This window comes from Podarcis vaucheri (genome assembly GCF_965113315.1).
Source record: "Podarcis vaucheri genome assembly, chromosome: 8".
In the NCBI taxonomy this organism is placed as follows: Eukaryota; Metazoa; Chordata; class Lepidosauria; order Squamata; family Lacertidae; genus Podarcis; species Podarcis vaucheri.
In genome coordinates this window covers 30006640-30294997 of record NC_138766.1, presented here as the reverse complement: position 1 = coordinate 30294997, position 288358 = coordinate 30006640, and the positions used below count along the sequence as shown (strand labels likewise).

Here is a 288358-nt window from a genome sequence, read left to right as displayed (position 1 = left end):
CCATCTCGTCCTCTGTCGTCCCCTTCTCCTTGTGCCCTCAATTTTTCCCAACATCAGGGTCTTTTCCAGGGAGTCTTCTCTTCTCATGAGATGGCCAAAGTATTGGAGCCTCAGCTTCAATAGAGCCAGTGTGGTGTAGTGGTTAAGAGCGGTAGTCTCGTAATCTGGGGAACTGGGTTCGCGTCTCCGCTCCTCCACATGCAGCTGCTGGGTGACCTTGGGCCAGTCACACTTCTTTGAAGTCTCTCAGCCCCACTCACCTCACAGAGTGTTTGTTGTGGGGGAGACTCCTTAAAGGGAGTGAAAGGCGGGATATCAAATCCAAACTCTTCTTCTTCTTCTTCAGGATCTGTCCTTCCAGTGAGCACTCAGGGCTGATTTCCTTAAGAATGGATAGGCTTGATCTTCTTGCAGTCCATGGGACTCTCCAGAGTCTCCCCCAGCACCATAATTCAAAAGCATCAATTCTTCGGCGATCAGCCTTCTTTATGATCCAGCTCTCACTTCCATACATCACTACTGGGAAAACCATAGCTTTAACTATAAGGACCTTTGTTGGCAAGGTGATGTCAGATGTTACTTATCCATAATTTTTCACCCTTGAATCTCAAGAGAACTATGCAGAGGTGACAGCATTGTTATCCCTGTATTACAGCAAGGGAATTTTTGGCGTGTCCATAGAGGACACTCCAGTGACATAATCTCAAAAGTGGTATGTTGCACAGTCGTATTGAATTGTGTGGGTCACATCCTTATTTTGGGCCAACCACCCCATAATTTCTTGGTCTAGTGCAAGGATGGGGAACCAGCCCTGTAGTCAAGGTGTGGCAAATGGGTGCACTGGCTCCCCCTAGCTCTGCTTCACGCCACCACACCCTAACACAAGTTTTGTATTTCTAAAAAAACACAACCACAAACACTTGTGTCATGACAGACAATGACAGACAATGACAGCCTCTGTTTAAACAATGGCAGCTTGCTTTCAGAACAGGGGTTTTTAAAGAATTTGACTCTCTGAAAAATTCAGTGAATAAGGCAGGGCAAACGCACAACAGAAGTCTCATCTGGAAGAGCCCCTATAGACTCTAGGAATTGTAGATGTGGAGATTAAGAATTCTGTCAGAATTCCCTTATCAAGATACTATTCCCAGGACTTAATTGGAATAAAATCTATATATATTTGCAGTGTAGATTACATCCTTTCTGGTTCCCTGGCACTCATGCAATAGCTTCCGAGACTAACATCATTTTGTGCTCGATGAAGTTTCAGCACTGAAACCTGTAAGAGATTTCATGTATCCGTAGGGACCACCTGAGCCCTTATATCCCAGCTCAATCACTTGAGATTGTCTGTGAGAATATTGCTGGTTGTCTTCCAAGTCAGCCACCTGATGTCAACCGGAAACCAAGCCTTCAGTGTCAGTGGCCCAGTCCTGTAGAATGCTCTTCCAACAGAGATTCAGCAGGCTTCTAAATGTTTGCTGAAAACACTTTTCATAGAATTGTAGAGTGGGAAGGGACTATGAGGGTCATCTAGTCCAACCCCCTGCAATGCAGGGATCATTTTGCTCAGCATGCAGCTTGAACCCACAACCCTGAGATTAAGACTCTCATGTTCTACCAACTGAGCTATCCAAGCTATTTTTTTTCATAATACTGTAGCTGGTGATTTGTGTTTTTATATTATTTATGTATTTTTTTTGTATGTACAATTGTTACAAACTGTTTTGATATGTTTTATGAAATTACTGTATACAAGTCTATTTATAAATAAATAATGCATTGAAATATCATTGACTCAGGAGTGTGTAACAACCTTTGAAATAGACATATTCCATCTGGAAATTGCACTAGAAAGGTTGGGTCGCTGTTGAGCTTCACTGTGATTTGCATCCCATTCCAAAAGACAGGGATAAATTCAATAATACGGTGTATTCTTACCATATATTCGCAAACATTCAAAATTCAGATTATTTTTCCTATTTTTCCAATTTAGGTTTTGAATTGACACTTCCAAATGCATAATTCAACTGTGCATTATCCATGTGGTATGCTCACCTCAGCATTTGGATTTTAATGTCTGTGGCCGCAATCCTTTACAAGTCTACTCAGAAGTAACTCTATTTTCATTTAACGGGATGTAATCCTAGTTAAGTGGATAGAGAATTAGCACATCATGATGTTTTGGTAGGCTTCAACTATGAAACTTCATGAGCTGCCAATTGTCAATGTGTCCTATAGCTAGCAAACGGTTTTCAAATTTTAATGAAAACATTCATTAAAACGCTCAGGCAAATTAGAAGGTCTTAGCTTGGCATCTAAAATTCAGCAACCAAGGTGCTATGCAGAAGTCTCTGGAGAAGCACTCCACAAAGGGAGACTTTCAGTTGTTATTGCCTAAATGCTTTCACATTTTTAAAAAAGTTCCTATAATGCACAGGCGCAAGGGAAGGTTGGGTGTGTTCGAAAGCACACTCTTGTTTTACAGTGTGCAATGCTGAGGCTCAACAGTGAACTGAGGAACATGTACCAGAGTCTACCATTCAGACTTGGGTAGGGCCCTACCATTAGACAGAGAGATACAGCCACCACAGGCAGACGATGTTGCAAGCATCCTCTGCTGCTCAGTTTTCCCTTCCTCCTGAGGAATATGATTCCTACTCGTTGCCGGCCTTGGCTGGTTGTAGCTGTCTTGCTTAGTTGCCTTCTCCCAACATGTCACAGTCAATGCTGTTGAGAAAGGTCCCATACCAAGATAGTAGGTAGAAATGCAGCCAACACAATCCACTTACTTCAGCAGGTGTCACACCTGTGCAATCATTTCTCTAAGCTAGCCTGCTGCCTTCAGGTGTGTTGAAGTCAGCTATCCAATCTCCAGCGTTGAAGTAAGAGTCAACCATCATTCCAATCAGCTTCTATATATGGAACCAGAAAAGCGTCATCTTGTCCTTTGCCTCCAGCTGGCCCTGTTCAGACATGACCTATGACAGATGTGCAGCAGTTCTTTGACAGACAAGTTCATTGAAATAGGATCTGTTAAGGAAGAAAGTTTGAAAACTTTGGTGATTTATCAGTGGTATCAGGTACCAGCATAGTTAAATACCAGACTGCACGTCAACTCTCAAATACTGTCAAATGTCAACCATTGACACAGAATATCGTTGGGTATTAAATACAAGTACCAAATATTCAGACACTGTTTAGCAAATATTATAGAATTCAGAGGATTATCGGGAGAATGCACAACGTCAGCATCAGCAAAGGAGAATTTTGAAAGCATATTCATTTCAGCTCTGGCTTAAAGGTGAGCTCTCCCCTCAGCCACGCAAAACAGAGATCAACAAAATCATGTTGACATCCTACTTTGCACTCTCGAGAACTGAGCTCTGACACTTGAGGTGAGGAAGTTCCCAGGCTGAGTCCAGCTAGGCCAAGGCTCCAATAAATGACAAGCTCGTCCTCAAAAGCTGATGCCATAATGAATCTGTCAGGCTTTAAGGTGCCACAAGTCTCTTTGCTGTTTTGGCGATGGAGAATAAGCAACAGTGAGGCACGAGGATATCAAAGAATGCCTGCTTAAGGCTTGCATACTGATTAAATTATGTGACCCAGATTAGCAGTACTTCCAACATTTATCTTTAATAACAAATGCAGTAATGAAGAAAGTTCATTCTTTCTGTAGTTAATTAGCTAAACCAGGGCAGATTTGTGTTTGATTTCATTCTCATGTTTCATCTACAGCTCACGCAAACATTAAAGTAGAAGAACTGAGAGATTTCTTATGCTTAATTTGCCCTCCATCACCCTTCCATTGTGCCTGTATCTTCTTTGTTTAGGCTGGGATTTTAACTCGTTTTTGTTGCATTAGATGGCCCCATCCGTTGTGAAAGGTAAAGACTTAGGTCACCATCTCTGCCTTTTGATTAAGCACGTATTCTAGTTTTGTTGCAGATCTGCAACTCATTTAACTTCATCACTTCTCACGTGGGAAGTTAAGAAGCCGCGTCCCTTTGGATGTAAATGGTAAGTGATAGTACTGTGAATGGTGCACCCATTATAATTGCCAAAGTTTATTTATTTTAAGGAGTTATACTCTGCCATTCAGTACAGTCATACCTCGGGTTGACGTAGCTTCGGGTTGAGCGTTTTTGGGTTGCGCTCCGTGGCGACACGGAAGTAACGGAACGCGTTACTTCCGGGTTTTGCCGCTCGTGCATGACGTCAAAATGACGTCACATGCATGCGCAGAAGCGGTGAGTCACAACCCGTGCATGCGCGGGTTGCGTTCGCTCCAGGATGTGAACAGGGCTCCCGTTCGCATCCAGAGGTACCACTGTAATTCCATATGTCAATAAAAACTATTTAAAAAACCAAAAAGGCACTAAAACAACTAAAGGATTAAGGCTTTCTGGGAAATGATCTATAATGAAATGAAAAAGGTATTTAAATATACCTTTCTGAAGAAACCAGAGGCTTTTCTCCTGGGCATAGTTGGCCAATCGGTGTTAAAGAAGGATAGAACTTTCTTTATGTATGCTACAGCAGCAGCAAGAATTCTCATTGCAAAGCACTGGAAGACACAAGATTTACCCACTCTGGAAGAATGGCAAATGCAACTAAGACTACATGGAAATGGTGGAAATGACTGACAGAATTCGAGACCAGGGAGAAGAGCTTGTGGAAGAAGATTGGAGGAAATTTAAAATTTATTTACAGAAACATTGTAAAATTTTTAAATGCTGATGACGTTGAAATGAACTGAAGGGGTTCTAGCAACAAGGTAAAATGTAAGATGGGATTGATAATAGATAAGTTAAATTGGATATGAATTTGCTGAACCAAATTTTAAAAAAGGGATGAGGCGTGAGGAAGTCAGGAGAATAAGTTAACTAAAGATGAGAATTTAAAAAAGAGGGAGTTTTGTTTTTATGTGTTTTCTTTTTTTTCTTTTCCCTTTTGTGTTTAATGTCTGTATTTTTGTATTTTGTGATTTTGTATTTTTCTGTTTTTGTACTTTTATCTGAATTATTTTATTGATAAAACTTAATACAATATTAATTAAAAAATAAAATAAAATAAAACAACTAAAGACTACGCAGCATAAAAACCTTAAGACTCTCTTTTATAAATAGCCCAAAATAAATAATTTTAAAGCCTAGAAAAATATTTAAAAGGTGTTTCCTTCACCCGAAAGACACCTGAGTCGGCACAAGGGGAGGCTCCCTGGAGATATCATGTGAGAGATGAGGTGTTACTTGGGAAACCCCACTCCTCTCATGCATGCTTTTAACCATCTAATAAAAATTAAATTGAGTTCTTTTTATTGTAGGAAGGGAGTTCAGTGAAGCTCGTAACCCAGTTCTTGACTGTACTTCCCATCCATTTCCTAGAGAAATACTTAAAAGTAGAATTAGAGATTAGAAATGTATGTATTTTTCATTAATATTTTATTAAAATAATTTCAGTTATAGAAAATAAAGTGATGAAAAAGAAGGGAGAAAAAAGTGCAAAAAATACATTAAGAAAGAAAGATATAGTAAGATGCACTAAATATAACCAGTTACATTTCCATACATTATTACATAGATATATAAATAACATTATTGTCCTAATGTGTATATAATTATTCATTAACTGCTATGTTTCTGGCTGAATCTAAGTACTAGTACAGTACTGGCCTTTCCAGTGGCCCCCAATGTTCTGTGACCAGGTTACCTTAAGAATCATTTGCTTCTTTAGACCTGCCTAGACCTTGAACCTGGCCTCAGAGGCATTGCCCACTATGCTGCTGAGAGGCTGCCGGGCCTTCTCAGTGGTTGTGCCATAGCTGTGGAATACCTTCCAAACAGAATGCCTGTTAACGTTTCATTGTTTAAATACTGCTGTTGCTTTAGTTTTAGTCAGGGCTAACCCTGACACAGATCATGGAGGCAGGGGGATAGATGAAGGCTGGAACTGGTGTCTGATACACCAAGAATTTATTAAGGCCTTGGTTCTGACGGTGCAGAGGGGAACCATTTGGGCTTTGCTACAGGCAAAGGGACTGACTGGCATTTGGGTTCTGCACTAGCCAGAAGAATGTCCAGTACTGGCTTTTCTCTTCATCTCAGTTGTCTTTTGTGGTTTGAACTGACGCCTTTGATCCTATAGGACTCCTGTTAATTGCACTGCAGAATGGCACTTTTAACATTTTGTTATTAATTTTATTCTTTCATATATACAAACTGCTTCGTCACCGTAGAAGTTACTGAACTTCTAGACAATGAAGCTAATTCTACCATTCTGCAATTAATATTCCATAAAATGTCTAGCTTACACATCAGGGAAAGTCTCCTTAAACATGTTTAAGTGGTCTGAATACGAAGGTAGAAGAGTGGGGTATAATCTTTATCAACACCATCATTTTCTCCCTGCTGCCGGGATAATTTTATTTAACCACAACTCCCCCCCCCCCCAAAAAAAGCTACATGTGAACTGACTGCCTCATGTAGCAGCAGCTTCTGTTCAGATTGGGTTTAAAACAGTTTCTTGTTTGGGCAAATGAGACCTAAGGGTGTTTCTATAGAACACAGAATTGAAAAATATAGTTGGATTGAGGTGAAGGGAGAGAATATGTTCAATTTTAGTTGCTTGTGTGTGCGCGCATCTAATGTATATGTTCCTAATTCAATTCTCCTCTCCACCACCACCAAACATGTACACATGAAAATCCATCCTCAGTTTGTAGTACCGAACAATTATATTGTATTCATTAACTCAATTAACCTCCCCTTAACAGTGTGAGTTTGATTGCTGCATTGCCTACAGGTAAATCTCCATCAAAATTACAACCGTCAGTTAGTCCTCTCTTTTTTTATAAACTGAGGTAAAGATTATGTTGCTATTGCTCGTTCCTCCACTAGCAAGGTGCTTGCTTGTTTCTTTTTCTGTTTCTTGTAAAGGATGTGTTTTCTGAGATAATATGGTCCCACAGCGACCTCAGGTGGCTAAACAAACAGGCAGCATCAGGAAGGCAAAAGGATGAAATGGCAGCAGTCACAATGACAGTATATTACAGAACAAATTCTAAACAGGGCCTGGTTGCCATGTGAAGAAGAACAAGGTGGGAATGACGTGATTTGGGTGTTAAGGTGGCAGAATGGGCTGTACCACTTCAGACTGCGGGAAGGGGATGACATTTATGAATGTTCTTTTAAAAAAATAAAAATGAAAGAGTGTTTGTGCATGATACTATTATTGTCTGACTTCCCTCTTCACATAGAATAGGATGCCCCCATAGCAGCAAGTGGGGCAGGAAAGAAATTTTTCCCCTGATATGCTGGGTGCTTTACTTGCAGGAAAGTTAGCTTGCTTTTAAAATGAGGGAACTTTTTCTTTAAGGTGCCTCTCATTTTCACCCTGTATTGGTGCATTCCACTCCCACCAACACATTCTGCTGCACATATAGTCAAAAGTCTTGTGTGGCATGCATTATTTCTCTTAGGCAAATACTCCTTTGGGGGGGAAACAAGTGCTATTTGGGGGGGAAACAGGGTGTTCCAGAATACATTGGGGGGAGCTTGGGACCCTCTGGTTGTTTCAGAGGACACAGACAATTCAGAATACATTGGTGTGATATTTAGATACACTCTCCGCATTTCAGTGTTGTGAAGTTACATAAGATGGTTTGGTTATTATCGTATATTCCAGGGCTGTCCAACAGGTCAATCACGATCTACTGGCCGATCACGAGATGCCCCTGGTCAATCCTGGTTGATCGCGGGATCCTCAACAACTTTGGCTTCCCTAAAAATAGCTCAACAACTTTAATGAAGCTTTCCTAGAAAAAGCTCAGCAACTCTGGTCAATCCAATGGGAAGATCGCTGCCAGTTTTTTTATAGTGTTTGTAGATCACAGTTTCTTGGAAGTTGGACAGCCCTGATATATTCCATTGGCCGTAGGCCATAGACGTAGTCTTTGCAAAGTCTAACAACTTTTCCTATCTACATTACAGAAATACATGATGTCTGTTTAGTGCCTTGAGTTGTTTACTCTTTTGCATAGACTAAGCTGGAACTTGTGCTTCACCGCTTCATCTCATCACTGTGGCTTGTCTGGTTGGGATTGGTGAAGCCTAGTTGACACAGCATCCTTTGAAGGCTGCTCCCTGGGCTGTGCTCACCAGCGGGTGTCAGGTGACCTGGCTAGGTTTAGCTATTGGCTTGCTGTGCTTTGCTCCTCACCTTGTCTCTTGCCTAGAAGGGATTCCATAGAGAGTTGGTACACCAAGACGTCAATGCACCAGTACCCAATGGCAAGACAATGACTGTCCAGCCAGCCTTCCTGAGTGGGTCTGTACTTTGGTGTGAAGTCGGATGGAAGAGAGAGGGCAGTTAGGGAGGGAGGAGAAATTCGTTTTGGTTCTCCTTTTAATACAAACATACCTAATTCACACTTCCCGGAACTATACCCAAACCGAAATGCAGCTCTCTTTTGAAATCCGTACTTCTCTAGATTTTGCAATGCAATTGTCCCACCAAAATAAAGTGACAAAGTTGTATGAAACAATGTGTGTATTAGGATAAATTCAAAGGCCGATAAATTTTCACAAGGACTTTATAAAAAAAGAATTGCAAATGACACAGAAATGCAGTGAACTGGACTGAAGAATGGACAAATGAGAAACTCATAGAAACGGAAATTAATTTGTCCATCCTTACGTGTAGTAAATGGGCAAGAGAGGTTTGGGATCTTTGGATGTTGCTTAGGAAGAGATACCATGTTCTTTGCAGGGCCCTTAACCCTCCCCATCAATGGAACAGCCTTATGCTCAGAGACTCTTACAGGAGAACTACTGTTTACAAAGCCCTCTAGCATGAATTTGTCTTGAAACTCCATGGCAAGAATGGCATGCAGAACTGTAACTTTTATTTCCATATACCAGCTTTGTAGCATCTGACTCCACGTATCCATAAATTTTCTCTTGTCTGCCAAGTCCAGCTCTGAGGTATTTAATTTCACAGTACAATGAGCAAGTCATATTCATGATTGTGTGTGTGTGTGTGTGTTTTTAAAAAAAATCATTTAGAGACTTACTGTTTTAGTATTCGCATCATCTGGAGAACTGGAGAGGATCCAGAGGTTGTTGATGTGTCAGAAAAAATCATTTGCAGGCAAATCCCACCCACTGCTTATATGTAGAAAATAGACATTTTCCATTCTACTTGCAGCCTGGAGTCAGTTCCATTCCATGTGCTGTAATGTGTTTCAGAACAGCCAAGTTCCCCTCTCCTTTGTTTCTCCCCCAGAGGACTGGATCGTGGGTTATTGGTTAGGGAAGGTTGTCTAAATCATGGCAGTGGAAATAAAAAACCCTGACAATAAAAACAGTAGAAATAACAATGCTGTTCTCTCCTTGATAAGCGAAAAGAACATACTTTCTCTACCACTCTTGAGGTACAGAATACCTGACATGGGATGGTGTACAATATTTTTTCAATTTGGCGAGGGTTTTCTGTGCATCGCTTAAGTTAGCGGTGACACAGCAAAGCAAAACACGGGCTGTCAGGTAGAAGACCGTCAGAAATGGGCTGGATTCTCAGCAGCTGGGAAATCACCCTCCCTTCCTTGAGGTTGCAGCCTAGTACTGATGTAACATTGTATGCATTATCTTTATTCTTATGTGCTTATCCAGGTATAAAGCTATGGATCTTGAGTGCTGTGTGATTGCATCTGCATATTTCCAGTGCAGCAGGGGATCCAATAAGGCAGCAGCAGGAAACATGGCTACCTGTAACAGAGCAATGGCTGGCCATTTTTGGCCCAATGGACTCATGCATTCTCCATCAGCTCCCTGGGGATGCATTCCAGTGGTGTGTGTGGCCAAAAGTGGGAGTGGTCAGCCCACACTCTTTCATGTATACAAAACACATACCGTATTTTTCGCCCCATAGGACGCACCGGCCCATAGGATGCACCTAGTTTTTTGGGGGGGAAATAAATAAAGAAAAAATTATTTTCCCCCCCCAGGTGCGGGGCTGGGGCGGGGGAAGCCCGAGCTTCCCCCAACCCCAGCCCCCAGAACAGGCTGCTATCCACTAGCCGTGGGAGAGTCGCGCGGCTCTCCCACGGCTAGCGGAGCGCTGTGCGAAGCCCAAAGCTTGGGGCGTGCTGAGTTCAGTGCGCCCCAAGCTTCTGGGTGCAGGCAAGCTCTCCGCTAGCCGTGGGAGAGCTGCGTCTTCCATGGCTAGCGGATAGCTTCCTGAAGCCTGGAGAGTGAGAGGGGTTGGTGCGCATGGATTCAATTGCTGGAATAGCTGGGCCAGCCTTGGCAATCAACTGGGAGACAAGCCATTAAGAAAGACAATGGGGAAGGTAATGTCCCATTCAGAAAGCCATTGAGAAGGCAAAGACTGTGCCAGATGGCAAGTGGATGAGGCCCCTCCCTCTGCTCAGAGTTAGTGAGAAGAACAAAAGCCAGGGTTTGGAGAGTAGGATCAGCTGGAATGTGTCCTGGAGGGAAAAGGTTGCAGTCTGGTAAAGGCGGCAACCTGGGAAGGTGGTCTGATTGAATCCACAGCTGTAGATATGGGAGAAGCAACACCCTCTTGGGGTGTTGTTGTTGTGAACCCCTCCATCACAGGCTCAGATCGTGTGTGTGTGTGTGTGTATATATATATATATATATATGCTTTCGTAGATTTTCACGGGTACAGGAATGCAGGTTTTGGTGTCTTCGGGTGTCTTCCCGTGTAAGAGTCGGGGTGTCTGTGCGACGTTTCGACGAGGTCTCACTCGTCATCTTCAGGCTGGTGCTTTCGGCTTCTTGTTACTGGAACAGAGCAGAGTCTGGTGTTTGAGTTCCTATAAATACTGTTGAGGGGTGTGGTGTATAGCCTCCAACGTTCTGGGCAGAGAGGAAGTTCCTAGAAGAAAAGGCACACTAATCTAGGAACTTCCTCTCTGCCCAGAACGTTGGAGGCTATACACCACACCCCTCAACAGTATTTATAGGAACTCAAACACCAGACTCTGCTCTGTTCCAGTAACAAGAAGCCGAAAGCACCAGCCTGAAGATGACGAGTGAGACCTCGTCGAAACGTCGCACAGACACCCCGACTCTTACACGGGAAGACACCCGAAGACACCAAAACCTGCATATATATATATATATATATATATATATATATATATATATATACCATATATCACAAAGTCACCACAGTTTCCATTGCGTTTCATTTCCAAAAGGAAGCACAAACACAAAAGGAACCCCTGGAATCTCGCAGCGCTCAGAAATTGGGGTGGCATGCAACATTACTTTATTTATTTATTTTCCTTTTCTCCACCCCTGCCGAAATCAGTGGGTTCTTGAGAGAGAGGCAGAAAAATTTGCTTGGAAAGCCTGATCAGTCCCCTGGCTCCGTGGTTAGCCAGCTGTGCTGTAATGTATCAATAGGGCCTTAGAATACACTGGAATAACGGGCTATGAACACACCATACCCATTTAAAACACATTTTTCCCCTCACCCAAAAAAATCCTGGGAACTGTTGTTTACTAAGGGTGCTGATAATTGTATTTCTGTGAGGAGTGAACTAAAGTCTCCAAGATTCTTTGGGAATTATTTGTACACAGCCTATGTGTGCTTTTGCTCTTCCAAAGCAGTCTGGGTCTATTGGATAGAAAGGTGCTATATTCAATCATCCAGTTGTATTTTTCCTTCCTAAGGCTTTATTGTGTATCATCCATTCAAAGTTGAAGCAAAAGGACAGTGACATAAACCTGATGAGGCATTATGTGGGTTGCTCTGTCTGGACCTAGACTTTCTCAAAGAACGGCCTTTAAAAAATTTGGCATGATTCATGCTAACCTTCCTATTTTCATGAAGGGTGGAGTCTTAGATGCCAAGGGTGCAAGTGGAACTGCAGGTGATGGAAGAAGGCGGACAAATTAAGGAATCAGTCGTTTCAGAAAAACCAGGAATGTACCACAGAGAAGCTCTGTATTAAGTTTCAGTGAGATGGAGACCAGAGGGGATGTGGGGAGGATAGAATCCTCTTTCACTGGGAACCTTTCTTCCTTTTTAACAGGGTTGGGGAGTCTGTGGCCTTCTAGACATTGCTGGATGGCAAGGTTGATGGCAGCTGACCTCGAGTGGAACAATTTGGAGCCCAATTTTTCCCCATTTATTGGATTATCCCCATATCAAGTAAACCCAAATTTACAGGTGAAAGCTGTGAAAATTAGATGGGAAAGCAAACAGCTGCAAACACGCAGACAAACAAACCCATAGCATTTTCTCTCATTTTATTCCCACAGCAATCCTGTGAAGAAGGTGAGGCTAGGAAAAAGTGACTCTCTATTTGAAATAAACACAATTCAATGGTGCTTAATTTTTGCTGGATTTTGCCCCATGTCAACAAATACTGACAGAGGCTGGTATTTTTCTAAGGGAACTGTTAATATATTCATTGCAGAAATGAGCAACTCCTAACGCCAGCCTATTCGTTCAAAAGAGCAGGTTATCATCGTTCTTGCTGTGCTTGACAATTCCTATCATTTCTGCTTAATTTTAATGTCTGTGCGGTACTTTAGATACTCTACTTTCCATGAGAAAGATAGAATAAGGAGGTCTCCCACAAATGAGATAATCTGTTTGGAGAGAGCTGACCTAAGAAAGAGATAACAGAGATGAAAATTTCTTGACATTTTTATGAACTCATCATTTCTGCCATTTAATATATATACTGGGGAAATCCTATTTCCACTGATTGATTACTTTAATGAATAAATGTACTGCTCTCTCAATGATTTGGTGTGTTGAGCAGATTAAATTCCCTTTGCTGGCAGAAAATGAACTTGCATGAAAAGGATTTGAAGACATGTTCCTTTTCTACACGCACATTTTTTTTTAAAAAAAGAAATCAGTCTAAATCTCAAAATGCTTTGATTTGTACTTCTTTTCTAAACCACTACCAGTTATCTTCTCAATCTGGTGTATTAACTGCATAGTTAAGTATTATCAATAACTTTTTTTAAGTGACTAGTATATTAATTGTGCGATCTCATACATAACTACTTCATGTAGGCTTAAGGCTGCAGCTCTGTGCTCACTTAGGCTGCCATCATAACTCCACTTACCTGGGAGTAAGCACCATAGAATTCAAGAGGACTTACTTCTCAGTAGACTGTGAGAATTGCAGCTTTGGTAGACATGAGAAAATAAGATCATTCTGCATTTCAAGTAGAAATCCTAATCCAGCCCTCCGAACCCATTTTCAAGGAGCTCTGGAGAAATGTGAAACATGGAATATATTTGAAATTTCCCTTCAGGAAGGAGGTATCAGAATGAAAAGCAGGATGCACATTCAGTGAGGAACCTCAACTTGAAACCCCTTCACTACCATTGCACACAGCAATTCAAAGCTAAGAAATGTTAAACAAAACGGAAAACCCAGTCCATTTGCAACACAGTCTTTTACTCCCAACCACGGCGCATCACTAGTTTCGTTTTTAATCTGTTTTTTAAAAAAACATATGCACCATTTTTCCATCAAGAGATGTGCGAGGCAGTGCATGATAATGAAACAAAACAATACAGTTTGTTCAAAAACACAGTCCTGCTCTGTGAAATGCAGATGGCAGAAGCACAGTGCAACCCTAGGCAGGTTCATTCTCAAGTAGGTCCCATTGTGTTCCACAGGGCCTGCTCACTAGTAAGCATATTTAGGACTGCATTAGAAGCTGCCTTGCACCAAGTCAGACCATTAGTCTATCTAGCTTGCAACTGTCTACACAGACTGGCAGCAGTTCTCTGGGGTTTCAGGCAAGTTTTTGGACTGCACCCTTAAGCTCTGAATTCATAACCTTTGTGGACCTCCTTGTTCATAAGCCATTGTTTGCATAATCTGCCGAACCACCATTTCATGACAAAAGAAAGGAAATAGTAGCAAAGGAACAAACTGCTATATACTTCCCTTCAGTTGATCCTCAAATAAGCCATTCTGCGCAATGCAAGGCTCTCAAGAAATAAAGGATTTTCTTCGCCTTGTGCTTCCCTTTTCAGTTTGCCATGCAGTATCACATTCTGTCCCCAAAATGCATCATACTGTATGCATATGCTGATGTCAATAGAGATGTTTTCCTTGGCTGCGGTTAATGTCAGCTTGGAAAAAGAGCTCTGACAAGCAGACACAGTCTTAAATTCATAGAGAGAGACACAAATTCAGTTGTCCTTATGCAAGCTGATAGATTAAATATAGATTTGCACATAGCGATCATGTCCACTATGATGTTTTTCGGCTTGAGAGAGTTGTTGTGCTAGGAGGTTATATAACAACTAGCATGGGCCAAAATCTTGAGCTTTTTTTTTTTTTTTTAACCATCCTGTCTCCTGTCTCTGTGGAAAAATAAAATTACTTTGATAATCCAAACTGCTCTTTAGCAATTTACAAAAACTCCTGTTGTATCCTGCAACTGTAAATTACGAAAAGCAACATCGTAAATAGAGCTCCCATGAGACTGCGTTGGAGTTGGGCTTGGGAGATGAGGGCTGAAACCCGTATATTGCAGCTCAATCTGGAAACTAATCAAAAGACGACAGACATTTTTTACCCCAGTTTGGTATGATGGTATCGTTCATACAAATATACAATACCTTTCCAGATCCTCACCACCATTGACAATTATGGCTGGTGTAGATAGACAACATACCCTCCAATATCCCACTGATCAAAACTGGGAAGCTCATTTTTTGGTCCTGAGCTTTTGCGGGCAAACCAATATGGAACTCATTCTTCAAGTGTTATTTTTCTAGAAAAGGAGGTGCTGGAACTCTCCACGAACACCTCCCTTGTTCTCATATAATGGAAGTGGCACCCACCTAAGAGATGTCAAAACTGAGTTCCAGTGAGTTCTGGCTGGGGGGGGGGGAGGCCCTGGCTACAGCCTATATGGTTGTGAAGTGAACCAAGGGAGAAACCAGCCAACACAGGTTGACGACCTGGTTCATTCTACACATGGATCGGATGCAATGATAATAGTGTGTCTTTCTGATCCCCTAAAATCTAGGGCTATAAAGAGGTCCCTTAAATGGATTTTGAAGCAGAACGAATCACTTGTGCAAACAAAACTATGGCAAAACTTAAGGCAGAACCTAATCACTCTGCTGGTACCCTGAAAGCCATCCTCAAGCAGTCCTCACTGTAGTGGTCACATGAAGCCTATCACATGAAGAAAACTGGCACACTTTAGGGTTAGAGCATGAGCTGTGAGGGGACACGGGTGGCGCTGTGGGTTAAACCACAGAGCCTAGGGCTTGCCGATCAGAAGGTCGGCGGTTTGAATCTCTGCGACGGGGTGAGCTGCCATTGCTAGGTCCCTGCTCCTGCCAACCTAGCAGTTCGAAAGCACATCAAAGTGCAAGTAGATAAATAGGTTCCGCTCCGGCGGGAAGGTAAACGGCATTTCTGTGTGCTGCTCTGGTTCGCCAGAAGCGGCTTAGTCATGCTGGCCACATGACCCGGAAGCTGTACGCCGGCTCCCTCGGCCAATAAAGCGAGATGAGCACCGCAACCCCAGAGTGGGTCATGACTGGACCTAATGGTCAGGGGGCCCTTTACCTTTACCTATGAGCAGGAAGTCCACGCCCATGCGCTCAGTGGCCTTGGGCAGGTCCCTTTCCTTCCCTCTACCCTGCTGCGGCGGTGGCCCTACTTACTTGCTGTAAGGAAAACTTAAATATTGAGCACTTCTGAATTCTATGTAACACTTATAAATTATTGTTATTAAATTAAAGCCTAATGGGGGCTGGGAGACCAGTGTATTAGAGAATGGGTGCTAGTATTGCATGTTCAGGCAACCCCCCATTTTAAGGGGCAGCGTTGAGGTCACCCCTCTTCCTGGGGCGAATTCAGAACATTGGAAAGACATTCTGTTGCGAAAATTTCATGACAAGCTGCCATCATCTCCCGTGGGGCAAATCCAGGAGCCTCCTTGCTGCTGAAGATGTGCCAATGGACCCTGCCTCAGGTGCTGACAGCACTTCTTTAACACATCCGCGTCTCTAGCACAAGTCTCGTTCACAACAGCAGCTGCTACTGATCGAGCCGCTTGCTGGTTAGAAGTCTCTCCCTCCCTGTCTCTTGGCTAAAAGGCTTTCGGAAGCTTCATAGACTGGTTTCCTATATGGAGAGATGTGGACCGTTTGCTAGTATGCAGTGCACATTCAAGATGCCTTGATCTCAGGATAAGGACCTCAGGTAAGACAAAACTGGAAGTGAAAGACGTCTTGTCATCTGGCAGGCCCTTCCTTTCAACATTGCGGATTAGATTGGGCTTGAATTTATTTGCTGCCTTTCCAAAAAGTGAATCATGTTCAATGTGGCTCACAAGGTAAACAAGGGGCAATAAAAGCAATTTTAAAAAAGCAGTAAGCATGTATGTATATCAGCAATATACATAAAAATCAAATAATTTATTAAAATAAATAGAATCATAGAGTTGGAAGAGACCACAAGGGCCATCGTGTCCAACCCCCTGCCAAGCAGGAAACACCATCAGAGCACTCCTGACATATGGTTGTCAAGCCTCTGTTCTAGAACGGCAGGTTGTTCTAGAACGGCATATGGTTGTCAAGCCTCTGACATATGGTTGTCAAGCCTCTGTTCTAGAACGGCAGGTTGTTCTGTTGTTCTAGAACGGCAGGTCCTTAGGAACCTCAATGATTCAGTCAGTTCAAGCAAAAACTGCAGTCTTTTTCACACACACACCCAAGTTTGAAGTCCACATGAAAGTGAGCAACAGCAATATCTCTGTGTTAAATTGTATGGAGGTTGAGGCTGCAATAACACAGACTTAACCTAACACAAGCCTCATCCACAATGAAAAGCCTGAGTAAATATGCAGAGGGGAACAACCACAACATTGTTTTTAAAACGTGGAGGTTTGTTGGCTGGAGAGCAGAAGCGAGAGATGCAAATTATTCTGGGTGGGCATTATAAACATTGGGATTGTGGAAAAAATAAATTAATAATAACAAATAAAAGGGAGGATGGAATGGGGCTGTGTGTATCCAACTGCTACGGGCCCTTTATTAAGCTGATTTCTAGCCCCTTCTGTGCAAACTTGAATTCACCTTTAACTATAGTAATAGAGATTAAATATGGTACAAATTCAGCATGAACATGGGAGAATCAGCCTGGGCTATAATGTCTGGAAGTCGGCACCAGCTGTTAATTACATTTTTATTCCCCACTTCCATCTTATCCTGTGAGGTGGGTTAGGCTGAGAGTGTACAATTCATGCTCTTTCCCACTGCCAAATCCAGCATTTTATTTATATATCTGGTTGCTTTGGCTCCCTGCAAAGACTGAAATGCTGGTTATAAATCACTACTAAGATGCTTTTTAGGAATCTCTGATCCAGAAATAACTTGCATTCTCCATGCACACCTCTCTGTGGAAAATACAACACAGAGTAGAATGCACAATCACAGCAAGATAAAATGAAGATTTCCTTCTATAGGGGGACTTGAACTCATCCCAATGGCAAAGGTTCAAGGGTTGTATTAGCAACAGGAAAAAGATTTGCCCTAATGTATTAGTTTCGAAAGACTTTCCTTTCATATGCCATCCAACTTTGTATTCTTGATTTATAATTAAATCTCCAATACCCAGTGCAAACCGAAAGCGCATGCAGGCAATATCTAGCTGCATTGTTTAGCTTTGGCCTTAATTGGCGAAGGCTTCTGCAATGTTTGAGACTCAAAGCTACATTGACAAAAAATTATGGTACAGCTAACAGCAAGATGACACACTCAAAAATTCGCTGGCAAGCAAGGCTCATTTTAACAGATCCTACAGTGACATCCATAAAGCTGTCAGGCTTTCTCCGAAGGACAGTCATATCCGCTTCATGTTTCATGCGCCAAATTAATTGTTTCTGACGTTTAATTTATAACCTAAGGTACTTTCAAGTTAAAACTTGACTATGATAACAGTGGATTAGAGTTGCGCTCTGTTTGACAGAATAGATATTTCAAGTTCTTTCCACTGAGACTGAGGGTCCTGACATGGGTGTGTGTTGCACGCGCATGAACCCATATAGCAAGCATGCTCACAGAACACGGATCCCTCTAAGCAAAGTGGAACTGCACCATCGCCCTCCCTCTCCGAGGCATGTTGCCATCGCCATGCTTTAATCATGAAGCTCCATCTACTGGAACAAAGGGGAAATGCACACCATAAAAAGCTCAGGTGCATGCCTGCATTGTTTTGCAGTCCAAAGAGAGCATGCTTTTAACATGAATAGGTGGAAATCCAAGAAATAAGTCGTCTACATTGCAATATACATCATGCTGAGCAAAATGTCAAATGCACTATTTACTGGGGGACTGCATGATACTGACATGACAAGCAGGATTATTCACAAACGATAGCTACATGGCAGTCAGTGGAGAATTTGACGATGACTTCAGGAGCACTGGCATTTAGATACAGATAGATATAGACAGAGATAGAGATAGAGATAGAGATAGAGATAGATGATATATAGATATAGATATAGATGATATAGAGATAGAGATCGATATAGATGAGATAGGTATCGATATAGATATTTCCACTTATAAAGATTTCCTATCTAAGCAGCAAAAAAAAAAGTCCCTAGAAATATTAGGTGTATTTAAATGACTAATCAGGTCTGTTAGATGCTAAGCTCCAGATATTTTTGAAATTCAAAAGAAAGATCTGCTACACAATATATAATCATGTTTTGATGGTGGCAGAATAGCAGGAAATTGTGCTGGACTGCAATGTTCTTTTGGCATTTGGTACCAGAATATGGGGTCATGGGGCATTCATGTAAAAACTCACATTATCAGTCAAGGCTGCAAAAGAATTTGGTTAAACTGGATTGCACATGGTTTCTGTGTACTTCAATGATGATGATGATGATAAATGATGATAATAATAATAATAATTTATTCCCCATGAGGTTCTAGGGTGTATTACAGTGTAAAAATAGTGTTAAAATCAGCTAAAATAATTTATATTAACAAACCTACAATATAACCAATAGCTCATCATGTCTTTTTGGAAGACAAATTGGGATTGTTGCATCTGAACAGGGTCAGCACTCACTCCTTGACCTAGGTGGAATCTACACACATATAAAAAATGCTGTGAAAATATGCTTTATTAAAAAAACATTTTGAAAAATAAATTGAATTTTGCATAGTTCACTGTCGCCATCTAGTTTCACATTTGTGTATTGCATTTTACAACACATTTAAAACATTTTATTTGCAGCTGTGTAGCTGAGTCCCTAGTTCACATCATCACAGTAAACCCTAGCCCAAGTGAGAGCAGCAAGCCACAATCACTGGCCTAGTGTTACATCTGAACCAGGGATCATGGTTTGTTTTGCTCAAGCAAACCCCAATTGATATTGAGCAATTGAACAATGAATAAACCTTGGCTTCACATTGTAGTCTGTTTGGATCAAAAAGGACATTTCCAAGGGAAAAGCATAGGCGTAGTTGGTATTTATGTTAGGAGGGCAGGATTTATGTTGGGTGGGGGGGGCAGAACTGAACTATTTGTGAGGCGATTGGTCAGTTGGTATTTTTTCTTTTTACTTACTTGGTGGGGGGGCAGCTGCCTCCCTGGCTACACCCATGGTCCAGAGGGTATGCAAATTTAATAAAACAGAACAAACCACTCCGTGATCCTCGGATGGAGGTACAGAAATTTAACAAGCAAACAAACAATGAACAGTATATAAGTTGAAGAATCATTAATACACATGTGGTGGCTATGCAAACTTGCAAAGAAATTTTGGGAAATGGTTTACAAGGAATTTTTAAAAATGAAGTTGAGATTCACCTTCCGTAAGATGCTAGAAGCCTTCCTATTAGCAAAAATAGGGGAAGATTCCAAAGAAAGTTGAAAATCTCTTCCTTTATGCAACAGCGGCCACAAAGAGTAGCCTATACAAAGTATTGGAAGGAGGCAACTCTGACCAAAGAACAATGAATCTGAAGAAGTGTGCATGCACACGAAAGATCATACCAAGAACTAACTTAGTTGGTCTTTAAGGTGCTACTGGAAGGATTTTTTTTACAAAGAACAATGGTTGCATAAACTAATAGAATTTGCAGAACTGGTAAGCTTAACGGCCAAAATAATAAATTGGGCAAAAAATAAGGAGCGGGAGAGTATTTAAGAAGAGACGGTATCATGATTCATTTCCAGGCGGGATGAACTTGACTACTTACTAGCAGTGGACAAGACAAATGAATAGAGAGGAAGGGGTGGAAATTTATTTGGGGATGCAGCGATCCAAAGAATATGAAACAGAATGTCAGTGAAAGAGAAGATTGGGACAGTCACTGACTGGGCACGTAAATCCATGCCTATAAATGTGTGCAACTTTAAAAACGAAAACAAGCGAGCAATCTTCTGAGGACGAGGAGGAGAAAGGTCTTAGGGCATAATCCAGTCCCTTCGTGCATCTCCTTCCATTGCAGGAGACCTGGCAGCCTCTCGCTGGAGAGTTGCAGGCTGCGTTTGCTGCCCCGGCACACGCGACTGCGATGGATCCTGCTTGGAACCCTTGCAGGCTGGGCTATCAAGGGGCGCGCGCGTGCCCTCTCGCGCATGCGCGCCAACGCGCCCGCCACCTTGCCCACGTCAGTCCTTCCCAGGCGTCTTCTCCGATTCGGCCGGGAAGGGAGACACGCCTCGCGAGGGGCGGGACTAAACAAGCCTCCACCAATCGCAGGCGCAGGCCGCTCGGCTGAGAGCGCCCCGCCCCCTTCTTCTTCCCTTTCGCCGAAAAGATGGCGGCGGCCGCCGTGGTGGGGCCTGGCCCGGCCGCCGAGGAGCTGAGCCTGCTGGAGAAGTCCCTGGGCTTGAAGAAGGGGAACAAGTACAGCGGGCAAGGAGAGCGGAAGGTGAAGAGGGACTGGGGGTGCCGGGGAGGGAAAAGGGGGCTGGCGGTTAATGGAGGGAGGGAGGAGGAGCTGGCTGCCTTCGCCAGGCAGACCGACCGAGGCGCGTTTGAATGGAGATTCTCCTCAGAATTGGCTTGGAAGGGGGATCCCCAAAGCTCATCTAGTCCAGCCCCCTCTGACAGATGGTACAATGAACTGGGCCGGTGCCAGGATGTTTTGCAGCTCTCTAGGCAAAGCTAACTGCTTGCACAAAATAATAATAATTGCTAACTTCGCAGGTGTCTCGTGGGGGGGACGACCCGAAAAGTATAACGCTTGAAACCGCTAAATTAGCAAGAATAAATAACCCGACGATATATACACACACACACACACACACACCTCCTGGCTCTTTAAATCTTATTGACTTCCTCCCCCCCCCCCCCGCTCATGGCTTTCAAAATTAACCTTTACTGTATATATCATTGCAATTTGCACGTTTTCCAATTCTAATTACACTCATTACAAAATGGCTCAAATTTTAAATAAATATAGAAAGGTAGAAAATTTCTCATTACAAGGCTTCAGGCAATCCTGCTGATGATGTTAATTGCTTACAATAATCTTTCAGATATCGTATAAATTTACTCCAGTCCTTTTGGGAATACTTGATCATGCTGATTTCGGATTTTTCCTGCCAGCTTTGCCTGTTCTGCAAAGTTAACCCGACAATATTTGATTGCCTTTCTCAAATGCGAAAGAAAACGCTAAGGCACACAAATCCTTTTGAATAATCTGTGAGCCTCTAAGGTCCCTCTGGGGGCTGCGCCCTAGCTAGTCTCATGATAACACAGGCGCTGTTTATTAGCAGTTTATTTTGGGGCTGTGATTTGCACTCACCCCACTGAGCATGATGGGACTTGCTTTCTGCCCGGACGTGCACGAGGTTGCGTTGGAAATGTTGTCAGAGGCTCTGCCCGCTCTCCCGTTGCCATTCATTTTAAATAAAAACTAATCTACACGATCTTAAATCTATGCATGAGCACCAATGGATGACTTCTCATGCACCTTACTCTTAACTGCTTCCTTCTCTTCACTGGGGCATAAAAAAACAACAACATATGTTTCTGTTGTATGGCTAGGCCTTAAGAAAACGTCTCAGCTTCTGATGTTACAACTTTGGAAATGAAACATTGGTTTTGGGCTGTGTCTGTGGATTGATTCTCTCCAGGTTGGCTTCTTTGGAAAAGGGAGTGAACGGGTGTGGGTTATTGATACACATTCATCAGAACTGAGTACTGCAGTTAACAATTCCATTGAAGGGTGTGTGTTTTAAATGTCAGAACACTCTTCTTATAATGGATAAAATGTGGTCTTTTGTGAACCCTTCTCCAAAATATGTTAGGTTGTTTTTAATAGATTATTTCAAACTTTCATGTGCATACTGAAATGGTTTTTTCTGGGCAACCCTTAACCATGTGGTGGTGCTGGATGTATATGAACTTGAACATGGTTCTTGCTGATAACCCATGGATGCTCCTAAAACTGTAATAAGTAACAATAATAATTTTATTATTTATACACTGCCCATCTGGCTGGGTTTCCCCAACCACTCTGGGTGGCTCCCAACAATATTAAAAACATGATAAAACATCGAACATTAAAAACTTCCCTAAACAGGGCTGCCTTCAGAAGTCTTCTAAAAGTCAGATACAGTAGTTGTTTATTTCCTTGACATCTGATGGGAGGGCGTTCCACAGGGCAGGTGCCACTACCAAGAAGGCTCTCTGCCTGGTTCCCTATTACTTATTTTGTAGGGAATCAATAGCTGAAATACTCCATATTGGACCCACTTGTATTTGAAATATTATGAAGCAAGGCTTTGGTTCCCCTTGGTGTTATTTCTCTGTTCAGTTTTTCAGCTTTCTTTGTGTGGGTGTGTTCTGCTCAAAATCATAAAAACAAAAACCATGTGTAGAGCCTTATAAAACTGCATTTCTTCCTGTAATCACTTGAGTCTAGTCTTAATTCATTTATTTTTAAATGGGATTAATTTCCAAGGAATTTAGTTGGATTTTTATTTCACACAAGGTAGCTTTTCTTTTATAAAATGGAGTTTGACAAGATGCCTTGCAGCAGAAGTTCAGATATTGTTCTACATCTGAATAACTGAATTGGCTTGAATTCCTTCTCTTAGACTCCTGTACTACAGATGAACAATGGCCCCAGTCTGACAGGACTGACAACTATAGCCATCCATCTAGTCAAACAAGCAAAGAAGGAACAGCTGCTTGGGAGCACCACAGAAGAGAAAGCAATAGTTCAGCAGTGGTTAGAATACAGAGTAACGCAAGTAGATAAACAGTCCAGTAAAGAAGATATTCGACTAATTTTGAAGGTAAGAGTAACAATTTCTCACACTGAAAGTTTGGATCTCAAGGTAGCATAATTGCTGGGCTGTTTCCAATTAAGTTTTACTCAGAGTAGACCCACTGAAATTAGCAGTGTGCTTTTTTTTTGCAATATTAACTGAATTTAACAAGTGGCAGTTCATATATAATCTCTCTTAAGGTATTCATGGTAGTTGACTATCCCATTGAAATCAATGGGATTTAAATGTGCATAGCTTCGGCTGCACAATGCTCTGTGCTTAGTACCAAATTTTCAGTCTGATTTTACAGTTGTTCTAATTCTTAGTTATTGGATTGTGTGACTTTCCTCTTGAAAAGAGCTGTCATTCCCTGGTAACCAGTGGAACCAGGAGACAGACCAACAATAGGTAGGGCCAGAGTCAATAGCAGCTGGAGCCAACTAGTTCTGGTTGTGTCCCCATCCTCCTCTTTGCTGAATTCTGCAAAGGTAGCACTGAGACGAGAAGGAAGCTGACAGCCAAGGCCACCACCTGAACTCATTGTAAAGAAGGAAGGAGGCAGGTGGGGACTGGTGGAGAGCAGTCTGAACTTGTTGAGGCAGTGCCCCATTAGCCCTTATGGGTCATCCTCCACTACTTTTCTTCTATCCTTAGTTCACAGCAACTACCGTATTTTTCATCCTATGGGACACACTTTTTCCCCTCCAAAAATGAAGGGGAAATGTGTGTGCGTCCTATGGGGCGAATGCAGGCTTTCGCTGAAGCCTGGAGAGCAAGAGGGGTCGGTGCGCACCGACCCCTCTTGTTCTCCAGGCTTTAGGAAGCTATCCGCAAGCCCGGTGGGAGTTCCCGCAGGCTCGCAAGGCTTGTGGGCAGCAGCCTGAAGAATGGGGCGCGCTGCACAGCGCGCCCCGGGCTTCGGTTCCCCGACCTGTTTTGGAGGCTGGCGGTGGGGAGAAGCATGCTTCTCCCCACCGCCAGCCCCACAAGCTTGGGGGACAGCGGGGAGGCGGAACGCCGCCTTCCTGCTGTCCCCCGACCTGGTCTGAAGGCTGGCGGCAGAGAGAAGCGCACTTCTCCCCGCTGCCAGCTGCACAAGCTCCGGGGACAGCGGGGAGGCGCAGCGTGCCTTCCCGCTGTCCCCCAACCTGGTCTGAAGAGAGACATTTCCTGGGGGGGAAATAATTTTTTTTTCTTTACCCCCCCAAAAAAAACAACAACAACTATGTGCGTCCTATGGGGCGAAAAATTCGGTATTCTGAGTAAGGATACATTATTCCTATATATTATAAGGAACTGTTGGGAGAGGAATGGAACAGCAATTTTCACTCTGTATTTTCAGTCCCAATCTGCTTTAGCACCCTGAGTCAGCACTGGGCAGAGTGGAAGAACTGGTTGAGGAATTGGGAGGCTTGCCCAGACTGCATATTCAATTACATTATGCATACATATAAGCCTATCAGTCGTGGTGACAGTATGTGGAAGAGTGTATTTTAAGTATTTCTTTTTTTCTGAAGTGCATTCATTTTGTTTCTTTCTAGGACCTGAATTCATACCTTGAAGACAAAGTCTATATTACAGGACACAATTTTACTTTAGCAGATATTTTGCTGTACTATGGACTGCACCACATCATAGTGAGTACAAGCTTGTTACAGCTTTGGTTGGGAGATGCCTTTCTCTTTTCAAAATTTGATTTCCGTTCCTCTGTCAATAGTAACTTCAGAAGAAAAGGGTCATAACGTTTCAAGGGTTTTTCCATTATGTTAGTGTAGAATAGAAAAACGTTTGGTGTTTTCCAGACTGTATTTCCATAATATCAAGGTTATCTGTATCTTATACATCTGGAGCATGAAAGCACGAATTGGGGTTCTTCCCTCCATCTCTAATACTTCAGGGTGGAATGGGGGCAAAGGACCAGTCCAAAGTCATCCATCTGGAAGTTTGCTTCCGCCCCCCTTAACCTTTGAAAATGCTGTTTCCATATTTTGCAGCTATTACATCAGCAAATAGAACAATAAGCACAGAATAAATTGTATTATTTGAATATTGGGGGTGGCAAAGTTAACGTAAGTAACATATCTTGGGTTAGGCCAAGTTTATGTAATAGCAGAACAGATGAAACCTCATGGTTTTTTTGTTGTTGCATAGGACAGAGGATTGGATCATGATGGTAAACTAGTGAAGAATCTTATTTAGTATGAAATCAAATGAATGAGCCATACTTCCACAATTCAAATTTTGAGACCTGATTTAACAGGTTAATGGACACTATATATTGCTGTTAATCATAATATGTGAAACTTACTTTTTCTTCCATTATTTAGGCCGACCTTACAGTGCAGGAGAAGGAGAAATACCTTAACGTCTCTCGTTGGTTTAATCATATTCAGCATTATCCAGGTATCCGGCAACATCTGTCTAGCATAGTCTTCATCAAGAACAGACTCTATAATACACATTAAGTGCTGTGTTAGGATTTCCTAGGAAGTGAAAAACGTCCTTTAGAATGACTAATGTGCAAGCCTTGGTTTCTGCTATTTCCATATGTGAAGCTGAACAGTTGGTGCCTAAGGTAATAAAGTTGCATTGAGTAGCTGTCTAGAAATACGGACTTCATTAACACAGTTGTTTTGGCAAATTTCAACAAGTGAAATGTGAATCAAGCTCCTTAAAGTAGAACATTTATTTTAACCATACAGATACATAGGAACTTAGCTTTTATCATATGGAAAAGTATAGAACTTTTACTGCAATATGTCAGCTGTGCTATTGGTTTGAATTGTATCATGCATAGTACTCCCTTGTATTTTTCTCCTATGAATGTTTACACTTGTTTTGTAAAAAGTTAACTATGAAAAAATATATTGTGCCAATAATTTTGAAGCAGAAGCCAAATGTATTGGTAGCAAATCATATTTATGTGATAAATTATTTTAAAAGCCCTTGTTTTTATTATTTATTTCTAAGGGTTGGGGAAGATAGAAATTGATACAAAATATTAAAGTATCAAGGGTGAATGGAATAAGGAACTAATCTTTTAAAAAGAAAACTCATACTATCTTAGTTCCACAGAAACTTCTTCATTATATTTTCTGCTATTTTCAGGCTCCTGCCTTTTGCGCCTTATTATTTTCAGGCAGCAACTTATGCCCAGTGCAAACAAATGTCGGTGGTCCTCTCTCTAGTTTAGGCACATTCCATGTTCAGTAAGAGGAGCTGGTGTTTACATATTACAGAATATTTAGGAATTGTTGACCTGCAGAATGGTTTGCAGGCATTTGTTAATAAACACATCTCTGTTGGTAACCTGACTGGTACCGGAATAGGAAGGTACCCAGAAACTCCATGTGCATCATTCCTGACCTCCTCAAGAAGGGTAATATACACAGTGGGTTGCATTGAACTGCTTGAATGGAACAGACTTTATCTCCTGCCATTCTAACAGGTGGAGGCCAACTGTATCATTTTGCAGAAGCTGCTACATACATAGTGTCCATCATTATATAGTAGATAGCGTGAGACCCACCACTTTATCCCTTTCTTAGCTGCTATTATTGTTTTATTTAGAAGCATTGCATTGGCCGGCCCCATTTTAAGTAACAACAAATATTCTGCTTTGCTTTTATGAGAGAGCACCCCCCCCCCATAGTTGGATAGAATGAAGAGCATTAACCTAACCTGGGGCTTTAAATCACTGTTCACGTTTGATGAGAAATGTATTTATTTATTCCTCCTTAATGTTATCCTTGCTACGCACACTGGGATGAAATGATTTTCAATCCATTGTCAGGTGATGTCCCACACCTGTAATTTCCCACACCTTGTAATGGGTTCAGACATGTGGCAATCTGTCTTGGTTCCGTCTGGTATGAAACGCTTTGTTTTAAAGTGGCAGAAGAATAAGAATCTTCCTATGCACAGCAAGGGATATGGCAGTGCCATGGAAAAGTACGAAATTCAAAGAGTGATCTCGAGGTGTCCTATGAAAGTACCATTTATATATTTACATACTGTTGGGTAAATCACTGCCTTTCAGCCTAACCTAACTCTCAGAGTTCTGGAGATTAAATGAGGGAGAGAACTATGTGCACCATCTTGAGCTCCTTGGGGGAAAAGGTGGGGGGGAGGAAATATAATAAACTTAAATATGCATTTATAGCCATGCAGTCTCAAAACAGGTTAGCTACTATTACCATTAGTAAGATAATACAATTTCTTTGATTTAAGCAGTACGGATACAACTTTGCCCTAGACCATCACTCATAAGAGTTAAGTCGTCAGAAAACAAAAGATTGGGAAGAAAAGTTTTAAAAGGTTTTTGCCTGCAGGTAGGACAGCTGCTATCTCTTATCTTTTCTAGTGATAGTTTCCATTAAATTTATAGGGATCTATTATCCTGCTTTAAACCGTCCTTACTCTGGACTGGCCATATTTCACTTTTTATCTTTTTTTTTGTCATAGAATTAAATACATATTCAATCCTATCTCATTTTCATTTTTAAAAATAAAAGAAAAACTCCCCTGTTTCTATGGACTTTTAACCATCAATCTAAAACTTGTAGAAATGTGGCAGTTTAATAGATTGGTGGCTTTTTAACTTTTGCCCTTTGGAGAGCAATATTTCTTCTCGGCATCCATAATTAGACAAGCCTGCTGTTCTCCATTATCAGAACACTCCGTTTCATATATCCTCCCTACACTTTAAACACTTTTCTGTGCATTAGGAACCATAGTGCTATACTTCTGATGTAGCGAAATGAAATTATGTCCTTTCACTTTCAAATAAATTGGGTCAAATCTTTTATCACAAAGTATAAGAAAGTACCCCTGTTGTATGCTTTTTGAATATACAGATTCTTGCACGCACTCTCACGTACACTACCTTCGCATTCTAGCACTCCATGTCATGTGTGGTGGATTTATATCATTAGCTATAGCCCCCAAGCTTCAGAGTAATGTAGAAAGAAGTTAAAAGATTGGAGAGGGAGCTTGATTTTGTAGTGATTGCTTGTTACCGCTTTGCCTAGTGTTTCTGCAGGCGTAACTTTTATTTCCTGTATGGGTAGTGACTGCAGTCATTTCAGCTGCTGCTGAAGAGAGCCTGGCTCATCCTTCACTCCCCATAAAAAAGGGGGAGGTTGGTAATTTTTTATTGTGGTTGCATCTTAAGGATTCCCCCTTTTCCATTCCTGTGTTACCTTGGCCCCCTTTAGGAAGATATGGAGCCATTAAACTTTCCATTTTATTGGATGAACTAAATCTCTTTCAGCTTTTTCCAGTCTCATGATCTAACGTGACAGCTCGTCGGTGATGTCTATTCCACTTCAAAGAGGCAGGTAGCCTAGGGCCAGCCAGCTGTATTGTGGATTCCGTGGATTTGGCTTGCTGTTCCTGCTGGGTGTCATCTGTCTTCTTAGTCTTGCAGTGGATAATTTTTGTGCTCCCCCTAACCTCATCTGCCTGAGCAGTTCCTGCCTGGCAGGCCTGTCTGTCCAAGTTGAGCATCAAATATGGTAACCGTATGACTAATCTGACAAGGCAACTACTCCAAAGAGTGCAGCCCCAGGCCTGCTCTGACCAGGATCATCATCACAGCCCACAAACTTCCAACAATCACGACCACGGTCTCAGTCTTCCATCACAGATGCTGCCCATGGACTTATTCTGCTCACGCAATGTATGTCTCCCTTTCTGCTCACCCCCCCCCAACCCCTCTCTTAAAGGCTGTCATTCCAAATCTTTGTGTGTCGTGAGAAGTCTGCCTCAACAGGTTTGGGTTTCCCTGCCTGTTGCCAGCATTTGACTCAAACACCGCCACTTGGATGAAACAATCCTTTAGTGGATTATCATTGCTAGACAGCCTGTGGGAAAAATGACAGGACTCGGCATGTTAATCCGAAGGTTTTACAATCCAGAAAGCCGTTAACACTAATCATAAATGGCAAGATGATCCCTAAAAGAGAAAGCGGGTTCCCTAGCAAGGCAAAAGTGACACAATTTGTTTAGTAAATCTTCCCCAAAACTCTATATGATGACTACATATGTTGATTTTCATGCTCAGAGCCATAAATATTCCCAGAGCTTTATGACTTGATGACTCTATCGTATGAACTGACAGGTACAGGATCTGCAAACGCTGCCTTTTTATAACTACTGCCTGCTTTCCTTTCCATTAGAAAGAAAAAACCGCTTCAGTGACTAAACTGTGGCAAAATTATGTGAGCATACAATGCAAAAAAGCAACAACCTGAATTGTGCACCTGTGCACCAGACCCTATTTTATGAAAGCAAAATTTGTGGCTTTGAAGGCCACCTGTTACAAAACTGGCTGCCATTCAGCTCAGTTCTGTAATTCATACATTGCATTTCCCCCCACTGCATAGAAATATCTCTATAGAACAAGGCATTTAGACTATCGTGTATGAAATGTAGCCTGCATGTTTGGCTGTATGACTGCAGGAGTCATACACTTGTGCCAAAATAGCTGTTTCGCTATCACAAACATATGTGCTCTTTCCTGTAGGAAAAATTATCTCTGTGCAAGGGGTAGGGAAACAGATATGAGACACCTCGACATCTGACAATTGGTTGCAAGGTGAAAGTCCTGTCTTTGGATATGAACTGGCGCTAAAGTCTTATTTGGTGATTGGAGCAGATAGGAAGGAAATTCTCAAAGCAACACCTGGAAAATTATTGACACTATATTATTGATCAACAACATTATGAATAACCCAGTGGATAGTGCTGCGACAAAAGCACACTACAGAAGAGCCGTAGTTGTGGGCAAGTAGCCAAAACCACCTGCCTACCACTCCCCTCCAAAGCCTGTTTTTGCTAAATCACTTCACAGCTGACTCTAGTGTACCTTTCTGACAGCTTCCTTTACACCTTGGGGCTCCCTCTATGGAGGGAAAAACATGGGTATAATACAGCTTACAGGGGCCTTCTGTGCAGTTCATGCAAGTGTCCAAGACAACACCAGCCCCAGATTTTCTTACTTCCTATTGCACTGCCCTTACCATCAGAATTTCACTACCCACAACCTAAAGAGATGCTATCTACATAAACCTTGCTTCCTCTGTACAGCTCATTGGGTTAGGTGAAAGGGAAGTTGGTGCAATATTGGTGTTTGTGTGTACAGTGGAGGCTCGGGTTGCGAACGTGATCCATGCGGGAGGCACGTTCGCAACCCGCAGTGCTGCGTCTGCACACACGCGGGTTGCAATTTGGTGCTTCTGCGCTGCAATTTGGTTCTTCCGGGTTCGGCGCGGTGCACAACCTGAAAACGCACAACCTGAAGCATCTGTAACCCGAGGTATGGCTGTACAGTATTTGGCTTTTTCTACAGCTGTTCTTGATGCTCTCTCTTTATGGTTCTGGTTTCCCGGTGTGCCTGAGGAAAGATGGAGAAGGAGGTGGCTAGGCAATCAGTCTACACCTTAAATGTTTTGAGGGACAATCAAAACAATCAACAATGCTTTTTATTTTATGACATGTTTTTACCGTCTATCGAGGGCAGATTCACACCATACATTCAGAGGGCACTCAGAGCACATTTAAAGCACATGAATTACCACAAATCATTCTTGAACCCTATAGTTTTCCCCTCACAGACCTACAATTTCCAGTACTCCTAATAAACTACAGTTCCCAGGGTTCTCTGGGAGAAGTTGCACATTGTAAATGGGCATTCAATGTGCATTGAGTTTAAAACCCTCTTAAAAGGATTTCAAACTGCTTTAAAAAAAACTGGTAAAAAATTAAAATACAAAAACAAGCCACGTGCACTATCACCCATCAACAAAGGCTGGGACCCCTGACCATTAGGTCCAGTCGTGGGTGATTCTGGGGTTGCGGCGCTCATCTCACTTTATTGGCTGAGGGAGCCGGCGTACAGCTTCCGGGTCATGTGGCCAGCATGACTAAGCCGCTTCTGGCGAACCAGAGCAGCGCACGGAAACGCTGTTTACCTTCCCGCCAGAGCGGTACCTATTTATCTACTTGCACTTTGACATGCTTTCGAACTGCTAGGTTGGCAGGAGCAGGGACCGAGCAATGGGAGCTCACCCCGTTGCAGGGATTCAAACCGCCAACCTTCTGATCAGCAAGTCCTAGGCTCTGTGGTTTAACCCACAGCGCCACCCGCGTCCTAAGGATTACCAGGGGGTATATCGCATTGAAGTCAGTGCCACTTCTGAGTAGACAGGGTTAGGATTGCACTGTCAGGCATCCAAACAGTTAGAAAACTTGTGTTTAGAAAATGAAAACTAGAGCTCCTCCAAATTAAAAGCAGCATTTTTACATTATAAAGTCGGGGAGGAGATAAATTAGTACAAGAATGTAAAAGTAAAAAAAAAGAACACGCTCGCACACAAACACAAATGGATCTTGCTATCTTATTCCAGCTGGAGGCTGCTTTCTTCTTAACTCTTTAACACTAACCATCATGACAGCATTGAACGAGCATATAGGCTTGGGTGACGTCACAGCGATCGACCCCCCCTCCTCCCTCACTCGGGCTGCGAACTTCCCCGCAAAACGAAAGCGCGCTCCTTGCGCATGCGTTGAACTCGCAAGGCTTCCCCGCCCTGCTCTCGCACACACTACGGCAGCTGCGCATGCGCTGTCCAAGCATTGAGCCCAAAGTCATCCCCGCCGCGGCGGTTGCTGGCAATAAGGAACGAGATGAACGGTGGGGGTCCCGTGACCCTCAGCCCAAGTAAAACTGGAGAGCCGCCCCTGTCCGGCGGCGCTAGTAAGAAGCGAGGCTCGCTGGGGGCGTCGTCCTCACATCCTATATTAAAGGGTAAGAAGGGCTCGGATTTTTAACCCTCAGTGAGAGAATAACAAACGCGGGTGGTGCGCATGCGCAGCATCGGTTTCTCAGTCTCAAAAGGAGTTTCCTAGGGCGCATGCGCGACATAGGTTCTCAAGTGGGAAAGGCGCCTCCCTGAGCGCATGCGTGAAAGTGTCCTGTTTGAATGGGCTTCTCTAGTTTAGGCGGCTGTTGCAAAGGTAAAATTTACAAATGTGCCCGGAATGGAAAGGGGCCCTAGAGCTGGGGAAATTGGATAACTCGTGAGGAACTCGTGAAACCGAGTTCCGCGGTGCTTTTTAAAGAAGTGTGTAAATGGGATTGCAGACTCCAAAAAAATGGCCATGGGCGTGTAACTTGCATAACATTTGATAATTTGGATCCTAGGTAAGTTATGCATCTCACTGTGAAAAAAATCTGTGGAAGGAAGAGTTTTATTTGAAGAGGAGATCTACTCTGTTAGTATGAACAGTGGAAACAAATAAGAGCATATTCATAAGAAACTCCTTATCTGCTCTCTTCCAGATAATCATTGAGAGAATATGCTTTTAAATGGGCTGCTGCCCACCCTTTTTGAAAAGGTTACCAAAAGTGGAGTATAAAATAAGAGTGATATACCAGGGATGGGAATCTCATTCAGCCTGAGAGGAGATTTTAACGTGGACAGTTTTCCAAGGGCCACATTCCGAGGGTGGGTGGAGCAAATGACAAAACAAATGAAACAAAACAGGCCAACATACATGCTGGCAAGCCAGCAGAGATTCCTCTGCCTGACTTTTAAGAGTAACTAGCAAGTCATGGCCGTGTATTTTCTAAATTCTTCCAGTTCTAACAGTGTTAAGCACCTAACAGCAACATTAGCCAACCATTGTGCCTCGTTCTTAGGTTGCAATACTATGCCTGAGAGTAAGTCCCACTGAACTTCCTTTTGAGTATCCAGCGGTATTTGTACTGCAAGGTATTCCATTTTCTTAAAACGTTTAAAAGTTGCCAAGTGCTTGACTCTTCATGGATTTGGAAGGCCTTGCTGCAAAGCCAGACCTGGAACAGCTCACTGCCCTGGAACCTCCAGCACTTTTCTGGCCTGAGAACAGGGCATACTTTGGTAATATGGCGCTCTGAGCGAGGACAAAATCTGGCAACACCCCCTGCCCGGATAAATATAGATTTTATTGATAATTTTGTTGGCATCTGTCTGCCTCGGGAGACAATAGAGGAGTGCCGCTTTGGGGGGAAGTCAAACTGTTGGAAGGTTGCAGCACCTGCTGTGACTGATATGGGAAAGACATGCTTTGTTGGCAGCTGGGGCAGATGCATAGCTGTCAACGTTTCCCTTTTTTTAAGGGAAATTCCCTTATTCCGAATAGGATCCCTCGCAAGAAAAGGAGAAAGTTGACAGCTATGGGCAGATGAAGGCGTCTGGTTGTGCTGCTGCAGATGCACCACGGCATTTCTTCTCTGCGCTGCTCCCAGAGGTCATTTCTGGAGGTGGCAAAGGAAAGGGAATGAAACTTAGACAGGTGGGATACCTTTCAAATGCCATGCAGATCATTCCACTTTTTACTGTGCTTCCCAGTGCTGTGTAATGCAGACTCATATTATTAACAAGGGACTTTTGGCATGGTATTCTATAGAGTGTGCTGCTTGAGCAGCAATTGAGTGGTGTGGGTAGGATTAGTATAGTGCTGCCTTGCAAATAAGGAGCTGTAATATGGATTCAGCCATAGTCAGAACAATGTTTGGGTACAATATTCCCTGCAAATATTTCCTTAAGATTTTGCATGTAAAAGTCCACAAAAATTGTTACTCCTTGTTACATGCCTGATTTCAGATCTTTGGAAATTGCTTAGAGATTAGCGCTGGGATCCTCTAATTGCTCTGAAAAATTCCTAACAATCCAGTCCTATGCTAGGTTATACGTGGGTTTAAAGGTAAAGGGACTCCTGACCATTAGGTCAAGTTGTGACCGACTCTGGGGTTGCGGCACTCATCTCACTTTATTGGCGAAGGGAGCCGGCGTACAGCTTCCGGGTCATGTGGCCAGCATTACTAAGCCGCTTCCTGCGAACCAGAGCAGCGCATAGAAATACCGTTTACCTTCCCGCCAGAGCAATACCTATTTATCTACTTGCACTTTGATGTGCTTTTGAACTGCTAGGAGCAGGGACAGAGCAACGGGAGCTCACCCCGTCATGGGGATTCAAACCGCCAACCTTCTGATTGGCAAGTCCTAGGCTCTGTGGTTTAACCCACAGCGCCACCTGCGTCCCTATACATGGGTTTAGGTACAACTAATTCTACATAGATCAGGTTTTTAAAATCCCAAAAGTTATGATTGAACTGCAAGACCTTTCAGCTTGGAGAGTGGTGGCAAATGTTGAGAGGCTTGACAATGTCAAAGATGGAAAGGGTACAGACTGAGCATAAAAACCCCAATGAGTTGAATAATAATGAAGTTAGTAAGGCCTCTTTTATTTCTTTAAAAATGTGCTACTCCAACTATTTTATAAAACATTAGAAAATTTTTCATTAATCTCTGTGTACAAGCTTTAAAAAGCTCAGTTATTTCTGTTGAATATTATTCTGTCTACAGTTCTAATTGCCTTTTTTTTCTTTAGGAAGCAAAGTACAACTTAATGTTGCAAAGTTATGTGCCTATCCTTTCATAATTAAAAGGCCCTTTACATGTATGGCTGCCTCCTCTGTTAGCCAAGGGGACGGCATTTTAAGAGTGATACAGCCCAGGCTTCGTATACAGTGGTACCTCGGGTTAAGTACTTAATTCGTTCCAGAGGTCCGTTCTTAACCTGAAACTGTTCTTAACCTGAAGCACCACTTTAGCTAATGGGGCCTCCCGCTGCTGCCGTGCCGCCGGAGCACGATTTCTGTTCTCATCCTGAAGCAAAGTTCTTCACCTGAGGTACTATTTCTGGGTTAGCGAAGTCTGTAACCTGAAGCGTATGTAACCCGAGGTACCACTGTAATTCATTGGCTGTTTTACTGCATTCAAACTTGGAACTAGACCTGGGCGATATATCCATATATCACCCAGGACTGATATTAGGGGCAGACCGTGATGACGAATATTATTTCACTATAAGGCAGCAAGTCTAGCAAAACTTTTTCATCATCATCCTGAAGGCTGTTCCCTCCATGTAGCTAATGGAAAAAGAGTGAAAAAGATAAAGTACAATAGAAAGGAAGAAGTGGCCTGCCAAAAGAGGAGATGGACTTTGGGGGTTGGAAGAGAGGGAATATCGGAGAGGCAAGAACCACCATGATTTCTTGCAGGTCCCTGATAATGCATACATGTTTTTATTTATCATGAACATGTCTCGTTACTTTTCTTATAGATGTTGGAGAAATATATTCCAGACTTTTGGATCACAGACCGGTTATTCAAGGAGAAATTCGTTATTTCATTAAAGAATTTGAAGTAGGTTTGATATTCTATATTTTGAAATAATGTACTGGTACCTTGTAAATGGGGGAGGGATAGTTCTAAAGTACAGTCATCTTAAGATTTCAGAGAAATGTTTCATGAATGGCTGTTTTTTATCTTTTTTATAAATAATATACCCATCATTCTGACAAGTAAATATTTTTATAAATTACAACAGTTATTCAATCATCATGTTAACATTTCATACTCCCGACTCCTTCCCCCTCTTTCTGTGGTTCTTTACATTTCTTTCCATCTTCTTGCATTCTCCAAATTATCTCAACATATTCTGTTATATATTCTCGTGTATATCTCATATATATATTGAAACTGCAGGTTTTTACATTAATCCTGTCAGTGTCTTAATCTGTTTACAGTTTGTTTGTAAATACTCAATAAACCATTGCAATTCCTTAAAAAAATATTGTTATCTTGATTTCTTATTCTTCCAGTAAGTTTTGCCGTTTCTGCATAGTCCTTAACTTCTGTATCCATTCCTCTCTCTTCAGGACCTCTTCTTTTTTCGATTTTTGGGCAAATAACATTCTTGCAGCTGTGGTTGCATACATAAATAAATTTCTATACTGTTTAGGTAGTTCCGATCCTATAATTCCTGAAAGAACAGCTTCTGGTTTTTTAAATAAATGTTAGCTTAAGCATCTTTTTCAGTAAACTTTAACCTTATTACAAGACCACCACAAAAGAAAAAAGGCACTGTACCTTCTTTCTCTTTCTCCAACACATACCGTATTTTTCGCTCTATAACACGCACCAGACCATAACACGCACGTAGTTTTTAGAGGAGGAAAACAAGAAAAAAAATATTCTAAATGAAATAGTGGATATATGATTTTTATGGTTCATGCTGTGGCCACAGACATGTGATCTGACAGTGAGTTTGGAGTAGCCCAGTGCAAAAATCCTGAGGATCCATGTGGATCCATGCTTTGTAACCACGGAGGAGGGAAGGAAGGGGAACCATGGATCCTCTGCTCACGACTGCAGCAGATCTCCCCCGCCACCCGCAGGCATTCTCTCCATAACACGCACAGACATTTCCCCTTACTTTCTAGGAGGAAAAAAGTGAGTGTTATGGTGCAAAAAATACGGTATTTGATTTGGATTTATACATTACTGCCAATCTACTAGGTGTTAGGTACTATCTATATAGCATTTTCATATAGCTTTCTCTTAAACTATAACCTGCTGTAAATTTTATATCCACATTCCATAAATATTCCCATCCATTTCTATATTATTACCAATATCTCTTGCCCAATATACCATTGAAGATTTCTTATTTCTTTCAGATTTTCCACAACTCTGCCTCCTACATTTATTCCATTAATGCAGGGTTTTTCTTGTTTCTTCTTTATTTTCCAAGCCAATAATTTCCCTGACTTGTTCAAATTGTTTCTGCTTTAAATATTTAATTTCCCACTCTATTTCCTGGTTTATTATCACTGAAGATTGTGTTTGCAACATCTTGATATCCTGTTTCATTATCTCTTTTCGAGGGGAATTTATTCATTCTTTTCCTTTCCTTTTTATTTCTTGTAATTTTTCTTGTTTTTTCTGCCCTCTTATCTTTCTTTCATATGCACTTTTTTGACAAGTAAATATGGAACAGATTATCTGCAGCTTTTGGATGTTTGCATTGCTCATGACTCGTGTCTCTTGAAAATGCCAGCTGTTGACATTTGGGGACCAGATCTTTAAAAGCATGAAAATCATAATTTGGCAGTGTTTCAAAGCATCTAAAACTTGTAGTTTCATTTACCACCACAAAGACTATTGGTGTGATTTTTCTTTGTTTTTTTACTTTTTAATAAAAGATCAGATTGTACGGCTTCTGGCCTTACTGTTTATCTGCCCTTTAAGATCCACCCAGAAGGAAAGACACACCTCTCCTTGTCTCTTGCCACTGTCTTTAATACTGTCACTGCTGCTGTTTCTAATAGAAGAAACTACCACATTAGTTTTCTCTCTCTCCATGTTTTCATGAAGGAACAAATGATAGCAGTAGCAGGAAAAGGCCAGCAGGGGAGGAAGAGGAACTGGTGCAAATAAATAGGCATTTGAGAGCATTCATGGGGAATCTCTTTCCCATACCTGCAACATTTAAAATTATCCCAAGGAAATAATACTAAGTTCTTGATTTTCATAACCTGTCTGAAAAATGAAAGCATCTTTTAAAATTACACATAGTGTAATCAAACCTATATTTTCCCATATTAAATAGATACCTTTGGGGGGTTTTTTGTTTTTAAATGTTGAATATATTTTCCACAAGATGGCAGCAAAACTTCAAGCTGAATGGCCAGAGCAGAGGTGTGTGTGGACCCTGAATTTAGTGATAGCTTCCAGTTGGTTTCTGTTCAGAATTGTTGATGAAATGAGCAAAAGCAAAACTTTGGGTATATTTTTCGTTTTTGAAAAATGAGGTGTGTTAATAATGAGGTTGTGCTCCATAAACATTTAGAAGCATTAAGTGAGAAAGGTCTAGATATTCTGTACTGTTTAAAAACATTTTTAAAGGGGGGGGGTCCATTTACTAACTTCAAGGTAGCATCTAAATAACAGCATATGAACCTCGTGGAATATGTAGAAATTCCCTCTTTTTAACTTTCTCAATAGGAAAAGCGTGGTTTCCGAGAAGTGCGGGTTCTTGAAAACTTGAAGAACACAACTTTTGAGACAAATTACCAAACTCTGCCAAAGTGTGAACAAATGATGCAGGGGAACCTAAATGAAGCTCTCGGGAGATGTAAGCTAGAAATTATTGGTTTTCTTCTATGCCTTTTACAAAGTGTTTGGATTCTTAAACAGCTCCACATAAAGTTGGAGTCTTTATGTAAAGTAGCCATCAGGTGGCCCTTTTATTCACACCATTATGGGCCATATTCAAAAGGAGATAAAGATGTGAGTATTTTCATCCTGAGCTTTCCCTGATGTTTTAATTGTAGAGGGAAACTGCTATTTAGTTTTAAAAGCACTTTGCCTTTTCATCAGTAGGAGATACTACCATGAAAAGAAGTCTCTGACTTTACAAATTGTCCTCCCTATCCCCTCCTTGTTATGGCTGTTAACACTTCCATTTCCTGTAAAAACAACAACAACATTCCATTCTGAGCAAGGGTAGCAATGGGTAGGTATGTCAAATTATGCATGAATTTGGTGCATCATAGTTAGGCCTGCATGGCTCTAAGGCAGCAAGATGGGATCTGGGAGGAACCATCCAACACACACACACATCCCATGGTATGGTTGAAAGGTACACTACCTTACTGAAGCTAAGCAGTCTGGATCTGGTTAGTGTTTGGATGGGTGACCACCTGGGAACCACGTGTATGCCACCCTGGGTCCCATAATGGAAAGAAAGCAGAATATAAATGTAGGAAAATAAAAACCACTGTATGAAGTTGCAAGAGTAAGATTCCTGGAGATATACACAGGCAGCAAAACTTGGGAGATAATTCTATTCCTCTTTAGCCATATATTTATAAGTTATCATGTTTAAAGCAGAAAATGGTTGCGGATATTACATTTTTACATAGTGTTTTTCAGCATCCTGCATAGATCCAAATGTCTCAATGACTAGCAGAAAAAGTGTTATGCAACTTAAGTGAATATTTAAATTAATAGAATATGTGTAGGCACAGAATTTAGACTACCTTGAATCAAAAAACTCAGTGGCTCTTAAAGTTTACCCAGTCATGTCAAAAGGCGTCCTGACTGAAACTAGATCACAGTATGGTTAAGATCCACAGCTTCTCTGTGCAGTGAGATTAAATAACTCTTGTCGGAAATGTGTCTCTTAAGAGGAGAATGGCCAATGAAACAATTGTAACCTATACATTTCAGTACAGGTAGCCAATGAAATGATCAACAGACTCCAGGGGAGAGAGCAGGAAGAAAGAAAGGTAAGGATTAATAAACTAGTTAAGAACTAATGCCGGGTCTAACCTGCAAGGTATTCTGGTGATAGTCTACGTAGTTTTTATGTAGTTTTTTCCTTGCACCAAAACACTGTATGGTTTCAGAATAATTGTTCTGCGCCTTCAATCTTTCCTTCTCTACTTTTTCCTTCCCTACACCTACAGCAAGTTAGGTTTTGCTATGGTAAACGGGATTTTGTGGTTTCTTTTGTTCATTTGTTTGTTTGTTCTTACTATCTCAACAGCAAGTGTTCCGCTGCTGAGTCTTTCCTTTATATTATAATACTGCATTCAACACAGCATATAACCCAGCGAGGAAACAACTAGCTGAGAACCAATTAATGAATGCTTTAGCATATGCTTAGTAGTGGATGCCTTACGGTTAAATACAATATTTTTGTCCAGGTACATACCAGCTCTCTTGTCACTGAAAAAGCATGCTAACACACAAGGGGAGCTATGCTACCTCTGCCCCGACCACCATTCTGCCTTTCAGCTTGTTAAGGGCTACTCAGTGAAGAAAAGGAACCTCTTGTATTTGTGGAGGCTCCCCCCACCCTTGCATTCTGGACCTTGAGATTTTCTTGGGCTCCAAAAGTTTCAGAGAGCCTCCGTGACCACAAGAGACTCCCTTTTTCTCTAGGTCACCCTATGTAGTAAGGTGGAAGGAGACAGCAATGGGGGGAGCTAGCACCCTAGTCCCCACATCCTCCTCGCATGTGTAACACACTTTCCAGATGACTGAAGGGTGCTACTATTAATCCATAAACTTCAGCAACATGTTGACTTCGCCACTTTGTAACCCAGTATGGCTTTTAAGTAAAGCTATTTAGGAGTACAGTGGTACCTCTGGTTGCAAACGGGATCCGTTCCGGAGGCCTGTTCACAACGTGAAAAGAGCACAACCCACAGCGGCACGTCTGCACATGTGTGGGTTGCGATTCACCACTTCTGCGCATGCGCATGGTGTCACTTTGCGCGTCTGCGCGAGAGGCGAAACCCGGAAGTAACCCTTTCCGGTACTTCCGGGTCGCCGCAGGACGTAACCTGAAAGAACGTAACATGAAGCAGACGTAACATGAGGTATGACTGTAATGCCAATCCATAGTTTGCATTCTGCAGACTTCTGATATGTTGCATGTGTTGAAACTGATGATCCCTGAGACTGCCTGTGGCGTTCGTATGGAGCCCCCGGTTGTTTCACGGACTATTAACCCGTACACCACTAATCTGCTGCCACCAACCAGGTTCTGTCCGGTAAAACACTTAGTCTCAGTCGGGGTCTCAAGTTAACAACGAAGAGTAGTTTATTGCAAACACAACTAAACTTTAAATGCATTCGAAACACTGTTACCCTTTACCCTCTTAGTCTTATTGTATCCTGTCTCTAACTCACTCTAACTCTTCTACCTCCCCTCACACAAGAACCAATTGCACTAACTGTCTCTCTATTTTCAACTGCATTTTCCCAACTGTCTAAACCTCTGGCTAAGCCTTTTAAAAACAGGTAGGCTCCGCCTCTGGGCTTTTCTATTGGTCTACCTATTAACCCTTTCTCTCCCCCTGTACAGACATTTCCAAAAGAATGGGCAAACGCCACACTGCCAAACGGTAATGTGCAAGAAATTTGCAGATTCCTGCAGTGCCTTCAGTAAAACAAAAGTTGGTTCTAGAAGCTCACTTTCCTTCAGAATAGCTGCAAAAAATGTAGAAAGAGGTTGAGGAGAGCCGCCATTAGTAAGTCTTCAAGAAGCACTATAAAAATAACGGAGTTACTAGATCCTCTTCCACTTTCTCGGTATGTGGAAAGTTTTTCTTAGAATTTCCTTCACAGCTTGAGAAAGGGGAAAGAGATGGTTAAAGAAACCCAAATCCCTATTTTTCGTGGAACAAAAAATATCCAACAGAATGGAAATGTAAATCTTTCCCTGCTTAGTTGAAAACACTGAACATATTATGAATACAGCTTATTGAAATGGAAGTGTTTCATACTTGTGGATGTTATTTAATGAAAGGCCATATTATAAGAACATGTGACTCACTGGAATCTCTCACATGGCTGCACATTGCTTGTTTGTAATACAGATATTCTAAAACCTCAGGATTAGGAAAAACTGTGCAAGAAGTTAATTCTCCATGTTAGTTCTGTACTTCACTATTATAGGCAACCTGTTCAGCTCTCTAGGCTGTAATAGAGCTGCATTGTAAGATGGCTGCAGCTACAGTCAATGTTTCTATTTGTATATGAAAATGATGGATAACAGTTAAATGATATCAGACATAATATGGATGTAAAATTCCCAATTTATTCAACTTGGCTAAAATATTGGGAGTCTACCACAGGTACACACATTCCCTCCTCTTCGCTTACACACAAATTCTTTCCTTTAGCCATGATGCGGTGTTAGATCTGCACCAATGTATACCTTTACCCACTTCAAGCGCTGGCGTCAGCCACTAGTTTGAACCTAACCACAGTTAAAGTTAATATTGGTGCAGATATAATACAGTACCATGGTAAGAAAGCTCCAAAGAGGTGGTTTCAGGTAGGGCTAGGCAATGTATTGATATGTAATCTCGGTTGGAAGTCCATGTGGTGATATCAATTTCATAGTTTTTGACCTGGCAATATATCGCAAATCATGATGCGCATGTGTGTGCTATGCAAAAACCACAATGTGGGGGAAAACGAGAAGCCAGCCAATGCCTCTACATAGCCCCATCCTTATTTCAGACATGATTGCAGACACTTTCTGTCAATACATGTGGTAGCAATTCATTCCTATATCTGTTAGATTTAGCATGGTGATGGCTGTATGAAGACTATAGGAGATCCACAGCCAGGAAGATTTATAATGTTTGTGTATAATGTTCAGAAATAGTGCAATAGTGAGGCGTTAGTATTGGCTGGGGTAAATGTATGTTGAACATAATGCCCTAAACCATAGAATTGACCATACTCTTATGCCAGTCTTATCTTGTATCACTTTATGCCTTAATTGGAAAGGACTGCTGAAAAATTCTTTAGAACCAGCTTTAGTTTGCTCACCAGATTTCCCTTCCAGCCTTTGCACCATCCTGGGAAAGCTGAAAATTATTATTTTTTAATTGATGGCTTTCCCTAGCTTATGTGCGTCATTGGGCAGCTTAATTCTACATGAACAAGACAGTCCTGTGTCCTGGCTACACTTCACATTTATTATGTGAGCATATCTTAAGATGGAGGGCGACAAATACTAAATACAAGGTTCCTGTGATAGAGGGTCACTTTTTATTTTTTAAAGGAGCATATCAAAATCAGTGGTTCATACATTTTGCTGAAGTTAGCTATCAGAACTGGATAAGAGAGGTTATTAAATGGCGTTTGCACTGCTTATTAAACTTTCAAGTTAAATATTGAGTGTTGCCAGTCCAGAGTATAGCCAAGCACTTACTGTGTCTGTCTGGGTATTTATGTTAAAATAAAAACAAAGTGTCTGATAGGATGATTTTAAAAAGACAGATTTTGCTTTGTTCATTTACTTAAATTTTCCTTGTTCTGCAACCGTACCCAAAGCAATTTGTCCGCAGCACTGTAGAACAGGCAACAACCATTTTGCACAGGGGTTACATTCCTGACCCACCCATGTGTTGGCAGAGTATGTGGAAGCCCCTTTTACCCCCTGCCCCCTTTTCCAACCACTTCTGGGTTACGGCTATGTTCATGCACAATCATACGTTAGTTAGTTGTTGCCTGTATACAATTGCACATACTACAGGGAAAGCGCTAGAAACAGTACCAACCAATTTACAAATAGCAGCAGTGTAAGAAAAAAGGCAATAACGAAGGGGAAGCCACAAATTAGATTTAGCAGATAGCAAATAGCAATTGCGGTGAGGAGGGGATAAATCAGAATGAAAGCAAGCCGCAGCAGGGAGAAACTGAAGCAAAAGCATGGTTGGCCAGTTGTTTTCTCACCCATGATGGTGGCAAAGTATAAGGGCCCCTGTTATAGTGAAAGCTGGTTTCCATTGTTGCCTTGTTAACAGTGACACCAGGTCTGCCCTGTAAACTACTTGTCATCTTTTTTGTTATATTTTTGTACCACCAAACCTAAACTGCATGGATGTTTTCTTTTGTAACGTCCTTTTCCCTCTCAGCTTCAGACTGAGAAGCTAATGGCTGGTGAAACACGACGCAGAGCTCTGTGGGAGGAGTTTGTGAAGGAGCAGCAGAACGCAAAAGCAGTGGTGGACGAACAGCACATCAAAGCAATGGAGCGCCTCAAAGAGCAATATGCCGCAATGGAAAAAGACCTCGCCAAACACACTCTTTAAGAAACTCGCGTGCTCAGTAAGACTCCTCCTCATTTGCAGTATTGCTTTTCTTCTTATTCCAGCATCTTCCAATTTCAGGGTTACCAAGGAAGTACCAGAATTCAAATAGCATAGCAGGAATAACAAGGAATTGGGGAGGGAGGGGCTCTATAACGACTGTAATTATTCTTTGGCACTGATACTGGTGGCATTCAGATGATCAAGCCTTTGCTTAATAAGCCAGGATATTCACAAGCTCAGTGCCATCACACACACTCCCTTTGCTCCCCATTTCCTTTCAGTGGAGAAACAAACCAGGAAGCCACAGTTAAGCATAGCTTCCTGTTGTGTCTGAACTGGGAAACCATGCTTAATAGCTCCCAAATAAGTGAGAATTTGTAAGCCAACTTTAACTCCATGGACATGGTTTATTGTGGCCTGGCTTGCTTGGAAGCCATTAACCATAGTTTCCTGGTCCAGACATAGCTGGAAGTTTATGGTTAACTGAAATTTCCTGGCTTGTTTCCCAACTCATGAAGGGAGGAGTGAAGGGGCGCTATACAGGTACATGGAACATAAACTGGAGTTACTAAACTAAGATAGGATTTGATTGAGGCAGGTATTTATGTTAAGTGTTATTTTTTAAAAAAACAAAACAAGTCTATGTAGGAACATAAAAGTATTCTCCCTCGATAATCTGAATTAGTTTCTCTGTTTCTATGTACAACCATTCATCTTGTAAATTCATCCTATTCTTCATACAGGGAATTCAAATGAGCTCTTTCACAATTATACCTTGGCTTTCAGAACAAGGAAGATGGTGAAAATTTTATTTGAGAAATCATCCAAAACTACAAAGTTATGGAAGTACAATGCCCTGAGTTGTATGGACAGACTTTTTGCTAGAAAGCTCACCACAAAGAAATCTGAAAGATCTCTCAGAAGAACTGATTTAAAAAAAATAAATGTATAGAATAGCAAGAATGGGTGACAACCTGAGATTTTCAAAAGTATTATTCCTCCTGTTATCCAGCATTATAGGGGACAACTACTACTTTTTTTGAGCACTGCATGTGAGCAACTTTTGCTCGAGATGAACAACCTCACATATCAATTTGTGTTCTTACAAGGAGATGGTATTATGGAGCGTGATGAGCTCCTGTCTTCACTGTGATTAATCTGCATTAAGTATTAGAATAACGGAGGGAAAGCTCCTTGATTAGTCCTTTGTAACCTAACTTTCAAAGAATTCATTAATAACAGGATGAAAGCCAAGGCAGGCTAAGTGAGGAACAGGAAGATCAAGTGTTATTTTAACAGCTAGGCAGTGCATAAAATAGGAACATGTAAAACAAAATTACTCATTATCTGTGTTGCAACTGCAGATGGCCAACAATGGTTGCCTGTGTGAATGTATGGCTTAGTGTCAAGGCTCCATCCTGGCAGCCTGTTGATAATGTGATTAAAGTGAGCAGAGGAGATGGAATAAGTATTTGTGATTTCTTTCAATAACACTGAACTTCTGCCAAGCTGCTCTATCCACTACCGTAGGGCTGACAGCTTCATCAATCATCATCAGGTACCTGGGCTGAAAAGAGCACTTGCCAGCAACTGAGGCATGCTGGAATGTTGTGAATTCTCTTGTGGATTGGGGGTGGGGGGGCAGGAGGGGAAATGGATGACTTTAAAAGCATTTCACACGCTGCGAGGGGGGCAGGGAGAACCTCTAACAAAATTGATGCAAAGCAGTTTTTCAGATGTCTGTGAACTCACTGATGTGGTGAAGTAAATTAAGAATCTGCATGGCTTATTATAGAATTGAATTTGAGGCAGTTCAGAAGGTCGCTCTTGGTTTTTAACTCTGTGTTGGTCTTCAGAGCAAATGCCAACTTTTTGTAACTCGGATATTGGTATGATTTTTTAAAATAATAATTTCTTCTGTTGAAGTTAACTTAAGGTATGACACCACCTGTGTGACCCTTTCATGGGTTTTATAGCTCTGAGGCAGGGATCGAAGGAAATGCCTAGCGCTGTGCGCATCTGGGTTCAGCAGAAGCAGCAGTACTTCCCAGAAGATGTAGCTGCTAGTCTCTCATTGTCTGGAAATGGCTGCCTTACATCTCGGCTTTACAATTCTGTAACACCCAGAGCCTCCGTTTCCTTCCACTCCTTGTCTGCTAAAAGCTCACAGCCTCTCGTGCCTAATTTGAGTGTTTCCCTTGTCCTACTTTCTTCCTGACCCCTTCCACTGCTCATTGCTTTTCACCAGGGGTCAGCAAACTTTTTCAGCAGGGAGGGCTGGTCCACTGTGTCCCACAAACCTTGTGGGGGGCCGGACTATATTTTGAAAAAAATTAATAATGAATGAATTCCTATGCCCCACAAATAACTCTGAGATGCATTTTAAATAAAAGCACACATTCTATTCATGTAAAAACACCATCAGGCCTCACAAATAACCCAGAGATTCATTTTAAATAAAAGGGCACATGTAAAAACACGCTGATTCCTGGACCATCCACGGGCCGGATTTAGACGGCAATTGGGCCGGATCCGGTCCCCGGTCCTTAGTTTGTTTATCCATGCTTTTCATTGTTGATTTCACCCCTTTGCCTTCTCCATCCTGCCTCCTTCAGCCACTCTAATTATTAACCATCCAGTTTCCTTACCTGCATAGTACTTTCATATTTCGTGTCAGTAATATACACCAGGGGTTGGAGGACAGTGAGTTCAAATCTTGAGCTTCCCCCTCACTCCTGCCCTGGGCACTTTGACAGGTAGGTTTGGTTGCCCACCCATCAATATCCTGACATTACCATGACATCAGATGACCTTTTTCCCCCCCCTTTGCATGCCCAAGTTGGATTCAAATCACACCTGCAAAAAAACTCAGCTGAACCTACTTTTTGGCATGGATCAGTTGTACTTTAGAGTTCCTGGGTAGATGAAGGTCACATTTTAAAAGCGCCATCTAAAAGCCCTGCTTTCAAGGAACAACTGGAGGGCACTTTAATGCTCCCTATTGTTCCTTGGCAGCTGCAAATTTACCTGACATCATATATAAAAGCAGGTATATATGATGTGCCCAAGGTGTGCCCAATTAGGACCCCTTCCAAGCATAATTTATTCCACAGATTGGAGGGTCTCCATGCCTGATACATGCATTTTCCCAACCTAAATCAATGATATATGCATTTTTTTTCTGTTGAGGTTGGAACTTAACGGGTTAAGTTCTTCCCATGATGCCACACCATTCTGACGTCAATTTTGGAAGCTTGGGAGGAGCTTGGGAAGAGTATGCCAGTCCCACTCGGTACTTTGTGGGGAAAGGATGCAGTTTTGTCATGGCTGCAAATAGTCCTGGAAATTCCTGAGAAATGTTGGAATAAAAGCTGTAAATAGACAAACCTGGACTGTGTGTGTTTGTCTGGAAGCCAAGCTACATGACAGTTTTACACCGCTGTGTAATCTCTGCTACGGCGTGACTGAGAGATCGGAGCAGAGCGTGCGGCAGGAGAAGTGTGCCGGGCAGTAAAGAGCTAATTGAGGATCGTAAATCAATTAGCGGGGGTCGCGCCAGATCAAACAAATTGCACAGGTTATGGATACCCTAAATCACCTATCGTAAAACTGTCACGGAAGAGCTGCCGGGAGCTGAGAAATCTGCGGTGTCTAGCAGAGGAGCACGCAAGCAAGCAAGCAAACAAGCTGAAAGACGCTGGGCTGAATGCTGCGGAGGCCGGAATTTGAGGCAAGCAGCTAGCTGAAAGACGCAAAGGTTTGCCTGTGCTGAATGTAGCAGAGCTGAGAACAGCGGAAACCGTTTCTCCACGCAGCAGGAGCCGGAAGAGCTGGTGTTTTTGTAAGTACAGCTTGGGGCCCCTGGGGAGAACAGGAGAACATGGCAGATGGCCAGGAGGTGGTTCAAGCTCCGTTTGAACAGCTTGAGGAACTCACCGCCCAAGCGTGGAATACCTGGGCAAGATGGGTGAGAGCGTGGTTCATAGCCACGGAAGTTTGGGACATTTCCCAGAGGGAACCAGTGCAACTGGTGGACAGAGATGCAGGAAAGCTGAAGTCTGTTTCTCTGGAGGAGAAAATGCAGAGGGAGAAAGCTATGAGAGCTGAGGTCTGCATGTTGAGAGCAGGTGTTCATGCAAATTTGCAACATCACCTGGATGGCGTTGAATCTGCGTGTGAGGCCTGGAGTGTGCTGAAACGTCTGTGTGAAGGCTCAGCAGGAGGCCAAGAGCAGATGGAAGCTGATAGCCTAGAGATGGCTGGAGCCCCTGTTCCTGATGATTTAGCCTCAAGGAGTGCTAGTGAGCAAGTCGGGGGGGCGGAAAGTTCCAAAGGCAAGTTTGAAAAGTTTTCCACTGAATCTGCTGGAATGGAGCGGCAGTTCAGGGGGGGCGGATCTGGCAAGGAGTGCTTCTCCGGAAGAAGGAGAAGGAGGCCAGCTGGGAGGAGCCCCAGGCAGTGTTTTTCCACTGGAGTTCGTCGGTGCTACGTGTGTGGATCTCACAGTCATTTCAAAAGAGACTGCCCACAGAGAGCAGCTGCACAGGAAGGCTTCAAGGACACCTTCCATGGAAATCAGTCGGGTTTCCATGGGAACCAGTCTGGAAGGGGAGGTCAGCGTGGGAACGCAAGAGAAGGACGAGGAAAACAACGTCAGGAGACTTATCAAATCACGGCTAGTCTGGCGTTGGCTGAAGACAGCCGTGGGACAAGCCAAGAGCTAAGTTTTGTTATTGACTCTGCAGCTAATCGCAATTTGATTCCAGAGACACCTGCTGTCGAGAGGTGGAACTGCACGGCAATTCCTGCCGGGAAAACTGTACTGTTTGCAAATGGACAGAAAAGAAATATGACTAATGCTGTAAATTTGCATTTTTGTATTTTACAGGAAACGTTGGAGTGTTGTACTGTTCCTGGGATGCAACACTGTCTTTTATCTGTGCCTTATTTACTGAAAAAGGGATTTACGGTTTGTTTTCAGGGTGATGTGTGCACAATCTCCAAAGGAGGGAGGATGCTTGCCAAGGTTAAAAAGGGGCAGAATGATCTCTTCATTCTTAAAACGTCTCTGGAGGGTGGTGGGAAGGTTGAGAAAGCACAAGCACTGCGTGCTACAATTCCCAATCATGATTCATGCGTACATGCTTGGCATACACGTACAGCTCATAGTTCTCTTGAAGAACTACAGGTGCTGCCAGAAGTTTCCAATGGTTGTAATATCTCAGAATGTGGACATGCTGTAAGTTGTGAAACTTGCAAACTGGCAAAGGTAAAAGGATGCAGTTATCCAAAGGTTGAAAGGATAACAACAAGGCCTTTTGAACTGATTCACATAGATTTGTGGGGTCCTGTAAAGGAACCAAGTCTGGGAGGGTCAAGGTTTCTGCTCTCGATGCAGGAGGATTTTACTCAGAATTCCTGGATACATGGCCTCAAATCCAAGGATGATGCAGCACAGCTGATCAAAGGGTGGATTGAGGGGGTGGAACAAAGGTTTTCCACCAAAGTGCAAGCTGTCACAAGTGACAGAGGAGCTGAGTTTACAGGTTCTGCTTTGCAGAAGTACTTTCACAAGAAAGGGATACGTCACACAGTGACTTCACCCAATCAGGGGGGGGTGGCAGAGCGGAAGTGTCAGGCTCTGGTTAAAACTGCACAGGTGTTGCTGGAAGACTCTGGGTTACCTCCAAGGTTTTGGCTGGAGGCAATCAAGTATGTAAGCTTCACCTGGAATCGCACCTACAATTCCATGGTAGGGGACACACCGTTTGGGTTGTTGCATGGCAGGAAACCCCAGATTCATTTTTTGCGTATGTTCGGGTCACGTGCGTCTGTGCCGGTACCTGCTGCTTTGCAGGGGCCAGATGGATCCAAGTTCCGAAAAATGATCTTCTGTGGGTATGAGCCAACAGCGAGTGCATGGAGGTTTGCATTTCCATCAGGTGATCAGAGTAAGTTACTGATCAGTAAACACGCTGAGTTCTATGAGCAGGATAAAAAGACACAAGCTGCTGTCAAGCGTGATGTTCTTTCAGAGTGTCTCTCTGATTCAGAACAGGAAGATTATGAGGGGGAGGAAGGAGAGGCTGAGTCTGATGATGACGATCAGGTAACTGACCAAAGTCAGGAACAGGAGGAGGTATCGGTAGTTTCTCCACAAGATGTAAGGAGAACACCCAAAAGCGAGCCCAGTTCCCCTGTGAGTGTAATGGAGAGGATTCGAAAACGTTTTAAGTCAGAGGGGGAATCCCGTGATGCTGAGGACACATTTCCTGGTGGCAGTGAGTCAGAGGTAACATCTGAGTTTATGCCCAGAAGGTCTAGTCGCACAACAAAGGGCATTCCACCTGAAAGATACCAGGCAACATGTGCGTGGGCGAGATTCGCACAGTGTGATTCTGGGAGTGTTGAAAGGGTTCAACAGGTGCCTGGGAAAGATGCTGGGAAGGAGCACAAGGCAAAGGGTAAGGTGTTGAGCTCAAAAAGGTCTTGTCAGAAGGTGCAGCAAGGGGGGGTGTTGAGGTTGGAACTTAACGGGTTAAGTTCTTCCCATGATGCCACACCATTCTGACGTCAATTTTGGAAGCTTGGGAGGAGCTTGGGAAGAGTATGCCAGTCCCACTCGGTACTTTGTGGGGAAAGGATGCAGTTTTGTCATGGCTGCAAATAGTCCTGGAAATTCCTGAGAAATGTTGGAATAAAAGCTGTAAATAGACAAACCTGGACTGTGTGTGTTTGTCTGGAAGCCAAGCTACATGACAGTTTTACACCGCTGTGTAATCTCTGCTACGGCGTGACTGAGAGATCGGAGCAGAGCGTGTGGCAGGAGAAGTGTGCCGGGCAGTAAAGAGCTAATTGAGGATCGTAAATCAATTAGCGGGGGTCGCGCCAGATCAAACAAATTGCACATTTTCTACCTACGTCATATTCCTGCTTCTTGCAAGAAGAAAAAAAGTTACTCCGTCCATGGTTGTTCTTTAGGAACCTCGTTCATTTCATTAGTCATTTGTTACAATCGTGTTTGTTATTAATTTGCTGTTTCATTTGTTTCCTTCCCTCCCCCTGTTACTCTCAATGGGAGTGCAAGCTGCTTTTCTTCTGCCTGTAAGTGCTGTGTTCTCTGTCCAATTGGCATTGACTTTTCAGACATTCTGCTACCCCTCCAAGGGATCAGACCTGCCAAATTTCAGACAAATAGGAAAAAGGGCCCCCATTGTTAGGCTATGTCTATGTCTGTCTAAAGTGGCATTTATTTTTAGTCCAGTCCTGGACACTTAATAGCTGCTCACATACAGCAAACTAATTCCTCCACTCCCAGTGAATATTAAGGCTCTAGGAACCAATGAAGAAGCCTAGGGACACTCCATGTATTACAGGAAATAAGCTGTACAGTTTGGGGCTTGTGATGAGATTTTAGTTTGCTTTATGTGAGCAACAATTGACTTTGACTGAAAACAGATTTAACTAAGAGCTGCGCATTTGCTTTTTTCACCCTTCCCTCCTTAGGTAACCTCCACCAGCATGTATTCCGAGTTTAGAGAAAAACAAAAATAAATGAGCAACAAATTAATATGTGCCAATTTGGAATTCATTTGGCATTTATCTTGTATTTCAATTTTTAATCAGTTGCCAAAATGAATCCGGTTTTTCTAGCATATCCTGCCTTGGCCTTTGTGCTCCCTGCTTCATGTCTTTCAAACTTCCTAGAACCTCTTCACATCATTCCCCTTAGTCTGCCCGTACCAGAAATAATGTTCATCCTGTCTCTAAAGGCATTTTGTCCAAGAATAGCCAAAACAGTCTTTCACTTCCCTCACAAAAGCCAGACAGTTTTTGAAAATTCTGTTGTCTGCATTTTCGCCCCCTCAGTACTTAAAATGCTTGTGGACATTCAGCGACAGCACAGCAGCTCAGCCAACCATTGGCAGAGATTTTAACTGCCATGAGATCTCACAGCACATTACAATATATATGTGCAAACTGGCAAGAGTTCTTATGCCGGCAACATCTTTGGTAGCAGCAGTCATGTTAAAATGTTAGGATGAAGAGGTCAATGTTATGTATTGAAGTTCTCACCCTGGGCCAGCAGGGGGATACTGTAGATAGTTTTCACTCAGGTCCATATATGCAAATAAGGGATTGAAATTGATGTTCAGTGATTGGATAGTTACAGAAAGTGTTACAGTTGCGTTCTAGTGGAGCTCTATATAAGCAGGCTGGCTGAACCCTTCAGTTCAGTTCTGTTCTGGCCTGTGAATGAACAAGAGCTTTTTGAAGAATCGCTGTGTCGTCTGATATGTTCACCCACAACTTAACAGCCATCATTTAAAATGGGTCAAAATTGACCACCCATGGTTGGTAGAAATTTCAAAGGAACCTAACAGACAAGGTTCTCTGTCCTCATTTCTTAGTGTTAACAGGTTCTTTGAACTCAGTACCTGATATAACTTCAAAGAGTGTTTGATACTGCACCCTAAAATATACATAGCAGGGTGGATTTGATTTAAATCAAATCGATTTAAATCACTAGTCAGTAAGACTTGATTTAATTTTTTATTTTATTTTTTACAGAAAGACTCATTCTTGCTGGTATAATCTTAGTATTTACAACCATATGAAGGTTTCGTTTTTGGAATAATCAATTTTCAGAGTAGTTTTTACAGTTATATCAAAAATTTCTGATTTGGTTATACTATTAGAAATACATTGACAGATAATTATGAAATCATTGTGAGGTTTAATAAGTTACCTGTTTATATTTGGACAACTTTTCTGCTGTACTTTATGGGAAGGAGAAAAATAATCATTTCCTTAATAACAATTTAAACAATTTATTTAACTAAACCAATAACATTGTAGCATATGTATCCATGTTTGTTAACTGATGTGGTTAAACAATTTTTTTATAAAAAAAAACCAACAACCTTAGACTGAGTTTTTAGCACACATGAAATACTTAAAGCAAATCCTTATTTCCTGATGAAAAGCCTTTGGACTATAATGTAACTTAAATAGAAAACTATCTTCATAATGATTTTTCCTCCAAAAGCATTTTATTTAAAAAATCCAATTTATATAAAAACAATCCAATTCACATTTAAAAAAACTGATTTTTTTTGTTTAAAAAATCATTGATTTTTATCCACCCTGATACGTAGTTTGATTCCTAAAATCATTTAGACACAAGTAGGCAATATTAACACTTGCAAAACAGATTCATTCATAGGACTTGTGTTAGCTGCTTCTGCTTTAATTACAACTAGTACAGATATGTAACCTATTTTGGTGATAGGTATTTTGATCTTATATTTTGTTTTCAAGGAAAGAGACTTTAAACATTGCTGGGATTTATCCCTGCTCCAACACAGATTTGCTATTAGGCTTTGGGCACATCTCTGTCTCAGCTTTAGTTTCTTATCCAAAATTTATAGAGGTGACAGGTCTACCTATCAAGATTATTGTAAAGGCAAACAAGTTTTTTGTTTTTGTTTTAATAAACTAGTATTCTTTTTTACATAATATTTACCTTATGTAGGCATTTAAAAAACGCAAATAGAATACACATGCTGACATTTTTAAAACTCGGCTGTACACATCTTTGATAAATAAGTATTAAGCATTTTATATAAATGATCTCTTGCCTTTATTGAAGTATTGGTATACTACAAATATAAAAGAGTATGTGAGTTGCGTGAAAGCTCACAAAAGCTGATAAACATTCATAACAACCTTTTATACTGGTTCCAGGGTTATTGCAAAATTCATGCTTAACTAAAGTCCTCAAGAAGGTTGGATGAAACACTGTATCGTAGCTTATATGGAAGTTACTGCCTCTGAATGCCGTGAATTGTCTGCTCACATGTTACACTGTTTAGATAAGTAGACTGTTAACATATACTGAAAAAAGAGAAATGAAAGAGAAGAAAATATGTGAATGAGCTCTTCTGCCAGCAATTATGAATCAAAGGCAATAAGCATTATATGTTCTACACATCATTCATCATTTGTGCTCTATTTGCTGTCGATACAGATACTTCGTGCTAGACAAATACAGAATACAACAATTTGGGATATGGATTGACACACAGTTATAATTCAGTGTTATAGCTGACAAGTGGAACCTGTTGCAAAATAGAGTGCTGCTCTGTTTTGTCCAACCAGCCATGCCACAATATTCCATTTCTTCTCCCCTGGTTTTAAGTTTCCCACCCCTTGAAACTCAGCATTCAGTGGTCAAAACTCTCAAAGTTTTGTCCCATCCCCCTATTATTATTCATAAGATGTTGGGATTTCCCAGGACCATGTTTGTTTTTCAGTGGTCCTGTTTCACCATCCCTCCCCTCTGCATTTGCTGTGGGAGGGAGTGATGCTCCTACTGGGCAAATGACCCTAGATGAACCATGTCCTTGTATTCTGTCAATAAAGTCTGGTATTTCATTGTGACTTTTACTGGCAATGTAAAGGAAGCTGTTTCTTGTTTTCTTATTGTTTGCTCAACACTTTTATGCAAAAACAGGAACAATTATGAAGAAAACAGACTGTGATCAGTCTGCTTGTGAAAACTGCTCAGCCCGCTGACATAATAGTCACTTGATATCATTGTTATATGATTTGTTGCTCGCCAGCAGGTGTCAGTATGAGCATTGAAGGTACTATGCACATCTGAGATGTACTTATCTGCATTCACACCAGTTCTAACATCCCAGCCTTCAAACATTACTTAGAAGCAGTGCTTCTCTTCTAGAAAATGAAAAAGGTGTAGGTACCCCAGGAAAAAAGCACTGCTTAGAAGGAAGTCCCATTTCAGCTTCCTTTTAAAGACATATTTATACCATTTTTTTGGTGCTTTTTTGTCTTGAAGTAGAATCATAGAATCATAGAGTTGGAAGAGACCACAAGGGCCATCGAGTCCAACCCCCTGCCAAGCAGGAAACACCATCAGAGCACTCCTGACATATGGTTGTCAAGGCTCTGCTTAAAGACCTCCAAAGAAGGAGACTCCACCACACTCCTTGGCAGCAAATTCCACTGTCGAACAGCTCTTACTGTCAGGAAGTTCTTCCTAATGTTTAGGTGGAATCTTCTTTCTTTGTAGTTTGGACCATTGCTCCGTGTCCGCTTCTCTGGAGCAGCAGAAAACAACCTTTCTGCCTCCTCTATATGACATCCTTTTATATATTTGAACATGGCTATCATATAACCCCTTAAAAGTAATCTAGGATAAGGTTAAGTTTGCCTGTTGTTGCTAACTTTAGTCTTCAGTTCTTTGGGGATATTGTGCAGCCTGCTTTCTTGACCTTGAATGAGAGACCCTAGAGAAGCAACAGGTGAAGAAAGAAGGGATTCTGCTTACTAAAACCAGCATAAAGAACCAGAACTCAAGTGTCTTTGATGGTATGGATTGGTAGCCTCTGGCAGTGAAGAATGTCACTGAGAGGGGATTTGCTTGTTTGTACATCTGACTGTTACTCTACATAGAGCAATCACTCACCTACAGTCTGAAGTGGTAAAGTCTGTGGACTTTGCCAACTGGCTCCTCCTCCTTACTCTGCATGAGCTGTTCTCAAATAATTGTTTTCCTTGTCCCTTTCCTACAATATCTGTTTTCATTCCTACATTGTTTGCAATGGAAGGCTCGGTAAAATATGTGCTCCCCATCTTTCAATATCTGTTTTTAGTCAGGGATCTGTGAGCATCCTTAAGGGCTCTGGAAAAAAAAACCCAAAAAATTGCAATTGCGGAGAGGCTGCAATTCTCTGCCAACTTATTTGGGAGTGGGTCTTAGTGAAAGCAATGGAACTTCCTTCTGGATAAAAATGTATAGGAGCAGGATGTTAAGTGGTCATCATTTGTTCACAGGACCACAGGAGACTAGGGTTAGACACATCACAGTTTACTTCACTTTAACCCACATTTAAGATTCTACCAATTCAACACTAAAGAATGCTGCTTGCTTCTTGAGGGGGATTTACTGATCGCTTAGACCTGCTTCAGCAACATTGAGAAAATAATGCAGGAGTTTGGTTACTACTCCTCTTTGACATGCGCCACATATTCATGCACTGTTCTTGCAGTGACTCCTGTCACAGGGCCAGATCATCCAGTTTCTAATCTGAAAAAAAAACTTTGGGTTGTATTCAGTCAAGTTATCCCATTAGCAGAAGGATTTCCACTTGTGCAGCAGACATTCCCCTACTTCTATCCCACCCCGTACACCCCTCAAGTATGTTCTGAGAGTTCCCCCAACCCTCCAAAGCAGTTGGGGGGGGGCAACAGGTAGAGGAGAAGAAGGGGAAGTTCTATTGCACTAGCAGAAGTTCTTGGATTGATGGGAAGACTTTATTGGATAAAGTCCTACATATACAGTGGAACCTCAGGTTACATACGCTTCAGGTTACATACGCTTCAGGTTACAGACTCTGCTAACCCAGAAATAGTAGCTCGGGTTAAGAACTTTGCTTCAGGATGAGAACAGAAATCACACGGTGGCAGCGGGAGGCCCCATTAGCTAAAGTGGTGCTTCAGTGTTAAGAACAGTTTCAGGTTAAGAACGGACTTCCGGAATGAATTAAGTACTTAACCCGAGGTACCACTGTAGTGGATCAATAAGCTTCACTGAGTGCATGGCATAATGGTTTATGTGTGGAATGGAGAAATGGAGCTGGGTGTTAGCACCGCAGTATCATACTGTACCAGAAAGTGAGGCAATGCTGGCATGGCAAAGAGCTGCAGTGTGGGCTCTTTCCATGTGACTTGGGGCTCCTCACATTATCTGGTACAGGAAGAATTCAGTAGCCCCTGTACCACAAGAATAACATCACAAGACTGAGCGAAATCAGTTTTCTGATTTAGATGACCAGCTGGCATGTCATACAAAGTTACCCAGCTAGAATTGAGTTGTTGAACTATAATTGTCCTAATGTCCCTACTGAAATTATTTTCCTTTGAACTAACCATGAAAACGATTTTGCACAATTGTCATTCTTATTACTCATAATGTCTTGTTTGTTAGGATCACATAGAAAAGTTCTGATTTGTCCCAGAGGCACGTTCTGGTTGAAGCTGATATCCCATTGTATAAACGACCTTTTTTAGTTTAATATAATAGGTTTTGTTTTGGGGTGCTTTTTCTTTTCTTTTTTTTCCTGTTGCTTGCATGCCGTCTGAAATACTTTCAGTCGCATGAACAATTTGTCTGGGACAAAGTCTTATCTACAGAAAGTCTGATTCAGCTTCAGAGACTTAAGACTACATGGTCTTGTTGTGTTTGTTTCTTTTTTAAAAAAAGAATACATATATGTATGTGCGCCTTGTTAAAAAACATTGCTGCCCCCATCTAGGAACAATACAACACTCACATCATTTCCTGAAAAACGTGTAGAGTTGGAAGGCAATTATCTACTTACCAAACAAGCTAAAACAACAGTTCCTGATATTCTTCTGAAATATTTCAACTTCCCAAGAATCCGGAAAAAATAGTTCCATGAGATGGTGCTATGAACGAAGGTATGACATTTGACATCTCAGGGCAATAGATTACTGTGTATTTGGCACTGGTGAGGGAGGAGATATCAAGTGAGGTGTGGGCAGAGTGACTGTAAATGACACGTTATTTTTCTTCTGTACAGGAACAATGAACCGTTTGTATATGTTTCTCTCTTACAGTCACAGGCATATAGCTTCTTTCTTGGTGGCCTTTGAGCAACATCATCTGAACCGCCAGCAAGAGAAACAGGAACCACATGATGAAATAGTTCAGTAGCAATAGACACCCATCTTTTGTTTGTATCTCCACAAAGTAAGGGACACGGGTGGCGCTGTGGGTTAAACCACAGAGCCTAGGACTTGCCGATCAGAAGGTTGGCGGTTTGAATCTCCGCGACGGGGTGAGCTCCCGTTGCTCGGTCCCTGCTCCTGCCAACCTAGCAGTTCGAAAGCACAAAGTGCAGGTAGATAAATAGGTAGCGCTTCGGCGGGAAGGTAAACAGTGTTTCCGTGCACTGCTCTGGTTTGCCAGAAGCGGCTTGGTCATACTGGCCACATGACCCGGAAGCTGTACGCCGGCTCCCTCTGCCAATATAGCAAGATGAGCACCGCAACCCCAGAGTCGGCCACGACTGGACCTAATTGTCAGGGGTCCCTTTACTTTTACTTTACCATAAAGTAAAAATACTAAATAAACTGTAAACTGAATATAGTGGGAAATAATTTGGGGAGACAACATTAAGAAGACAGATGGTTTTCTTTATGTTTCCTTTCTAGCAATTCAACAGCATTCCCTTTGTGATATTATAAATGTGGCCCTCCATCAGTGGTTGGGGTGGTCATGGGTGATGGGAGTTGTGACAGGCCCAAAATTGTTGGATTACAAGTTCCTCAGCCTTGTTACAAAGTAAAATAGGACAGCATGGTATAAATACTGCTTTTACAGTCTCACATATGGCGTGTATTCTCAGTCTTTAGAAATCATTAGCTATTAATTGAAACTGCAATAGTATTTTGAGTGACGCTCTTCTACAATGGACATTCAAAGGGAATGCAAGGGTGATTTGCAAAGGCGTCTGCTTCAAGCTCAGCTTCTCTGTTTCCTTATTAACAACTTCCTTTTTGTATCTGTGGAACATGCCCTTGCTAGACTGACATCCAAGAAAAGGAGAAGGTCAGATTAGTTTACTGGTTACAGTATTTGGCTTTTGTGGGTTGAGTTGCTGAGTTTTGCTTAGCGCTTTGTTTGCAGGCCATGTGCAGCTCTAGAACTTGCCACTGTAGTTGGCACCAGTTGGTCCTTTTGGCTGGCAGATTCCTGGTAGAGAGTTAGGCAAATGAAGTCTGAAAGAGTGAACACCTTGTTTGCTGCAGATGGTTTTTTAAGGTCATGTTTGACTCATTAGCGTTGCTTCAAACCTTTTGCTTTTCCTACATGGAAAGCACTTCAATATGGGACATGGGTGGCCAGTCTTTGGCACGGGCGCCACCACAAGTAGCAATAATTTAAAATATTCAGAGTATTTATTAATAGAGCAGTCTCTTTATTGAACAGTACTGTTCCCCACCCTTTTATTAATACTGGTTAGCTCGGGTGGAGAGGTTTCCATTGAATTATCTACAATGGCTTTAAAAAAAACCCATTTACAGTTACGTTATCTACACACTAGATAATAATCTTGGTAATAAAATAATTGCTTTCCACTATTCTGCACTTCAACCATGATAGTCTTCTTTTCCAAATTTTTGCAGCGCCCTCCAATCCTCATAAACCCTTTTGCAAACTAACGAAATATTTTTGTTGTTGTTTATCCAAATATTTAAGCACTCCCACCAGTCTAACCTCATGCAAAATCCATTAGTAAACATTGGAGACACTACCAGCCTTACTGCAGGCCAGCAACTGCAAACTTTCTAGCTTCAATGAACCCTTTCCACATTGATTTCTTTGCCAAGGAAAAACTACACATTGGTCATATTATCTATCTATCTATAACTATATATATATAACATGCATCATTTTGCCATAGGCACGTTGCATATTGCAGAGGATTCAGAGGCGTATTTGGGGATGCACAATCAGTTCATACTCCGCCTCACCATTGCTCCACTTTGGACTGCACCCAATATTCTTCTGTGGCTGCATGTTTTGGGAGTGTGATTGCTAATGGTGGGCTGTTTCACAGAAGCCTTTCCATCATTACTGGTCTCCTCAATGAAGGACCCTTGACAAGCTTCCAAGAGCCCTAGGACACAGGTTGAGAACTACTGCTATAAACATTTGAGAGGCGAGGAATACTCCTTAATTAACTGTGTTTAAACCCAATTAACTTCCACTTTTCCTGTGCCTAGAAAGCAGGGGTCCAAGTGGTTTTCTGTTTGTCCCCATGCTTTCAAGGCATGGGCCCAAGCAGTTTTGTCTTTGCCCCGCTGCTTTGACCTAGAAAACCCACTCTTTAGTGCTAAATGGGAGCAAATGTCAATCCAGAGAAAACTCAGTTGACATTTGCTCCAATTCATCAGTAAATGGCAGGAAGGCGGTGAGGCAAGTCAAAGAATACTCCATTTCCAGCCTTCCCCTTTAGAGTCTTCCATTATCATGCAAAAGAAGTGAGCAGATCTTTTTCATTTCCTTTAAAAGAACTCAGCTGTTCAAGCTCTGATTTAGGACATGCTGAAAGAAAACACAGGCGGAGGCAGTCAGAGTAAATGAGGAATGTCAGGACTCAGAAGGCTACGTTGTTTAGCCTGAAGGGCAGTTGGAAACTGAAGTGAATGAAGCCAGGTTAAAGGCCTGGATCAATAAGCGCTTACGGTAAGATCTCCCAAGAGTGAGCACACAAAGACGGCTGTAGTACTCTCAGCCATTTTCTTGCCCATACCAATATCATGCCTTCTGGCGAAATAGGAAGCCAACCACAGTCATGAACCAAAGGTGTCCTAAAGGAGGTTTCATATTCTCCCAGGGCAGAGGCTGCAGTTGTAGCCCCTGCCAACGGCTTGCGTTCAAACCCAGCCATAAAGGCAGAAAAAGGAAAGGCCCACCTAGGTGCAATTAAACTAAATAACTGAAACAAGTTGGCTGCTGCTGGCACTTTTGGTGCCCTGGGGAGTTTTCTGTTTTGGAGCCTCAATTGCGGTAACGTGTAGGACGCACAAGACAGAGGAACCAGCCAACCGGATGGGCCTGCTGTCCGCTAATTGGGCTCAGTCTGCTCCCATGTCCGGCCACCGGACGACAGGCGCAGCAGCCCCCGTCGAGCAGAGCCTCCTTGAAATTGTCGCCACCAAATGAACCACTGACCTTAACTGAAGGAGCCACATATATCTTGGGCAAGGGAGAAACTAAAATTAAAAGGGTATTTTTTGTTTTTCCACCCCTGCCTTCCTTCTCCCCCATCGTTCCAGAGTTTGTCATCCTATCACACCTATCAACAGTGCCAGCCTCGAGACATTTTAGCACCTTGCATTGAGTGCCAAAAAACCCCTGAAATGACATGCTATCCCCCTGCATACTTGAAAAGCTGCCATTCTTTCCCCCTACCCTCAATAAAACTCACAGAATCTGAGCTGAATTGATTCAATTCAGGGTAGAGGAGAAGCTAGAAAAAAAGAGCCCACAGCAATATTGTAATTGAGGTGATATTAGACTTACTTTGCGCTCCCCCTCCACACGCCCTCTTTAGGTGGTGATGGGTATTACTTCACTTATTTCAAAACATGGCGGCAAGCCAACCTTGCCACTCTTGCTCCTGAGTTGGGGCCCTGGACTTTTGCCCCAGAATACTACTCTGATGGGACTACTGGCCCATGGTCATCCCCTCCACACTTCCAAATTAATGAAGAATAGAGTCCCATAGTTAGCACAGAAGAAACAGACTGTATGTCTGTGTAAATTGCTGTGAGTATGAGGCTCAGCAGTTTAGCAGCAGGTTTGCCACCACCTTTTACTGCTTGGGGTGTGTGGGGTATGTTGGTGGCATTTCTTTATAAAGACAGGAGGTGGCAGGAGTTGATTAAAAAACTTAGATGAAAATGATGCATCTGGCCGATCAAGCAACTTTGTTTTTTTTAAAAAGTATTGTTAATTGTTTTTTATGCAAGAGCATGCAGAAGCATAGAGTGGCAAGCATCATCTTGGAGGAGGGTAAATGCCAAGTCTCTCATGCACGAGGGAATGCCTCTTCTAAAATGGTGCCTGCTGTCACTGGCATGTGCACAATGTATAATCTATAAACAACGAATCCTTTTGTCTCCAGGCGGACTATTTTATCCGAATGCATCTTGTTTGCAGGTTCTGTGGGTAGATCTGTTCATTGACTGGAATTAATTCACAATCGACCTATTAGTATTTCCTTAGTTGAGTGACGGCGGTCCTGCCACTTGTGAGGAGTGTTTAAAGAGCACTACAAGATAATAAAGTAAGGAGGACATTTACAGCCCTATAAATTCAGAGAATGGGCGTGGATCCAAAGAATCATAAACTAGTTCTGTGAGCCCAAGGAGGTTTTAGTCTTGTTTTTCTTGAACATCAGCCCACTCACCTCTGCTGCATGGCAAACCTAAGACACACACCATGCGGTTCTTCATTTTTCTTCTATTTTTTTTTGGGGGGGGGTAAATAAGTGGATGGTGTGTGTATCTCTGTTTGCCCACATGAAAATCCAGATTCCTTTAAAAAGCAAAAAATGTTATCAGGGTTACATAAGCCCCACAGCAACACCCTTCATTTCAAGAAGGTGGGTCTTTGTAAAATCATCATCATCTTCTTCTTCCCTACGCTGGACCTCATAGCTCAGGACTTGCTACTCCCTTAAAAGGGCAAAGAGAAGATCATGAAACACTGTAAGACAGCATGGCCATTCTCATCCCAATTTGTATCATGATCATGGCAGAACCACATTCCACACAGCAGTTGTAATATGTTTGCACCATCTAAGCTAAGAATAGTGGACTGCTGAGAAAAATAGATATCCCCGCAATGGAAGCACTACCGTAAAAGAAAGATATTTTGAGATTGTACAACGAATGAGCAACAGCTGTGCATTTGTTGCATGGAAAAATGGGTTTGTGGAAAGGCCTTAAGATTGTATAGAAGATCCTTCTCAAGAAATGAATGCAAAAACAGTCCAGAATCTTAACTCAGAAGGACTGAGTATTTTTATACCCATTATCTAACTACACAAAAATACTCTCCCACCAGGCGTCCTAAACTTGGTCCTGAATGCTAACAGGTCTCTGAGCAAAGAAATGAGATCAGAGCCATCTATCTGAGGTAGGGTTCAGAGAGGTTTTACCTTGCTGGGCAAAAAGCATAGGCTTTTGAAGCAGTTGGGATTTTGACTACAGGCTGCCAATTTGGGGTTTTGAGGTGCTGGTGTTACTTTTGGGATCAGCACTGCCCATTTGTATTACTGTTTCTATACTCCTCTAGGACCTGTTTTGCCTGTAAATGAATTATGGAAACAGCACACATTTCCAATGCTCTGTTCTTGAAAGGAAGCTTACAATTAACCACTTCTCGGGCAAATGGGGAAATAACCAATCACACAGCAGTTTCTCAGTTTGCCCTATTCAGTAGTTGGTATATTTAAAAAAGTAAAGCGATTTTTAAAATGAAACATTTGCTTGATCTACATGGGTTATTATATATGCATTGGCTGCTGTTTCTACAACAGCATGCTGTCAGAATAGCAAAAGTCAACAAAATACCACATGCTAGCACACAGTCACTGGTTGGCATCCTCAGTTTTCTATTTCAGCATATGAAAATTTTTTGAATTATGTTGAATATGCATACAACATAAACCTCATGGTCAACAGCCCCCAGTGTATCTGTTAAACCAGCAAATAGCACGTCAAAAAGGAAAGGTGCCAACACACAGCTCTGGCAGGTGCCAGTCTTGATATAAAATTTCTCCATTGTTTGCCATTTGTCAACAGCATGAGTCATGATGCTGGAACCAATATGAAAAATAGTGGCCAGGTTCATGAAGAATTCAAAAGAGTGTTCCAGTTTATAAGGTCAAACAGTTTTGCAAGATTGACAGAGAGAGAACAGGTCTTGGAGGTTTCCTTCCAATGTTGATCTTTGGGTGATATCCTGTGCTTTGAGGACTTGATGACAACAGCCTTGGCTTGGGTGCAAAGTTCAAGCTAGCATCTTCAGACTGACACAGTGCTGAGCAATGTAACTTTAATGTCACATAGCATCCGATCCTCAAATGATACAGTGACTAAGGAGACAATGAGTAGCCTGAGTAGTTTTGCAGCTTGTCTTTTCTAGTGTTCGTTGAATGGAGGCAGGACTACTCAGATATATCATGGAGATTCAAAGATTGGCAGAACAGCTCAATCACTCTTGGCTTTCCCTTTTCTTGTGAGAGTTTATGCCTTCGTCACAGCAAGATACACCAATATGTAGATGGGAATGTTTAAATTGTTTGTTCCAGTATTTCCTTAGTTAATAGATTGTCCCCTCTTTCATAATACCAGAATGTCAGTGAAGCTGAATGCTGGGAGATCCAGGACAGACAAAAGGAAGTTGTTCTTCACACAGTGCATACTTAAAACTATGGAATTTGCTCCTGCAAGATGCGGTGATAGCCACTAATTTGGATGACTTGAAAAGTGGATTAGACCAAAGCCATGGAGAATACCATTATATTGACTGGTACAGTGGTACCTCGCAAGACGAATGCCTCGCAAGACGAAAGAGCTTTCCGTTTTTTGAGCCATTCCGCAAGACGAATTTCCCTATGGGCTTGCTTCGCAAGACGAAACATCTTGCGAGTTCTTGCGAGTTTGTTTCCTTTTTCTTAAAGCCGCTTAGCCGCTAATAGCCGTGCTTCGCAAGACGAAAAAACTGCAAGACGAAGAGACTTGCAGAACGGATTAATTTTGTCTTGCGAGGCACCACTGTACCAGTCACAATGTCTTTATATTATTACCTCTATATTGGAGGCAGTATGAATACCAGCTGCTAGGGAAGGCAAATGGGAGACTGCTATTGCGTGTGTCCTGCGTTAGGTTTCCCATAGGTATCCAGTTAGAGAGAACATGATGCTGAATTGTATGGGCCTTTGGCCTAAATCAGGAGGGCTCACCATACATTCTTTAAAATGGTACTCATCTCTAGTATAATAATTGACTATAAAATTAAGATGCATAAAAGGCTTACTAGACTCCCATCTTAAATTTATATTATGATGCTAACAAAAACCTTTTATTTTTTTAAAACGATCAGGTTTAGAAGATGGGTGACATGATAGAAATCTGTAATATATTATGTGTTATATTTTCAGTTGTGATTTGATCGCTGGTAACTGAAAAGGGCACATGTAGGTGAAAATCATTAAGTTATGTTTGAAATCAGATGTTGGTTAAAGTTCTTCTGTCACTGAAAAACCTTGAAATGAAGTAGGTTTTAGAAACCCCCTGACCTCCTTCTTGAAGGTTTCTTACAGGAAGCACTTTTGTTCCCCTAACAACACACACTCACACAGGATAACTTTGTGCCATCAGGATGCAAGTGTCTAAACCTGTGAAGCTATTGTAGGTGATTGTGTACATTTTTTACAGAGTGAATGTGGCCATGCATAAGGAGGTTAGATGTTACTGTCCATAAACTAGTATTTGGAGAACGTCCCAAGACCAAAGATACTGGCCATCCTTGGTGTAGAGCAGGGATGGGGCCCTCCAGATATTGTTGGGATACAACTCCCATCATTCCTTACCATTGGTTCTGCTGGCTGGGGCTGATGGAAGTTGAGGTCCAACAATAGCTGGAAGGCCTCAGGTTTCCCCATCTCTGCTGTAGAGCAACGACTGGCATTAAACAATGGTAAAAATATTAAATGGGCATTCCTGAGCTCCACTACCCCCATCCATGAAAATGCTTAAAATATTTTCTGTGCTATGTAAGTAATACATCAACACTGAGGCTGATTAAAATTTGATAACCATTGACCTCCCCACTCCATTGTTAGGAAGACTGTGAAGCAAGATAAAAAACAGTGTCACAGCTATGAGGACAAACAGCATAGCATCCAATAAACTATTTTATGTACATATTTTGTTAAGACTGGTTCCCATTTCCTTGTTTGTTAATGAGTTGACTCATCCAGATTTTCAAAAGCCTAGTTTCCAACACCAGTTGAGATAGGTTTGAATTTCTGCCAAGTGGGATTGGAGGCAGAGATAACAGTCAGCAACAACAATAGTCTTCCTTGGTCCATTTGCCAAAAACAATTGGCAGAAAAGGCTTGCCTTCTAACTTATCACTCAGTGCGGTGGGGGCTCTGGAGTTCTGGAAGAACACAGATAACTTGTAGGATACAAGGAAGAGGCAGGCTCACACAAGAGACCATTCTTACCTGAGTTTCCACGTCTCACCATTAAAGTTGTTTATTTATGTTTGCAAATGTGTACCCTGGACTATCCCCATTCTAGGATCTTAACAACCCTCTGTGCCAGTAGTAGGCTATGAATGATCCCATAGGCTGCATTTGGATTGCCAGAGTCCTTCTCCAGGGTGGGGAAATCCTTTGACTGACCAGCCTGCTAGTATGTGGCTGTACAGTAACAATCCAGACAAATATCTTGGTAAGCAAGATGCAACCCATTCGATCAGAGATGAGGAACTTGTGGTCCTCCAGGTGTTTTTTGGACTTCAGTGCCTCCAGGGCTGATGGGAATTGGAGTCCAACAACATCTGGAGGACCACTGATTCATTGCCTATTCCATCCCTTCTCTTTTCAATTAAATTTTTTGAAGTGTTTTGTCAAAACAAAATTCAACCAAATGTTTTCTTATCTACCACCCATGGGAATCCCTTCCCTTGCACAAATTCTGTTTACTGTTTCATCCCTCCACTGTGCTGACCTTACTCCCTACTCCCTGGACAAGGGACCACCTAGTCTAGCATCCTGTTTTCACAGTGGCCAACCTGATGCCTGTGCAAAGCCAGTAAGCAGAACCCAAGTGCAACAGCACTTTCTCACAGATTTGCATGAAATGCGCACATGCTACAGTTCAGAAAGACTAGGTGACCTGTGTGCCTGCTCAGTCCACTGCCAAGGCCTCTGTGTTCTCTCTTCTTATGGTTCGTCTTTAAAACGAACTTGGATCTGGATCTATGGCAACCCAAACCATTTGCCCAGTTCCTCTCTGAAATTAGTCTCTGCCCCCAAAACTAAAACCTTGAGCCACCAACCTTGAGTCACCCTTTGCATTTCTACAGGGTTAAGACAGAAGATTATAGAACAAGTTCAAATATCAAAAAGCAAATACTAAGAGAATAGGCACTGGGAGCGTTTTCTGGAGTGCGGTCCTTTTTCAGAACACAGATCGAGGCTTCTAAACACACACAGTGCGATCCTAAACATGTCCACTCAGAAGTAAGTAAGTGGGAGTTACTCACATGTAAGTAAGTTTTGCACTGCAACCATCTTGAATGCAGTGAGGCAGGGCTCCCAGAAATATATTCATAGGGTTATACTATTAAAAAAAAAATATCTCAGAGGCATGGGGAGCATGGAGTTTATATTTTGTTTTTTTTAACTAGGTTTGCTTTAATTTAGTTTACAAATGTTTGCTTTTGAAATTTTATTCCTTTTTAACAAGCTGTTTTGAGCTGCCATATTGTAGCAAGAACGATGGGGTATAAATGGAAAAAATAAATTTAGACCAGTAGTTTAAAAAAAAAAGTCAGTGGATTGGTGGTCTGGAAAAACCATCTGATTGGTTATTACTGTCTTGGCAGAGACCTGCTCTGCAGTCCTCTGAGTTTTGAATGGCTGTGTCTAATATTGAAAATGATGTTGTTGTCTTCAGATCTACTGTGATGGGTTTTTTGGTTTTTTTAATCCCTGGGGTTTCTGGCAGTGTTATTGTCACTTATTTTTGTGTGCGAGGCACTTTCAAATTACAGGTGGAAAACACGTAGCCTCTTTCCACAATAACTTATGGCGTATTGCTAAAAGAAGCATCACAAGTGGAAGAACAAAGCAGCACACTAGGATGGCAGATAAAAGAAATACAATCATCATGTGGTTTATCACTATGTGGTCCACAATGGTTTTTCTATATTCAGTAATTGTCACAAAAGCAGTCATATATTTTCCAGTGCGCATTGCTCTCAGCACCAGAAAACACAACCATCAATAGTTATGCTGTGGTGCAGAGTCCTTGTTAACATACTCCACATTAAAAGATGCATATTCTAACTTTTCACCTATTATAACAGGGGCAGGCTACCTTTTTAACCCTGGAGGGGGCCACATTCCCTTCTAAGCAACTTTCCGAGGTGCAGTGGATGGGGCTGGAGGCAAAATTGGGCGACTAATGTAAATTTTACCCTCTTTTGTAGGAGGGTTTCTTGTCTAGCTCAGAGGACATCCCTCCAATACATGCAGCCGTGCCATAGGAATCAGCAGTTACAGAATAGGGCACTGGCCCTTTAAAAGAACAGAGAGAGCAGGGCCAATAGGAGGATCAGGTCAACCAGCCTTCATAGAAGCTCAGAAGGTTTCAGCATGTTGCTGAAGCAACAGCTCTTCCTGTGTGAGTCTTGGCCAGCTCTGAGTACAGTGAGCTCTCCAGGGTACTGACTGACATGCTACCTTGTGCTGGTTGGGATCTGGCAGTGCTGTTGGGGTCATGACCTCTGTCCCATGGATCGAGGTCCTGTGTTAACCTGGCCTCGCCAAGCAGGACAGAGCTTAAATCTGCCAAATGGTTAAAAACATACTTAGCTGAAATAAAGATTGTTTGGGTGTGTTGTATATTCGGTGCTATTTTATATATCTGAGTTTATTGTTCTTATTAAACTCAGTGTCATTTGTGATTAGTACAATTGGTTATACAGTGGTGCCTCAGGTTACATACGCTTCAGGTTACATACGCTTCAGGTTACAGACTCCGCTAACCTAGAAATAGTGCTTCAGGTTAAGAACTTTGCTTCAGGATGAGAACAGAAATCGTGCTCTGGCGGCGCAGCGGCAGCAGGAGGCCCCATTAGCTAAAGTGGTGCTTCAGGTTAAGAACAGTTTCAGGTTAAGAACGGACCTCCGGAACAAATTAAGTACTTAACCCGAGGTACCACTGTATTAGTGTAACTGGTTATATATTAACTTTATTGCTGTGGTTTTACATTGATATCTGGCCCTCAGAATGATTCCTCCTCAGGCTACACTCATCACGAACCCTGCTCTGCACACTCAAGTGTTTTTGCCTCGCTCCACAATATCCATGGCAATGTCTCTTGCCTGCATGGATAAAAGAAGGAAAGATGTAAAGTAAGTACGTACATGGAAAACTCTTACTTTTCTGTGTCTTGGAAATAATAGCCTGTGCAAAAAGTTAAAGAGACACTTCAGTTGCCCTGTCAAATTTTTGCCTTCCCCTCCCTGCCCACCACTGGCATGAAGACCAAGATGGTTCATCCTGAGGGGATGTGGCCCTCATAGACTGAAATGATTCGCCACTCTGGATGTGATTGTACATGCTGGAAGATGCCTTGAGAGGGTTTCCCCTAAAAAAACACAGCATACAAATATTTTAAATCAAGCACTATCTGCTAATGTTAAAGAATCCTTTCACGTGATCTCATTGTTCCAATTGTGTGTTTTCTGAATACTAAGGCAGGTTTGGGGTTTAAAGCTGTCACTTCAGTAAATTTATTATTTTGTTGGTACATTTAGTAGATTTATAACAAGCGTTTTTGCCCACCACAGACATTACACTCCAAATACTTAATCACTTTGAATGAGCTGATCCTGGAACTCACCTCCCGTTATTTATAGCAAATTGTGGCTTACTGTGCAATCAGCAATCCTGTTAAGTCAAAGTACTTGGATTTAAAATGATTAAGATCTATGAAAGGGCTAAATGTCACAAATATGCATTCCATTTACAAGGCTGAAAGTAACACTATACAGTCCTTGGATTATTCTTTTTATAGACCAGTTTTCTTTCTTCCTCCAAAGGCTAATCAGATCAAATGTCTGCTTTTACAGTTTGTCTTCCACTGTTGTGAAGAGGACACTTGTTATTGTACAGCTCCCATTAATTTTAATGACAAGAACTGTGCAAGAGAATGTGCTATTTGTCAACTAGTGCAGCCAAGTTAAGTGGTAGTATGTATACTACCGTTATCTTCAGTTTAAGTGTTTGACATAAGAGCCCTTGGGACTGCAATCCTGAACTCAGCGGGACTCACTTCTCAGTAGACATGCACACGATTGCATTGCAAGTCAACTGCATATATTCAGGAACCAGTATCAGAATACCAATCTAGAGCAAAGCTATTGGCCGCCCAGCCACTTTAGGAGGACTAGGAAGCAGCATAGTATTTCTACCTCCCCCTGTTCTTGATTCAGATATTTCCCAGGCTCTCAACTAGTTCCCAGCATGGCCTTCCAACTGTCTGGGGGCCTTTATATGAGCTTAATGGGTTAGTACAGCTTCCACTCCTGGACATTTTGCTGGTAACTAAGGGCCTTCTAGTGCTGCATTTTCTTGGCAGCAGGCCAACAGGCAATGCGGATGCCAGTGCAAACATCCCACATAGACATCTTGTTAGCCACTGTGGAAACAGAATGCTGGGTTAGATAGGGATTTGGCCTGGTCCAACAGCAGTCTTCGTATGACCCAATGTTTTTAATGGGAGAGAACCGCAACAAGTGTGTCGTGTTTTTTAACAGCAGCAGCAACGTACCTATGACACAGAAAATTTGTTTTCTTCTTGCATTGCAAGCATTAGGCCCATCGGAGTTGCAAAGAAAAATATGCACCAGAGATTTCTCATTAAGAGAGTAATGCTTCCAGCTCTGCTGTTGCATCCTCACCCCAGCACAGCACCGTGCAGCGACTGATCCACAAGATTCGTGGGACCAAGCTGTTTCCGAAAGAAGAAAATGTCCTACCCACTCTTCCATCTGTGCAGTAGCCTAGCAGAACTCATTATGCTGGCTCTCCTGCAAGCACATTTACTTAATGGAATCTGGCCCTCAGTTAATAGCTTAATGGAAATGTCAACTGTGTGTGGCAGTTGTAAAAATGGCAAATTCCTTGCTAAGGGTTATTGGGAATCAGAAATAAAAATTCCAGTGCTGTAACACCCTTACACAAACCTATGCTTTGGATGCATTTGGAACACCGTGTGCATTTTTTGGTTAGCCCATCTCAGAAAAGATGTCATAGAAAAGTTACTTTTGAAAACGACAAAGTGATGAAGGGGTTGGTGCACATTCCCTGCATGAAAAGGCTAAAGGGTTTTAGCTTAGGAAAGGACAATTAATGGGGAATATGATATAGATTTACCCAATTATGTGGAGAGTGGATAGAGGTTTTTCGTCCATTCCCGTAATACTGTAACTTGTGGTCACCCAAGGGAGCTGGCAGGCAGTAGATTCAGGACAGATAAAAGATTTATTCATACACACCATTTATGGAATTCACTGCCACAAAATGTGATAACCATTGACTGAGATGGTTTTAAAAAGGGATAAGACAAATTCATGGAGGATCGATCTATTAATGGCTAATGTCTGCGCTAGCTAAGTGGAGGCTGGATAAGCCTGGAAGTCTATTGACTGAAGTGCTAATTTCATGGCCTCAGAACTTTGCAGGACATATCCTATGTTACAGAGAAGCCTGGGATATTTCACCAATACCCACATTCCAAGGAGAGTGAATAGATCTGTGTCATAGTTTTCACAGGACAAACTACTAGTGCAAAAGAAAACAAGAGCGTTCCGTTGACTGTCAACAACCTCTAGCTTAAGAAAAAATGTCTAGAGCAGAGATGATCATATCTCAAAAAGTTATGAAAGTAACCAAGCAGCATTTTTTCATTTGTTTTACACTTCCCCAAAGTTGGTTCAATGAGAGATGATCTCTTTCAAGACAGGAAACCAACAGAACAGTACCTTGAGCCAATTCCACCCAAGCAGCTAGTGAAGGGAAGTAACTGTTGAAACTGGTCTCTGAAACTGCATAATCAGGGTGGTCAGGAATCCACCGGGTGGTGGTTAATAGCTAATAATAGACCTGTGGAAGTTGCAGGTTCTTCTGTGCAAAGTAGAATTAGTATGCAGTGTTTCTTTTTTTTAAGGAACTGTGCTATTCCTGCACAACTGAAGCCCCCAGTTAAAATGCCTAGAACTCCATTGCTCTCTTGCCCATCCATGTACATGGCTGAGAGGAACCAAGGGGGGAAATATTATGAGGCGCCTGTCACCATGCAGCTGTTCTTGTAAGCTTACCTGGTCTACTGGATTATTGAAGACCTGAGAGGATGGTGGTGACGACGATACAATCCATCAATATACACAGTACTTTCATAAGAACATAAGAAGAGCTTTGCTGGATCAAACCCAACATTTGTTGAGTCCAGCATTCTGTTCTCACAGTGACCTACCTGGTGCCTATAGAAAGCCAAGTAGGATATGGGTACTCTGCCAGCACAACATAACTGAAACACACAAAGCCCTGCCTCTGGGAGCTGACCAGCTAAATTCAAAGGATGGGGAAGGGAGAAGCTTGGGTAATGAGATGGATACGAGCAAATGCAATTGTCAATACTTAACACAGCTTTGTTTCAGTTGAGTGGTAGACGTCACAGGAATGGAGTGTTTTGAGGAGGGGTTTTAAAGGAGGAAAGATGGCACACGTAGTTATTCTGGACGAGTTTCAAGCATTGGAAGCACTAGACTAGACAAGACATGGGGATCAGGTTACTTTTTAGATGGCTAAGATGCAGCAGTGGGGGGGGGAGTGTCATGCAGGGATGGGCAGCTTTGGGTCTTTTTTCAGTGCAGGAATGAGGGACAGAATCTGCAGGAATGCCAGGTCAGAGCCTTCTTGCTCTGGCAAGTGAATGAAATGCTAACAAGGCTTTCAACATGAGTTCAGTGGAATTAGTCTTAGGAAACAGGACTGATCCTAATAAAGTTTGTTTCAAGCTGCTCTTTGGTACCTCTGTGCATAATAATAAACCAGCACATCTGCCAACATCTTTGGACTCCCTTTGGGGGCATGGCTATGGAAGCTGCAGCAATGAGCTCCTGAAGTTCAAGGTTTGGCCAGACAGCAATTAGCGGAGGCAGTATCTCCACCCAAACACACTCTGAGTCGAGGGCAAAAAGTAGAGCAGGGGTACAAAGAAGATTGACCTAGCCATTCTTAGGATTGTAAAACTGTTCTGAAGTGGGGCAGGGAAGCAAAAAAGTATCCACTTGTTACGAGATTGTACTTTCTGACTGCTCTTACCATCTCTTAAACTGTCATACTGCATAATGTTTTGTGGGTGGCAAAATTATGTCATTTTATTCAACAGCTTGTAGAAGTTTCCACTCCCAGCCCTACATGAGAGGTACAAATCATTGAAGTAATTGGGATAGACGCTTACAGATGGCAGAATCACTTTTTCCCTCTCCAATGAGATTATAATATCCTTCCTAACCAATGACAATTGGGCTGTCATGAAAATTACATCACATTATCTCTCTGGAGAGACCAGCATTTCAATCAGACAGCTGTCAAAATAAAAAAAAACTACTATATTTGGGAGACTCGAAGAATCTGTGTCCTTTTGAAGTCTCTCTGAATTGTAGGACAAATTAATAGCAAAATCTCAATTGAAATTGTTCATTCAATTGGCTTGTTATACGTCAGCTGTCTAACAAATGTTACATTAACATTGGTAGTATTTGTTAAGAGTAGTGTTGTTGTTGTTGTTGTTGTGTGTGTGTGTGTGTGTGTCAAAGTTAGGCCTGTGGCAAATAGCGGTTCCCTTGATTCAACTAACTGGTGCATTTCTCTCTTACAAAGTCAGCTCTGGTTACAGGTTTTGCCTAGCTATTTATCCTTAGCTATAAAACAGGCTAGATGAGTGTCATGAAAGCCCAGCTCAGCTTTTAGGTATGATAGACGCAGGAACACAAAGCCCTGTGTCCACTAGGTCCCTTTCTAATTTGTCCTAAACTTACATTCTACATATGGTACTCCCCAAATTTATATCTATCTTTGTTAACATAGTGATTGGCTGTGCAATGCCTTTATGACACGGTTAGGTCCTCTTGTGTCATCAAGCTAGGAATGGAAGAGTAATAAAAGAGCAAAACTATCTAATTTGTCTTAAGAACGTAAGAGCCCTGCTGGATCAAAGGGCCATCTATTCCAACCCCCTGTTCTCATAGTAGTCAACCAGATGCCTGTGGGAATTCTGCAAGCAATAGTACTCTCTCTGCGTGTGAATCCCACTACTGTATCGCTATTCAAAGGCACGTGGCTCAGGTTCACCTCTGCTTCCAATACTGGATGCGAGTGGTTAAGTTCTTTAGTGTTAAAGAACACACACCTTGCAACAATTGCAATCTTGTGATTGATTATGCGAGGCAGGGCTTGCTTGTGTGCGCACACCTTTCAATATTATATTAAATTGGCTCCTATGCCTGGGAACAACCCCCCTCCCCTACTACTTCGTGTGGTCTAGGCATGTCTAGAATTGCGTTGTAAATAAGTACCCCTAGTTAAAGCTATGGCTTTCCCAGTAGTGATGTATGGAAGTGAGAGCTGGACCATCAAGAAGGCTGATCGCTGAAGAATTGATGCTTTTGAATTATGGTGCTGGAGGAGACTCTTGAGCGTCCCATGGACTGCAAGAAAATCAAACGTATCCATTCTTAAGGAAATCAGCCCTGAGTGCTCACTGGAAGGACAGATCCTGAAGCTGAGGCTCCAATACTTTGGCCACCTCATGAGAAGAGAAGACTCCCCGGAAAAGACCCTGATGTGTGGGAAAGATGGAGGGCACAAGGAGAAGGGGAAGACAGAGGACCAGATGGTTGGACAGTGTTCTGGAAGCTACCAGCATGAGTTTGACCAAACTGCGGGAGGCAGTAGAAGACAGGAGTGCCTGGCGTGCTCTGGTCCAGGGGGTCACGAAGGGGCGGACACGATTAAACAACAACAGTTCCTTAAGAGCGCTATTCCTCATTGGAGACCTCAGAGCGGGATGCACGTGCACGTACTTAAGGCGACTGAAACGCGCTCCCCTGAGCCCCCGAACCGCTTCTCTTTCGAAACTTAAGGGGCAGCTTCCTCACAGGCGCAGCTTTACGCCGAGCCGCGAGGGGTAAAGAAGCGCGCTTCGGCGGCGTCGCCGGCCTTTCCCTGCCGGCCCCTCCCCGTCGCCCTTTGACTCCTCCGAGGCGGGCGGAGGCTGGGGAGACGCCGCCCTCGCAGCGCGAGCAGCAGCAGCAGGCGGGGTTGCCCGGGAGGGGAGACGTGGCCCGGGCCGGCTTCTTCCTTCCTCGCTCTCTTTCCGTTTGCACCGCCGCTATGGCCGCCTCCTCCTCCTCCCACCACCACTCCACGGCCTGCCTGGCCCTGCTGCTGCTCGGCTGCCTCTCCTTAGGCGCGGGCCCCGCTCGGGCCGAGGGGACGGAGGCGGGCGGCGAGGCGGACCCCCACGCGCGGCACCTCTACAGCGCCGAGATGCTCCGCCATGGCGCCCAGAGCGCGCCGCACTTCGTCATGTTCTTCGCCCCGTGGTGAGCGGCGGCGGCGGCGGCCTGGGGAAAGGGAAGGGGGGTGGGCGCGCGCCCAGGTCTGCTCCTCCCGCTGACGTGGCGGGCCGGAGGGGCTGTTGGGCGGGGGGCCAGCCGGCTGTGGGGGGGGGGGCGCGGCGGAGGCTCCTCCTCCTCCTCCATCATCCTCCACCCGCTGCCTCCCCAAATGCGCACACGCGTCCAAAGGGGTCTTTTAAAAAGTCTCCACGAAGGCTTGGGTATTTGTGGAGAAGTTGGCGGGATCTCGCAGCAGCAGCAGCAGCAGCAGCCCCCTTTTTAGTAACAGCTGCATCTCCCTGCACGACAGCGGGTTGGACTAGATGACCCCCGGGATCCCTTCCGACTCTACAGTCTCATGATTCTGTTAATCTAGCTGTGCAGCCTCTGCGCCCTATTCCTGGGTGCGGTTGGGGAGAGAGCAGGTGCTCTATACCACCTCAGGTGCAGGAAACCCGCAAGGAGGTTTTCTTTCCCTGCAGAAGTAGCTGCTGCAGCCTGCCCCCACTTGTGACTTTTACCCTCTGTCCCCAGAGAGAGTTTAATGGCATTACCGTAAGCTGCCCTTCGCCCGTGGGGCCCGGCAGGGTATAAATACTAGCCATGTTGGTACCTGTCTTGAGGCAGTGTGCCTCTGAAAGTGGGTCGTTGGGGTGGATGGGCAAGTCAAGAGAGGGCTATCAGCGCTCAGGTCTTGCTTTTGGGCTTCCCACAGGCATCTGGTTGGTAAGAAGAACAGGATGTTGGGAGGAGGTGAGCAGGGCTCTTAGGTTGCTAAATGAAGAAGTTCAGGGGGGCAAGTTATGTCGGATCGATTGGTAGCTGTAATACCCAAAGTAGCTCATCACTTATCTGTGCGTGCATTTTAAGTGCAGGTGTGTTCAGGCGATGGCCAGCACAGAAGTCGGGTAACTGCGCACACAAATGAGCTATGCATGTGAGCAGTGTACATTCTGGAGTGGAGGCACGCAGAAGATTGCAGAGACAACTTCTGTGAATAGAAAAATGGCAACTTCAGGGTTGCAGATTTGTTCACACATTGCTAGCCTACAGAAAGTTTTAGTATTTTGCCTACATTATTTTTTTTAAAAAGCTTTGCTGTTTTTCAAGTGTCTTAAAAAAGAAACTGAAAAATATGTATCTTGGCCTAACATTAAATAGAAAGTAAAGGGAAAACTAATGGAGGGAAGAATTTGTGCCTTTTATACTTTTTTTGTTCAAATTTTCATAGGTATACAAAGGACCCATAGAAAAATCATTTCCATTGTTGCAGATAAGTCTGTCTTTGCTGGATGCCATTCACAGGTCCTAACTGACCAAAGACAAAGCAAAAAATACACACAGACACACACCCCGGAATCTAAACAAAACAGCAGGACATAGCATGTTAACCTTTTTCCCCTTTCCTCCCCTCCTTTAATTTGAGCCTAGCTCTACTAGAATTCAGGCCAGAACTTGTTTTACTGGTAGGTCTCAGACCAGCTCTATCATTAATAAAATGCCATTTTTTAACTCACTGAAAATTCATAAGCAGTGTTGCATAGGCCTCAAATAAAGCCCATGCAAAAGTGGTTTCCAATCTATTTTCTCTTAAGGCAGCTGAGGCTTCTGCAGTAAATGCAAACAGCTAATTAAGAATTCACATCTTTCCTAGGTCTGTGCCTCAGGGCAAAGAAAAAGGTAAATAGAAAGAGCTCCTTCTGAGACAGAGTCTATATGCACAGATAATCTTGCTCTGAGATGTTAATATAGGAAGTGTTGATCTGTACAGAGCTCCTGGCAAGGCAAAGCAGGAGACGTCTGGCGTCACCCAACCATCTTAATAATTGAGAAGTCTTCAATCAGCACTGAACTGACTTTAAATTTTTATTTTTAAAATAATTCCTAGTAGGAATTGTGCTGCAGATCAGGAGCTTAGTCACCACTTGGGTTACGTGGGGGGCAATTTCAAGTAGCTAGCAATGGCCTAGTCAGGTTGCCCCCTTTAGCTCCAGTAGTATCTCTGGTCTCCTGTGTGTCCCCACTTCAAATGTGAGTTTATAGCTAGAAAGATAAACGGGGGAAACATGAAACATTAGCACAGGCTTTCTCCTGGTGTTCCCACCCCTGCCCCCTTCATCCAAATGAGGACTATGTTGAGTCCTCAGGTTAAGTACTTAATTCATTCCGGAGGTCCATACTTAACCTGAAACTGTTCTTAACCTGAAGCACCACTTTAGCTAATAGGGCCTCCTGCTGCCGTCGCGCCACCGGAGCACAATTTCTGCTCCCATCCTGAAGCAAAGTTCTTAACCTGAAGCACTATTTCTGGGTTAGCGGAGTCTGTAACCTGAAGCGTATGTAACCTGAGGTACCACTGTAATCCAGAGGTTTTCAATTCCTCTTTCTGCAATACAAATAGGCGTCTTCTGTGGGTGTCTTCACATATACAGTTCATTGTTATAAAGGCAGAACTTGAGCATTTCTTCTGCCTTGAGATGTGCAATCTGGGTTTCCCCACCTTCATCACAGGGAAATGTCCCTTTTAACATGGGAAACCAGGGAGTTGTTGGACTTCCAAGTCCTATCAGCCCCAGCTATCATAGCCAGTGGTCAAGGATGCTAGGAGTTTGAGTTCAGCAACACCTGGAAGGCCACAGGTGTTGCACACCTGCATTATGTGTTATACTTGAGGCATGAAAAGATTCACTATCCTTTGTCTTTCTCCACACATGCCTTGTGGTAGCCAGAGGGACACTTGGTGGGGTGGGGGTGGAATTTCCCTATGTGTGCAAGTGATCCCGTACTGGTTGTAACATTTGCAAATAGTCATTATGTGACACACATACTCACACACACCCCAGTCATTGAGTTCATGGTCTTCCCTTGTTTTCCAAGATGCTTCTGGGTACACATCTAGGTCTGTGGCCATAATTAATCAATTCATTCAAGCTGGCTTGCTAGAGGGTAAATCATAATGTGAGCTTTGGCCTTTGCAAAATTGCTCTGAAGGGGACAAAGGAACCCTGGGAAAGGAATGAGTGGACCATACATCTCTGTGGTCTTGCACCAATCAGTGTGGAAGTAAAACAGGCCGACTATAAATAAAGGGATGATTTCTGCACACTTGGGGGAAGTCTTTGAAAATGGATACTACTTTGTAAAATAAAAAGAAATGTTGGGAAGACCTAAAGCAGCTCAATTTTGACTTCTAGGACCTGTGGAATGTTGACAGTATCGGTTTAAAAAAGTAGAAGAAAATGGAGGGAGATGGAATTGGTCTGCTTGAGCTCCTAACCACTTATAGATATCCTGGATCAAGGTCAGGGTGACACATATTGTGAGGTTAAAGAAAAGTGCCTTTCCTACACTACATTGGGAGGTTTTACAGAGTATACCTGATGCTTCTTGTCCAGTGATGGTGTTGATCAGGCTTCCTCAACCTCTGCCCTCCAGATGTTTTGACACTACAATTCCTAGCATCCATGACCACTGATCCTGCTAGCTAGGGATCATGGGAGTTGTAGGCCAGAAACATCTGGAGGGCCGAGGTTGAGGAAGCCTGGTCTTGATTGAACTTCACATCAACTTGATGATTTGATTTTCTTCAACATTCACACTGTTTGCTGTTGCAATGCATTCTTATTCAAAGCAGCATTATTATGTTTGGGATCCAAAGAAGTACTTTAGACACACAAGTAACTAACTAATGTCAGAACAAATGCTTAAAACTGCTGAGTGTTTGTCAAAAGTAATTATTAATAATAGTAGTAATAATAAATGTTTGAGGCACATTAGTTGCTAGATACAGTGGTTTCAGACTTTGCACATTTTGGGAGTCCTTTCCATTGTATCAAGTTTTGTGCTGTCTCTCTCTCTCATGGAATTCTTGCAAGATGCTGAGGTTTCTGGGATGTTCTAGGCTATATATCATTTCTCATCACTGTTAACTCGCGTGAACTAAGATTGCATCAAGTACACTCCCTTGGTGGCGCCCCATCAGTAACAGGAGATGAGAAATCTTTTAGAGAATCTTTCCGGCCATTATTGAAAATAACTATAAGCTTCCAAGGAACCTGAGTGTTTCCCCAGAACACGGTTTGAAAAACCTCAACTGAAACCTGAAATCGGACCAAAGCCCAGCTCCCGGGCTTCTGTGTGGTTGAAAATAGAGATTCTAATAATAATAATAATAATAATAATAATAATAATAATAATAATAATAATAATTTATTATTTATACCCCGCCCATCTGGCTGGGCTTCCCCAGCCACTCTGGGCGGCTTCCAAAAGAATATTAAAATACTATAATACATCAAACATTAAAAGCTTCCCGAAATTCTAAACCATATGCAGATGATTTCAGTATTCCCTGTAACAAAGGAAAATGAATTCATTAATCTTCTTCTTCTTTACCCCAGGTGTGGGCACTGCCAGCGCCTGCAGCCAACATGGAATGATCTTGCAGACAAGTACAACAGCATGCAAGATCCACAGGTCTATGTCGTCAAAGTGGACTGCACTGCGGATACGCCACTGTGTTCTGAGTATAGTGTCAGAGGGTACCCAACGTACGTTTAAAGTCGCATTAACGTTGCATCCGTTAATTGTTCTGCGTATCTCCTTTAGGCCCATGCCAGCATGAGGGGGGGCAGTTGCTTTTGAGTGCTTAGAGTGTAGCATTGTGGTGAAATGCTAAATGTCAGCAGGCTCGTCTTTTTTGCCAAGTGCATGGAATGTACTGTATTGTGTATTATACATTAGATTCTGTTTCTGGGAAGGACCAGAATCCTCTTTTCCCCTGTTTCGTGAACAGACCTTCTACCTAGCAGCAGCCTATGTAGCAATCACAGTCATTGTTTTAAAAAAGCCCTCTTAATATTGTTGCTTTATTTTCTTAAATTAATATCCTGCCTTTGTTCTTTTATGGAACTCAAGGCAGCATTTATGAGGTTCTTGGGAAATCTTCCATCTAGGCACTTAGGCTAGGTGATAATATCAATATATCATCCAAAACTGGTTTGATGTCCATATCGTGACATCAGTTTCATAATTTTTGACCCTGGCAATATATCTTGAATCATGATGTGTCTCTCTGTGTTGTGTCTGTGTGCTATTCAAAAATCACTATGTGGGGAATACTGAAGTCAGCCAGTGCGTCTCTCGATTCCTGCAGCCCTTGTTAACTCTGCTGGCTCAGCTCTCACCTGCCTCATTCAGGGGACAGCGAACCACAAGAGCAGGCAATGGCAAAAATCACGATGCAGGAAAAACCGTGAAGCCAGAAAATGCCTCTCCTAGGCACTGCCCAGACCTGCTTAGCTTCAGCATGGTTGGTGGACTGTACCATGGGATTATGTACATACATATTTGCGCAAGGAAATAAAAGCAATGGGCTGCATTCAACTAGCTTCTGCTCAGAGTAGACCCATTGAAATTAATAAACCTACGTTAGCCGTGCTCATTAACTTCAGTGGATCTAGACTGAGGAGTACTAGCACTGAAAACCTTCCAATATTCTGTTTCTGTTTCCTCCTTGCTCCTCTTGGGTTTTAATGAAAAGTGCAGTGAGCACACCCATATGTTTGCCTGTGCATGGATAAGAGGAACAGCTGTGCAAATGTGCCAAGGTGATGCAAAGGTCTTATAGCTAGCAGAAGGTGGTTGAATTGCTCTGGTAGGTTGGGGTGAGAGGACCACACCTCATCTGGTATAGTAATTACTGAGCATTTCCTTTTCCAAGGCCTGTGTTCATTTGCTAAACCAGGAAGAACCTAATTGACGACACCCTGGAAGCTTCTTGGCAAGGGTAGCCTGTTAGATGATTCTGCAGATATAGCCTCTCTTTGATGAGCTCTTCCCTGCTGTGGGGCGTGTATACCCACAGCCTGGGCAGGCTGAATTTGCATGAGGTCGGGAGGTTCTTGATTTCGTACTTGCTGTGAATTATCCAACGCTTTATTGGCAGACGGCAGGTAACCAGGACTCCTCACTCGACGTGTATGGGCAGATAGTGATGAGCCTCTGGCCGAAGTTTCTTAACTTTTTTTCACTTTAGATTTCTTAATATGCTGATATAAAATGTTTCATAAGAAGACAGGTGTAACATTCAACAGTAGCCATAATGGGCTCTTTACTTGTAGTGTGAGAATCTAGCCTTGCAGTTGGGCTTGTAATATATATCTTGCAAGTTTAAACATGCGATTGGCTCTGTCGCTTTATGTTTCAGGCATGCTGTCCTCAAATATATACGCGTGTGGGTGTGTGTATAAGCAGAGTTTATATTAGTAAACGCAGGTGGTGCTGTGGTCTAAACCACTGAGCCTCTTGGGCTTGCTGATCAGAAGGTCAGCAGTTCGAATCCCCGTGACAGGGTGAGCTCCCATTGCTCAGTCCCAGCTCCTGCCAACCTAGCAGTTCGAAAGCATGCCAAACAAAGTGCAAGTAGATAAATAGGTACCGCTCCGGCGGGAAGGTAAATGGTGTTTCCGTGCGCTGCTCTGATTGGCCAGAAGCAGCTTAGTCATGCTGGCCACATGACCCGGAAAAACTGTCTGTGGACAAATGCTGGCTCCCTCGGCCTGTAAAGCGAGATGAGCACCGCAACCCCAGAGTCATCCGCAACTGGACTTAACTGTCAGGCGTCCTTTACCTTTTTTTGCCCTTGACATTACCAAGAAAGAGCAATACAAGCAATTTTAAAGCAGTTGCAGAACTGCTCCATGAATTGTTTGGGTGGAGGTGCAAATATGCTAGTGACGTCACAGGCGCTAATCTATAGTTTGTTTTGGGTATAGAAGGTGGTACTGTTACGTTTTCATGGCAGTGAAAGGGCATTCAAACTATCTGCATCACAGTTAGATTTGAAGCTGTCTTCAGTTTTTGCAGAGAAATTGTAACCTTGGAAAGCCTAATGCCATGCTACTGAAATCAACACAACTGTGAAAAATTAGGATTAAAGAGACCACCCTGAGGAAGGTTCTCTGAGCTGGGACATGACGGGAAAAGTACAGTCGTTTTCAGAATGTTTCAACATTGCATGACCTTTAAAACATTTGCATTTGTTGTCTTGCATTTGCAGCCTGAAACTGCTTAGACCAGGCCAAGAAGCTGCAAAATACCAGGGACCTAGAGACTTTCAGTCACTGGAGAACTGGATGCTGACGACACTAAAAGAAGAACCTGCTGTAAGTGATCAAAGAGTCCTTCTTTCAGGAGACACAAAATGAAATGCCATTCAAATTGTTTTTTGTTTGTTTTTAAAAGAGTGCAAATACAGCATATCAGTTACTGAATTATAAGGGGAGCCCATAGAAGGCCAGAAGGCCATACGTTTTGCATTTCCCCCCTTAGATAATGTGTTAGAAAATAAAGAATGGATGTGATGTGGCTAAAATTGGACAAGATGAAGGTCTGGGGCCTTGTGTTATCCTACCTCTTCCTCTAATAATTTGAGCTGGGCAGTAATGAACAACCATCAATAATGTCCATGTTTTTAAAAACCAATGCCGTTCACATTGAAGGGAAATGGTAGCTGAATTTAGGTATTATTATTTTTTTATCCTTCATTCCTACACTGAACCAAATGCAAGCTCTCCTGGTTAGGTGTGGGCTAAGGAAGTAAACTGGTTGAACTTAGAGCTCTACACACACACACACACAAACACACTCTCGCTCACTCACTCACTCACCCTGCAGCCCCACAACATGCCCTCAGTGCTGCTGCTGCTGCTGCCAGCATTGCTTTGTTTTTTTTCTTGAAAGTTGGCTGCCTCTCATTTGTTGCTCTAGGAAAATAAAATTTATTGATCTGCGGACATAACATACATTGTGTGTGTGTGTTTGGGGGAAAATAATTCCATGCAAGAAGTAGTTACATTTGGATGGATTGCATGAGTTTTGTTACGAATGTGTATACAGCACGTTAGCTTATAGGTGTGTACTTTTATCTGAAAATGCGAACGGGTGTTGTCATGTTTGCAGTTGTGAGTATAACCACAAACTTATACTTGCGGTTTCATTATGCATGCAGCTATATAACCAGCTGTGTCTGTCTTGAGATACAATAGCGTTGTTAATGTAATTTTCCTTTGTATGATAGGAGAAGGAGTCTGAACCAGAGTCTCCCAAAGACCCGGAATCGAAGCAGGGTCTATATGAGCTCACATCAGCTAATTTCAAAACGCATGTTGCAGAAGGTAACTTGATAGTTATTGCTACAAATCCTTCCTTTTTTAAAAAAAAATAATGTTCTTTATATTTAATAAAGTTATGTAACAGTGGTACAGTGTCCCATAATGAATAGGCTTTCTAATGAATCTGTGTAGCAGAAATGAGATTTCATCTTGAGAGTTCCTGGGTCACAGCTCAAGCATTGCTAATGACACTTGCCATGTTTTGAATGTTCATATCCCAAGTTTTGAAGCCAAGTTACAAATCAACCTCATGCCCTCTGCATGTAGCCACTACAACAACTCATTTCACGTAGGCAAGTGAACGAAGGACAGCTCAATTGGTAGAGCATGATATTCTTAATCTTGGGGCCATGCGTTTGAGCCCCACGGGCAAAAAGATCCCTGCATTGCAGGGGGGTTGGACTAGATGACCCTCGTAGTCCTTTCCAACTCTACAATTCTGTGTTTCTATGAAATCAGGAAGGTTTTAGTTAATGGTTTCAGAGCAAGCCTGAAACGGTGGTTGGATGTTGGCATCATGCCCTGCATTGTTCCAAAGCTATAAACCATAGTTTCCCAGTTCGGATGCAACTGAAGACTTCCTGACTTGTTCACTGGTTTGTGTGAAGGGGAAAGTGAAGAGGCTGTGAGCAGCCAGGTCCTCCTTGGTAGCTTTCCATAGGTATCTGGTTGGCGCCTACTTTCAGCTTACTAAGATGAACTGTAATCCTCAGAACTCAGCTGTTAACCTGTTGCTACCCAGGACCTGATGCTTGCCAACATACGTCCAGGGCAGGTGGAGATTGCTCTGAGCCTTCTTCAGACCCAGTGAGACCAGTGGTTCAAGGAAAGGCCTTTTCCCATCCTTGTTGTTCTGGCACCTCCAACAAACTTTCTCCACTGAGAACTCCAAAAGGCCATCTGATAACCTTTCACCTGCTGATAACCTCGAGGCTTGCAAGACTCAGAGGAAATGACGTTTTAGAGGAAACATTTTGGAATCAAGATGCTTTAGTAGCCTTGTGTCATGGGTGGCACTGTGGTCTACACCACTGAGCCTCTTGGGCTTGCCGGTCAGAAGGTTGGTGGTTCGAATCCCCGCGACGGAGTGAGCTCCCGTTGCTCTGTCCCAGCTCCTGCCAACCTAGCAGTTCAAAAGCATGGCAGCGCAAGTAGATAAATAGGTACCACTGTGGCGGGAAAGTGAATGGCGTTTCCATGTGTTCTGGCTTCTGTCACGGTGTTGCGTTGCACCAGAAGCAGTTTAGTCATGCTGGCCACATGACCCAGAAAGCTGTCTGTGGGCAAACGCCAGCTCCCTCAGCCTGAAAGTGAGATGAGCACCACAACCCCATAATCACCTTTGACTGGACTTAACCTTCCAGGTGTCCTTTACCTTTTACCTTTAGTAGCCTTGTGTAAAAAAAGGAAAGTGCTGCATGAAGTTTTTGACTACAGTGTAGTAGAGAGGGGATTGGGGAAGAAGGTCAGGCAAGGTTACCTTGCTTATCTTACCAAGGTTTCTAAGTGGTTATGCTTGGGGACGTATGGAGGAAGTGACTGGGAGCTACAGGTGGGAGCGAGCCCCCTGTTTCACACAGGGCAGCTGTGTGATGCTGGGATCAGGATCCCCACCTCTTGAGAATGGAAACCCAGTCATGGCAAAGAGTAGCAGTACACCTTCAAGTGTCTGCATAAAGACAGACACTTAATCACTGCTGAAATGAGTGAACTGAGCCCTGTTTATTTACATACGCCTTGTTTTGTTTTGTTTTGTTTTTAGGCAATCACTTTATCAAATTCTTTGCCCCCTGGTGTGGCCACTGCAAGGCCCTGGCGCCAACTTGGGAGCAGTTGGCCCAGCACCTTGAAAATTCGGGGACTGCCAAGATCGGCAAGGTAGGCTTCGTTTACAAGGCCTTAAATTGAACATTATGTACTTGGACAGTAACATCTATGATGGGAGAACGCTGTTTGCTCCATTAACCCGCAATTAACTTCATTTACTCTGCGGTATAATACCCCTGGCAGTCCATTTGAACATCTCGGTTTTTTAAAAAAATTCTGTTGCCTTGCTTGTTTTGCTGGAACCTGCCCACAAAATATTTATCTTACCTGTGTGTATGTCACAGGGCAGCTTACTCATGTAAAACCTTTGTACCCGGCCTTTCCACATTTAAAAAAAACCCATAAAAATCAGGACAGTTAACAGCAAAATCAGACAAATTATCTGTTACAGAAACAGTAAGTAGCAGACTGCTTACACGGGAGGGATTCTTACTCTTTGTGGGCAAGTGAATGAGTGGTTAATAGGAATATAGCCATACCAGGGCCTTGTTATTTTAAAGAAGGAAAAGGCAGGGTCCCTACAGCTTACTTTTATGATGATGGAGCCCTTCTTTCCATCTTCAGGCAGATGTGTGTGGGTGTTGGAACAACTTCAGCTAACTATAAAAACAGGAGTGTAGTCATATTGTTAGCTTTCTGGTGGAAAAGATTGCTCTCCCAGCCTGAAATGTTCAACTGGGTGCATGGTTAATAGTTTAGACGAAATAAAGTATTCGGGGTCTGTTGGGAGACAAACTACACATGACATTGGAAGGAAAGTCTGATACTTATTTTGTGTTTTTTTAATAAAAAAGAATCAATATTTTCATTTTGTTTTTCCTAACTGAGAGCAGGTTTGGAAGGGGGCAAATAAATGCTTGTTGAAACCAACACAGACAAGTGTTCTGCCTGCCTTCAAAAATATTGAGTAACACCAAGCCTGTTACACTTTAAACCCACTGAAATCAATTGGATCTAAACTTGCCGAAACAACATGTCCTCATTGATTTCAATGAAGCTACAAAGTGTAATGGATTTTGGATGTAATCCTAACCCCGTTTACCTGGGAATAGGCCCCATGGAGTTCCATTGGACTTACTTCTGGGTAAAGTCCTGGGTAGGATTGTGCTGTTCGTCTGGATCCAGGCCATTGTGCGAAGTGTTTCCAATTTTGCTTTTCAAGGGTGTTTGGACTGCTGTTCTCTGACGTCTCCATTTCCCCACCCCTTATTTCACGCTGGTTAGCTGGTAGTGTTGCTCTCAGTGCTGGCCCTACTGCATATTGCCCTCGTCATCCTAATTTAGTTCTTTGTCATGTTGTTGTTGGTTCGCCTTGGTTCTCATTCTCATTTACTTTCCTGCAGTTATCGAATAAGCCACACTGCTTGGTTTCTTCCTCTGAATTTTCTCTCTCTCTTCTTGCTCTTCCAGTCTCACCAGTTGACTGCTGCCTTGGATGTTCTTCCTTAAGTCATTCACTAGCATTTCTCACTCCTCCCACCTTGAAGGTTGTAGTGGCAAGTCATCTGTTCTCAGCTTCTTGCTTGCTCCAGATTCTTGATTTCCCCTCTTCTAATTCTTCCTCTTGTTTCCAACATAAGAAGAGCTTGCTGGATCAGGCCAATGGCCCATTTAGTCCAGAATCCTGTTCTTATCATTGTCAACCAGATGCCCGTGATAAACCCACAAGCAGAATTTGAGCCCAAGAGCACTCTCCCCTCCCGTGGTTTCCAGCAACAGAGGCAGAGCATTGCCATCATTAGTAGTCTTTGATGTCCTCCCTGAATTTGCCTAATCCTCTTTTAAAGCCATCTAAGGTTGGTGGCCACCACTGCCTCCTGTGGCAGTGAGTTCCATAGTTTAATTGTGTGTGTTCTTTTCACTGCTCCTTTTAATTTGTGGGCTGCTGTGATTTATCACCATCCTGTTCATCCACATCTGACTTTTGAGTACAGTACTGGCTTACTTTTCTCCTTTCTTCCCTTCCAATTCTTATTCCTGTTGGTTTCACTTTACAAATTAACCCTCATTCTGATAAATTTGCTCAGCATTTTCTCTGTCTTCAAGATTCCCTCCTTCTGCCACTCTCACTTCTCGCATCTCCCATCCATTCTGCTGTTTGCATCTTAGACCTTGTCTAATCATTCCCTACGAATGGCTATGAATGCCATTGCTTATGCCGCCAAAGCAACGCCACCCATGCACAGCTTTTGATGCGGAAAGGCAGGCAAACAAGGGGTTTCAATACATACATAAATCACCCTGCAATAGCTGCAGGTTTAGGGAAACCCTAAAAGGGGACTAACAGCTTACATTTGTTGCTTAGTAGGCAACAAATGCCGACTGATGGGAGAAAACTGAGTGAGACGAGGGAACAGAGTGGAAGAGGGCCTGGCTGACTGAATGGAGCAGTGAACAGGAGCTGCTCTTGCTGCAACGTTTATCCCAGGCATAGGCAAACTCCAGCCCTCCAGATGTTTGGGACTACAATTCTCATCATCCCTGACCACTGGTCCTTTTAGACAGGGATGATGGGAATTGTAGCCCCAAACCTCTGGAGGGTTGGAGTTTGCCTATGCCTGGTTTACCCCATGCACCTTAGCCTTTCTTCTCTTCCTTCTCATGCTCCTTTTGCTTCTGGGTCAGAGCTCCTGGATGCCCCTGGGCCAAATTTGACTTGATTAGCATCGGGTTTGCTACTTCATGCTCATCATTATCCTTCTCCTCTGCTGTCCCGTCATCAGTTTCCTGTAATAATTTTGTCCAACAGCTTATTGATTTGTGCTCTTCATTCTTCATTACTCTCTAGTTCTGGCTGTATTCTTCATCATCATTATTATCATCACTATTTTTTACCCATCTTCTCTGCTTTCATTTCCTGCTGTTGCTTTTCTTCTTCCTTCAGTCCTTTTGACCCAGTTCCCCCTCTTCCTTATTTCCTTCCTTTTTTTCCACAGCAAATACTCCATCTGTTCTTTCCTCTCCAATTCTATTTATACGATCTGAAGAGAAACCAGAGTATCGTATAAATCTTGTTCTATTTTCAGCCTTTACCTTTCTTCTCACCATTCCCTGTTGTGCTTTAAACTTGCTATGTCTTCTTCTTCCAATGCCCCCAGAGCCTATTTGAGGGCAGGGCAGGAGGGGGGAGCCCAGTTGCACAAGTGCCCTGTTGCTTCCTTGCTCAGGGCTTCCACTGATAGGACTTGTTAGGTAAACCCTGCCCCGTGGTTCCCCATTTTTATTTTAAATATAAAACCCCTCACCTCCTTTCCATTTCTATCTTTCTTTTGTTATCCAAAGTACTTGAACAACAGCACCCAGGTTTTCTTTTTACAACAGTTCCTTTTCCAGGCTGGTATTCAACATCTGCATTCTATTGAGACGGCCCTATATAAAATCCCCTTGCTCTCATTGATCTTGCCTCATGTTTTGATACAGTTGATCCCTCTCTGCTCCTTAGTCCTCGGCGTTATTTGGGGGTTTGTTGATAACTCTCCTTTCTTGGCTTCCCTCCCATCGTGACCTGTCCCTTTAAAGCTTCCTTTAATGGCACTCTTCTTTCTCAGTTTCCTCTCTGAACTGGTGTCTGCTGAGCTCAGTCCTTAGATCCTATCCTTGGCATTGACTCTTGCTCTTGAAATTCTTACACGGTGCCGTCCAACTCTGCCTTTCTCTTCCTTTCTTTCTCGCTGTGTTCCTTTCTCTCTCTTCCCCCTTACAAAAAAAACATCTCAAGAGCCTTGCTGGGGCAGCCTGAGTGTTCATTAGCCCAGCAGCCCTGTTTCCAAGGGAGACCAGCCAAGTGCCTTCAGGAAACCTAAAGCTGGCCATGAAGGCAAGGACCCTCCCCTGTTTTCTGCTTCCAGCACCTGCTTTTCAGAGCCAATACTGCCTCCTAACACCAGTCTGTCTAATGCTTCCAACTGTCTTCTGCTGGGATGTTGGATCATTATCGCAAACACTGTATACAAAGGATGGAATTTGTCATGTTTCCCCTTAAATCACCTTTCCCCTTCTCTTTCTCTTTCAGTCAGCAACTTCACTCTTCAGTCTTCTCAGCAAGTTAAGAGGCTGGGCATTGTCTTTGATCCTTCTTTCTCTTGCTTGGCTCACATTACTGCTCTAGCTGAGGTCTGTCGCTTCTCTCTTTTATAATACTTTTTAAAAAAAGCACCACACACACACACACACCCCTTCTGATCAATTGGTTCTACCTAAGCCCTTGTACTCTCCCTTTTACGTTGCAAGGGTTATTGTAATGCTTCCCTCACCAATCTCCCCACTTAAAACTCTTCTCTCCATTCCCAGCTCTTCGGCTCATTTAACTTTTTGTTTGGTTGTGTTTCAATCATGTTACACCTCTGTATATTTCTCTTCTGTGTTTTTATCTTCACTGGCGTCGTCTGTTGGCCCCATGAGTCTTATTTTGCGTCTCTTCACATTTCTACTCCTGCTTTCTCTCTGTTGTCCTCCTGGGTCCTTCAATTCATTGAACCTATTAAGCTGTCCGTTCTAGCTATGCACTTTGTCTCTCTTACAGCTCCTAAGGCATGGAACTCCTTCCCTGTTACATATATGACCTCATATGTTTTCTTACATTCCCCTCCCCCAAATTTATTTCCTTTGATTATATTTTTCAGGTTTTATTATCACTCCTTTAGTTTATAGCATGTTTTCATCTCTTCGTCCCAGGTCCTTTCTTCTTTTGTTCCATGGTTTTTTAGATGCAACCCCAAGGGCAGGGAAATGTGCTGTTTTCAATCATGTGCCATGCCCAGTATGTTTAGCTGCTTTATATAAGTAATCATGGCGACACCCTTCAGCAGTTGTGTCTCTTTTTTTGCACAGCAGCGAGAGTTAAATATTTCAGCGCACCTGCTGACAGCTTATACCTTTACTTTGTGAAATTCACAATGGCCTTTTTACTTGATACTTGTGTGGTGTTTCAGGTGGATTGCACACAACATAATGAAGTCTGCTCGGAAAACCAAGTGCGCGGTTACCCAACCCTCCTTTGGTTCAGAGGAGGAGAGAAGGTGAGGTTATTACGAAGCTTGCCCCCTTTATTCAGTTTCCTAGGTTTATGTGATGGGATCGGTTACGTCACTTTCAGGCCTGCCCTGGAATGGACTGTGAAAGCCCGATGGTGTAGTTTGTGAAACTGAATCTTTATGTAGCCACAGGTCATAGGAGCTGTGAAATGCCGAGTAGAACAAACATGTCGTTTTATACACACACACACAAATATAATGCAGACACACACATATAAAATACCTCCAGCTTCCACTACTGAGCTCCCGTTTTCACAGAGGTGTAAACCATCATGTATGTTGCCTTTGGACAAGGCTGAAAAGGAGAATATGCTCCAGTCAGTGGAGCATTGAGTCCTTGTGGATCTTCCTCCTCACCGGGGTCGGGTGGGGTGGGGTGATGGAGGGCATGCATGAGTATCAGGGGAAATAATAATTACCTTGTTCCCGGAATGTGTGCTTTGGTTTCAGAGCACTTGCCTTAATTCCTGGCCCTTCCTGTTCAGTTATTGTTCGCTTGAAGGGGTGACACAAGTTTTAAAAGGAGCTGAAGGCAAAGGGCCTTCTTGGTAGTGGCGCCTGCCCTGTGGAACGCCCTCCTGCAGATGTCAAGGAAATAAGCAACTATCTGACTTTTAGAAGACATCTGAAGACAGCCCTGTTTAGGGAAGTTTTTAATGTTTGATGTTTTATCGTGTTTTTAATATTTTGTTGGGAGCCGCCCAGAGTGACTGGAGAAACCCAACCAGATGGGCAGGGTATAAAGAATATTATTATTATTATTATTATTATTATTATTATTATTATTGCATGGATTGTGCCTTTAGCGCTCCCCCGGTAGTTGCACAGCTCCTTTCAAGTTCCCTCTTGTTTAGGGCCTCCTATACTCATGGACGCGGGTGGCGCTGTGGGTAAAAGCCTCAGCGCCTAGGGCTTGCCGATCGAAAGGTCGGCGGTTCGAATCCCCGCGGCGGGGTGCGCTCCCGTTGTTCGGTCCCAGCGCCTGCCAACCTAGCAGTTCGAAAGCACCCTCGGGTGCAAGTAGATAAATAGGGACCGCTTACTAGCGGGAAGGTAAACGGCGTTTCCGTGTGCGGCTCTGGCTCGCCAGAGCAGCGATGTCACGCTGGCCACGTGACCCGGAAGTGTCTCCGGACAGCGCTGGCCCCCGGCCTCTTGAGTGAGATGGGCGCACAACCCCAGAGTCTGTCAAGACTGGCCCGTACGGGCAGGGGTACCTTTACCTTTACCTTTATACTCATGGAAGCTCCTCACACCTTTTATAACCCTGCTAACTCAGGGTTCTAGACAGGTGTGAAATTTCCAGAAATTTTGAAGCTGCTTTTTCCTCACAGGGTGGTTTTGTTTTGTTTTGTTTTTTGTGGACGGGTAGGTGGAAACCTTTGGAAAAAATAGGGAAGATGGAAAGTTTTATATTCTTTTTAAAAGGAACTCTTAACTTACTGAAACTCTCACTCTGTTACTCAAGATGCATTAAGATTTGCAAGGATCTCTTTCTTGGCAAAAAGCAAAAAACTTAAGCTGTGGAATTCAATAAACCAAGCTAATGAATTGGTAGGGTGATATAGATATGTAGCAATGAGTGCTTAAACGTGAACATCTTCAAATGGGGATTCAAGAAAGGTTTGCTAAACTAAATGATTCACATGTTGTCATTGTTGTTTTGTAGGTTGACCAATATAAAGGAAAGAGAGATTTGGACTCTTTGAAAGAATATGTAGAATCCCAGCTAAAAGACGCCAAAGAAGCCTCAGGAGATGCTAAACCTACAGAAGCACCGTCACCACCTAGAGAAGCAACTCCAGAAGAAGAGGTAAGTCCTAAATCAGGGGTCAGCAAACTTTTTCAGCAGGGCGTCAGTCCACTGTCTCTCAGATCTTGTGGGGGGGCTGGACTATATTTTGAAAATAATAATAAATGAACAAATTCATATGCCCCACAAATAACCCAGAGATGCCTTTTAAATAAAAGGGCACATTCAACTCATGTAAAAACACAATGATTCCCGGACCGTCTGCAGGCTGGATTGAGAAGGCAATCGGGCCACATCCGGCCCCCAGCCCTTAGGTTGCCTACCCATGTCCTAAATAATACCTCTTAAATGTTTTCCCCGAACTCTAAAAATTATTCTTGCGATTTTGCTGTCATGCCTCCCCTAGGGTTCTGGTTATAACACTTGATCAGAATTTGCAATAAAGCTGTTGTTGCTTTTTAAAAAGTGTGCGTTGACTGCTGCCAGGGAGCTGTGCATTCATGTAGACGTGCACAAACATACGTACATATGTCGCTATACTGTGTATATCAGGTTCGTTTCTGAATAAAATGGTTTCTGGCCTCTCATCCTTTTGTGTTTAAAGATAATATATGGATAGATAATATATGTAGCTGAATAGAAAGGGGTTCCCTTCCTATTGGATGGTATATGTTACATTTCCTGTAGCCTCTTTCTCACTTAAGTCACCATCCTTGTGACATCACAGCTTGTTGCCAGGACAGAGGTAGTCATGATCAGATTCTGCCCTGTTTTGGGTTGGCACAGCAAGAAGGCAGGGAGCAAATGGAGGGGGACGATGGGACTACAATAAAACAGGAGGTGCAGAACAAGAAATTTGAATCCAGAAAATTAAAATGATAGTGATGTCCATTTAGGCTGCAGTACTCATATGAGGGATTTTCAAGGAGTGCTTGTGCAGATTGCTTTTAATGAGCTCCTCAGTGACTGTAGCTGCATATGTGTCTCCGAGTGCCACCCTTTTCCCCCTTCTAATGGCTCTCACCTGATGGTAGATGAACTGCAGGGAAAACAACTGGCCTGGCCCAGCAAGGGTGCTTTGTGGAGGGGGAAGCCAGCTCAGGGTGTATTGAAAAGCCTCATGTATTGGGTGGAGGCTGGGAAATCTCCACACTGTGGCATTTGTCATATGATGTGTGGCATGGCTTCCTCTATGCACCCCTTTTTCTTAATACAACATCATAGCAGTGGCGAGAGACTTGTATCACTTCCAAGTATGTTTGAAGCCGCTTGACTTTCACCTCCCTTTCCTTTGACAGGGCAAAGTCCTTTCCCTCTCTGAAAAAGACTTTGATAAAGAAGTGTCTCAGGGGATCACCTTCATTAAGTTCTACGCTCCGTGGTAAGTTTTCTGCATGAGGATTTTATTGATTACTAGATCAACAAATGAAGTGAATAGATAAATGTTTTCAACAGAGAAAACATTTGGGATTGCAGGTATTTGAAATTTTTGTTTCTGTGCTGTTGTTGCTGCTGTTGTTCTCCTCACTTACTTATTTCCACCTTTAGAGTCGGATAATTGTGGTCTTATTTACCTGTTGGTAGCATTTATCCAGAAGTGAAAACTAGTTTCCATCTGGGAGCTATTCTTTGCCTCCTTGTCTTGTTAGAGATGAGCTGGAGGTACCCCTGGCAGACCGTTAATTTGCTGGCTGTTTAGAGTCTACATGCTAAATCAGGCCTAGCAAACTGCATGAAGAGGTCCGCCTACCCCTGTCAGATTAGCCAATGGCAGCACCTTTACCTGCTGCAGAAGGGGATTCTTCTCTTTCTTTCATTCTGCAACTGCTGGGAGGTCTTACCGGTCAGGAAAGAGAAAGGACTTTGCTCCTAACAATGGTGGTGCGCAAGAGGATATCTTCTTTATCGCACTGCCGTGCTGCGAAGATCCTCCCCTCTTGCAGTTGCACAGGAATACACTCTCTCTGCTCTTCAGAGATGGCTCTCTGAAATGCAGAGAAAGCACTGTTTCCACTGGATAGGGCAGAGATAGTCCTCTCCTGCTAGCTCAGTGTTGCTGTGGTCAGAGAAATGGCTGTCTCAGCACTGTAGTGATTGCAAGAGAAGAAGATGTTTTCCTCCCTTTCCTCTCTACGATACGATAATCTTTATTGTCATTGTCCCATATAGAACAACGAAATTGAAAAAATCTACATCAGACATTCAGAATCCAACAAGTCTGCTATCTCTGCTATCCCAGCCTGGTTAAGCCCCTAAAAATTCTGATAACCCATAATTAAATACAATATACTCCCATAGACACTACTGTGCTATGCTGTGGTGGAGAGGAAAGTTCTACTTTCCTTGCCCCTCTTCCCCTTCTACTTTTCTACTTTGATTCTCAAATCTTTAAAAATACATTTTACACGTGCCCAAATCCTGCTGAGATTGTCCTCTTAATGTACTTGTTCCCAGGCCTTTGCGTTGGATGTATTGATTTCAGGCCATAACAGTCTCAAGATTTTGCATGTATGACATTTTGTACGTCTTGCTTTACAACATACAATCTTGCCTAAAAGAGTTCTGCTGTTCATGCTACATAGAACTCCAGGTTTAAGCATGTTTTATTTGAGGGGAGGGGTATCAGATCTGATTTATTTGCCATAGGTACACAATCGGTACAATGAGGTTTGGGTCTGGTTCACATACGTGTAAGTCAGTTTATGAAAGTATGACTTGTTTATATTGAAAAACATTGAGTTGGCTCCTCAATTGATTTCACCCAGTCTAAGAATGACACAGTCAAGAACCAACCCGTTCTGTCTGATGGACTAAAGTTCAGTTGTTAGAGTTATACCCCACTTCTCCACTCACATCACAGCAAACAAAATTGCCAGGCAAAAGTTATGTTAGATCGGTGGTGACTTACTGACAGATGTGTGCTTGCTGTAGTCATTGCGTGATAAATATGGTGTGTGGATTGGCCCAGAGACTGGCTGAAGACCACCTAGTGACTTGATGGCCAAGCATGGATGTGAAAATTTATTTAACTATGGAAGTGGTTCGGTTCTTGATCTCATGCAGTGCTAGCTCCACCATACTGTTCTGTGGTGTCTTTGCTGGCTCCTGGAGTCTTCCCGTCTTCTTATCCTATGCTATTGGCTGATAGTAGGGAAACCTGGAGTCTGGGAAAGTTGTTAGCAATATGACACATAGGTTGTCCCTATGCAATTCACCCACCAAGCCTGCCACTTAGCAGGTGGCACTTAGATGAATGGCATTAGGGGAAACTGGTCTGGTCTTAATTATTTACAGGTGAGAAGGATACACGTGAAAGAGAGGAGATAACTCTAGAATTCACTGAGCTCTTCTGCAAATCTTAGAGCAGAGCTGCATTCCAAATATAGCTTCCATTCTCTCCTGACTTCATTCTAAAAAGAGCCATGCCACAAGGATGCTAAATATCCAAAAGTGAGGGCTGCGTTAAAGATATTCTAAATGCCACCTGACCAAATCCACTCTCATTTGGCAACAAGTTGTTTCCATGAAAAGCTTCAGCTCAGGCTAATGTTTACTACACAAATAGCCAGTAGCCTATTCCTGGCCAGCTAAATTGTGTACACAATTATAGTTCATTGTATACAAATTGACCTTTTTCTCTTGCATGTCAGCTGTTTTATGTTTGGCTAAGCAACCGCTAGTTCTCTGAGGTCTCCTTTTGCCCTTTACTTTGTTTTAAGTAAATATTAACATTAAACTGAACGACAAGTAAAAAGCCCATCTCATCTTAATAGTTTTCAGTACATATGGTCAGTAGCCCTCTTAATACACACCCTGTATATAGTAAGAGACCTTAAAAATGATTCCTTTTGTTTCCTAAGGCAGGGAGCAGGTTTGTAATATTTTTATAAGCAGTGCCTTGAATCAGCTACTGACTGGGAAAGTAGTGCAGAACTTAATGTCACAGCAGTGATAGATCAAAAATTGATTTACGTGCATAGGCTTGATGGCTGCCAGTTTGCTAACATCTACTTTATAATAACAGGGATAGTATATTCATGCACCAAGTTGGTTTGCAGGTTTATTCCAGTGCAGCTTACTGTGGACATGCTGTGGCCACAATTTAGTAAGTGTTTAGACTCTTTGCAGTGGAGCATCAGTGGAGCATCAAAGTGCTTCGCTTGTGACTGGATTGCATGCCATGTTGTTGCATAACACAGACTGGGCGTTCCACAGGAAGCAGGTCTGTTGCAAAACAGAATCCTGCATCTGCCCCTATGCAAATGCGACTGGAACATTAGATGGGGATTTGGATTGGCAGAAAACATTAACCATCCCAGTACTTGCCTGGTTACTCTGCTGCATCTTAAGATAATTCTGTTGCTTGCCAGGTAAGTTATGGGATGCAGGGAGGAAATTAGCAAACCAGCAACGTCCTCATATAACCTCACAATATTTGGACCCTCTTTGGTTTATGGAGGCAGTTTTTAAATTTATGAATCTGTAACAACAAGAACGGACCAGCAACAGAGGAATGAATATTAGGTTTTTCTGGTGAGGTAACTTAAAGGGTTGGGGCACTAGCTGTGCTAGAGTTATGATTTTGAAATAGACCTACTTCTAGAATAGCAAAGCCACTCCTACTCTTCCTCTAAAAAATAGCACCACCTTTTTTGAGCTAGCGGGAGAAGTGATGGGTAGTAGCATATTTTAAATTTTAGCCTCACTGTTGTATAAACAACACGTCAGAGGTGGAAACCTTGCTTTATTGCTTTCTGAGTTTTAGGTAAGCTGGAGGGCTGTGGCGTGAGGACATTTTGCTTCACTGATTTCACCTAGAACCTACTTAGCAATAGGTGGGTTTAGGGCTGTGGCTTCAGAATTGTTTGCTCAAATAGTATGTTATTTCCTAATTTGATGATTATGAGACATCATCTCTCCAACTTTAAGGAAACCTAGGTTGTTAGAGGAGGGCACATTTACACCACAACAGAAAAAGATGAATTATCAGTGGGGTTTCCCCCCCCCTTAAATTGGTAGCCAAAATTAAGTTTATTGCTGTCTCTGTCCCTTTCACAAAGCACTTGGAAAGCAGTAGAGTCTCGTGCTTCTCTTCAAGGAGACCTGCACCCTCCTAAGGAATGAGGAGGGCAGGGACTCTTCCTGACCTTTTGCCGAGCCTTGCCTCATCAAATGTGGGACAAAGTGTTATTTGTAATTTTTGGATGAACTAGTGCTGCCTAAGAATGGTTGAAGTAGATACAACTCAATGTTTTTTGGTGTTGTATGGCTATTGAAAATGATCTAATGTCTCATGATTTTTCTTAATTTGTGCTTTTTATTTGAGATTCTGGCTTGAAAAGTATTGTTTCGTACTTTAAAAATGTTACTTAAAAGAAACAAATCTCTGTTATATATTGAAAGCTACATGGAGATTTTTTATTTATTTAAAAAATGATATATGCTTTCATGCTAATCCCTCCCCCCAGGTGCGGTCATTGTAAAAACCTGGCTCCCACTTGGGAGAATCTCTCAAAAAAGAACTTTCCAGGACCAGTAGATGTCAAGATAGCAGAAGTCGACTGCACCATGGAACGCAATGTCTGCAATAGATTTTCCGTAAGTATGGAAGCTAGATGACTTTATACTGTGTTTCTGCTTAATTGTTGAAATTGCAAGTGTGTGGCTGCTTGGTTTACAGTTAACTTTCCAAAGTACCGTATCTTTTCCTCTATAAGACTCACTTTTTCCCTCCTAAAAAGTAAGGGGGAATGTGTGTGCGTCTTATGGAGCGAATGCAGGCTGCGCAGCTATCCCAGAAGCCATAACAGCAAGAGGGATTGCTGCTTTCACTGCACAGCGATCCCTCTTGCTGTTCTGGCTTCTGAGATTCAGGTTTTCCCCCCCTTGTTTTCCTCCTCCAAAAACTAGGTGCGTCTTGTGGTCTGGTGCGTCTTATAGAGCGAAAAATACGGTGATTAGTGTCTGCTACAGGGAAGAATGTGTACAGAATATTTTCACTATGGCTTGTGTAAAAAGACATGAGCTAAAGCTGAGGAGTTTCTACATAATGTGCTTGTTGTACCTGCTTAACCGCACTGACTATGTGTGGTCAGATGTGGTTCTGAAACTACAGTGGTACCTCCGGTTGCAGACAGGGTCCGTTCCGGAGGTACGGTCGGATCCCAAGGTTTTCGCAACCTGAGGACTGCTGCTGCGCCTGAAGCAAAACCCGGGTTTGCCACTTTCGCATCCCGAAGTTTACGTAACCAGAGGGTTACATAACCGGAGGTACTACTGTACTGAATTTAGGGTGTGGCTGTGGGGACGCTTTGAAAATGGAGGAGGTGATCTCCAAAGCTCCACTGCACATACAGAGTTCTCAGTGTAGCCTTGATCATGACCAAGCTCCTTGAATACATTTCATTCTGACCGTGCTTGACCAGAAACCTTTTCCTAATTAAACTACATACTGATGGGGACCACTTTTCCGGCAGGGCTGGGGGAGTTGAATGCGTTCTCTGTATGTTAAAGGTATTTCCCCTCTCCTGGCTATCTCCAGCTGTTGTTTAACTTCAACTTAAAGCACCTTGCAATCCAGTTGTGTTGCTGAGAGTTGAGGAGGAGGGAATCAAATCAGTCCTGATGAGAGGTTTGTGGGAAGGGAAGTGGGAAGCAACAAGGAAGGGGGAGCCTTCCTGCTGTATGGAGATACCTGCGGCCTCTTGCTGCTTTTTTCTTTTCACAAATCTCTGACAGCTCCATGCACCAGGAGCTTCCTCCTGCTGGAGGAGGGAGGAGACTCTTGGGCCGTATGCACACTACACATTTAAACCAGCACTGGCACTGAATTGGGACCCAGATTATGGATGCCCAGCAGCGTCTGGGCCTGGGAGGCCCCTCCACCTCCCCCCCCCCCGGGCCTTAAGACGCAACTTCCACAGGCCCCGTGAGGCTGGGTGCCAAGTACCCATAATTTTTTTGTGGGTGCCTGGGCCCCCAGGCATTGGTGCCAGTGTAAACCAGTATGATAACCTTAACGGCTTCCCCCAAAGAATTCTGGGAGCTGCACTTTATTTAAGGGGCTGAGAGCTGTTAGGAGATCCCTATTCCCCTCACAGAGCTACAATTCCCAGAGTTCTCTGTGAATAGGGATGGTGTTACGCCACACAGGGGAATAGGGGTCTCCTAACAACTCTCAGCACCTTCCCAGAATTCTTTGGGGGAAGCTGTTAAAGGTTTGTAGTGGTTTAAATGTATATATATAGTGTGAAGCTTGAAAACAGAAGGAAGAGAATAAAGCCCAATTTAATACTCCTCAGCAATACGAGCAGTTCTTGAGGCGTTTTAAGCTAAAGGTGGAGAATGTTTGAAGAGAGAGATTATCGTAATTTACAGAACAATTGGCATAAGCGTACCTTCCACTCAGGTGATTAAGCAACCCCAACTACTCACTCTGTCTTATTACAGGTCTTGTGTTAATTTGCTCATGTTATGAACATGGGGCCACCTGTTGAAACTCCCTTCCATCCAGCAGTGACGTAATATATATAACAGATTGTTTTAAATTCTCAGCTTTTCTAAAGAGGAAGTACAGGTTGGCAAGGATGATGTGTAGACACCACACAAAAAAATAAGAGATTCTAAGCAGTGCCATGCCCACTATAAAGTGGCCTTTTACTTTTGAGTCAGGACATACAGGATTGCAGTTGCTTTCTCACCTACATTCTTTTCTCTCCTTATGAAGGTTCGTGGCTACCCAACACTGATGCTTTTCCGTGGTGGGGAAAAAGTCACTGAGCACACTGGAGCCAGAGATCTTGAAACACTGCACAACTTTGTCCTGGGGCAAGCAAAGGATGAACTGTAGAAAACACGTCTGTTTGGATACTGCTCCTTAAGCTGTGTCTGTCCAGTAAACAAGAGAGTTGAATCAAGGTGTGCTGGTACCAGATTTCCAATAGTGGTCATTTGGGAAACTGAATGTACTAAAATGTGGTATCCCTGTGTGTGTTTGTTTCCTCTGAAGCCCTACTGTGCTGAGCTTAAGGGAAGCTTACAACAAGCAATCATAGTTCAAATTGGAAACAGTTTTCATTATTAGTTGTGTTAATGAACTTCCATTTTGTCCTGGTAGTCAGTTGCCTTTTTGTATCTAAAACCAGTAAGGAAAGGTTAAAATTAAGGGGGCCTGGTAGATGATGGCAGTTTACACAAGTTACAAACTTACTACATGCAAAACTGCACATTGTAAACCTTATTTCTGGCAAATCGGTGCTTTTTAAATGTCTCATCAATAGAATCAATAGAAACGGCAAAGGAAAACAAACACACACACACACACACTTTGGAAAGATGCCCCTGACCACTGCTGTCATTTTGTGTTCTCTCATCATGAGGGATGTACAACAAAAAGCAATGGTACTATGTGTGCCTGCATTTATTATTGAACCATGCCATTTGTCAGGTAGTTTTTGACAGCTCAAAGACACAATAGTTCTGTTCAGCCATTTGCAAAGAGATTTGGCTCCTTTTGTGCAGACCCAGATCATGACCGGCCATCCCTTTTTTAAAAAAAATAATAAATTTTTAAAATTCTTTTAAAACCTAGAGATGGGTTATTTTTGTTACTTCAGGGGCTGTAGTTTATTAATCATGGTTAAACAGCCTCTTTCCAGGTAATATAAACAAAGGAACAAAACCTACCTATAAGTTTTTTCCAGGTGGTCTTTCATTCTGAGTAGCTTCTCTCCAGCCATTTCCCCTCCTTTCCAGTTTGGCATTCAATATGACAGACTTAAAGCCAAAGAATTTCTACTGCAGGTACTGATAGACACTTAAACTACAGCAGCAAACTAGATGCTGGGGAAAAAAATCTGGTTTATATATAAACATTTATTGCCATTTTATTGGGGGAGTTTTCAGGTATGTACATAGGCTAGATGTTTTCTCTGTAGAAAGATGCTGTTGCCATTTGTTTGTTGCAGATGGAGCAATGCAACTTTCATTAGCCATATCTACATTTCTAATTTTTGTACTGTACTTTTGCCCTTCCTATTGAAGGCCAGGAAATGTGTCCAGCACAAATTTGGGGGTGGGGGGATGTAGAGTCAGGGGGTACATAACAGATAGGAAGAATGGAAAGGGCTAATTGAGATATGGCAGATGTATCAGATCAACACACATGTTTCTGCCTTAAAGGGAGCCTTTATTCAACATGGTGACTTTTAAAAACCTAATGAAGCACAATCTCATGAGCAGGCTGAACTGCAAGTCATGACTCCTGTAAAAATCAAGTGGTACAATTGTTTACACACACAGTTTCTGAATAAATCTTTTTTTTACAAAAAAAAAAATCTTGGTCTTGCTAATAGTACATCAAAATTACTATATCTGACAGTTGCAATAAATTATCATTTTCATTTATTTACAAGAGCAAAGTAGTCAAAGGGAAGTGCACTTTTCCTTGCCTTGGGGAAACCTTTTTCTTACATTAGAAATAAGTATTGTATATACATTTTAAATTCATGTTTTTCAGAAGTGAGAGGTGCAAGTTTATTCCTGACCAACCAGATCACAATCTGAAGAGTGCTTTTTCATTGGGTCAGTGAGACTGAGTAACTTGCCATCTGCCAGTTCTGCATGGTCTGCCCTACAACCTCTACCCCCCCCCTTCCCACACACCTCTTTCTCCTCTTTAGTCAGGCTTTCAAAAGGAGGGGAGGGATAAAAACTAGCAAGAGGGAGAGCTGTGGAATGTAAGCATAGAAATTGCCTTTAGAACAAATGTACAAGCTTCTTCCTGTTAGCCTGATGGGACAATTTAACCTCTAGAACACTTCCTTTTGTGATAGCTATAGGGGCACATTGCCAGTTATGTCCCTGTTGAAGGGCAAGGGACAAAACTTGCTTTTAACACAGTGTGTGTTGCAGAAACCTAAGTGCAGCAGTTCATACAAGACACTTACCTTGCCGATCAACCTTCTCACCTACAGTTTGCAGGCCTTTAAAGTTAAGCAAGGAGAGCTTGGTTTGGCTACATTTAAGAATGGAGATTTTTGCCTTGAATAGTGCATTTCATTTCTTAGCTACAGCCTCTGTTTTTCCCTTGTGGACATCGCCACCAGGATTTGGCAGGTGCCTGCTTAGAGAAACGGAATTGAAGATTGAAACAGCGCGCAGGTTTTTGTCTGTACCTTTGCTGCTTCAGCCATGATCCATACTTTATAATCCTCTTTGGTGTACTTAGAAATTAGAAGAACCAAAGGCTACCTTTGTGCAAATACTTTAAAAGGACAAGTAGCATTGGAGTCCCCTGCTTCTGCTTAAAAACAAACAGCAACCAAAAAAATCCTCCTTAAGGCACAAATACAGTCTTAGAAGCTTCAGGTTTTTCCCTTTGAGGCACTGGATGGAAGTTATTTAGAATGGCGCACCAGATCTTTCTGAAGAGAACTTTTTGTCAGTGACATCCACAAGCTCTTACCACCATGTTCCTGTATTTTTTCAAAATGACGTTGGAATTGTCGTCGAAGTAGAGAACTGATATTGCGTTCAGCTTTGTAGGGGCACAACATGGCTTAGGAACGTTCTCTGGATTCATTAGGTGAACCTGTTTTAAGTAAATTGACAAACATATTTGTAACTTCAGGCCAACTTGTTAATCTATCACATTTCTGAGCCTTACTCCAAGCAGCTTGGGGCAGTGTCTTGGCTCTTTTTTATCTCCATGGCCAACTCTGTGCCCTAAAGATTAGACTTCTCAATGTATTGTTCAATTACTGTATTTTTCGCTCTATAGGACGCACTTCCCCCCTCCAAAAATTAAGGGGAAATGTGTGCGCGTCCTATGGACCGAATGCAGGCTCCTTGGCTTCAGCGATAGCAATGTGAAGCCTCCAAAGCGCAGAGGGAGCGCTCCCTCCCCCCTCCGGAGGCCTCGCATTGCTTTCGCTGAAGCCTGGAGAGAGAGAGGGGTTGGTCGCACTGACCCCTCTTGCTCTCCAGGCTTCAGGGATAGCCTCCTGAAGCCTTTGGAGCGCAGCACGAGTTCCTGCTGCGCTCCGAAGGCTTCAGGTTCCTTTTGCTGAAGCTGGGAGAGCAAGACTCTCCTGGCTTCAGCAGAGAGGGAGAGCTGCGCAGTGCCCCCTCAGCCAAGCGGGAGGAAAAATGGAAGGGGCTCCGTTTCTCCTGCCGCTTCGCTGAAGGGGCGCTGAGCAGAGAGGGGGAGAATTTTTTTTCCTTGTCCCCCCCCCTAAAACAAGGTGCGTCCTATAGAGTGAAAAATACGGTAATCCTCCTTATCCCTTTGTCTCATGGTAGATTTCCACTGATGCCAATGGCAACTTCCCTGCAACCTAGGGAAGGTTAAGCAGTTTTTCTTGGCACTGTGGTAGGGCAAGGAAATATTAAATCCCCCCACATGCAACATGATCCTAGTTGCCTCCTACCTGTTAGAGATAAATATTTATTGGGAGTTGGAAGTGGCATTTTTAAGCATCAAAGGTGTACTGTGCCCATAAGCTGCATGAAGGCAGTATTTTGAAAAGTGAAATTACATTGTATGTCAAAGGTCTCTTAAAAAACTCTGCCTCCTCTCACCAGCATGAGAATCCCAGATCAAATTCCAACTCAGCCAAGTGTATTAGACTAAAGCAGCTGCTTTCAGCTCATTAAAGGAAAGGTTGAATAGAAAAGGTAATGGGGCTAATTTCTAATCCTGGAGTTGCTTTCCTCTCCCATCCTGCAAGTGCAATTCTCCTTGGTCATCCTCGCTCACCCAAGGCCCAACCAAAAAATGGTGGATGAATTGCTCACCCCCACAACCCAGTCTTACATTGTGCCACCAATATGAAAGAGACAAATTGGAGCTTCTCTACTCCTCAAAACCACCATGTTAGTGGGAGGCGGGGAGGAAACCAGGCAGGGTGAACTGTTTTACAGCATCTGTGAGCTAAGCCAAGGCCTCTACTTACCAAAGTCTGCACAATGGCATGATTGGTGGCGTTCATATGAGCATTGAGTGGGAAAGAACATTCTCCATCACAGTAGTTTGCCGGATAGCCCTTGGGTGCAATTATCCAGTCCTTTATAAGAATAATATTACATCTATGAAGCATAACTATTGCAAATGCATACAGGTTGGTCCAGTTCATTGCTTATCAGAACCCTCCCTGTGTCAAACTACCGTCTTACCACTTCCTTATACACAAGCTTCTTATGTCCTGGCTTCAGTATTCAAGTATTGGCTGTAGGTACAGAGTATTATAAATATCTATGGAGCATGTTTCAATGCCCTGTTTAATTCTCTCTACCCCTCCTACACATATGTTCATTATCTGCCAGCACCTTCCCCATGTGTAGAGAGCCAAAAGCAGACATAAACCAGAACATACTCGTAAAATGTTTACCTGACATTATTTTTTATAATAAAAGTCTACGGTTACAGTAGCTGGTTAATACACACTAAACCATGGTTGTGGTGGGTTATACACTTGGTTTAGCTCATGATGCAACACATTATGCTTCAACCCCCTTTTTAAAGGTGTTTCAGGGTATGGGCAATCTGGGCTTGCACAAAATTGTGTGCAAATCTACTGACGCTTCCAAATGTTTTGGAACCATTTAACATGTGAAACCAGTGACAGTCAACCACTGGTTGATACTAGCATGTAAAAAAACCCCCACATTTTTAGCAAGAACCATGCAGCACTTATAAGCTGTGTTCAAAAAAGCCTTATGACTGGACTAGCCAACACACATCATGTTAAACATTATACCATAATTATGTTCATTAGAAGACATGGGTGCAATAGAGCAAAGAGGATAGAAGAAAGAGATCTCATTCTCCATGACAGCTATAGTGATTTTGGCTGCTAAAGTTAAAGGAACCAGCAACATAAGCCACATAAATAGAAACATTTTTTTAAAAAAAGGTAATTTAAAATGGTGGAAGCCATCTTTAGTGACAGTTGTGTGAAGCTTAAAAACACTGATGGTGAGCCTATGGAATTGTGCTCTACATACTACAGTGGTGCCTCACAAGACGAAAAGAATCCGTTCTGTGATTCTCTTCGTCTAGCGGTTAGCGGCTTAGCGCTATTAGTGGCTTTTAGTGGCTTATCTGCTGATCGGATCAGCTGATATGCGGCTTAGCGGCTTAGAAAAGGGGGGGAGGGAAAAAAACCAGCAGGAACTCGCAAGACATTGTCGTCTTGCGAAGCAAGCCCATAGGAAATTCGTTTTGCGAAGCACCTCCAAAACGGAAAACTCTTTCATCTAGCGAGTTTTCCGTCTTGCGAGGCATTCGTCTTGGGGGCACCACTGTAAAATGTGATTATCTACTTAAAGTTGAATACAAAATAAACATCTGAAAAAAGGTAACTCAATGGAAGTAGAGCTTTAACCCACTTTCTTCCAAGATATGCTAACACAGAACTCAACCTGGTGGGAAAAAATCTAGTGTTCTGAGCATTGTTTTCAGAGCATGTTTATGGACATAGAAACATTACATACCTGCCATCCCAAGTCTTGGAAGCTAACATAAAGTTCATGCTTTCTGCAAGCTGTTTTTAGGTCACTGCTGTTGTAATCTATGAGCAAGTATAAATAAGTATAAAGTATATTAAAAACCGTATCACCATAATGTGACAGATACATTTTGTGGCTATAAAGCCTAATGCAGATCCAAAGCAAAATTCTCTCTCACTTATCAAACTGCTATTTAAAATTAAACGAACATGCACAAGGTTTTTGCCAGCACCAACCTGGCCACAGGGGTTTACATCATATAGGGTGCAGTGCTTCAGTTATCACAACCTAAGCCGTGATAGTGCCAGCATCCTCATTACTACTAGTCGGATGCTTACAAAATTTTGTTGCAGCCTCTTGGCACCTGTAATCTGCAAGGCTGCAGATATAGAGGCCCTTTGTTAACTGACTCAGTGCCATCAGACCACAGAGAGGAGGACATGGGCAGCTTTCTAGATACCATCTTCCTATTGAAGTTGTTTGTAATTCCTCAGGGTCTCGAAGGAAACTTCTTTTTTTAAAAATCCAGTATTTACTTAAAGGGAAAAGTACAATGCTAAAAGCACATCAAGCGATCATAGAATCCAGCTGGGGCACAGTGTTTTGGCATCCCTCTGCCTCAAAATAAACCTAACCTAGAAACCACAAGAGATTGGGAGTTGTTTAAAAAACAGTGTAAGCGCTTGGGGAGTGTTTCTTTTTTAAAAAAATAAAAAAAATTAAATCTTAAGAATTTCAGATCTGCAGATTGACTCTACTTGACTCACAAATTTAATTAACTTGGCAAAAGATGGTTAGCTAGTATAAGAATGCACTCCCCATCACTGGAAGTTCTTAGACAAGCCTTCAAATCAAGGCCACTTGCGCTTGACCAAAAGTGGAAAGCATTGTTAAATGCCTGCTTCTTGTTCTTCCAGTCCAACCCAGCAGCTGGAAAACAATCAGGAGAATCGTGTGGCGCAGTTTCAGGCTACATTTTACAGTTTTGGCCAGCCAGGTGTTTTGGATAACAACTTCCACCATCCACACTCAACACTCGTCCACATTAAAACAACAACAAGGAAAACAACTCATATATATAAAAAAGCAGCAATTAGGCAGCAAGTTGTAGCAGAAAGAAAAATAAAGGCTGGAAATGAGCAAAAATTGGGTTGGTAACTATCAGCCTAGAAATCAGCATTTTTACATTTTGCACTGTTAACAAAGCACTGCAGACCCCTGTACTCAGCACTGGAATTCATTTGTGCAAAAGACAGGATTGAGTACTGTATTGGTACCTAATAATTTTGTATGTGGTTGGTTCTGAATTAGTTTTTAACTTTAGTTTCAATATCAGTTAATGGGAAAGTTTAAATTTGCATAAAAACTAAATATTTAAAGTTTACACAAATATAAATAGGTGCCATTCCTCCCCCCACCCCAGTCCAAGATGTGGGGAGCACCTTGGAGCGAACGTCCCTCGAAACGTAACCACAAGAAAGGTTTGTTCTAATGTGAAATTTGGCATTTTCGTGGGCTGGACTTAAAATTTTTAAAAGCTTCTCTCCACTGAAAGTAGTAAGCTATATTTATTGGCACTAATCCTTCCAAAACACATGAACTGCTCCTAATGAGCCCATTCACCAGATTCCACAATGTAATTAATATCCAGGATACATCAACATTGTTTTGAAAGAGATCTCTACGACTCTCCTTTTCTCAGGGTTTGCTTTAGCAGGCGATTGTTTTGAAGGATACAGCTGTTGTAAACTGATTAACCCACTTAACATAAAAGGAGTCAGCTTAGGAGAGATAATGAAATGCCTTGCTTCAGTATACTCTCATACGCTGTACTTTGACCGTATACACAAAGAAGCAAGATGCATGCAACTTTAGACGCCTGTTCCTGCTATGCCTTCTTTCCCAAGTTCTCTGGCCAATGGTGGAGAAAAACTTACGTCACTTTCAAATTCCTCTGATGAAAACCATAGAGGGCCGCTGAAGGTTTTGGAATGGGCACAAGGCCTTAATATCCTGAAATGTGTGATCGTACCATGGCATTATCAGTTCACCAGCAGTTTGCAGTTAACTCAAAAGGAATCTGTGCTGCCTCAGACATCTCCAACACAAGATGTCAGTCAAGTTACAGTTCTGTCATAAAACCCTGCACTGATATACACGTTGACTGAACATATTTTACACCAATGCTTTGAGAAAGGAGTAGGCATCCATACTGAGAGCACGAATCTATGGCTATAGTTACTGAATAAGCAAACTGACCTGCGCTGTCAGATAACCGAAACAAAATAAAAAAATTCCTTCCAGTAGCATCTTAGAGACCAACTAAGTTTGTTATTGGTATGAGCTTTTGTGTGCATGCACACTTCTTCAGATACCACTTCTTCTTTCTCAAAGCATTGGTGTAAAAGATGTTCAGTCAACGTGTATATCAGTCCAGAATTTTATGACAGAACTGAACTTGACTTCATACCACTTCATACCAATAACAAACGTAGTTGGTCTCCAAGGTGCTACTGGAAGGAATTGTTTTATTTTGTTTCGACTACGGCAGACCAACACAGCTACGTACCTGTTGTCAGATAACCGGTTGCAAAGGTATACCAAACAGCCGTTTGTGTAGCATATGCAGCTGAATCAAGGCCAATGCTTAAATAAGCCATTGCACCAAAGGAAACTTAACTGTCTTAAAAGCATAACAATTCACTGTTGTGTGTGTAGGAGCGGCACAGGGCTTTTTCGTTGTTGTTGCCTTAGACAAATTAAAATTCTGTGCCCGCTCTCAATGATCCACTGAGTAGTGTTAACAATAGCACAATAAATAACTGAGTAGGATGTTTTTACTGCCTGCCACTTCTTTATTTCCTCCCCGTTACAAATGAGTTGGAGCTCAACTGCTGTGACCTCAGCTAAAGGAAGCTCCTCTGACAGTGGGATAGGTTTAAAACAAGGCACTCCTAAGCCGTCCCTGGGTATCTCCTCTGAACAGTTCAGACAGCAGCTCATTCTCTCTTCCCAAGACAATTGCATAAGTGAAGCAGGTTTGCACCCTGGACAAATGCTTAGTTTGCCACTTTGGGCCTGGACTTGTATACATGGCTTATTACTTACTTGTCAAGTGGAATAGCATTAAACAATCATTAAGGTAAAGGGGCCCCTGACCATTAGGTCCAGTCGTGACTGACTGGGGTTGCGGCGTTCATCTCACTTTATTGGCTGAGGGAGCTGGTGTACAGCTTCCAGGTCATGTGGCCAGCATGACTAAGCTGCTTCTGACGAACCAGAGCAGCACATGGAAACGCCGTTTACCTTCCTGCCGGAGCGGTACCTATTTATCTACTTGCACTTTGACATGCTTTCAAACTGCTAGGTTGGCAGAAACAGGGACCAAGCAACGGGAGCTCACCCCATCGCGGGGATTCAAACCGTCAACCTTCTGATCGGCAAGTCCTAGGCTCTGTGGTTTAGCCCACAGCGCCACCCGCGTCCCTCAAACAATCATTACTAGGCAGGTAATTAAAATGTGTTTTTAAGGCATTTGTTTAGAAGGACAGTAAGTTCTGGACTTTAAGGACAACAGAAAATGAGCTGACTGAAAGACATATTCAGCAATGCTTGGTTTGTTTTTTGTAGATCAGAGCAGATACTAAAATAATAACAACAACAAAAGCAATTAAGCAAACCATTTTTCAGTTTTTCACACGTTTCAGTTTTTTATCACAAGGCTGCAGGATAAGTTTGGTCAGCTACCTCACCCTGCCTAATAGTAGGGCTCCTCTATCAACCTTGCCTTGGATAAACCACCATGATTTTGAGTGATGTCCCACTCTACACAAACTTGCAGAACAATGAGTTCCTGCTCTCCAGGGAACAGATCCTCCCTTGGAGGGTCATCTAAACTTTTGTGACCATGAGAAAGAAAGAAAAAAGAAGAAGAAATGAAACACTCGAACGATGAGAGATGAATTCGAAGCAGCTTCTGAATGTAAAGTGCTTGGGAAACGATAGCAGAAAAATAGTATTTTCCCCCCTTTTCATTTTCACATAATCCAGGAGGCAATGAAAAGAGGTTACCTGTGATACTGGATACCCTGGAAACATCTTGAGGCTGGGTAGAGCGGTTTCGACTCTGTTCCCTCCGCCTGTTGGAGGCTGACCTAGCCGTCCGAACGTGAACCTCACTCACTTTGAAAAAAGCCACCATGAAAGGCTGTTTGTCATAAGGGCCATCCCGACCTATTAGTCCTGCTTCTCTAGGGTTTATACCGAGACCTATAAATTAAAAAAAAAAGTGGTGTGTCATATAAAGAGCACAGTGTTTCTGAATAGCTCTTTTGAGCAACGCAGCTGCTTTCCTACAACTAATGTTCTTCTGACCCCCCTCTATAGTTTCCCCCTCTCTCCTCCTCCTCTATAGCTGATATCATAGGATACTCTAATTTTCAGTGAAACTTCACAAGCTTCTTTAAGGCTCCAAAGGCCACAAGTATACACAAGTGCTGTAAGGGATACTTCACTCTGCTAATTTGCAAATTTAGGAGGAAATGAGTGGACAATATTAAGGAATAGGTCGGGGTTATGTGTACTCCATATAAAAAATAATGACAACTCTGGGACCTGGGCAAAAATGGCAAATTAATCAAATTCAACAAAAATTATTTTATCTCACAGCTCTTCTTATCTCGTAGTGTTTATTCTGGAGGGTTTATTATTTTGAACCATCTGTTCTAATTGCTTTAGCAATGGGGATGAGCAGTGATCCTTCTCCACTCTCCAATTACCGGGCTTCAGGAAGCAATTGTGAGCCAGACTAGATGCTGAGTATAAGGCAGCTTTGCATAGGAGCCAAATCCTAGGGGCTGGTGTCCCTTTGCACGCCCAAGTGAAACATTTGAGCCCCCCCTCCCCCCCCCAGTTAATGGGGCAAGGTGTTATGTATTCAGTGGTCTGTGTTTGCCTGAGCTTGAGTCTGAACTAAGGATTCTGAGCTTCTGTGTTCTGTTTCGATACATGGTGTTCAATCACAGAACATTTCAGGATTAGGGCCTCTGCCATTGGCCCTTGAACTCTGAGTCTTGATTCGCAGCTTGGAAGCTTAGACAGCCAATCACGGTGGGAGTGGGAGTGTGGCCCAGGCTTTCAGGAATGTATATAAGCAGTTGGTTTGCCCCTGTTTCCCAGTTATGTAGTTCAATAAAGGTTCTTGCTGTTATCGCTGTGTCTTGCCTCATGGCAACCCACCTACACTTCACAGGGCTTACCCCCCCCCCCCACTTCCAATATTTGATTCAAGTTGGTACCCTTGCAGCTTCATATGCTCTATTGAATTCCACCAGAAAGTGAAATATATTCTGTCAATCTCTGGGGCTCCAATGGCCCCAAATTATCTGTGGCATGTTGCAAAGGGGAAGCATGAGAGGAGAACTCCTAAAAACTTAGCCCAAGTTCCTCTCCGTAGCTGCATCAGGAAAAGAGGTTGAAACACGGAGGGAATGTTATGCACTGTGGCATTTCATCAGCAGACGAGTAAACAGAAGGCCTCTTGGTCCAGTTGAAAGATACACAAAAATTGAGTTGAAATTGAGGAGTTCACATCACCCTCCCAGAAGACACTTCCACAGCCCCACACAGAGACCTGTGGGTATTATTTATATTTAAGAAAAACCTTGCTGTAAGCACCTTCCCCAACCCCCCGCATCCAGAAGTCAGGCATTCCCAAAATTTCACAGCCACAGACATAGGGCATGCAGCCTAGAGAGAGCAGCTTTCCAATATGTGCAGTTGGATCCACAGCCCGGCCATCACATCACAGCTGTGTGCTTGGCTACATTAGCCAGAGCATCACATCACAGCTGAACACTATAAACAGAGCTTCCAATTAATGACTAGGACATTGGCCAGATGTTTAAAGTATGTTGGCCTGTTACCTACCGTCCCTGGTCACCACGCTCATCTGGAGTCCCAAGTTATGCTGAGGGTTTATCACCCACATGTTGCTGGTGGCAGTGATGTCAAACTCCAGCCAGCCTTCTTCAGAGGCCCATACTGCTCTGGTGTCCAGCAAAAACAGATCTGAATCTCTGAAGAAGAAGAAAGGAGGGGGAAGGAGGGAGGAGCAGAGAGAGCATTTTACTATTATTCTGGTCCAAATTTCCCATTTGCTTTCACAGCTTCCTCGCTAGCAGGAGGCAATGTTAGAAACACTTCTCAGCTGTCACTATAAATTTAAACACAGCCTTAAATCCTGATTTTACATGCATTCAACTGTTCCATGCACAATCATCATCATCAACATCATATTATTAATATGCCACCCATCAAACGAAAGAAGTATCCAGTCTCTTCTTAATTCATTTCCTCATTCTCCAGCTTCCTCTACACCACGCCATGGGCCTAATTGGGCCTGCCAGCCCTCTTAAGTTGTCCCACAAGGCTGTTTAGGGAAACCATACACACCTGGCCAATCAATCACCTGATGTAATCAGATGCCAGGCATGGGACAGTTAAAAGGATCTCTTATCCCCAAACTAAGCACCACAGACCTGTGCTTTCCTGCTCTCCCCTACCAATACACCACCATACAAAACTCAGTGGGAACCACTGAGAGAGAACTGAACCATTTGCAGAACTGAACAACACTTGCATATTCCAGCCTGTTGCTTGCTCTTCAGGAGTTTGAAATGTGTGTTTGCAGAGGGAAACATATTTGGAACTGAGGAGGTTATGATTTTTTTTTTTTAACAAAGCATAGAAATGGCACATGGAAAAAGTGTTACGCTCACACACACAAGCAAATTCTCCCCGCCAGATCAAGGAGCAATCACACTTTTGTTACGTGTGTGTGTTTTGTTTTAGAAATGTGAAGCTAAGCCCTACAATGAAGACAATTACCCTAGTTTAAGAGCCACTCTGCAAAATGACAAAATGTTTATACGAAGGGGCGATAAGGGAATCTCTGAAATGGAGGGAACATTTTTTCCTCATGGGAAGATAGAACTTGATAAAAACTTCTTCTTTTTTACCCAAAGTCATCGTTTCTACGTCCATTCACAGAAGCATACAGCTTATCAGGAGCAATGTGTCAATGGCCTGACACATCAATCTGTTGTTTGAGTCTGTTAAGCCCAAATTCAGTGGACTTACATGAAGGCATTGGGAAATCCTATACGTACAGGAATGCCACAACCTGTCCCACTAATATTTACGGTTTTCAAACATTAATTCGCACAAAATGTGTTATTCCCTGTTCACTGGCTTACCACTAAAAGCCAGATGGATTAAATTAACATTTAAATCACCAATGGAGATGACTCATAGAAATCTTCACACAGCAAAGTCCGTTCTGCACTTTGAGCCACCTTTCAGCAGCTCTGAATATTTAGACCTTAAGTTCGAAACTCCACCACTTTAGCCACAAGAGCAGCTGCTATGTATTTACAAAGTGACTGAAAGCTCTGCCTTTTCAAGTCAGGTGCAGATGCACAGTTTCCAAGCTGATTTCCAAAAAAGCAAACAGGTCCCTGAGGGACTCGCGGTAAACTTTCTTAAGTACACTGACTCCTTCCCAATTCAGGTGTAAATACACACATTCTGCAAGCTGGTCCCCAAGCAGAAACACAACCCCCACCCCCACCCCCGAGGCCCACACCTGTTTGTTTGCAGTAGAATACAAACTAGAGGAGAAACAGGACCACACATACTCTAAAAACTATGCAGCTCTTTTCTGAAACAGCTGGCAGCATGCTGTGTTTTTCATGCCCAATTTCCACTCCTCATGACGACCTGGCCTAACCTTTCTTCATCACCTGCAATACAGAAGAATTGTCCTCTTGCTAAGAAGGATCCATCCATTCATAGAACCTTGTCTTGGTTCCTCCTCAAAAAATAATCCTAAAAACTGTAATTTAGCTTCAATCTCCAGCACCCTTAAACTACAGTTCCCAGGATTCTTTGGGGGAAGCCATCTAATTTAAACATATTGTGTTGAGGTGACATGTTTAGACGGCAAACCGTAGAGTTGGAAGGGACCCCAAGGGTCACCGAGACCAACCCCCTGCAACGCAGGAGTCTTTGGCCCAACACGGGACTCAAATCCACAACCATGAGATTTAAGAGTCTTAAATCTGAGCCATCTCCATTCACAAAGAAACACAATTCAGATTTCGCTCACCAGGAGCTGTTCGCAGCATATACATGTTCACGTCCCCTTCTCATGCAATCTTAGCCTAACCTACTTTACACGGTTGTTGTAGCGATAAGAGTGTGCCACTAGCCTTCCCTGATTTATTATACTGGAGTAGAAGAGACATCTCATTAACGACAGGAGAAACGCCAAAGAACGTTGGATATCTGCTTGGGAGGTTTTTGACGCAGTATTAATTCAGCAAGGAGCCAGGAGTGAAACCAAAAGTAGACTGACCAGCTAGCTGAATCAAATTACCGTATTTTTTGCTCTGTAAGACTTACTTTTTCCCTCCTAAAAAGTAAGGGGAAATGTGTGTGCGTCTTATGGAGCGAATGCAGGCTGCGCAGCTATCCCAGAAGCCAGAAAATGAAGAGGGATTGCTGCTTTCACTGCACAGCGATCCCTCTTGCTGTTCTGGCTTCTGAGATTCAGAATTTATTTTTTTCTTGTTTTCCTCCTCCAAAAACTAGGTGCGTCCTGTGGTCTGGTGCGTCTTATAGAGTGAAAAATACAGTACAGTGGTGCCCCGCAAGACGAATGCCTCGCAAGACAGAAAACTCACTAGACGAAAGAGTTTTCCGTTTTGGAGGTGCTTCGCAAAACGAATTTCCTATGGGCTTGCTTCGCAAGACGACAATGTCTTGCGAGTTCCTGCTGGTTTTTTTTCCTCCCCCCCTTTTTCTAAGCCGCTAAGCCGCTTATCAGCTGATCTGATCAGCAGATAAGCTGCTAAAAGCTGCTAAAAGCTGCTAAAAGCTGCTAAAAGCTGCTAATAGCGCTAATCCGCTAATCCTTCAATGGGCTTGCTTCGCAAGACGAAAAAACCGCTAGACGAAGAGAATCACAGAACGGATTCTTTTCGTCTTGCGAGGCACCACTGTATATTGCTATGGGGGGCAGGGGGTAAACCTCTAACATTTTACTCTTTGATAGTTGTACTTCCAGTTTACTTGCCCCCCCCCCCGCCGCTGCCACCGCCCTGGGAAAAGCCAATGTTTGAATAGCAGCTGGTTAAGAAGCAACATTGGGCAGACACCACAATTTGATTTTATCTGGACTGTTTGTCGATATGGCAGCTACCTGCAGTGGAAGTCTCCTGGACTGATTCAGCAGAAACACCAGTTTGTGAAGAGAGGGTATGAATTTACAGAGGGGAATCCTGGACTACAGATTTGGACTATAAAGAAGAAGCGTAAAGACATAAAATCCACACAGAAACATTTTATTTGGACTTAAACTCACTTGCAGAATGAATGCAGAGGCTGTTGAAAATAATGAAGGATTAATATCAGAATGTATTAAGGGAATTATTGTAATACTTCGAAATGCAGTAGAACTATGAGATGATTAGGATTCCCTCCGATTTCAAAGCATGGGAAGTCAGCTAAAAAATAATAATTTATAATTAGGCATAATATTGGGATTGTTTGATTATTGGATAATTTGGATAATTCTGAATATATAATTTGGTTTGATTGGAAAATTTTAATACAGTGGTACCTTGGGTTAAGTACTTAACTTGTTCCAGAGGTCCGTTCTTAACCTGAAACTGTTCTTAACCTGAAGCACCACTTTAGCTAATGGGGCCTCCTGCTGCTGCTGCGCTGCCGCCGCATGATTTCTGTTCTCATCCTGAAGCAAAGTTCTTAACCCGAGGTACTATTTCTGGGTTAGCGGAGTCTATGACTTCAAGTATATGTAACCTGAAGCGTATGTAACCCGAGGTACCACTGTAATGTGTGTGTGTGTGTGTGTGTGTGTGTGTGTGTGTGTGTTTGTGTGACTAGCCCAGTGTCATCTTCTGAGCTCCATGGTTGACTCAGGATGTGAACCAGATCTCTTCAGTCCTAGCCTGGCCATTTTAATGCTGCTATACTACTCAATTAAAGAGAATATGGGAGAACAGCTTCTTGGGTATTGCCTACACATGTATGTTTATGTATGTATGCATTTGTGTGTGTACACACAATACACACACTGTTTTTACTCTTCAATAAACCCCTTCAAGAATAAATAAGGTCATCAAACACATAAGCTAGGGGAAAAAAAGAAATCAGTGACCAGGACTACCTCAGCAATATGGACTCTGTTGCTGACACAGAAATCATTTATTTCTGGAATTTCTATCCCACAAGGCTCTTGAGAACGGAAAAATTAGCTTCAGCTTTTCAAGGAAGAATGTCCATTTGCTATTTTATAAATATCGCCTCTGAGCTACTATTCTTAAACAGATATATCCTGACACCTATTTAGGGCATTTGCAGGACAAGCACTTTTGCAACTGAAAATGACATTTCCCATGAAATCTAAACATTTTTTTTACTATAAAACTAAAACTTCTTTCTTTGGGCAAGAAGCTGGAAGATTTTAATTCATTCTAATCATTTATCTCAGCACCGATTATATTATAGAAATTTACGTAATTGGTGAAGTAGCTCCTGGTTTTGCTTCTATATTACTGAGGCAGCCAGATTAAAATAATTTTTCCTCTCTTCCTTGAGCACACATCACACCATGGAGCACTGCCACAGCAAAACATCAGAGCTATAAAAAGCTATATTTCATATATGCGTGTTTTTTTCTCAACATTGCCTACTTTCCTACACTCTCTATCCAGCCCTTCAGTTATGTATTTTTTCAACCAGGCAGAAATATCCCTGAAAATGCAGTGAGAACAAACAGAACACTTTCTTCAAGCCATTGAATTTCAGACAGGGTCCTCTTATTTTAATTATGGTTCTAAGGACCACAGTTTTTGGCCTGTCTTCAAAGGTCAGCATTACTCAGGTTCTTAACAGGACTATTACACATCAGCAGCCATTTACTGAGCCATTAATTATCCCAAACTCACTAAAAGGTTCTTCATGCCGAACTTCTTTTTTCGTTTGTTTACTATTCTTCAACAACACGTTGACATAGCAGTCTAGACTGAGCACAGTGGTCACCACAGGAAGGATATTTTTTTAAACTTAAGTTATGAGAGTGTTTGTGGGCACAAGGCTACTACTCTGCATTTAAATGCAAGCCGTATATATTAGTATATCCTTCCTGCGTTGGGCGAAATCTTTGACCTGCAAACTCCAGCAGCTATGGGCTGCCATGCGCCCGGATTTTCCTGGACGTTTTACCGATTTCAGCGCGGACACTGCTGCCGACTGCGGTATTCTGGATATATCTGGGAAATCCTGGACGTACTGCAACCCTATTTTGGATTGGGAACTCAGGCACTGGTTTGGCTCAATTTCCTGTTGGGATGGGGGGGATTTAATACTGTTGAAGGTAAGGGTAAAGGGACCCCTGACCATTAGGTCCAGTCGTGGCCGACTCTGGAGTTGCGGCGCTCATCTCGCTTTACTGGCCGAGGGAGCCAGCGTACAGCTTCCGGGTCTTGTGGCCAGCATGACTAAGCTGCTTCTGGCGAACCAGAGCAGCGCACGGAAACACCGTTTACCTTCCCGCCAGAGCGGTACCTATTTATCTACTCTTGCACTTCGACGTGCTTTCGAACTGCTAGGTTGGCAGGAGCAGGGACTTAGCAACGGGAGCTCACCCTGTCGCGGGGATTCGAACCGCCGACCTTCTGATCGGCAACTCCTAGGCTCTGTGGTTTAACCCACAGTGCCATCTGCATCCTCTTAATACCGTTAACCAGCATTAAATATAGTAAATATAATTATAATTAATATGTGGTGCACTAGAGTAAAGGAATATCAACAGTGGAGTACCACCCCTTTCTTCTATAGTTACTTCTGCAATAACCTATACACAAGCACCAGGCTGCCTTTAATAAACAGTTCCCGTGCAAAAAGAGCAAGACAAACACTACCCATTGAGATGGAGTATCTCCCTTTGATCATCATCTCATGCCACATACTTGTGGTTTTTAATAGACTACTTGTTTGGACAGTGTAGGAGGATTTGAGGGGGGGAGGGGGGAAGGGTTGAGGAGGGGTGAGTTAACAGGATATTTACCTTTGAAAAAAATAATCAAGCCCAAGGCTTTATATATTTGATCAGCCACAAAGCTTCAGTCCTGTACTTCTGACCTGGCACCTCAAGGGGGTAAAGAAAATTTCAAAGTTTCTTTCTATGTTATGTAAACAACCGCTTTCTAAAAATAAATTCCATTTACTTTCCTCTCACTTTAAAGGCCTCCTTCCAAATGAATTACCTCGCTTCCAGAGAGATCTAACATTCAGCTGCCATCATTACCACGAACTCAACACCTTTTTTTTTATCTTCTAGTCACAGGGATACTAGCTTCTTGACAATCATGTCTGGAAAATCTACTTCAAACCTTTGCATTTGATAATGAACCAGATATGACTTTGGAGAAAGAGAGAGAGATGGAGCCCCATTTTGGCTGTCTGTCAAGGTAGACCCGGGATCTGCCAGGCTATGGTCACTTCCAAGGAGAGGCCAACATACTTCCCTTATAATTTGCTACAGATCCTGGCAACTGTTCCAAGTTTCAACCCTTGGTGGCTTGAGAGGGACCATACTTTTGTCTGTTAGCCTCACATTCCTACGGTGGTCAGCAGCTTACAGGTGGATCTGTTGTCCCTTAAGGCCAGGATTTGCAGGGTGAATGAGATCTTGAACAGCTGGTGACTGGATTCCCTAGATGAGCCATTCACACAGGTGATCTATATTACTGTTTTCAGGATTTCAGCCCAACCACAGGCCAGTCTTGAGGCTCCTGCGTCGTTGCTCTTTCACATTAGGCAGATGGAGTGTGTAGACTCCATCTGCCTAATTTGGATCAGTGCCTCTCTAGTTGATAAGAGCCAGAGATGCAATATCTTTTGCCTTCCCTCCTCCTAGTCATTCTACCAAACTTCCTTCTACATCTCCAGATTCCTGCATTTTCTATGTGAAACAATTTACACTACCTAATGGCAGGGTTACTATTTGCAGATGCTTCAGAAAACATGGTAGCTCATCCTTTGGACTCTTTTACGACTGGTGCTTCTAAGTCTGCATTGACCTTATATCCTTCTGAATGTAGACTCTTGCACAACTTCCCACTCAGTTCACTGGGCTGTCACAGGTGTGTTTCCTTTCCTAGCAATTTTACCTTTAATTATTGCCAAATTCAAACAGATTTTTGATGTGGTGCTGACAGGGTTTAGGCACAAGAAGCTGGAAGTTAGCCTTTAATAGTGCTGTGCTCTTCTTTACTAGATTGTTTTCATAATAATAATAAAAGTTGTTGTTGTTGTTACCTCACCCATCTGGCTGGCTTTCCCCTGTCACTCTGGGCAGCTTCCAGAAGAATATAAAAACATAATACAACATCAAACATTAAAAACTTCCCGATATAGGGCTGCCTTCAGATGTCTTCTAAAAGTTGTGTTGTTCTTTATCTCCTTGACATCTGATGGGAGGGTGTTCCACAGGGAGCATGTTACCACCGAGAAGTAATTATGTTACAGTTTAATTATTTTTAAACTATTTTCTCTTATAAGTTATAAATATAACAACATTGTAATTTGATACAGTCTTACACATCCTCCAAACTACTCACAACTTGCTGTATCATGGAAAAACTTCCAATATGAGCTTGGCAAGTGTTTGACAAGCCATTATCTGCGCTTACACTGGTGCATTTTCAACAGTCTTCAAGCAAGAAAGTTTTTTTTTTTAAAAAAAAACTATATTATTTCAACAAATTCCTGTGCCCTGATTTAAGAACTGTCATTAAATCTGGGAAGAAATAACTCATGGGGAAGGAGGTAAGAGAATGTTGTGGTTTCAACTTAGATGGTTCCTCTTGAAATAAGGTCAAATGTTACCATCATTTTCTTTTACTAGGGTTATTGCCTTCACAAACAATTGAAGAAAAGCTGTGTAATTTTCTCCAAGGGATGCTAAGGTTGGCCAGAAACCTGACCTACCTTACAGAAATATAATTAATCTTTCCATTATGTTTTGTTAACAATGCCAGCGGTTTTCGTAATGATAAAATGTGGTCTGCAATGATGATGTGATTTAAAACCACTACCACAACTTTCCCCCTGTATTATTATTATTTTTAAGAGCCCTAAAAGATAGAAAAGGAAGCTTCATTCTGACTATTCATTAAGAGTTTTAAAACCCTCCTTTTTTAAAAAAGAAAAGATGTGCCTAAATTACATTAGGCTGAATGACTTTTATAATACTGTAACAATTCCACAAGCACCATTTCTACTTTTGTGTTACCTTAAATGGTAGCAATAAAATAATGTTCCCCTAAGACACCTTGCTAATTTAAGAAGTACTTTGGGCATGCATTTAAATGACAATACATTCAAAAGTTATATTCAAGTAATTCAAACAACGCAGCAGTTCGTTAAGGTAATGGGTTAGATCAACATTTTGCCCAACTCCATCTACAATTGGACTACAATTCCTATCATCCCTGACCACTAGGTCCTGCTAGCTAGGGATGATGGGAGTTGTAGTCCAAAAACAGCTGGAGACCAAAGTTTGGGAAACGCTGGATTAGATGATCTTATCTATTTGCCACTTCCCCATTAGCCAATTCTATCTCTGCAAAATCATTACAAGTCAAGGTTTTGCCTGACAAGCCCCAATCTATATGCAAAATTTAATCTTTTTTATGATACCTCATAAAATAAATTAAGTATCAAGTACCAATGTGATAAATAAGTAAATACAATTCAAGGGTTCCTGACTCTTGGCCATCTCTACAACATGGCAGAGAAGGGTTTGGCAAAAGAAGTCTCTTTTTTTAATGTTCCCCAACTTAAATTTTCCTTTGTGTGTAGCAAACTGGACACGTTAGGGAAGTGGCCGTGCTACACATGTTCTCTGATGTACTGCTTTGCTACATGCAGGTCATTGTTTATGTGGGAAGATCTGTAGTCTGAATTAGTAAAATCCAGGATTCTACTACCGAAGTCTCCAAAAACTATCGTATGGTTTTAGGTTCAATTCACGCTCACAGCCTCTAATTTTAAAAACTATTGTGAGGCCTGACATAAACAGTCTGGGATTTACCATGTCAATGCTGTATTCACTTTGCCCTCAAACTAAACAAAGAAACCCAACTCAAAAGTGCTCATCCTACTTCCAAGCAGACAACAGAGCAATCTCCCTTTGCTTCAGCTTCACGAACTCTATAGATTCATAGTTATTGAAAACCATCTCATCAAATGTTAAGGAACGTGACATATTTGCTCACATCATTAGTCTCAAAGAAAATAATAAGAAGTCTGCAGTTTAAGTAAAAGGCAGCTGTTCGCTTTTGGCTTATATGGAACATTTTCTGGAACTCGGTGTCTTAGAAACTGTTGCTGGCTTATGTTCTTTTTTTCTTTTCTTTTAAGTAATTTTGTCCTTCACTCTTGAGCCTTAAAAGACTGTTCCCAATAGGAAAGCAATATATTCCAAATGAATCATCAACACAAAAGAAGCAAAAAATTAAGAAAAACATGTTAGCTGCAACTTGTGCAGAAGTTCTCATTTGAAATTAGCAGATGGGGCAGGGAGAATGATAAAGAGATAATAAGGGGACAGAATTGTTCCAAGCAAATTTGGGTCCAAATTATTCAAAGAAGCTACAGTGAATTATTTTTTTTAAAAAAAAACATGCTTATGAGATCGTGTATGGATTCATACTTTGGGCTTTCCTGGATATGGTTGCTACTACTGCATGGCCCAAGAACAAGTCCCTAAGGTGTGATTCTGGCATCACTGAAGTGAATGGCAAGTCTCCCACTGGCTTCAGAAGAGCCAAGGCTTCTTCCCTGGCGATTGCTGGAGTGTTTGTAAGAGATCTAAAATGCACCCATGATGAGACCAATGCAGAGCACACATTTGAGATCAAACCCGAGTTTATGCATTTGGTCACAATGCCAATTTTAAAGCCTGACAGTTTCACAGAGCTTGCAGTTTGTGGAATTTTCATGAAATAATCTCAGAGTTGGCCCAGCAGGTGTATATACAGGGCAATCTTTGTTTTGCACGGGGGTTCCAACCTCCACGAGCGTCCACAGAGCACACGTAAGCCCAGACCAGCCCCTTTTCATGACATTTCCCACAGGTTCAGTGCTGTGCATGTGTGTGCGGCTGTGTGCCATTCAGATGCTCCTAAACTGGGAATTGCCTGCATATTAAATAGTGTTGCAATGATGCTTGGAATATCTACACACAGACGACTCTGTTTGGCACAACTTGCAGATGGGCTGTCATGCCTTCTTAGCTAGCCAAAATGGAAGGGTCCATGGAAGAAAGTGTTATATTATCCAGTAATCAGAAGAGATCAGACGCACACCAGTTAGAATTCAATTCTGTTACAAAGCGCGACTGAAAGTTTTTCATGAATTGGAGGGGGTTTTTGTATATAGAGAACCCATAAAAACACAAGGGTATTTCCCCCCTCCATCATACCCTTTCTATACCTATAATTAGATATTACACAAACACACACACACACACCACAATATACATGAACTCGGCACTCCTTCCTCCATATGCAAGCAGACTAGCTTCCTCACAACTCGACACGCACAGCTTGACACATCTTCAAACTCCTCATCTGCAAGTCCTCCTTCATATTCAGCCCTGTTCAGCCCTTTAACTTACAAAATCTCATTTGTTCACTTTATCAGTACCACTAGACATAAGCATATTCATGGTATAATCTAAAGCAATGCAATTGTCCAAGAATGCTACCTAGATTCTTATAATGGCAGTTCTAATTTAGTTAGAAGTACATAAAACTTTGCTTTCCAAATACCTGGCATGCTCAGTCTTTATTTTAGGCACCGCAGTGCACCTCCCTGAGCAACTTTCTTCATGCAGTTGTGTTAATGTTGTTCATATCCAATCATTGCTATTGAAATACAAATCATAGATATCAGCTATGGAACAGCTTCCCTCCAGAGACTCACTGAAATCCCAGCTGGAGCCTATTTCAGAAGCCCCCTAAAACCTCCTTATCTGGGCTGACTCTGAGTGAATGATGGGCTTTGGGTTTTTAGCCAGGAAGAGTTTGGAATTTTAGGGTGGTCCTTTTAATTACCTTTATTTAGCCAGGTCCAACCTATTGGGATGGAACATATTAAACAGTACAATCTCTCATGCAACAAAAAATAATATTTAGAATATACTGGACCCCATTACGTTTGTTTAAAAAAGGGGCTATCTAAGGTACGGAGATGTTGGAGATGCAATAGGGATAATGCTTCTCTGTCCTATATTGAAAGATTTATGGCAGAAGGTAACTGAAACCATCAACAGAACTGTATGGAACCACCTTACATTTATAGAGCAAAATATCCTCTTGAATTATATACCCAGCACATGGAACCTTACAAAAGGACAATATGACTGGACTCTCTGTGCCCTTACCACAGCAAAAAGACTGATACTGATGAATTGGAAAAATAAAAATGCGTCTCCCTTCTACGATTGGATTAAAGACTTATACCAACTTGCAACATATGAACAACTTGCATATAAACACAGACTTGCCATGGACAAATTAAATGGTATTTGGAATCCATTGTTACAAATATTGTAATAGGTTAATATCTCGTGAAGAACAACAACAACCTTGTAAAATATACAATTTTGGGTTTCCCCCCTCCCCTCTTTGTTTTTCCTTCTACATGGGTTTTGTTTCACTCTTTCTCTTTTTTGTTTGCGTCTCGCCATGTTTGGTGCACATATAGTTATGTGCTTTTTGAACTTTCAATAAAGATGTTACAAAAAAAGAGAACCATATTAAACAGTACAATCCTATATACGTCTACTCTGAAGCCAGTCCAAATAAGTTAAATGGGACTTATTTTCCCAGCCAACTTAAGTGTATCCAGTAAATGATTCCTGCCAACAAAAGGGGTGGAAATTAAGTCACAGTCTCCCTCCCTCCAGGTTTTACAGTTTTAGCACTGAAAGGCACAAACCTGTTCTGATGTTCTTTCAATACTTGATAGATGCTAATCAGAAAGGTTTGGTTTTTAAAGCCTCCGAAAACACAATCCTTGTAGATTCGGAACTCGGCAGCGGTAACAGCCTCTCCTTCTGGAATCCGAGACAAATTAAACTTGAATTCCTTGTGGTGTCGCTGGTAAGGTGTGAACTCCTTGTCATATTCAACTGTTTAAAACAAACAAGACAATTCAATTTAACTGTGATTTCTCCACATTCCCCACTTCTCACTCTATTTTGTTTCAAAAAGTGCCCCAGAAAATGTTCAGGCTTCAAGTATTTCAAATTAAAAAGCAACTGAAATTTCACAAGAAAGCCTGAATGGAATTGAAGCAAGTGAGATCTTTCATTCACCCATTCAGGGGCGTCTTACCCATAGAGGCTGGTGCCAGGGCGCCAAGTTCTGGAGGGCGCCAGGGAAGAGGCAGAGGCTGGATGCGGCACCTCCCGGCATCAGCTTGACACCCTCGTCCGCCTCCGCCATGCCGTGCCAAAGCAGCGCCACACCCAGAGCCTCCGTCTGCCATGGCCACCACGGCATGAAGCAGCCAGCTGAGCCGGGAGGCACTGCGGCCAGCCTCTGCCTCTTCCCCGCCGGAGGAGCAGCCCTCCAGCCGCTGCCCGCCTCCTCCAGCCCCGCCAACAGTGCTGTCCTCCATAAGAAACTCTGGGAAACGGGGGGGTGGCGGCGCCGGAGGGAGCCGCTGGATATGCTTAAGAAGGCCCTGCACCCATTCATACTTGACATAGCCACATTTAGTCGTTTCATGACAACAGAGATAAGAAAAAGTATTTGTTACATTTATTTTTTGACTTTTCCCAAATAACGTGGGAATGCCATGCCATCTGAAATTCCTCTTATTTTTCAGAGATGGAACTACATTAGGCACATCAGAATACAAGACCAGGGCCATATACTCAGACATTTGTAAAGAATTTGCTATTGCACCGGCATATCAAACAAGCTTATAACCCAAGTCCAGTATAACCCAGTGAAAGCTTTGCCATTGAGTTAAGTATCAATAGGTCTTTGATAATGGGGATGCATTACTTATGTGGCAAAATTAATAGGTGTGCTTGAAAAGTATAGCATGAGTAGCTCTTGCTCTCGAAGTTTTACGTATTGTTGGTGCTACTCCCTCCCTGCAACTCTTAAACCTGTACCAAAACTACACACTCTACTCCTAAAATCAAACAGTTTGAACACTGCTTTTCTGCTAGCAGTTGCAAGAACTATATGCTGGAGGGTAGAGGAATGATAGCTAATTTTGTTTTGTTTTATTATTATTGATATTGTTGTTGTTGCATTTTTCCATTACATCCATTCATTTTTGTCTGTGCTATTCTAGTTTTTCTTTATCACCTTTTTTAAACATTTAATACAACATCTAATAGAATAGTAATTATCTATTACAACCATAAAACATCTATCATGTGAAGACTTCCCAGCCTATCTTTCCTTGACATCCTAGATTTTCATCTAATTTTGCTGCCATCTCCTTGGTTTGTATTCCCTCCCTCCCCCCCCCCCGTACATATCCTTTTACCCTTTTTTAACTGGTATTCATAAATCTATCCCTGCTTATTTATTTAACGCTACTCCACTCTTTTTAAAATATCTTTCTAGTAATACCCACTCACTTATTATTATGGCCATCATATTGGCTAATTCTGTAAATTCTATTAGTTTGAACTGCCACTGATCTTTTGCCAGGATCGCCCTTTCTTTCCACATTTTCACATATGTTATTCTTGCCACTGCTGTTGCATAGAAGAATAGGTTTCGTTTCGGATTTTCTGTCCTATTATGGCTAGCAGGAATGCTTATGGTTTGGGGGGAGATTATCACTGGAGCATCTTCTTAAGTTCTTCATGGATCATCCTCCAAAATTCTTTTGCCCTTTTGCACTACCACCACATGTGGATTAACATGCCTTCTGCATTTATACATTTCCAGCATCGGTTGAATCTTCTTTTGTTTATCTTTCCCAATTTGCTGGGTGTTGGGTACCACCTGAAAACCATCTTTAGTATATTTTCTCTAATTGTATAGCATGCTGAAAATTTAATTGTATTGTTCCATAATTTCTCCCAATCAGCCAGGCTCTATATTATATCCAAATTCCTATTTTTGATCCAGGTTGGTTTCTACAGTGTACCCACCCACCACCTGTCCCATCAAACCAGCTCTCAGGACCAAATAAGCTATATTTCTGTATATTCAATGGCTCTTTAGACCTAAATTTTCACAGCAAACCATGTGCAGCCTCTTCCAGCACCTACAAGCAGGCTTCACAATATTACAGGAAGAAAAAGAGACCAAGCTCCGAGTACATCTCATAATCTCATAAGTACTCCTCATTTTTGCCGTTATTTTTGTGACACTTCTTATTCACAGGCTCTTCAGGATTTCCTCAGAATTATCCTAGAAAAGCCATACATGAACAGGGTGGGATGTACTGTGCTTTAAGGTGTCCACATTCAGAAATTGGAGAGAACAGGCTGGGATGGATTTGTCCATCCCTAGTTGGAAGTACTCCACTGCAGTCACTCAAATACTTAAGACTAATCCTGCCAATCATACTTCATTGCTTATCATATCAGGCAATTATTTACCAAGGAAAGCCAAAATCTAAGGCAATGTGTCTTACTGAGCTTGGCTACAACACAGCACAAGATAGCTTAAACCAAGGAGGTAAACTCAATATTATTCTGGGTTTTGCTTTATCTCACCCACCATAATGCACTTATAGATTTCATGTTCTCTTCCATTTTCAAACTATTCTCTACAACAAAACACGTTTCAGAAAGCTGACATTGGCTGCAACCCCATACCAATAAACATGTGTACAGTGGTGCAGTTCCCTATGCACTTCTTTCTGTCTAAATACTTTGTTTTGCAAATTTTCTTCTTATTAAAAGATCCGGCTTCTTAGAAACCTTGGCAGACTTAGACAGGCAAAACCCCTTTCTGTTCATTTCCAGGACATAACCAGCTTGACCTTATTATTGAAAGAACAGACCGTGCGTGCAAAAATGAAAAGCAGCCATGTTAAGGAGAGGGTCCTTTCTCATTGTACCTTCCAGTCTTTCCCCACCAACCTGCAATGTGACTTGGTTCAGGCTGGCCTGAGTGCTAGCTTATGGAAACCAGTACTAAGCTATAACCAAATGTATCTGTGTACACCTCCTAATTTTACAAACCAATGGCATGTAGGGAGGGATGAGGCAATCAAGCAGTGTGGGGCTACGCATTTCTCCGACATGCTTGGCCAACGTTTTCCTAATGCAGAAGAACATGACGGTGTTCAGTGGCTGCTTCTATTAATAAATATGACAAGTTATTTCTCAAATTTCCATGATTTCAAAGAATACCTGACACTTGCCTCCAACTGCTGCTGCTATATATACATCTCTCTTTTCTTTGGTATGCCACCTTTCCATAGTGAACACCTTCCAGGTGTTGTTGGGCTACAACTCCCATCACCCCTGACTGGGAACTGTAGTTCAACATCTGGAGGGCTCCATATTGGCTACTCCTTATCTAGCAGCACTTTGATCAGTGGCTAATAACTTTAACATCTACCTGTTGTAATAGCTGATATGCACTAATAGGTGTTTCTAGCTAAGCAGACGTCCATTACAGATATAACCAGCTAAGAGCTTGTGAGTGGATCACAGATTCACATGCTCCCTGTACCTATCAGGGTCTACTGGGAACAAGTTCTTGCCCCGCGTCTTAAGACATGCTTATGCCACTACTTGAATTAGTAACAATCAAGACTAGAATACCCATGTTGGCCTGACCTAGAAGTGCTAGAATCCATTTTATTGTTGCCTTCTGTGACAGGGCTCCTATGTCTCTTACAAACGTACAATAAGCTGAATACAACCACAGCTTTTAACAGAATGGAAATCCAACGCTGGTCAAAGCTACACCTGTCAAATTTCCGCCAGCCAGTTGTCTTGCAAGGCAGGGGAAAGGGAAATGGCAACCCTAATTAGTTAGTACACACCAATGTATCTTTGGAAACAACAACAAAAACAGTGCAATATATAAATGTTATTTCTCTACCTGCCACTTTCCTTCTGGAAATGGTGTTTAGAATTCATTTAATGTTGCAGGTGAAAATGAATTATCAATTCAGTTGATGACAACAGATACAAATTCAATGATTCTGCCATGTAGTTTACAATGCACAGTAACATCACTGGGAGATTCTACCCTCCGTTCCTGATGATGAGTAGAAAAGCAGGAGGTAATGGTAATTCCAGATCAGCAAATCTGAGATAAATGGTTATGAACCTGAACGTTGCAGGGCAAGCTCTGGCCATCTGCACAGAGGGTTTGGTTTTTTTAAAACCCAGTTTCTAAATTCTAGCTCTACACATAAGGTTTTAAAATTAATATCCCCCGATGGTTTAGAACATACTTGGAATGCCTCTGTCCATCTGATAAAGAGATTGGATGCTGCAGTTCAGTTGCAGATAGTCTTACTCTTAAAATATGTAGCTTCCATTTCTGCATGAAAACTTGCTGCAATTTTAAACAGGAGGGTGCAAAAGTCAGGGAAACAAAACACTGGGAATTAACCAACAATCCTGGGGGGAAAGCTAGTGAAAAAGATTGTCCCAGTGGGAGGGGACAGCAACTGAAATATGAATAAACAAGATCCGAAGAGTCAAAAGAGTTGGCTTGATTCTGACACAGTAGTACAGATGGATAGACCAGCTTAACAAAATATGAGACAGAGGCAAAATCAGTTGTGCACTGAGACCCCGAAACCACACCCTCGTCAGTGAATGAGATATAAGGACACGGGTATTAGGTTAATGTTATTGGGCAAATTTTGGCCACAACTTTATTGGTTACAGAATGTAAGCGGTATTGGCTTAGGCTTGCACCTCTGTTTAAATGGGCCCTGGCTAAACCTCCCCAGCTAGTGAATTGGCTGGCTGGGTGATGGCATGGCTGGGAGCCTCTGGGTGATGATGGAATCTGTCCCCCACCCCCGGAGGAGAGTTGGTGGCCGCATGGTCCACCGCAACCCCTCCTCACTGTTAAGTGGAGCGGATCTCTTGCCAAGTCATGCCAGGTCCTACAGACACTGAATTCTACCCCCACCCCCATATTTCTATTCAGAACTCAGAAGACTAAACTCAAAAGCTTTTGCATAGGGTATGGATTTGAATAATATCAGTATGCAAAATTAACTGGAGAATGTCAGGTTAGCTAACTGGTGCAGCTAAGCCAGGGCTGACCCATCCATGAAGCAGAGCTTCTGGATTCCAACAAGATCATACAAGAGCCCCATGACATCGCACGAGAGTCCCGCAAAATCCCACGACATCTCACCGGAACCTGGAACCTGCAGCAGCAAAACCCCAGTAAGCGGGGCTTCAGTGGGGCTTGCAATGGGGGGAGAGTGGAGGGCGGCGGATAGTGCAGGGCAGCACCTTTTGTCTTGGGCAGCAAAAAGGGATGGGCCATCCCTGAGCTAAGCTACTTGCAGGTGGGACTGCCCAGAAACCATATTCACGTAGCTCTGAACAAATACCATAGCAATACAGTAAAGGACACTTGGAACCTTGCGGTAATAACAAATCATTCATAAGCAAAGCTCTACTAAACCAGACCTAGGGGTTCACCTAGACAGCATCTTAAAAAGCAGAGACATCACCTTGCCAACAAAGGCCCGTATAGTTAAAGCTATGGTTTTCCCAGTAGTGATGTATGGAAGTGAGAGCTGGACCATAAAGAAGGCTGATCGCCAAAGAATTGATGCTTTTGAATTATGGTGCTGGAGGAGACTCTTGAGAGTCCCATGGACTGCAAGAAGATCAAACCTATCCATTCTTAAGGAAATCAGCCCTGAGTGCTCACTGGAAGGACAGATCCTGAAGCTGAGGCTCCAATACTTTGGCCACCTCATGAGAAGAGAAGACTCCCTAGAAAAGACCCTGATGTTGGGAAAGATGGAGGGCACAAGGAGAAGGGACGACAGAGGACGATATGGTTGGACAGTGTTCTTGAAGCTATCACAGCATGAGTTTGACCAAACTGCGGAAGGCAGTGGAAGACAGCAGTGCCTGGAGTGCTCTGGTCCAGGGGGTCACGAAGAGTCGGACACGACTAAATGACTAAACAACAACAAAGGGGTTCACCAAGTCCAGTTTCTAACAATGGTCAGTCAGAAGTTTCCCAGGAAAGTTAAAAGCATGTTGGTTGGTTTGATTTTGCTAAGTGAAATGCAATATATTTGTAAAACCTCATTGATGTAGAGCAGATCCATGGCTTTAATACATTATGAAAAGGTCTCTATAAAAAAAAGGCACTGATTGCCCACAGTCAGGATTCAACACATGTAGCAGCAAACATTTCATAGCTAACACTACAGGAAACAAACTTATTACAAAATGGAATTTATGTCAACACTAGTCACTGTTAGAAGCATCAGTCCTGAAACGCTCTGGAAACATTCGAAATATGCTTTTGCTGCTGGAGGACAGTGATAATCTACTCTTGGAAAAAGTTTGCTGTATCGTAATTGCACTCTCCCAGAGCATGTTAATATGAAAAGCCCCTCAGGACTGTAAATAATACAAGGCATATCACATTACAAATGTTTCCTATTCAGGCACAAAACACTTATTCTGTAATTTCATACTCACATTTATATTAACAAGATTTGAAATGGAGAACAAAAATTTGAAGCCTCCAATGAGTAGGTGTATAAACAAACAGCCATTTCTGAGCCATTCCAAATCCTTGTGGTTTTTAAATACCCAAGGAAAAATTAGCAGAACAAACTAGTCTAGACCACAGATTTTTTGGCTATTTTATGCTACTTTAATATAATCAAAAAGAACGAACTTCAAGCTTTGATTTTTTTAAAAAACAACAACAACTATATCCATGGAGGTCTGCCTAGGCTTTTAAAAAGGAATTTGGAGAAGAAAATGTGCTTTCCAGTCGTCACCGCTGGGTAAAATCATTTGATTTTCAACATGTTAGCATTCTTCCATTTCTATTCTACTTCTTTGGTCTAGCCTTTCTATCCTAAAATAGTTCATTAGGTTATATTACATAAACCCGCTCTGTTTCTCAAGTTCCAAGGGTATTTAGAAAAGGGGGGGGAGATACTACAAAGTGGAAAATAAGTTGTTCAACTGGCAGGAAAACAGCTACTTACAAGCAAATTAACTATCCCCAACTACTACATGACTGCTCAGTTAAAAGTAATCTGTTGTGGTTCAGGCTTTGCCAAACCTCTGGAGGTACAGCATTCCAGTGATCGAAAGCTGTGAGCCAAAAAATGTTCTTGATACCTTAAACATTCAGTACAATTAAGTGGCAGGCTCTTCTGAAAAGATTGTAATGGGATGTACATAACAGAGCACTGATATCCATGCTCCTTAGTGCTTCCATGCATTTTGAAGTATTTAAAAACAAGGAAGGCCTCCAGCAAGAGAATGCTTAAGGAATCAGAATGCTATAAATATTCCATTATACGTGGAATTCTAATGAGATACCACCTGTCACCAGGGTGAATTGCCGCCCTGATAACAATCTGCATGGCATGAATAGAGGGAGGTCTTTTCTCATACCTGTATGTCATTGCATGATTTCACAACCCTCCAAAATATGCTATCAGTTATGAACTATACATTGTTAAGAGATAATAGCACAATGAACTCATTTGTGATACTGAGTCTACCGAAGAGAGGAACAAGTCAGCTTCTGAACTTGGGTTTCACCTTCTGGGTTGTGGGAAATGGTGCTGAACAAAATAGCTGACATTTTTTAAGAATCCCTCCGTGGAAAACTTTCCCTATATATGAGAGTTATAGAGAACAGATATGAAAGAAATAAAAGAGATTTCAGTCTGAAATCAAACTCTGGACAAAAGTCGCCTCCAGACTGTCAGCATTTTGCAGGAAGGATTCCGAAGCAAACTAGAAATTCAGAATCCCACCATTAAAATGGCTTAAAGCGCTCTGTCACCTGAGCACAACAAATTCACAGAGTCAGGAAAATGATAGGGAAACACACAGAAAAGTGTGGGATGAACAAAGGATTAGCAAGAAGACACATAAAGACTCATTATAGGATAAACTCCCTGCAGACAAACTCATTGAACATCCAACCTCTGTGTAAAGCACTTAACAAGCAAATGCTTGATAATCAGGTCATCAGGAGCAGCTCAAAGCTGTAGGCATCCAGTTCCGCTCTGCCTTAATAGAGGCAGCCCCTACGACAGCGGGAGATCGTTGGGCAAAGGAAAAACAAGGATGATTGAGGGTAAATCATCCTTGCAAATTCCCCCCAGAGACAGCGGGAACAGGCTTCACCCACAGTTTGTCTCTGTACCTGGCTCTTCCAGCATGGAATGCGGGGGGCAGGGACGTGCTGAGTGCAAAAGCACTTTGCCTGCTGAAAACCCTCCAATGCCGTCATTAAGAAGCAGAGGTTCTCCCGTTAATTAGAGATTAATTGGGCTAAAGTATTGGCACGTGCTAGAAGAGATGAACTGTGGAACAAACCAACTTTAAGGACTTTAAGGTTTGAATTTGAGATAAGACTTCATTTGGTGCAAAAGATGTGGGGGGGGAGTTCTTTTCTCTACATTTATGATTCGGCAACCCTCCTCTGAATGTTAGTTCAAATTATATTTGTACAAGTGAGGATGGAAGAAATTGGATTATAAATATGGAATATAACATCAAATGGAACTGTGTATGTAAATAAAGGGGGGAAGGGAGGGAAGCTCTATTTTGCGAAAGGTTTACAATGGAAACTTAGAGGTGAGTCTTCCCCATCCTTAATTATCTATGAAGTGAACTGAATAATGCTAAGAGGACTTGGAATTTAATTGGAAGGATAATTGGTCATATATCTTCAGCTGGAAGGAAGGATTAAAGAAGTTTGGGAGCTGCCAAGGAACTAATGAGGTTCTTTATTGAGTCATCTGCAGTTCGACAGACTGCTCTTCTTCCCAGGCTGAGAGGAAAAATGGTGACAACAGTTTATTTACTGGGGGAAAGCGACTTTTGCAGCTGTTGTTAAAGTTATCAGTGCAAAAACAATGAAGCACAGGACGGAACAATGGAGAAATTTATGGAACAACAATGGGATATCAGCTCCACCCAAGGCATGGTGGATAATAGCAACAATCGGGGAAAAGAAAGACCTCTTACAAGAACAGGAAGAAACTCCATGGGCAGAATAATTGCCACACACAGAAAGAACAAGGATATAGTTTGAGTTCCTCACTTGAAGTTTTATAAATCATTTAATGTGTCAACACGAATAGAAGTTATTAATATTGTAGTTGTTGTTAAAGGGATTATTATTATGACCGGAATGTAATTGAAACTAGTAAGATTCTGGAACGCAGAAATAAAGAAAACCATCAAATCTAGCACGCACGGGGCCACTTTAACTAAATTATATATTTCAGCATTTGAATGACTGGTATTAATAACTGTATTTATAAATTGGCATTGTTATAATGAGGCTATTAGTGGACTGTAATTGAAAACTAATAAATTATTATAAAAATAAATAAAAAAGGAGTAGCTCAAAGCTTCATGTAAGCAGGGGCTTCTCTCCCAACCCCATTTTCGTGTCTAGGAATGCTGTGAACTTGTAACGAGCACCAAGTGAAGCATTCCTTGGCACTAATATAAATGAGGGAGGCCCAACTTGTACAGAGCTCTGTGTTCACACACTAGATCATGGCTTATGAGGCACAACCTTCGCTCAGCAAAGAGGAGACTGACTTACAACATTGATGACTCTTTGGTCAGTGTCAGCGCTAGAAATGCTGTTTTACCAAAACAAGCGTCCTAGAAACTAGGACTGATCTCAGTGCTATTGCTGTGTTTGACTTTGCAAGCCTTTCATTCGATCAAAAGTCTTCAACTGGTCCGTTGAGGAACCCTCTACCACGTCAAGGTCTGATCTAAAGTGGGTCGCAACAGCAGCACGACCACCATGCAGATATATGCGGTGGGATGAAAAAACAGGTCCAAAAATGCATGTTTGGGTTAAAGCTGGGTCCCAGGTCTGAAGAAGTTGAAGACTACATCTTGCACCACATAACACAGCAGCATGCGACTGGACAGCCTCTCTCAAGCATGGGAGATGTAAATGCAAGCCGTTTCAAGATCTCAAACAAAACTATTTTAGAAACTGTATTTGACATTTGAGGTAGTGAGCTGTGAGCAAAGACACTGAGTTTGGGATCAGATTTTTGTGACTACTTGTTTGGAACCGTGGGCTATCAGCTCCAAGGCAATTCCTAGGTCATTTTAAAGAGCCAAGCATAAGCTCTACCTATGCAACATAAAAGCTAGATACCACTAGGGACTTCCGGGATAGCGCCATCGGTGAATGGCGGAGTTCCTCCGACCAGAGGAACTGGCTCCGTGGAAACTGGGTCTTCCCGCCGCGGTGAAGGTGGGGACCCGATAGAAATCCCAGGCGGAGGAAGCCTGGGAACGTGGGGTTCGGCAGGGCACCAGGAGCGCCTCCCCTACTCACGGGGAACCCCATTTTGGGGTTCTGGAGTGAAGTGGAGTGAGCAGCACGGTGCTGCGAACTGATTGCTACTTTCACGGAGTGAAGCCACACAGCCATTGCCGGTGAGCGCTGACTTTTTCCTGTGGACAATTGGATTTAAAACAAGTACCCGTGAGTAGAAACGGAAAATTGGATCAAGAAATACCCTAATTTGGCACCAAAGCGGGAAGGTTCAAACAGGTAGTCCGCCTTCCGCTTTTTGTACATAGACTGAAGCAAAAACCTTGTAAGCTAAAGTCTGGAAAGTCGTTAAAAAAGTCTAAATTTCCTTCATTTATAACCACTAAAACCCCCTTGGAAGCAGGAGAAAGGGGGGGGAATCTTTGTTTAAGCCTGCAGAAGAGGGAGTGAAGAAAGATAAGTTTCCACCGTCTCAAACCTGGGAACGGGGGGTCAGAGACAGAAATTGTTGGAGAGGTTCACTGACTGTGAATGGAATACTTTGACAGATAGCTAAAGAAGAGAAATAAACTGATTCCAATGTTGCCTTTTGCATTCTAAAGAAACAAAGTATCTGAAAAATGAAAGTAATTTTCCTTTGTTGGACTTGCCTTAAAAAGATGGATACAAATAGAAATTGTCTCCTCTAAAGGGAGCTTGTTAAATTGTTGCTGCAGTCTACTTGAGGACTCTACAGCTGTGAAATTAAGATCGTGGGACCAGTCCTTTTGACCTGGAATAAAAATGAGCTGGGAGGAAGTTTTGGTGCTTGCTTTATGCAAGACAAGTGTTTTGTTGGAACAGGTGCATGAGAAGATGGATTTGATGAATGAGAAAACGGATTTGATGACTGTTGTGGTCAATAACTGTGGACAAACAAGGAATATTGATACAGAAACCATTCAGGGACCAACTCAGGAACCTGTATTGATTGGGCAAGTGCAGAAGATAATGGAGGAGGTTGCGGTTGCACCTCAAATAATACAAATGGAGAGATCTGAGGCCCTGCAGGAGCATAAGCCGCTGTTTTTGAAGATTGAAGTTGGAGTGGGCCAGGGGGAGTCTGGAGCTGAGGAGGTTCTTAACTTCGGAGGAACTTTGAAATATGCTCTTAAATATTTTTTGGATTACATTGATGACTGTGGGGAGTTGGACTGTGGGGAATGGGCTGGTTTGATGAAGGGAGATGGAGATAATTTTGGGCTGGAACCTCCCAGAGACCTACTCCTCAATGAGAAAGGAAAGAAATTAAGAAAGAGACCAACAAAAGACAAGGAAAAGTGCAGGTATAAACAAGAAGAAGAAGATCTGCAGAAGGGACATGGAAGAGACTTAAGAGCCTCGGACATAAGATTACCATGTTGATGGACTAGATGGAATGGACAGTAAGGATTGACAAGACCCGAGACCAGGAAGAAGAGACGCTGGATGAAGATTGGAAGAAAATTTATAAAGAAAATTTTTTATTTAGGGAATTAGTCTAAAATTAATGTATATTAGGGAAAATGTTGGAATGAAACTATATGGCTTTAGTAGAAATGATATAAGGAGTTATGTATAATTGAGTATTAACTTTCAAGCTCTAAGGTATTTTACGGTAAGATAAGGTTAAATAAATTAAGGCAATTTGAATAACAGAATATGGGGAAAGATGGAAAGGATTTGTTGAGTTAATTAATAGGTTAAATTGTCAAGAAATTATTCAATAAAAAGTGAGAAAGATGGAAAGAATTTGCTGAAATAACTAATTAAACTAGAATACAAAAAGGGAGGTGTGAGGAGGTCAATGAAACAAGCAAATGGAAGTTAAAGATATGTAATATGGGATTTGTGTCTTTTTTATCTTTTTGCTGTATTGTTGTATTGGTTTTTATGCTTTTTTTCTTTTCTTCTTTTTATGTATTGTAGTGTTGTTTCCTATTTTTTATTTTTTCTCTGTAATTCTGAAACTTTTAATAAATATTTTTTTTAAAAAAAAAAAAAAGCTAGATACCACTAGAGAGGTACTATATCTCCCCAAGAGTCTTCTTGGCCCAGGACAGTAAACTAGAGCTATTTATGCTTCTTACCGTAGGAATCTCTGTGGATGGTAACTTCCCTGTTCCCTCCATATTGTGTTTTGAAATGTTGCAGGCTTATTGTTTTATAGGGAAAAGATGGTAACTCGGAGCTTTCAGCAAATGTTTTTACAATTAGCTCAGATTGTGGAATGCCGACGACGTGTATGTTTTCAAATGCTTTCCCCACAATATTACCAGACTCCTTTCATTTAGTCTTCATCACTCTTTCATCGGTGGTTAGCCATGCTTATTAACATGACTCAACAAGGAAATCAACAGCTCGCTGAAATATTCATACACTGTGAGCCTTTTTTAAAAAAAAACTGGCCTAACAAACTTACTGATAACTCTTAAACTTGCAACTGTTCTTAAGAAGAGCATTCTATTTCCAAACACCACCTTCAAAACAAGTTTCCAAAGCAGTCAGATATTTCATCTGCCCTAGACCAAACTGATTCAACCACAGCATTAAGAAGATTATTTGAAAGTAAAACAAATAAACTCTCGTATGCATTTGCAAACTGAAGTTTATCAGTACTGACAAGGATGGTTCACATCCAATATCCCTGCCCAGGTTCTTCTTTTTAATGTGCTGATAATACAACTATTTGTCAATACACAAGGCTACATAGCCCCGGAATTAATTGCAAAGGTGAGAGGGGCATGTTATTCATTTCCTGAAATTCCAGCTTTTAACACATTCCTCTAAAAACCCAGTTTCTAAACGCTTCCTTTGCACTCCCTGCTTGCTCAACTGCATGATGAAATGTGTTCTATGTATGAGGTTAGCTGGGTCCAAAAAAGGAAAGGCACATTTGTATGAGGTCAGCAGCCATATACCAGTTGTAGTGAGATGAAGCATTCGACTATCTGTGTGCATGCCCTGTCAGTACTTAATTGGCATAACAGAATCAACCAATTAGAAGCTGGGGAAAACACAAAAGGGAACACCTACTGGTAATGAACAGGGAAGACTTAAGCTGCTCCTCATATACAGATACAATTACATATGAATGTGAATTACTACTCCTGTCTCATGTAAATGGAGGAAAAGTGGATTAACAGCTAGATAAAGCTCTAATGCAGCTGTTCTAACAGGCTTCAACTCTAGCACCCATCAGCCAATACAGGGCAGAGTCAAAGCCTGCTTCCCCTTGCCAATGTATAATCAGGAGTGTACTCTTAAGGTTCCTGATTGGGCATTGGCAGCCATGCACCAAATTTGAACACCAGGTGAGCCACGTGTGGTCTGTGGACCACAGGTCCCCCTCCCATGCTATAAGTGAAGACCAGCTGCCTTGCCTTTCTAAGTTGGAAACTTTGCATTGATTCTGAGGACTCAATTCAACACACTGATGTTTTGCTGGAGACAGCAAAAGACAAGAGGATAACCACTGCCTTGTCAGTTCTAAATTATTCTTTATAAAGGTAAAGGTAAAGGTAAAGGACCCCTGACAGCTAAGTCCAGTCACGAACGACTCTGGGGTTGCGGTGCTCATCTCACTTTAATGGCCGAGGGAGCCGACGTTTGTCCGCAGAGTTTTTCCGGGTCATGTGGCCAGCATGCTTCTGGCGAAACCAGAGAAGCACATGGAAACGCCGTTTACCTTCCTGCCAGAGAGGTACCTACATATCTACTTGCACTGGCGTGCTTTCAAACTGCTAGGTTGGCAGGAGTAGGGACTGAGCAACGGGAGATCACCCCGTCGTGGGGATTCGAGCTGCCGACCTTCCGATCGGCAAGCCCTAGGCTCAGTGGTTTAGACCACAGCGCCACCCGCATCCCAAATTATTCTTACAATGGCTCAAATCATTGGTTTTTTTGATGCAGGACAGCTATCTTAACCTGATTCGAGAACTTCTCTAGGGTTAACATGCATGACCAACTTGTTTCAGCAATGCTTGTACTTACCACATAATCACCTAGATACCTGAAGCCAAGAGAAATGAAATTTTCATTGCAGGGCACTCTTGGGAGCATCAAGCATTCGGGGAACTAGGAGCAGACAAGCCACTGCCTGAGGCCATATGTTTCTTGTTTTGGATTATCCTTCACAATGATTTTAGGGGGTGGGGGGAAGATTATTCACAAAGCAGAACCATATTTATTTGTGGCATTTTTATCCTGCCCTTCTTCCAAGAAGTTCAGTGAGGCATGGATTGTTCCCTCTCATTTTATCTTCCAGAAAAATCTCATGAGGTAAGTTTGGCTGAGGATGTGTGACTGGCCCAAGGTCACCCAGTGAGCTGCATGGCTGAGTACAGATTTGCACCCAGGTCTCCCAGGCCACTCTCCAACAATTTAACCAGTACTCTACCTTGGCATCCTGCCATATCTGAAATTCAGACACACTCCCTTCTCAAGTATTTATGGCAGGTAATCTTTTAAGAGTGAACACATATTAATAAATTACCTACCCTGAACACATATTAAATAAGCATTAAAACAGAGAATACATGCTTAAAATATATCGCTTTCACCAAGAAATCAGAAAAGCAGCTAGCTGTCTCTCTGTCCGTCTGCCCCCCCCCCCAAAAAAATATATATATATATACAGTGGTACCTCGGATTAAGTACTTAATTCATTCCGGAGGTCCGTACTTAACCTGAAACTGTTCTTAACCTGAAGCACCACTTTAGCTAATGGGGCCTCCTGCTGCTGCCGTGCCACCGGAGCACGATTTCTGTTCTCATCCTGAAGCAAAGTTCTTAACCCGAGGTACTATTAGCGGAGTCTGTAACCTGACGCGTCTGTAACCTGAAGCGTCTGTAACCTGAGGTACCACTGTATACTGAAGTTTTAATAGATATTTGACTCATTTTCAACAACTCCGTTTCTTCATCTCAATAATCATATCATATTTTACTATAATTCCGAATGATCAAAGCTGGCACTAAAGTTGCCTCACTGTTTGCAATTCCTAACGGAGCTGCAGTGCTGTGAGAGTTATGTGCCTGTCATTTATCATAGAGGCCACCAGTGAAAAGATTTCTCTTGGTAACTGCCAAGCAGGTGCAGCTGATGTGAAAGGCACACATGCAGACAATTTAAGGCTGAAGCTGCTCCTCCGAGATTTTTTCCAGATTACATCTCATGTTTGGGTAGAAACTATTTCATCTGATTCAACAAACTAAACCAACGCTTGCAAAGAGTGAGAGAGGAGAGAGAGAGGAGATTCTCCACCCCCACCCCAATTCTGATGGAGCTCCTCAAACATTTCTAGAAACCAGACGAGCGCATTAAAAGCAAGCCAAACCTGTGAGAGAAGCGTGAGCTGGCACCAGCTATCTGCACTCCATCTTAGAATACTCTCATCCTGGATCTTAAGTTAACAAGGCCAGAGTCTCTCCTGTCAATACACACACACACAAAACTCACACTGGCTTCAGGAGAGTTGCCTACGCACAGAAGAGGGTATAATTTAATCCAAAAAGGAAATGATTTCCTATTCACTGAAATTTGTTTCTAATTAAGATTCATGTGGATCCAGACAGGCGTGGTCCATAGCTGCAACATCACTTCTTTTTTGCAGGACTGTCTCTATCAGGTTTCAGTGAGTCAGATGCTAGTTATGAAGAACTTGATTTAAGTGCACAAGTTGTTACAATTCGAGGAGGGAGGAGATGAATAGGAGGGGGTTATTGAAGCTTTAAGAACAGCAAAACACAGCGGCGCTCGCGGCATTTGCAACACGGAAGTGGAGAGGTCATTTTTCCACAATCCATTTTTTTCGTTACTTTATTTAATGTGATTTATATAGTACCTTTCATAATATTTATCTCAGGGTGGTTTGGAATGCATTTTTTTTATTAAAGAAAACAGGACAATGATAAAAGATATAATAAAATAAACATACTGCATAATTAGAACAATGTACAAATTGAACTGGGACGCGGGTGGCGCTGTGTGTTAAACCACTGAGCCTAGGGCTTGCCGATCAGAAGGTCGACGGTTCGAATCCCTGCGACAGGGTGAGCTCCCGTTGCTCGGTCCCTGCTCCTGCCAACCTAGCAGTTCGAAAGCACGTCAAAATGCACGGCGGAAAGGTAAACGGCATTTCCGTGTGTTGCTCTGGTTTGCCAGAAGCAGCTTAGTCATGCTGGCCACATGACCCGGAAGCTGTACGCCGGTTCCCTCGGCCAATAAAGCAAGATGAGCGCTGCAACCCCAGAGTCGGTCACGACTGGACCTAATGGTCAGGGGTCCCTTTACCTTTACCTTACAAATTGAACTAGCAATCTTTTTTAAAAATCCTTCATTTCCAGTGCTTTTGATTATAGCATCCTCCTCTGGGTACTAGGGCAAATTATTCTTATTTATTACTACAGGCCAACATTTAATCCAAATCTAAGTGACTGCTTGGATATAATTAGACAGGAAAACTACTTAAGTTGGCAGTCCTATGCCTCCCCCCCCCCAACTCACCCACCTACATGTGGAATTACCTAATCACACACAAATCAGGGTGACGTAGGGACAGCTTCTCCACAGTGCTCCTTTGACAATTCTACATGCTTTTTTCGATTCATTCTTTTTCTATTCTCATTTAGACCACGGTCCTCCTGCTTAGACTGGCAACAAAACTTCCCAGGAACAGTGGTTTCTTGACCATGTTGGCAGTTCTCCTTGAAACCGGACAGAGACCATTGATTCCACAGTACACACCATCACCTTCATGGGAAAGTGTGGGTACAAACATTTAAAACTAGAGAACTAATTCAGGACAGGGCTCCAAGCAACAACAACAACAAAAGATTAATATGTGTCAGAAGAACTTTGCCCCCTGCAAAGTTCCCCCTTCACTAAAAATTTCTAGCCTCCAACCAGTTCTGTTCTGGTAACTCAGTTGCTCAACGTCACACATTTTCTAGTGCTGCAAAGGCAAGTATGATGTCCTGAGAAAGCTCACGAGATACAGGAAAATTTACTGCCCAGCAGTAGTCATGAGATTCTAGCCACCAGAGCTATAGTATGAATTGTTTTGAAGTACACTAAGCCTGCAACCTACATGGGGGTTACATTTCGGGGACCGCGCCTAAAGCCAAAAACCATGTATAGTCAAAACAGAATGTGTGCAGTGGCGGGTGGGATTGCCAAAGTCGGACGCTCGCCCCCTTTTAAAAATTATTTTGCTAAGAGCGTAAAGCTAAACATGCACAAGTTAAATGCACATCAGTTACCGGCTGACTGTATAAATCAGGCATGGCCAAACTTGGCCCTCCAGCTGTTTTGGGACTACAACTCCCATCATCCCTAGATAACAGGACCAGTGCTTTTGAACTGCTAGGTTGGCAGGAGCAGGGACTGAGCAACGGGAGCTCACCCTGTGGCAGGGATCCGAACCACCGACCTTCTGATCAGCAAGCCCAAGAGCAGGCATAGGCAACCTCGGCCCTCAAGATGTTTTGGGACTACAATTCCCATCATCCCTAGCTAACAGAACCAGTGTTCAGGGATGATGGGAACTGTACTCCCAAAACAGCAAGTTTGGTCATCCCTGGTATAAATGCTTATTACCAGGGCTGCCATTTAGTGAGGACAGGGAGAAGAAATGTACCCCATGCTCCCCATGTTTCAGACCACACATGATCACTTTGAAGCTCCTAGTTTTCTGGTCAACTTACTGGTTCTATATACATTGTGTGTGTTCACTGCTGTAAACAATTAAATGGACACCAGGTACTAGGGATATATGGCTCATATGCTCAACAAAAAATGGCTGGCTGGTTATTGTTATTATTCATCTATTTATTTATACCCTGCCTTTCCCCCTGGCTGGATTCAAAGTTGCTTACAGATTTTTTAAAAAATCTCTAAATACTGAAAAAAACGATTATTTTTTTAAAAAAAAATATTACTAGAATTAAAACTATATACATGTATAAAATCTGTTTAAAATCTACAAATAATTACAATAAAGGTTAATTCCCAAAATCCTGGTGGAACAAGAAAACCTTCACCTGCCAACAGAAGGTCAACAACAAGGAATGAGCCAAGACTGGAGAGACCTGTCAGGAGTAAGGCTGGACTAATGGTATCAAATAGTATGGGAACAGCCTTATTAGAAAAACTAACCAACGGGAACAAACAGAAGAAGACGCCTTCACCCCGGTTTGGTTCCCATTTATCACATACACAGCCCAACAAGACAAGAAGAAACCGCCGACAGCATACGACTCAATCTGGCTAACCTGATTCAAAAATACACACTCACACCCGCTGACACACAAAAACAATTCTCACTACAGCCAACCAAAGACAACCAACCACACCCAACCTCTCTCACCACCAAGGAAATACAACAAGTGAATAGTAAGAGAACCCATACAAGTACAAGTAGCACTGACACAACCCCTCACACACACAATAAGTAGAATAACAGAAACATAACCACCCCACCCCACCCACCACTCTCCCCCCTACTCCTACTCCTCCTTCCTAATTGTTTAAACCAAATCCTAAACCAAGAACCCATACATTGACCACTAATTATGAAAGATATGTTGTAGATATTTTTCCACATTTATTACGCTATTTTTGTGATATACATATGACATGAGAAAACATGGTATACTTATTTGTGTAACATTATTCTTGTTTATGAAACCCAATTTTTTAAAAAAAACAAGGAGGGAGCCAGTCTGGCTTCTCCAGGGAGGGAGTTCCCGAGTCTGGGAGCAACCACTAAGAAAGCCCTTTCTCACATCCCCACCAAGCATGTTTGTGAGGGTGGTGGGACTGAGAGAAGGGCCTCCATGAAGATCCCAGGCAGGTTCATATGAGAGAATAGTCTTTCAGATAGCTTGGGCCTAAGCCATGTCGACCTGTGTCAACAGCCATCACATTCTGAGGTATATAAAACAAACTGAAACAATAAGTGCTGTTATTTAATCCTGAGTACATCCAAAATCGTGGGACGCAGGTGGCACTGTGGGTTAAACCACAGAGCCCAGGATTTGCCAATCAGAAGGTCGGCAGTTCGAATCCCCGCGACGGGGTGAGCTCCCATTGCTCAGTCCCTGCTCCTGCCCACTTAACAGTTTGAAAGCACATCAAAGTGCAAGTAGATAAATAGGTACCGCTCCAGCAGGAAGGTAAACGGCGTTTCCATGCGCTGCTCTGGTTCGCCAGAAGCAGCTTAGTCATGCTGGCCACATGACCCGGAAGCTGTACGCCAGCTCCCTCGGCCAATAAAGCGAGATGAGCGCCGCAACCCCAGAGTCGGTCACGACTGGACCTAATGGTCAGGGGTCCCTTTACCTTTACATCCAAAATCTTGGAAGAAGCTTGCCCTCCACGTTGAAATGGCACCTCCATCATCACACCAATATGAGAAATAGTGAGCAAACCTCTCAAGTTTCATAGGCACATATATTTTTACCCTTACAAGCCAGAAATCTCTGCGTATTCAATTGTACGCTTCATAAAAGTCTATATATTCCTTAGAGTGTCTTGAACATTTGGGAGCAGCAGTTTGCACATTCAGAATTTTTATAGTTGACACCTAAGGTTTTCTTAACTAATTGGGATGGATACAACCCAACATAAAAAAGGTATTCGGCTATAAATCTGACTTTAATGAGATTTGGAATCAAACTGTTTAGAAAAGGATCTTCCAAGGCAGTATTTAACAAGTTGCAGTGGATTCAAGAGGGAATAATATTTTTCTGTTCCAATTTATATATTTAATTTTAAAAAATAATAATAATAAAAATACTTTTCCAGAAAAAACCTACAGAACACTTTTTATGCTGCTAGGCCAGAAGCAATTCACTGCTAAGTTTTCATACTTGGTATTCTCAGACTAATTCTGTTATGGTTTAAGGCTTGGCCAAAATAACCCCAACTGAAGTAAAATTAAATTGCAAGTTTACATGTGGTAGTATTTTTATAAATTCATGAAAAGTAAATATTGAGGGCTATGGGATGAGAGTGTGCAGAACTGCCGCCAACCAGCTGTCCAGGTTGGGGGAATTCCACAAGTAGAACATTAAAAGCATTTTGTTTTCCAAAACAGGGTTGTGTGTTTCTCTTTCTTTTCTTTATTTTAAGCGAAGCATTACAAACATCCTGCCAAAATTAAAGAGAAACTTTTAAGTTCCTGCTGTTTGCTTACTGATAAACTAAATGTAGGCATTCAACCATTTGTGCAAACTGTACAGCTTTGATCAAACTGTTCAACAAGTGTTAAGTATTTGTCAAATTAAATGATCAATATTCTTGGAAACTGGAGATTTTAATTTTTTTTAAGAAACACTGAAAATTTCCTCTTTAAATTAATGCCAGTGGGAGCAGGAGTTTGATGTTTTCGCTTATTCATTCATTATTTCTTCTCTTTTGTCATTGCTTTGGTGGAAATTATTAACAGATAACATTGCTTTAGGGAGTAATTAGAATGGAAGGAGAACTATGGAAGGGGATTAAGCGATATGCTAAATGTCCATCACTAATTAATTAGCAAGAGGTAGGTAAACTGGCAGGCAGTAGGTGTATTATATATCACTGTTCAGCCTACCACCTGTTCAGCTTCCTTCATTCATCAGACTACTGCCTACAAAAGGTCCTTGCAACATCAGACAAGTTAGTTTGCAAGGTGCTTCTGTCTCCTTATCTTAATGAAAATCTTCTATATCGCTGCAATGAATAAACCTCTTTCTGGCTACATTTTGAAACCCCACCTATCTATACATTAAAAACCTTGCCTTGATATTACACAATATCATGCTGATGAAGAAACAAAGGAATCTGCCAGGGCTGGCCCTACCATTAGGGAGAGTACGGCAGCTGTCTCAGACAGTCAATGCAGGGAGGAGGAGAGAGATATTTGCAGAGAGTTATGTCTGACACTGAGAGACGCGAGTGGCGCTGTAGGTTAAACCACAGAGCCTAGGACTTGCCGATTGGAAGGTCGGTGGTTCAAATCCCAGCGGCGAGGTGAGCTCCCATTGCTCGGTCCCTGCTCCTGCCAACCTAGCAGTTCGAAAGCACGAAGTGCAAGTAGATAAATAGGTACCACTCTGGCGGGAAGGTAAACGGTGTTTCTGTGCGCTGCTCTGGTTCGCCAGAAGCGGCTTAGTCATGCTGGCCACATGACCCGGAAGCTGTACGCCGGCTCCCTCGGCCAATAAAGCGAGACGAGCGCCACAACACCAGAGTGGGTCACGACTGGACCTAATGGTCAGGAGTCCCTTTACCTTTACCTTATGTGTGACACATGGCCAGCCCTGTGGCCCCTAAGCTAACCTACAACTTTCAGATGTGAGCAGAGGATTCTGACGTAATATTCAGCTGCCAGCCACGTTGGCTTCTATATCTGTAATGGGACAGGGGTGATATCAACTTCTCCTTCGCCTCAAGCAGTAAAATGTCTTGGGTTGGCTGCAGGTGACGACCATCAATATCATTTTGTGCTTTGTGTTAACAATGCCTATGAACTAGAGATTTTTTTGTGGGGGGGAATTCATCTGGTTTACATTTCAATATGAATCAAATTTGCACTTCTGGAACCAATAAATGAACCGAACCACACCTCTCATTCCAAGACTTAAATTCTCCAAATTAATGGTGTTTTTCTCCAAACAAAGAATGCATACAAGTATGTGCATATTAATGGGAATTATATGCAGAAAATGCATGTATTTGTGAAGATAATACACAAAACAGCAAAATAGAGAAGTTAGAAGTCTAACTCCCCTTCTATTTTCAAAATTGCTCATATTTTGTGGATTCCCCTGCTCCCCACTCTCTTTCTGTTTTACCAATAAAGCTGTCCTTTGCGTGTATATTAGGAAATGGACAGATAATGTAATTAATCATAATATTTACTCACTGTAGCATATGTTTCATTCTAAGCCACAGAGTTGTATACAAATGCACAGTAAATATTCTAAAACAAGTAGTATTACCTTCGACTTTCATCTTATTCTAAGCTAATTGGATAAACTGGGCAGCTCTTAACAAAAATTCAGAGTTGGCAACTGTGAGCGTTTGTCACACAGAATTTGGGTCACCACTGGTAGGCGAGAAAAAAAACCTATTAGTTGGTTTGAGCACATCTGCTTTTCTGGAATTCTAAGCTGTAAGCTTTCCTGTTTACTGCCTGTTCCTGCTCGAAAACAAGGACAGTTGTTATGTGCATATTGCAAACAACAAATCCAGGCTTCAGCAATAAAACCTCAAAACCAGTGTTTACTTGTTTCACTGTCAGGAAAATAACTCATCTAGATTCTAAATCTTCACTGCCTACCCAGAAGCAGTAGAAACCAGAAATAAAGAGCAATGTCTGAGGGGGATGACATGAGCAGGGCTGCCATTTCTTGCTCAAGGCTTCAATCCTGACCTCGCTTAACCTGGGTGTAAGTACTTGCTTCCAACTGGACATGGTTAGGGTTGGGAGTCCTAGTTGCAAGAAAATTTTGTAGAGAGGACAGGTTAAAATCGTTTTGAAGGCCAACCCACACCATCAGATTGGGGTCCGGTTTTCCCTCTTTGGAGACTGTTCTCCACTGCAAACCCTAAGGTCACAGTAGGCAGAAATACTGCAGTACTGAAGCAGTGATCAGAATGCCCCATTACATGCTCAATTCTCCATTTTTCAAACATTTCCAATTCTGCACTAAATTGGAACTTGGGGCCACAGTACAGCAAACTTGTGTGTGACCACTTTGCATTTTTTATTTAGGGCAATGGGGTAGAGTCTATGATAATGTGGCATGTTAGTCTAAGAGTCCATTCTGTAAATTCATTCATTTTTTTAACCTTACTAAAAAAAACCCTTACTAAAAGCAACAAATATTTTGTTGCATGTGCTCTCAAGTTATTTCATATGCAGTACTTTGAATAAATATTTGCTCTACTCTGCATTAAGCATCGACATACTTATGTAGTCATAGTTCTTATTTAAATGTCTAGTTTCTTCTCTAAGCATCCAAAACATCTAACAATAGAACATAAAACATGAGAGACAGCCTGGTTCCATCCACTGGACAGAGGGCGAGCAACTGCTTGCTGCTTGCTTCTGCCAGAAAGAGCACTCTGCTCCAACAGAAGGTTTCCATGGGACTGAAGAAGGGAAAGGAGGCACACTCTGGCTTCTACCACTGGTCAGGAGACCAAGGGCTTCTGGGAAGGTAAGAGGCTGCACCCACTGCATTCCAGGAGGAACATAATGATGAGGCAGAAACCAAGACAGCCACATCTATTAGCCAATAAACGAGCAGCTGCTTCAATGTTTGCTTTCCTCTTCCCTCCCCATTCCTTTTTCCTTTTGTGCTGTGTCTCATTAGATTGTATGCCTGCAAACAGGGACTACCTTTAGATATCTGCACAGCACTTGGAAATATTAGCCAGTTTATTCAAAAAGCATTTATATTGTTATTATTCATAATAAAATATAACAAAAAGTGTGCAGGAGATGCCAGGCAGCCAAAGCCAAGGTTATTGGAAATAAAGCAGTAAGAACAGTGTGTGGTTGCTGGAAGCAGGAGTGAAAGCATGTCAGGGAATGCTCAGAGTGGGCCTTCAAGTGGCAGCCCAGGGGATTCAGCCTGTGCCCCAGCACATATTTTTGGCCCAAAAGGGAACTGCAGCAAGACCAGCCACGCTGGCAAGGAAACATTTTTTCGCCAATTGAACAGGTCAGGTGATATTCCCTGAAACTTCACAGAATTGTAGAAATGGAAGGGAGCATGAGGGTCATCTAGCCCAACCCCCTGTAATGTTAGAATATTTTGCCCAATGTGAGACTCGAACCCATGGCCCTGAAATTAAGAGTCTCGTGCTCTACCGACTGAGCTACTTATCAGGCTTGCTGTGTACGAATAAAGGATATTGGGGTGGGTGGGGGTGTCAGTTTGTGGAAATAACAGCAAGGCAAGATGGGCAAAGCCTTTACACAATTATCTGTAGCTCACAGTGGAAGATTCGTAGGTTTCAGTGAAGTTTGTACTTAAATCAGAGCTCTTGAGGATCAAGCTTCACGTCACGGGTGTTTTCTTGTAGCTGGTTCCCCACTCCCTTCCATTTGAGCTCAACAATAAAAAAAAGTTATGCCAACAATGAGGTGACAGCAAGTCACAAGTAGAGCCTTAAAGATGATACAAGAGAAACATTCCAAGAAGTGCCAAGAGCATTATTTATTGGAGAGCGGCAAGGGTTTATGTCAGGCGCTTTCGAACTCCAGACAAAGCCTGTCTCTAGTTACTGCCATCAGTTTACAGCCTGGGTTTTCAAGGTCTGCACGGATACTTGACTCCGAACAGGAATTCAACGGAATTCCGGACAAAAGTTCAAAATCCATCTCCAGCTAAACAGCTTCCCTTAGCAATACAGCAAAAAGCAGAGTGGCCCCGGGCGTACCTGAAAAATCTGTTAGGTTGAGTTTTAAATGCAACGCAAGCGTTTCAACATGAGCAGAATTATATATCTATCTAATGGTAAAAGCAAGCAGCTTTTCCAAAGTAAACTCTTTTGAATTAAGAAAAGATGGTGCCCCCGACATGATCGACATAGCAAGTTACTCTACTTCTGTTCCTCAACAGCTTTTCTAATTATATCATTAAACATGTCAGAGAGGTCAATTGCAGCAGAATCCCATGCTTGCTGGAACAGGGACTGAGTGCAAGGCCAGTCAGTAAACTTCATAGCTGAGCAGCTAACCTGCCCCTTTCCCACCTCTTTGGCTCTCTAAGAATGTGGGAACAATATAAAATTGTCCTTGCCACACACACACACACACACACACACACACACCAGCTCTTCTGTAATTATTGGGTTAAAATGGTTGTGCTGTTTTCTCCTCACATGAAGGGAGCAGAAGTCTCATTCTAAACCAGGTTGTTTTTAGAAGTAGCCCACAACAACTCAACACTTCTCAGTTTTTTCAACCTCTCCGCACTTGGAAAACAGGCAGCACTTTTGCCTAGTTCTCAGAGCCGATCTATATGAGATGCAAGACAACTGTGATTGGCCCACAAACAAATACTTTTTAAAAAAAATAATGAAGAAAAATGCAGGGTGCTTGGGATTAGATGGGAGCTACAATGACACTGGAAGAATGGGTGGGTTAACCATTTCCCCACACTCAGTATTTTCCATAGCCCCATTGCTTAGAGCATTTGTGCTGATAACACCAAGGTTGCAGGTTCGATCCCCACATGGGACAGCTGCAGATTCCTACAATGCATGGGGTTGGACTAGATGATCCTCAGGGTCCCTTCTGACTCTACAGTTCTATGATTCTATAATCTCCACCTCCATCCCAAGCTGCTGTTTATCTCAATAGGGTGAACGAAAGCTCTGTGGGAAGAGCAAAATGGAGAAAATGCCATTGAATATATCTATATGTTTTTTTAAAAAATAAATCCCTGCATACAGAATACTAGCATATCAGGGAGAAGCCTATGGTAGAAACCTTCTTCCTGATATCAGGTTTTCTATGTGCAAGGTTTTGTATACAGGAGAATCCAGTTATGCAGCCCCCTCCAAGCACCTGGCGCAGTCAACACATAGGTTTATCACCAGGGTGAGAAGTGGACTTTAATCAACTGCATGTCATCCGTCACAAGTTTTCCTATTTAATGAGTTCCAGGAGCAGTGCTTACCCGATTGCTTACCATAAGGACAGATGACTTGAAGCTTGAGCTATTTGCATTTACTTGCACACATGCAAATTTTAGTATATGAAGAAACAGAGAGCATAGTACAGTGGTACCTCAGGTTGCATACGCTTCAGGTTACATACGCTTCAGGTTAAAGACTTCGCTAACCCAGAAATAGTGCTTCAGGTGAAGAACTTTGCTTCAGGATGAGAACAGAAATTGGGCTCCGGTGGCGTGGCAGCAGCAGGAGGCCCCATTAGCTAAAGTGGTGCTTCAGATTAAGAACAGTTTCAGGTTAAGTACAGACCTCCGGAACGAATTAAGTACTTAACCTGAGGTACCACTGTACTTCCTACAAGCAGCAAATCCATAGTTTTTCACAGTTCTCCAAAGAAGCAGCTCCACACACACACACACACACGTGTCTCTCTCTCTCTCTCTCTCTCTCTCTCTCTCTCTCTCTCCCCTCCCCCCCCCACTGCCCATTGTTCTGGTCAGTTACAAGGAATAATTATATTTATTCCTGGAATGCTTTGGCCAAGTGCATCTCCATTTTTAATCCAGGAAAGCAGGGGCCCAGGTATCAAAAGTTAGGGGAACTTGTGAGATAAGCCACCTAGTTAAAGCTTTTAAGATGGACTGCCCTTAAGGAAAATCTTGGCTTCGATTTCCCTGCGCAGGGGTTTGGGGCCTCAGCCGTTGCTCCACAGACCAAGAAGCATTTTCTCCATTTGCGAGTGAGTTCTTTTCCATCTCCTCCTGCGTTGTTTTATGGAATGCTAGATATGTCAGGCGTGTCGCTGGGGGATGACAGCTCTCCGAAGCTGATGGAACCTACAGAGTCTTCACACATATGCTCCCTCGCTCACACGCACACAAACCCCCCTACGCGCCCAACGAAAACAACCTGTTAAATCTATAAACCTACTGTAGTAACAGGTGCTACTTGTGAAGCAATATCTCTGTGCAGCTCTCAAATACTTTCGGCCGAGGAAACAATTGCCAGAGTTCCAAGCCAAGGGAGCCTTCCCCAAGGGATTTGATAAATAAGGGAAAACAGACGAAAGAAAGGAAAGGCAGCTGTTTGGAAACGAACTGCAAAAACATCTGTACTGCGCTCCTGAGGAACTTTAAAGGGATATGGCTTTACAACGAATTTCAGTCTACTGGAAAGGACACACTCAGACATGAAACAAACTTGCAGGAAGGAGGTCTGATGCAGAAGTGTGCCCACACTGAAAAGCTTCTTTTACAGGCATTCAAATATACAAACTGGAGTATTCTTAATGAGTGTCCTTGAACGTTTTTGGGTTCTTTCCCCCTTGTTACATGTAATAAAGTATTTGGATTTGTTTTGGGTTTTTTGCAATCTGAAGGGCTGTGGACTAGCAACTTGAACCTGATTAGAAACTGAAATTGGGAAAGCTATTAATGGGACCATTCACACCTCAGCTTAACACAGATTGTCAACCCCTTAAAAAAAGGTAAAGGGACCCCTGACCATTAGGTCCAGTCGTGACAGACTCTGGGGTTGCGGTGCTCATTTCGCTTTATTGGCCAAGGGAGCCGGCGCACAGCTTCCGGGTCATGTGGCCAGCATGACTAAGCCGCTTCTGGCGAACCAGAGCAGCACACGGAAACTCTGTTTACCTTCCCGCCAGAGCGGTACCTATTTATCTACTTGAACTTTGATGTGCTTTCAAACTGCTGGGTTGGCAGGAGCTGGGACCAAGCAACGGGAGCTCACCCCATCGCAGGGATTCGAACCGCCAAGCTTCTGATCGGCAAGTCCTAGGCTCAGTGGTTTAACCCACAGCGCCACTCGCATCCCTTTAATTCCCCCTCGCCCATGCATGGTTCTCCTCCAACTGATGGTGTTCCACAATCTCTCCTCCAAAAATCCAGAGACTCCCTATGCAATAGATGTAGCTCTCCTATTCAGGTTTCCAAAGCACAGGAAAACTACATAGCTAAACAACAGGGAAGGACAGGAGGAAGAGGAAAAAGGAGGAGGAGAATCAAGTGGCCTTGGTGGATGCCAAGGGGGATGTGGAAAGGAGATGTGAAATTCATGGGTGCTATGCTGGGGACCCAATATAGATTACAGCTTCCAAAACCCAGCCAGATGGGCAGGGTATAAATAATAAATCATTATTATGAAAACATCAAAGGAAGGACAAAGTATGCTGAAGGCCGCACTGCCCCCAACCAGATTGTGAACTCTTCTGTAAGTCTGCTGCTAGAAAAGGTGACCTGGGGAGTTTATTTTCAAGTAATTCCTATGCCGCTCTTTGTACAGGTGAGCATGAAAAGCAGTGCAGAATGTGAAAAGACAGTTTTCCCTTTCATGTCCCAGGTGGGAATGTCAAAAAAAGAGGGAGAGTTTTGCTTGTTTCTTACATTTCTCTTCTGACTTTCCTCTATGGACTCCAAGGCAACGTGTACATTAGAACCCCAGGCGGTCTCCCATGCAGATGGCTTGATCAGAGCCTGACCTACTTGGCTCCTGCAAAGTTGTGGCATGATGTGCCTTCAGACTATGTCCTGGGAGCTACGGACAGTGCCTTCTAGAAAAAGCCTCACATTTTACATGCCTTGAAGCAGATTTAAATGCATTAAATGTACTATCACCATGTTTCTCAAAGGCAGGGAGGACATCCTCTAGGTGGTGAGATCAGTTGGAGAGATGTGAACGTCTTCTCCATCCTTCAGAGCACAGCTGTCTGTCTGAGCCACAAAACATGTGCTAGTCAACTTAATGCTGATTGGCAGCACTGGGACCAGCCTCCTATTCTTCCAGTTATTCTCTGGACCTGTTCCCGACGGAACACTTAAAATATACTGGGGTCACTTGTGTGTGGCCTTATTCCACCACTTTTAGGCTGCCTGGAGTTGGGAGTTGAGTGAACACCAATGAGTGGTCTTCTTTTCCTTAGTTTTTATCTAAGGAAAACTCAAAACACTTCCCCCATTTCACCATGTACTAACAATACCCAGTACTTGTATATGCACTGATAAAGCGGTAAATTCCTTATGTGGGATTAACCTAAATGCACAATGAACACCGGCGGGTGGCGCTGTGGGTTAAACCACATAGCCTAAGACTTGCTGATCAGAAGGTCGGCAGTTCAAATCCCCTTGATGGGGTGAGCTCCCGTTGCTCGGTCCCTGCTCCTGACAACGTAGCAGTTCGAAAGCACGTCAAAGTGCAAGTAGATAAATAGGTACCGCTCCGGCGGGAAGGTAAATGGCATTTCCGTGCCCGGAAGCTGTACGCCAGCTCCCTCGGCCAATAAAGCGAGATGAGCGCCGCAACCCCAGAGTCGGTCACGACTGGACCTAATAGTCAGGGGTCCCTTTACCTTACAATGAACACCATAATGCACAATGCATTATTACTTCATTATTTGCCTAGATCCCAGTTTGTTGCCTCTAAAAGGCTTCCTATAGCCAGTCACTGGCAGCGCTGTAATTGGTGTGCCCAATTTTTTTGGGGGGGGGGCACTGGATAATGAAAAACCATATTAGAAAGGAAATTCCAAACTTCAGGAAGAATTTTCTGACAGTAAGAGCTGTTCAACAATGTAACGGTATCCCTTTGAAGGTTGTGGACTCTCCTTGCTTGGACATTTTTAAGCAGAATTTGGATGGCCATCTGTCATGGATGCTTTAGTTTAGACTCCGGCATTGCAGGGGGTTGGACTAGATGACCCTTGGGATGCCTCCCAACTCTTCAATTCTACGATTCTATGTTTTAGTTCACAGGAGAGTGCTGATCCGGAAAAAGTTTTGAGAACTCTCAAGACTACTGTGCAGAAACTGCCATGCTACTCAAAGAACAGATAATAAAATTATGTGTGACCCAATTAGCTAAATTCAAGGGTATCTTTTAAACTCGGTTCTGCCTATGAGCTAAAGACTTTGGATCGGAGGACAGGCTAACTTCTAAGGTCTAAGTAGCACAATTTATTTTTCAGTAACTAAGTTACCAAAAACTTGTAGCAAGATTGTATTTATTTTCTGAAGGAGTATCCAAGTTGGCAAAGAGGTCTTTGGAAGTACATATTTCTTCACGTTCTCTTGATCTCAGTGTGTGGAGATTCATTTAACAGCTGTTTTATGTACAAGTGTTTTTTCAGGCACAAACTCCTGCCCCATAAACAGATTAAAAAGGAAAAGGGGGCTGTGGGGAGGGTCCAAATCCATTTAAAAAAATCAAAATGGAATTAAAACAAACTGCTACAAATCTTCTCTTCTGCTCTTGTAGAAAGTATGGGCCGTCTTATAAAATGTGTGTTTTCCATAATGCTGAAAGATGCAAAATGCCTAAAGGTTACACTTCCATCTGTGTGTGTGTGTGTGTGTGTGTGTGTGTGTGTGATCAAGCCCAATCACACACACACACACACACACACACACACACACACACACCAATTAACCTTGTGCTACTATAACAAACTTCTTTTGCTGCCAATTACTCTACATGGCTGAGGAAAGAAGCAAGCTGTACAAGTGTTACACTGTTAGACATTAAATTTATTTCACTTATACTTTCCAAAACACTTTTGCAAGCACAAATTCTACTGTCATAAACACCCTCTGCACTACAAACATGGGAGGGAAACCTACGTAATGCTCACTGAGGGCCACCTATTAAGCAATGGAAGGCTGCAACTAATTTTTATACTTATATTTGCATGCGTGGCATAATTTGCATACCATCTGCATGGACATGGTGTATGCCAAGACACATCTGGTTTGTCTGTTGCACTTACTGTGGAATTTATGTTCTGGTATTGTTTAAAATCCTTCAGCTGCCCCTTTAAAAAATGGGCTTAGGAATAGAGACTGTGGAAGCAGGAATGAAAAAGAAACCCAATAACATCTCAGACTTTTGGGGGACCTTTTCCATGCCAATCCATCTGCTGCAGCCGGTCTGCCAACAAAACCGTCTGCGATGGAACTGCAGTGCTTTGCAGAATATTCTGATAGGTGGGCCACTCGCCCACCTGCTTTGTTGAGCTTCCCTGCTACCCTGCGTGAACTGAAAGCAAATCCTAGAACAAGTCTAAAATGCTCCTGTGGTCCCCCCATCAGAGATGGGTATCAATACTGAAGGCATTTGCTGGCCAAAGCCTATTCTCTTGCCTCTTCCTTTGCTCCATATTCTTAAACCCACCACCCAATTTTCTGTGAGCCCCTTTGCTTACGCTCCCCCTCCTCTGCTCCCACCACCACAAAGTTTAAGGTCTTTGTTTTTGTTAACTTGGCTTCTTTAAATGTGCATTCTGTAATTGACCCTCCTTTGTAACTTTTCATTTTGAAAGCTTTACTTTCATGTTAATTGTGGTTTTTTGAATGGATAACTATGTTTTACTTCCTTCTATCATGTTTAATCTGGATTGTTTTATTTGATGCTTTGATGTATATTGTAAACTGCTTTGGGTTTTTTTTTCCTCTTAAAAATATAAAGTGGTATAGAAATGAAATGTATTATTATTATTATTATTATGCAGGGTTGCATGTCAGCTGTTAGTAACATTAGGTCAGTTCAGATGTACCACCAAACTACTGTTTGTAACTACAGAAATGAATTCTGCGCTCACACACTCCCTCCCTCAGCCCTCATGCATTCCAATTTCCCTTCTCACATCCAGTTTAGCATTACATTCAAACAGGGCAAATATGATTTGTTCAAGCCATAACTTGCCAGTTCAGGTGCTAGCAGCAAACTATCATTTTCCATTATTTCAGATCTGAGCACAAATTGGGAGAATTGGGAACATATGAGTGCTTGGTTTGTTCACCTAGTTCCAACCTGTGGTCTGGAATTACAATTCAAATGACCTAACCATATTGATGAACCCCCGGAAAGCTCCCAGAATCCTTGGATCCTTGTAGCAAAGACTACAAAATCACTAGTATCTTGACTCGGACTTGCAGGCACAAAGGGTGGGGAGCCAGTGGCAGACTGAAGAGGCATCGACCCTGAGCCAAAAAGAACAGAGTTCCTGATTCTGCAGTCCTTGAACCTGATTTTGTCAAGGGGTTGGCCTTCTCACCTCCAAGGGCACTGAGCCTGCCTGCCAACAAAGGCAACATGACCAGTAACAGACTGGGGAACTGATAAAGAGTGCCAGATTCCAAGGCAGACAGCTCCTTTTTTCAGGATCTCTCCACCCCTGCAGACCAGAAAGGAGTAGTCAGGCCCAGGACACACAAAAGTGCTCAGCTGAGACTGAGCTCTCATTGGAACAACTCTCCTGTTTCCGGGGCTCTGTCCAGGGTCCTGAAAACCTGCCTTTGGTCACCCTTGATACAAGAATCCTGATCTGTTTCAGACTGTCCTTTCACCTCTTCCAGTGCTTGAACCCTCCCAATCCACCTATAAGTTTCACTTCACCAGAACTGGACACTGGCAAATATTATTGCATTTTCTTAACCATCCATCAACAGCATCATTTGTTATTTAAGCAAAAGGCTTGAGAAGCGTATAAAGTAAACCTTCAGAATATTAAAACAAAAATTCCATCCAATTTTTTTAATTAAAAATGTCATTAAGCTATGATCCTTACAACACATTACACTCTTGAATATTTTATGTGCTGCAACAGCATATCCAGCTGCTTTTATCCAGTTTTCATAAAAGCATAAAACCATCCATTCTAATTTAGACCAAAGGCCCATCTACTTCAGTATCTTGTTTCCAACAGTGGCCAACCCGACACCTATGAAAAGTCAAGAAACAAGATATGAAGGCAACTCCTGCTGTTGCTTCCTGTTCCTGGAAGCAGTATAAAGCCGTCATCCAGCCAGTGGGTATAGGCCACTATTTGGTGAGATGAGACAGGACCTTCTCTGTTGTAGCAGCCTTCCTTGGGAATTATCTCCCCCAGTAGATGTAGATAGTTTTGAGATTCCACCACAAAGTTAGAACTTAACTTCATCTAATGTCCTTTTTAAGGTTGGCAGCCATCACTACATCTTATGTTAGTGATTTCCATAGTTTAACTATGAGCTATGTGAATGTGCCATGTGGCTTTTGTCTATCCCAAACCTTCCCTATTCAGCTCATACGAGCCAACTCCTAGGGGCTGTGGGGGCTTTGGCCCCCACAATAAAGTATTTGAGGAGGAATGGGCATTCCCATTCAATTAGTGTGTGTGCACTGCATCATGTGATCAATTATGCAGGGCGGAGCTTACCTAGGACCCCACAATATTTTATTGAAGTTGATCTGCACAGCCCATGAAAAAGGTTGTTCAGAACCACAGTGATTAGCTAAAATGTATGCCATAAATCAGGGAAGGTACCAACCAACCTGAGATGATACAAATGTTCTAATTTGTCAATTAGCTTCCATACATGTAGCTAACTCACTCTGTAGCTTATAACTAACTTTATCTTTAGTATTAATTGTAGTGATTGTAACAGTTGATCTTTTATTGCTACTAATTGTATGGTTCCTCTTATTACTGTCATATGATTTGTCCTTCTATAGGACAACCCATGAAACAATCAACAGTGTCTGGGCATAATAGTAAGCCATGGTTTATCATGACAAGAATGTGACTGTAAAAGCCTTGGGTTAGTTGCCATTTCTGTTTTAGATTAAGCACAGTTTGGTGTTATGCTGAACTCAAAATGGTTGTACAGGTTAACTATGGTTTGTTGAAACAAGTGAGTTATATAAACTATGGTTTAAAAACCAGACACTCTGCTTTCATTATTTTGAAAAACATCTGGCTGGTCACCGTTGGAAGCAGAATGATGTACTAAGACTGACACAATGCAACATGGCAATTCTTGTTTTGTTCAGGCTCACAGGAAGTCATTCTGAGCAGTGGTGACACAAACCATTTTCTGTGCTGTGAAATCTTTTCAAATCACCAGAACCCAAGTATTAGTGACATAACTTAATCCTATATGTGCAATATTGAGTTTATTATACAAGGGAGGGTTAGACTGAGGAAAATGGCACCTCTGATGTTTTGTTAATAGCATGTACATACAATGCAACTTTGACCACACCCCCTGGTACCCATCACCCACAAACACATTGCCAAAACACACAAGCAGACAGGACTTGCCTAGACATCACTCATTCAATGCTCCTTATTAATTCTTCCACATCATTACTCATCTGCTCAGGCTCAGCTATTCATCCATTCTGCATTCTTGTGTCTCCTACTCATTTTACTCATCTGTTTACCACTCCTGCCAACTCAAACATATAACACACAGAGAGAGAGATTTCCCAGTCACCCACCTGGGCTCCAGATCCAAGCTTCTAGGACAATGATGCTCTTTGTCCTGGCTGGTCATAGTTTTCCCTTATTCTTATAAGGAAGGGGAACCCTGCTTGTGTTTGTAAGGACAACATCTGTATGGAAGTTTCCTGTGTGGGCCGTTTAGTGTGGTAGTGCACAACTGGGAGGGCAGGAAGCAACCCTGAAAAGGGTCAAGTCTCTTTCCCCTCCAGAGTGACTCTGCACAGATCCAAGGAAGTTAGTCATGTAGTTCAGCTGAGCTAGCCCCACAGGGGTGCACATAATAGGCTGAACTATGACACAGATCTCTGTCCACAAGGCTATGCTGGTGCTGTGCTTCTCCAGGGTGGGTGTTTCACCTGCAGGGGGCACTGTGCTGCCTGAGGCAACTGCTTCACCTCACCTCATGGGTAGACCTGGCCTGGCTGCTCCTAAATAAAAGAAACCTTTGCTCCCTTGAGTTCACCTCTTCCTTTGAGTCAGCATTTAGAGTTAAGAATAACACAGGTGACTAAACCAGCCTGGCTTCTTAAAATACCGACTTCTGATTTATTGTGCTACCCAACCTCCCATGCCTATTCACAACTATGTACCCGTTCACAAAAACAGCTGCTTGTTGCTTTTTCAGACACATCCCAACAAAAGAAAGGAATAAAGTTGTGTCTCTAAACATTACATTTCTCTCCCCAAGTTTAAATAATGATGATGATGACACAGAAAATTATGAAGCAATGCAGGCTGGCTTTTGCTTAAGGGGCACTGGTATGATACGAAAAGGACTCCACAGGTTTCCCCTCTGCGTTAGCATCATTGATTTTATAAGCTTTAAGACGCTACGATGGGTCGCATTGTCAAGGCAGTAGCAAACGTGACCGCGAAGTAGTGGATGTTATGAACAGGCAGAGAGTGGAATAACTTGTCAGCATCCTAATAATCCCAAGTAGTGCATGTCCAGATCATAGAATCATAGAATCATAGAATCATAGAGTTGGAAGAGACCACAAGGGCCATCGAGTCCAACCCCCTGCCAAGCAGGAAACACCATCAGAGCACTCCAGACATATGGTTGTCAAGCCTCTGCTTAAAGACCTCCAAAGAAGGAGACTCCACCACACTCCTTGGCAGCAAATTCCACTGTCGAACAGCTCTTACTGTCAGGAAGTTCTTCCTAATGTTTAGGTGGAATCTTCTTTCTTGTAGTTTGGATCCATTGCTCCGTGTCCGCTTCTCCGGAGCAGCAGAAAACAACCTTTCTCCCTCCTCTATGTGACATCCTTTTATATATTTGAACATGGCTATCATATCACCCCTTAACCTCCTCTTCTCCAGGCTAAACATGCCCAGCTCCCTTAGCCGTTCCTCATAAGGCATCGTTTCCAGGCCTTTGACCATTTTGGTTGCCCTCCTCTGGACACGTTCCAGTTTGTCAGTGTCCTTCTTGAATTGTGGTGCCCAGAACTGGACACAGTACTCCAGGTGTGGTCTGACCAGAGCAGAATACAGTGGCACTATTACTTCCCTTGATCTAGATGCTATACTCCTATTGATGCAGCCCAGAATTGCATTGGCTTTTTTAGCTGCCGCGTCACACTGTTGGCTCATGTCAAGTTTGTGGTCAACCAAGACTCCTAGATCCTTTTCACATGTACTGCTCTCAAGCCATACACATGTCCTCTCAGTCTGTGTCTTACACAAGTACCGTATTGCCCCAAATATAAGCCGCACCCACATATAAGCCGCACCCTTAAAATTCAAGGTAGTAACTCAGATGTAAAATTTAGAACTCCCTAGTGTGTAGGTAACAGTAGGTAACTTCCCCGCAAGTGGCGGAGCTTCGTGCTCTGGCACCGGGGGGCGGAGAGCATGCGGGGGCAGGTCTGGTACGTGTCCCGGGAGCGGGGCGCCCAACTTGGGCTGGTACGTGTCCCGGGGGCGGGGCACCCACCAGGATCGCACTGCCGGGGGCGATGCGCTCCCCCTGCACTCCTCTTCCTCCACCAGTGGTTCCCCCTCAGCCACTGCTTTGGCATCTGTGTGTACACACACACACACACACACACAGAGAGAGAGAGAGAGAGAGAGAGAGAGAGAGAGAGAGAGAATCGACCATTATTCTACATCTGACTGCAGAAGATGAACCTCAGGATCCTAGCCGTACAAAAAAAAGGGGGGGGGGAGAAGAGGGCAGATGTGGGGAAGGGAGATAGAGAGGAGATATAACCACCTGCTTTTCAGCTACATCTCACTTTCCCACATATCCCCCCTTCCACAATAAGCTGACCCAATTTGGGAGTTTCTATCCCTTTCTATATACTGGCGAAAGCATGAAGATCCAAGATAAGTAGGAAGAGGATAAAAGGGAGGTAGAATCATCCATATTTGGTACATAAAGGTAAAAGTAAAGGGACCCCTGACCAATAGGTCCAGTCATGACCGATTCTGGGGTTGCGGTCATCTCGCTTTATTGGCTGAGGGAGCCGGCGTACAGCTTCCGGGTCATGTGGCCAGCATGACTAAGCCGCTTCTGGTGAACCAGAGCAGCGCACGGAAATGCCGTTTACTTTCCTGCTGAAGTGGTACCTATTTATCTACTTGCACTTTGATGTGCTTTTGAACTGCTAGGTTGACAGGAGCAAGGACCGAGCAATGGGAGCTCACCCCGTCGCGGGGATTCAAACCCCCGACCTTCTGATCAGCAAGTCCTAGGCTCTGTGGTTTAACCCACAGCACCACCCGCGTCCCATTTGGTACATACATGGTTAATAAATAACAGGATCCATAAAAATATGGAACGTCCACACATTTCCCTTTTTCCTTAAATCACCAGCTCCTATCATGTGTGCCCCAAGAGAACTGCTAATGTGCAATGAGAAACGAGCTGAATAATCAAAGGCTCTAATAGAGGCCTACTTGCCATCTCCATGCATGATTCACTGCTCTGGAAAGTCACAGCAGAATTGCCCTGTTCCGAGAGGTATTTGCCAATGGTGTCTCTGGATTACAGTCTCGGGTTCACCTCTTTCCAATTAGAAGGCATGCCCAGAACATTGACCCATGCAGTAAAACAGGGGGCTGACTCTTCTGAGGGCAGGTCACACTTACCCTTACCTCGGCTGAAAGAAATGCCTTTTTTTTATATACACACAACCTATTTTAATTCAGAAAGTAAGTGTGCCTCAGTTATGGCAAGTTTGGGGACATTCTGGCTTAAATAGTTCCATGAAGCCTTGGGCTCCTGTGCCAATGAAATGTGAGGTGGAGTGAATGGACTGAATACTTATACACACACACACACCAATAAATATGACACAAATAACCAACCCAACCCAAAGCATCCTTTTACATTTACACAGAATAAGACATCTGGCTGACAGCCGTGTGTGGCCAGCCACATGTACTAACTGCACCAGTAAAAATTATAGAGTTATTCAAACTATTCCAGTTGGGGAAAGCCACAAACTGAGACTGGCTCCCATAATGAACTCTGTAAACGTTTGCGGACATTTTGGCCCTTTTCTTGGCAGAGTTCTCCTATTGTGTTGGCTTCCCCACCCCCCTTCTCCTTTGCAGACCTCCAGCATTCTCCAGGAGGAATGCTGGGAGGCCCATAAAAATTCCCAAATAGTCTCAATGGACAAAGTAGTCTTCCACACCCAAGTTTAGTCATGTCATATATATATATATATATATATATATATATATATATATATATATGCAGGTTTTGGTGTCTTCGGGTGTCTTCCCGTGTAAGAGTCGGGGTGTCTGTGCGACGTTTCGACGAGGTCTCACTCGTCATCTTCAGGCTGGTGCTTTCGGCTTCTTGTTACTGGAACAGAGCCAACAAGAAGCCGAAAGCACCAGCCTGAAGATGACGAGTGAGACCTCGTCGAAACGTCGCACAGACACCCCGACTCTTACACGGGAAGACACCCGAAGACACCAAAACCTGCATTCCTGTACCCGTGAAAATCTACGAAAGCATATATATATATATATATATATACACATACACATATACACACACACACACACACACACACACACACTCACTCTGTCTGTTATTAAAGAATGATGCTGTATGGCAAGAACTGTGTTAAACCGGCATTTAAAATTGCTGTATATTTTTAAATGCCACACAGCAGAGCTTTTGCCCAAGACTCTTCCCCCTTTTCCTCAGTCTTGCAGATTACTCAGAAATTCTGGCCCAACAACTGAGAACCGGTGACATACACAGAATAACATAAATGAAAAACGATGAGGACAGAAGCTTCTTATGTCACATGTTAGGTCGAATGTACACAAAACCAGACCTTCGTGAAGACCTGCAAATTCTTTTGCTGCAGTCTCCATGGCGAGCACCTGTCCCCACTCCCTCCACTTCTCCCAATGAGAAGTTGACAGCGATGAGATCCTGGCTCCCCATCCAGCAGTGACCCATGCAGGAGCATAGGGAGGGCATGACCGCTCCGCTGACTTCCAAACACTGTGCATTGCTGGCGCTTACTAGAGTGAGAGGTGCAAGGCATGGGGAGCTCAGGGCTGTGCAGTATGGCAAAGCCAATCCAACGCTCTTGCTGTTACAGCAAGTTCGGTGCACCTTGCGTCTCCCCCTGTGAAAAGCACTAGTGATATATTGTGTTTGGCAGCCAGGAGAGCAGCAGTGTCCCACATGGGCTGCTACTGGTCCCAACTCCTTGCACGGGAGTAGGGAGGACAGGAGCATTTCTCTCTCTGGGGGACACTAGCAGGTGAAGGGTGTTTGTGGATTGCTCTGTCCCTCTCTAGGGCGTAAGTTTAGGACTCCACTGTTACAGTGCAATACTATACATGTTTACTCAGAAGAAAGTACCACTGAGTTTAACAGCACGTACTCACAGGTGACTATAGGATTGCAGCCTGAATCTCTTTCCATTTCTGAGAAACTGACATTTTCATTGGTGAATAAACACCTGAATATTGTTTAACTGGTGGTTGCACTTGCCCACTAAAGAAATATTGGCTGATCGCAAAAAAATAAAAAATAAATAGTAACTAGCTCAGTTATTTTTTATTAATTCTTTCAAGCTGTAAATATTCTGCTCAGCTAGAAAATTTACATTTTCCATTAGATACAGAAAGCTTTGCACCGACTGACATTTGGAGTGTTGATGGATGTTGAGTTTACTGGATAGCAATTCTAGAAACATTTGACATCCAGCTCCTTTTTGGGTTCAAAAAATAGAAGCTTGTTATCAAACTCTAATTTTATAGTGTTTATCTATGCTTGGGTAGCACACACATACCTGGCTGAATTATGTGGTGACAATTGCCTCAGGTGGTGGGCTTGGCGGTTGGCAAATTAGCACCATCCAGGCCCCCCACTTACTTGCCTCGATAGTTGCTCAGGGAGCAGCATAACCTCCCTTGAGAGGTTGTGGATTCTCCTTGCTTGGAAGTTTTTAAAGCACAGGTTGGGTGACCATCTGTCATGGATGCTTTAGCTGGGATTTCTGCAATGCAGGGGTTAGACTTGATGACCCTTGGGGTCCCTTCCAGGATTCTCTTTCTCCTCACCTCTGCCTCACATTTAAAAAGGTTCAGGGGCAGTCCTTCCTCAGAACGATGCCTTCTGGGCAAGGTATACTGCAACTTGCATAAATGCATACCCTCCAACATTTCTCTGATGAAAATAGGAACATCCTATAGGGACGCGGGTGGCGCTGTGGGTTAAACCACAGAGCCTAGGACTTGCCGATCAGAAGGCTGGCAGTTCGAATCCCCCGCGACGGGGTGAGCTCCCATTGCTTGGTCCCTAATCCTGCCAACCTAGCAGTTCAAAAACACGTCAAAGTGCAAGTAAATAGGTACCGCTCCGGCGGGAAGGTAAACGACATTTCCATGGGCAGCTCTGGTTCACCAGAAGCGGCTTAGTCATGCTGGCCACATGACCCGGAAGCTGTACGCCGGCTCCCTCGGCCAATAAAGCGAGATGAGCGCCGCAACCCCAGAGTCAGCCACGACTGGACCTGATGGTCAGGGGTCCCTTTACCTTTACCTATTCCATAATAATAATAATAATAATAATAATAATAATAATAACAATTTTATTATTGGGTGGCTTCCAACATATATAAAAATATAATAAAACATTGAACTTTTTTTTTTTTTTTAAGAAACCTGCCCTACACAGGGCTGCCTTCAGATGTCTTCTAAACGTTGTGTACCGGTAGTTACTTATCTCCTTGGCTCAGAGGGTTGCAAAACTCCACTCACTCCAACATTTCTCCACTGAAAATAGGGACATCCTAAGGAAAAGCGGGACATTCTAGGATCAAATCAGAAACCGGGACGGCTTCTGCAAATCTGGGACTGCCAATGGAAAGCAGGGATACTTGGAGGGTCTGTGTACATTTAAGCAAGAGCTACCAAATATATTGAATATTATTTAGCTATTGGTTCCAGACTTTTTTGCCTCTGTCTTTATATCCAGTCCAGACCTGGCTTCTCTTAAATCTTCTTTTAACACACATGGAGTATTCCAGTTTGTCCCTTGAAATACTTATTTAACAAGAGAACAAGCAATATTCTGCTGGTAAGCTTCTTTTAATAAGGTCATAACAAGAGAAGCATATGAACATCATTTCCTTCCAGGCAGTTGTGTCAGACTTCCCTCCCAGACACCTCAGAAGAGAGTCCATTCATCAGCTGCTCATGGAATAGACCAGAAAACATGAAGGGACATTACCCACAGTTCCATCTCCATGATACAGGTTCATTAGTCTGAATGAGACAGCTGTTACATCACTACGTGGTGGGAATATAACATACCTGTCTGGATAACTAATGCTAAAAACATTTTAATAACCCTCCGTTGTGCAAATGTTTCCCAGTTAAATAACAACATGGTTGAGCACGTATGGTTCAATTTGTCAACTTGCTGTGAACTTCACAGGAGCATGTCCATTCCTTGCTGGGGGTGGTTCAGGACAGTGGAGCTATACCAGCATCTGTTAAAACTTGGTTGTTGTTTCCACTCCATTCCAGGGTTTCACGGTGTTAGTACAAAATGTCCCCTTAACCAACATGTTTACTTCCACAATGGAAATCCACTTAGTGACCACTATCCATTGCAAGTCATGGCGGTGCTCACATGCAATCTCCGGAGTGATAAAATTCCTTCTGTATATTGAAAGACCAAGTACTAGCTGAGGACACTGAATCCGAAAGTCAAAATTCAAGCACTGAAGAAGTACCATATAAGTTGAGTACAAAGTATTTTACCTATTTGTGATTTATTAGTTGGTGTTAATTAGCTGGTGTGGTGGCTTACAGTGTTAAAAACAATTTAAAGCAGTCACCATCCTGATAATGTCTGAAAAAAATATTTCTACTTTCTCATTAACTACTCTCTTCAGCAAACAAAGGGACGTGGTTGGCGCTGTGGTCTAAACCACTGAGCCTCTTGGGCAGGCATAGGCAACCCCGGCCCTCTGGATGTTTTGGGACTACAACTCCCATCATCCCTGACCACTGGTTCTGATAGCTAGGGATGATGGGAGTTGTAGTCCCAAAATATCTGGAGGGCCAAGGTTGCCTATGCCTGCTCTTGGGCTTGCTGATCAGAAGGTCGGCGGTTCAGATCCCTGCAACAGGGTGAGCTCCCGTTGCTCGGTCCCAGCTCCTGCCAACCTAGCAGTGCGAAAGCACACCAGTTCAAGTAGATAAATAGGTACTGCTCCGGTGGGAGGGTCAACGGTGTTTCCATGCGCTGCTCTGGTTTCAGTATTCCTTTGCACCAGAAGTGGCTTAGTCATGCTGACCACATGACCCGGAAAAACTGTCTGCGGGCAAACACCAGCTCCCTCGACCTGTAAAGCGAGATGAGCGCCACAACCCCAAAGTTGTCTGCAACTGGACTTAACTGTCAGAGGTCCTTTGCTTAAAAAAATAAAGGTAAAGGTGAACAAAAAAGAAGAGTCCAGGGGACATTCTCTCTCTCTTTAAATATTAAATGGGATGGGATAAATTAAAGCAGTGCCTCCTGCCACTTAGACCATAGGAACTATTCCTGTTATTAAAAGGGGAGTATAGAAGTTACAGTACAGAACATATACCTTGTGGCAGTGTGGCTCTGTGAACCAACTATCCTCAAGGGTGTCAAAACCTGTCAAATGGGCTGCTGTAAGATAAACTGGTGCTGAAGAAGTTTTACCAATGACTCTCTTCTTGTGTCACTAATCTTGCAATGTGCAGTGGTTTTAAAACCACATATTTGCAAAGATTTAAAGGAACAGTTACCAACTCTCCGCTGGCGTAAATAAATATTGCATCAGGGACATATTAGGAAGGCACTTGCCTTCCAAAAAGGGAAAGCACATATGAACACAGACCCTTCAAGTGTCCCTATTTTCCAGGGACAGTGCCAGATTTACATAACCTGTCCCGGTTTCTGATTTGATCCCAGAACGTTCCACTTTTCCTTAGGGCGCCCCTATTTTCAGGACGTCCCAATTTTCTTCAGAGAAATGTTGGAGGGTATGGAGTTATATGACCCCCCAAACCAAGGAGATAAGTAACTACACAACCTTTAGAAGACAAGGCAGCCCTGTATAGGGAAGGGGTTTTTTATATATAAAAAACTGTTTGTTATATTATGTTTTTTTATATGTTGGAAGCCTCCCAGAGTGGCTAGGGCAACCCTGTTAGATGGGCAGGGTATAAATTATAAAATTATGGAATAGGACATCCCTATTTCCATTGGGAAAACATTGGACGTTATATGAAGATACATCTGACCAAATGCTTGTAGACCATTTCTCAAAGTTTAGCATTATCAGCTCAACAGCGCTTAACGTTCTGGCTGGCTTGTTACATGAGCTGTTGGGGAATGAGAACGACTTACTCATGTTAATGTTACCCTACAGTGCCATAAATATATGAGCTATATAAACAGAAATGGCCAATCTCAGCCGAAGATAGCCTCTAGTCCTGACGCAGCCTCGTGCGTTACATATTTTTTTCTGCCGTGATCTCACTAGCAACGCATCACCATTTTTACCGCTCTTATTCACCGATTCTACACTCAAGCAGCTGTGTTTGTTTACAGGGCTAGGAACTGACTCAGGATAAATGGCCTTCATCCAGCAGATTTTTGGGGCATTTTCCACTACACTTCACAATATATTGGTCCTCGTAGTCCAATTAGGCATTCGTCACTCGCACTAGTCAGAGACCTCGGTTAAGGCAAGGCTCTCCAACATTATGTGCGGAAGCTTTTTTTATGGCTTCAAAACACACACACACACACACTCACTCACAAGCTCATTAACAATTAACGTAAGGCCTAGCTAACTTACTTTCGGAAAAGCCATTATGGTATTGTCCACACTTGACTTTTTCACCACAGACATAAAGAATGTCATCAGAGTCCATCCTGCAGCCTGCACAGTGCCAGTCTAGTAAAAGTGATGAAATCCAGCAGTATTTTATAGTTTCAGAGTCTGCCAGTATCCTCCACACATATTATAATCCAGCTCAGAAAAGCGAATGCTGAAAGACCATAAACCAAACTTTCACACTGTGACATGTCAGCTCTTTAAAAAGCTTGCCATTTAAAGTCTCCACACGGGTTTGAAGTAGAATCTAGGTAATAAAACATCTAAATTTAAAAAATGAAGGTCAGCTTAAGCCAGCCTGTGGGTTGTTGTTGTTTTTTAAAGGTGTGTGTGTGTGTGTGTGTGTGTGTGTGTGTATGGTATGTATGTATGTATACAAATACAGACCAAGGTTTGCCAAAAAAAACCTGGGCTCAATCTACTAATTGAAAAGTGTTTCGTTTTTTAAAATAGCAATTTTCATAGCTAATAGCTTTTGAGAGTTATATGCTCTTCTCCAACACACTGTCCACCTGCATTTATCTTCTCACACTAACTTCACCAGATTCTGGCATTTTTATAATAGTGGAGCATGTCTCTTCAAATGGACCTGTTTCATTCATGTATTCCGATAACCTCTTTCAGTACATCTTTCAGAATTACGAGAGTGCAAACATTTTAGCATTTGAGAGAAGACCTCACAAATTGTGTTTCTTAGTGTGACATATTTAAAGTGGAAACATGTGTGCGCAAGACCTTTTGCAGCTTAAGGGGAAGGACAACATGGACACACAAACACTACCTGGTCCATATACTGTACTCCAAATGCCACCTGAATCTTACTTTACTACTGGTGACAAGAGAGTCCTTCACTGCACCTGAGACTGTTTAGGTTTCCTAAGACAGTTTAGGGGACCCAGGACAGGCCATATAGTATACAGATAGATCTGGCGTCCCCTTGAGAGTGAACAGCAGTTCAGGAGGAACAGCAGGGTTGGGGTCTGCTGATCAGAAAGTTGGCGGTTAGAATGCCCACAACGGGGTGAGCTCCCGTTGCTCTGTCCCAGCTCCTGCCAACCTAGCAGTTCGAAAGCACGTCAATGTAGATAAGTAGATAAATAGGTACCACTGTGGCGGGAAGGTAAATGGCATTTCCATGCACTCTGGTTTCTGTCGCCTTTGATTGGACTTAACCATCCAGAGGTTCTTTACCTTTACCTTTTTACCTCATACCTTCTGTCACCTAACCTAAAGCATTCACATCACTCTACTGAATGGTAGGCCAATCTTGTGTACATACTGTTGTGAGATATATAGTGTATGCTCTTGCAAGATTTACAGAATGGCTCAAATCCAAAAGCTGTGAGGTAGGGATTTATTATATGCAGGCCAATCCACATGCAAAATGACATGACCATGAAGGCTACCCACACAACTAAGGTGAATGGGAAGGCTTGAGCGAACATGACAATTATGTGTACACATCAGAGCTGCCTTTTGCACATATGGGCTGATAGGATCTGGGCAAAAGTCATTAAAGTCCTTTAAAACGAATTGTGCCAGCCGTTATAGCCTATTAAACCAGCATGGGGCCACTTCCAGTCAGCAGTCATCTCATTCCAGTCCAACAGAAGCCCAATTAATGCAGGAGAATGGCATGATGTTCTCCTTTTTAGAAAAGCATTGCCTCAGCTTTTGGGAAGACTAATGTTGGCATCAGAAATAGCCTTCAATGTTACCAAAGCAATGCAAGAAGTGGACATGCCTCAAAGGCTTCCAAGCCATTGAGGTAACATTTGTAGGTATCCTTCCTGATCACAGCTCCTCATTTCCACGCCACAAATATATTTGCACCTATCACCTACACAAGCACAGAAGACCTGACATATATCAGGAGACTAGCTTATAAACCTTGCAAATGCATTCCTCAGTTGCAATAAATAGGTACTGTACATATATGTAAATTATACCCCTGTGCACCTCCCCAAAATATTTATTTGGAACATCTACACCATCTATTAATCAGGATTTTGATGAATGTGTACACAATAGGTTAAGAAAGGTCTTTCCCAAATGACATGCAAACAGTTGTGCTGCATATTAGTCTTGCAGTTCTGAGTAGTGGTGAGATAATGTCAAGAGATCACAATAAGGCACATGGAGAACGCTGTCAAAGTAATTTATTGTGCTTTTCTGTGTAATTATGTTATGTTGGAGCAGAGTGCTGGAAAAGTTCGTATAATCATTAGCAGAGTGGTGAATGTTTTGATTGTCAGACAGGTTGTATATGATGCAAATATATGACTCAGAAATGATTTCACATAAACATTTTGCTTAACAGTAATCTGACTCATAACCTCCAGCATAGAAAATAACAAGCCTCACAAAACATCTGTGCGCTACAAGTATTCCAAACTTGTAACAAGCCTTAATAAATATTGCACAGCAAAATCAAGTGAAGGGGTGGGGATGGGGTGGAGAAGGAAAGGGTGGTTTTCAGCCATTATTCTTGAGAAGGTCTGAGGACCTCAGCTACATCACCAACTTTGTTCCAATCAAATTTAATGTTACTTGAGAGGGGGGGTGAGGAACTCTGTCTCAAAACACCCCAAGTGCCAGAGGCACCCACTTAAACATATCTGGTGCAACACACAAGCCACACAGGGGAATGTGCCGATTGTTTTCAAAGGTCTGTCCAGGATCTAGCAAAGCATAGCAAAACACAGAGCAGTGACTACAATGCGGAACCCGGTCTTCCTCACGGCATCCATGCCGCTTCAGGTTTAATGCTACAGTATGAAGTCAGAGGGACGCGGGTGGCGCTGTGGGTAAAACCTCAGTGCCTAGGACCTGCCGATCGTATGGTCGGCGGTTCGAATCCCCGCGGCGGGGTGAGCTCCCGTCTTTCGGTCCCAGCTCCTGCCCACCTAGCAGTTCGAAAGCACCCTTAAGTGCAAGTAGATAAATAGGTACCGCTTTCCGTGTGCTGCGCTGGTGCTGGCTCGCCAGAGCAGCTTCATCACGCTGGCCACGTGACCCGGAAGTGTCTCCGGACAGCGCTGGCCCCCGGCCTCTTAAGTGAGATGGGCGCACAACCCTAGAGTCGGACACAACTGGCCCGTACGGGCAGGGGTACCTTTACCTTTTTTTATGAAGTCAGAGATGGGTTTAACTACTTCTCAGAATGGAATTGTTAAGTTGTTGCCTTACAAAAAGTAAATGTAGCTGTGTAGGCCTATAATAAAGGTAATTTCCCAGATACAGATTTTGCAACTTTACAGAATAAACCCGCAGTTACTAGCCCCTCATAAACCCTAGTCTGCCAGTCCATATACATGTGGCCTGAAAGAAAAAAGAACATTTTGTAAAGTTTCCTGCCTAGTTGGCCTTAAAGTTATTCTTATTTGCTGCAGGTGACCAGGTGAGCAGCTATTTCCAAGATTTGGATTAAATCCCTCTTTGGATCTGAAAGTATGCTTTCTATAAACCACATTTAGTTTAGATGGAGTTGGTCTGGATTGTGTACACACCTGACATTTGTTTTGTAAAAGCCACTCATGGAATTGCTTATTGCGAAGATGTCGTCTTACCTAATTCAGTCTTCAGACTCAATTCTCCTGACCCTTTGCCTTCTCCTTGCCCTTCCTTCTCAAAATATGAGTATGTATTTTTATTGGGAAATGGGTGGAATTTTTAAGGAGGGCTAAAGAGCTGAAGACTGGGGGGGGGGACTTAAAACACTAAACATACAACAACAACAACAACAACATCCTCTCTGCTTGAACACTGGAGCGGCCCAGTTGATTTTAGCGATGGCTTACTCCACTGTGATGGCTGTGTGTGTGTTGTTGCTTCATGCTTCCTTCAGATTTGAGCGCATCTGTAGGCAAAAGCACATGGCCAGTAGAATAAGTTAGACCATGTGCCTTAATTGGGATGGAAAACTGATGAACAATGGCCATGTTCCCACATTTACCATGCATAAACAGCATACTGGTGCACGAATTACAGGCGTTGCCTGTAGCCATGCAAATTAGAAAGGTTCTAGGTTTATTTTTACAGAGTATAGCAACTTACGCCCTGAAACTAATTTATCCAACCCTCTCTAGTCAGTTGTTGGAGTATGCTATTAATGTGGAAGTTTTTCAGCATGCAATGATTTGTAATTTATTTATTTTTAGACACTGGGTAGAATTAAACATTGCACTATGGTGAACATTCCATCTGCACAAGACTTCTGTTTGCCAGATGGAATGATTCCCCCCTCTACCCCTCTCTGGCTGTGCTGGGGGCTCTCCTGACTCCCCCCCCCCAAGCCAGTTTTGGGGGGTGTGCAGGGGGAGGGGGGAAGCCCTACTGCACAAGTGGAAGTTCGTGCACAAAGCTTCTGCTGAATCCCACCCACTGGATTTGTTTTTGTGCCCCCATAAATGTCGAAGTTCAGTTTTGCTATCATTTATGAGAAAATCCAGATACCTCTCATATTCCAAAACTGAAGAATTTATGATACCAATGAAGAAATCATGCTTTCATCTACTTCTGCCAGTGTAAACATCATAGTTGTGCCTTGAGATTTTCTCCATCGGGTTTTACTCATTTCAGCAAAATGATCAAGTTTTCCACATTTTCTCCATTCTTTCCCACATTCTGGGCAGACCACACTTCTAACAGGCTTCGGCCAGCTGGTGCAGAAGGATCACACCCATGGGAGTCGGCAGGGGGAGGGGGGGAAGGCAAACACGATCATGTCTAACAAGCGTATCATTCACATCTCCTTTTTATGTCAGGTGAAAGTTGCTTCATTTTTGCTTGCATCAGGTGCACTGCAACCCTCCCTCTATTTTCTTACATCTCTTGGAACTGCCTTGCATCCAACTCCAAGTCAAAGAACTAAGCCAGCTTTATCTTTCAGTCCTTTAAGTTTCTGAGCATCGCACTCAGTTTCTCTCTCTTTGACATAGCTGTCAAGCGTCACTTATTTGGCGGGACAGTCCCTTATCCCAGCGCCATGTACCACTGCTGTCCCTTATTGATGATGTCCCTTAAATAAGCTACTGAAGGTAATGGGGCCCTTTCTATGTCCAGCTGTGCTTTGTCAACAACAAATTATTGCTGTTTTTTTGAGCTGAATATATGCTATATAGTAATTTATAGACCTAATAGGTATCTAAAGCCATTTGCACGCAACAAAATATGTATTTTATCCAAGTAATTGTTGATCCCTTATTTTCGAGGCTGCTGGTCCCTTATTTTCAAATCTGTAAGTTGACAGCTATGCTCTTTGAGCCCTTCCCTGGCCAAGGGTCCTCTCTCCCCAAAAGAGTGTTGCTAAGAGTAACTGGAAGACTCAAAATAAAAAAAATTCCTTCCAGTAGCACCTTAAAGACCAACTAAGTTAGTTCTTGGTATGAGCTTTCATGTGCATGCACACTTCTTCAGAATTTTTTTATTTTGACTATGGCAGACCAACATGGCTACCTATCTGTAACTGGAAGACTCAAGCTAACCAATGTTCATTTCTGCAACTTCCTTAAAAGCTAGCGCTTCCAGTCTTCTTTAAGGCAGTGGATGAAATAGAATCCGTCTGCCAGCAGTGGTATACTCAAGGTACGTGGAGGTTTTGAGTATAATTGCAAATGTAAATTATCAGTGGACCTTCCAGCTCATGATACATCTCAGTGTGACCTTAGCCTCTTGCGGTAGTGAATGAAATATGAATTATTGACTCAACAATTATGTAAATTTGTTAGGAATTTACTCCCCCAAACTCCCATGTCTACCTCTTGGTATTTTGTTTGGCCTGAAGCATCTCTTTGGAATGATCTGAATTAAGACAGGCACTGTACAAAATCTATTCACTACTTTAACCTGAAAAAGAGTCTGCATTATTGTGTTTTCATTGTTGTTCCTATTGCACACAGTTAAGGCAAAGGACACCAGCCATATTTAAAGCTCCCATGCACATTGCTTACAACTGTGGTCCATGCCTGGTTGTGTAAATAAGAAATGTTGTGAGCACACACTGTACCAACCCACCCATTTTGTAATACTGCTCCAGAAATAAATTGCTAGGTGTTTTATTATTAAATTGGCAATATTTGCAAACTGTGGCTGTTAATTCCAAATTGACTACTATTAGCGTTGCACAGCATATTGCCCGCAAGACCAACAACAGCTAGACCGCTGGCAGTCAGAACTTTTTTCCAACAAGGACCTTCACTCCCACGAAGAATGAATCTATGCTCAAGGCTGTCAGTCGCAAGACCACCAAGTGTGATTAACAAAAGCCTATAAGGTAAAGGTACCCCTGACCATTAGGTCCAGTTGCAGACGGCTCTGGGGTTGCAGCGCTCATCTCGCTTTACTGACCGAGGGAGCCGGCGTTTGTCCACAGACAGCATCTGGGTCATGTGGCCAGCATGACTAAGCCACTTCTGGCGAACCAGAGCAGCGCACAGAAACGCCGCTTACCTTCCCACCAGAGCGGTACCTATTTATCTACTTGCACTTGATGTGCTTTCGAACTGCTAGGTTGGCAGGAGCTGGGACCAAACAATGGGAGCTCACCCCGTTGTGGGGATTTGAACTGCCAACCTTCCGATCGGCAAGCCCTAGGCTCTGTGGTTAGAGCACAGCGCCATCCACGTCCCTAACCAAAGCCTATAGCCCTGCTAAAAGCAGAGCTCCTCGCTTTGAATATAACTCTGAAGTATCAGTCTTCTCGTCTTAAAAGCATTTCTCCAGAAAGATAGGAACACTGCAACATGGGAACAGCTCAGCTACCAGCTTTATCTCTTCTTAGAAAAAGCTACTGGCTTCCTTGCATTGGCTGCCAATTGGTTTCTGGACCAAGTTCAACTGCATATCTCCCACCACTGTTTCCCCGTATGTCCCAAGTCGGGTATTAAGGTCAGGTGACGGGGGCCTGTTTTGCATCCCTTCTTTTTCCACAGTGACATCTGCATAGGAGCAGATGCATAGAGCAGCACTCCCTCTGTACCTCCTGCCCACCAGAGCAAATCCTATTCCCCACTCTGTGCGTTTTTTTGACCAAAACCACCAATTTATGTAGGCATCACATGCTAATGCTGTGTAGAAGCCACATCATCTTAGTTGGATGCTGCTGCTACTGCAGACTGTTTAGTTTTATTGGATTGTTATGGCTTTATTTTATGATTGCATGTTGAATCGAGCACTCCTTGGAGCAGAATTGCAAGTAAATTTTTATTAAGTTAATAGTGCTGCCAGGAGACCCACACCCCAGGCACTTGCAGGGCCAGCTACAGATTTTTGTGGACACCCACATATAAGAAATCTGCAATGCACCCTTCCAGAAAGGTAGCTGCCATTGCCACCCCCCCCAAAAAAAAAACATTTTTCAAAATTTTATCTTGCAGATTTCCCGATTGTTTGGAGAGCAGCAGAAAAAGTATAATACGGCTCATAGGTGCCAACTTTCTGGGTTCCCGAGCACCCACAAAATTCCCCATGAAGGAGCCAGACACCCACAAATTTCAGTTTGTGGGCAATGTACGCTGCATGGCACACTTGGCCCTGGGCAACTATTGTCACGGGGCCAAGCTGACACTCCTGATAGGGATCATACCGCAATGGAAGCAATGAAAGCAATGGATTCACACAGGAGGAGGGGAAAGTGGAGCGTTGCACCAAAGAAATTGCTCAGCAGCAGTTGTTGTTGTTGTTTAGTCGTTTAGTCGTGTCCGACTCTTCATGACCCCATGGACCAGAGCACGCCAGGCACTCCTGTCTTCCACTGCCTCCTGCAGTTTGGTCAAACTCATGCTGGTAGCTTCGAGAACACTGTCCAACCATCTTGTCCTGTCGTCCCCTTCTCCTTGTGCCCTCAATCTTTCCCAACATCAGGGTCTTTTCCAGGGAGTCTTCTCTTCTCATAAGGTGGCCAAAGTATTGGAGCCTCAGCATCACGATCTGTCCTTCCAGTGAGTCAGCAGCAGTATCACTATTCCAATCCTATATACTTCTTCCCAGTCAACAGACAGAAGAAGGTATTTGGATCTCCCCTGGATGACAAGGCCCTTCAAACATCCATGTCTCTCTCTTGGGCATGACTTCTAGATCAGAGATGTTTTTTTAAAAAAATGCAGTTCTGCTCCATTTGGTAAATTAGTAAAGCTAATGACAATTGTGGGTTCATAGAACAAGGCTGTTGAAGACGTGACTTTAAAGAATTTCCTATACGATTTCAAACCCAACTTTCCTGGCATCCACAGGCAATTAACATTTTATCCATTGTAATTTTAGATATGTATAGTTAATGCTGCCCTATTCTATAGTAAGTATTGTTACAAAGCTTTTAACTTGTGTCTCTCCCATTTAAAGTCTCTCCCTTCTAAAAACGCAATTTCCACACTGTTTGTTGTCAGATAAGTGTTTGCAAAATAACTTCACCAAAAAAAAAGTATCACAAAACGGTATATAATTTACAATTTCTAAACAACCTGTGCACCATAGATTGGAAAGTTTTGTCTAAGCTACTGTTGCAGTCATTAGCAGTACAGTGACGTGACATGACGACTCATAAGTAAGCCCTGTTGTGTTCAGACTTACTCTCAAGCAAATGTGTATAGGATCGCCGCCTAAGTATTTAAAATAAGGATAAAAAGAGCAATATTCCTGTACTTTGAGCCCTCTTTCCTTGTAGTAAACGGTTGTAGTCTTTCATCTTAACAATCCCAGTAAGCAAAAGGGTATCCAGTTTAAAAATAGGAAATTGCACATCCCTTTTTGAAGAAAATGAAAAAGGCAAGGGAAAGACATTCACTAAAGCTTATTCAGTATGCAATACTGAATGTTGGCATGACATCCATGTTTATGCTTTCCTTGCACTGTTTATAACAATAACTTAAACAAATCATTATCTCTATAGCCACTTCTCATTTGCTTTGAAGTAAAATGAAAGGGTTCCTCCCACCTCAACAATTAAGAAACTGAGTATCTGTCTTGCACTGGGAGGTGAAGAATGGTTGGTGGGGTAAGAGAGATTTCCATGACTGCCATGTGGCTAGGCTGGCTTCCCTATTTCCCCTTCCTCAAATCAAGATGTGGGACAAATAAAAGGCTAACAATTTGCTTAATCTCCACCCCCAAAAAAGGAATTGTGGAAAAGGCTGAGGAAGAGGGGGTGGAGTGCAGATTGCAGAAAATCTGGTATTCAACCATTACCTTTGAAGTTAAGAATTCTAGTTCTCAGTTAAAACTGGGATTTCCATCACTTTCAAATGTGCTCATGAAACAAAGATTAATGGCAGATTGATTATATATATTCAGTGGTTAGTATGCACAACAACCGGCAATTGTGCACATTTACCAGGCCTCTCCCATGAAGAGAGAATTATGCACATTAACCAGCCAATATACATAACCCTCAACAAATATTGGGGCATGCACCTATATCAAGTGAATTTTGTATATTGTCTGGGCAGCATGTGCTTTCTCCAGTCGGTACACACAGTCTCTAAGAAACATGCCCCCTTTTCTATTTTTTTCTGTTTCTATTGTTGTTGTTAAGTAGTGTGCAATCTGTGCTCCCTGGGCTGCTATTGGCCCACCAGCCAAGCAGCAGGAAGAAGTGCATCAAAATAATTTATTTTTAAACAGTTTCTCCAAAGGAGCCCTTTTTTCTGCAGTCCAGCCCCCTTTCCACCAAGAGCCAACCAGTTCAACAGCAAAAGAAAGATTGCAAGGAGAGGATTTTTTTATTATTATTTTTAAATAACCTGCCCTCTCCCTCTTACAATGCTGATGGAAATCCCTCCCATTATCTATTAAGCATAGGAAGAATTAACTGGGGCAATTAGAATAAGATCCACTATTTGACTATTGATTCAAAACCCTAAAATGTATTTTATGTAATCGATTTTTTTATTTCTATCCTTTGTATATCGTGTTGTTGTTTTATTGCTATGGCTGATGGCTGATGCAAATAAAGATTCATTCATTCAAAGGAAGAAGCTGAATAGAAGCACAGGCCCAATTATCATGAGAACACTGCAGAGGAGGTACAGTTTATCTAGCTGAGGAGTGGGTTGCTCAGCAGGGAAAAGAGGACTGGGAGAGAAAGCGTGAGAAGTACCTCTGATCTTAATTTTTGGCCCCACTCACTGCTTGCAAATTACCTCCCTCCCTGCCTTTTCACCCTGCATAAAATGTTCTCAGCTACACTAACATTTAGGGGAAAACTCTATATTACTGTGTATGTTATAGTTTTCATAAATGGATGTAACGTTTTGCCCACGCTTGCTCTCTAGCTGGATGTGGGATTGGGGGCCTTGCCAACAAGTATGAACTGCAGAGACGAGCAATCCCTAAATTCAAGCGCTGGGCTGATGTGCCTCCAGCAATGTTCCCCCTGCCCCCAGTATCTCCATGCTAAAATATAAACATCCCAATATGCCTAAGAAGCCTTGCTCTGTATTCAATTAATCCTTGTTGCCTAATGGGAAAGGTGCCTTTGCTTCAAATAGACGTTATGTCACTCTTTCGCCGTTGGGTAAACAGAACATCTAACCTCTTTACAAGCAATACCCTCTAAGCAGCCATAATATTGAAAATGACAAGATAAGTATTTTTTGCATATGCACCTGTGTGGGGCAGTTCGCTAAAAACATATGCTTTTATGGCTGAGGATTTAAATGATGAAGCAACAGAAAACTGCAAATCATGATTCTTTAATAATGAAATGATTGAAGAATCGTAAACAAAACATTTATTTTGTTTGCTTAAAAAGAATTGAAGGACTGACTCCTAACATACTATGGCAACAAAAAAGCCATAATCATGATAGCCTGGATGATTTTCACAGCTACTCAATCTGTCCAGCATGTTGACTTGCTATATGGTGTTATGAATTTGTGTGTGCCAGACTCCCCTAAATCCCTGGGTCTAGTAGGTGTTAGAATTTAATCAAGATTTGGGATGTTAAATTATATGCCAGGCTTCTAATCCTTGGACCCAGCTTTCCATGTTCAGGAGATCACCTGGGAGATGGGCCATTAAGAAAACAAAGGAAAGGTAATGAGCCATTAAGAAAGCAAAGGCTCTGTGCTGGATAACAAATGGGTGAGGCTCCTTCTCCAGGTCTGAGATAGTTAGAACAAAAGCCAGAGTTAAGAGCTGAGAGTTGACCCTGATGTGAGGGGAAGGGGGGAGTTACAGGCTGGTAAAGACAGCAAGCTGAAAAACCAGAGCCATGCCTGACTTCTCTTGGAATACAAGGCTGTGGCTATGGGAGAAGCGAGACTCTCTTGGGGTTGTTGATGCTGTGAACCCCTCCATCGTTTGCTCAGGTTGTATATATGTGTAAATAAACCATATAGTCTAAAGGTACCAAAGTGTCCGCTGTGCCTCATTTCCAAAAGGAAATATTTAAGCACCTGGAGCCTTGCACTGCTCAGAGAATGGGGTCGCTTGCAACAATATATTTGTCATCTGGCTGCTCCCCATCAAGTGTAGCAAACTTGACTTTGCTGCTGTCTAACAAAGGGTCTCATCAATGGTTCCTCTTCATCCTGGAGAAGAGTGACTAGTGGGGTGCCACAGGGTTCTGTCTTGGGCCCGGTCTTATTCAACATCTTTATCAATGACTTGGATGATGGACTCAAGGGCATCCTGATCAAATTTGCAGATGACACCAAACTGGGAGGGGTGGCTAACACCCCAGAGGACAGGATCACACTTCAAAACGACCTTGACAAATTAGAGAACTGGGCAAAAACAAACAAGATGGATTTTAACAGGGAGAAATGTAAAGTATTGCACTTGGGCAAAAAAAATGAGAGGCACAAATACAAGATGGGGGACACCTGGCTTGAGAGCAGTACATGTGAAAAGGATCTAGGAGTCTTGGTTGACCACAAACTTGACATGAGCCAACAGTGTGACGCGGCAGCTAAAAAAGCCAATGCAATTCTGGGCTGCATCAATAGGAGTATAGCATCTAGATCAAGGAAAGTAATAGTGCCACTGTATTCTGCTCTGGTCAGACCTCACCTGGAGTACTGTGTCCAGTTCTGGGCACCACAGTTCAAGAAGGACACTGACAAACTGGAACGTGTCCAGAGGAGGGCAACCAAAATGGTCAAAGGCCTGGAAACGATGCCTTATGAGGAACGGCTAAGGGAGCTGGGCATGTTTAGCCTGGAGAAGAGGAGGTTAAGGGGTGATATGATAGCCATGTTCAAATATATAAAAGGATGTCACATAGAGGAGGGAGAAAGGTTGTTTTCTGCTGCTCCAGAGAAGCGGACACGGAGCAATGGATCCAAACTACAAGAAAGAAGATTCCACCTAAACATTAGGAAGAACTTCCTGACAGTAAGAGCTGTTCGACAGTGGAATTTGCTGCCAAGGAGTGTGGTAGAGTCTCCTACTTTGGAGGTCTTTAAGCAGAGGCTTGACAACCATATGTCAGGAGTGCTCTGATGGTGTTTCCTGCTTGGCAGGGGGTTGGACTCGATGGCCTTTGTGGTCTCTTCCAACTCTATGATTCTATGATTCTATGAAAATGCAATTCTAGAACTCTAAGGAATTCTAAAATGTTTGCATAAATAAATAAGTGTGAAGTATCAAATGTTCCAGTACGTATATACTATAAACAAATCTTTGAAAATTCTAGAGGGAAACTGAGTTACTGATCCGCTGGGCATCAGTATACTACATAGAGCAGTTGCGTTAAATGTGAAGATTAGCATTCTTGCAATGTCACTTAGTCACTATGTAATACATAATTTATTTTTGTTTTTAGTCTCTGGCACCAGCAATAGAAACAAGAGATTCTGATTTACTAATATGAGGTTTTTTAAAATATATTGCTACTTCTGGGAAACTACTCCTGGCCCCTTTGCACCACCTTGTGAACTTGATACAGTCTAGTGCAGAGGAAGAGCCAGTTAGCATATACTAGGCCAGGAGATTCCTCTACTGCAGGGGTGGCTAAGCTTTGGCCATCCGGATACTGCTGGAGTAAAGCTCCTATCAGCCTTGACCATTGGTCATGCTGACCAGGGATGACAGGCATTAAGAGTTCAACATTTAGCCACTGCTACACTGGTATTTAGGGTGGCGCTGTGGGTTAAACCACAGAGCCTAGAACTTGCCGATCAGAAGGTCGGTAGTTGTAATCCCCATGACGAGGTGAGCTCCTGTTGCTTGGTCCCTGCTCCTGCCAACCTAGCAGTTCGAAAGCACCTCAAAGTGCAAGTAGATAAATAGGTGCCGCTCCGGCAGGAAGGTAAATGGCGTTTCCGTGCACTGCTCTGGTTCGCCAGAAGCGGCTTGGTCATGCTGGCCACATGACCCAGAAGCTCCCTCGGCTAATGAAGTGAGATGAGCACCGCAACCCCAGAGTCGGTCATGACTGGACCTAATGGTCAGGGGTCCCTTTACCTTTTACACTGGTAAAAGGTAGCTCAAAGTGGGAGGCTGTGGAAGTGCGGAACATGGACTGGGGGAAATAAAAGGTATTATACATTCCTGCTTAGATCATAAGTTAGAGAACTTAGCGCCTCAGCAGTTTTTGCTTCATGCAACACCCTCAAAGCATTCCAAGTACAGTATTGTGATCTCTTACATGCACCATAAAAAATACTTTTGCATGACCACTTTAAGACTGCATAAAGTGATCATTCAAATATTTAGTACCAAGAACATGCTAAAGCACTGCACGAAGCCAGAAACACAAATTCACAAATTCCTTAGACACCATATCACCATCTATGTAGGAGTCTCCTTTTGATCTCCAATTTCAAAACTACCCTGAAAACATCACTAGCTTAAAAAAAAAAAAGGACTGCAAGGACTTCCTTTTCCCCCAATTTCAATTCTTTCAATTTGGAGCAAAGCTGGGTGGTGGTAGTGGAACACATCAAAATGCAGTATTTCAAAAGAAATGACAGGATAGATACAGGATATGGGTTGTGGCTGGCATCATGTGTACTCTGCTTCTCAAACCAGCAGTGGGAGTGTACTGGGTACAGAGTAAACAGGAGTGTGTACACAGGCAGTTACACTAGACCAAAAGAACTATGAACTAGCATGGTGTGTTAAAAGTATGTTGCTTAATTCAGACTTGTACAGTGGTACCTCGGGTTACATGCGCTTCAGGTTACACACTCCGCTAACCCAGAAATAGTGCTTCAGGTTAAGAACTTTGCTTCAGGATAAGAACAGAAATTGTGCTCCGGTGGAACAGTGGCAGCAGGAGGCCACATTAGCTAAAGTGATGCTTCAGGTTAAGAACAGTTTCAGGTTAAGAACGGACCTCCAGAACGAATTAAGTTCTTAACCTGAGGTACCACTGTATTTCTTTGCAACAAATGATTGATAGACTAAGTTCCATCACCATTCTGATTTATGGGTGGGGGGGCAATAGGCACCCTGAAATTTTGTCAATACCATGCGCATTTGGAATATTGGGGTGGGGTGGTCTTTACAAACAGGCCATGCTCTCTACCTTTTCAGAATAGGACAGATAAGCCAATCCTTGCCAAAAGCATACTGCCTATTTAAGGCCCAATTCTCAATTTCATGTCATATTGTTCTGCTTCTTTGTAAAGTTTCATTTTTTAAGATAAGAACTGTAGTACAGTGGTACCTCGGGTTACATACGCTTCAGGTTACAGACGCTCCAGGTTACAGACTCCGCTAACCCAGAAATAGTGCTTCAGGTTAAGAACTTTGCTTCAGGATTAGAACACAAATCGTGCTCTGGTGGCGTGGCGGCAGCTGGAGGCCCCATTAGCTAAAGTGGTGCTTCAGGTGAAGAACAGTTTCAGGTTAAGAACGGACCTCCAGAATGAATTAAGTATTTAACCCGAGATACCACAGTACACTACACTAGGAATAGTAGGGGGGAGAAGACAGAAGTGAAAGCAGCAATTAACTACATCTGGTTAAAACCTAGTTCCAGTTAAAGAATTGAAATGCATCATTGAGGCTTGCAAGCTGGGTGCTAGTGAGAGGTTTTTGGTGTTGATTCATATTTCCTGGTACTTTATCCATGACATGACATGATTCAGAATTCTTCTGCTGTCTGTGTCTCTCTCTCTCTCTCTCTCTTGGGAATTATACCTCTCACTGTCCCCCAAAACGAAGACCTTAAACCAGCCTTTCAAAGGGTTTCCTCTGCACCAAGTCATCTACAAACACAAACCTCCACTTATGTTACAGTAATGGACTACAAAGAAAATAGATTCAAATCTCTCTCAGGTGATTTATCTGCCCAGCACAAAGGCTTTAAAAAAATAGTTTTCAGATAAATAAAAAGTTTAGAAAAGCAAAAGGTCCCCAAAAGTAAAATGCAAAATAAAACAATGTAACAGAAAGAGAGCTCATAAACATGTTGTCCAGCTTTCATATCTATCAAGGGTGTCAACAAACATCAGATGAATTACAGTGTGCTCAGATGTTCTGAAAAAGAGTCACATATTCCAAACATCCAACAAAACAGGTGGCAAGGATTGTTTTAATTGTTCTGCAGTGGCATATGAAGCAACGTCCCACCATGCAGATTGAAGTAAAGCCCAGCTCTTATTTGCCATGGGTGACTGGACATCTCTAAGCATGGCTTTAACTCACATGCACTTTAAACACGGAACACAAAGGCAAATTAACATACTATCTACCCTCATTCTTACTCCTGGCTGCACAACCCCAGGCAAGGGGCTGGTAACCAACTGTTGTAGTCTCTTCGCTGAGCAACAACCTGCAGAGCTCAGTGGAGTGGGAGGCCAGAAGATTATCTGAGGTGTACTTGCCTGGAGGCAGAGTCAGCATGCGAAGTCAGGTCCAGTCCTATGGTCAGGCGAGCTCAATCCAGGGGTCAGGGAATCTGAGGGTCAAGGGTCAAGACAAGCAGGAAGCAGGAAGGTAGGACTAGAAACAATAAGCATGGTTACCAGCATCTGACTGCTGCTGGAAGCTCTGCTTAAGGCCAAAGCCAGCTGGTTCTCATCAGTGCCTTCTCTCCTGACGGCTGATCAGCTGCAGGTGGAGTCACTCTGCCTTCTCCCCCTTCAGGCTGCTGTTCAGCAGGTGAAGCTGACTCCTGCCCCATGACAAATTGCTGCATTAGCAGCACTGAAGTGACCTCCCTGAGGTACATGGAGGTCCTGGGCTGCTCAGTTTACAGAAGAGGTAAGACCAGGTAGATGGCCTTCTCAGTGGTGGCACCCAACCTGTGGAAAGCCCTCCCACCAGATGTCAAAGAAACAAAGAACTATCTGACTTTTAGAAGACTTCTGAAGGCAACCCTGTTTAGGGAAGTTTTTTATGTTTGGTGTTTTTAATATTCTATTGGGAACCGCCCAGAGTGGCTGAGGAAACCCAGACAGATGGGCGGGGTATAAATAATAAATTATTATTATTATTATTATTATTATTATTATTATTATTATTATTACATAACCATCATGGTTAGTAGCCACTGTTAACTTTATCCTCTAGGAAAGAATATCCTTCATTAAAGGATTTCCTTTATGAAAGATTCAGTCCTTTGAATCTTTCTACAATTCCCCCAGTGAAGTTTCCTTCCCCACAGAATCTGAAATGGAGTAGTTTGCATAACATATAGATGCCACCACCAGCAGCAGAACTAGGTTAGGATACAATGAAACATCTTGCCTGCTTTTAGTGTGTAAATTTGGGGAGGGGTGGTGGGCTTAACATTCCATATAGCAAAATGCAGTCTCTAGTGTTTAGGTTCTTCTGAAGAAACTTATCCAATATAATTTAATGAAATTAATTAACCAGGCTGCTTTTAAAATATGTCTTAGCAAAGTGTTCATTCTGGTTCCCATACTTCTGTTGCCAACTGGGAATGTTTTGAAAATTGATGTAAACATATCGTTGGACTAGAACTGAAAACATGAAAAATGTTCAGCAGGGTATTTCAACAGCACAATCATTAAAGAAACCATTTCCTGCATAGTTATCGTAGTTCTACTGCTTAGCTTAATGATCAACATCATTTATCAAAACATCTATTTTATATATATATATATATATATATATATATATATATATATATATATATATATATATATGCAGGTTTTGGTGTCTTCGGGTGTCTTCCCGTGTAAGAGTCGGGGTGTCTGTGCGACGTTTCGACGAGGTCTCACTCGTCATCTTCAGGCTGGTGCTTTCGGCTTCTTGTTACTGGAACAGAGCAGAATCTGGTGTTTGAGTTCTTCCTCTCTGCCCAGAACGTTGGAGGCTATACACCACACCCCTCAACAGTATTTATAGGAACTCAAACACCAGATTCTGCTCTGTTCCAGTAACAAGAAGCCGAAAGCACCAGCCTGAAGATGACGAGTGAGACCTCGTCGAAACGTCGCACAGACACCCCGACTCTTACACGGGAAGACACCCGAAGACACCAAAACCTGCATTCCTGTACCCGTGAAAATCTACGAAAGCATATATATATATATATATATACACACAATGAACTCAACATACCAAAATTCTCTCACGATCTCAGAATTTCATTGTGCATGCTGAAGTTCATTTTCATTATTCCCCCATCTCAAATGGCATAATATTTCAGTTCCAAAAATACTCTTCAAATGCCATCATCTTTTTTTTAAAAGAACTATCAACATTTTAATCAAGCCTGCTTTAATACTTTATTCTTCTGTACTCATCTTTCTACTGCATTCCAGCTGTCAGTCAGTATTCCTTAGAGAAGAGAGAAAAGATAATTCTCATCCATTCTGCATTATTCTCTGAGATAAGAATCACAATTGTGCAATGTACTTACATCCAAGTTAAGCACATTCCCTATAGCTGGAAACAATTTTTATGGGCTTTCCCTCATTCTCTGTGTTAATGGACTACCAGAAGGATGAAGTGCATTTATAGCAAGACCATGCACTTACACACATACACAACCTAAACAACTCTGAAGTGCGTGCAGACTGTACAGTCATTTGTGGTCCTGCACCACTTCACATTGACTGTTCACATTGACTAAGAGGGACAAGAATGAGATGAGAACACTGAGCACATCCACGCTGTGTAGCCTAGAATTGCAGGAACACTGCAGTCCCCAACACTGCAGCTAAAGACTCAGCTACACAGCTGCAAATAAAACGTTTTAAGTGCAATATACAATGAGATGCTAGATGGCGATGGTGAGCCTTATGGAAAATTCCGTGTATTTTTAAAAACACTTTTTAAAAAAGTATTTTCAGACCGGTTTTTATACGTGTGTAGATTCCACCTGAGTCTTTACATCACCGATGGTTGCAAACATTCATTGTACTCATAGGAGACCATTACACCCAACTATCAAAGCACAATTCGTCTTTTGAAATCGCCTCACCAAAATGCCTACACACAACACAGGGTTCACCAAAGCTTTTCCCTAACCCATGGGCCCCAGATATTTCTGCTAAACTTACACGTGGCATCTCTTAAAGTATTTGCTTCTGCACAACACAAGTCATTTGTGCTTCTGGTTTTGTTTTGTTTCACTTATCTGCAATATTTAAACTAGCTCTAAGGGTTTAGCCACACTTCCTCTTGTCTTACTGCTTCTCCCCTCCGGGAAAACTGCTCTTTGGTGCTCAATTGAAGCAAATGGCAACTCTGGTTTTCTCCTGCTAAAGAACAGGTTTTCCCTAGAAAAGAAGCAGGCAAGGGGGAAACTGTTCAGACTCGTTATTGGAAAGCATGGGCCAAGCAGACAGTGTGGACAAGCCCTAAGTAACTGCCAGTTTTGGGGGGAGGGGGCGCAAGTAGTAAGCTATATTCTCTCTTTCCGGTGATAAATAGTTGAAGAGGAAAATCAGCATGTTCTGTAAGGGCTTTTGTCAGGGAACTGACATCGGAGCTAGAGGCGGAGGGAAGGCTCTCAAATGATGCTGGAGAAGCGCCCAGCAGGGAGAGAGGCAGCTCCGCAGATGGGGAAGCAAATCAGCGCAACACCAGGGATATAGAGGGGCTGATGGGGGAATTGGCAAGAGGGCTCCAGGACTCTTCACCGGACACCAGCGGGGAGAGCACGGGTCCTCCGCTACCCACGCCCACCCTGCGCAGAAGACTTCCGCGCAGAGAGAGTAGGAGGAGACTGGGTGTCAAACAACTTTTATGTTGGAAAGGATTTAAGAAACGCCCACTGACGGATTCTGCTAGCGACTGAGGCAGCCACGAAGTGAAGGGCTGCCCAGACTGAAAGGTTTAGCAAGGCAACAAAGCCTGGAGAGGTGGCAACTTACGCACGAGCAACCCATACACTTTACAGCTTTAAGTACCTCCCTTTCCTAAATCAGAAAAGGGGCAGCTTTTTTATTTGATTACCGTACAGTTAATGTTTGTGTCTGCACCTAGTGATGCCTTTCATCAGCATATACACCAAGAAGCAACTCTCAAAGGATCAGAGGAATTATGTGCATTTGGGAGGGGTATTTAGGGAACGAGTCGCTAACCTGCGTCCATCCATACACAGGAAAAGACAGACCCTGTTTTCCTAGACGGTATGTCAGACTTTAACCACACAAACTCACAGCCGCTGAAGGTTTTAGTGCTTTTAATATCCAACATAAATTAAGGGACTGGAAAGTATAAAATGCTCTGGAATATGCTGGCACGTGGCTTACCTAGGAAGATAGGACGTCTGGAAAGAGGTCATAATTTTGGTAGTAGAGAATGTGTTTTACATGCTGGAGGTATCAGGTTCAATTCCTGGCATGAAAAGGATTTGGGGCAGTATACCTACTTGAAACCTAGGGTGAGGAGAGACATGACTGGGCAAGATGGAACAGTGATCTGATATTGCAGTGGTACCTTGGTTCTCAAACTTAGTCTGTTCCAAAACCAAAGCGTTCGAAAACCAAGATGCGCTTTCCCATAGAAAGTAATGCAAAACGGATTAATCCGTTCCAGACTTTTAAAAACAACCCCTAAAACAGCAGTTTAACATGATTTTTACTATCTAACGAAACCACTGATCCATAAAATGAAAGCAACAATCAATGTACTGTACTATAAAATAAATAAGACAGTATTGTAGATGATAAAAATTAAAATTATTATTTTTCTTACCTGCACTGATGATAGTCATTATTTGGATGGGGGGCTTTTATCCATTTCCGCAGTCACACGATAAATCAGTCAGCAGCTGAACTGGGTTCCACACAGTCACAAAAACAAATTAACCGAAAAAGCCTCAAAAAACAAAAACGCAAAATAAATAGCAAGAACAAAAGCGCCAAACTTAATCCATTCCAGAAGTCCATTTGCCTTCCAAAATGTTCAAAAACCAAGGTGCAGCTTTCAATTGGCTGCAGGAGCTTCCTGCACTCAAATGGAAGTTGCGTTGGATGATCGGCTTCCGAAAAACGTTCGCAAACCGGAACACTTACTTGTGGGTTTTTGGTGTTTGGGAACCAAGGCATTTGATTACCAAGGCGTTTGAGAACCAAGGTACTACTGTATTGCACACACACATTCACACAAACATACACACACAGAGAAAGAGTCTCTGAGTGACTAGAAGTTTCGCAGGTCCCATAACATCCCTTAAGTTTTACTTCCTTTCAGTGAAAATTACTGCTGCAGTTTCTGTGATATAAAGTTTTTATTACACACATACACACAGACACACACACAAACAGGGTAAGATAGAAGGGTCTCAGAGTTATCACTCCAACAGATCCTGTTCCCCATCAGGTCTTTCTTTCAGACTCAGTTTCAAGACTGCATTGCTGTTGTTCTCTCACACACAGACCTTAATGATATCACCTCCAGCCAGGGAAGTGGGGGCAGGAAAAAGAAATGCCCCCTCCCAGAAGCATCTTCAGCTATTTTGGCAGCACACTGCATAACTAAATAGATGGCTAAGTATCAGTAAAGGCCCGTTCCACAACAAAAGAGAACATGTCCGACTGATATTAACCATTTTCTGCAGTCCTCTGCTGGCAAACACTAATATTACCATTAGAAAATCCAACGGCTACCAGGCAGTGGCGAGGGGGCGGGACGCGGAGCGTGCCCTCCCACGCGCCACAGTTCAGGGTAGGAGAGGGGCGGGGAAGCTGTTGCTCACTCTCCTCCTGCTCTCCGCAGCTGGGTCAGACACGCACCTCACCACAGCTGAGGATGGCTGCTCTCTGCCGCCAGGTCAGAAGAGCGGCTGCTGTCGGGCGAGAGGTGTGCCGCCCGCTCACCTGCCATTTTGTCACCCTCCTCAGCCATGACCCCCGGGGCAGACTGCACCCACCGCACCCCCCTTCCTTCTCCTCTGCTACCAGGGACCCTGAGACGGCATCTAGCGCAACCCCAAACCTGTAGCAGTATAAATCAGCTTCATTTGTTCAAAGAAGCAGAGGTTAATGCTATTGGTGGCACTCATCAACCTTCCAAGATAACACAAGAGTTTAACAAGAGCAATACTATGCAAATTTATTCAGAAGGAAGTCCCACTAAGTTCAATGGATCTTAGTGCTATAAAACTTTAGCCGAAGAGTTGTAGCCAATCTTAGTCTTAGTTAGAAAATAGACGACTGAAATTAAGGTAAGAAAAGGTAAAGGACCCCTGGACGGTTAAGTCCAGTCAAAGGCGACTATGGTATTGCGGCGCTCATCTCGCATTCAGGCCGAGGGAGCCGGCGTTTGTCCACACACAGATTTCTGAGTCATGTGGCCAGCAGGACTAAACTATGGCACAATGGAACACCGTGACGGAAACCAGAGTGCATGGAAACACCATTTACCTTCCCACCGCAGTGGTACCTATTTATCTACTTATGTACATTGACGTGCTTTCGAACTGCTAGGTTGGTAGGAGCTGGGACAGAGCAACGGGAGCTCACCCCATCGTGGGTATTCGAACCGCCAACCTTCTGATCAGCAAGCCCAAGATGCTCAGTGAAATTAAGAGACGTAGATAACTTCCGTTCATTAATTTTAATGGGTTTACTCTGAGTACAACTAAGTTGCATACAACCCTAAGTGTTTCATTACTGCACAGGTGCTTATTCCAGTGAACAAGGCTTTGTGTTTGTTTTCAATATTGGATGGGCATACATGCTCATGACCTAAATGCAATATATGTTTGAAGGAAACAGACCTCTGGTATCATACTTAGAGTCAGCTATCCTAAGCCAGCCAAAGACCTATGGAAACAGTACCATGGTCAGTACCATATATTCATGGAACCTGAACACAGCGTTGCAATAGGCATAGACAGTGATCTCTTCCAGATGACCTATTTATTGAGCATGCATTCAGATTTGTCTGCAGGGAGATGCAGTGTCAATCAACTGTTATACCATACTTTCCAGAGCATTTTCTCATCACTTTCCTTACTGCAATAAGTTCAATTATTTTGGAAGTGTGTTTGTGGCACAAGAACACCAAATTCACTTTAATTGTGTAAGTTGATTCTGCTGGTATGTGACTGAATCCCATCCACAAAAGTAGTGAAAGCCTGAGGACAGTCAGTGGCTACTTGAGGTGACTAATGAGCAAGGGATGTGCAGCAACGAAACTGTGCAAAGTACATAATGCTATTCAAAGTCCTTATTAGCACAATCCTGAATTAACAATGGCCAATTTAATGGTTGGGCTTTAATGGTTGGAGCGCTCCTCCGTTGTCTCCTAAAACAGATGGGTGCCAACCAAATTAACAATATAACTTCACTGGATTGTAGAAACAAGCCCTTTATTTATGTTGCACCCAATAGGTGTGATTTCATATGCCACAACCACTACTCCATCTAGCCCAGAGCTTATTCTAGTCATCGGCAGCTCTCCAAAGCCTTAAGCTGTGATGTTTCTAGACTTATTTTAATCTTAGACACCAGGGACTGAACCCGGGATCTTCTACATGCAAGTAAATTTCCAATATATGGAATCAGGAAACTTTTGAGGTATTCAAAATATTTGTTTATGTCCCATACAGCTAAAAGCTCCTCTGATGTGAGAGGAGGCTTTAATCCCAGGCATAGGCAAACTCAGCCCTCCAGATGTTTTGAGACTACAATTCCCATCATCCCTGACCACTGGTCCTGTTAGCTAGGGATGATGGGAATTGTAGTCCCAAAACATCTGGAGGACCTAGTTTGCCTATGCCTGCTTTAATCAATTAATATTGATTGTACAGATGGAGAGGTGAAAGGCTCCTCCTGCTTTTGAGTGGTCCATTCATAACTACCAAATTGGCTGTTTGGCCTGCACATCCAAATGTGCTTTTTAGACACTTCCACCATCCCAAGAGGTGGGTACACACACAGAGAGACACACATCTACATAAATAGGTACATACATACATAAAGAGAAGCTGGCAATAATTCAGTAAATGGGTGTAGCCCCCCCCCCCCATCAAGTAAATACAGTGGTACCTCGGGTTACATACGCTTCAGGTTACATACGCTTCAGGTTACTGACTCCACTAACCCAGAAATAGTGCTTCAGGTTAAGAACTTTGCTTCAGGGTAAGAACAGAAATCGTGCTCCGGCGGCACAACGGCAGCAGGAGGCCCCCTTAGCTAAAGTGGTGCTTCAGGTTAAGAACAATTTCAGGTTAAGCACAGACCTCTGGAACGAATTAAGTACTTAACCCGAGGTACCGCTGTAAATAAATAAAACCTTGACTAAAAAGTGAAAATCGTAGAAAGATTTTGACAGGTTTTTCTGAGCACCTGGGGCCAAAAGAAAAGTAATTTAAAGCAACTCTTGTTGAGACATTTCATTCCGAATCTGCCAGACAGAGGATGATGACAGATGGGTGTCCTGTTCTCCGCCCCCCCTCCCCACTCCACATAAATCCTGGCTGCACCCGTGCTCCAGTAGGATCGCTTCTTGGGCTTCGCATGCACCTGCCAACTTCATAAAACGGCATCATGCAAATCATGTCATCTGAACGCAAATCAACTATGCGGCTTAAGATTTCGGAGCTCATTTAGCACGTGAAATGGGCGAGGGGCGGCTGCAAGTGGGTGGCACTTTTTTGGCGCGACGATAAACCGAGATATGCAACTTTCCAAGAAAACGAGAGAGAGAGAGAGAGAGAGAGAGAGAGAGGGGGGGGGGAGAAGCAAGGCGGGGGTAGATAGAGTAAGCGAAAACCATAAATGCACCCCCACCCCACGCGCGCACTTCTTGTTTGCACGCAGTGGCGTAGCGTGGGTTGTCAGCACCCGGGGCAAGGCAAACAATTTGCGCCCCCTAACCCGTGGATTTGCGCCCCCTAACCCGTGGATTTTAGCACTCGAGTCTCTTCCGCGCGCCCCCCCCCCCAGATGTTGCGCCCGGTGCGGCCGACCCCCCCCTGCACCCCCCACGCTACGCCACTGTTTGCACAAGTTTCTAGCGCGCGCCACACGCGCACACGCCGCCAGGTGTTAACTTGGGCTCCGCAAAGGCTCCACCCCTTTCCTCCTCCTCCTCCTCCTCCTCCTCGCACTCACCCAGGTTGACGAAGCTCATCACCATGTCCGCGTCGCTGAGGAAGGCGCTATCCTGCGAGGTGGCCAAGGCTGGGGAGCCGCCGCCGCCGGAGGATCCCGGGTGGTGGCTGAGGAGCGTTTTCCGCTGCAGCGGGTGCGCCGTCGGGGGTTCCCGGCCGCTGGTGCGCTGCTGCTGCTGCTGCGTCCCCTCTTCTTCGTCCTCCTCCTCCTCGCTGGAGAGGGTATTGTACAGATCCAGCATGAAGAGCGGCGCCGAGTTCAGCCTGCCCGGAGGGGGCGCCGACTGCTGCTGCCTCCGCTGGTGGTGCGCCGGCGGCAGGGGCGCCGCTCCGCGCTCCTCTTGCCGCGCCAAGCCGTGCGCCGGCCGGGGCCGGTGCGGCAAGCCCAGCACCGAGAGGATTTCCTTCTGCATCTCCCGCTTTTCGTGAGACTTGAGGCGCCGGTAGAGGAAGCCCGACGCCGCCGGGGAGGTGGAGACTGGCGCCTGGGGCTGCTCTGGGCTCCTGCTCGCGCCCTCGCCCGCCAGCAGCGCCCCCGCGACGGGCGGCAGAGGCAGCGCAGGCGGCGGCGAGCAGCAGCCGCTACTGCACACCAGCGCCCACCACCAAAGCCAGCGCAGCCTCGGAGGCATCGCGCGCGCCTCGCCTAACCTGCTCGCCTTTTTCGCCCTCGCAAGCGCGCCCGGAGTCTCCTCGCTTTCTCTACCCCCCTCGGGGGGCTTAATTCATTGAGAAGGGACGGGGAGGGTTGGGAGACTCCTTTATAGTCGTTAGCCTCATTCCTCTCCCGGGTCAGGTGCGAATTCCCCTCTATATAAAGCCAAGCAAGGCTCGCGGAAGTTCCGCGCCCGCCCAGCGGGTCCAAGTTTCGCCCGGCGTCTGGTTTTTTGCCGGCCGTCTGCTTGCGCGTCGCAGAGCAAAGTGAGAATGGAAAGCAGCGCAGGGGGGGGAGAGAGAGCAAAGCCGCCTCGCCCCCGTTTCCCAGAGAAATCCCCTCGCAATGCGCACAAGGAAAAGAAGAGGCGCTTCTGGACAGAGCTGGGCGAGGGGTGGGAAGGAGCCAAAAAGAAGAACCCCGACGTAAAATGCCGAAAGTAAAAAAAAAATGGGGGAAAGAAGCGTTCCTCCCACGTCCTTGCTTGCTCCCCAGGAACCAAATTCTTTGCAAAAATAATAATTAAAAAAGCAAAGCAGCCCAATTCCCAGCCGGGTTCCCTGTCAAATTCGCCTTGCGCGAAAGCCCGAGGGCGCTTTGCAAGGCAATCCCAATTGCGCGCGCGCTCCTCTCGCCAGCTCGGGCAGCCTCGAGTCACTCATGTGAGCGGCGGCAAGTTGCTCGCAGGTACCACGACCCAGCCGAGGGAAGCGCCCGCCCACTCCTCTCCTTGATGGGCAGCGGAGGCGACGATTAAAGAGGCTCCGGGTCCCTGTCTGTCATGGGCGAAGCCTCTCCTCCCCGGGAGGGGGCGTTCCCTCCCGCAAACTCCAGAGCTCGGCTTCTCTGCTCGTTTCCCAGAATAAGATATAGGCGGATAAGGATTAAAACAGAGAAAGGACATTGCCGGAATGGAAACATGCATGTGCAAAGGACGAGGGAGGAATGCATTGGGTTTTCTTGCTGACCTCGAGCTAAAGAATTAGATTGGTTCTCAAGCGTTTGGCGCGGGCGGGGAAGGAGGGAGTCTCTTCCAGGATAAAATCCAGATGTTTTGGACCATGCGTTTCCTATCATACCTGACTATAGGCTGTTGTTTGAAACATCTGTAGGGCACCAGCTTGAAGAAAGCTGCAATAAAATAATGCCTTCGACGGAACGTGGGCGAGAGGGTTTTTATTTTATTTTTTCCTAGCGAGGTTTCTGCAGGGTATTAAAGTTTGTTAATATTTCTTATGGTGAAAGAGAAAAAAAGGAAGCAGTGGAGGGAGGCAAAAGGAGAGAGATAATTTGGAACAGAAGTTAAGTTCTGTGTAGGAACTGGTAGCTTATTCAGATACCATCCCATTCTTGAAGCACAGGCTAATTCTGTGCATGCATTCCTTTTGTGTACCTCCCTATTCAGTATAATGGCTTAGTTCTGAAGAAACACATGTGGCCTAAAATCCGCTAGGCGAACTCCACTGAACAACTCTGTGCAGACTTCCAGATTTCAAAGAGCTATTTAAAGCAAAAAAACCCCCCTCTTCTACTGTAGGTGTGGCCATGGAAGCCTCATCCCTTAAACCTAGAAGCATAGTGCTGAAGGATACAATCAGGTGCCCTAGCATGGGTTTCTGTAATAGCCTCAAAGAAGGCAGGCACATCTCAGCTACATGCACACCTATGCTTACAGTTTGTCTAATCTCAGGTTCACAAGCAAGTAAAGGGCATTTGGGAGCCTGGAACGTTACCTAGAGTAGGTATTTCCAACCTTTTCAGAACCCACTTTTAATCAAAACAAGCATTTGGGGACCAATTTATTAATATTTTACTATATATCTGCATGGTCAAATATATATTTTACTATGTATTTGCACCCTTGAAGCGACCCACCTTGGATCAGGCCATGGCCTGCTAGTGGGTCCCACCACCAGCTGAAGACCAGTACTCTGGAGAATATGCAAGGTGGAGTTGGAGTAGCAGCACGGTCCTCTTCATCTCCAGATCATCAGAAGGAAGCCTCCTTGTAACGGCACATACAATATTATAATTTACACCCTATCCACGTGTGCTTATGCCCGTGACTTTTCTGTTATGAAATGAGGGCATATGGAAACCCACCTAGAAACTATTTAGATCAGCCTTATTTGCTTGGCCTTGTGTTTCAGAATGAAGATGTCTACCACATTACAGGCTCAGTCGTCATATCCATTATCAGTTCTTTTCCTGTTATTCCACAGGACAGTAGCTCTTCTTCTTCTTCTTCTTCAGAAAGCAGGTGCCAAGTATAGATATTAAGTTTTAACACCACCCTGAGCTCCTTTGGTAGGAAGAGTGGGACATAAACTAAAAAAACACACACCACTGATGTAAATTAACAAGGTTCTGTAACAAATTCTACTCTTTCTAAAGAAAGAAACCACAAAAAACCCACCCTAATATAAAACACCTCCTATCTAAAAAGTCCAAACATATGCAAAAGGCACTTTTCACTAGAGAACTGCGTTAGAAATTGTTCCAAAGTCTTGCTTCCACAAAATCTGATCACACTAACTCCATGGAAGCCAGAGAGTTTCACAGGGGTGGGGAACCTGTTGCCCCCCACCCTGATACTACTGGACTACAACTCTGATTATCCTCGGCCATAGACTGTGCTGGCTGGGACTAACAGAACTGGAGTCAAGCAACATCTCAAAGGCTACAGATTTCCCCACCCTTGGTTTAGGATATGAACTTGTCTTCATCCACCATTATTCCTATTCCCTGATACCGTATCAGCTGAGCTAAACACTTATCTGGATCAAGATAGATTCTATTTAAATAAAAAACTTGATAATCACAACTTGAAAAATTCTCTCATCCTTTTTAACCGCGAGTTTAACCTCCCACCCTATGCCATACTTTGTACAAAGGTTCTTACTTGAAGCTGCTTTGGAGTGAATGACTTAGTGAATGCAGCTTTTCAGAATAAATTCTCTTAAGTTCAGTGGGTCTTGTTTGGAATTCTCCATTGCAAACAGCGTAACTAACCAGCTGCAACAGATGAAAGCTGCTGGGCTTTTAAAGCAGGGGTTGGAAAAAAATGTGGCCCTCCAGATGGTGGACTCAGACTCCCATAAGTACTAGCAAGCATGGTCAGGAATTAAGGAGAGTTGCGATCTAAACAGAATCTGGGAGGGCCCTAAGTTCACCATCCCAAAATGTGCAGCGATGGGACATTCAACATAGCTGCTTCACAGCATAGTGCTACAAGAGAGAAGCTGCATCTGCTGAAATTCCCTCCTCATCTATACAGCTATCGAAAGGCAGAGCAGCCCTGTCCTCCTTCACACATGGCCGTCCTAACTTTCCAGGTCAGTACACTGACTTACATAGGGGCGGTGACCTAGTGTGTGTTTTTAATGGATCTGTATGGATCTTAAGGATCCAGGTCCATTTGAAAAGGGGTCACAAGAACGGGTACCCTTGCTGGCTGCTGAGCATGTAATGGAAAAGAAGTTCACAGATGATCAGATGCAAGTTTATATACTCCCATGTGTTTCCTCCTCCCTTCCACGACTTATTTATGGAAGCCTTCAAACCGAAAACAACATATCTTATTACACAAGGAGAGTGGTTAACAGGAAGTATAATAACCTGTGAGTAACTTTAACAGGAAGTCCATGAACTTAGAACAGGATTGTTGTTGTTTTTTTATAAACTAAGCAGTTAATCTTTGTTCATTCCAAAAGATCCTTTAAGATAACAGGCATAGTTGCTTTTTGTTTTGCCTGACAAACAATCCAAGTTATAAAAAAAGAGTGGGGTGCGTATTAAATTTTACATGTTTTAATAAAAACAATACTACTTAGAGCACTACATAATTAAGTGCTGCAAAAAAACCACCACACAGCCCAATGTATTATCCGCGTTTTTACAACCACACAAAGGCACAGCACTGTTATAGCTCCCGTGTTACAGATGGGGAAAGGCCAGCACCGAGCCTGGGAAACACGGGCTTGTCTAAGGCAAACCAAAACATTACGGCTCAGGCAAGATTCTCTCCACCTATAAAAACAGAATTCTTTTTAATGTGCTCACCTTTAAGGTAGGAATGGGGAAACATGGGCGTAGCCAGGATTTATGGGGGGGGCAGGCTTTATGTTAGGGTGTGGAACCTCAGTTATTTAAGTATTTTTACTGATTTTTATTGATTGGTGGGCAGCTACACCCATGTGAGGAACATATGGTCCTCCAGATGTTGCTGGACTACAATTCCCACCATGCATAGCAATGCACACTAAGGCTGATGGGAGTTGGAGTCCAACCATGTCTGGAGAGCTGCACAGCTACCCCATCCCTGTTTAAATGTAAAGTATTTCACCACTGCAGGACATTAGTAAAGGAAGAGGGAGGAATGTACAGAAAACTCTTCATCTTATTATCTCCCCTCCTACCACCTGCAGGGAACCCAGAGGGATTTTGAGGAGGTCTCCATTGATGCAAAGTTGACACAACAGTCCTAAAAACAAAATCATATTGTGACAGCATTCCCTAGAGATTAGCTATAGGAGAAACAGGGGCTGTAAAATATATAAAGGTAAAGGGACCCCTGACCATTAGGTCCAGTCGTGACCGACTCCGGGGTTGCGGCGCTCATCTCACTTTATTGGCCGAGGGAGCCGGCGTACAGCTTCCGGGTCATGTGGCCAGCATGACTAAGCCGCTTCTGGTGAACCAGAGCAGCATACGGAAATGCCATTTACCTTCCCGCTGGAGAGGTACCTATTTATCTACTTGCACTTGACGTGCTTTCAAACTGCTAAATATAAAATATGTAAAATATGTAAATATGTAAAATATATAGGCTATAACATATTAGCATAACTAAAAATTAATTGCTACAAGTGAGGTCCCACAACAAAACATCACAAAGGGTAAGATTCTCTCTCTTCTCCCTCTCTCTACCCATACTTTCTGGTTCTACAGCCTGAGTCACTCCTAGGGTTGACCTGGGAATGTTAACTTTGTTGTTGTCTTTTTACTCTGAAGCCAATGAGAGGTCTCTGAGGAAGAACACAAAACATCCTCTGAGCTTATGGTACTCAGGCTTACACGACAGCATCTGGGGCAAAAACTGTGGGAGCATGGTAGGAAACTTGTTCCACATAATACAGCTGATCATTTGAGGGGGGGTTCAAACGCAGTGCACCCCTCTTCTCAGCCAGCTCCTCATTACTTCGGTCACTCAGTCCTCCTCCCTTAACGTTCCCCCCCCTTCCTCCTGGCTGAAAGCTGCCACTTGACTTCCTGCCTGCACACCTCTTTGACCAAGTTCCCCTCCCAAGCTGTCAAGGGGGATGGAAGTATTACCATGAGCACAAGGGGATTCAGAAACTGAGCTCTGCAAATATATGCTTGATCATCTGCATCCCAAAGGGCCAGTTCTTTATTTTATTTACAGGGATGCATATCATTTGTTTAACTGCAAGCATTTCCAAGCGTTCCAGTTACAGATAGGTAGCTGTGTTGGTCTGCCATAGTCAAAATAAAAAAAATTCCTTCCAGTAGCACCTTAAAGACCAACTAAGTGAGTTCTTGGTATGAGCTTTCGTGTGCATGCACACGAAAGCTCATACCAAGAACTAACTTATAGTTGGTCTTTAAGGTGCTACTGGAAGGATTTTTTTCATTTCCAAGCGGTTTCTGAAGAAGTGTGCATGCACACGAAAGCTCATACCAAGAACTAACTTAGTTGGTCTTTAAGGTGCTACTGGAAGGAATTTTTTCATTTCCAAGCGGTTTATGTAAAATAAAACCATACAGTATAGAACCATCATGCAACCAAACAGAAACCTGAACGCTACCTTAAAATGGCTGGTGGAGTAAGATAATTTTTGACATGCTCCTGAAGTTCAGCTTGAAGAGCGCCTGTCTAATTTCAGTTGGGAGGGAGTTCCACGGACTTCGGCCCGCAACACTGAATGAATGGCTTCTTCCACTACCAATTGCCTCAGGCTGAATGCTGTACTCCAGCCAAATGACTACTTAGCCAGTGAGGAATGGGCCCTGGATCCTGGTTCCATGGCATCATGAGGGCAGGTTGCATGTCTCCAGGCAGTTTGCTGGCTTTTCCCCAACCAATGTATTGCAGACCTCAAAGAAGTCACGCACATAAGTTGGGGCACCTTCTCCCAGCTTTCTCCCTAGTCCCAATTTAACTGGGCACCCTTCAAATTTGCATGGAGCATACCCATTTATTAAGAGGCAGAGCAATATTTACTTAGAGGCAAACCAATATATCTTCAGCCAGACCTTATTTACACTTGCACATTTGGAGAAGTATGACCCTGGGGAGTCAGAGCTCAATATTGCAATGTTTCCATTTGGATTCAGGTCATGTTACTTTAATTTAAAAAAACCAACAACCTCTGGATGCTCTACAACTGTCAAGGAACTAATGAGAGGAAATGTGGATTTATACGTACATATATGTAAAATGAACATTTTTCCATTTGAAATTTTAAAGGTTGTGTTTTTTTAAGAGTACAGAAAATTATTCCTTGCTGAACAAAACGTAAAGGTGTTCCATGAGGTCTCAGGCTACAGAATTAAAACACCAATACTATTAAAAGAATGTTTCACCTCCTAATATTTGCTCTCTCTCACTCTCAAACTTTCCTTTCACTGTCCTGTCTTAGAATGTTATGAATGCAGAATACAGAATATAATATTTTCCTACTCATGAAGGACACCTGGTGGCGAACCAGAGTCAGCTTTCTAGAAATGATTCCATACAGGAAAAATGGCAAGTTTGCTTTTGGAATTAGCTCCTTTAAATTCTTGCCCTAAAGCCAAGGTACTGTCTGTGCTAGTACTCAGAAGGTGTGTCACCTCTTTGTCAGTGATGTGCTGTAAATACACTCATGAAATCATCACCAGAGGAATTTAAGATATAAAAGCATTTATCAGGGAGAAAAAAACCTAAAACACTGCACTTAAATGTATAATTTATCTGTCACCTTATAATCTCATCTTCCCTCCAAAAAGCTCAGGGTGGTATAATTGAAGTTATTTCATCTACATAAGAACCCAATGATGTAGGGCTGTACTGCAAAAATGTCTTTTTCAAGACCACCTAGTGTCGTTATTGCCTCAGGATTTCAATCTGGCCTTTTGAATGCATAGCCAAACTCTGTTCTCTATCACGAAGATTTCCTCTGGCAGCTTTAATGAGTAGGACAAAGGTTCCCAAACTGTGGTCCATGGACCACCAGTGGACAGCAAACTTCATTCAGGTGACCCGCAGCAAGCCCACATTATATGGCCGTTTTGATTTTTAATTGTATTTTTATTGCTTCTTTTATTTCTTAGGTTGTATTTTATTACACTACCAATTGAACTCTATGTAATTCAATAATTGCAACGGACTTATTCCAATAGAATGGGATTTTTCCCATGGAATAAGACAATATAATACATTGCAAGAAATAAAAGAATCAAGGAAAACAATGAAAAAACATACAGCATCTAGCATTGAATATTGCAAGTCCAACAAGAGGCAGAAAAATATTTTAAGTGGCTGAAAACTTCGGCAATTTTCAAGTTGGATAGGACGGGTCTAGGGCTGAATCTACACATATATTTAAAAATGCTGTGAAAATGCTTAATAAACACACACACACACACCCCATAAATCTAATCTAATCTATCTATCTATCTATCTATCTATCTATCTATCTATCTATCATCTAATTCTAAGCCCACCTGCGCCATCTAGTGTCACATTTATATAATGCACTTAAAACACACTTAAAACGTTATCTTTGCAGCTGTATAGCTGAGTCCCAGGTCCTAGGTAATTAAAGTTGTATAACTCATTCCTGGCCCACATAACAGATACTTGAATCTTTAAAAAGCACACTTGCTGGCATGTACAGCACTGTGGTGCACCCAAGTGCACATATCAAGGCCCTGTGTTTGCACGCTCTTCAATCACTTTAATTTACCAAGGGGAAGCACCTCCCTAGAGGAGCAAACGCAGAAGCTACTGTGTTTGAAGACGATGAGCTTACATACGAGAACAGCAGTGCCCACCTTCGGACTATTAAACTAAAGAGACTTCCAAAGTCTCTTTAGTTTCATCAAAGTGTTGGTGCTGACCTTTAAAGCCCTAAACAGCCTCGGTCCAGTATACCTGAAGGAGCGTCTCCACCTCCATCGTTCTACCCGGACACTGAGGTCCAGCGCCGAGGGCCTTCTGGTGGTTCCCTTGCTGCGAGAAGCCAAGTTACAGGGAACCAGGCAGAGGGCCTTCTCGGTAGTGACGCCCGCCCTGTGGAACGCCCTCCTACCAGATGTCAAAGAGAACAACAACTACCAGACTTTTAGAAGACATCTGAAGGCAGCCCTGTTTAGGGAAGCTTTTAATGTTTGATGTATCACAGTATTTTAATATTCTTTTGGAAGCCACCCAGAGTGGTTGGGGAAACCCAGCCAGATGGGCGGGGTATAAATAATAAATTATTATTATTATTATTATTATTATTATTATTATTATTATTATTATTATTATTCCAGCGCAATACAGATGTTCTCAGGAAAAAGTAACATTGGAACTTAACTACCAGGCAACTAAGTACAGGATTGCAGCTTCATTTACTGACTATTTTGGAACCTATTTCCTTAGGGTTTCAGATACACATTAGTGACCAATATTTATTAGGGATCAGTAGTAATTTGTCAACAACAACAACATATGTAAGTATTTATAGGAAGAAACATTTTTGATGAAAATGAGAGAACTGTGTGTGTGTGTGTGTGTGTGTGTGTGTGCTCAGAAGCAATAATTAACGCATACTGTCATGGGCACATGTAAAAACACTAATAGAGCAGTCCTATATTTGTCTGCTCAGAATAAATCCTATTGAGTTCAATGGGACTTACTTCCGGGTAAGAATTGCAGAGATTCTGTGACCATTTTAGGCCTTAAATATACAAATAGCTGGCAATTCTTAGCTACATTTACATTTTTGAAAAATATAGCCCACATTAGCATTAGTTCAAGTGTGGATTTTCTATAAAACATTTTTAAAGGCTGCATTTCAGTGGGATATGCATATATACTGCATGTGGCTTTTCTTATTTTGCAAGTGCAACATAGATTTATTTCTATTATAAAGTGGGCGTTCAAAGCGAAGAGCCATTATAGGCAACTGCTACAACTTTGCCCCACCACGCCCATGCCCCAAGCTGAACTTGTTAGCACCAGGAACAGATTCTTCTAATACCACCTTTACTCCAGTGTCGAACTCAAACTGCATGGCTTCTGTGAAGGAAGAGGCATCAAACGCACTATAGTAAGCAGAATTTCTGTCTGCGCGCATGCAGTGCTGGGGAAATGCTGAAATTTGTTCTGCTAATTCAATGGCATGCTGGAGTGCTGGAAGAAAGAAAAGGGAAACACAACCATATATTAAAATTAGGGAAAGTGGGCCACAATAATAATAATTTTTTATTTATACCTCGCCCTCCCCGACCAAGACCGGGCTCAGGGTGGCTAACACTGAATATAAATACAGTAAAAACATTAAAAACAAACAGCCCCACCCCCAAAAGCAGTTGATTAAAATATAAGTTAGAATACAGTTTAAAATGCAGCTTAAAATGCAGCCTCATTTTAGTGATAGCCTATAGATCAAAAAGCAGAGACATCACCTTGCCAACAAAGGTCCGTATAGTTAAAGCTATGGTTTTCCCAGTAGTGATGTATGGAAGTGAGAGCTGGACCATCAAGAAGGCTGTTCGCTGAAGAATTGATGCTTTTGAATTATGGTGCTGGAGGAGACTCTTGAGAGTCCCATGGACTGCAAGAAGATCAAGCCTATCCATTCTTAAGGAAATCAGCCCTGAGTGCTCACTGGAAGGACAGATCCTGAAGCTGAGACTCCAATACTTTGGCCACCTCATGATAAGAGAAGACTCCCTGGAAAAGACCCTGATGTTGGGAAAGATTGAGGGCACAAGGAGAAGGGGATGACAGAGGATGAGATGGTTGGACAGTGTTCTCGAAGCTACCAGCATGAGTTTGACCAAACTGCGGGAGGAAGTGGAAGACAGGAGTGCCTGGCGTGCTCTGGTCCATGGGGTCACGAAGAATCGGACACGAATAAATGACTAAACAACAAATAGATCAAAGTCATAAGGGGAGAAAACGGCAAATATTCACCAGGGCCAACTATCCATGCTGGTCCTACATGGGCCAGCAAAAAGAGCCGAGGGGAAATTTATATACAAATCCCATATAAGGGGTTCCATCAAAAAAATAAACAAGAGGGGGTTTGAACTGAGTCCAGCCCAAAGGCCAGGTGGAACAGCTCCGTATTGCAGGCCCTGCGGAAAGATGTCAAATCCTGCAGGGCCCTGATCTTCTGTGGTAGGGCATTCTACCAGGCCGAGGCCAGAGCTGAAAAGGCCCTGGCCCTGGTTGAAGCCAATCTAACGTCCTTGGGGCTCAGGACTTCCAAAGTGTTGTTATTTATGGACCTTAAGGTCATTTCCAAAACGAGGAATTGCATTTTCTTACAGGATGTGGCCTGTTCTATATCTAAGTCCCAGCTCTGGGTTTGCCTCCTTTCAAATCTTCTATAATTATTATTATTATTATTATTATTATTATTATTATTATTATTATTAAAAATATTTTCTTGCTTTACAAAAGTACGTGCTTTGTCTCTTTTTTCAAGTTGTACAGTCTTTTCTACAGATCAGTTACATTTGTTATGAGACATTAGTGTTGAGTACAGTATAAGGTCAGGAAGAAAAGGGAGGGGGGAATTTTCTATACTTACATACTTCTGCAGAAATACAGCAAGCCGGCTTCTCATGAGAAAGTGAATAATTATCCCAGACTCTAAAAGCAAACCTCTTTGAGGGGTAAGAGCAAAAAGAGGTTCTCATTTTAATTCAGAAGGTAGGTGAACTTCAACAAGTTATGGGAACACTATCATGATCCACTGACCCTGATTTGTTGCTTAACTTACGAGAGGAAAAGCATAATCTTCATGCAAAAATCACAGCGGCAACTTCCATGAGCAGGAAGTCCTGGTGGAGTGGAAGTCCTTGATCATAGAAATTTTTATTGCCATCTCTAATCCCATTGAGACTTTGCTTCAATTATTATTTCCTGTCTACTCTTCGTTCTCATTCTGCTTTGTACCACTTTATTGGTGCAGTGATTCCTATGTATTAATCCAGTAATTCCAAAACAGTGAGTCAAAGCTCACCCATTAGATCACTAACTTCCTGCTCTATACGTGTTATGCTTTTCAGTAACTTAGATAGACTTTTATGATGTATGTATCATCTTCATTCTTTCCAGACAACTCATTAAAATGAATTCACACATGTTCTACATTTCATGTAATGCCTTCAAGTCAAGCCTCTAATTACTAGCGCTGTATTTTTATATATAAACTGCCTTTACATTTCCATAACCTGGAACCTTTCATTTCCTCAAGATAATGCCAGTCTCTAAACACCCTCAATGTAATAGGAATCAATTGCAAAGAGTAAAAGGGAGGGATGAATGCTTGGCTTAGAAGATAATATTCTGCTACCGAGGAAGACACAACAGATGCCAGGAACTTCAGCACAAGACTTTCTGTTTCACAGCTGCCTGCATATCTTTCTGCAAGAACATTTGCTGAACACATTGCAAAACAAAACGGGCTGAAGACAAGTAAACACATTTCAAAGCTGAAGATTCCAAACTGCAAGAAACAGGTCCCACCCCTCAGCTCCATACTGTGACCTCAGTCCAGAGAAAAAGACCAACAGCAATGCATAGTGGTGTTAAGAGGATCAATGTCTCTCTGATAATCTGCTGGAAAGCCTGTGGTCACAATAAACAAGGCTGTGAAATACAGATCAACTGATCCTGTGACAGCTGAGAAGAAGGAGAGCCTAGGAAGAAGATACCATCTCTGGCCAATACTGGCACGGCCAAGAACTCTGCATCTATGGAAGAGCATGGGAAGAGCCATCTAAAAACAAAAATTGATGTCTTTGCCCCATTATCTTTCTTTCTTTTTCAAGTGAATGTATATTTTAATGGAAGACATCAAGCTGTGGGTATTTAATGAGAAACAGCAACACCTTGCTAATTCACACAACTAGCAACCACTCCTTTTCTTTTCCCCAGAAATAGTTTTCCAAAAATATCGCACGGATCTCCCAGATCAAAATCTGTGTGTGTGTGTGAGAGAGAGAGCGCGTGATGGCTGTAGTGAATAAACACTGATTAATTCAATAACAACATCACTAAGAAACCAATATTGTTTGTTTATATAAACATTTGAAAGCGATTTAAAAACACACATAAAAAAACCTCATACTTAGGATTCTGCACATAATCACAACTTTGTTTGAATATCCATGTCCACGCTTAACCCTGTGTAACTTTATTTGTACTTCCAATACATCCCAATATAGAAATGTACACATATGCGCCAAAAGCTAAGTGTCAAGCTAGATAGCAGTAGTACTGTGTATTTAAATATAGAACTGGCTCAAACATGCAGAAAGACGGGTGTGAGGTGGTGGTCTGATTTTAACCAAGAAGGCAGGGCATGGGTTGGGGAGCTGATAACAATTTTTTACTTCTCCAGAGCCATCTCCTCTAGTGCTTTCCACCCAATTGAAGTTATTATCTTTTTCTGTACTTGGCTGAGAAGCACTTGGGGAGAGGGTTCTGTACTCCTTACCCTTTTACTGTTAAAGTTAGAGTTAGAACTCACCCCTCATCTCCTCCTTCTGTGCGATCAAGTGCCTGAGAAATATTTTCTGTGTCTTTTTTTTTTAAATAAATATTTATTAAAGTTTTCACAGTATTACATAATGAAAAAGGAAAAAAGAAAAAATACAAAATAAAAAACAGTTAAAAATAATTCCATCTTTTCGTCACTTATCTTTCATTTACTTGTTTCCCGGACCTCCTCATACCTCCCTTTTTTGTATTCCAGATCAATTTATTAGTTCAGCAATTCCTTTCCCTCCTTATTATCCTGATCTTTAATCTTAATATATTGTAGCATTACATTTTTACCTATTAAAAATCCAATTTTTCCATATTCTTTTATACCATTATAGCTAGAAACCACTTAACTTCAATCAAACATCATTCTAACATTCATTAATTTTGCAATATTTCTGTAAATAGTCTTTAAATTTCTTCCAATCTTCTTCCACCGAGAGAAATGTTTTCCGTGTCAATGTCTATCATTGAATCTCCAGACATCTGCCATGGGACCCCGTGCGTCACAAAGGATTATGGGAGTGTGTTTTGAGGCGAATGTTGCGTTCTCATGTGCAGTGCACAAACTAGGTCTCGTAGGCCTGGCCATTACCTGATGTGAACTGAATGTGTCCACTTGTCCACTGGCAGCTGCATGAGAGGATAAGGAGTGATGGGAAACCATCTTAAAAAACGGGAAATTTCTCCACTGTTACCTTCTAATTAAGTTATTCCTAATAAGGTTCAGTTGTTAGAACACCTCTGGCCTCTTCAAAAAAGAAATAGTATGTGCTTAAACAAGTGCTAGGCACAATGTAGGAATTATATACAGTGGTACCTCAGGTTAAGTACGTAATTCGTTCTGGAGGTCCGTTCTTAACCTGAAACTATTCTTAACCTGAAGCACCACTTTAGCTTATGGGGCCTCCTGCTGCCGCCACGCCGCCGGAGCACGATTTCTGTTCTCATCCTGAAGCAAAGTTCTTAACCTGAAGCACTATTTCTGGGTTAGCTGAGTCTGTAACCTGACACGTATGTAACCTGAAGCGTATGTAACCTAAGGTACCACTGTACTGTATAAAAGGTATGGAATCTTTATCACTTAAAACAAGATAGTGGGCAAAGGGCAGAGGACATGAAAGGGAAGGGAAAGAAAGACAGGCAGAGAAGACGGCCCTACAGCCAGGGGCAGTGCATCAACGAAACATGAAGGTGCCATTCTGCTACTGCCACCTCTTTACCTGGTCTGCACAGCAGCACCTGCAAAGCAGCAGTGCCACATCCCAACAAGATACTATGCAAGATTTTGACGAGATCTCGTGGGATCTCACGGGAACCCGCTGCTGCTGCTGCTTCACCAACAAAACAATAAAATGCAGCTAAAACAACAGACATGCCCCCCCCCAAACAAAAACAGGGGCTCTCCTATATTTACCCTTTTTGTCTCACCACATGCCGTCACCAAAATAGAGATAGTGATTTGCCACGGACAAGCAATACAAAGTAAAAGAATTTGTTCACTGGAACTATTATTATGCATTACGGAAGGTTCTTCTTCTCCAACGATTGTACAGAGCTTTGTTTAAGTTCTGTAACTGAGCCTGCGGTGCTCTAATTTCTGATTCAGTGCACTAATAAAATGGCCACAACACTTTCCTTTATAACAAACTGGAAAACAACCCCAAATTTAAGGATTCTTTTAAAAAAACCAAAAACTTAAGGATCATCTAATTGATAAAGTTATACTTATTATGGAATAGCTGAAATACATTCTGTAACATTTAGTATCTATCTTGATGAGTAAGGAATTGTGGCTCAGACTAAAACCCTATTCAGGCACAGTGAGGACAAGAGTACCAGCTCTGCTCCCCCCCCCCTCCACAAACTTCACCATTATCATGAGGAGGGTGACCTTTTGAAGTGGGGGGGGGGCCTCCTGTACTTCTGGAACACCCCTGGGGTTCTAGAACCTGGATTTCCCAGGATTCTAGAACACACAGGAAGCCTCCACAAATACTGGGTCCTCCTTATTTCCGAAGACAGCCTTTTGCAATTTGGAGAGGAATGAGAACCCAAGTGGGGGGTTAGCAGAACTAAGACACTGGTCCCCGGACTGCCCAGGCCCTTGTGGTTCACTTTTCTACACTTATTTTGGCAATGTCTACAAAGGGCTAGAGAGGAAGTAGCCACACTGTCTTTAGACAACCAAAAAAGAATTAAGTTAACAACCACAGCCTGGGACTCAGATGACTTTTAAAAAGCAAAAATAAAAAATAAAAAATGCATTTTATTAAGAATTCTCCCAAAATATGGTTACACTTAGCAAGTTCAAAAGCACAACCAGCTACAGTGTGTACAATGTCAAGTTGTACTCCTGCTTAGTGACTCTGTGTCCAGGCACAGAGCATCTGTTCACCTCGGGGGTATTTAACTTTTGGGAGCTGGAATAGCAACTTAGGTCAATGTGCAAATATTATTTAGAGCAAATTCTCAAAAGCCTCCCCAAATACAAAAATATGGGCTTTGCCATGGACAAAGCAACGAGAAACAAGAATTCACCTTAGGAAATAGGGGCATTCAGGGTACATGCTTAGGTGAAACCTGTCGCCTATGCTATTTTTTATTTCATCTAAAATAATTAATTAATAAGAAGCACAGAATGCAAGTCTGCTCTTGGCCTATGTTGTAATCAAGAACTGTGCATACAAATTCTGTCACTAAGAACATGTGGCTTTTTACATGTGGCTTTGAGTTTATTAAAAAAAAAAGTGTTTTGATTTCCAGTACATGCATACCACAATTATAAAGACAGAGAATAGGAGTAATCACAGGATATTACATTTAATAAATTTAAGCCTGAACAAAGCCCTAATTTTGCTTCCTGGTGATTCCAGGAAGCAGACTTTGGAAGGCCCACCATGGCAAAGTACAAAGTCCTATGGCCTTCCAGTTGTTCAACAGCAAGTTCCATCATCCCTGAGCATCTTCCATGCCGACTGGGGCTTACAGAAGTTGAAGTTCAACAGATTCCGTATCCTATGGTTTTAGAAAGAAGCTGGCAGACTTCTATTTTCTTGGCAGCTATTATGTATGCCAACAATTGTTTGTGAAGCCGGCTAAACCAGGTGAGGGTAGCTGATGGGTCTCAAAAGCTTTCCCTGCATGCAAAGACAGGCTCTGGTGATTTGAGCAGACAAGACCAATAGTGGGTCCAATGGTCAAGAAAGCAGTTTCTGTGTGTGCCATAGAGGGAAGTGAGGGGCAGATGGGGCTCGTCAACCTGGGAAAGTAGCCCATCTAGGCAGTGGCGTAGCGTGGGGGGTGCAGGGGGGGTGGCCGCACCGGGCGCAACATCTGGGGGTTAGGGTTAGGGGGCGCAAATCCACGGGTTAGGGGACGCAAATCCACGGGTTAGGGGGCGCAAATTACTTGCCTTGCCCCGGGTGCTGACAACCCACACTACGCCACTGCATCTAGGAGAAGGGAAACTCTGATCGTAAACCTCTGCTGCCTTGCCTTGTGGGACACCTTTGGGAAAAGAAAAGGCTAAGGAGTAAACCCAACCCAAATCCAGAGCGGACTCCCTAAGACAATTGGATGGCGCCTTGTACGGCTCCTTCCGGCAATTCCTTCAGCCAAGTTGTGCCAAACGTATTGCTCTGTTCTGCTTTGGACCACATGAGCGCAGCCGGGGGTGTGGGTGTCTTGTCATCTGGGAAGCCCAGGATCTCCATAAACATTGCCCAGGCTTGTATCCCAGAGAGGTCACTTCGTTGCTGCTAATGCAGCAGTTTGACTTCACCCCCAGAGACACATCCCATTGTCTCTCGAGACAGACGGATGCCCAACGCCCCTGCAACTGTTGCTCCTAAGCAGTAAAGCAATTTCCAGTTATATACGGTGTGTGTTTTACTTACTATTACATTATTATTATTATTATTATTATTATTATTATTATTATTATTATTATTATTATTATTTTATTTAACATTGTTATGTACTGAGCTGAATCCTAGAACAATAGGATCCATAATGCAGCAGTCTGATTGGTCCGCAGGAGCCACCCAATCCAGCTCCAGGTGGAAGTGAATCAGCCACCTGATTGGCCTGCAGGAGCAGCCAATCAGGCTCCTGGATGAAGTGAATCAGCAACCTGATTGGCCTGCAGGAGCAGCCAATCAGGCTTCTGGAGGAGGTGAATCCGCAACCTGATTGGCTTACAAGAGCAGCCTGCAATTAACCAATCACGTGGGGCCCATTGTGTAAATAATGTATATATAGCTAGACGTTTTGGGGAAAGCTTCATTCATTACTACTATGAGCTGAATAAAGAGCGTGAAATTCACACTCAACTCCGAGTATATTTCAAACATACATATATTTATAAAATCCAGAGATGCCACATTTAGTGCATGTCTATGCTTGTCTGATCAAAATGAATTCCCGCTGAGTTCAGCAGGACTTGCTCCCATCGCAGCCCCAGGTAAACCTCATACTCAGTTTCTTGTACTTGAAAACATTTGCTATGTTTCTCACAAGTGAAACAGTATGAAAAGACATCTCCAATTAGGTTTGGAAGGGCTGCTAGAGGGAGACAGGTAAATTTTTTTTGGGGGGGGGTGGATCTGGTCCACAGGGGGCTCCCACTTGGACATCCCTGGCTGACGGTAAACAAAACAGGGTTTCATTCATGTTTGTCTCAAAAGATACGTCTCCAGATGCCAACCAAAACAGCCATATTTTTTAAAAGGAATCCGGATATCAGGACGCACAGAGCACATGGGCAGAAAGTCTGTGGAGACGTTAGTCACTTCTTGGACCTGAAGAATGGCGGCAGCTTCAGGAGGGATTGAATAACCTACTGTGTTATTAATGATCTCCCTCACCCCACCCCACCATTACACTTCCACGATCAAAATAATCTAAATTTTAACACACCCGCATGCACAGAAAGCCTTAAAAAGAGAGAGAGGGAAACATCTGAATCTGTACCTTTTTTGTTATGGCTAGTTGACTCCTGGCTTATTTCCTTTCTAAAACTCTGCTACAATACGGATGCCTCGCCCCACCAGCAATTTCCAAAGCCTGTTTTGCATTCAGATACGTACATGCTGTCATCGTTTTGTTAACAAGTCGGTGATGGGGTGGGGAGGAGAACAGCAGCCCCACCAGCTTAAGCTGAATCAAAGCAGCTGTTGCTGGTCATTTTTTTAAGCCAGCTTCCATGCCAATTCGGAATGAGGTAAAGCCTGATTCAGAAGGGTCATCCTTTTTCCTTCTGCAGGAAACCTCCGGAGTCTAGTCAAGAGAACTGCTGTGTGCATTTACCTTAACGGAGGTAGTTCCCCCTCAGTGGTCAAAGGTTAGCAGCAGGAATGTGTTTTCGTGATGGGACACACCCTTGTTATTGGAAGAAATGTATTTCCATGTTGTCAAACCCTCGCTCTAAATTAAACAGAAATCAGGGTTCTGCCTTCTGAATGGAATGAAAGTTCGCAAAGAGCTGCCAGTTGCTGGCTACAGAAAGGATGCTATACGTTCACATGCGACATATGTGTTCTACACGGCTCTGAGAAGGGGGGGAGGGCATCCTGCCTAGCCTCTCCCACGCATCCCATGGGGAAAAGGGGGGAAAATGCTGGAAAGCTAGGCTTCCAAATTGCTTTTTGCCTGCTAGTCTATGGCCAGTAAGAACTTATCTAAAGCAGCCTTTGCAAACCCGGCACCCTCTGAACACTTCGGACTACAACTTCCATTGGCCATGCTGGCTGGGGCTGAGGGGAACTGTAGTCCAAAACTTGTGGTGAGCACCAGCTCAGTGAAGGCTTCACTACAGCAGATGCCAACAGGGCCCTGCAACAGATTAGACCAAGCATCCCCAAATTCAGCCCTCCAGCTGTTTTGGAACTACAACTCCCATCACCCTAGCTAACAGGACCAGTGGTCAGGGATGATGAGAATTGTAGTCCCAAAACAGCTGGAGAGCCACGTTTAGGGGTGCCTGGATTAGACCTTTGCGCTGCACCAGCCTATTGGTCCAATCCTGACCAAAAGTCATCTCCCCATCTAAAAACATAACTCAGCACAACAAAGGCTGTAGTCTTGCATCCCACTCGGTGCATTGAATTCCATTCAGGTTGAATGAAACTGAAACGCGCAGGGCTCTAGCAGCCCAATAATACATTGGATTTGTCCAATCTTATTTATTTACTTGATTTATACCACACTTTTTCTCCAAGAAGGTACACGTGATTCTCCCACTCCCCAGTTTATCCTCACAACAAACTCTGTGAGGTAGGTTATGTTGTGAGACTTTGACTGGTTTTGAACCCAGTTAATAATGACATGCTGCGTAAGACACCTACCTTGGCCACTGGGAACTATTCGATTAGCCAGTCCAAGCTGAAATGCTTCCTGCGCACCAACAGGCCGCCCAGTGAGAATGAGATCCAGCGCACGTGAAAGGCCAATTAGCTTTGGTAGTCTAACAGTGCCACCATCTATCAGCGGAACACCTTAAAAAAAACCAAGCCAAAAATAGTTAAAGGGGGGGAACCTCACTCAAATAACCTTGTTTTAAGCAAACTGGAATGTTAATGTCTCTGAAACTAGGGTTGCCATTTGTCCTCTTTTTCAAGGACATGTTCATTTTTTCCATGGGTACGCAAAATGAGAGTCATCAAATGTAAAAGTCGGCAAATGTGTCCTCTTTTTTTGCTCTTCAAAATATGGCAGCCCTAACACATTATACAGGGACGTGGGTGGCGCTGTGGGTTAAACCACTGAGCCTAGGACTTGCTGATCAGAAGGTCGGCAGTTCGAACGGGGTGAGCTCCCGTTGCTCGGTCCCTGCTCCTGCCAACCTAGCAGTTCGAAAGCACGTCAAAGTGCAAGTAGATAAATAGGTACCGCTCCGGCGCGAAGGTAAATGGCGTTTCCATGTGGTGCTCTGGTTTGCCAGAAGCGGCTTAGTCATGCTGGCCACATGACCCGGAAGCTGTACACTGGCACCCTCGACCAATAAAGCGAGATGAGCGCCGCAACCCCAGAGTCGGCCATGACTGGACCTAATGGTCAGGGGTCCCTTTACCTTTACCTTTAACACATTATACTCCCATAATCTGGGATAAAGGCATGTATAATCCTCATCTACCATCCAACAGCCTTCTTATCATGAAACACATGGCCAAAAGGTAAGCAATGAGATGTGTCCTACAGAGACTCTGGCTATGTTCACAGTCACAGTAAGCCATAAACCATGGTTTACTGTGCACAAGCCAACAACATCCACTTCATTCCTCCCTGGGGAGAAGCAAATTGTGATATTTGAGCTTAGGGTCATGTGCAAGCCAAGCACCGTGGTTTGATTCACTCCTAGCAAACCACCCTAAGCCAAGGTTTGCACTTGGCTTATCAATCATTATCTGTTTGAGCAGACATCATGCGACGCCAAGGATTGTTTCTCCGCAGCAAGAGCAGGGCACAATCAGCCCTTGCGCAGCTTCCAGCTTACTGTGATGTGCAAACAACACGGCTACTTCCAACACTCTGAAAATCCAACAAGCGCAGGAGTCAAATGTACTGATATCTGTTGTATTGATCCCAGTGCAATTTGAGCAAATGCCTCTTTACCAGGCGACAAAAAGATACATTACCACAATAGGAGTTAGTAGCTCCTTTTGAGTAGCTAAGAAAGTTACAAGAGATGAAAGCAATTTCTGATTCTTTTAAAACTGATTTGCTTGAAACATGTTGTGCTTAATAACATTGGCGTCAATGAACCTGTCTCCCACACCTGTTGAATTTCCATCTTTTCCTGGTCTGCAGTGGTTCCCTTTTTGGGTGTTTTGTACCCTTGGCTGACTTTAGCGAGTGCAAAATGAGTGTAGTGAGCAAGGAAACAGCTGAAGTCAGCAATTTGTCTGAAATGCCAGAGAATAGCGGCCAGAGAGTAAGGGCAGGATTCAACTATCCTGAGGGATAGCTCAGTCAATACAGCATGAGACTCTTAAAGTCAGGGTTGTGGGGTTTAGCTCCACGTTGGGCAAAAGATCCTTACATTGCAGGGAATTGGACTAGACTAGATGATCCTTGTGGTCCCTTCCAACTCTACAGTTCTATGAACTAATAAGACCCTAATACTCAATAGGAGTATAGCATCTAGATCAAGGGAAGTAATAGTGCCACTGTATTCTGCTCTGGTCAGACCACACCTGGAGTACTGTGTCCAGTTCTGGGCACCACGATTCAAGAAGGACACTGACAAACTGGAACGTGTCCAGAGGAGGGCAACCAAAATGGTCAAAGGCCTGGAAAGATGCCTTATGAGGAACGGCTAAGGGAGCTGGGGATGTTTAGCCTGGAGAAGAGGAGGTTAAGGGGTGATATGATAGCCATGTTCAAATATATAAAAGGATGTCACATAGAGGAGGGAGAAAGGTTGTTTTCTGCTGCTCCGGAGAAGTGGACACGGAGCAATGGATCCAAACTACAAGAAAGAAGATTCCACCTAAACATTAGGAAGAACTTCCTGACAGTAAGAGCTGTTCAACAGTGGAATTTGCTGCCAAGGAGTGTGGTGGAGTCTCCTTCTTTGGAGGTCTTTAAGCAGAGGCTTGACAACCATATGTCAGGAGTGCTCTGATGGTGTTTCCTGCTTGGCAGGGGGTTGGACTCAATGGCCCTTGTGGTCTCTTCCAACTCTATGATTCTATGATTCTAAGTGGAAGCAAGGGCTTCCACTTCCAACTAATGAGACCCGTCAGTGGAAGCCCTAGGCAAGGGCTTCCACTCGTGCAATGGGACTTTCCTCTAACCCCACTCCCCACCTTCTCTGAAATTGGCTCTTGAGGGGCTACGATATACCCTGGAACAGCGTGTGGGTTGGTGGTGGAGAGGAGACATCGTTCCGTATGGCAAGGCAAAATGCTTTTCCTGATGGAACCATCAGGGCAACACTGCATTCCTCCCTAAATCTCCATGAATCCATTGGGGGGCACTCAGCAAAGTTCTGCTCAGAGTAAACACATTGAAATTAATGAACACGACATACGCTGCAAAAATATATTCAATTTGAAGACGAAATGGCTTTGATCTCTCAACTGAGCCAAACTGGCCCAACTATGTATTTACTACATATACTCAGTAAGTCAGCTGTGCAGATCTGCTCACAAGTCTTTCGAGCAGGTATAGTAGACTGTTCAAGTAAAAAAAATCTCTTTTGGTATTTTATACTTTTATAGCCTATCCTGTTTTCGGTCAGCGCTGTAAGCCTTAAGGTAAAGGTAAAGGGACCCCTGACCATTAGGTCCAGTCGTGACCGACTCTGGGGTTGCGGCTCTCATCTCGCTTTATTGGCCGAGGGAGCCGGCGTACAGCTTCCGGGTCATGTGGCCAGCATGACTAAGCCGCTTCTGGCGAACCAGAGCAGTGCACAGAAATGCTGTTTACCTTCCCGCCGGAGCGGTACCTATTTATCTACTTGCACTTTGACGTGCTTTCAAACTGCTAGGTTGGCAGGAGCAGGGACCGAGCAACGGGAGCTCACCCCGTCGCGGGGATTCGAACCGCCGACCTTCTGATTGGCAAGCCCTAGGCTCTGTTTTAACCCACAGTGCCACCCGCGTCCCTGCTGTAAGCCTTAATTAGCAGCTTCATCAACTAATCAGAGGCCATGTGCTGTGCTGACTATAAAGATACAGGGCACACACACTTTTTATACCCATTCATAACCAAACTCCATGTAATTCACAAAACATACCAAAACGCCTACAGAACACTCCGAAGATGGCGCTTTCTTCTACCACACGCAAGTCAGCCAAGAGGGACAGCTCAAGCCCACCAGCCACTGCATATCCACTCACCGCAGCAATCACTGGCTTAGAAAACTTCATCCGGGAAGGACCCTGTAACAGGTATTGGAATTGTGTTAGAACTATTATTCAAAAGGACTAGAATATATTCCAATCAGTATTGACCCAGAGACAGTGCATTAATAATATTCACAGTGATGCAGCGCATATACCGTATTTTCCGGCGTATAAGACGACCCCCAACTTTTCCAGTTAAAATATAGAGTTTGGGATATACTCGCCATATAAGACAACCCCTCTTCCAACGCACACCAAATAAAAATTAAAAAACCAGTCTCCAGTCGGGCTTGGAAATCCGCTCCACTTCCCAGTGGCCGGGGGCTTCTGGGGCCAATTTTCAAGCATATTTCTGCTTCATCTAGAGAGCTTGTTGTCTTCTGATTTAATTTGCTGTCGTTTTATCCTTTGGTGGGGAGTTGCTGCAGGAGCTGCTGCTGTAGCAGGCGTATAAGATGACCCCCGACTTTTGAGAAGATTTTCCTGGGTTAAAAAGTAGTCTTATATGCCAGAAAATACAGTAGTCAAAACTAACGTGCGAAGTATGCCCAAGGTAGCTGGAAATTACAGGACCTTGCCATGTTCAATGCCAAGGGAAAAGAAGTTGGTCGAGTTTTGCCCATCCCTTAAGCAAGAGACCCACCATCTAGGATTCCTGAGGGCAGCATTTTATGTCCAAGTATCCAGAAACCCAAAAATATATTCAGGCATTTATTGATTGTATCCATGGAGGAGTTGTGTATGCTGCCCTTCTTCCCATGTTGAGAGGGAAGGTCTGACAGGGGCTTGTAAGCATTTGGGTGGAAGTGGTTACAGTCCTTCCTGTAACTGGAAACCATATTCACATGGTGTTCCCAACCACTGGGAGGAGAACATTTGGTCACGTTCAGTTGAAATCCAGCTTCAGAGGAACGAAGGGGCACACACAATGACCCCCACAGCCCCTTCACACATTCAGCTAAATAAACACCCAAATAGACTTCTGAGGCATCTCTGGAAGTTAGCGTCCTATACTGTCCATTCGGATGACAGGTGTATGTAAGCTTTGGCTCAGGCATTGTGCATGTAACCTGTATTAGCCTTCTGGCTGAAGGCCGATACAGTGGTACCTCGGGTTACATACGCTTCAGGTTACAGACTCCGCTAACCCAGAAATAGTGCTTCAGGTTAAGAACTTTGCTTCAGGGTGGGAACAGAAATTGTGCTCTGGCAGCGCAGCAGCAGCAGGAGGCCCCATTAGCTAAAGTGGTGCTTCAGGTTAAGAACAGTTTCAGGTTAAGAACGGACCTCCGGAACGAATTAAGTACTTAACCTGAGGTACCACTGTAATTAAAAAGGGTTGTGCCTGGGTTATGGCCCACCCCCCACAAAGGCCATCATTGGCTTTGACAGATTCATTTTTTGTCACATTCAATTGGAGGATCCCAATAGCCAGCCACGAGGGAGAAAATATTTCCCGCATCCCGGGAGAGCTGTGCCAGGCCGCAACCACTGCCCACCCAGAATCTGGGTAAGCGACCTTTATCATGACAGGGCTTTTAAACGTATTTCAAAACTAACAGAATCACATACTTCATGGCACCTCTTCTCACATCTCTTTCGTCTTCTCTGAAGTCATTTAAGAATATAATCCTGATTAATCAGTTCAAAGTGGCTAATCCAGATGTTCCCATCAGCCCCAGGCTGTGTGGCCAATGGTCAGGGGAGTTGTAGTCAAACCACATGTGGAGGGTCATGAGTTACTCAGTCTTGTCTATCGAGCCCAGCGATAATGAAGGAAACACAATGTTTTGTGTGACTCATGAGCAAGCAAGAAGCAGCACCGCAAGCAAGAAGCAGCACCGTAGGTTGGATCACGGCTTTCCCATCCACACTGCATAATTTACCTCTGCTTCCATAGGCACCACAACTGCACACTCAAACACCTAGGTCACATTATATAAAACACAGGGCACAGTGTGCTTGATTCCCACTTTTGCAGGGAGTGGACAACTTACAACTTTTCTTTTGGGAAAACAATCCCATTTGGTTTGAGTTACTTTCTGAGAAGGGAAGATTCCTCTTTTCTCTCCCGCTTTTTTTTAAATGTCTGTAACTTTTAACTGAAAAGTGCTGTGGTTTCCATAGCGAAACAAAACACTACCATGGAAAAAGGCATCAGTTTTTCAGGAAATCGTCAGGATTTCCCTCCGGAACATACCATGGGGCCAGGCATTTGGGTGACATCTTGTTCCAATTTGATAGAGGCTGGGGTGTGCGCCAACTCCTTCAAATCATAACCAGCACAAAAATTGCCACCTAAAAAACACACACATAGAAGAAGAAAGACACACACAAAAGTTTAGATTATGGAATGAAGAAAAAAGTTTGGTTTCTATTCAACCTTTTTTATTATTTGGCTAGGCTCTTGGTTATTTGAGCCATTCTAGATGCTCTTCAATGGGATAGAGGCATTTTCATGGAATGGCGGAGTTGGAAGCAACTTTTGAGATCCTCCAAGACCTGCAGAGCGGGATGAAACTACAGCATCCTTGACATATGCCCATCTAGTCTCCATGTACTAAAGCAAACCACCGCCCAAGGCAGCCTTTCCCATGGTCTAACAGCTCCTACCATCAGGAAGTTTCTGCTAATGCTTAGGCAAAAGCTGATTCCCTGCAATTCCCCCTCATTGGTTCTAGACCTGCTTTATGGAACCACAGAAAATAAGTCCACTCCATCTTCTGCATGTTAGCTCTTCAGCTATTTGAAGACCACTATTACGTCCCCCACTTACTCTTATCTTCCCTAGGCTAAACACACTGGGTGGTAAAACTAAGTTTTAGTCAGAACAGACCTACTGAAATAATTGTGTCCATTAATTTCAATGGGTCTCCTCTGAGTAACAAGTAGATGAATACCACCCATGGTGCTTTTTCAACAGTCTCGCATGGGACTATGTTTCTAATGAACTCTGACTATCCTGGTTGACCCCCGCTGGGTGCACTTCAGTTTGGTGATGTCCTTCTTAAAACGTGGTGTCCATAATTGGATACAATACTCCAGATGCAGTCTGATCAAATAAAAAGGGTAAGGACCCCTGGATGGCTAAGTCCAGTCAAAGGCGACTATAGGGTTCCAGCGCTCATCTCGCTTTCAGGCCGAGGGAGCCGGTGTTTGTCCACAGACAGCTTTCTAGGTCATGTGGCCAGCATCACCAAACCGCTTCTGGCACAACAGGACAGAAACCAGAGTGCATGGAAATGCCATTTACCTTCCTGCCGCAGCAGTACCTATTTATCTGCTTGCACTGGTGTGCTTTCGAACTGCTAGGGACAGAGCAACGACCTCCGTCGCGGAGATTCGAACTGCCGACCTTCCAATTGGCAAGCCCAAGAGGCTCAGTGGTTTAAATCATAGTGCCACCTGCATCAGATGCAGTCTGACCAAATGCAGTATAGAGTGGAACTATTACTTCTCATAATTTGGACACAATGTGCCTGTTAATGCAGTCTAAAATTGCTTTCGCCCTTTTTTGCTGGTTGGTCTGCAGCTTGCGATCAACTAAATTAAACTTTGCAGGCCAAATCAACCAGCTTCTTCTTCTTCTTCTTTATTAAAGTTGTATACCGCCCTATACCCGTAGGTCTCAGGGCGGTTCACAACACAAAGTTACAGTATACAAAGCACAGAATTAAAATAATCAAAATTGCTTTTCATCCTGAATCTTAAATTAGAACAGCCAAAACTTGAAATTGGGGTGGGGGGATGTAAGTGTATCAAATTCACTCCCTTTTAGAATGGCATTTTAATAACTTCCAGTACAAAAACCTAACAAGGGCACATCATTCCCCCCTGCCCCTGAAGAAGCATTTTAACCACAGCCAAGAATTTCATTCAAAGGGTTCCTGATGGCCAGCACATCCTCCACGTCATCAGCAAAACCGTGTCTCCCTACTCTTCCTCTACCGCAGAGGCAGCTAATTCAAGCCTTTTCTTGTGCGGCGGGGGAACCATGACTTCTTGTGTGCATTGGAAGCAGAAGAAAGAGCTGCTGTTGACTGTACCACCATGATGAAAACCAAAGCACGAGTGCCCACAGTATTTACTTTAAGATCCAGCTCTGCAACTGTGCAGTGAGGGGAGGAGGGGAATCACTCACTTGCTGAGCCCAGCACATTAAAGGCCACAAAGCAGGCATCACCCAGATATGAGCTTAACAGATGGGACCACTGTTCTCGGCTCAAGTCCCAACACTATAATTTTCTCAATCAAATTGATGGTCTAAAAATAACCTTATGTATACACATCCTTGGGGGACAAAGCCCTTAAAAAAACATAAATATACATAAATCTTTCTTGTTTTAAAGTTTCCAACTGTAATCTCTATCCTTTCCCCTCAAGACTACCAATAATGCAGCTGCTTCTGATTCCGTTAAATACTGTTTTTCTTTATCTCAGCAAAGTAAATATTGTAATTATAGAGCAGAATTGTTAAGTAGACCATCTACTGAGGAAGGAGAGATGAGGAAGAGAAAACCAGGGCTCTGTTTTGCTTTTCTCTGAAAGCTTGTTATGCTGTCATGCTGATAGCTGCAACTATCACTCGCTTACCGTATTTAAATGTGTGATTCATTATCACATATCACAATGGCCAATTTTCTAAAGGTTGTGCCGAGTGGGTTTCCCATTTCAGTTTTCTGGTTCAAAGAACTGCTTTCAGAAGGCCTGGAAAAATTTAAGCCTCACTGCAAATAACCACTCCTCCCATTAAGCACATTCATTTTTTTTGTGCCCGTTTGTGGCCATTGCCATTGCCAGCTCTGTTTTCCTTGGTTAAAAACTTAACTCATCCTTCACAATGTGATTCTAGCCAATCGGGGTTCATGTTATGAATGAGATGACATCGTGGTTGTGTTCGCACATCGCGGGAAGCCATGGTTAAACCATGAACACGCAGACTGCTCCCACTTCACTCCTCTCCACTAAAGCAAATGGGAGCTACAAACCACAATGCTTGGCTTAGTGCTGCATCCAAACTGGGGATCATGGTTTGTTTCTCTGCAAACAAACCACAATCAGAAGCCAAGGTTTGTTCCATGCTTATCAACCATGGTTTCCTTGAAGTGAAGAAAACCACAACCTGCAGCTAAGCCAAGGATCATGGTTGCTCCTACTCACTACCAGGGAAAAACGAAGTGGGAGTAGTCTACACGTTCGCCGTAAATCACGAACCATAGTTTACTATGAAGTGGAAACACAATCCCTAACTATTACATACCTGGCACCATCCTTGACAGGGACGCGGGTGGCGCTGTGGGTAAAAGCCTCAGCGCCTAGGGCTTGCCGATCGTAAGGTCGGCGGTTCGAATCCCCGCGGCGGGGTGCGCTCCCGCTGCTCGGTCCCAGCGCCTGCCAACCTAGCAGTTCGAAAGCACCTCCGGGTGCAAGTAGATAAATAGGTACCGCTTACCAGCGGAAAGGTAAATGGCGTTCCGTGTGCTGCGCTGGCTCGCCAGATGCAGCTTTGTCACGCTGGCCACGTGACCCGGAAGTGTCTCCGGACAGTGCTGGCCCCCGGCCTATAGATGTGAGATGGGCGCACAAACCCCAGAGTCTGTCAAGACTGGCCCGTTCGGGCAGGGGTACCTTTACCTTTACCTTTACCATCCTTGACACAGAGCAAAAGGAAGCCTGAAACTTCAACGTGAGCCTTACCTGAAGTAAGGCACATACAAGTCATTTTGTAGGCATGTATGAGTTCTGGTTGCTGACGCAAGTATCCCGAGCCACGGCAGATAACTTACTTTAAGGCTTTTATGACACACACACACCCTTCATACCTTTTGCATCAGTTTGCTCTTGTGTCTATTCAAAATTCAGTTTTAAAGGTACAGTAGGCCCGCAATTTGTGCGGGGGTTATGTTCCTTGAATTGTGCTAAAAGTCAAAGCCACGTCTAGTCAAAGCCCATTGGGTTCAATGGCTGGTGGGATTGCCAAGGTTATTTTCCCCAGAACCATGCCCACTTTTCATTTATTTATTTCTTTTGCTATGTGCCTAAAGCTGGAAGTTCACAAATTAAATGTGTGGAAGTTGTGGGCTTACTGTACATGCAAAACACTGGACACTGGATGGAAAGGGGCTGCGTTTCGAATGAGAGCATGACTGAAGAGTATTGTTACCGGCCACCCCAATCCCTGCAGAGCCATTCATGGGATTCCAGGGTCTCTGCTCCTCTGGAGAATTGAAGAGGCGGCAGAGGTTGCTGTAGCTTTAAGAAATATGATTTATTCACATATTTACATCTGAGTTTGGAGGAAGGGAGTCCAGATCCTACAGCATGGTCATCTCAAGAGACACTTGTTTCCCCACAGCAGTGCAGCACTGGAGAGGGCCAGGCATCTTTCCCAGCCTGCCTTCAGCCAGCCTGCCCCAAGATGGATCTCCGCCTTTATGTTCTCCCCCTACCAAGCACACCTTGCTAAAGACACTCTTTACCTGTCACCTCACACCCAGTTACACCCAGTTTCTGGGCAGGAGGAAAGGACAGTTCTCTTGCATTGCCAATGGCCCTGAATGGCCATTGCATAGGCTCAGGAATGGCCCAGGAATACAGTATAAAGGCCTCACCCAACCCATGAAGCACAGCCACAGTCAACGTGCTGTTCTCTTCAAACGATCTGAAAGCCTCCACCAGCAATCCTGCAGTCTCCTGGTTCACAGCATTCCTGGCTTCCGGCCTGTTGATTCCAATTGTCATTATGGTCCCTCGGATTTCAGTAATTACATTCCTTCTTCCTGAGAAAACAGAACAGGTCAAACAGAAACCCTGGTATGTGGTTATTAATTCTTTCTTTTCCTTTTTAGAGTCACCCATTAATATAGTAAACTACATTTTGGAAGACTGGCTGAAGGGGTTGACACATGAAACGGTTACTAGGTAAAGCTAATACTGTATCACGTTTGCAATGTCATCATGAACACAACTAACACTATGGGCTGGATTCAATCTGTTTGCGGCTTGTCGTTCCCTGTCCACTCCCTTAAAAAAAAACAATAGCCAGAGACAGTGTGTGAGGCAGTTCATCATCAGGCTTGGATACAAAGAATAAAATTAAGACACTGGGCATTTCCTGGAAATTAATAATAATGAACAGCTGGATTTTTTTATGTTAAAAATGGGCTGAAGCACAGCAAGAAATAACTGAACTCAGAAGGAATGTCTTAGGTTGAAAAATGTTTTAGAGGAATCATTTTAAAACTTTGTTCTCGACCCAAACTGTTAGCCCCCGGATTCCAAATTCCTCGCTTTTCTTGCTATGAATCTCTTTTCTTCAGCCCACGAACTCGAAAATTTTGCGAGCTGAGCAATGTTGCCTTAATTACACTGAAGGCAAAGCAACCAGTCTCACTTTCACACCTCTTTTTGATGTCCAAAGTGGAACTTGGGTGCATGCCCCAGGCAGCAAGATGTGCATGCTTCCAACATGAACAGCCTGAGCATCTCACAAACAAGGGTGGGGGGAGCACAAATTCCACTTTAAATCAACAAAGGACCAGAAACAGCTCAAATAAGCCATGCATTTCGTTTCCAGTACATACGAGGCAGCGGAGTTATTTTAATTTAGTACTCCAGATAGAAATCTCTGTCTAATGGACCACAATGGTTCTCCATTGTAAGAGCTGTTCAACAGTGGAACGGTCTCCCTCAGGAGGCTGTGAACTCTCCTTCCTTGAAGGCTTTTAAGCAGAAGCTGGATGGCCATCTGTCATGGGTGCTTTAGCAGAGATTCCTGCATTTCAGGAGGTTAGACTAGATGATCCTTGGGGTCCCTTCCAACTCTACAATTCTATCATTCTATGATTCCATAATTACAAATCTTGGGCAATGGCTCTCCAAACAAGTGTTTCATAACATTCAAAAGTTGGTTTCCATCCAAAGTATAGTAAAGGTAAAGAGACCCTTGACCATTAGGTCCAGTCGTAGCCGACTCTGGGCTTGCAGCGCTCATCTCGCTTTACTGGCCGAGGGAGCCGGCGTACAGCTTCCGGGTCATGTGGCCAGCATGACTAAGCCGCGTCTGGCAAACCAGAGCAGCGCACGGAAACACTGTTTACCTTCCCGCTGGAGTGGTACCTATTTATCTACTTGCACTTTGACATGCTTTTGAACTGCTAGGTGGGCAGGAGCAGGGACCGAGCAACGGGAGCTCACCCCGTCACGGGGATTCAAACCGGCGACCTTCTGATCAGCAAGTCCTAGACTCTGTGGTTTAACCCACAGTGCTACTTATGCAAATAACAAATTCTTTGTTGCTTCCTCCCCTTGGGGAGAAAATTCGGGGAAATTAGCTAGAGGCAATTAACTCATATTTTCCATTCCCCTGTCCCACACCTTCCCCAAAGTCCCTCCCCAACTCTCAGGAGAATCCAAGAACTCAGGTGGAAAGTTCTCCCTGAGCTAGGCCTGCTTTGAATGCATGTACTACAACCCCTTGTTTTTACTGAAATATCCACAATACAAATTAACTAACATTGGAGTTATTATAAATTATTAAAATGGAAAATAGATGTTCAGTTTTTTAATGAGTCATCTCCCAATATCAGTAACCCTAAGGAAGACAGAACTTGCTCTTACATTACTGACCTTAGCTAATTATTAGTAGACTTGCCATATGTCAGGAAAATTCCCAACATCTCCTGGTTGTCGAGTATAGAAATGGTGTCAGAGGGGAATTTTGCAGAATCAGCAAAATAATGTCAGGGAAAACCCAGATGTATGGCAACACGATGAAAAAAGCAACAGAAACAGCTCCAAAAGCTTAAAACCACTATTTTGGGGGATGGTTTCCCCCCAGAAACCTCAACAACTTTGCGGGTGTCAGGAATTTTAATTTTTGAAATATGGCAACCCTAATTATGAGACACTTCTTTCTCCTTTAAAGAACAAAGAGAATTAATTCATGTGATGAGTATTTTAAAACCAGTTGTTATTTTCATGCCTACAAACATAATTTGTAACACTGCAAGTTGCATAACTAAATTCATTTCATTGTCTTGTTTTAAACAGCCAGGGTAAGCAAGTTTTTAATGGCATATTTCTCTGCTGATGTTCAGCCGCATAAATAACATAACGCTCACGAGCCGGCTTATAATTGGTCTCAGCATGCGCAATAGGTACTACTACCACATGAATTGGTAAGAAAGACCACCAGAAAATAAAATATTTTTTCAAAAACCAGGAGGCTACAGTATGAAGGGTCTTTAGTAATGCTTAGTTACTCCTGAAATGCCTTTCATTTAAATGTAGGCACAAGGTGGCTTGATGGATCAAAGTCTATGTGTATCACAGCTGTTTACTCAGCCTACTCAAACGTGAAGGACTTCAGTCTCTGAACAAGTTCCTTCTCACTGCCCACGAGAGCATGCGCAATTAAAGCCACTTTGCATCCTGTGAAATTACATCCACCATGTATTGGCAATGTGTGCCATCTTTTATTGGACTGCCTATACAGTCTGCAAGGAGGCACAGTCAGCTCTAGGATGTCTATACCTAGTCTAGTTTACCTCATTTCATATTTTTAAAAAGGAAGGGGAAAGTGACCCAATTTTTGATGAAGCCATGAGAATGTTGGCTTTCACATTTCATGCTTCTAGGCCTCAAGGTTACGGGCAAAAATCTTTGGTCACCCAATGAGCTTTATAGCTGGGCAAGGGTCCAAACTTAACATTCTAACCCTAATGTGGATTTTCATACCAGAAGGCTCCTTGGTTCAGATCCCCAAAGAGCCACAAACTCACTACACGAGCATGGGAACCTCTTAGCTGAACAGGAGGTTTGCCACATCCTAACTCCCTCATCTCTGCCACTCTAGGGCTAGGATTGTGTCCTTAGTTATTCATGACAGCGATAAAGGGTGCCATCTTTTTTCCTGGCAGTACTGCACCTAATTCCAAGCACTTGAAAGAGCACCTTTTCCCATATCAAACTCAGATCAGCAAATGAGGCACTCCTAATCGTCCAACACAGGAGGAGATCCAACATATGGGGCACAGGGAAGGGCCATTTCTGTGGTGGCTCCACACCCATGGAGCTCCCTGCCCACTGAGGTCCATCCTACTACTTGACACCATTATTTCGGACAACAACAAACATGCACATCCTTAGGTGGCGGGTGGATGAATTTACTTTTAATTGATCCTATAACTAGGTAGCTAGATAGTTTTAATCCTAGTAATGTTTAATTGTTTTAAATGAGTGGTTCCCCTGATGTTTGCAGCAGTTATTTTATCAGCAAGCCACCTGGAGTCTCCGTGAAGAGAAAAAGATGGGGTATAAACAAATATGCAACAACAACGACTTTGATGAGTGTTCCCATCTTGCACTGCTCGTATTTCTGATGTTGCTTTCTTCTCTTGTTGGAATTTTAATCTGGTCCAGTTTCCATTAAGTTTAATTTGCTTTGTTTCTGTACGCCAACAGTGACTGTAAGGTTAAGGGGTGTGTGCATATATATTCAAATAAATAGATGCATTTAAAAACCACAGCCTTGTGCTGCATACAAGTCGAAAATCAGAAGGACTTCTGCCAAGCCAGCAGCTGATGGGGGGTGGGGATTGGGGGACTCGACCTGCTGAATTTCTGCGTGGCGCATTTTCCTTTCCTTTCTGCAGCGCGGGAGCTTGACCTGCAGGCGTCGCCGCGCGGCTGCAGAATAAAAAGCCTAGCCCGGCCCACCGCCGCGCGGAGGAGGCTCGCTTTTGCGCCGAAACGAAAAAGTTACGCGCGCCCCCCGTGCTTTCCAAAGGGCTCTTCGTCTTCGCTCGCCAAAACCGGAGAACTACTAACCTTCTCCGGGCGGCTCTCCGGCACTCGAGCTGGCCGAGCTCGCCTGCATAAGGACGGCGGGGGTCCCCGCGGCTGCTCTCGGACTCCGGAGGCCTCGGCTGAGGAGAGGCGCGCACAGGAGCCGCTGGGCCATTTCTCCAGGGCGCGCAGTTGGAAAGGTCAGCGGGGCTCCAGTGACAGCAGGGCTCGACGGCGCCCGCTATGGCGTGGAAGCGGAATGAGCGTTGTTTACTCGGCCCCGAAGTCCAACTGGGATGGCACCGCGGAGCTGCTGTCAGCCCCTTTATTTGCACAAGGAAAGCCTCTCCTCCTGCTTTGCATACGTGACTGGGGACCATGAAGCCTACTTGGGAAGAGAGGAAAGCCATACCCTTCAACATTTCTCTCATGAAAATAGGGGTGTCCTATTATTCTGTTGTTGCCAGTGGCATAGCGTGGGTTGTCAGCACCCGGGGCAAGGCAAGTAATTTGCGCCCCCTAACCCGTGGATTTGCTAACCCTAACCCCCATATGTTGCGCCCGGTGCAGCCGGCCCCCCCTGCACCCCCCACGCTACGCCACTGGTTGTTGCTGCTGCTGCTGTTTTACTCTTTGTCCTCTGCCCACTTTGGGTGGCTTCCAACACATATAAAAACATAATAAAAAAGTAAACTTTACAAAAACTCTCCTATCCAGGGCTGCCTTCAGATGGCTCAGGGGGTCGGATAACTCCATACCCTCCAACACTTCTGCGGTGAAAATAGGGGTGTCCTATTCCGTTGCTGCTGCTGCTGCTGTTTTCCTCTTTATCCCCTGCCAACCTGACTGGATTGCCCCAGCCACTCTGGGCAGCTTCCAACATATATAAAAACAGAATATATAAAAAAGTAAACTTTCCCTATCCAGGGCTGCCTTCAGATGGCTATGGGGTGGGATAACTCCATACCCTCCAACATTTCTCCAGTGAAAACAAGGACGTACTAAGGAAAAGCAGGACGTTCAAATCAGAAACCGGGGAAGCTTCTGTAAATTCCGGACTGTCCCTGGAAAAGAGGGACACTTGGAGGCTCTGCCATGTGGAAATCTGCTTCTCTGTTCCCGAAGGCAATGACGGGATACACCCTTCTCTTGGTTTCCCAACCATCGCCTAGGTCTCCATAGTTTTAGGGCTGTGGTGGCAACTAATAGCAAGCAATTCGCCCCTGAGTTGGAAGATCTCAAGAGACTATTTTCTTGCATAAAGGACCCTGACCATTAGGTCCAGTCATGACCGACTTTGGGGTTGCGGCGCTCATCTTGCTTTATTGGCCGAAGGAGCCGGCGTAAAGCTTCCGGGTCATGTGGCCAGCATGACTAAGCCACTTCTGGTGAACCGGAGCAGCGCATGGAAACGCTGTTTACCTTCCCGCCGGAGCAGTACCTATTTATCTACTTGCACTTTGACGTGCTTTCAAACTGCTACGTTGGCAGGAGCTGGGACCGAGCAATGGGAGCTCACCCCATCGCGGGGATTCGAACCACTGACCTTCTGATCAGCAAGTCCTAGGCTCTGTGGTTTAACCCACAGTGCCACCCACGTCCCATTTTCTTGCATAGGAAGCAATAAAATATTTGAGGGAACCAGCAGCCCCCCCCCCCGCTGATGGGTACTGCCATTCAAATAATGTGTGTATGTCATGTCATGTGATTATGTGGGGCGGGGCTTACCTGCCCCCTACATATTTTATTCAAGTCAACACCTCTGTTTTCTTGGCATGCAGCTGGCAGCCCTCAGTGGGTGATCTACTGCCGTTTTATACTCCATGTTAGCCCAATTGATTCCCGCTCAATGAGACGATAGCACTTTCAAGTCTTGAGTGATGCTTCAATAGCTAGATGGGAAAGTGGGACACAGCTCTGCATTCTTGTAGTGATGCATCACACAACTACTAGGGTGATGATAGAGCAGCAGCCTTGAGTGTGTAGGGACCAAGTTTGCTAGGGCTTAGTCCTGAAAACCTTAAAGTCTTGAGTTTAGTCAGTGCATGAATGGGGAGCTAGACCTCACTGCCCTGCCCTGCCCTCCGATATCTCCACGTGTTGTCTGAAGTAGGCTATTGAGGGAGGCCTCTGTGCATGGAGCTGTACACAGAAAGGCTGTGATGATGGTGCTGTAGGCACAGCCCTGCTGCTGCAGTTTGAATGTGTGGGCATAACTTCCAGTGAATAATCAAGAGGACCCCTTCACCCTTGATGGCAACAACTAGAAAGATGCTTTTGGATTCCCACCGGTGTCATTGCAGTCCGTCCCTTCTCTTTTTCATTCAGGCGGCACAAGGCACTTGAAAGTGTATGCAGCCTGCTTGTGTAGTTGTGCAGTCCGCAGACTCTTGCTGGTCCTATTCCACAACCTCCTTGAATGCTGCGTGGCTGGAATATGTTCTTGAACTGTGATAATAGACCTCGCGTGTCTGGATGAAGAGATGTGTTGTGTGCACTCAAGAAACCTCTTGTTGTTTGCTTGGCTGGAATGTAGCCCACTAAATGAAGAGACTCCTGTATCTGTGGCTCTGCTCAGTTCTTGCCCAGCCACCACTGGCATGTGGTCCCCATGAGACAATGCAGCCCTTTGGCTAAATGCATGCATGCATCTCACTTGATATCTCTACTCTTGGTCATGAGCAGCTGAATATATGAACCAACTCTACTTTAAAAACAACTTGTTAAAGGCAATGTGATATGAAACCTCTATGTCATTGTATCCACACATGCAAGTTATCACTTGATACTGAAGTCGACAAATGATGTGCACGCACACACATTAGCAGAGTATAAGGCATACCCTTATAACAAGTTTAGACACTTTTAGCAGTGCAGTTCTCATATTATTGCCATCTGAACAGGCACCACTGACATGCTGCATTGGGTTAATATTTGGGAAAAAATAAATGCAGTTACTCTGCAAACAGGGCAAACCCTGTGTTGATTGACTGAACTAATGGGACTTACTGGGCATCCTGGAACTAAAGGGGCTGGTGGAGACAATGCTAAGGACCCCAGAGCTTTTTACTTAACCATTTAAATCATCTATTTCAACTCATGGAACTTTGTGAGATATGGGCAGGAGGAAATGGGCAGAAAAGTGAATGGAGAAAACTAGGTTCAGGCGTCCCTGGACCTGGTAAGAGTCCAGAGTTTACGAGGCAAATGTCTAAGTCCAAAGTCTAAGCTACTCCATTTCCCCATTATGTTCACCTTCTGTGAAACTCTGCATCCACTTTAGAATAAAGAACCAGACCTAACCACAGCTGTTTTTTGCAGGCAGCTGTGCCAACCATTTTGGCCATTGTTTCCCAAAGCATCCTTTGTATATTTGTATACTGGCTGATACGTAGCAGGTCTGTCTTGGGGTATGTAGTCTGGATAGAGGTGCAACAGTTTCTACACAAAGGCGTATTGTGGCCAAGAATACAGGTTGGTTCTTAATGAGGTAATAAACTGAATGCCTGATGGCATTCCATACCAAACCTCCAAGGCTGTTGCGAGGATAAAATTAAGGTAACTGTGTTTTATTTATTTCATTTATATCCCACCCTACCAAAGGAGCCAAGGATGATTGCATATGCCATACTTTACTAATGTAAATAAATGGCTGAATATTCTTTCACTTCGCACTCAGAAACCAGGTAGCAGCAAGGATGACCCTGTTAATTTCTGCTTCTTCATCCAGGATTTCAAGGCTATTCTGCAATTTGGCTGTTCCAAAATTGGCTATTCCACTAGGCTCCCCTGGATACAGTGGTCCTCCAGGTGTTTCTGGACTGTGAGAGGTAAAAGACTATGGCACCCACCCTCTCAGCCTGGATTAGTAAAGGGGTTGCCTATTTATAGAACATTCAGTTGGAAAATTCTGCTGACATGTGTTGGAACACTGCAACATGAGATTATGATAATTTGTAAGTAAAAATGGCAAGTGTCATTTCCCCTCTTTTCTACTATATGCATCCTTCTCTAATTTGCATATTGTCGAAGTGTGCTGTCTCCCCAAATCACAGGTGTATCCCTATCAGGTATAGATAAGGAACCACTATAAAACAGCCAAGCTAACAAGGGTTCCTGTGCTTTGTTTCCCTGCTCTTTCCAGCAACGCTGTTTTTTGAGTAGAGGTTCTTGCATATAGGATGCTTTAAATGGTGGCTACGATATAAGCCACCCATATCTTGCTTTTTAGAGAGAAAAGTAATTTGTTCCCATGCTAATCTCACTGATGGTTTGCCAAGGAAGAGAGCTAAAAATAGAGACACCATAGCTCAGGTGTAGAGCACATGATGTAGCAGGTCCTAGATTCAAATCCCTTGTTTTTGAAGTATCAGATGGCAGGTAATGGAGAAGACCTCTGCCTAAGACTCTGGTGATGGAAAAGACACTTCAGCCAGTCAGAGCAGTCAGTATTGGGTTAGATAGAACAAATACTCTGGTCTGATATAAGGCAGCTTCCTATGAGTTCCTATGATAAAGTAAGTTTTAAATGGATGGATGCAGTTTTCCACATCTGTACTTCAGCATTTAGCAATGGAGGTGTAATCTAGAAAACTGCTCACCAGTTACTTCCGATAGGAAACCAGAAGCAATTTGGAATGTACTTGCCAATGGCTTCCCATCCACTTCTATGGTTTATAGTGATCATATTCCCACCATGAATTTAAAGTGCATGTCTAACACCTAGCCTCCTTGACAACCACAGATATTTACAGCTGAGATCTGAAGCAGCCGTTAAATGTGAGACTAAGGGAAACTCCAATTCGTAGTACTCAATATGCAGTCAACTACTGCAGCTAGTTTAGCCACTGCCAAGAATGCACGCAAAACAAACACTTAATGTCAAGATATTTACCACAAAGGAATCAAAGGTGGTTAATTATTTTTTTTTTTATTGCCAGAATAGTAAATGTTACACAGATGGGCCTGCATGGTATTACCCCGGGTTACAAGCAAGCAAAAAATGAATAGAAATGTTTGGCCACAGGAAATAAATTTTAATAAATCTGCCCTAATAAAAGCAGTGTGACCAAATGAGAATATAGTATAGCACAATTGGGTATAACATTTGTTGGAGAGGATTTTCAGACCATCACCGTTGTGCAGTGCAACATCCGCATTGATAAAAAAGTGGCTTTAAAAACATCAACACTGATAAAAACAACCAATATGAAGCCTGGGATAATAGTTTGTGGCCATGCATGACTATTTGAAGGGAACAAAAGCAAATGCTAAATACATGAGGAAAGATGCACACCAACATCAGAGAGAACTTGCCTCCTCCATTTACTATGAGAAGTCTGCACCCAAGACATTTAGAAAGCATGCACACATGCATGTGAGTTGTATATATATATACATGTATGGAGAAGCACAGCATCCCATCCAGAAAGATTTATTTTATTGGCATTTGGGTTTGGCTTCTATTCTGCAGCTTAACTATTTCACCCAAGCAAGTGCTAATATCACCAACAACCAGTTCTTTCTGTTTGTTAAAACAAAGGAATACAGATCCCAGCAAATGCTTCCAGTGCTAAATTCAGATAGGCTAGCTAGCTAATAACTAGCGCCCAAGCGAGCTGCTGCTGCTGACGGTTGTATAGGAATAAGAATATGAGGCATTCGTGTTTGCATCAAAGCTTCCTCTCCTGGATCCACTGCGCGAGCCTGAGCGGGATCCACTGCGGGATCCACTGCGCGAGCCTGGTGCCGAAGAGACATTGTATGGGCTGGAGATGCCTTTGGATGAAACCGAAGAAGCTTCCAGTAACCGAAGCCCAGTTATATCTTCCACCATCGAACGATTCATTGCATCTCTGAAGGAGATTTTCAGCTTTGTTTTGGGACAGGTCAAAATCTTCCCATAGTTGCTGGTGTCTTGTAACCTCTGGGCTGTCCGGCCATCAATCAGCCCTTTTCGAATGGCTTCTTCGGTACTTATTCTCCCACGAACTTCGGGGTCAATGAGACCTCCGGTGATAAACTGAAACTCAAGGAAGCGCTGGCCAGCCTCGTATGGAAGCCACTTTTCCTTCACAGCCTCTGCGGCTGACATTCTGTTTCGGCCCTTGATGCCTTCAAACCCTATGAAGGCTTTATGAGCTGGCTTCAGCCGTGTCGACATCTCATGGTCAATGAGGCCTTGGGCGACTGCTTCCTGAAGGGAAAGCCGCTGTCCTGTGACGGGGCATATTATGCCTCCCGTGCAAGCTTGGGCTTCCAGCAAACGCTGGGCAGTAATGCTGTCAACAATGCCCCGTTGCACGGCTTCTGAAATGGAGATCTTCTCCAAATTTTCTGTGTCAAATATGGCTGCGATTGGACTCGTTTCCTCGAGGGACTCAGAAAAGGAGCCGGAGCCCGAACTGCTCTTTAGCTTGATAGATGAACTCTTGATACTCAGTACCGTAGGAGAACGAATGGACTCGTGTCTGAAAACTTCATCACCGCCATTCCTGCAAGCAATCATGTCTGCAAACTGAGTCAGGCTTAATGACCCGGAACGGTATTGCTCAAAAAATTTCTTGTCCACAAGGCCTTTGTCAATGGCGTCCTGGATGTCATACTGGTGGCCCGTTTTCCTGTCAACAAGCACTACTCTTGTGCTCCCATCTGAACCTGTTATAGTGATTTCTTCCCATTCGCATTCCTGGTCAGAAAGCTCTAGGTAAGTGTCATAGTCTATGAGGCCTTTATTGTACGCTTCCTGGACGGACATTTCCTTATTTGTGTCTGGATCTACGATGACGACCCTGCGCTTCCTGAGGGTGTTTTTTTGCGAAGTCTGCACCACTTTCTTCTTCTCTCTCAGGGGCAGGAGACAGAGCCCACTTCCTTCATCGACTATGCACCTTTCTTTCAACTGCAAGTAGGTCAGGTTTTCTTCTGTGTTGGGGTCAAAAAAGCCTTTGGTATCGTCACTGGGATCAGAGAGAATGTTATTCAGCTCTTTGTCGAAGTAGCCACGTTGGTATGCCGTGCCGACTGGCAGCCGATGACTTTCCTTCGGGTCGATGATCCCACCAGTGGCTATCTGGGCCTCCAACAAACGAATCCCGTGACCTCTCTCAATGAGTTCCTTGTTCATTGCTTGGAACAAGGATATGATGTTTCCTGTTTCTGGATCTTTGTACCCAGTGACTGCTCTTTCAGCAGACAGGAGTTTTTCTTTAAATTCTATTCCAACTAGGCCTCTTTTGTAAGCTTCTTCCACCGTGTGTCGTGAATTGTTCACAGGGTCCACAACAAATCCAGTGGCTGCCTGGGCTTCCAGAAGCTCAAGAGCTGTTCCTGGTCTAACCAAACCTATTTTCATGGCCTGGTAAATGCCAAGCTTCTCTCTGGTGGCCTCGTTATAAATGCCAGCTATGCAGCTGGAGCCCTGGAGGAAATCTTTGATTCGGTCGCTGACTTCTTCAACCGTGATTACTCCACTTTCCAGATCATTTGCCGTCGACTCCCGAATGATGCCAGAGTCTACTAACTCAGAAATGTCAATGGGCTTCCTGATGCCTTGGAATGACATGCTTCTCTTCTGCACGGGAAGGAGGAGCAAACCAGTGTGTGGTTCGATTCTGCATTTTGCCCTCAGCTTCGTGTAACTTATGGCCTTCTTGGTGATCGGGTCAATTAAGTTATTTAAACTCTGAGGTTGGTTCAAGGATCTGACCAGGTCTCGATCAATCAGCCCACGAGCTAAAGCGATGTCTTTCGGCAAGAACACACTGTTGATGGGGTCAACGATTCCTCCTGCAGCCAACTGAGCTTCAAGGAGACGTATCCCGGTCTCCCTGTCGATAAGCTGTTTACTGATGGCTTGTGCCACAGGCACCGTTTTCCCTGAGAAGGGATCTTTAAATCCGGTGATAGCCTTTTCAGCGGTGTAGATTTGCTCCCGGTCATCAAAATCGATCAGATCTCTAGCAACTGCACTGTCCACGCTGAGAAGTTCGTTGCGGTGGGGGTCAATCACACCTCCGGTGGCTGCCTGGGCTTCCAAAAGGAAGACGGTGTTCTCTGGGCTGAGAAGCTGCTTCCGTTTAGCCTCCACCAGGGAATACTTGTCCTTAGGGCTAAGAGAAGCCCCGGCTATAGCCCCAGCTCCTCTGAGATAGGGTTCGAGATCAGCAGCAACTTCCTCCACGGACTTCTGGCCCCTCAGCAGCTTATCCAGGGTGGACTTGTCTATCAGCTGGCATTCGTACAGCTGGACAGCAGTTATTTTTTTCCGCAGGCCATTGAAGAGTAATTTGGAAGGGTCGATGGCAAAGTCATCTTCTGTCTGGGTGACTCTGTTGGCCACATATGGGCGCTGCTTCAGTTTCTCAATTTCCCTTTGCAGCCTCAGGCGCTCAGCCTCCATCTCCGACTGGCTCTTTCTGCTTGTCTCTTCCAAGCGGCTGCGGTACCTTTCTTCGATTCTCTTCATCTCTGCCTGCAGCCTCTCAATTTCTATCAGCAAGGCACTCTTCTCCCTCTCGCTCTTATCTCGCTCGGACTCAATCTTCCTGATTGTCTCTTCCTTCCGGGAATACTGGCTCTTCCACTGATTTAAGTCGTTCAGGATTTGCTGCTTCTCATTCTCCAGCCGCATTTTCAAGCGGGATTCTGACTCCAGTGTACCTTTGGCCCGATTCAGCTCTTCCTCCAACCTCAGCAACCTTGCTTTGTCTTGTTCCAAGGCATTAATTTTTATCAGCAGCGCTTCTCGTTCCTGCATAATATGAGTATACTGGGATTTGGATTCTTGGATCCTATGGGATGTCTATGGTTTTTTTTAAAGAAAGAAATAAACAAGGAGAAAATTAGTGCCTCTTCTTAACATCCTATATTCCCTATATTTCAAGCTATCCTGCAAGGGGTACTGGGTAACTGTGGCCCTGAGTAATAAATCTGATGTTTTTGATACAGCTGTGGATTTGTTTTATTAATACAGGATAGCACACTGATAGAAATGGGCTAAAAATAATTCTAACAAGAGAGTCTGGGGCATGACCCAGCACATTGGGGTCCTGCCAGTTTCAGTGGAAAGATTAAGCATGTGTTTAACAGCGCAGTCCTATACAAGTCTACTCAGAAGTAAGACCCACAGAATTAAATGGGGATTACTCCCAGGCAAGCGTGCATAGGACTGCAGCCTTGTGCATACAGCACAATCCTATCTCTTCCCTTTGAAATCAATAGGAATTAAAAATAATTAGCTTGGGGTGGATTGTACTGTCAGTGCTTAATATTTTTCCTTTCCTACCTGTACATATATACGACATACAATCTTAATTTTGACAGCAGTCTAGCAGAAGCTAAGTAATTTGGGATGCCTGCACTTCAGTACTGCCTCTGATAAAATCTTGTGTCTACTGAAAGGGGACCTTCATCTTGTTCTGTTTACAAAACATATGTATCACGACATCAAATCCAGACTGGTCTTACCTGGAGCCGATTTACCCACATTAACAAAAAAAAAAAATCTGATTATTTAATTCCACAATCTGATTCTTCTTTCAAGAAAGCGCTCATTTTGAGACTACAACTAGACTAATGGATAAAGTTCCATCACGTATCTTATGTGATGAATCTGAGTGAATAAAAGTACATAGATAATAATGTGCGTGTGAATTACAGGTGTTGGGGGGGACGGGACACAATGAGAGCAAACCGATACCCCACTGAGGAAAATACTGCTTTTGGACCAATCATGCACTAGCAAACCAATATAGTTCAGCAAACATTGCTTAAGATAGGCTCTCCATTCATTTCAATGAGTGAATTGATATGAATTGAGGCTGAACTGTAGCAATGTCTGATAGGTTGCTCCTAGTAAATGAAGACGGGGAAACCTAACTATCATTTTACTTGAAAATTATGAGCCCAAGCTACTAGGCAAAATGGGCAGACTCCAACACAGAAGAAAGCACACTTGAGGCAATGTCAATAGGCTTAAGTATGCTCTTCTCTGTGCAGGATTGTGACTCATTGATTTCTTTCTTTTTTTAAGAAAGAAATGAAAGCAGTGACATGTATAGCATGCACACAAACACACATATATAATTATGTATAATGTGCATTTTAGACAATATACAGGTACATAAGCAGCAATAAAATGTATACCAAATATACAACACCAGTATAACTATGTATACACTTTTGCATATGTACACTTTTTAAGGTATACATGTATGTATTTATGTATATACATATACTACCCTACAGCAAAATAAAGAATGAGAAGAGCAAAGGAGATAAGGATAAGCTCCAATATGCAACTTCATGAATAACATATTGTATACCCCTCTTTGGGGGTTGAGATGTCAAGAGTAACTGAACTTCAGGGGGTAGCTTCTGTAAGAACAGGTTTTGGAAATATGGCCTGGTCTTCAAAGTCCTGCTCCTTTCTAAGGATGATGAAGAGCTGACCAATTTTCCATAGGAAAAACGCTAAATTCTATTGGAATGAAATATCACCCAAAGATTTTTTTAAGCACCAAAGGTAACAAAAGCAGATGCTAGGTAAGATTTATGTCTAGAAGCGACCCAAATCTGGGCCTACAGCTAAGAGCATAAGACTAGCCTGCAGGATCAGGCCAATGGCCAATTAGTTCAGCATTCTGTTCTCACAGTGGCCAGTCAAATGCCTGTAAGAGACCTGCACTTAGAAGCCAGTTGGAATTTTTATATCAAATTTAAAAAGGAATCAATTAAAATCAATATACATAAATTTAGGGTCCAATGATTGGTTGGAAATGCATTTGGTGTTGAATTATTTGAGGGACAGTAAAGTTGTGATCAAATATTTGTGAATACCTCCATAGCCTGCTTTTGGAATTTCTCAATTTCCTGTCTCAAATTGTCCCTTTCTTTCTGTAAACCATTTATCAGACCCTGAAGTTCCAGGGTATGCTTGCTGCTTGTCTGTAGTTGACTCTTAAGTTCAATAATTGTGGCATTTTTTTCCTCATCCACTTCACTTCTGCCCCTTCTTAGATCATCATACTCCAATCTCACATTACGCAGCTCTTCCTCTAACATCAAGTGTTCTTTTGTAAGGTTCTCGGTAAGAGACTGAAGCCTTTCAATTTCTATTTTGCACTCATTGAGGCTTTTGCTCTTGTCCTCAATAGCCTTTTGCAAATGCTCGTTGCGCATGTGAGCTTGCTTTAGATTCTCTTGCTCTTGGACCACCTGGCGGCGCAAGGTTTCGATCTCTGAAGTGTACTTCCTTATCTCCTCCAAGTATCTCTGCTTTTCCCTCATCTGACCATCTAGCACCTCTCTCTGGTGCTTCAAGTCATCTTCACTCCTTTTCTTGACCATCGAGACCTCCTCTATCTGCTGAGTAAGGTTTGTGATCTTGACAGATTGCTCTCTGTAAGACCTCCTCATAGATTCTAACTCTGCTTCCACTTCCTTCCTCTTGGCAGTTTCTTCTCCTATGGCTCTAGCCTGCCTACTAAGCTCCTCCTCCAGCTTGCGTTTCTGCTGCTGCAGCTCTTTCATCGTGCCCTGCAACCTTGTGCTTTCTTGATCTTTCCCTTTTTTGTCCTGGGCAAGCCTCTCGTATTCACTTTTTAGCCGTCCCAGTTCCTGCTCTTGGACTTTCAACCTGCTGATGGTCTCTGTGGCATTGATATTTACTTTCTCCAAATCGTACTGGACTCTTTGCAATCGGATATTCTCCTCCTCCATAGATTTCCTCTGGTTTGTTTCTGCTTCCAGCAACTTTCTCAGCTTTTCAATCTCTTTGTTTTTGTCCTTAATTGTCCTCCCGGCATCGTCAAGAGACTGCTTGTAACGCATGGTCTCCTCAGAGTATTTCTGGACAGTCTGTTTTAACTCAATCTCAAGCTGCTGCTTCTTTTGCGAGATCTCAGAGCCAATGGCTTTTTGCTGGTGAGCATTTTCTTCCACTTGTCTAAGGTTCTCCGATGTCTGACTTATAGTGTTCTTCAGTCTCCTAATTTCCTCACATAAGCTCCTATTTTCTCTCACAACATTGTCGAGCTGTGCTCGGTAATTACTGGATTCCTCTTCCTTCTGCAGTGTCACCTGATTTATTGTGGTCTTTGTGATATTTATCTCAGTCTCATACTTGTTCTTTAAACTAATAATTTCCTCGTCATAACTGTTCCTTACCTTAGCCAATTCATTCTCAAGTTCCCACCGGCTTTTAGCCTCTTCCTGCAGCTGAATCTTTACTCTTTCAAGCTCCTTGGTTTTGTCCTGGATGGTCAAAGCAGCATCTTCAAGCGCTTGCTTGTACCTCGCGTTGTCTTCGTTGCGCAGATGAATGATCTGTTTCAGCTCCAGCTCGATCTGCTGCTTCTGCTGAGCCACCTCCGAGCCGCAAGCCTTCTGCTGAAGAATATTTTCTTCTGCTCTCCTCCGCTGCTCTGTAGCATCCAAAATGCTGTCGTTGAGCCTGATGATCTCATCCTTCAGATCTCTGTTCTCTCTCTGCAGCTTATCGATCTGGGCTCGGAGGTTTTTGGCATCATCTTCTTTCTGGGATGCTATCTGGTGGATGGTGGTCTTCTTAATGTTAATCTCGGTTTCATACTTGTTCTTTATATTACTCATCTCCTCATTAAACTGGTTTCTTACCTTAGCCAGCTCATTCTCATATTCTCTCTTCCGATTCCCCTCGTCCTGGAGAAGCACCCTTAACCTTTCTATCTCGTACTCCTTCTCCTTGATGACTTTCTCAGATTCTATCTTTTGCCAACCAAGGCTTTCTTTCTCATTCTGCCTTGTCTTCTGCAGTTGGTCAAAGTCAGTCTTCTGCTGGTCATATCTGTCCTCCAATAGCTTCCTTTTCCTCTTCTCATCTTCAATCTCATAAGTCAGCCTTGTTATTCTGTCATTCAGATCTTTTATTTGAGCATAGCACTTGTCCAAGTTTTGTTTGGCAGAGCCACCATCCAACTCTGCTTGCCTCTTCATCTCTTCCAAACCCATCAGTTTGGCCTTCAGCTGGGAAATTTCCAACTGGTACTTCTGTAGGTTTTGCTCCAGGAATTTGTGCTTATTGCTGTTATCAGAATTGGCATCTCTGGCTAGTCTCAGCTCTTCTTCCAATAGTTCTATTTTGGTGCTTTTCATCTGCAGATTCAGAAAGCATGAAAGATAAAAATTACCTATCGCAACCATTTTTGACCAACAGCATGCTACTCATTCACACACACACACACACCCCAAAAAAAATCACCACTCCACAGCTAATTTTAATAAAATGCCTTTTTTGCTGTTTGGTTGTTTTATTTCATTTTTTTAAAAAAAACTTCACATTCTCTTGTTAACCATAATGGACAAGACTCTTAACATTCTCAACGAGACCTTTTTAATATTTCATGGTTTTCAGTGCAAAAGTCCTAGTGCACCAGAAAACATTGGATCTGGAGGAATATATGCTACTCTATGTCAAGCTCTGAAAGCAGACTTAAACCAGAGCTCTGGGGTTCATTTTTCTGGTTTTTAGACATCTGTTAGCCTAGGAAAACATTTTTAAAGGCATGATATGAAATGTTTCTTGAAATAAAGAAACTCGATCACATATCATGTCTGAACCAATATTGGACCAAATAGAAAACAACTGTATAGAAACCAGGTGTCCACAAACAGGCTACTTTATACAAAAAGGAAAAAGAGGGGAAGGCGCTAATGCTCACAGCGGCCACTAAATACTATTCTCCCTCTTGGATGCCCTGCACACTGATCTCAATATGTGAAGGAAAACTGGTTCCTTAACGGCAACTGAACATTATTCTGTACATTCTCAGTTTTCTGTTTTTATTGCTTCATGTGTTCAGTGGCCAAGACTGGGCATCCAAAGCCATGCTTAAATTCAGGTTATGCCCTATGTAAAGCTGGTGGCAAAACCAAATTCAGGGGTCCTGAACTTGAGGGAGTGATGACTGAAGCTAAAATGAAAAATCTCATCAACTCAGGGTGGATTTGATTTAAATCAAATTGATTTAAATCACTAGTCAGTAAGACTTGCTTTAAATCACTAGTCAGTAAGACTTGATTTAAATCCTTTTTTTTACAGAAAGACTCATTCTTGCTGGTATAATCTTAATATTTACAACCAGATGAAGGTTTCATGGAAAACTTAAAACAAATCCTTATTTCCTGATGAATAGCCTTTCGCGTATAATGTAACTTAAATAGAAAATTGTATTTAGAAAGATTTTTTCCTCAAAAGCATTTTATTTTAAAAATCCAATTTAAATAAAAAAAATCTGATTAAAATTTTTAAAAATCCGATTTTTTCATATATATTTTTTTAAAAATCAATTTTTTTATCCACCCTGCATCTACTATAACAGGAATAACTAGGAATCAATCTACACAGGCAACAAATCATCTGGGGGGAAAAGCCTCATGCATCTAAACAACTAACATATCCAGGAAAGCTACTCTAAAATCTTCCAAATATGCCCATTTTTAAATGTGCAGGGAGCGGCATTTGTTTTACGGGAAGCAGTGTTCAAACAAGGAATCAGCTCTATCTGCAGTCTAAATTGGTCTGGTCCACAAAAGGCTGTATTGTATGAATCTGCTGAATGCACGCCTCAAATTTAAGACTAAAAAAGCTGAATCGTGTATAGCAAGAAAATTAGGTTTCCATTGTAGAAGTGTAGCCTTAGAATGTTATTTATTATTGCAAGAAGGTATTATTAACAGCATCAAAAATATTTACAAAAAACCCAGGAACTGGACAATTCACAATACATGAAGGAAGAGGGATATTACCTTTAAATCTTCCAAGCTCTTTAACATTTCACTCAAAAACTTGTAATAGTCTCCTGATTTTGTAAGAAGTTCAATGTAACGAGACTGGATCTCAGCAGCCTGCATGGAGAGGGAGGGAAAAGCAATCTATTGTCAACCTATCCCAAACACTATGTTTCGTCTGCATCAACAGGCTTGGGGTTTTGTGTTGTTATTATTTTAAAATAAAATGCCAGCCTGATCCTAGATTGACTCTGACTTAAGTATAAAGGTAAAGGCAAATGACCCCTGACAGTTAAGTCCAGGTTGCAAACAACTCTGGGGTTGCAGTGCTCATCTCGCTTTACTGGCCGAGGGAGCCAACGTTTGTCTGCAGGCAATTTTTCCTGGTCATGTGGCCAGCATGACTAAGCCGCTTCTGGTGAAACCAGAGCAGTGCACGGAAACGCCATTTATCTTCCCGCCGGAGCGGTACCTATTTATCTACTTGCACTTTGACGTGCTTTCAAACTGCTAGGTTGGCAGGAGCAGGGACCAAGCAACGGGAACTCACCCTGTCACAGGGATTCGAACTGCTGACCTTCCGATCAGCAAGCCCTAGGCTCAGTGGTTTACACCACAGTGCCACCCATGTCCCTGACATAAGTATAAATGAGTTGAAATGGATTTAGAGCTGATCTACAAATAGTGGAATGTCCCGTGGTGCAGCCCTTTCTAGATTTTACCACATTAGACTACAGTAGTACCTCGGGTTAAGTACTTAATTCAATCCGGAGGTCTATTCTTAACCTGAAACTGTTCTTAACCTGAAGCACCACTGCCGCACCGCAGGAGCACGGTTTCTATTCTCATTCTGAAGCAAAGTTCTTAACCCGAGGTACTATTTCTGGGTTAGCGGAGTCTGTAACCTGATGTGTTCGTAACCTGAAGCATATGTAACCCGAGGTACCACTGTATAAGCCTAGGGGGGAGTGTGTCATGCTTAACTTCTTCTCTGTGTTTGAAAAACAACCACCACCCTAAACCACCCTGCCTGCAGAAAAACAGCCATCAAGGAGGGAAATTAGGCTAGAACACACCAGCCTTTGATTGCAGAGGGGTTCTGACATGTCATATATATACCAAGTATGCAATTCCCCAATCTGCATTCCAAAACACCACCCCGTGCTTTTCTGGAACACCAGTCTCTCATGTGGCTTAGCAAACAGGTTCCTGCCCAGTGCTACAACACCATAGATTTCCTTCAGAACTGTGTGCACACCTCCTGACTTGGTTTCACCAAGCAAGAACATTACCAATTATCATGAAAGTGCACTTTATTATCATTTACCTCTTTCAGAATTAGCCCTGAAGGAGACTGGACCATGCTCCGCTTAATGGGGATGTTCAGCAAAGTCTCCAGTCCTGAGCAATATGCTGCAGCCTGCAGTTCATAATCCTGCAGAAGAGAAGAGAAAACAATTCATTTTGTAAAGACAGCCACCGTATGCCTCCTGACCTGGATTTTCAGAGCTGCAGGAAGCCAGTAACCTCCTCTTTCAACCTTTTGACATCAGCTGAAGACCTGGTTATCTGCCCAGGTTTCTGGTGGAATTTTGGTGCCAGTGTTGATGTTTATTTTAGCTGGCTGGTCGTAAATGTTGGAGTCGGAACTTAACAGGTTAAGTTTGTCCCATGATGCCTCAACATTCTGACGTCAGCTTTAGAAGCTGGGAGGAGTTTTCTGTTCTCTCTCGGTTGTTGAGAGGAAAGGACGAAGTTTTGCCATGGCTGCAAGGAGTCCTGGAGATTTCTGAGAAATGTCGCAATAAAGAACTGTAAATAGACACGAAAGAAGGCTCTGTGTGTCTGTGGGAAGCAACGTGACAGCTTTGACCGCTGTGTTCACTCTGCTAGCCGTGACCAGAGGAAGCAAGAACGCGCAGCTGAAGGAAGCGTGCCGGGCTGTTGTTAAAAAGCTAAGTTGGGTCGTAAACCCATTAGCCGGTCACGGTTGATAAAAAACATTCACAGGTTATGGGTATAAATCACCGCTTGTAAAGCTGTCGCTGGGACTGCTGGAATGCTTTGAAGTTCTGCGTTCGGAAGCAGTGGCGCTGACGGAAGCGGGGCCTGTGTCTGAGGCAAGCAAGCAACCTGAAAGACGCTGTGCTGAATGCTGCAGTGCTAAAAGCAGCAGGGAATCGTTTCTTCACGGACAGGAGCCAGAAGAGCTTGTGAGTAAAGCTTGTGGGCACCTGGGAAGAACGGGAGACTATGGACAGAAAGCCTGTTGAAAAAAAAGGCTGCTTAGAGCTGAGAGCTGTGCCTAGCGTTTGAAGGCAAGCTGGTGTCGATGCCTGAGACAGCTTTGAGTCCTGCCTGAAGTGGTGAGGCAGTCGATCTCAGCTGGGAGCTGACCTGCTAGACCGGGAGCTGGAGAGCGGCTGTTTGTTTACGTGAGTACGCTGGGCCCCGGGGGAAGATGGCGGATGGCCAGGAGGTGATTCAAGCTCCGTTTGAACAGCTTGAGGAACTCACCGCCCAAGCGTGGAATACCTGGGCAAGATGGGTGAGAGCGTGGTTTATAGCCACGGAGGTTTGGGACATTTCCCAGAGGGAACCAGTGCAACTGGTGGACAGAGATGCAGGAAAGCTGCAGTCTGCTTCTCTGGAGGAGAAAATGCAGAGAGAGAAAGCTGACAGAGCTGAGATCTGCATGTTGCGAGCTAGCGTACACGCTAAGCTGTTGCCGTGTTTGGAAGGCATTGAGTCAGCCTGTGAAGCCTGGAAGGTGCTGAGGAGTTTGTGTCAAAGCTCAGCAGGTGGCCAGGAGCAGGAGGATGCCGAGGGCTCAGCCAGAAGCCCTGAATCTACAGCCTCACGGAGTGCTGTTGGAAGTGTTGGGGGGGCAGAGAAGCCCAAAAGCCAGTTTGGAAAAGTTTCCACTGCGTATGCTGAAAGAAAGTGCTGTTTCAGCGGGGGCGGAGCTGATGTCCCGGAAGCTGTGCTAGCTGAGAGCTCACCCCAGTACTTTTCCACACGCCGGTGCTACGTGTGTAATTCTCCAGAACATCTGCGAAGAAATTGCCCCCACCGGAGCAAGGAGGCAAGGCAGGATGTTGTCAAGGTCAACTCACATGGGAACCAGTCGGGTTACCATGGAAACCAGCCTGGGAAAGGAGCCAGGCGTGCAACTGAGTCTGGTGGACGTGACGGAGACCAGGGGAAGATTTATCAAATAACTGCTAGTATGGCATTGTTTGAGAACAGCTGTGAGAAAGGCTCAAAGTTTTGTTTTGTGATAGACTCAGCAGCTAATTGCAACTTGATTCCAGAGACCCCTGCTGTCGAGATGTGGAATTGCAGAGCAGTTACGCTCGGAAAAACAGTTCAGTTTGCAAATGGACAGAGAAATAATGTCACTAACGTTGTAAATGTGTTCTTTTCTGTTTTGCAGGAGCAGTTGCAGTGTTGTACTGTCCCAGGGATACAGCACTGTCTTTTGTCTGTGCCTTATTTGTTAAAGAAGGGGTTTAAGGTTTGCTTCGAGGATAATGCCTGCACAATCTCCAAAGGAGGGAGGATACTTGCCAAGGTTAAAAAGGGGCAGAATGATCTCTTCATTCTTAAAACGCCTCTGGAGGGTGAGGGGAAAGTTGGAAAAGCACAAGCCTTACGTGCTACAGTTCCCACACATGTGTCATGTGCTCATGTTTGGCATGCAAGGACAGCTCATAGTTCTTTAGAAGAACTACAGACGCTACCTGAGGTCGCCAAAGGTTGTCACATTGTAGAATGTGGATGCGTCACAAATTGTGAAGCATGTAGACAAGCAAAGGTGAAAGGGTGCAGTTACCCAAAGGTGGAGAGGGTACACACCAAACCCTTTGAAATGGTTCACATAGATCTGTTGGGTCCCATAAAGGAACCAAGTCTGGGAGGGTCAAGGTTTCTGCTGACGATGCAGGATGGCTTTACGCAGAACACCTGGAATCACGGCCTCAAATCTAAGGAAGAGGAAGCACAACTGATCAAAAGTTGGGTAGAGGAAGTGGAACTAAGGTTTTCCACCAAAGTGCAAGCTGTCACAAGTGACAGAGGAGCTGAGTTTACAGGATCTGCTTTGCAGAGGTTCTTTCACAAGAAAGGGATACATCACACAGTGACTTCACCCAATCAGAGGGGGTGGGCTGAGCTAAGATGTGAAGCTCTGGTTAAGACTGCAAAGGTGTTGCTGGAAGATTCTGGGTTACCTCCAAGGTTTTGGCTGGAGGCAATCAAGTATGTAAGCTTCACCTGGAATCGCACCTACAATTCAATGGTAGGTGACACACCATTTGGTTTGTTGCATGGCAGGAAACCCCAGATTCATTTTTTGCGCAAGTTTGGGTCTCAATCATCTGTGCCGGTGCCTGAGGCTTTGCAAGGGCCAGATGGATCCAAGTTCCGGAAAATGATCTTCTGTGGGTATGAGCCAGCAGCACGTGCATGGAGGTTTGCTTTCCCTTCAGGTGATCAGAGTAAGTTGCTGATCAGCAAACACGCTGAGTTCTATGAACAGGATGTAAGGTCAAAGACTCCTGTTGGGCGGGATGTTCTCTCAGAATGTCTTTTTGATTCAGAGCAGGAAGCTGCTGGGGAGGAAGAAGAAGAGGCTGAGTCTGCTGATGACGACCAGGTCACAGACCAAGGTCTGGAGCAGGGTGGGGCATCTCCACAAGTTGTTAAAAGGGAGGTCAAGAGTGAGCCTAGTTCTCCGGTGAGTGTAAGGGAGAAGATTCGAAGTCGTTATAAGTCAGAGGGGGAATCCCGGGATGCAGAGGACACACCTGCTGGTGATGTTGTGTCAAGGGAAACATCTGAGTTTGTGCCCAGACGGTCAAGTCGCACAACGAAGGGTGTTCCACCTGAAAGATATCAGGCCACTGGTGCGTGGGTTAGTTTCGCACAATGTGAACCTGAGAGTTATGTGGTAAGTCCACAGGTTTTGTCAGAATGTGACGCAAGAGGGGGTGTTGGAGTCGGAACTTAACAGGTTAAGTTTGTCCCATGATGCCTCAACATTCTGACGTCAGCTTTAGAAGCTGGGAGGAGTTTTCTGTTCTCTCTCGGTTGTTGAGAGGAAAGGACGAAGTTTTGCCATGGCTGCAAGGAGTCCTGGAGATTTCTGAGAAATGTCGCAATAAAGAACTGTAAATAGACACGAAAGAAGGCTCTGTGTGTCTGTGGGAAGCAACGTGACAGCTTTGACCGCTGTGTTCACTCTGCTAGCCGTGACCAGAGGAAGCAAGAACGCGCAGCTGAAGGAAGCGTGCCGGGCTGTTGTTAAAAAGCTAAGTTGGGTCGTAAACCCATTAGCCGGTCACGGTTGATAAAAAACATTCACAGTAAATACCTCCCTTGTTTTTAGTCTCTGTGTGATGTATTAAATTTGCAAGCTGCTCTGGAACTGCATTTGTAATGAAGAGTGTGTTTTAGACAGACAGATAATAAATAAAACCCCAAATCCTGATTTTAAGAATCAGTATGGTAGAGGGTCAGAAGAGAGAGTAGTTGCTAAAAAGAAGAATAAGAAATGCATTTAAAACCAGACATGCTGGAAGTAAGGTAGAGAAACTTTTTTCCACAACTTGCATTAAAAACTCTTTGAATGAAAGGCAACAAAAAAGGATTGATTGTACAAGCAGATCAATGGGGTTTAAATGACATGCCTTAAACTTCCAAAAATTAGCCCCATGATTAACCCAGACAGGGGTATGACAGAATGATTTGGGAATAAGACCCACTGATTTTTTCTTTTTCAAATGCTTTCTAGAAGTATGCTCAGTACTGCAATCTGAACAGAACTACTAGAAACACAAAAATAAAAATAAAATCACAAGATAACCCTGTGTGTATTTTCTTTCCCTTGGCGTAGCCACCTCAGCTTGTTGTCAGCATTTGTGCTTTTCCAAATTTGCCCTGGAAGTTTTGGACCAGCCAGACTATCATGGATACACTTGCAGAAATACAGAGGCTGTCAGTGGGTCTGTATCTTGTAAACTTTGGTTTGCCCAGGAACTGAGCCTATTGTGCTGAGAAATGTGAGTGTGTGAAGAGTGAGAAGGATTTAGTCTAGGATTAAGAAGAGAGAAGGGAGCCTTGCAGGATTAAGCTCTTGTAGGAAAAGATATATTCTTAGGGGAATGTTCAAAAATAACAGTACCTTGATTGCAGCTGAGCACACCTCTGCATTCTTCATCACATCTTCCACTCTGTCTCGCTTGCTTGTTATTTCAGCATGTAAGCTCTGCAAAAAAACAACAACCCCACAATATTAATTTTATCAGATTTCTAGCCGTCAAGTCTTCTTTTGGTTCAGGAGAATGGCAACACTTGTCAATCACTCCACTGATGATACTATATCTCTCATGGTGATCCCAAGAGACAATTGTGGTGACAAAGATGTATAAAGCAAGCTTAGCTGAGATGGGATTTGAAATCAGGACATCAAGCTCATAACTTGCACCCTTAATCATTATTACATTAGCAGGGATTCTGACACAAACTCCTAATACTTCGCCGAATCTAAGTTGGTTTCACATCAGCCAAATTACTTAGGGGAAACACTTTGCAACACTGAGTGCAAGACAATACCTTTTGCTCCTGCAGATATCTCATGACAGTGCTAACATCTCCCAACTTCATGGCTTCAATAGTTTCCTGCCGGCGCCTGGCATCACAAATCCATTTATTCAGAGCCTGGTAAAGATCCCGATAGGTTTTCAGCTGCTTCACCTGTTTTTCTAAATCCCAGGTCCTGTAAGACAAAGTAGCAACACATGAAGCTACCTTAAACTAATTCACATCACTAGTCTATGCAGCCCAGTGCTGCCCACTATGATTGAAAGCAATCTTCCAGATGTGAGATAGAGGTCTTTGCAAGCAGAATTAATCCTAGGACCACTACACAAAGCATATGGCCTCCTAAGAACAGAAAGAGATCCACTTTGCTACTTCAAAAAGCTCCAAGTTAATGCACGCATCATGCAATATCTGCAAAATCTGCATACCATGCAACAGTTGCAATATAGATTGACATATGCCAACATAAAAGCCTTCTGCTTTAAAAGCCACCAGTCAGTAGTGGATAGCACAGTGAAGCAATGGCACTGAATTGCTGCTGCTTACCGGGAGGGAGAATGTGAAGGGTGAAGTTGCAGGTCAGAATTGTGCAAACACACTGGCAGAGCCAATCCAGCACTCCTGTCAGTGTGTTTGCTCCACACTGACCTGCATTCTACCTCAACCCCCCTCCTTTCCCGTAAACAGTGGCAACTCAGTTGCTGGAAGGTCAGGGAAGTGTTACCTCCTCCAACATTCTGTGTGACATTCCATTCTAAACATAACATATAAACTGGAATCTTCATAGAAGTAGCTGTAGTTTCCTAGGGAAGGATGTTTTCAGCTACAGTGGTGCCTCGCAAGACGAAATTAATTCGTTCCGCGAGTTTTGTCGTCTTGCGATTTTTTTCGTCTTGCGAAGCACGGTGTCAGGAAAGTTTTGGAGAAGTTTCAAAAATCACCGAAGTCTATAAAAACCTCAAAAAAGGCTACCACACCACGTTCTATGAGTTGCTCCTCGAAATCAAGTCGCAACTGTATTAACGGTGTTAAGAAAAAGGAAACAAACTTACAAGACATTTCCGTCTTGCGAAGCAAGCCCATAGGGAAAATCGTCTTGCAAAGCAGCTCAAAAAACAAAAAACCCTTTCGTCTAGCGAGTTTTTTGTCTTGCGAGGCATTCGTCTTGCGAGGTACCACTGTACTTACGATCTCAAGTCAAACACTTATCAGTTCAGTCTAGAAATGACTTGGTGTTATGTATGAACCCAGCCCAGCAGCTTAACTTTGGCTTATTAAGTATGGTTAAAAGTTGCATGTCAACCAAGGTCTGTAGCTGGTTGACAAACCATACCTAATGTTATCCTGGACTTCCTTAACTATGGCTAAAGAGCTGGCACAGCCCCAAAGCTACAGAGTTATGAGTCTAGAGCAGCAAAACGGCAAACCACTCTCAAGGCTCAGCTGACCTCCCTGGTGCCTTTAACTGTTACAGGAACTAGAAAGCCAAGTTTTAAACGTGTGGTTTTTTGCCAGATGCATCAATGTGTGCACGAGGTCTACAGCTTACTGAACACCTGATTTGAAGTTTACTCTTTAGAAATCACAAACAAACCTGTCATCAATCTGCTTATCCACCCTTTGCCAACGGTCTGTGAGGTGCCCGACTTTTTCAGTGAACTTTCCAAGATCTAAATCGTGGAGAGGATACGACTGGCAAGACTGCGAGTGGACCTGGTGAGCCCGCTGCAGCTCTGCCTCCAAGGTACTAAGCAGAGACTTCTTCATACTAAGGTCTCCTTTCATTTTCTGGAAAAAAAATAAGCAACAGAATAATCTATCTTCGGTATCCCAGATCTCGCCAGAAAGTAAACACAACCACAGCATAATCCAGACAGCTGCCAGAAAGGGCAGAATAGGTTGCATATGATCAAACTTAACATATCTGGCAATATTTAGAGAACGCAAACAATCAGAAACTGGATTATTTTTTCATAGGAAACAGAATGTGTTAATTTATGGAAGCAAGACCAAATTATGAATCGTAATATACAAATATATTATAACATTAAGCTCCCCCCCCCCATGTTTAAAAACAGCACAAAGTCTTTAAGTAACCAATTAATGGCTCAATCTCCGATATATACATAAAACCCTCTCTCTTACCTTCAGGCTGGCTCGATAAGCTTCCACTTTATCTGGGTCCAAAGAAATAGTATCCTCTTCTGTAAGTCTGACTTCGAACACTCGGATCACATCTTCTGTTTGGAGAATTGCCTGGAGCAGGGACCTCAGCGCATTCAAGCTGTAGCAAAACAATGCCATCAGAAAGTCAAATGCAGGGTTGGGAAAAGATCGTTTGCTTTCAGTCTCTTTTCTCTCCACTCCTCATTGCTCGGAAGTAAGTGCCACTGGACACAGCAGAACTTAATTCTGAGTAATAGGCATAGCATTGCTCTATGAAGTTGGTTTTGGTCGCCAGTCGATTGTAAGGGAATTTGAGCCCGCACGCAAACTGTTCCACATGCAAACTGAGGAATATGTATAGAAAACGAAACTGGACGCCTTCATCTGCCCCAACTGCAATAAAACATGTCCCTCTCCTATCAGTCTCCACAACTACAGCAGGCGTTGTTATGGTTTGACTTCACCCCAATGGCACACTTTCCCATCATCTCTCGAGATGGATGGATGTCAACAACAGTATAGAAAACTAGGCATCTGCATAAATGACGCTGCTTTGTACAGCTTATTTTGCTGAAGAAGTTGGACCTCCTTGGTTAGAGTTACCTTAGTTTAAAATATTAATAGTTATGGGTGTATGTTGGATTTAAATCCTTAAAACATGCAGTTGATTAAATAAAAGCACTCATCACTAAAGAATAACAACAAAGCACACCTATAATATGGATAACCATAGGACTGCTTGTCTGTTTCCTTACCTGTCCAAATAACCAGCAGAGACCCCATTAATATTTTCCAGTTTCTGAAACAAGGTACTTATTTCAGACTGCAAATAGAGATACTTTTCAGAGCCTCTAAACCTGGGGAGATAATCTTTTTGCCCATTGAGAGCGACCGCTATTGCCTGAGAATCATTTTGTATACCCTGAGAGAGAGAGAGAGAGAGAGAGAGAGAGAGAGAGAGAGAGAGAGAGGTTATTTACTCTAACACACTTCTTAAGATCACATTAACAACCTGAAATTGACATATCATCTATCTTGCCCACAGACCATGTGTTTCAGCTAATGTTAAGAAAATAAAAGGACTGAAAGAGATGTTCAGACACTTTTCTCTTTGGTATGCAATCCCATAATAAGCAACTTCTAGTACAAATCCCCCAAAACTTTCTACAATCCTTCCAAGCTCTCTGCTCACACATACCGTGCAGGGACCAGATCCACCAGCTGTGAAAGATGGCCATCTTTGCAAGCTAAGAAATTCTGATTGTATGAAATAAAATGCATATTTTTTAAAAGTCTGCCAGAAAGAGTTGTTGGGACTGACAGGGGCGGGGTCTTCTCAGTGGCGGCCCTGACTGATATTAAATGTGCTGCGCTGCTTATAAAAAAGTGGAGTTGATGGGTGTTTTATTGTGATAATGTTGTGTCCATCTAGCTCAGTATTTTCTAGTGACGGGCAACTGCCCTCCAGGTCTCAGGCAGATCTCTCGTGTCATGTATTAGCTGATCCTTGGCTCTCTACCACTGAGCTATTGTCTCTCTCCTAGTAGCTGCTATAATACTTGCTCTAGCGTAGATAGACGTCCTCTCATGACCTCACTGCACAACAGATTGGCCATAAATGCCACCAGTGTTATTATACTAGTGGTATCAATTCATCTTGGCACCGCTGGTGCTTCTTAAGAATATGAAGAGTAGAGAAAGACGGAATCAAGAGGATTCAGGATAGTTGGGCTTCATTCAGTCTGAACCACACACAATCATGCTATGCCTGTCCAGTGCAAATCAACACGTACCTCTAATTCATTGATTCTGACGGACAAATTCTGGGAGGCCCCTTGGTCTGGCTGAAGGATGGTTCTCTGCGCCATGCGGAGCTCACAGTTCTCGATCTGGCGACGAAGCTTCTGGAGTTCCATAAGCATCCAGGCTTCGTGCTTCTCTAGCTCCTGCTTCTGATTCTGGACTTGCTGGGATGAGCCCAGGTGAGTGACTTCAGTTGTCACGACTGGTTTTAAAAAAAAGAAAAGAAAAAAAGGGAAAACACCCAGTGGGTCAGTTTTTGGAAAATTAACCCCTGTGAAGCGAGGTGGTGTGACGTCATGGCAAACAATGCGCTGTGGATAGGGAACAACTTGTATGCACTGTAAATAAGTCTGCCTTCATTTCTCCTGCCCCATCACCTGGCAAAAGAACATGCAAGCGATGGGGCGTGTGCCAGGTGAGGTTCTAGATCAGGGTCAGCAAACTTTTTCAGCAGGGGGCCAGTCCACTGTCCCTCAGACCTTGGGGGGGGTGGACTATATTTTTTGGGGGTAATGAACAAATTCCTATGCCCCACAAATAACCCAGAGAGGCATTTTAAATATAAGGACACATTCTCATGTAAAAACATGCTGATTCCCGGACCATCCATGGGCCGGATTTAGAAGGCGATTGGGCCAGATCCGGCCCCTGGGCCTTAGTTTGCCTACTCATGTTCCAGATCAGCAGTTCTCAACCTGTGGGTCCCCAGATGTTGTTGGACTACAACTCCTATCATCCCTGAGCTCTGGCCTTGCTAGCTAGAGGTGATGGGAGTTGTAGTTCAACAACATCTGGGGACCCACAGGTTGTTCTAGGTCAGGGGTCTGCAACCTTTAAGACAAAAAGAGCCACTTGGACCAGTTTCCGAAGGAAAAAAAACATGGGAGCCACAAAACCATTGCGACATTTAAAACAAACATATCTCCAGAGCCGCGATCTGATAGCGGGCGGGAAGGTGACGTCGGGACTAACGCACGCACCGCCCCCATGCGACGTCACAGCCAGTACAGCGCCTGCCACAGTGGGGAGTGTCGGGGCGCACAATGCGCCTCCTCCCCTCGCTAGTATCCGCCCGGAGCCGTGGCAAAGGTGTAAAAGAGCCACATGCAGCTCCGGAGCCGCGGGTTGCAGACCCCTGTTCTAGGTGATTAAAAATGTGCTTGCCTATAGCGGTCAGCACCCAATTACCTACACACAGACTTCAAGTGTGCTATTATTTGGTTAAGTGTACCCATTGAGCCTTTTGGTGAAGCGGAGGCCTGCCTATGAGGAAGCTATGGAGAAGGGCTATGGTTCAGTGGTGAATCACATGCTTTGTGTACAAAAGAACCCAGGTCCAGTCGCTGGCATCTCCAGGTAAGGCTAGAGGAGAACAGTCTCAGAAACCTTAAGGTTCCTGCCAGTCAGCGCAGACCATACTGAGCTAGATTTGAAGCTCCCAGAGCAGCTTACATAAACTCAGTTATGAACAAGGCAACCCGGCCCTCAGTCTAAAAGGCATGACACAAAAGGAAGAAGCGGTGAGGAGGGAAGAGGACAACAAGCAAACTCAGGCACCATGGACTAATTGTCAAGTTACTATGTGTCAGGCTGAATGCAGTTCACCAAGTACCTGTTGACCCAGCATGTATTTGACATTCCTGTATTTCTGCAGTCCCAGACATGGAAGAGGGACACACAATTGACTGCAACCTTGGTGAATTGCATGCATGGTTGGTGGGCTGCATTTGGCTCAGTGGGTCGCAAGTTGTGCAGGCTTCCAAGGTGAAGCACGACTACACCCTGCAACAGACGGTGCGGTTTCTACCACTCTTGTGGAAAGCTGACCTTGATTTGGTTGCTGCGGACGCTGCTGGTGTTGGCCTGGCAGCTGGATGACCAATGTTTGGTAGTGCTTCTGAGCATCGGAGAACTGAGTCTGGATTTTCCTCTTATCCTCATCTGCAAACATCTCCGAGCCCTGGCTGTTCCTGATGAATTCTTGATAATGAATCTCCAGGTCAGCTATTACTCTCTGGTAATCTTCTCTGCGCATGGTCTTCAGCTGAAATGAAGAGGCAGAAACAATTTAAGGAAAAGCAGCCAAAGAAAGCTGATGCAATCCTCCGGAATTATGACTACAGAAGAGGGGTATTCTGGAGAGTTATTTATATTTGTAGGATTAATAATGACAAAATGAGCTAACCGTGGTTTACGTTAGAATGAAGAGCCTAAGGTTGCATGCAATGGAATGAGCCAATAAAAGAAAACAGGGAGAGTCTTGGTCAGCAAAAGCAAGAGTCGACTGCAGAATTGCCAGTCACGTTATCAGTACAAACAAGGCTTGAGAAAAGGCAGACAGCCCCTGTCAAGTCTAGAATGCATATACCCAAGTCTTCTTATATATGTGCTCAAAAGTTAGGAAAAGCGCACATTTGCGAAGACTATGACAGCTCCTGGTCAAACTTTATAGAAGTCATTTCAACACCCACCTTAGCAATAGTCAGAGCCTTTATCTTCTCAATGTCAATCATGCAGTAATGCCAAGACACCAGGCTTTTCATGTTGATGTAGAGTTGATTCCAGAGAGCCATAATGGCCTCATAATATTGCTCAATCCTAAGGGGCAATGAATGTGTTAACTCAGGTTCGAAAAGCAACATCAGTGTCTCCTAGTCAACCAGAAGACGAGCGTCCTGAGCAGATAAGGGCTCAAAACCCCAAATACGAAAATGCAAATGTTTTCAATATAAATGTGGACTTTTTTCGATGCAGCACATTGAGAGCTAGAAGTCTGCTCCTTGTGCAATGATTCCTAAACTAGGTGCTGCAGGGCTAAAGTGTATTGGATGCCATATTGGATACTCTCTCTCTCTCTCTCTCTCTATATATATATATATATATCCAATATGTATCCAACACACTATGTATCCAATATATATTGGATACATTCAACTAATGATGTGACCTCATTTAACCCAAAAGAATACATAAATAAATATGAAAGAACCCTATTTATATTTAGCCTGTACTGAATAACCATAAATTAAAATGAATCTGAATTAAATTAAACCAAAAACTTTGTTTCCAGTCAGAATTAGCTTTGCTTAGAATCTGGGAGAAAGGCTGCAAAATGGGCTCTTGAGGGGTGGGGAAATCCCACCCTCTAGAAAGGTTTCCTGTTGCAACACAATGGAGACTGACCTTCTATAGCAGGGATGGAGAACTTCTGGTCCTCCAGATGTTCTTGAACACTCATTCCCATCACCCAACATGGCAAATGCTCCTGGATGATGGGAGTTGGAGTCCCACAACACCTAGAGGTTCCCCTTTCCCTACAGACTTGCTCACAGCCAGCACTTCCCACTCAAAACACAAAATTAAATTTTTGCTCGCTGGCCTTGAGTTCCTTAAACAATATATAGATGGGTGCACAGAGTCCACCCAGTCACACTGTTATACGCAACTGGGCTCTTTTCTGACCCAATCAAAGATACACAACATACAGAGCCAGGGAAGAACTCACACTTTTCCCCCAAGCAATATGGCTTCAGGTTTTATAAATAACTCACTTGGTCGCCAGATCCACAGCTAATGGATTAGGGGGAGGGATAATGAGACTGACAGATGGCACCAGCATATCGACTCCTCCTGGCCCAGTCACATGCCACTTGCTACGTTCGCTGTTGTCTTTCAAAATGCACTCGTCTCCTTTGCGCATGGTTTTCTATGGAAAAGGCAGGAAAAAAACAACTGTAGGCATTAACACACTGGGACAACGTAAATACTTATGATCTAGTTTTCAGTTGATGTAATTAGTTGGAATCCTCCCTAAGACTAGACAACTTTTAGTCATAGGTCTGAATACACATATAAAAAGGGCTTGGATACCCAGAGGCCAAGATGTACGGGATTGAAGCTGGCATGCATTCCTATTAACATGCAACTTTTTATATATGTATGCATAAAATAACCTCATGTAAAAATTGTTAGGCTAAACTACTGCAATACTCTGTGCCCAGCGGATGCAGAACAACATAATCTACCATTTGATGGGTCAATCACAGGGTGTTCTCTGTAGTGCTTAGAACACATCATACTTCATTCAAGCATGCAGTTTCCCCAACCTTCAGGAATGGCATAGTCCTACGAGGGCTATACCAAGCAATAGATCTGAATGGAGTTCAAATGCATCTTTGGAAACATTTGAAGACATTTCTACCTGAGCACCTGCTTAGCAGCTGCAGTAAAAAAGAAACTAGAACAGATTATTTATCATCCAATACATTTGGTCCATTTTAAGCAGATTTTAGCTGAAGCTACACAGTAGCCTGCCTCAGGTACTTGGGATGGGATTGCCAATAAATCTAAAATATATACGATCAATGATTGAGTAATTAATCAATAGCATGATTCTTACCAGATCTTGTTTGTAGTCACACAGAGCCTTGAGAATGATTGGCTTATTGCTCTTGTAATCAGGGTTCCGTGGCTTTAGCTGGACAATCTTCTTAGACTTATTCACCAAATTTTGCACTTGTCTCTTGTATTCCAAAATTTTCTCTCGCTCACTCTAGAAAGACAGAGAAAGTTTGTCATGGCAAAAAAAACTTATAAACAAGGAACCGCATTCACTAACACAGACCTGCATTTGCTATTGGTCAAATCCAGATTCTCTTCAAATTTAAGACAAGTATCTTGGTAGACTTCAATGGTAACAGTTTGAGAAAATCAGAGTTTATATTTTAGAGTTCTATAAAGTCTTAAAAGTTATAAACTCTAAAATTAGGGGTTCTGCAATCAATAACAGAGGAAAAGAAAACTAAAAAAATCCATCTGAAGTTCTGCTTGAGTACATAAAATGCTGCAGCAGTCCCAAATATATGAAGTATAATATACTCGGTGAAATAGACCAAAGGAGCAGCTGCTCATTTTTAATCACATCAGCGTGACAAGAAAGCCTGGAAATTGCAATTTCCCCAGACCTTCTCCTTAACACCTCTCATTTTCCTCACCCAATGGCTTCAAACAGCCACAATGAGATTTCATGTCGCCTGTCTTTCAAACACAGTATCTTTCATATACAAGGAAATCTGCCCTTATGGGCTTAGTCCTGCTGAAGTTGAAAGAAGCTGTGGGATCTCAAAACAAAGTGGCAACCATACCTCCAACTCTTTGATCTGCTCCAATAGAACTTGCAGGGACATATTCTTATCACAGATGAACTTCTTTCTGATGGAATCCTGTAGATTCTTCAAATAGCTCTCAGTTGACTGGGCTTCCTCAAAAAACTATGCATGAAAAGCAAACAGACATATGATTATCTTTATCTAATCACACTAGTGGGGCATAGTGGTTAGAGTGTCGTACTAGCACTTGAGACCAGGACTCAAATCTCTACTCAGTCATGAAGGTCACTGGGTGACTTTGGGCCAGTCACTTTCTCTTAGTCTAACTTAACTCACAGTGTTTGTTGTGGGGATAAAATGAAGTGGGGAGAACCCTCTATCCTGCCTTGAGCTCCTTGGTGAAAAAGCCAGAACACAAATGTTGTAAAATAAATTAAAGGTGTGAAGTGTACATTTTGTACAGAATGATAACAGTGGGCCCTGAATGAGATTTCAGTATAGTATTGTAGGTTCCAACAGACTTTTAAGCGATTAGTAATGCTGAACTCGTAAAATCTACACTGAACTAACAGACATTAATAGGAAATGCAGCACTTGAACATATGAATACAATCCCCTTTCTAGAGCATGGATATATGAAGAATAAATGAAGGAAACTAAACTAAAGACAGCCTATTACCTTCAATCCAATTTCAGACGCTTTATTTAGCAAGCCTTCCGTACTACAAGCTAAACTCACAATCTGCCGTTTCTTACTTACTAATAGTTGGAGTGCAAGATACTGCATGTTTGTGAATCCTCTCCCCCCTCCCCCCAAAAAATTATACAACCAAACATAAGAGTTTAAATGCTGTTGCTTGGGATTCAACTTCTAATATCCGTTATGACTGCACACACCTGAAAGTATGCTGCATTCTCCTTGAGATGAACATCAATGCACTTGGTGATCTGGAGAATCCAGCTCCACTGAGTTTGCAGTGTATCCATGTAGGCCTATATATTTAAAGAGTAAATAAATCACAGTTCATCCTCCATTCATTCATTCATTCATTTCTTTTACCTAGCTAGCAACGACACCTCTCAAAACTTCCTAAAACAGCTTTGGAGGGAGGAAGAGACGATAAAGGCTTAAAGGAACTGGACTTGCTTAAAGGAAAACCTACAGGAAAACTTGGCCCTCCACTTCAAACACCAAAAGTGGCCCATCACTAAGCGCAGTTGTAAACCAGGGTTATAAAACGGTCACTCACACAACCAGAGCAACCAGTCTTTGATCAGCCTGCAGGTAGTCCTGCATTGTTTCTAACACTGACTCTTGTTGATCAACCAAAAATTGGTCAGGGCTCAAGGTTCAAGATCTGATTTGCAGTGCCTTTCGCTTCTGTGGAACCTTTGTATCTCACCCTCCATAAAAAAGAGCAGAGCAAGATCGTAGGAAGTTTAAGATATACCTCGATTTTGTCTGAGGCAGGGTGCTGGTTGACAACCAGTTGGTCACATTCTTGCTTCAACTTGTTGAGTTCTTTTTCCTTAACTTCCAGTTGGCTCATGCGTTTCTATATACAGAAAAGGAACAAGTGATAAGGCCAACCTTAAAATAAGAAGGACAGTAAAAGTTGAATTCATATAAGGTCATATCACCAGCATATAGTAAGATTAGTGGGTTTGTAACTGAATGAAGCTAAACTAGTCAAGCCCATTAATTTCAATGGGACTAATACAATCAAGCGTATTTATATTGTGGGATGTTTATAGGCCTGCAAACCTTCCAGGCTTAATTTGTGCTCTATATTAGCAAGAACAGCCTTACTGAATCAAGCACACAAAAGATCCTTCGTACCTTTTTCCTACCACACAAAGTATTATCATCATCACTGATTCATTAATTGCCTTCTGAACAACTGTCTCAAGGAGAATTACACCAAAGGTAATTAAAAACAGTTCAAACCCCAGGCCAGAAAATGCATTTTTTAAAAAGACTGAAACTGTAACAAGGTAGGCACTCATGATAAATTTTATTTTATTTATTACATTTATGGTAATGATCCAGCTGGGAAAGCCGGTCGGAACAAAGATGTCTTAGTGTAACTTACAGAGAAGGCCTCCTGCTTCCGGGCAATATCGGTGTTCCTGTCACTCCAGTCGTAGAGAAGCTCCTCCTCCTCACAGTCATTGATCCACATGATTTCTCTGCTAGTGGCCTGGATGATGTTTTGCAGCTGGCGCAACTGATCCATTCTTTCAAAGGAGAATCTCTACAAAACATCAAAGCAATGAGCTTCAGACTTAAGGATCAAAGCTTATTGTGCAAACAAAACTGTGGAACAAAACAGAGGGATCAAGACAGAGCTCTGGAAAGCAAATGGCTACACACCCAACACTCTTTTGCCCCCATTTGGGCTGGGGATACTTTGCACTTTAAAGAAAAGAAAGAGGGGAAATCTGTATTCTGCTCCATGACAACATTTTTTTAAAATGCAAATGCAGTTGTACCTTGGGTCTCAAATGACTTGGCTCCCTTACAAATCGGCTCCTGAACGATTGAAACCCGGAATTGAGTGTTCTGGATTTCCAACATTCTTTTGGGAGTCGAACGTCTGAGGCAGCTTCTGATTGGCTGCAGGAGCTTCCTACAGCCAATTAGAAGCCGCACTTTGGTTTCCGAACATTTTGGAAGTCGAATGGACTTCCAGAACAGTTTCCGTTCAACTTCTAAGGTACGACTGTAATGAACAAGGGTAAGTTGCCATGCAGAGATACTTCAGCAAGTATTGCCCACAAGTTTCTAGATGCAACTTTATAATTAAGGATTAATTGTTGAAATAAAAACTAAGAACGGTCAAGTTCCACCATGACTGGGCTTAACCTGCACTTTTCATCCTTGTGGGATCCATAGTTGTCTTCCCTGACTCAAAGGATGCTCCACTGCTAAGAAGGCAAAGCACACATAACAAGGCCTTCGGAAATTCAGTTGTTCTTTAGCTTACCAGAAGATATTCATATTCCTCCTCCAGCTGATGAACAGCAGCCTTCTCACGCTGCGGACAAAAGAATAAAAAGAATAAAGATCTTCTACAGCTTACAAATTTGACCCATTTACCAAGGGGGCCTCTGCAGAAACAAAATTTAAGATGGAATAATTTGTACAGTCAGTTTCCTAGGGAGCCTCTTTATATCACAAATAGCCACAATCAATGGCCACATGCCTCAGCAAGAAGGGGCAAGGGAATGCTGGCAACCAAAGGACAAGCAGAAGTGGCAAAGGAGACCGTGTTGGGGCTTGACGCCAACCTGAATGGGAAACACAGGATGCTTTAGATCAGGGATGGAGAACCTGCGACACTCCAGGTGTTGAAGGACTCCAGCTTCCAGCTTCCCTCACTACTGGCCATGCTGGTTGGAGCCAATGCGAGCTGAATTTTAACAACATCTGGAGAACAACAGGGTCCGCAACCCAGGAAGTGTCCATAAGATAACAGAGGCAGAAAGAGTGTAGAAAGGAGTGGGTGCAGATACTTAAATATTTTGATAGAATACCAATATGTGCAATGGAGGCCCCTAGATACATTGCTGCTGACCCAAAGTTAGACTCATTTACAACCATACAAAGTGTGTGTGTGTGTGGGAGAGAGAGAGAGAGAGAGAGAGAGAGAGAGAGAGAGAGAATGCTCTTTCATGCACCAATACTTCTCAATAAGCAAAACACAGCAGTGCTAAAACAGGGCTCTTTCAAATATTTCACCAGATGTGAAACCACCGGTTAGCAATTTAAAACAGGCAGTGATGCAAAAAATCAAGGAAGCAGAATCAGTATCTTACCAGGTCGGTTTTGACTTTGTCCAAGTGCCAGCGATAGTCTCCAATGGAATTATGGAATCTCCTGTGGTCGGCAATTTGTTGCTCAATAGCTGCCGCGTCAAATCCCCATTTTACTAGCTCCATTTCAGACTGAAAGGAAGAATGAGCATCTTCTTTAGTGGTTTATTTATATAGGTGCCAATGTGAAGCAAAATTAAAACAATGGTGCACAGGCAAAGGTATATAGAGCTGCTTTGCAAGGAAGACATGGTTCGGCAGCTACCGGGTGGTTATCCTTGCTTGGGATATAGTTGCTTGGGGTTACTATTTCACAGCAGTCGTGCAAATCGGAAAAGACTAAAGCCTTCCCCAATGTCCCCTTCTGCTCCACAAAGCAGGGGAGAAGGTAACAGAATAAAACTACCTTAGGTGCCACAGTAGAACAGGAACCAAAGAACTTCAGAAGGCATCTACAGGTAGCTATAGACCAGCAGGAGCCAAGTTATCATGACACCTTTTTACAGGGAAGATTGATTTCCACCCAGCCACCCTTTCCAACCACATTAGTGAAGCAGTCGCCCAAATACTATTAAATTTGTGCACCATGTCTTGTTGCTCTGCAGCCCTCAGCTCCATGCACACCATGACAGAAAAACTTTTGTATTTTCTAAATGGTAAAGTTAAGAAAGTCTTTAATAATTTGAACTTGAAACTAGCTCTTTCTACACACACACACACACACACACACACACACACTCCTTGCTAGCATGTGTTACCGTTGCTTTTAACATGTGAAAATTAAGATGACCAGCCAATATTTAGGTACTGATAACATGTGAAGTATTAAGAAGTGTGCCCTATCCTGTTCTTTCACATGCCAACTCTTTCAGATTTCCATTTTGCAGACAGTGGACTGAGGAAGGGAGACACTAAGCAGCCTTGGGAGAGCTGAGCTGCGTTCCAGAAAATGCTCTGCCCATTCAAATGGTGTAGGATATTTCTCTTCTACCTTCAAAATCAGGTATCAGCTGCTATTTCTTTAAAAGAACTAATTATGATTCAGCACAGCAATAACGCTACCACAGACACCACCCTGAGCCACACCTGTGCTTAAGTGAAGCTGGAATGGCTCCAGCGAGCGAAGCCATTTTAGGCTGTCGGCCATCTGAAAAAAAAGAACTTTATTCCTTCTTTTTTTCAGCTCACCGTGAGCCAAAGCCATCAAAGCAGCAGCGAGAACGAACGTTTGTCAATGTGTGTGTGAACGAAAAAGGTGACTCATTTCCAGCTCCCGGCCCCACCAGAGAAACCCAACCCAGGTCCAAAGCCCACGGCTTTCCTATCTCCAAAACGACAGGGAAGTAAAACAAAACACTTTCAAGAAAACAAAAGCTACCGGCGGGGCTTCCCTACGTATCACATTTCTTTGGCATGCTGTAACTTGGGCTCTGCAGACAGAATGCAAAGCCAGAGAAGGTCAAGGTAAGATAAGAAAGTTGGAAGGCAACTAGGTCAGGAAGCCTATTTACATTGGGCTGACAACACGGCAGGTATTTGGGGAGGGACTTAAAAGGGGGCCCCATCTCCCCTTCTGTACCTGCAGAGTATGTAGCAATAGTGTGATTGTGTGTGTCATCCTCTCCTGCTTCCTGCCCTATGCTGGTGGCGTTGCTCTGTTTGGAAAGAGCATTTCACATTTATGGTAGGTAAACTGTGACCATAATTGGACTCTGGCACAGCTGAAACGCTGCAAAGGCTTCCTAGGCGGCGGCGGCTGCTATAAGAGGGGTGCCTGTTTCCTTGCAGAACAGGTAGGGAAATTAAGCTGCCATTCAAATAGTCATCTTAAAGAAAACCATTCCATAAAAACCAACTGCAAGCCCCTTTAGCAAATGACTTATTGCCACATCTGCAGGTCTCTTGTTTTCCTTTCCATTTTCCAATTTGCCAGCCACATGAGATCTTTCATTCGTTTCTTTTTCTGTCCACCGTATTCTTTTTTTCTTCAGTTATTGTCTGAACCATTATTTTTTCCCACCCCTTTTCTTTATGCAAAAATAGGATGACTGTAGCAATGCACTGTGTACATAGAGTTAATCTTTGCTGTGCTTGGATTAATGTTCTGAGCTTGCAATAGGTGCGTCCAGAAGGTTCTAAAACAACACAGACTCAAGAGAAAGGGGCTGGCTTACTTTCCCTTAACTCCTGCTGATATTTTATTTTGAGGCTGGAAAGTGCCGTGCCCAGAAGCAGACAATGGGAAGGGGACTCCCTCTCCACAGTCCTATCGCTGTGGCTTACCGGGAGGGACACCTTGGCAGGAGCACTGAATTGTCACTGCGTCTGCACTGCACCAATCTCCCCACCTCACCCTTCCCAGCAAGCCACAGTAACGCCGGCGACAGGAAACTAGGGAGACACCCCTGCCACTCCCTGAATTGTCAGAACAAGAACTGGCTGGTGTGGTGTTGGTGGAGGGGAGAAAAATGCAGTTCCATTTTCTCAACAAAAGCCAGAGCACGAAGCACACTTTACCTTCTGCTGCCTCATCCAGTTCAGACATTCTGTGGTGCAACGCCTGGTGTATTCGTCCCATCCCGATCCACTCTGGGAGGTAAACGCACCACCTTTGGAGCTAGCCCTACGGGCACGAGGTACACTGATCGCTTTGTAGAGGGCACGCATCTGCTCTTGAAGCTGAAGCAATCTGAAAGGACAACGAAGGAGAACAATGTCAAGGGGCTATAAGACAAAAGAGATGGAGCAAAGGAGGAGGGGGAATACATTTGCAGGCTCTGAGCCACCATAAGCTTGTAATGAAAAATATGGGATAAAGTCCTCTATTTCCCCCCAGCACTATAAACTTACTGGGTAACATCCAGTAATAGCAATGGTGGAATATGGGGATAATGCACTAGATGCCTGATCCACTAAGATGGTTCGCTGCAGTTTTGTTTTTGTTTAGTTTTTGAAAGACAAATAAATAAGTGCAATGAACATGACATTCCTGGATTGAAAAGAATAAGAATGGAAGGGGGAAATCCATGCTTTGTGTTCCACAGAATGAAATAGTACTAAAAATTCAAGGTACACAGTCTCATTAGATGAGCAAGAGTCCTGGAGAAGGAGAAGGAGAAGAAGAATTTTATTATTTATACCTCGCCCATCTGGCTTGGTTTCCCCAGCCACTCTGGGTGGCTTCCAGAACATAAAAAGCACAATAAAACATCAAACATTAAAAATTTCCCAATACAGGTATGCAGCACCACTATTTACTGTAGTCCTGAATGGCTTGCCATTTGGTACGCCTGACGAAAAGGACCACTTGAATCCACCAGAGCACATACCTGGTACAAACCTCCTCGTATAATTCATGGGCATCTATTTATTGATTAAACACAAGGCAGAGTCAAGCGCCTGGACTATGCTAAGTGTAAACTGAAGTAAGCCCACATATAATAACTAGAAGTCTGTGGGGAAAGGCCAGGAGACAAAAACAGATGGGCGGTACCTTTTCTGGTACAGCTCACAGGGCTGCCCCATTTGCCTCATCTCTCTGATCAGCCCATCGAGGATGTCCATGTGCTCATTTGCCTGAGCAAAGCAATCTTCCAGCTCTCGGTTCCTGCTAATCTGGATACCATCCCCATACTTCAGCTCCTAAGTGAAAGGAAACAAACAAACAAACAAAATCACCATATTTAGTTCAAAAGCCCCACCACCACCACAAAAATAATGTGATACCAAGAGGCAATGTGTGCAGGATGTTCTAAACTCTGGGGTTTTTTAATGCTGCAAGTTTTCTGTCGGTAATGCACTGAAACCCATGAAACAGCTAATATTTGAAATATATGTGGCGTGTTATTTATCGTTGCTGTTATCCATTATCATTATGACTACGCCTAAACTACACCAGGTACAGAAACAAAAGTGACAAGCGTGGTCTAAAGAAGGATCTGCTGGGTACAATCTCCTGGGAAGCTGTCCTGTGTGAGCCACTCAGGTGCTTGGGAGCTTTTGCCCATTAACTCTTGGTTCATTCCTGCCTTCCTTTCAACACCAGGATGGTAGCACTGCAGGGAAATGCCATTTGTTAAAGGCCTACCAACATCTGAGGCTAGGAAGGAGAATGAACAAATTGCACTTGCAGGTTTCATAGCAAGGCTCCGTTAAATAAGGTCTCACTTTCAGGCCAGCGGTAATAGCTGCTCAAAAGCAGCTTGGCTAAGGCAGGGCTGGACATGACCTCCTTGGAGAATTGAGGCCTATCCAAGTAGAGAGCAACTGGCCAGATGGACAAGTGGCAATCATTCCCCCTGAAGAGTCACCTGCAAGATTGGGTTATGTTTTATATACAAAGTCAATCCCAACCTTATTCCCTGGTAATTGGCCGCTTGGATGGCCACTTCATTCCTCCTAGATTTGTTTCTGAGATTATGTTCTACCAGCTGAGAGGGCGTTTTCTTAATAGGCATTTCTGCAAGCAACCTAGAAAGCAGTCCTAGAAACCTAGCTGTGAAAACAGTGAATCCTGAAAAAGAAGAGGCAGGGCACCAGCAGCAGAGGGGCAAGCAAGGAGGCAGACCTCAACATGGAGCTGTGACTCTGTTTATTAAATAGATGTGTGTGTATACAGGAACCAGCAGGCATTAATATGCTCTTCCTTGGGATGAACTGGGGGAGGGTGTAAATAAATGTACATGCTATTATAGTCATACTGCCTTCTCTCTCTCTCTCTCTCTCTCTCTCTAATATTCGGACAGTTAAGTATGTTTTGTACAGGAAGCTGCCTTACACCAGACCGTACTGTTTGTTCATCTAGTACAGCACTGCCTAATCTGATATGTATCAGCTCTCAAGGGTCTTTAGCCAAAGTCTTCTACATCTCCTGCTAGCTAATCCCTCGTTACTGGAGAGACCAAGGATTGAACCTAGAACAGCGGTTCTCAACCTATGGGTCCCCAGATGTTGTTGGACTACAACTCCCATCATCCCTGAGCTCTGGCCTTGCTAGCTAGGGGTGATGGGAGTTGTAGTTCGGCAACATCTGGGGACCCACAGGTTGAGAAAGGCTGACCTAGAACCTTTGAGTTTGCAGAGCAGGTGCTGCACCGCTAAGCTACAGAACCTCCCTCCCTCCCTTCCTTCCTTCCTTCCTTCCTTCCTTCCTTCCTTCCTTCCTTCCTAATAAACCAGGGGTCACCAACATGGGTGCAACGGAACCCTTGAAGCATCTTCTTGGTGCCTACAAAGCCCCTGAGCTCCCCGACCCCCAACTACTCCTTTGATCATAAGATTATACTTTTCCTCCTTAACTGGAGGACGACACTCTTTCTACTCTGGTTAATTCTACTGAATTCTACCTTGGAAAAATGAAACTACATTTGTGTGCACTTGCTCTCTTTTTCCATCTCACGAGAGTGCAGCTGATCCGGGGGAGCAGGGAAAGAAGTGACTAGTGGGACTGGCACCCACAGAACTTATTCAAAAAAGCCAGAAGTGCACACAAGTCTTAAAAAGCAGGCAACCTCTGTAATAAACTGTTCCACAGCATTTTTTCTGAGGTCTGCGTTCTCGCTTGCTCATTCAGAATGGGGAAACAGCATCTCCCAGGTTAGCATTCATATAGGTTCAGTGATGGAACAAGACTTACAGGCTGCACTATGAGTTCGGCACGCATGAGGCAATCGGAGCAATTTTGCAGAAGGTCTTGAATGGTGTTTTGACGCCTGGACATTGTGCCGGTTCCATTGTGGCTAAGGGAAGGAGAAAGAGAGGCCGAGAATTAATCACACAGATGTAATTAATCACGGATTTTAAATGCATTTCCCAAAAGCAAGCAGCACACCTTATTCAAATTAAAGTGTTGTAACCTGTGCGGCTTCACAGAGATTCTCCTTGATACACTTGCCCCTCCTTTGTGTCTGTCTGTGTGTGTCACAAAAGAGTTACAATGCTGAGTCTGCAGCCTCATAAAAACCACGGTGGGAATGTGAGCTAAGTAAAAAATAAATACTGGCTTGTGATTACCATTCTGCCAACGAAACAAACACAAGGATGAATGGTGTATGAAACAGACATTCTTAGTCTAGCCTAGAAACACACAGGAAGACCAGGACAGCCGGAATACTCAAGTGCAAAACTGCTCAGTCCATTCTCCCTTCTTACCCATCATTCTGTAAATTCCTCCAGAATTATATATGACACCAGCTGTCTTCCTTCAAATCCCTCCTTCTTCTGTGAAATCTGGACTGAGATCTCATTTCAAATGAAGCCAAAGCACACACCACTGTATTTGGTTATATACCCATCCCTTGTTATCCTTGGCCAACTCCTCTGTTACCTCCTCTCTGAACTGTCTAAATTTAGGCTAAAAGAACCTTGGGACAGGGGTTCACTTACATTACACTACAAAGCATTAAGAGCACTGATGGTGGTGATGATATGATGATGATAAATGCTCAAGCTGAAACCTGTACCTGATTTTCTGAACCTGTTACGGATATTTAACCAGACAGAGAATACAGACCTTGCTTTCTCAACCAATCTACAAAACAAGATACTATTCCAGATTCATGTATGTGGCATCTTGGTGAGGGTATTGCCAACCAGCTTTTATGTAACAGAGCCTAAGGGCCCAGGCATGACAAGGTTTTATAATAAGAAAGAAGAAGAAAGCCAACACATAACATAAACTTCTGCCACTACTGAAGTTTTATCCAGAACAGCATTCCCAAGTAAACTGAACCTATCCTGAACAAGATATTCAGAAACAGTTTGGGAGCTTGGGATTATATACGTCCAAGGAGAAGGGATCAGAGTGGATTCAGAAAGCCTGTTTGGAACCCAATAATGTGGTTCTTTCCATTTGAGCTCAAAACACATTCAATATAATCAGAGGATTTCCGTACCTGAGACTTAATCTGTCTTTTTAGATACAATGATTCCAAAGTGATAACAGTCCAAGAGAACCATCTTTTGGAATTCTGTATTGTCAACTGGAAGACTGAGCTGGGATAGCTCTGTCAATAGAGCAGGAGACTCTTAATCTCAGGTTCATGTGTTTGAGCCCCACGCTGGGCAAGAGATTCCTGCACTGCTGCAGGGAGTGGGACTAAATAACACCAGGAGTCCCTTCCAACTCTACAATTCTATTACTTTCAAGGCAGAAAAATACATTCTGGAAATCGTGCTTCTAACAGGAACAGCTTAGTAATGTAGCCTGCTTAGAAAATCTCCTTTTATGTAGGTAAAATGTACCAGTACCATAGAGAAGAGACTACAAGCTTTGGATAACTTGTTTTTAAAAATGTATGCTACCAGGTTGGGAAACCTCTGGCTTGTCTAATGTAGCCCACCAGGCCATTTCCCCCAAACACCCACCAGCTGACGTCACTGGTTCTGTCAGCTGATGGGTGGAAGGATAGGGTTTAATCCTTCACTCCTCTGTTCCCAGCAGCGAACAGGATCACAAAGCCTAGACAACAGGATTTCATCTTTGGTCATCAACTGATGAGCAGAGATTAAAGTCCCTTGCCTACTTATTTTAGGGGCAGCAGTTGGGAGATGGGGGCTTCCTCAACTCCCACCCAGCCACTGCTGCAGCCTGCTAATAGGAGAAGAAGAACAAAGTGCATTTTGAAACAACCTCCCTGTTAAAGGAAGGGGTGTTCTGCTTCAAAGGCCGCTTTATATATAATATACACAAAGGATAGCTGTGTGAGAGAGGCAGCTTTGCAAGTGTTTGGTCATGCTGCACTCAGCCACAGGTGCAAGCCTGCACTAGTTGTCTATGGGTGAGGTGCTGCAAACTAGGAGCCACACCTCACTGATGGCATCAGAGCTCACCCAACAAGCTCAGGCATTTCCCAAATCGAAGCACCTCTATTAAAACAGATACTTTAGTAAACCAACAAACTTCCAAGCTTAATCCAGCTGGCTAAGTGCATTCACTTGTACTGATTATTTTCTGCAGCGTAAGCTAAATTCTATCCTGTGCAGTCAGATTCAAGAGCTCTCTTGTAACAACAACAACAACAACAACAACAACAACAATAATAATTTAACAAGTGAATTATTACAGTCAGCATGTGTATTGCTCACCTAGTGACTTCAACGCGATTATGGATTTACATGCAAGTTCATAAAGCAATGAATTAAACATCAAGTGACAACTGGCACATGCAAAACAGCCACTGCAGTTCAAATGCACAATACTTTTAATATCTGCCAAACTTTGCAGCCTGTAAATGACTTTCTTCGTATGACAGCAAGGGCTGCCCCTCCAAATTTAAAGTAGGCTCTTATGTATGATCAAATGAAGTAAAGAAGTAGGAAAAAAGAAACAGAAATTAAGTGAGGCATGTTCATTAATTTCAACAGGTCTACTCTAACAAGGGAGGATAAAAATCAATGGTTTTCTTTTTTAAAAAATCAGATTTTTTTTAAAAAAGTAAATCAGTTTTGATTTAAATTGGATTTTTTTATTTAAATCGGATTTTAAAATAAAATGCTTTTGGAGGAAAAATATTTCTAAAGATAGTTTTCTATTTAAGTTACATTATAGTCCAAAGGCTATTCACGAGGAAATAAGGATTTGTTTAAAGTTTTTCATGTGTGCTAAAACTCAGTCTAAGGTTTTGGGTTTTTTTTTAAAAAAAATAACCACATCAGTTAACAAACATGGATACATATGCTACAATGTTATTGTTTTAGTTAAATAAATTGTTTAAATTGTTATTAAGGAAATGATTATTTTTCTCCTTCCAATAAAGTACAGTGGTACCTCAGGTTACAGACACTTCAGGTTACAGACTCCGCTAACCCAGAAATAGTACCTCGGGTTAAGAACTTTGTTTCAGGATGAGAACAAAAATCGTGGTCCGGCTGTGCGGTGGCAGCAGGAGGCCCCATTAGCTAAAGTGGTGCTTCAGGTTAAGAACAGTTTCAGGTTAAGAACAGACCTCTGGAACGAATTAAGTTCTTAACCCGAGATACCACTGTACAGCAGAAAATTGTCCAAATATAAACAGTTAACTTATTAAACCTCACAATAATTACATAATTATCTGTCTATATATTTCTAATAGTATAACCAAATCAGAATTTTTTTATATAACTGTAAAAACTACTCTGAAAATTTATTATTCCAAAAATGAAACCTTCATCTGGTTGTAATTATTAAGATTATACCAGCAAGAATGAGTCTTTCTGTAAAAAAAAAATGATTTAAATCAAGTCTTACTGATTAGTGATTTAAAACGTGATTTAAATCAAATCCACCCTGACCCTTGACTACAACTAGCATTGAGTGCAACCCAAAATTATTTTCACGTGCTGTTACACGTGCATCTGTGATTCAGCCTTGAAATTGGAAAGATTTTTATAGTCATTTTTCCCAAGGCCTGGCTTTTCTACATCAGTTTTGCACTGTGACCACTTCAGCGGGATGTGCCCTTTACCAGTGGAACTCTAGCATTTACTGTGTTTCTGTGGGGTATTTTTCAATAGATTTCTCTCATGTGGCAAGTTCCAGATTTAACCACACATGGGTGTGCGCAAATGAAACCTGCGACACAGAGATACAGCAAAGTCACTACATCAAATAGAAAAGGGTGTGAATCATATGAGAAGAACTGTGTTCTAAGCTGCTGTCACAGATGCCAGTGATACTGCTTGCTTTCAGACATAGTAATAAACTAGAGGAAAAACATTTGAGAGCCCCAGGCTAGCACAGACCTCCCCCGCTTCCTCCTCTGGTACAACCATGAATCGATAGAAGCTTCCACTTGCATTTTTTATTAAACACAATTTGTCATAATGTTCGAATCTGGTTTGCTGAAACACGTCAATTCACATCTTGGGCAACAAAGCTGCCAAGTTTCAACAAACCATAGTTTTGACTGACTGACTGTTTTACGGTTTGGACGAAACACTAAACTGCAGCTAATCAAATACACAAGTGAAAGCTTCTGATCTCCTCTCAGCTGGAATAGAGAAGAGGGGAGGAGTACATTTATTTGAAGTTCACAGCGGCTTATTTCTGTTGCCACAGTTAGCCATTATTGTACAGTTGTGCCTTGGTTCTCAAACAATTTAAGACTCAAACATTTTGGCTCCCGAACACCGCAAACCTTGAAATGAGTGTTCCAGTTTGCGAACATTTTTTGGAAGCCAAACGTCCAACACAGCTTCTGCTGCTTCCGATTGAGTGCAGAAGCTCCTGCAGTCAATCGGAAGCCGCACCTTGGTTTTCAAACGTTTTTGGAAGTTGAACAGACTTCCGGAACATATTCCATTTGAGAACCAAGGCACGACTGTAATTCGAAAACCATTATGAGTCTGTTGGGTGTGTGGCTGTACACTGTATGTTTCCAGAACTAGCCAGCATAGATTGTAAAAGCAAATATGGACAGCTATAGAAAGAATAAATAAGGTTGAGGAAAGGTGAATAGGTGATGTTTGAGCAACTGCTAGGTTTGACACTTGCACTCAGGCTTCAAAATTAGCATTTTGCGCCCAAAGATTCTCCATTTGCGAGCACCTCAAAAAGTCTGGGTGCCAGTTTTTGTGCCTGGCTGGCCCTCAAGGATTACTGAAATGTATGTGCTTTGAAGTCTCAAAGTATATGTTAAGGATAGACAATATGTTAAAGAGTTCAACAATAAAGAGCAGAGTGTTTTGAAAACTGAAGTACTTTACCAATATTTTTATTGTAAACACCAAATTTCTGCTAAAAACGCTAACAGTTTCTGCTAAAAATGTGATATTAACAAGGTATCACTTATGTGAATTGTGTACTAGTTCATGCATATCAAAATAATAAATAAAAAGTGTTGCTACCCGACCGCCCCCCTGCCCCCCATGGCGACTAGACATTCTGTTTCGGCACCCACAACCCAGGTCCCAGAAGCCCTCTGGCTCCTAGCTTTTCCATGCCAGTTTCTAACACTGCTGCATTGTTGCCGTGCAGGGTGACAGAAAAAGGAACCAAACTCAGAAACGACATATTCAAGCAGGGTTCCTAAATCTTCCAGATTCTTCTTTTGGAATTGGGTATTGTGGCTTCACCTGTTCAGTGCATGGCATTGTAAGATGCCAGGTGTAAGATGCCAGGTGGGTATGGCTCTGTCAAGTCTGCCTTCCAGGCCAAATGGAGAAGATTTCTAAGGAGAAACATGGCACCTATGTGACCTCATGTACACAGAGCTCCTGCTGATGCCTTCTCCAGTCTATATGCTTCTCATGCCCATCCTCCCACTTGAAGTAGGCAGAAGAGAAAAAGCAGAGAGGTGGACCCCCAAAGAAGTCTGTGAACCCCCAAAGAAGTACAAGCAGCCACCTATTTTCTCCCATGGAAACGTAAACTCTACCAGCATCCATAATGCACCTTGATGCCACTGTGAGCCATAAAGTGAAGTAGATTGCTCACAATTATTGTTGAGGAAAATGTGTTCCCTCCAGCTCAGAAAGCAAGGGCATTCTGGGAAGGACCACCTATATTTGTTGATCCAGCATTCAGATAAGAGACTGGCGTTTACTGGCCCAGAATTCAAGTGAGGGACTGGAAGAAAGCAAAGGAAGCTTTTGATTCATTTTGTGTATGTGCCATCCTTGAATGCATGGAGGAGCCAACAGTCTCCTGCACTGTGGGGGGGAAAGAGAGTAAATGAAACATCTCTGCTGAAATAATGAAAATATTCATTTCCTACCATTCTCCCTGCATGCGTTTTCGAACTGATAGGTGTCATTTTTTTGTTTGCAAATCAACAACTTTTACATACTTCCAGCAACAACCACCTGTCAGATTTTTCATGCCCCCCTTTGTAAACGGTCCATGCAGCCCGAGTGTCACAGAGAAAGGGTATCACCCCCCCCAAAAAAAGCAGTTTTTTGCTCCACACTTGGGCCTAGCTCAGCGAAGTGCTTTGGGCTTACTGCATGAGGCAGCTAACATGAGTGTGCATAGCCCAATTCATTCAACTGTATGTACAGAAGTTGTCCAACTTGTATGGAAAGGTCAGAGCAAAGTATGCGCATGTGAGAATGCATGCCTAGGTACGCACAGATGTGATACAGTTGCTCCACCCTGAGTGGAGTCCGTTTGAGTTTGAGGTAAATGAGAATAAGGACTCCTCTCATTTTTTACGCTTTCACACAAAGGCTGATCAGTAGATGGCCCTAATTATTATTATTTAGATTGTAAACTCTTAAATGGCTGCCTATGAGCCCTACCCAGACACACACCCTTCCTTGGATGTGGGTGGGGTGGGCAGACAACTCTACACCACCCTAGGAAGAAACCTCAGGGCAGTATTACTCAGGTGGGGCCCCACAAGCAAAACTCTTGACTACTATTAAATTTTAGGAATGGTTAAAAACTACTTTTAAGTGTTGCTTTTAGATAAGCTACATGTGTGTGTGTGAGAGAGAGAGAGAGCACGTGCATAACAAGAATTAGTTGCGACTTCTTATTGCTCATATTTAAATAATTAAGCAATTCTCCCATGTGAAAAAAGGAACTGTGCTTTCTATTTTCACCTCCCAACCAACCTGTCTGAACAAGCATGGGATTACAATGAAAGGCAGCCTGGATAAAAGAAGTCAGATGCAAGGGGGGGGGGGAGGAATACTGTATGCCATGATTAAATCATTGAAGGACTTTGTACAGTCACTGGTGCATCACTTGGAGATAATGCAGGCAACAGTAACTTCTGACATTAATTACACATGGTAACCCTTAAAGAAATAATGTAGCCTACGAGGCGTAGCGAAAAAGGGAGTTAAGCAGTTATTATGTGCATTAATTTTTCTGTATATTGATGCAACGTATTACCACTGTCTTGAGGTGGGCAAATATATGAGATCAGAGGTACAGAACATTTCAGGAGATGCTCTAATTCCAAAATGAATAGAAAGAGCTGGGGGAAATGCCATGGATCACTGAGGACAGGACTCCTTACTGTCAAGTGTATCATACAATGTGCTCTGTCCCACTGCGGGGCTCTCTAAGGCAGGCACAGGAAAACTCAGCCCTCCAGATGTTTGGGACTACAATTTCCATCAACCCTAGGTAACAGGACCAGTGGTCAGGGATGATGGGAATTGTAGTCCCAAACATCTGGAGGGCCGGAGTTTGCCTATACCTGCTCTAAGGTCTGCCAAGATTCTCTTCTAAAGTACCTGTCAAACACATCTGATTAAAAATTATCTACTGGTGGAGATGTTCTGAAAGAGTCCCAGTTATCAATTGTTCACACAGCCATGATCCATCACATTCTTCTTATCCTTTTTTAAATCCCAAAGCAACCTTAAACCTACACAACTGTGAACTTCACTGCCCCCCAAGATTGGATACTCCCCTACCGAAAAGATTAAACCCCTGTATAAAAATTTGTTGGCATTTACAACTGTGGTTGAATGCAACTTGCACAGAAATGAAAATCAAGTGTAAATCTACACCATTAGTAATCACTATTTTGAAAGAGTTCACACACCCATTCCACATCAGCTGCAGAATGCTGCTATGATTAGGTTTCCACTGGCTTTGTTTCTTAAACTTTTAAAAGGTTAAATGGCACAAATAAGACGGATCCAATGTCTGTCCCTTTCAAAACTAACCCAGGAATGTGCCAAGCAGCCTGTTTGCTTGGGGTTTTTTTAATAGGTTGGAGGCTATTTGGATAATTACAAATTTTATACCTTTTATACATTGTTTTTAAAAAATGAAGCAATTAATAAATTGCTCCAATAAATAAATAAATAAGGCAAACCTGTCTCTGCAATCGTAAAGAACTTTACTTCCTTTTTAAAATGCTAACAACAGCCTGAGGTCACACAAAACACTGCCCATTCTTAGCTTTGGAGAATCATAACAGCAAAACAAAACATTTAATCTTCCCAGGGATTATCCAGTGACGTTATCCCCCACTGTAGTTCCCTGCACTTTCCCAGCATAGTCACTCTCCAGCATTAATTCCCCTTGCTTTGTTCTCCTTAACCATGGTTCAGCATTACATGCAAACCATCGCTAACTATGGTTCCCAATTCTTTCAACCAATTCTTGAAATGAGAGTTAAAGTCGGCACGCAAGACCTTGATCAAGAAACAACCTTGTTACGTATTCACCATGGTTAGCAATAGTACATAAGTAATACTGAATGGTGATTAAGAGGAGGATTATACAAGCTCACAACCTACTTCTGATCCATGGTTAAGAGAGTGGCAGACAAAATCTGCACTGGGCCCGAATAGGGATTTGAACACAGGACTTCTTTGCGTTGCAGCCTTTCCACTATGACACACTGGCTTCACTCCTTTAGGACTGTGTACCCCATATCATTTGACTTAAAAGAGAATCATCACAGTTGATGACACAATATTTGGGCATCAAGCTTGCTGCCTCAGCACACCCAACCTTTTGACAAGGCTTCATGTGCAGCTCTCCCAGAGTCTGTGGCAAAGAGGCCTCGCCCCTTTTTCTAATGAAAGGCTTATCCCTCTTGTAGTTCCTCATGACTAAAGATTTGCTGTGTTGCAGCACTCTTTGCTTCTAGTGGGTTTATTTTATTATTATCATTTCTCTCTCCCTCTCTTGAGCTAACCCACCTGCAATAATTAGCTATGTACAATTGAAGAGTACTTGGCAAGCAGATTCTGCTCTCTGCTTTTTATCGTGTGATCATTTCATTAGTCATGGCATATACAGGACACTCCTAACGCACAACTTGGGATATCATGACGGGTGGCAGCCTTCCTTTATTAGCAAAGAAGAGACTTGGTGTATGTATTCACACAGGGCAGGGCTCTGAAAACGGAGACATAGGGAGATCCCAATTTCTTTTTTAAAAAATTAAGCTGTAATTCTGGTCTTTGCATGACTGTTCAGTCTGCTATTCCAACTTGCCTGTGCAAGTTACATCGGAAGGACATTTGCTACAGCAGATTTTGAAGCGGCTGTTATGATCGTTAAGTATCAATGCAGGTACCATACACTTGGAAACCTTATGCAGGCCAACTTTAAAGGAAACAGTTACGGGGGAGTGGGGAGTATTGAACAGTGGTAACATGGTAACGGAGAGTGTGAATTGTGAGGCAGGAAATCCCCAGGTAAATATTGCCATGAACCTGATGCAAGCTATTTAATAACCTTGACCTCGGTATGTGTCACTGGTAGGATTTCTGAAATAACGCATGCAAATTATTCTATAAACCTCTGTACCTCCAAACAGCATAATGGAGAAAAACCCCTGGCTGAAGATGGCCATCCTGTTATAAAAGCACCAGATAAAGAGATCAAGAAGCTACATGCTGGAATTAGGCTTGAAAATAACCTTCTGCTGGTGTCAGTAGACAGATGTTTTCAAGCCTAAATGGGGGTCTGGGGTGGTGAGGAGGGGAAGCTGTGAGAGGGATGTAGTGGTTAAGAGTTTGGACTAGAGAGACCCAGGTTCAAATTTCCAGCCAGCCAGCAAAACTAATAGGTGACATTAGGCTAGTTACTATCTCTTAGCTAACCTTGCAGGGTTGTAGTTAAGAGAAAATAGGTGAGTACTCTGAACTACATGGGGCAGGGCAGGATTTTTTTTTTAAAAAGTAATAAGTACAGAATCATAATATTTTCAGCAGAGATGTTTTATCATCATGATTATCCAATGCTCTGTCACAGTGGTTCCCAAAGTTTCCCCCCCAACAGAGGCCTGGAAATTGTTGATGGTCTTAGTGGACCTCTTAATTATTACAATGGTGTGTGTCACAAATGTAATGTGCTGTGCCAGATGCTGTACATTTTTTAAAATTGTCTTTTTATTGCTCCTTGCATTTTATTGTATTGCAATTTGCATTTCATAGAATTCTAATTTTAACACCATTAAAACGCATGCAGCATTAAGAAACGGAAGATGTTGCAGAGCAGAGGGGGAAATACAATTAAAAAACAATATGGACATTGAATGAGGACATGCCACAGACTTCCTCAATGAGGCTTGTGACCCATCAATGATCCATGGACCACAATTTGGGAACCCACACTGCTCTACCACATGGTGCGCCATCATTTTAATCTCATTCAGCATCACTGTTGTGGATCCTACATCAAACTGGCTAAAGATCTGAGCAAAATAAATATGTGGACCGCCTGCCCCCCGTCAACACACACCTGTACAAATAGCATAGTGCTGCGGATGTTCGTCGAGTAAATACTTGCAAAGACTGTGTGTCGACAGGAGGCAACCACCACCCTGTAGTTACAGAAGCCAACACCACTAGAGCAGGCATAGGCAAACTCGGCCCTCCAGATGATTTGGGACTACAACTCCCATCAGCCCTAGCTAACAGGACCAGTGGTCAGGGATGGTGGGAGTTGTAGTCCCAAAACATCTGGAGGGCCGAGATTGCCTATGCCTGCCTAAGAGGTATATAAAGACCTTTGGTTTCTCTCAAACCTACTGGGAGTAGCTTTAACTATTGTGCTCTGCAGTGTACACAATTCAAAGGGATTGCTGGTTTAAAACAGTGCTAAGGGTGTTATAAAAATTTTTTTTTAACTGAATTGCAGAAACAGGCTGGCAATTGAGGGCAGCAGTGTAATTCCCTGTCAATTGAGGTTCCACAGAAACCACCCTCTTCCTCAGTTCCCAGGGTTACAGAAGCTGGGAACATTACAGAGACAGCTTGCTCAAGCCCTCAGGGCAGGGAGAGGCTGGAAATGCTACCTGAGCAAGGTACTAGTTAATAAAATGAACAAAGGGCGACAGAATAAGCCTCGGCAGGACAGAGACTCCGCCCCAAAGGTAACTATGCTGAAACTCAGATGGAAGTATCGTCACTTTTGCATTTAAATTTCCATATTTCTCTCTCACACACAGAGAGAGCAGTATTTCTGTTTGAATGCAGTTCATAAAAAAATAATAAATGGGCTAAACGCCTGATCCTCAAGACTCATATCCGAGAAGTTTGCAAGGTTTCAGAAGTTTTTGCAGGCAAAAATGGAACAAAGAGAAATAAAGAAAAAATGCACTGAATTCTGTGTTTAACAAGTGCTCCTCTGAAATGCTGCATGCTTTTCAGGAAAGTCACTAGTTGTTGGAAGGATAGGAGTTACTGTTTTTACAGCCTTCTATTGCCTAATGCACTTCCTCTGCTACCAGGTTTACTAATCTAATCTGAACTAATTTCAGCAAGGGAACTCATGGGATGAATTCATGGATAAGCTATGCTGTCACTAAAGACAAATGCAAGGTCTCTAGTCCTGGGTCTATCTTGAAACATTCTTCTGAGGTTACACAGGATAGTAATTAAATTGCTGGCAGCTTTTGCTGGGCTGACAAGGGTGTAAATCTGCCATGTAATCAGACTCCAATTTGGGCCCAGATAAGGTTTAACCTGTGAAATACAAGAAAACAAGACATTGCGAAACTTGCAATACTATGTGCAGATCTAACTAGTAAATCACTGATTAACAAACAAGTGGGCAGATCCTTTTGAAACAATATAGAGCCAGCATTCCTTTATGAATTTAGGCACCAAATTATACTCACAAGTAACTCAACTTTCTGTAATAAAGTTCTGCAAGACGCTAAATTTGTGGAAACCAGCCCTGAACTTAGCCTCCAGTTGTGCAACAGAAAAAGTACAAAATTATATAAATAGTTTAGCATATCTACTTGTACAGCATTTTATACAGGGATTCAAACCAGGGTCATAATGAACCAGGCACATCTATTGCATACCTTCAGTTAGGCTGCAGTCCTAACCATGTCTATTCAGAAACAAGCTCTACTGAATTCAACAGAGCTTATTCCACGGTATGTGGAGTTAGGGCTGAAGTCTTATTTATCAACAGGCTTGTATGGTGGCCCTGTTCAGCCACACAAGCACAAAGGAGCTGATATGCAACAGCAGCACACTGGAAAAAATGATGGGACAGCTCAGAGAACCTTCAGTTGTTCAGTCCTACACAAAAGGAAGAGTAATAATGAGATGAAGAACAGTGACTGCTAAAGTCAACCTATACTTATAGAGCCCTGAACTTTTCAACACCCATGTAAGCATCATGGTATTAATTCCAATGGAGAGGATAAGTTCCTGGAATCCTATGTATGGTTGCCAGGTTTAATTTCTTCAGGGCTCCTGTGCACTTAACAGCTACATGACAGGTAAAAATCCAACAGGTGAAATTCATCAGCCTGGCAAAATATTTAACCTACTGCATTGCTGCCATTTTCCACATCTACGAGAGTGCCTGCCCATGATCAGAGATTGTAGTGCATATGCTAAATACTACCTTGCCTCTGCATAGCTGCTGCTGAGCTAGCCTGGGGTGGTTGGATGTTCAGATATATAGGGAACCCTAATCATGTTTCCCAAGGTCATTAAGGCTTGCTTTCTAGAAGGGAAGAACTGGGCCCAGAATGCTCCAGAATTGTACCACTAGAACTGGTGCACATACGTTATGTACTTAATGTATGAACTGATTCCACTGAAAAACATTGTGTTTGTGGTGATGTAACATATGAAAGCTCTACCCATGTGTTCATTTGTGAGATTTCATTCACAAGGGCATGTCTCCCACTAGATGCTGCTGTTATCAAAAGACAGGCATGATTGCATGAAGCATTCTTCAATAGACTGGGAACTTAACCCCATTTATCCTCACTCAGTACTTTTAACTCACTCAGTGAGTACTTTTAAGGCAGATCTCTTTCAACCTCTATTCCCCATCTGTAAAATGGGGATTAACAATTTAGGATGAATTAGATTATGTATCCCAACTTTAAGAAGAGTTTAGGTTTCTAGCCTTAAGCAAATACATTCTGAGTGTATACCACTGAGACAACACTTCTGCTGGAGTTTTTACAAGACCCACAAATGCTGATTCGATTTGCTTCCACGCAAAAATACACAATTGCAACTGTTCTGATGTATGACGTGGTTCAAACTCGATATATTGCACATGAACAATATATGTAAAATCTCTATTATGGTCTTTTCAGCCTGAGGTGAATACTTTATTTCCCCAGGCTTTTCAATGTGAAATATAATTTTAGTCCTTTTCAGATCACTTGCACTGATGTTATCCTCTGCTGCTATAGTCTGTTTTGGATTTGTTGTCACTTTGCATTATTGTATGTTACTGTTTTAATTTTGCTTATAAGCCATGCAGAGAACTTTTTTTGTCACTGGGTGGTATATACGGTAAATATTGCAAATAAATAGGTAAAATATATATGAAGCTGCCCTGCTAAGCTGCCTACACCCAATTTCTCGGGGGAATGGGGGGGGGAGAGAGAAGCAATATAAACAAAGCAGAAGAAATAAAGTGCCAAGGGTTATGAGGCAGGGTGGGGATGAGAATGGAATGATTCTTCAAACACAGAACACATTAGGGGGACTTGAAAACAAGCACGCTGTTTTACCAGCTGCCTGTGGATACACGCCCACACAGAAAGTGCAGCCCAAGTTCCGAAAAAGTAAACAGCTGCATTGCAAGGTGGACTGTGAACTTGTATTTTTATCGTCGAAGCCGACAGATCAACTTGTCCTTCGTTTCCTATAGCAGCTTATCTACATTCCTCTGGGAATTTTTACATTCCTAGAACACCACACACCAATGTGGCACCTTTACTGGAATAGCTTCCAGGTGTCATTTTTACTGCGCATTCATGATGATTTGAGCTCATGGTGCTAATCAGAGCAGCCATATGCAACCCGGATTTGTACCTGGGACAGTTTTGCCATGGTCATCCTGCTTCATTTCTAGTACTTATCCAGTAACTTTCTGCTGAAATCCCCTAATTTTGCATAGCAAAGGGAGTCCTCCCCCCACCTTTTGTGGCACTTTAGCTCCTGCTGAGAGCATTGAAGTGGTAGCATTTGAGCTACTAATCCATGAGTAGTGCATGATGATTGTGTCAAGAGCAACAATTCAGTAGTAAAACATGGATCTGGAGGTGTCCATGGAGCAGAAGAAAAGTCCTTCCTGAGCTGTCTAACAAACTACAACCCAGTAGTAGATAGGTAGCCGTGTTGGTCTGCCATAGTCAAAATAAAAAAATTCTTTCCAGTAGCACCTTAAAGACCAACTAAGTTAGTTCTTGGTATGAGCTTTCGTGTGCATGCACACTTCTTCAGATACCTATCTGAAGAAGTGTGCATGCACACGAAAGCTCATACCAAGAACTAACATAGTTGGTCTTTAAGGTGCTACTGGAAAGAATTTTTTTATTTAAACTACAACCCAGCTTTTTTAAAAAAAAAAAACCTGCTGAAACTCATTAAGCAAAGCAGTTGGCCTTTGTTAAAAGAAAGGGAGGAAGAAATTTCTGCGAACTTGAACTGCAAAACACATTCCTCAGAAGTCGGTAACTTCTAATCTGCAAGTAAAAAGTGTGGGACGGTATCAGACTCAGTAAAAAGAGCAATGCTCAGAAGAGCACTCCCATCACAGTTAGTCCACCTCTTCCACAGCTGAACCACACCACTGAAACCACTTTATGAGCCACAGTTAAATGAAAACCAATCAAATGTAAATAATAAAGCAAGACAAAAGAATGTTTCATATGTCAATGTTTTCCTTCTACAGAATGCACTTCCACGTTAGAAATACCACAACCTGCATGTATGAGCACCGTCGAGTCACAAATGTCTACAGCTTCCCACTACATGCATGTTTACTGAACTACACATGTGAAGGATTGCACAATTCACAAGACGCTGAGGTCAGTCACTGCTCCCTGATAAATCTGATACGTTTGTTTGGAAAACATTTGTGGCATACCTTTTGGGTGCACTTAAAAGCTTCATAGGAAATGTAATGTGTGAAGTGGTTCACAGGTGCATGTTATCTTGTAAACAGCAGTGCCTTCTGAACAGGAAAACATAACACATTTTTCTTTCTCGGGGCAATAAATCGAAAGTCTTTCTCATGGGAAAGCTAGTGACATTTAATTATCGTTCAGCAGTTGTATCACTTTAAAGAACTGGGTAAGGATGAAGATGTTCTCAGCCTCGATTTTTGGCAACTCCCACTCACAAAGGAAGTCTCTTTTACTGCAAAGAATCCTTATCTGGGAAAACTTAGCTGGAACTCATCCAGGAGGTTATCAGCCAAAGGCATGTAAGAGATAAGGACAAGAGCCGCCATGAAACTTTACATTTTCAATGGGGCTGAGGTAACTGGTGGAAACCCCCGAGCATTCCTCCTCCCTACCCCCCCCCCTTGCAAGGAGTTCTCATCAGCCCCTTCTCTCCCCTCCCCCCCAGCTCTAAAATCCAACAACAAACAGCAACTGAGCCAAACTTCAAAACACAGAACCTGCAGAGAACCAGCAACAAAAAGTTCTCAACTTCGCCGCGCGCTCACTTTTTTTTAAAGGCCCCCGAGGAAATAGCTTTGCCAATACTCCAAATGCAACCACTATCTTCTCCACCAATAAATTAAGCGCAATGTGGAAAGTGTCGAGGGGCGGCATCAAATAAATTGGTTGGATTTATTCACATTCAGAGAGCTTTGATCACAATCAAGGGTGGGAACCATTCCATAAACCGCTTCGGGTTAGCAACAGCGAGCTACAAACGCGCGCCTTAACGCGTGCGTCTGTTTCCAACTGGAAAATACGAAAATCAGGACGGTAGATCTCCAGACTGTTTGCACTTACGTGTAGCCTTCCGAGCTCATGTCCCCGTAGTTTTTCTGGATGTAATACATCTTATGAGTGTGGGTATGGCTGCTTCCCCCTCCTCCTCCTCCTCCACCTCCGCCGCTCAGCATCGCATGGTTGTTAATATCATAGCGCATATCCGGCCCGGAGTCGGTTCTGACCATCCTCCCCACCGTGTTGATCCTGGGGTGGGATCCGTTGATGCTCATCTTGGCGGCTGGGCTGGCTCAGACTTGGGTGCCTCAGAATCAGAAAAGGAAACCCCCACAGATCAGAACAAAAGCATGAACTTCTCTGGCGGGCGAAAGGCTGCTCCCCTCTGGCTCGCGCGCTCTCGTGCGCTTTCTCCCCCTCCCTCCAACGCCCGGCAGCAAGCGGCCTTCGCAAGGCGCAAGTCCTCAAGGAGTTAGTTCCCCAAAAGCGACAGAGTCCAAAAAAAAAGAGAGAAAGAGAAAGCGTGCAAAAGTGGTGGGGCAAAATGGAGGTCAAAGGCCGGGGTTGGGCGTTAAAGAGGGGAAGGGGATTTGAAGGGGAAGGGAGGGGTCTAATGAAGAGCAAAGTAGGAACTTTTAAAGTAAAACAGAAAGAAAGAGAGAAAGAGGCAGGTGTTGGTGGTGCTGAGCAGCCGCGGCGGCGTCCAGGTGAGGAGGCAGCCGAAGGCGCGGCGCTGCTGGAGATGGTGGCGGCGGGCGGGGACTGCGGAAGAGGAGGAGGAGACCGGCCAGTCCCCTCCCTGCTGGCACCGGAGAGGCCAAGCCGCACCTTGGGGGATGCTTTGCTCAACTTGCAAGCCTGGGCGTGGAGCCGCCGCCGCCCTCCACCCCACCCCACCCCCAGCCCTCGCCCGGCGACTGTGGGACACTCATAACAGCGCTGCGTGTCGGGCCGCCCTCCCTCCTGACATCTCTCGCTCCGCCTTTACCTGGGCCCAACCCAGAAGCGAGGGAGCCGACGCCCGGCTCGCTCAGGCGTCCTTAGCGCGCAAGAGGAAAGCAAAGCGCCGAGGCTCGGCTGGCCGCACCCTGAGCGGCGAGGAGCCTGGGGAAGGCGCGCGGAGGGGCTGGGCTGCGCCCGGCAGCTCCGTGGGAGAAAACCTCCCTCTCTCCTGCCGGGTCGGCGTAGGAAGCCAACTCCTAGGGGTCGAATATTCGAGGGGACCGCCCCCCCACAAAGTTTTTTTAATTATTTTATTTTTCGAATTTATACGTTTCACCGATTTTACAATCCTTTTGACATTTCAAAATTTGACTTCCTTTCCCCGCTTTCTGCGGTTCCTTGAATTTATTTTTCATATCTTCTGCATATCCAAATTAACTTTTGTTAATTTATTCATCTTTTTATGAAGCTGCAGGTTATTGCAGCAATCCTGCCAATGTTTTTATCTGTTTACAATGTATCTGTAAATGTTCAATAAACCGCTTCCCTTCTTTTATAAAAAGTTTGTTGTCTTGATTTCTTATTCTTCCAGCAAGTTTTGCCATTTCTGCGTATTCCATAGGTTTTTGTATCTGAACTTCCTTTGCTGGGACTTCTTTCCATTTTGGGGCAAGTAAAATTCTTGCCACTGTAGTCACATACATGAATACATTTCTATACATTTTAGGTAGTTCTATCCCTATAATTCCCAAGAGAAAAGCTTCTGGGTTTTTTAAGAATGTTATTTTGAACATCTTTTCATTATATATCATCACAAAGTTGATGAGCATTGCCATTCAAATGATGTACATGTGCCACATCATGTGATCAGTTGTGCGGGTTACCTGGCCCCTACCCCAATACTTTATTTATTACATGTCTATCCAGTCCTTCCTTCCAAAGGAGGGGAATATGGACCTTGACCTTGACCAAATACCATTTACTGTTCCGGATCAGGCAGCTAAGGGTATTGAACCAGCCCTGGTTATTCTAGATAAAATGCAGATTACCAGGTTGTGTTGGGGGTATATGCATGGAGTGTGTGATTTGTTTTAAAATGCTATGTTTGACCAGGGATGCCCCACCCCCTTTAAAGGTAAAGGGACCCCTGACCATTAGGTTCAGTCATGGGCGACTCTGGGGTTGTGACGCTCATCTTGCTTTATTGGCCGAGGGAGCCGGCGACAGCTTCTGGGTCATGTGGCCAGCATGACTATGCCGCTTCTGGCGAACCAGAGCAGTGCATGGAAATGCCGTTTACCTTCCCGCCGGAGCGGTTCCTATTTATCTACTTGCACTTTGACATGCTTTTGAACTGCTAGGTTGGCAGGAGCAGGGACCGTGCAACGGGAGCTCACCCTGTCGCAGGGATTTGAACCGCCGACCTTCTGATCGGCAAGTCCTAGGCTCTGTGGCCACAGTGCCACCCGCGTCCCACCCCCTTTAGTATGTCTATATTTATGCTTTAAAGTTTGCTTCATTTTTAATAGTAGCAAAAAGAAGAAGTAAAATCACAGTACAATCAGTCAAAAAATAATTACTTCCTATGAACCAATGGACACATTTTCTTATACCAACTATTAAAGATCTCTTAAAGACCTTTAAGGCCAAGTAAGTCTGAGCACACCAAGTTAAAGCCGAACGGGCTCAAAAAAAGTCATTCTCTGTAGCTGATAATATTGTAACAGATTCCCTTTCCTGAGAAGACTGACAGATTTTGGAACCTTTGTGGAAGAGCCGTTAAACTTTTCTCTTTATACTGGCATCCAAATCCCAGGGTTAATTCTAAGTGAATAATGTTCATTTAATTGGGTACTTGCCTTTGTTGTGTGTGGTTTATTTTGTTTTGTTTTCTGCTGGTGTTACCTCCCTTGACCCCTTAGGCAAGGACCGTATTAGAAAACTGAATTACTAAAGCGCAATGTTCAAGAGGCCTTGTTTCACAATAGAGGTAAAATGACTGCAGAGGTTGAGCGGGTGTTTACAAACAAGGGTTCTTCCAGACTGAACTTTGAATGCTGCCCAGTCCTAACTCTTCCACTCTTAAGCTACATACAGAATTGCAGCTGACTTCACATTTCAGCCAGCATAGCAATTCTGTGTGCGTGTTCCATCCTATGTTCTGTCCACCCTGACAATTAGGTCCAGTCGCAGACGACTCTGGGGTTGCGGTGCTCATCTCACTTCATTGGCCGAGGAAGCCGGCGTACAGCTTCTGGGTCATGTGGCCAGCATGACTAAGCCGCTTCCGGTGAACCAGAGCAGCCCACGGAAACGCCGTTTACCTTCCCGCCAGAGCAGTACCTATTTATCTACTTGCACTTTGACGTGCTTTCGAACTGCTAGGTTGGCAGGAGCAGGGACCGAGCAACGGGAGCTCACCCCGTCACGGGGATTCGAACCGCCAACCTTCTGATCGGCAAGTCCTAGGGTCTGTGGTTTAACCCACTGCGCCACCCGTGTCCTGTCCACCCTAGTGAGACATTAACCATTTTGCCTATGGACACAGTTTCATCAGTGTGGCGTTTTTTAAGTCAGTTTTTAAAATTGTCCTAAAATTTAAGCACTATTGCTATTGCATTAGTATTTTAATGATGATTTTAAATTGTGTGACACTGACTAAAAAGGTAGTAGTTAAGGTGCATCAAAGTGAAGAGCCAAAGGAATCTGGCATTCTATTTGGCATTCTTCCTGGACTCCTTGAAAATAGGTGTAAGGACCAGACTGGTGCTGCAATTTAAAATGCAGAGAGCATGTGCAAACTGCTTTCCTGTGACAGACTTCAGCCTGCCTCACTCAAACATCTGAAATTACCGTGGTCAAAATGAGAAGGGATTATTTCTAACTTGAATTTGAGAATAAGGGATTACTTCTAATTTGAGTTTGAGAATAGACAAGTCTCATTTTAGAAATTAAATTCCAAATTCCACTTTTGCATCTGTAGATGTGAAATGCCTCTACGGTAATTTGATATGTAAATGCAATGATAATAACATCTTTTAATCAGTGAGCTAATTGCCCACTATGAATACCATGTAGCATCACTTGCATCTGACTAATTACATTTTCAAGTAGGAGTATCAGTAAGAGTACAAAGAAATCAGTGTGTCAGTGTGAAACAAGTTGGCTAAAATGGCTGATAAAGTGTGTGAATGCTGATTATGTAATTTAAATGTTAACACTACGAGCTAAAGCAGACATCATGTAGTTGATCCATTAACCCATAGACATTAATGGCAGACACTGGGAGAGGGAGGATTCAGTTAGGACGTGGAGCTGGATAAGGGAAGGTTTAACTTTTCGCTCCAAAAAGAAGCAATGCATTACACAAATTTAAATAAAATTTGCATGCACAGATTTATATGGATAGATGCACTTGTAGAACAAATAACTAAAATTCAGATAAAAATACAGTGCATCTCACTACCACGTGGATCACTATAACTAGGTGGCCTGGGTACCTGCCATATGCTGATTGTTAACAGACATCTTCAAGGTGTCCATTTCCCCTTCTTATGGTTCTTTAAATTGGACAGGATGACCCTTCCGATAGAGGGCTGTCCTCTGTAAAGTTGAGCATCCTTTCAGTCACTAACTGCCTTCATATGTGCTTTGCACATTGCACAAATAGCATTGCACTATTTTCACGAAGACCTCTACTTACATGGGAAGTTATCTTCTACCAGTTCCACGACTACCTCTTGCCCCCTCTTCTATATACCTGTCCTATTCCAGGTTCATTGGTTAGACTAGATTAGACTAGAAAGGTGGCCACGACGGAGAAGGCCCTTTCAGTGGTGGTGCCGCAATTACATAATGTCCTCGGGACTGAAAAATAGCAAATCATACTTTCAATACAACCCTGTTAAACACAACACTGAATTTCAACGGAGGAGACTTAAGGATGTAATCTCTCCCACTGAAATCAAAAGTGGGAGTCAAAAGTATGTCTTTTTTTAAAGAAGAATCCTGCAATTTCATTACCCGTATTTTTGTTCTAGTAGATGCAGCTGAAATAACTTGTCACTTGTCAGGTTCACAGAGCAGAAGGCGTGTGCACGGCAATGTTTTCATGGTGGTAAGAAAGGCCTAACAACTTTACTAAACAATGCTGATCTTCCTCGCCCAGACCACCTCAGAATAAGTCTTTCTGATCCCCCCCGTGGAAGAAATTTGGGTGTCAGGATCCAAGTCAGATAAGCGAGAAAATTAAGTCTTCATCCAGTCCTTCTACATCTTGAGCATGTTCAGCGAGGTAGTTCTGTCTATAGCTCCTTCCCAAATACGTCATCCTTGACAGAACTATTCTAAGTACTTTGCACAGGATGTCTTCAGTTATGAGTTATTTCGCACAAGACAAAGAGCATTTCAAAAACCTTTATAGGACTGCATGCCTGCTTCCATGAAGCGCCCAGAATGTTTCTCAGAGAGGGTGTGGTGAATGAAGTTTCAGTCTTGTCAGACCTGATGGACAGCTCAGCCGAAAAACTTGAAATGCCTAAGCAGTTTTGCTTCAGGTGGAGTAAGGCAGCGCAGCTGGCACCACAGACAATAGGCAAGAGTGGATCATGTTACTTGCCTCACACAAGGCTTTTCTGACAGTGAAATAGCAGGCTTAATTACTTGCTGTCCTTGACATTTTCTTGAACAATTCCCTGCATTATAAATGCTGGACTCTGTCAGTCAGTGGAAAAAAAAACATTTAGAAGCACTGCGATAAATGCTTGTTAAATCACTGTGGTACAGGCTATAGGCTACTGAGAATTAGACAAGATAAGCTGTGGTCTACCTCATAAAAATGTACAAAACAAAGGAAATTAGGGGAGTTGGAGCCATCACTTGGCCATGTGGCGCTGTGTGTGAAGGAGGCTGTGGGATATTACCATAAATACTGTTTGCGGATCTGACCGATTAGGAGGGAGTGCTTCAGTTCCAGCTTCTGGCAGTGGAAGGAGAAGCTTGAAGTAACTTCTCCTTCCACTGAAGCTATGCTTTCTTCCTTCCCTTTGAAGGGGGCTTTCTGAAACCCTCCTTTATTATAAACATTACCTGCACTGGCAGTAATAGTTGGTACAATCCTAAGCATGCTTATTTGGAAGTTAAGACCCACTGTGTTCACTCAGGCTTTCTCCCAAGTATGGGTGCACAGGGCTGTAGCTTTATAAGCTTTGAACTAGAAAGTCCCCCATTCAAAAATCTTCTTTCTGTCAGGACCTTACTTTCTGTTCTTAGACAAGCCATAACTACCTCTTCCGTAAATGGAGGCAGGAGCAGAACCACGTATTGGAAGCCTCTGAGATATCTAGGAGAATGAGCAAAGTCACTCTCCCGCCATCTTTTCCCAACACATGTCATCAGCCAGGATGACCAAAGCGCTTTCAGTGCGATGACTGGGCCTCAAGCCAGACTTGATTAGGTCTAGACTTCAGATAAGCACTTTCCTCCAAGCGTGCTTGAAGCTAGACTGCCAGCATCTTGCCCAATGAAGAGATGATCGCCACAGGGCGATAGTAGTTTAGCACTTCTGGGTGCAAAAAAGCCCACTTAAGGAGAGAGTGCACCATTCTGCAGCTATTCTCTTGGTATGGTGTGACCCAACGCACCCTGAGTCCAGTTCCATTTCTGGGCAAGTTCTAACCCTCAGATATATTTACTAAATTGTTTAACAAAGGATGAATTTCTGTGATGTAAAATCTAATATATAATAATAAATAGACACGTAAGAATATACTGCTGCCATAGGTAGCTTTGTGGCTTTCTCCAGTGGTGCAAAAAAAGTGGTGTCTTGGAGTGGCCCCGATGGAGCAAGGCAGTGACCTAAGGAAATGGTTAACTCCCTTCCACTGTCCAAGCTAGCAGGCTCTGCAAATACTTTAAAGAAAAGAAAGAAAAATAATCTGATCACAGATCTACCACTTGGTGCTTAGTTTGGCCATTT

At 43.1% G+C, this 288358-nt stretch overlaps 6 protein-coding genes across 9 annotated transcripts; 3 read left to right on the top strand and 3 right to left on the bottom strand.

Moving 5' to 3' along the window:
• The first annotated feature begins 20773 nt into the window (after positions 1-20773).
• On the top strand, positions 20774-26229 carry EEF1E1 (eukaryotic translation elongation factor 1 epsilon 1). Its single transcript, XM_082234699.1, has 4 exons — positions 20774-20934; positions 23111-23311; positions 24826-24921; positions 25612-26229. Exons 1-4 carry the CDS (start codon positions 20821-20823, stop codon positions 25747-25749), a joined length of 549 nt encoding a protein of 182 aa, XP_082090825.1. The 5' UTR covers positions 20774-20820; the 3' UTR covers positions 25750-26229.
• Positions 26230-31876: 5647 nt separating this feature from the next.
• BLOC1S5 (biogenesis of lysosomal organelles complex 1 subunit 5) lies at positions 31877-45267 on the top strand. Of its 2 annotated transcripts, XM_082234698.1 has the most exons (6): positions 31877-32093; positions 35456-35538; positions 38182-38311; positions 39409-39467; positions 43623-43815; positions 44543-45267. In XM_082234698.1, exons 1-5 carry the CDS (start codon positions 31973-31975, stop codon positions 43797-43799), a joined length of 570 nt encoding a protein of 189 aa, XP_082090824.1. In that variant the 5' UTR covers positions 31877-31972; the 3' UTR covers positions 43800-43815; positions 44543-45267. The 2 variants fall into 2 exon arrangements, with proteins under 2 accessions (XP_082090824.1, XP_082090823.1); XM_082234697.1 differs by having other exon boundaries at positions 31882-32093; positions 43623-45267.
• A 29301-nt stretch (positions 45268-74568) lies between these two features.
• On the top strand, positions 74569-99560 carry TXNDC5 (thioredoxin domain containing 5). Its single transcript, XM_082234546.1, has 10 exons — positions 74569-74842; positions 79258-79407; positions 81918-82023; positions 82938-83034; positions 84794-84909; positions 89790-89876; positions 91561-91704; positions 92943-93025; positions 97113-97242; positions 99371-99560. The coding sequence occupies exons 1-10, from the start codon at positions 74631-74633 to the stop codon at positions 99491-99493; spliced, it is 1248 nt and encodes a 415-aa protein (XP_082090672.1). The 5' UTR covers positions 74569-74630; the 3' UTR covers positions 99494-99560.
• A 637-nt stretch (positions 99561-100197) lies between these two features.
• BMP6 (bone morphogenetic protein 6) lies at positions 100198-192165 on the bottom strand (the record flags this gene model as incomplete). Its single annotated transcript, XM_082234493.1, has 7 exons — positions 100198-102235; positions 103599-103709; positions 105139-105215; positions 109225-109422; positions 111082-111230; positions 123250-123442; positions 191535-192165. The coding sequence occupies 7 exons, from the start codon at positions 192163-192165 to the stop codon at positions 102086-102088; spliced, it is 1509 nt and encodes a 502-aa protein (XP_082090619.1). The 3' UTR covers positions 100198-102085.
• Positions 192166-201285: 9120 nt separating this feature from the next.
• Positions 201286-226369, bottom strand: LOC309538756 (enoyl-CoA hydratase EchA19-like). The gene is made up of 7 exons (XM_082234646.1): positions 226203-226369; positions 225642-226053; positions 221423-221590; positions 217012-217109; positions 214703-214847; positions 211308-211457; positions 201286-201591 (listed from the first exon to the last, which is right to left on the bottom strand). Exons 2-7 carry the CDS (start codon positions 225772-225774, stop codon positions 201368-201370), a joined length of 918 nt encoding a protein of 305 aa, XP_082090772.1. The 5' UTR covers positions 225775-226053; positions 226203-226369; the 3' UTR covers positions 201286-201367.
• Positions 226370-231022: 4653 nt separating this feature from the next.
• On the bottom strand, positions 231023-282165 carry DSP (desmoplakin). 3 transcript variants are annotated; one of them, XM_082234110.1, is made up of 24 exons: positions 281503-282165; positions 265500-265602; positions 263358-263506; positions 262382-262553; positions 259868-259996; positions 259036-259086; positions 258142-258303; positions 257500-257604; positions 256946-257041; positions 256085-256210; positions 255340-255492; positions 254492-254646; positions 253412-253538; positions 252768-252984; positions 250931-251142; positions 249893-250059; positions 249117-249255; positions 248566-248759; positions 246984-247146; positions 246553-246636; positions 241696-241803; positions 240387-240485; positions 236439-238733; positions 231023-234402 (listed from the first exon to the last, which is right to left on the bottom strand). In XM_082234110.1, exons 1-24 carry the CDS (start codon positions 281712-281714, stop codon positions 231202-231204), a joined length of 8619 nt encoding a protein of 2872 aa, XP_082090236.1. In that variant the 5' UTR covers positions 281715-282165; the 3' UTR covers positions 231023-231201. The 3 variants fall into 3 exon arrangements, with proteins under 3 accessions (XP_082090236.1, XP_082090237.1, XP_082090238.1); XM_082234111.1 differs by having other exon boundaries at positions 237768-238733; positions 281503-282164; XM_082234112.1 differs by having other exon boundaries at positions 238236-238733; positions 281503-282164.
• Between the last annotated feature and the right edge of the window lie 6193 nt (positions 282166-288358).

Excerpts from the sequence above, each read along its gene's own strand:
- EEF1E1 (XM_082234699.1), top strand. The coding sequence starts at position 20,821 with ATGGCGGCGGCCGCCGTGGTGGGGCCTGGCCCGGCCGCCGAGGAGCTG. Across the intron at positions 23,312-24,825 it reads ATATTCGACTAATTTTGAAG|GACCTGAATTCATACCTTGA; the intron begins GTAAGAGTAACA and ends GTTTCTTTCTAG. Across the intron at positions 24,922-25,611 it reads ATGGACTGCACCACATCATA|GCCGACCTTACAGTGCAGGA; the intron begins GTGAGTACAAGC and ends TCCATTATTTAG.
- BLOC1S5 (XM_082234698.1), top strand. The coding sequence starts at position 31,973 with ATGAACGGTGGGGGTCCCGTGACCCTCAGCCCAAGTAAAACTGGAGAG. Across the intron at positions 35,539-38,181 it reads ATTTCATTAAAGAATTTGAA|GAAAAGCGTGGTTTCCGAGA; the intron begins GTAGGTTTGATA and ends CTTTCTCAATAG. Across the intron at positions 39,468-43,622 it reads GAGAGCAGGAAGAAAGAAAG|CTTCAGACTGAGAAGCTAAT; the intron begins GTAAGGATTAAT and ends TTTCCCTCTCAG.
- TXNDC5 (XM_082234546.1), top strand. The coding sequence starts at position 74,631 with ATGGCCGCCTCCTCCTCCTCCCACCACCACTCCACGGCCTGCCTGGCC. Across the intron at positions 91,705-92,942 it reads AAGCAACTCCAGAAGAAGAG|GGCAAAGTCCTTTCCCTCTC; the intron begins GTAAGTCCTAAA and ends TTCCTTTGACAG. Across the intron at positions 97,243-99,370 it reads ATGTCTGCAATAGATTTTCC|GTTCGTGGCTACCCAACACT; the intron begins GTAAGTATGGAA and ends CTCCTTATGAAG.
- LOC309538756 (XM_082234646.1), bottom strand. The coding sequence starts at position 225,774 with ATGGCCCAGCGGCTCCTGTGCGCGCCTCTCCTCAGCCGAGGCCTCCGG. Across the intron at positions 221,591-225,641 it reads CGGAGAGCCGCCCGGAGAAG|GAAGAAGGAATGTAATTACT; the intron begins GTTAGTAGTTCT and ends CTGTTTTCTCAG. Across the intron at positions 217,110-221,422 it reads GGCTGTGCTTCATGGGTTGG|GTGGCAATTTTTGTGCTGGT; the intron begins GTGAGGCCTTTA and ends TGTGTTTTTTAG.
- DSP (XM_082234110.1), bottom strand. The coding sequence starts at position 281,714 with ATGAGCATCAACGGATCCCACCCCAGGATCAACACGGTGGGGAGGATG. Across the intron at positions 259,087-259,867 it reads ACAAAGTCAAAACCGACCTG|CGTGAGAAGGCTGCTGTTCA; the intron begins GTAAGATACTGA and ends TTTTGTCCGCAG. Across the intron at positions 257,605-258,141 it reads GGAAGCAGGAGGCCTTCTCT|AAACGCATGAGCCAACTGGA; the intron begins GTAAGTTACACT and ends TTCTGTATATAG.